Here is a 219743-nt window from a genome sequence, read left to right as displayed (position 1 = left end):
AGCTGTCAGGCGTTCTTACAGATGAGCTTAAACTAGAACCTAGTTTAGAGATCTGGGAGGAGGTAACAGCATGGCAGAAATATCAATTTAATCCTATTTTCTATTTCTAGTAGTTACTAGACCTCTCTGTGTTTGTGTGTACATATACATGTATTTTGTCCTGCTCATTCATGTGTTACAGCAATAACTTTATTTTTAAGCTGCATCTTGTAGTCAAATCTTCATTCTATACCAATTAGCTAAATTGAAAGAAGTGCAATTGTAATCTCCTTACTTGATAACTGTGTGTCTCTCAGCAAGTGTAAAGGGTATTTAGATGTGAATAGTTTCAGTAATAGCTCTTCACTAATAACATGAAGCAAATTTTATGTTCTTCTGGTTGCCATGCTACATCAGGGATTAGTGTGACTGAGCTAATCAACAATTTACTTGTATAGCATTCCCAGTGACTTCCCTCGAGTAATGCTGAAGTGATAAAATTAGATAATCTCAGGGCTACTGCTATTGTTATAGTACCGCAGTATTCAGGACTGCCTTGTTTATATTGAAGTGAAACACAAAAATGTTGCTATTTTTTTAGTAGCAAAAAAGTGATTTATTGGACTGGATGTTTCTTGGCATTCTCTCTTCCCTTAGTCTGGTAGTAGTAACTAATTTACCTCAAAATAGGAAGGCTCAGGAAAAGGTATTAACTAAAGAGCAAGGACTTTTTTTAGAGTTGCGTATGTAAACTGCTGCTTCTTATTATCCGAAAGGGAACTTGAAATTGTCTATGTGAAAAAAAATATTGTGTCCTAGAAAGCTCATTTATAGAGAACAGTACAGTTAATTTCTTGTATTATCAGTCTCAGACAATAATTACAGGTTTGTTTGCCTTAGAATAATCATATATTATAAATAATGCCTCTTCTTGCTCTAATTAGGCTGTTAAAACTAAAGAAGTTTTAAGAGAAGCTTTGTAAGTCTTTAAAGAAGTCTACTTCATGACTGTTATTACATCTAAGTGTAGCTATTACAGTGTCAAAACTAAAATACTGGAGATACTTGAATTTTTTAAGTTACAAAACTAAGAGAAAATGTAACTGTTGGCTAGTATTTACACATACTGGGGCCTCCCAACTTTCAAATAAAAAGTTGAAATGTTAGAATTCTATTCAGTGATCCCAATCTGTAAAATGTCTCTTTAAATTCAGATTCACAAGTGGAGAGCAGTAATATCATATCTCTAGGGCTTGCCGATTTGTAGAATAACTCCCAAGTGTGGCAGTCATTGTGAAGTAAGTGCACCTGCAGACTTGTTACTCAAAAATAGCTCTTACCATTATATTCTGTGTTGACCCAAATGAACTTACTGTGTCCTTCTATTGAAGTGGTAAACCTTTTTCACTGCTTTTTCAGGTAGTATAAATCTTGACATAAATAGCTTTTCTTAAACAGCTTCAGTTTGTTTAGAATAGAAGATACGCAAACTAAACTAATACACAGTATTGCTAGAACATGAATGATAATTTGCAGATTACAGCAGCTCTGGAGGGCTAGCCTACAACAGAAAGTTTGCCTGGAATAAGGCAGGTTATGAACTTAAAGCATCACACTTATTCCTCACTTAATTTTTATATTGATTTTGCATGATTCTCTGGGTTTGATCCAGTAATTTACTTGAGTGTTTACAATCTAGGGGGATGACAAAAGTTCAGGTGACCAAATGTAGTGCCTAATCTAAAGTGCTTTGTTGGGTGTCTTGTAGCTTATTTGGTATGTGAGGAGACACAGTTTTTGAAACTCCTACCTGTGCTTGATTCAAAGCTCCATTTAAATGCATCTAGAGCACTGGTCTAATGTCCTAATCCACTAATTTATGTAGTGGCACCTCCACCTGGTTTCCAAATAAGAGGACAAAACTGGAGATGATGATTCCCAGCTCTTATAGCAATACTTCTTAAATACGTACCTAGCACATACAACTCTAGTGATCAACAGGTTTTTCAAAACATCTGAGTGTTGACTCTGCCAAGTAAACTAAGTTTATTATGTATGATAGAGTTTGGTGGTTACCAAAGAAACTGCTTGTGAGTGGTATGTTGAAAGTAATTTTCTGTGTGGAGGTGGTTGTGTGAACCACTGGGTGAAGTCCCGTATACAGGCAGTGTCCTGGTTTTGGCTGGGATAGGGTTAATTTTCTTCCTGGTAGCTGGTATAGTGCTGTGTTTTGGATTTAGTATGATAATAATGTTGATAACACACTGATGTTTTAGTTGTTGCTAAGCAGTGCTTACACTAGTCAAGGACTTCTCAGCTTCCCATGCTCTGCCAGGTGCACAAGAAGCTGGGAGGGGGCACAGCCAAGATAGTTGACCCAAGCTGGCCAAAGGGCTATTCCATACCATATGACGTCAGGCTCAGTATATAAACTGGGTGAGTTGGCTGGGGGGCAGTGATCACTGCTTGGGGACTGGCTGGGCGTTGGTCTGTGGGTGGTGAGTGGTTGTATCACTTGTTTTTTTTTTTCCCCTGGGTTTTGTTCCTCTCTTGTTCTCTTGTTTTCCTTCTCATTACAATTCTGTCACCCCCCCATCCCACGGGGCGGGGGGGGAGGGTGAGTGAGCGGCTGTGTGCTGCTTAATTGCCAACCGGGGCTAAACCGCAACAGGCAGTCGCTCCCAATCCATAACTGTCTCTGTGGAGATGCTTACCCTTCAGTTCAGGTAGCTCCTCACAGGCAGTTTCTGCTAATCACCTTACAGGAACGGAGGTGAGTGGATTGGGATGGGTCCTAATTTTTGGGGTGGAGAATAAAGAGAAGGTATGGATGCAGAGTCCTGGTTCGGGAAGACTGGAGCATGAGGGGATGTGATAGAGGTGGACTTCCTCTTAATTTCTCTCTGCTTTAAGTGTGCTTGTACTGAGCTACTGCCTATGTTTCCTGCTACCCAGTAAATCAAATTTTAAAAATCACCTGAGGTTCACTAGAAGCCTGGACTTTCCCCCCCACCTCCTTTAAGTCCACTGACAAGTAAGCTACAGAGGCAACCTACATTTTTGCTTCCTGTTCTGGCCACACAAACTGGCATGCTCAGCTACAGTGGCCAGTTCCAGCAGGAGGCTGTGGAATCTGAGCCTCCCGTTTGCTGGGTGAGGGTACTGCCACGCTTACGCAGGATGCGTTGCCGCTGCTTCCTACCCTGGTAGCTCTGCTATGGTCAGTAATCGGTGAACTACTTGGGTTTTATAAAGAACCCTAAGTCCTGTCAGTGTATTAGATGCACTCAGCATGTGTGTCAGATTGACGTTGGAGAATTTAGGCAGAGGGATGGCAATTTTTTGGCTCTTAACTTGGTGAATGCAAGAGATTTGTTTCCTTGGACTAGGAAGTCTTCAGACTAGGAAGACTAGGCATCTTCAAACACCCAAAGAATTGTCTGTTCAAACAATGAAGCAAGCTATAATCTAAACCCAGATGCCTGGGTCTTGGATTGCAATTTCAGAGTTAAGTATCTCAATTCCATCTAGCTCTTGTGGTGTAAGTGTGTCTCACTCCAAATGGATTAAGTGGATTAAGCTAAATTAGAACAAGGTACTCTTAGTTCTGGAACAAGAACATTCAGAAGATTGTTAGCAAGAGGGTCAAATGTCTACAGTTAATTCATTGTGTAGATGAGTCCTGTGCTGAAGACCGATATTTATTACTCCTTAGATGATTTTGCTTCTTAGGAGAAATTTAAGTTAGAAGATGTAGCTCATGGCAGTTGCTGAAATTATCCTTAACTTGGAGATGTAGCTTGTGGCAATTGCTGAAATTATCCTTAACTTTGACTAGATCCTAGGCTCTTGGGTTTTTATGTAAGAAGTAGATAAAACAGTTCACTTCTTACAAGGTGTTTTTCCTCCTTTGCAGTAGTGAGTGAAGAAGTATCAATAGATGCTTTAATATTGATTTGTGTGTTTGTTGTGTGGGTTTTTTTAACAGATAGATGAACAGACATTTTGTCCTAAAATCAAAGCACTCATTTAGCTTTGTTTTTAGTGTGTGTGTGTGTTTTTAAATATAGATACAAATATCTTCTTTTTTTTTCCTCTGTTGGGGGAAGGACAGATTAGCCATTGGTTTAGTTTGTGCACCAATTGCCTTGTCAGTCGCTGTTGTGTTACTGTGGGTGGGGGAGTCTGTCACTGTGGCTGCTTCTTAGGCGATTGTTCTACACTTTCTTTAAACTGGGAATGGGTCTTTTTTGCCCCTTCTGCTTTATAAATCTGTCTTTAATTTCAGTTGCCCCAGAGTAGTCCTTGATTGTTGTCTTCCTCAGTTGATTTTCAGATGAAGTTTTGTTCAATATCTAGCTGTAAAAAAACAGATGTGTGCAGGTGACACAACTTAGTTGCATGTTAGCTATTAATAAAACATGATGCAGAGGTTCAGGCTTGCAGAAAAGGGAGCTATATATTATTTGGTCATTCATAGCTCTAGTGTATGGGATTTGTGTGAAAAGTAGTTCAGTGTTGTAGTTTGATTTTACAAAAATATGATGTTAGAAGAATGGGGGCTAATCAAACACTTACATTTTGTAGTGGTTTCAAAAGTAGTTTCACAAGATCTTGTGGGGTGGAACAATCTGCATTTTTTGTCTATTTGTGCAAGACTGGAGATAGGCTGCAGTAACCACCACAGTAAATTAGTAAATTTTAATAGAAACTTGGATATCTTATTTAGCAGTGGCATTGAAAATAATGGTGTCAAATCTTTGCATTTTGATTGTAGCAAGCCTATTGCTTGCTACATCATTCAAAGCTAGTAATATCTGTAAGTATGCTTAATTTGAATGTCATAAATGGGAAAATGTTACTCTTGGAATAGGATTTGTCTGTATCGGAGGAAAATGGGCACCTGTAGACAGATCATGTTCAAGAAAAGGCATTTGAGAAAAGTCTATCAGTCTCCCTCTGGAGGTGGGATTGATCATGATGCCACTGACTGTGATCAGAGCTTCGGTTTCACTCACACCTCACTTCAAGGTATATGAAGTTAATGTGGGATGACTTATCTCTGCTTACCACCACTCATGTGTTATAGAATATATGTACTTGGCCCTGATGGGTTTGTAATGGTGTTGAGTGTTCTTGTTTATTATCTTTTTAGAGGCAGACACACAGCTTCCTGCGGTGGCCAGCCTAAATTAAGAAGATGGAAATGTTAGGTAGAGACTGTAAAACAAAGTAAGAGGCTGAACAATTTTTAACACTTACTTTTAAACGTTTTTCAAAGTATGATACCGAATAGACTGGTCATGGAGCATTTTAAAGTGAAATCTTTATAGGTGTTATTTTTTGAGCTTCATACACATAGGTTCTCATGGTCCAGTGAGAGCTCTTGTAATGAGCTTGAAGTTTTCCATTGATATGTGGTATATGGGAACACTTTTTAAAAAAATTATTTCCATCATAGTCCACGACAGATCTGTAACTTACTTTTTTTTTTAAACCACTTAATATAGTTGATTTAGTTGAACGTAGTAAAAAAATACCAAATTTATTTCCTAAATGCTTTCAAATCTCCCTATCTGTATTCAGAATTAGATCAAATTATTATCTGTAGTATTATCTTTTTGTTGTTATATGGTTATTAACAAATTGATACAACTTAGAGATCCATTCTGATCGGGCATGTGTCTCAGTTCCAGAGACAAAATCTTTTTCGTATTCTGCAAGCTTTAATTTTTTGTAAAGCCTCTTTTTCCTTACACAGTAAGAACACTTTGAGTTGAAAAGCAGCATGACAGACAGACTCCCGTGATGCATTTTTTTAATATAGTTGGTATTCAGGGCTGAATCATACTCTGTCAGATGTTTGAAAACAAAAAAAACTAACAGTAATGTTTCATATGCTTATGCAGTTGTTCAGTAACAGAAATCCTGCTGGAGATTTGTGCTGCTTACTATCCAGTAGTGAGTGGGATTACTTGCTGTCATTGATGAACCCAAGGTACTTTTCATTAGATATTGGTCCTTCCTCAAGAATTGTTGCTAGCATGACGGGAATGGATACTTCATCTTAGGGGTGTGTGGGGCAAAAGAGGAGCTGCCTTTTTGGTAGAGACCACCCACCTGTGGAAAGAGAGGAGCATCTTTGTTAGCCTGGCTCGTGGTAAAGGGTTGTGAGACAATTCAAACCAAGTGGTTGTAATGGTCATAGTTTACTGTTGCAAGGTCCACTGAAGCAGCTGAAAAAAAGAAAAGCCAGTCCATGCTGTCAGTCACAAGGAATGTGATACCTGATCGCAGTCAGGTTATCTTTAAACGCAGGAGCTCAGGTACAGCTGGAAGCAGTGTAGCTGCTGCAGTACTGGATTCAGCAAGGGTTAATTTGCCCTACCAAAAAGCAGTCGACCATGTGGACACACTTAGGAAATCTTGTGCACTCAGGAGTCACTGGACTTGCTAGAAAAGTGTAACCTGTTTCTGTTCTTGAAACTCAGGTAATTCTGTCTTTTAGTGACATGCAACATTAGATATGACTCCATGAGAAGGACATTTGTTTAAAATCCTATTTCCTTTAGGGGCTTTTCTCTAAAGCCTAAAGTGTTCTTGCTTTAGATTCAAGTTGTTGAAGGTCAAAAACCTGTGGCCAAGGAGAAGCATACAGATGCCTAAGTTCCACTGAAGCCTGCAAGCCTGTGAGTGGTTTGTCTTCACTGGGTAGTACACAGAGTTCCTGGTCAGATGCTGTCTAATCCTTCAGTCGAGTTGCAAGTTTTGTGGCTCCCCTTAGTAGTTTAAATGATTTGCAACAAGTGTTGCTTGTTCAATTTGGAATGTACTTTCGGTTTTTTGTTTGTTTGTTTTCTAATGAAGTATTCCATTGAGGCCTCCTGTGGCATTCTGCCATACGTATTCATGTTGTGCATGTGAGTATGTGGGTTTTCTTTGGGAATGTCAGAAAGAAACCACCTGTACAGTAGCAGTTTAGCTGAAACGAGTTGGTTTTATGCCATGCTGTTTTTATTTTTAAAAGTGTTTTAAAATGCTGAGTATTTACATATATATTTAATCAGGATATATACACAAGTGCTTCCAATCAACAGATCACAAAGCACCTTACAGAGAATCTTAATATCTTTATCCCCCTTGATAGACAGTGGCACTCAGTAGTAATCTGCCCCAAATCGGGGACAGATCTGGGAATGGAGGCTTTGCTTTTCCAGCCTCAACTGAATGCTCTGACTTGGACTGCTTCCTGGAGATTCATGTCCTGTTTGACATAAACCAACTGGATTATGCATTCTCTACCTTTATGTTGGGGGAAGGGATAGATATAACTGACTAGATGCATGCTTTTTGCTATTATTCACTTCACATCGCATGCAGTGTCATGATGATGTTTAAAAGTATTACTAATTTCTCCATGGATACACCCCTCATGACAAAGTATCCCATCTCCAGAGCAGCTACTCTGACTTTCCAGACCTGCTCTCTCCAAGCCCCTACTCACAGGTGTTTGGGAGCTGACTGTAGGAGATGGGTCACAGGAACAGAAAGAACTTTTAATGATAGTTGCTAATTAATTACCTTTCACAAGCCTAACCTTATTCGGATAGCTTGTCTTTACAGCCCCTGCTGTTTTGTCTCACTTTCATCAAGCTTCTTATTACCTTATGCTAGTCTGTGTAAGACCACCAGGTATTTGTACCAATACCCTTTAAGGGTTTTCTAGACATCGAGACTCGGTGGTGTTTAAATACAGTGGAGGATCTGACTTGTAGTCTGTCTATAACGGCATATAGACCACATAATAGCATTCTGACCACATATAACAGCAACAGGCTGTGTGGCAACCATATTCCACCACAGCTTGTTTTGGGTTAATGGAATTGAAGTAGCATGGCAAGTCAGGAACTGTAGAGATATGGATGGATAGGGCTCTTCTATAGGGAAAAGAAGCTGGGTCTATGAATTCAGATTAAAAGCTACTTTAATCTAGGACAGGTGACACCTGACAGCAGTATTATTTTATTTCACGTATCACAATAAATATATCTACACATTAAAAAAAAAAACCATAAATATACTAAGCATTTTAATAAGTGTAGAATGTCCTTGATAGACACCTGTCAAATATTTCAGTACTGTCTGACATTAGAAAGGACAATTTAAATAGGCTGGTCATTAACAACTACATTAGGTTGTGTACCCTCTGCTTTCAACAGCCCCCACAGTCTTGCTACTATATAAACCCTCATTTGTAGCCTTATCCTCCTCTTCCTCCTGCGACAGCTTTTGTTGCCCCTGTTTCCTAGCCCCTTGCTTACCATGGTTTTAGTTATCCCAAGCTGCTGACCAGAAACATGCTGCTCTTCTGCCATGTGGTGGGTCAGAAATACTTCAGTATCTTCATATCGTCCAGACTTGTTCTGGCACACTTGGAAAAATTGTTTCCAAAGATAAACAGATTTCACTCAGTTTGATAGTGTCACATAAGTTACGGTTGGATGGGGTGAGAATATTCTATGGTAGAGAAAAAACAGACACCTGATCTGAGAGGAGTTCCATCCTATGAAAAACCCATCGTAAAAAGACTTTTAGGTGGAAGTGATGGATAGATGGATGGAATGTGACATTCCTGATATGCTGTGGAGATGAAAGAACAGAGGTTTATTATGTTTGTCAGTGAGACTGTTTATTATGTTTGTCAGTGAGACTGTCCTTGTCCCAGCAAATGCAGACTTTGTTTATAGTCTTCTGCAAATAAAGAAGGTCTATATGGGATGCTGTAATTTAATTAGTACTAAGGCTATGTGCAGAGTGACTTGAGTTTGTTCCAGAAATGATTGCACTGTTTTGAGAATAGGCTATAACTTGAAATTAAAAAGTGGAAAAAGGAATATAATGCTGGAGCTTGCAGATCCATGATCTCACTGAGGAAGCCAGTATAGGTCAGCTATGTAGCTCTTCAAAGATCTGAATACAACCTATATTGCAAAATAATAAACACATGCTAAGATACTGGAGTATGCTTACAGTAAGGCTACTTGTAAAAAGCTATGTCAAGACATCATATGTATTCAGCAGTTTTCTTTGTAATCCTGCTCTGTTTTACAAACTAATATATTCCCCAGTAAGGTGCACTAGAGATAAACATTCCAGATGCCTTCATCTGCAGAGAGGAAGGAGAGGCAATTAAAAGTCTGCATGCTGTGAAATCTCTGGGTACCAACAGTGTCTGCACAGACTTTTATAACATTTTAAGGAACAATTGGTTTTCCTGCTGTCTGGGATGACTGCATGCAAACATAGTTTTTGAAAGGGGACAGTAGCTCAGTTATTTTCATATTGGCTAAAATCCTGCTGGTTTGCATAAAGGTTTCTATTTTTATTTACTGATACCAAAGTCCTGGTGACAAACTGGGTCCTCCAGACCAAACAAATTCTGTTTTCTTTTATTAGGACACATCATTTCATCTCTGACAAAGAAAGGGCAGACTTCTGATAATGTAGTGAAAGAACCTGGGGCCGAGCAGTGTCTGGTATTGGCCTCCATCAAAGAGGAGGAAAGGCACAAAAGGACAAAATTGCTGGCCTTGATCTGAATTGAGCAGGGTTGCTTGCAAAAGTAGCAAGTGAGAGGGCTTCTTTCTTTCTCCCTTTTTTTTTTTTAATTCGGTCCCTCCTACATCATTATTGGGCTTGAGTAGGGAAATAATTTTCTTTCTCTTTAAAGATATGAATAATAATAAATGGGATAATCTGCTCCAAGAAAAGCCAATTCCACATGGGAGGCAGCAAAAGCTGCCCCATGGGAGCTCTTTTTTTCCTTCAGAAAAAAATTTTCATCACACAAATTCTAAAAGCCAGCAGCCATTGAAGGGGGAAGGAGAAACAACAAAATGCTGTCTTTGCTTGTCATTGTGGACCAATTATTCTTCCAGTAGCTGCACTCCTGTGTGCAGTTTCTTGGTTGCAAGTACTGCTCGTCCAAAACATGGATTTTTGGTCTGAGACCTGTTCAGTTTAAAATAATTTTTTTGTTTTACATGAGCTTAATAAAGCAGTGCACATATTTCATACCTATATAAGCACCAATTTGTCTATAACTGTCAGTTAAAAGTCCTTTTCACTGGCTTAGTATGCCATGTGTTATTACACCATGTATTATTACACTGATATAGCTAGAGTGAAGCTTGGTTCTCAGACATTAAGATGACCCTTTTAACTTAGATTGTGCCAATACGTATTTTATAGTTTCAAGTGTTGGTGAATTCAGCAGTGACCAAACACAACAAGGTATAACTTTGACTTCTGTGGACTTAAATCTTCCCATATTGCCATGCATTAACATTTTTGTTTTAAATAACTTCTGCATTTGGTTATTCAGTGGGAAAGCACAGACAAATGTTTTAAAGAGGTATCAAAAATCATTTGTTTTGGCTAACAGTACATTTCCTGGATAATCTCATCCAGGAGAGATTCTAAGTGTGGTACCTGTTCAGAGCCTGGACCCTCGGAGCACAGCACAGCCTCCATTTCCCAAGCCCATCATTCCCACTGCACGTGAACGAGCCAGTCGGTTTTGCAAGGACCACGGAGCAAGGTCCTTGTGGGTGCTGGTAGAGAGCAGGGGATTAAATAAGTGAAGGCAATGCGTGCTGTACAAAAACACCCCAGGCAGGCTCACACTGAGGCAGTCAGAAGGACTTGGGAGTCTCTTCTCTGTTCTACTCTGTGTGAAGTGTAAATAAAAGTAAATATATGTGTGTATGCATATGCCGCTTGAGCTGCTTGATGCTACCTCTGCTATGTTGGGATTCTGTTACACTGGCAAGTTATTATTTGATTTGTAGTTTAAATCATCTCATTAGCATGAGCAAAGCCCCTAAAACCACTGAACAAAGTAGTTGTGCAGTGTTACTGGATTTCAAAGTGTTGAATTTCCACATCTGTAACTTCTGTTTCTAGTGCTGTGTCCTGTACAGTAGCAAGGAAGGTAAAACTAATTTTAAAATTCTGGAATGAGTTTTAAGATAATACTAAGAATTTAATAAGTGCCCAAGAGGATTTTATACCACAAGGCTTACTGAAAGTTAGTGGGTCTTGTGCCCTGCTTGCTAATGCTCTGGACTTTAAGGTTCAGGATTCTTGGTGCATTTCTCAAAGGCCTGGCTCCTGAAATGAAGGCATCTTCTTTGTTTTTCTTCCTCCCCTTTGAAGTTATATTTCTGTTCCTTGTAAAGAAAAGGTTGAAAACACAAAAGTGAGTAAACATGAAAGGCTCAGAAATAAAAAGCAAATATAAATAATTCTAGATCTTTTTCATGACTTAATGACAATCTCACACTTTGTGCTTGGCCTGATGCATGTCTTTTTGAATGCTGGAAGCAGGTCATGGTCAAAGTCCTATCGAAAATGTCACCCCGTGTTATACTTCAATCAAAGAAGATGCAATTATGATGAGTTTAAGACGGGCACTCTTGTAATCCATGGTTGTAGATGCTGTAGCATACAATTTGCTTTCTTTGCATGAATATTTAAATTCCTCTCTTACTGCCTCTAGCAACTTCACCCTGCTTTTTGCAGTTGCTAAGTGTTACTCAGATGTGTGAGGGAAGCTCCTTCCAGTCCAGCCCCAGTGTGATCTGCAGGTGTTGTGGAGCAAGGTCCGGAGCTCCCAGGCCAGCAGAACCTGGAAGCCCCAAGGGATGGCAAGGGAAGGGAAGTCTGCCGGCTCCCAGGAGAGAGCGTGTACTGTGGCAGCCGTACATGGCCCCTCTTTTGCTGGAAGAAATACCAGCCTGGCACAACGTTTCCCAGAATCAGGAATGTTAGAGGAACAAGCAATGGAGAGGCAGGGGCATTTCAGGGCTGAAAGAGGGTCTAGGGGATCTCCTAACATCGCAATATATTTAGCTCATGGAAATGAATACAGGAAAGCTAAATAGGAAGATGACTGAAGAGAAGGTTTTTACAATATTTACAGAGCTTTCTTTGGAGTCTGCTGTATAAAGGGCAGGATGAAGACATTTTAGTAAAACTGACACCGAAAAAGAGAGGATAAGCTGCTGAGAACATCCAGAGAGATCAAGAGCAATTTTCCTGAGAGAACATCACAAGAACTGCCAAATCTGTCTAATTTTTAATTTTTTTTTATTAAAAATATATAAATATAGTATCTAACATCAAGAATAATTTATCACAATAGAAATAAAATAATTAAATCCTCAGCAAAATAAGGATGAATTTTTGATGCCATTCCACAATTATTCTTGACAAGCACTTTTAATTTGACCCAAACAATAGCAAGGAGGCGATCATTATATGCAATCTAGACCTGGATGATTTGTTTCAGTCATCACAGCAAGAAGACAATAAGAGGGAACAAGACAAAAATATACAGAACAATAACTAGGGCTGTGCATAATTTTGGCTCTCATTTTTACAATAAATCGCATGGTAGTTTGTGGTTTGCTTAAAGCTTCAGCTCCCAGATTCATGTAGTAAATAAGAATCTAAGATTTCATTACAGAAAAATGAGTTTCTAATTTTCATAATTGCAGGAAGACTTAAACTAATACAGAGCAAGAAAAGGACCCAAAATACATCTTTTAAGAGACAAGTTTGTACAAGTTTTAACTCAAAAGCGAAAATCTACCTTTGTACTCTAAAAAAAATATTCCAAAGGCGTAAAGCTAGGACTTGACCCTGCTATTACAGCTCAGGTTGGTATTTACAGTGCATTAGTTACTCAGACAGACATTGCGAAGCCTTGTATCCCATCCTTTTCTCTCAGCAGCATTCCTTGAGAGCCTTGGAAACAACATACCTCTGCCCTCTGTTTTACTTGCATTTTCCTTCAGCAGATGCTGACAAGCCCAGCGTCTGATTTCAGTTCTGATCTGGAATAACTCCAGGGGCGTGCACGAAGCCATCCCGCTTCTTCCCTCCTAACAGAGTGGTGGCGGGGAGGAGAGTCAGGACTATTGTTCTCCCTCCCTGTGTCCCTCCCGCAGCAGCAGCCAACATTGTTCCTCTTTATTTGCTTCCCTCTCTCTGTAAACCAGCAGGGCTTGCAGCAGAGGGACGCAGCTCTCCTTATTAGAATAATTAGGCTGACTTATGAGAGAACGAGGGAGTGAAGGAGAGCTCTCCTGCAGCGTTCACTGCTCGAGGCTCGGCACCCACCCAGCTGCTGGCAGTGCAGTGCTGGGCCTCCATGCTAGCTCATGCTCCCACCCCCAGCTACCCAGGCAGGCTGGAGGGCCCCCAACGCTTCAACCTTTGCATCTCAGTGAAAATGTACAGATATATGCAATAAACACTTTTTTCCTTCACGTGGTATTCTTCACAAGTTGTACGTTTCAAGGTAATACTGCACGTCTAATTAAAATAGTAAAGGAAAGGGAAAAATCCCATGTTGGGCCCTTCCTTAGCATTAGCTAAGTGGAAGTTTTGGCTTGTAAAACGCTCCTCGAGCAGGTTCGCTGTGTCACCGGAATAGTGAAATCTGGTATGGCTTTGTTCCTCTCCTGCACTGTGGAAGTTTTGCATTACTTTTAGGAAAGGCTTATGTATGAGGAGTTACCAGATCTCCTTCTTCCAGGGAAAATGTTACGAGTATCCTTTGTTAATCACATTTCCTTGGTATCTTCATGGCAAAATACAGCGTGTACCTATGAAGTTTTAATGCACTCTGGAAGACCCATTTAAAATGCACGTAGACATATTTAAAAACACATATAAGCTTTTAAAAACATATTGTAGAAGGAAACAAACAAAAAAAAAGATCATTAGCAATTCTGCCTGTTGTGTTTCTGCCAAGCACCAGAATCAAACACCAAACCTGCAAAAGTTGCCAGCTGCTTCCACTTCCCAGTGAGATGTTTGTGGTCACCTTTATGAAAGAAGCTGTACCCATCAGTTGTCTTTGCTAACAGGATGGCATTTATAGTGCTTGAAGGGCAGTTAAACCATTTTGTAAATCATCCCCCAAGTCTGTAAGAATATTTTTTGTTCGGGAGCAGATTGATGGTGCCAGAGTTTCAGAGCAGTTAGTCATATTCAATAAGCCCTCCACATTGCAAACTCCATGAAAAGCTTCAATGAATCTGAGTAACTCATGGTATAACCAAGCCAGAGGAGTGAAAGCAATAAAGGAATAAGGTATATATTACAAACCGACATGAAAAATCTTATTACAATTGTAATTGCCTGTAACAAAATGCCTCATACCACTCATAGGAAAAAGCAAATCAGCTTCCAACATTTTCTGCCACCTTCACGTTGTCCCAAATGCTCTCAACAACACGCTCTATGGCTGGACCATTTGCCTCTGTCTTTTGCATACACAGAAAAGCAGCGCAGGACCCAGTTTCAGCCATCCCATTCCCTCATGCAAAGCCTCAGTGTATTTTTGGCTTAGCAGATTGGCAATTCTGATTGGCACAAAGTTGATCCATGTGGAAATCCACTCCTTTGGCAAAGTTGCATTCCAGAAATTGAGCAAGAATGCTCCCCTTCATTTTGTAAGGCGGGAGAGAGGTGGTGGGGGGTAACCCCGAGACCCAGCCACTGCGCTTTGCAGCCAGGACAAAAACTTTGGTGCTTATTGTTACCTGATTACTCTGTGTTCACCAGGAAACAGAAAGCATCTAAAAACCTATCCAAACCACAGCTTTATTGTTCAGAAGTCAGTGTTTCAATACATAAATGCACAACCTGATTTTTTTCTGCCTCCAGACACAGTGATTTCACTGATGGACATGGGGCATTCCTGTAGGAAAAGCTACGGGAATTATTAGTGCTGCTGCATGCAAGGGCAAGCTGTGGGGAAGAGACACAGCTATAAAATGCAGAAATGGCTAAAAGACTATGCCGTGTGCCTCTCTCCTAAACAATCGTACTGTACATACTTCCCCTCTCTCTTCTCAAAATTGCTGCCTTGGGGAGGTAAAGAATTACCATTGCCATAAACCATAATCAAGATCAGATGTGCAAAGGGAAAGGCCTTGCTCAAATATCAAAGGGGTCTTAAACTGCCAAAACAGCACAAGAGAGAGAAATCCCGAGGGAATCAGAGATGTAATTTATGACTGACCTTCCTTTTAACTGGGAAATGCGTGCTCTTGAATGGCAATGCTCCTGTGAATGCATGTTATGTTTTGTTTTAGCTCACTGGGAATCTTTGCTACAGCGCTATTGATCTAAGCTCCCAGACAATGAGCCAGGGATGAAGAATCACATATGCATTCCAAAAACATTTTTCTGCACTGAACTCTTCTCAGCAGTGACAGTGCCCGGCTTTGTCGTCCCCTCTGCCATGACCCTGCCTTCTGGGGCTCGCCTCTTTGTGTTTGCATCATCGCTTGCCTAAATGACTCCACATTTTCTGCATTCTCATAGCCCAGTTGTCTGGATTTGGGAGAAAAATGAGATAACAAGTCTTCAAGGGGATTTTTGCTGCCACAGGAGCAGTTGATATCTGGATGAGCTCTCAGTCATTCAAAGGCCAAGCATTACAAGAAAAAACTGACATATTAAATCTTTGCAGTCAAATGTAAAACACCAGCATCACAGTGCCTCAGCCTCCCATGTGGTGCCTCCCTTTTTACGTTTCGCAGGGTAACATTTGACTGGGGATCCTCTACGCTTCAAAAAAAGTTTAGATTAAAATCTAGTTCCAAACTTATCTTTGTAATGGACCCAAACTGCACACTGAACTTTGGGGAAATTCAGATCCACATTTCCATCTGTATTTCATGGCTCGATTCCAGCCATAGTTTAAAACAAAGATGCGTAGCTGCTGTCAGCTGAAGTTGCTGTGTTCCCCTGGCTTCCCATACGATAGGCTATATTAAAACAAATATTATTTTTCATAATCTCAGAATTACGTTCTGAATTATTTTAAAATTCTAATTAAACACTTTGATGAAAAAGCTTATTTTCTAAATTCTACCTTACATTTAACATGAACTACAAGGAACGGCAGTGCTTAGCAGGTACAATGAAAAGACCAGATTGTCAGGAAAGCCCCTAGAGTTGTCCATTCTGGAGAAACCTCTCACCAAGACAGTAGCTATTCATAAAATACACTTCTTATCTGATAATCAGAAAAATATAATCTGTCATAAAAGTCACAACTCCTTCACAGTTTCCCCCTCTCAGTTTCCTCTCTGAACAGCTGTCAATATGTGCACGAAACTAACTTTAACCCCCCCCCCCAGATAGGTTTGATGGCTGATGCAAACAAACTGATCTTTTAAACTGAGCTTTTTCAGGTAGAAAAACTCTTTGGAGTTAATTGGGTGGGGGAGTGTGCAGGTTATTTTTCATCACTGTAACATGTTGGTTTGCAACACAAAATATGTCCATTTACAGTAAATACAGAGATGGCTGCAATAAATTAACTTCAGAGTTTCGGAAACACAGATGGTATTTCTTGCACTTTCCCAAAGGGCTACATTTGCTCTAGAGAAAGCAGCGATTTTAGCTATTCTGTTATTTTTAGGAGTTCGTTCATCCCCGTCATTTCTACTTCACTAAGAAGAGATAAAATGTGATTTACAGTTTATCTGCAATCAAGCAAGGAGATTAAACAATTTATTTTGTCACTTGCAATATGTTTCTGCTGCCTCCAGCATTTAATTTTGAAAGCAGTACACTTGTAAAGGAAATCATGAAGATTATGTACTCTGAAAGGCAAGCCTTAACAGTCAATACATTTTGGATGGGAAAAAAAAATCTGCATGGGTGGTGTGACACAATAACTGCCATCCCAACTACAATTTGTCCCTGGAGTCCCCTTCTGGAGTCCCTTCCTGGGGGAAGCGCGGGCTGGGCGCCTTGCCTTGCTGCCAGGAGGTGGCACGATGCTCCCGCCCTGCTCCCGCCGCCTCCTCCCGCCTCCTTCCTCCCGCCGCCCCCTGCTCCCGCCGCCGCCTCCCCCCGCGGTGCTCCCGCCGCCCCCCGCCGCCCCCCTCCCGGCGGGGCTCCCGCGGCCGGGGCGAGGCGGTGCCGCCCGCTGCTTGGGGCGCTGCCCGTGTCGGCCCTGAACTTCCTTGCAAAGATCAGGCCCTCAGCGACAGGATTTTCCCAAGGTGCGGGTCGTTCCCAGCACCTTTTTTTGGCCCTTTACCATTTCAAACAACAGGGATGGAGCCTGCCCTCAGAAAGCGCTAAAGAGAGAATGGGAAGTAGAATGGGACCAATCTTCTTTAAAGATGTAACATATATATGAATAAGCGTATGCAGCATTTCATCGTGATCTTTGTTGGAGCTTATGTTCGTGAGTGTCTTAAACATTTTTGGAACTTTCACCCCGCACTGTGTCGCAAGAGATTTAATTCAGAGTCCCGGGAGGGCAGAATTGCCGCGTCCTTTAAACGGAGCGGGTCCTGGCAGCACACGCTTCCCGCAGGGCCTGCCTCCGCCCACCCGGGTACAGGCACCGAAGCGAGAGGCGAACTCAGACGCCAGCTTGTCTTTGCTTCCCTCTAGAGTCGATGGATAGATCTGGCACCGCCGAAAGAGTGATTCGGCACCCACAGCTATCAAAAAGATCCGTGCAGTTAACCTCACGCACAGGAAAAAAAAGAAAGATTCAGACTTTGGGGGCAATAAAATACAACATTTTTTTTGTATGTCCATAATTGTGATGCTTAACTTACTCAAACTGAACACGGTAAAGTAAAAATCACTACTCTCTCATTTATCGTGTTAAAACACACACAAGGTGGCTTAGAGATGTAACTTGCCAGTGACCACCTGTTAAGAAGTGAGAGAAATATTCTTGCGGCAGAACTGTCATCGATTGACTGGCAAAACCTGCAAATGAACCCAGGGACGAATTCAGGAATTCAGAAACCTCTCAAGCTACAAATTCTCGCTGACAGTAGACCAAGTTCTGCTCCCCTGAATTACACATTTCTTTTAACAATGTCTATAATCAGCAAATGGTGGCTTTGAGGAAATAGGAGGGCAGAGTGGCAATCTGTGCAAACTGCTCCCGCCTGGCAGAGCAGCAGCGCTTCCCTCTGCCGCCCTGCAGACTCCTTTGCTGTCTGGGATCCCTCTGGCCTTTCTGATTTGACACTTTCCTTGCTGTTCCTGGGATCAGAGCAAACACATTTTAAATGCTCATCTTTTACAACTCAGTTCCTGTAGTACTGCATATGCCTTTAGGATCACTCATGGCCGTAATCCTAAAGGTGTTCAGCAGCTCAATGAAATTGGTCCCTATTTCATGGGAACTTTTAAAAGTCCGGATGGATGCCTACCTGCATGTGCAGGCACCTAAAATCCTTTCACAATCTGGTCCTTGCTTCGGCCACTTGCTGCTTCACTCCTCCAGCTGGTTGATGACAGTGAAGAAGCAGGATTCAAATCCACAGACAGCCTGACTGCAGTATCTTGTGTGTATTGCTCAAAGGACAGCCTTTTTTCACAGGTCCAGCATTTTTTTGCATTTGAGATTTTTCGACCTATTATATTTTGTCTTTTCTTGTTCTGTCCATAGATAAATTTGTTATTTCTCCCACTGAACAAACAAAAAGAACAACCTGGCTAACAGCGTCAACCTCAGCGACATGCTCTCTGGCTTCCTCAAGGAGCTGTGTGGCATCCCCTCAAGTCCTTATCGATGTCAAGTCAGGGGATGCAATGCAGTAAGCCAGGTGGATAGGATACAGAACAAGCGATCAGCAGAGCTGGTCCAACAAACCAGCAGCATCCCCCACTTCCTCCCCTGATGCGGCAGCAGCTGTGAGAGCGGCTGCAAGAACACAACCTACAGCTTCCAGTCAGCAAGAACAGGGGCTGATCATCAGGAGGTAAACACGATACTGATCAGGTTAAGAAAGATTTTACTAGTAGAGCCTACGTTGCAGGTCTGGCTACAAGCACCATTGGGGGATCCCACCAGAGGAGAGGAAATCACGGGCAGACGGCCACCGCACAGACCCAGCCAGTCTGGACTCGCATGCAAGTCCAACATGCCCAGGACATGTCAGAATTGCTGCCTCTCTCTGTCCCCTGCACAGCCTCTGGCTACTGGGCTGGTGAGTTCAGTCACACCACGTGGGTGCCCTCAAGGCTTACCGAGGGTTTGCACGTTATCCTTCTTGCAGGTTCAGGCTTTCTTCCTACAGGCGGCACAGCTCTACGGGGAAGGGGGCCTTCTGAGACACAGATTTTCTTCCCAAGGTAACTGGCAAGCAGTTCTACATCCTCGTCCTTTTGTCACAGACCTGTATCCCATGCGCATGAAGCTGCCCCTTTACAGACTTTTGCAGCTAAGCCACAAATGTCCACCTCTGCTGTATCTTTCTTGCAAAACTATGTTCTTATGCGTTGATTAGCAATGTGTGGTGTGTCAGGTAACAGAGTGAGCTGCTCAGCAGGAAGGGCCAGTGCTTGCTGCGGGGCCCACACTCAGAGCGCCCGGGTAGCTCACATACCTCCCAGCTGTAGCACGTGACTTCCACGGGACCAAATACATCCCGTGTGGCAAGACCTCATCTCTTGTGGCGTCAGATGTCACTGTGTCCCACCGCAGAATAAAACTGAAGCACTGTTGAACCTTGAGGTGGGCAGTTTCTTGTTTGATATTTACCTTCTGGTTAAGGTAAGCGGGTGTGCCACCAGAAGCAGCCATGAGAAAAGGAAAGCAGCACTTGGACAAAATGGCAACAGGAACTGAGAGAGGAAGTGGTCAGTATTTGCTCGTAACAATTGCCCAGCTTATTTTCTCTTAGTTCCCTAAGTCAGGAAAAACTATGACAGTAGCTAGGAAAGGGAAATACTTCTTTCTGTTTTTAAGCATGTGAAGCAGACTCTCTGCTGGCAAAAGCTGCTAAGCACATTTTGGTCAGCGGTGTGTAGAGCCTGCAACTGTACATTGCACCGGGAGCAAAACGTGTTGTGGTACAGGAACCTGCATAAGGGCCATGTGTTAGCTAAGTCCCATCTAGCTCCTGCTTTGTGTAAGCCCTTGTTTTCTTTACAAAAATGTAAATTCCACTGGTATTTCATTTCCTGTTTTACAAATGAGAAGTTTGGTGTTTTGAGGATGTGGCCGACCGATGAAGAACGTTTTGATGATGAGCGCGACCATTAGGGAAATGACAAAGGTGGATAGAAAGAGCGGGACGTGTCTTCCAACAGCAGGTATGGTGTCATGCCCTGCACCTCACCAGGGAAGTGGGGGGCGAGGGGCTGCACACTCACCAGACACTGGCTCCAGTGAACTGCCAGGACTGCCCATCTTTCCTGGCTGATTATAAAGGCTCTTGCAGCTCAGTGTGTAGCCATGCTGGAACAACTTTTTACGGAGCTCCAGCCCGTTCATGACAAATGTCAGCTCATGACAAGTACGAGTCTTTAATTTACTTCTTAAGCTAGTGGAAGCCAGTGGAAAAGACCTTCAGGGGATATTGGCAATTACCAAATTTCTGTTAAAAGTGTTTTACTTCTACAGCAGCATCTTTGAAGAAGCAACTATTAAAAGGAAAAGGTTTGTTTGTTTTTTTTTTTTCCTCTTTTCATGGTCAATTCTGTGCAATGATAATGCTCTTTCCACTTGCATAGTTTCCATCTTAACTTTTTCTTTTCTGTTCTTGTGGGATAAATCTATGACGGTAAGTATAGAACATATCTAGGGGGACACAGGGAATGCCAAATCAATTTCATATTTCACACTGAAGTCCTCCTTTAGCTCTTTCTTGCCAATGTTTTACAGCTATAAACCTGCCAGTCTGTACACCGTAATAATCTCATCATATACCCTTATGAATACTTTTGCCTACTGACCATAAGATAAAACCTTCCTTGCATGAAACTTGGTATACTTCACCACAGATCTAGAAATGACAAGAAACTTCATAAATTCTCATTTCAAAATTCCTTTTCCTGCTTGTCTGTAAAGATCAAGGACACAAAGGCGTAAGAGCCCAACCTCCAGCATTCAGAGGACGCAGGGAAGCTTTTGATGCCAGGAATCCTCTGCAGAGGTGGAGCTACTACCGTCACAATTACTTTCCATCCCCATAAGGTACTTTCAGGTTTGTCCTTTCAGGGACAAAAAGCCTCTCTGGGCTTCCTAGAGACTGTTCCAGGGGGAATGAATGTTTACATCTGTTTCGGAGAAGTCTCTAAGTCTGGTGGTGGGAAATGTGGAAAGAGCTGCTACCTGCACCAGTATCATCAGGTGGTCACACCAGACCCGGCATCCAGCCTTGAGCTTTGGCATGCGGTAGAGGACAACGGAGGAAAGTTGCAGAGAAAGGCCTTGCTACGGTTGAGGGCGGAACTACTCAGTTTTGCTTGTGGTGGCAGAGAGGACTCTCAGGCTCACTATCTGGAAGGCAGGACAACCTCAGTGGGAGAGGTCCAAGAAAAATCTCTACATGCCTGAAGCAAACCCTGGGAGAATTTGTGATGCCTCAGCCCAAGAAAACAATCACAAAAGCCCCGTTTATGTGCCTGAGTTTATGGGCACGTGAGAATCATTTGTATGCAAACTTCTATTACCACACTTGTCCAGAGATGTAGCCACCTTGCTGAACTGAGCAGCTCCAAGTCTTCTTCCCATCTAAGCAGCAATCATGGCCACGTTCATTTCAAAACACACCAGGGAGTACCTTCTACTGTTTGCATAACAGCCGAGAGGTTAGGGCTCTCGATCTGCAAATAAGAGACCACTTTAATTCCCTTCTCAGCTGAAAAGAATTAAATCAATGGTTCCAGTGAAAGTAAGTTAGTAGGCTACAAAATTATGTGGGAAGAGAACAAAGTCCATCTGTCTTTTTGAAGCTAGGTCAGTGCAAGTCCGAGAGTGACATGGCTAGAAGGAGAGGAAGCATAACAGAGGCAGACTCTGTAGTCCACAAGTTAGGCACTTAGTTAGGAGTGTTATCTCAAAGCAAAAGAGGTATGGGAACTAGTCCCGTAAAAATATATAAGGTATGTTTCCATGGCCTTTGGCGCCCAGAGTTCGCAAACCCCTGACCTAAGAGTTCATTTTTCACTGACCGTGTCCCCCTCCTGTTCCTTGTGGGCTCTGCAGCTGCAGTGCTGCAACATGTCAATCAGTTTCAAGAACTGTTAGTCAAAATCTTCAGCTTATTAAAAGCCGAGGTTGAGGCCAGTTGTAAAACCAGCAAATAGAGTTTCTAGGTCATGTTGGTTTTCATTTGCAACTCTCAAATCTTAAAAATAAAATGCCTGAGAACTTACCTCCAAAAAGACTGCAATTAAGGGTGAAAAATCAAAATGGCTTGTTATGGGGAAAATACTTATAACCTCCCTCATGGATCACTGTTGCATCTCCAGAATTTGGATGGCGTATTTCTTGTAAAAAACATACTTACTTTCTCAATGAGAAATTCTCTCCTAGCCTGTACCTTTGTGGCAGCAGTGTTCTTGAGCCGCTCCAGTAGTTCTCAATCATGTACTACTGATGAGTATGGAAAAGAGAAGAGGAGGGTACGACAGGCTTTCATCTTTTTTAGTCCCTGCCTGACTTCATAGAACTATGAGCCCTGTCAGACCTTATTCTTCCTGGGAGCCTTAGGGCACTTCTGAAAGACTTTACAGTCCTCTCTGAACTTCTGCAATCATCTATGCTTTATTTTCTTTTAAAATGGCAAGTGGGAAATGAGTTGTCCTCTTTTTCTAACTTCCTCCTGCCTGTTGTTTCTGAGGGAGGAGGGAGGGGCCCCTTTTCAGAGAGGTGCAAAGTGCTGGCTCCAAAATTCCCACTGCCTCTAATGGAGGAGAAGGGCTGAGATCCAGGCAACCCTTTGAACATGCAGGATGCTCTCTGTGAGACTATAGAATACAAAATTCACTCCTCATACTGCTCAGAACAGCAGGTCTGCTTTTCAAACTCAGGCTTCTGAAGTGTGAAGTATACAGGTAACGTAGTAATAACACTGCCTGCCTGTTACGTGCTCTGAAATTCTCAACTGCAGTTAGCATGTGTCTTGAAAAATTCATTCTAGCTGAGACTGGGGTGTCGGATAAGGGACATGTTGCTCTGGCGCTGTGAGTCAGAGCCTCATTTATTCTTTATCTGTAGCAGTGGGAGCACAGACAATGAAAGCTGTATCTATAACAGCTCCCTTATTGAAGTACCAGGGTTATTGTACCGCCTGTAAAGTCATAGGAAAGAAACTCTCCAGGTTTCTTTTTTTTTTAAAGTACAGACATGTTTGAACCAAGACATTCCTGCTTCTTGTAGCTGCCAGTTCCTGAGCACAAGATTCAGTGTTTTTCTTGTACTCGATATAAAATGCCTAATCAAAGCCTTCCCTGCTCTGTTATAGCTGTTTCATTATTTATTATGGTAGAAGTATGAATTACTGAACTTCAGCCTTGGCAGATAAGTGAAACGGGAATGAACTTTCAGCTCTTTGGTTTCAGAAGGTGAGTAAAGCTCTGGTGGAGTTTGCACACATGGTTGGAATAGTTCCCCTGGTTTATACTGGCACAGCTCCACCGACTGCCGCAGCACTGCCCCGATTCACACTTCCAGCAGCAGGGAGTTAGAAACTCAAGGGCCTGAGTCAGCTGTAACTTTTTCATATTGCTTGTCCAGTTTACCTTTTAAAACAGAAAATCTAAAATCATATGTGAAGAAAAAAAGGATTTTTCTCCCCTGGGTTATTAAGGGGGACTTGACCAGAGAGAGAGAGGAAGGAGCTGTAAGTGATGCACCGAGGCTGACCCTGGAAGAAGGAGAGCTTAAATAACAGTATAAATATCTGTTGGCTCTCGAACCAAGTCACACACAGCATTTCTCATATATAATTCTTTTACATACTGCCCTCGCAATAAAGAGCTCCTTTTAAACCCCATTTCCCTAGGAAATGTAGCGTGCATGTTTACACCATCAGCCTGTCACATCTCCTCCCCAGCCTTCCGCCTGCCACCCGCCATTTGTCCACTTACTGGCATGTGACAGAGCAAGTCCAAAAGTGAAACCTGGTAGCTGTAGGTGGGAGAGACGAATGCCCGGCCGGCCCAGCGGGCAGAGCAACGACAACTGTGCCTGCTGCGGAGGGGGCTGCGGCCACCGCAGCTGCACCGGGGCAGGAGCAGCGGGTGCCTCCGCTCTGCCAGAGGGACCCCCAGGCACCTGGGGATGCCGCAGGAAGGAACGATGGCACCGGGATGCAGGAAGGAACTGGGAGGGTAAGCGGGACGTGGGAGAGAAATCCGTAGGAAACTGGCCTCCGTGAGCTTCACTGCACACAGCGCTTGAGCCTGACACGAGACAGGCGCTCAACTGAAGAAAGTCCTTTAAAGAAGCAGACGTGTTCTTTCCAGAGTAGCTGCTGGTAAAATAAATTAAGCCAGTTAAATTAAGCTTCCATGTCAGCATCCAGCAGTACAGCTCAGCCTGATTTACTAGTCTGCTTAACAGCAGTAGGCAATGTAAACTAGCGTTTTATAATTTAGGATGGTTGATTTTAGTATCGTTTGACATACTGTACGCTGATCTCCACTTTTAAAAACCAGGGAACACGAAGGTGTCTGCTCGCCTTTGGAAAAGGAAATAAATATTAACTTATCTGCACAATGTGGGAGCGGATCTAGCCCTGTTGCAGGAAACTCATTAATCTCACATGGAAAATAAATAAACCAGGAGAGAAAAGGATGGGTGGGATTTTAACTTCCTCTATTTCCGTAAATCGTTATTTTATATGAACAAGTGCATGCCAAAGGTTTTTAAGAGGAAAATTGCTGCAAAGGACAAATAAGTTTGTTGAATCTTTTAAAAGCTTTTTAGTGGAGGGATAATTCAGGGTGGTGTTGGGAAAACTCACCTGTTAAATGCTGCCTGATAATTCCCACTATTAGACCACATTTTCCATTGCTGATGCCATTGTCAGACTTGAGCCACCAGGACTCACATTTTCCATGGCAGGTGTCTGCCTAAGGCTGGATACGTGTGATGCGTGTGTGCGTGTGTCAGGAATTGCCTCAGACTGAGTGTGTATAAAAATTTCAGCCAAAATGGTTTTGCTCTTCAACAAGTATAAGAAAAAATGTGCTGTTTCCCTCACATTAAAAGAAAAAAAAAGGCAACCTCTTGTTTAGACAGTCCCAAAGGCCCCATACTTTGTAGGATAAGCTTGAAATTTGGCAGGAGTGCTTAAGCCACTCTGGAAGTCCACCTCAGCCTGGCTGAGTTACAGGCCTGAGCAAGATCAGTTTGGTCTTGATAGAGCTTCACAGCTTGGTGTTTCAAAGATCCTGCCTTCAATGATTCTGCGCTAGTCTGGGGCTGACCAAGGTGTTTTCTTCAGCTAGTTTCTCCTCTGCTCCTTTGGACCCTGCTGCTGGTCTGGGGCACCCAGAAGAAATGGTCACCCAAGGCAGGGACACGCTGGAGAGGGAGAGGCAAGAGAAGAGAAGAAACAAGAGCACTGCCTGGACAGGCACCATGGGACAAGGGAGGAAGGCTGAGAGGAGAAGGCAAAAATGGTGATATAGCAGAGCTGGTGCAAGACAAGGATGGAGCAAAAGAGACCTAGGCTGGAAGAAAGGGATCAGAGGGTCTGTAGCCACTATACCCACAGTCAATGACCAACACGTGTGCCACAAGATAAGGTAGCAGCAGTATTGCTTGCTGCTGGGGAAAATGTAGGTGTTTACGGACAGCCCATTCAGAATTACACAGTTTTGAGAGGGTCAGAAAGTATAGTTCAAGCTCATTTTCAGCCAAGGAAAGGTTGGAATGTCAAGATATAGCCATATTAAAAAAATGAGAAGAACTGGGAAATTGCTGATTGGCTCCTATCTTCCATAAAAATATGACTTTGTAGCTGAAAACAGCCACTTCTGGTGTTCTTGCTCTTTCTTCACAGGTGGGAGATTTTATTGCTCAATGCCTTGAAAATTCAAATACTCACCGAGCTGCCTTTATATGGCTTTAAATGTTGGTCTTTCCCAAAGACAGACATCTGTGACCAGGGTAGCCAGCACTTCAACAGTTATCCATGTATTAGGCAATATCTTTCCAGCATTCTGGATCTGTGCTCACATAAGTTGCAAAATTAGAAACTGAGGAGAAACACAGTAAATATCGTGAGCACTAAGTGACTACCAGTTCTCTCTCTGAGCCCAGCGGTTTATTCTCTGATCACTAAAGCAGCTTAAAACTGAGTAATTTGTATGGTGCTCACCAACCCTACTCTGTCAGGACATGGCTCTTTCTTCAGATTAATCCATAATCCTTAGCAGTCTGGAGTTTCTAATAGTAACAATTTCTAACAGCACAATATTGCTATAAATATTCTTCTTTCAGGATTTATGACATCCAAACCCCGTCTTAAGGACCCCAAAAGCCACTTGTCACAATCCAGAGTTATATTAGTATAAAGGTGTAAAGCTTAGAAAAATAAGCAGGTTTAGAATATTTATGAGAAACAGAGAACTTCTAATTTAAGGTAAGAATTAAATTAGTGAGAATGCCAATCTATGGTCATAGGATGGGTGCGCCACTAATTCAGACAAATGAGTTCCTGATTAGAATACAGGCTGAAAAAGGAAATGAGAGCAAGTGTGAAAGAGACACAGACAGCCTTAGGTGAGTGCAGGAACATCTGCAATCAAATTAAAATGGCAAATAGCAAATGACCACAGGATAGCTTTTTTACAGTACATATTTAGGAGAGCAGGCATAGGGTAGTTGAATTGCTGGTTTGGATGGCAAATACATGAAATTCAAATCAGATTCCATAAACTTCTGGCAGGTAAGTTGGGAGGCAGGAATGAAATTTCAGGGCTGCAGCTTGGGGAATCTTAGGACAGGACAGGACAGAAAGGAAAGGATGGCACACGTCACATTTAATGGTCCAACTCTGCTTTCATATTGGACAGACAAATGGCCATAGTACAACACCCTCTACACCAAGGATCTGTACTGTGATTCCCCCATTTTCCATCCATGCAAAATTCTGATGGAAGCTTTTACAATGGTTTGGGTCTGACAGATGTTGCTCCACTGAAGAGACTCCCTGACATCTAATAATAGCTGAGCTCTTGTAGCCTTTTGGGGTGGGGTCACCAGTTTTGATTTCTTTCCTGTATCAGCCACCTGCTTCCACAAAATTGAACTTAGCTTTGAGTAAATTTAAACTTATCTTCGAGACCTATGTCAGCTCTGATTGAAACTTGCTAACAAATCCAAGAATTATTAGGAAGACACAGACATCTAAGCCTTGATTCTTTAGAAACTAAACAAAAAGGAAAGAAACTAGACACTAGAAAATCTTACAATATTTTGCCTGTAGTGAGAAACTGAATTGGATTAACCCAAGCACATCAAAGTCATTAGGATACCTTCAGAAGTCTCTGCAAAATCCTCCTCCTCCACTCGGCTATTTCAAAGGCTTCAACACAGCGGAGGCTCTGCAGCTGTGGAGTGCAGCCATTACACACACTCCTGCACTCTGCAATAATTTTCTGCGTGGTGATGGGAATGGAACTGCAAGAGGTAGTTTTGAAATCTGAAGTAATGCAACCAGCGAATCCTGGCTGCAACAGATCCTCTGTCTGAAAACACTATGCCTCGGCAATTTGTAGCTGTTTCTGACACCAATGGATCATTACCACTTTCTACTTTGATGAAAGCTACCTACCCAAAATACTACACCAATTGTCAGTCTAAAGTCACATGCTTGGATTTTGCAAAAATGTTTGCAAAAAGGAGTCTTCTCCTGAATATACAAGAAGAGCATGTAATATTACCTGGATGTAGTTTAAATTAAGTGATACGGTTTTGTTGTACCAAATATTTTGGCGTAAGGAAAGGGATTTAAAAAAGTTACTTACCTAGTCAGTTAGATATGACTACACTGGAATTAAGTTTTCTGTCTTTAATTTAGAAGTTTAAAAATGAACTGAAATGAACTATAAGTTTTTGATCTCTATCTTGAGGATCTCTGTGAACGATACATGATAGATGTACAGTGCTGAGACCCACAACAGAGGAACTGGAACTTTTACTCAGGGGTACATAACTCTTTGATTCAGCCATAAATGTTTCCTTATTTATTAAAAGTTGGCCGGAGGAAATCAAGAATTCTGGAGAAGAAATTATACATATTTCTGATCATGTTGATATATGTCTAAAGAAGAAACTACTATTCCCAAAACAAAAACAGGTAATTAAAAGTTATGCTTTGTGACTCCAGAATTTGAAAAAAACTCATATGGCATCTCATTAATGTCTATATGATTACTTTCATGTCTTTTCTCAGGGGTAAGATATTTATAGCCACATACAAAAACAAGAAAAGGGCCTAAGGGGAATGCAAACAAAACCCCACCACCCAGCACCTTAACTGCAGCATCTGCAAGCCAGCAATCATGGAATACTTGAAGTGCTTAAGGTTAGGAAGGCTGATAATGAGATTTCTTTTAAGTTCACACTGCTGCACATTAAAGAGACACTGCCAACCTGATTCTGAAAGGAAAAACATTACATAGCACACACAAGCTGGTTTGGTTTTTATAGAAGAGTCTTTTTCATCAGCCTTTGCTGGTGTCTAGAAAGACACAGGTTTAGTAAGCAGCATAATTGGTGCACAAGTTTTCCCCAGTGTTTTTGCATTTTATTTGTCTACTTCGTAACTCTTCAGTTCTGATGCTGTGTCTGGCAAGTGCCCCAGGGAGGACAGTGGTTCTGAGCTCCCACTCGATCAGTGCAAAAAGCCGGAGCTCCCCAAGATCATACCTTAAGCAGAATATACTAAAGGCCATCTGCATACAGTGGCACTGACTGCATGCAAAGTGCTGTCACATGTACAGCATAAACAACCTGGAACCAGATCGTTCCACCTCTCTCTCTCTGGTCTGTTCAGTGATAGAAACCACCACATCATTTGCTGCAAGATCAGATCTGGCGTTTCCTGAATTACATGTGAATTATCAAGTTGAAGAACAGTCTAGTCAACTTACTTTCAGTCTACCTTTCAGTCCTTTTTTAAAAAAACGAATAATATTTTACTGGTGCAGAAGCCTTATAGAGAGGGACTATAACCTTCCTTATAAAACAGCGTACATGTAGCCTTACGCTTATCCCCACATACCTGCTTCCAGGATTTTCTTTGCAAAAATGTCCTTTAACCCTTTCTGCTGGGCTTTCCTATTCTAAATGGAAGTAAAGTGGTAATGCCGGCGTTCCAGCTGCCTGCAGGGACTAGTCCAAATTAACTTTCCTGTTTTTCCTATCTCCTGAAATTTTTTCTCAACACTCCCTGGGATGAGAAAGAACGTGAGCTGACAAATAGATAGAGCACATAAACGTATCTGTATTCAGAAAAAAATACATTCGAACAATATTAATGTTGCACAGTCAGTCATTAAAACTTGGCAAAGCTAGTTTTGTAATTTTAACTTTTAGCATAGTTTTTACTTACAACATTGCATGTTTGTTTTTCAGTCCTGCTGTGGGTATGAATCAGTTTCTGAACCAAAAGCATCTGTTGTCTGCCAGACCCTTGTTCCCATTGTTGCTGAAACAGGAACATGAACAGTGAATGACACAGGCGACTGCATGAAGAAACAGGATTGCTTTACAATTAAGATAGCAGAACGCTGTCCCCGGAGGACTGGAGTCTGCTCTGCTTCTGCTAGAGAGTTCCTGCAGAGAGGTTCTTATTGTATTAGTCTTTAATTTCATATCCCTTATTGGGTGCTGACTCGATAACCTAAGATTTGATTTGGAGACACACTCAGATACCTGTAGCTGAGAGATGCGGGAACTGTGCTTTGAACATACAAAGTGATATATAGCACTCGGTGCTACCAGCAAAAAGGAGATCTTAAGAATCACAAACTGAAATTAGGGGATACTTTTAATCTAGCTTAATATGCAGGTTTGACAATGTAATGCTGCGATTGCTACACAAACTGGAAAAGAAACGTTAGCACTGTCTGTCTGCCTCCCCACCCGTCTGATGCTGCAGGGCTGGATTCCCAGGGTATGGCAAAAAGCTACTGAAGACAAAGGTGCCACTCCAACAGCACTGCCCAGCGCTGCCCTGAGCTGCAGCCACCCGCGCCTGGAGCCGGCTCTCCTGGCAGGACAGGCACCACCCCGGCATGCCCTGCTAAGGTCTCATGAGTGACACTTTGTGAGATTTCCTGCCAGAATGAAACATCAGCACAATCACATTTGCTAAGTACGTTAAAAAGGACTGTCAAGAGAGAAAGTATAGCTGACTTCAGCTCAAAGTAACCCCCAGTACCATCTGACATACTAGTCCACTGGTCAAGCCTTCAGTCATCCTTCCTCAAGGAGTACCAATGGCAACTGAGGTGTTACTCTGCGGTAAAAGTTTTCACAGGGCTGTGGGTCACAAACCCACCCCTGGAGCTCCAGAACAGTGATTCCCACAACGCTCTGTGCTAGCACCAGCCTTATTGAATGTACTGGGTTCATGGTATACAACACACCACATATAAGAGATTCTTATATGCTGATGGTACCTGGTTGATCTTAAATGACAGCAGACTGGCTCAACCCAAATGGTGACATGTTGCTGCAGAGAGAAATGAAGACCAGCATCAGGTACGCCAAAGGCTGTGTGGGTTAACAACCTTCTGCACACAGAAAACCTGGAGACAGCTAGAGTTTTTGTTAAACACAATCCAGAGTAAGAGGATCAGCCCAGCTTGAGCACTCACAGTCATGGCCATACGCATTGGTCAGAGGAGGAAGATCAGGAACTATTTCCAAATTAAGTGCAAGAGTCTACCCAAGAAGGCAGCGCTGAATATAATAATCATTATCTGCTACTCATTTGATGAGTGCTGTCACCTGTAATACATTCCATCCACAGCAGATTTCACCATTTTTATCTTGCCATGATTATTATTATTGGTAGATTAAAATCAATAAAAGCCATATTGTTACCTGAGGCAGCAAAACCTCTCCGCCTAATATCTGGCATCAGAATGCAGCCAATGGCCTGACCACCAAGTTGTGGCAAACGGAGAGCAAGTAAAAATCACACTAAGAGATCTACAGGATCCACCCTGGAAAAGACACACACGTAGCAGGTGACTTCATCAACTCACCATGCCAGCGGGAAAGCCACTTCCAGAAACTCCTGCTGTCAGCAAACCTTCCCACCGTGGGCTTCCATGTCCCTGCTAGAGCCAGTCGAGTGGGCATGGCACGGTCCCCTGTGCAGTCTGACGGTGCCGGGAGGAGCTGCAGCAGTCAGTCCAGCATGAGTGGTGCGAGGGTGGATCCTGTGTTCAGGCCAGGCAGCTGCTCACGTCCTGGGCTCCCTCCTGACTTCTCAGAGCAAACACTTACAGGCTTTGGACAATAAGAAGATAATTTGGCTGCTTTTTCTTTTGTTGCAACTGTTGCCTTATTTGTTTTGTTCACTGACATTCATTAAAAACAACCCCTCTTATTCCAAGTCCCAGTTGAGCCTACACTCCCCATCTCCTTGCCCAGGTAATCTGAAGTCCCTCCTGACTCTTTTGCCTGGCTCTCTCCCATATGGGACTGCTCACTCCGTCCACTTGCCAGCGCTACCCACCTCCGGTGGTTTCTCGTGCCAGTCTCGTTCCTGGGACTGCATTCTCAGTCCGCCTTCCCTCTCCAACCCAACTTCTTTACCAGTTTCTTTTTCTTGTGCCCCAGTTTCTTCAGCAATTTGTTTCCTCCATCCTATGTTCACCTCTACCATCCCTTTAGTCTACAACCCTAATATCCTTGTTCTGGATCTTCAGTCTCTGCCAGTTATCATTTCCTTTGGTGGCTTCAAAATGGTATTCCTGTCCTGTCAATCCTGAATATCTGCCTTCTCTGCAAGTCCCAGTTTTCATCCCACATGCTCCTACTTCCAGTACAGCCTGCTGGGTCTCCACAGCAAGGCCTTAGATCTGGCTCTTGCTCTGTCTGCCTCTGAATCAGATAGCTTCTTCCTTCACATTGCCTAGATGCCAGCAGAGAGGTCACTGAAAGTGCAGGAAAGTGTCCCTGCTCTCTATTCGTTGCTTGGCTCCAGCTCAGCGTGTAGCAGCTGGAAACAACCATTACTGGGAAATTCTGTCTCCATCGTGTAACCCTGGGCTGCAGCATGTTTAGTGGCTTTGTACGGAGAGTGTGTGCCCAGGATAGGAGCTGAGAGGGGCTGGAGAGCCTTATTTGAACTGTGGGAATGATGCACAAACAACAGGACTGCAACTGGGAGAGGCATAAGCTTGCTCTGGGACAGCCTTAACCCTTAAGCAGTAGCAAGTGCCTCCGTAAGCTGAGATTTAAAATACCCTAAAATTTGGCTGAATTAGAGTAGATTTTCTTTAGTGCAGTGAAAAGCATCCGACAAAGGCCTCCCTTGCTCAACTTCAAAGCAAACTTTCTCCATAAAAAGTTTGATTGATTTTTTCCTATTGAAAAACAATATACCCTTCCTACACTTAATTTCAGAAATGACTAAACACTTTGTTTGATATTTTCTCCGGGCAAGAAATGATGCAGACAATCATTATAGACTTTTCCAGTCTGAATCAGTGTAGCCTGGCACAAACAGATGAAAGCTGGGTCTTGCGTCAGAAATGTCAAACCCTGTGTAACAGGCTGTATGGGCTCTTTAAAAACTCACCAGAGCTGCTCACCCTACCTTGTGCATGTGTTGGGAATCAGCTGAAGGGCTGATTCCCAGCAAGCAGATTTAAATAGGTTTCCAGCTTAGGGAGAGAAATGGATGTTTGTCTCTTAGGGGAGCTGTTCCTTCCTCCCACCCCTCCCTTATATGTACACATACATGCACAAAAAAAAGGCAAAATGGGGATAGAGGTACTCTCCAGGCGGAAAAGACCAGTCCTCTATAGAGACAGAACAGCACTTCTGGCAGACCTGAACGGTACTAGAGTTTAAGTGAGTTGAAAATAAAAGACTGATAATGAGATTTTGCACTAGATTGGCTGGCTTGTGCTGGCAGGCAGCAAGCACAGCCAGCCTGCTTACAATGCACCCTAGATGAGCTAACCAAAAATAGAAACTGAAGAACCACAATGCATTATCCAGTCTAGAGAGGTAAAAATGTTGACTTGGAAAGACCACCGCTCACAGACAAAATGACAGAACTGAGTTGCAGCCACCTGCCTTTCTCCCAGTCATGTTAAGAAGGCACTAATCCTCCAGTCACAGAAAGAATAGAGCTCCTACTTCAGCCCTCTCCAAAGCTGACACAAGAGGAGTGTGAGGAAGGAGACAGAGTATGGCATTCACCAGCTCTGGTCAGACTTACGGTCCCTATTTCTGCTGATCCTGAGCGGCTCATAGTCCCATTGGGTCTAAATTGCCTTTTACAGGTAGGAGCTTGTGCCCGAGCACAGGGGAGGAGTTCTGGGAAGTCTGAGAAGCAACGACTGCTCCACCTGGGAAGGAAGAACAGGTTTGCCAGTGGATTTATGCAGAAGACACCCATGATCCACTTCTTTTCTGGATGTGAGCTCTGCTGCAGCCTGAGCTCAAAACATCTCTGCTTGTACTGAGGAAGAGGTAAATCTGAGACTATCACACTACTGCCTGCAAGGCATTTGCCTGTGCTTGAGTCATCCAGATCCAATGAATGAGCACAGGAGCTTGTGCTAAGGCATCTGGCACATATCAGGAAGCTCTAAAGCTTGTGCTGTTGTGCTCTTTTGGTACAGACTAAGTGCAACATAGCTGGGTGCAATCCTGATTTTAAGGGTAGGATTGACCACACCTTGCTAGGTGTAAGAGGAAGGTGCAGATCTTTCTAGTTTTTGGAGGAAAATTTATATTAATTTCTGGTGTCTTTCCTGATATCTGGAGGAGTACATGGCACTCAGTTTTTGTCAGGCAACCCTAGTAAACATTAGTTTAACAATTTGATAGAGAATGAGTATGCTTAATAACAACTGATAACATCTGGACTGATAATGAGCATCTCCTCAGTAATAGATGCTCATTTTTCAGCCTAGAAAGATCCTCTCTACTACTCAATAAATGCACAAGTGCTGGTGGTGCACCTCAGGCATTACGGCTGCTGTAATATTGTTTAATTAGGGAGGCATTCACAGGGCTGACATCTTTTGCCTGTTCTGGACTACCATCTCCCCAGTTCCGATATTCCCCAATTTGCAGCCACATACATAACAACATTTGTGAATTGGGAGGGCCCAGTTAGCTCCAAAGCAAACCTCTTTCCTCTGGAACAGACTTTGGTAGAGGCACTCACCATCAGTTACCCCATTTTCCTGTTAGCATAATATCACTGATTTATTCGAGACATTTTAAATTCAGAACATGCCACAAGTGTATGCCAGTTTGTGAGAAAATACATCTGGCTCCCTATTCTTTATTAGGTGATGTGCTTTTGTGAGACTACAGTTGTATATTTCCTGTTAATCTTGGTGTCGTGTCTGTACTTGAGCAGTTGCCTTCTTTCTAATGCATTCCCTAAAAGTTAGACTTGGTATCGTCAACTATACATGATGATAACTTAAGATAATTCCAAAGGGGGATCTGTTTTCCATTCTATAGCCACACACTGCCCAAAGGGAAAGGAGCAGTAGGCTGTGCTCATTGCTTTAGCTCCGGTTTGCACAGGTGTTCTGCACTCTGCCTCCCGGCTGCAAGAGGGGATTAGACAGGGTTTAGGGGAGCAAATGTAGGGAAATGAGATCAGGCAATCAGATAGTAAATTAAAATGAAATGATAGCTGCTTATCCAACCAAATTCTACTCTTCTTCATACTTATGTCTGCCATTCAAAAACACATGTGTGACTGGTGGGTCACACTCCCTAGCTTCTGACTTTGATTCTGAGCATCAGAGTTCTCCTTAGTCTGTGAGTGGAAGACTAAAAGGCGCGTGCAGGATCACACTCACAAAACAGCACATTCTTGGCGTGCAGCCACATCTAAATTCATTAATAATAGTAGTTTTCTGTAACTGCCAGGAAAGATAAAGAAAGCAGTGACATTTTGACTGTCTCATGATGCAAACAGTTCACTCTCCCAGGAGTTAAGCAAAATAAAGTGGAAGCCTAATTAGGGATGATACATCCTAAACTTCGCATTCATTATGTTTTTAATTCTTTCACAACTCCTCCACAAATCCTGAAGTTGTTTTATAAGAAACTTCAACATCAGCATTTAACTCATAAGTCCACCTTTGTTTAGAAGCAATGCAAACTCTCATTTTTTGTTCTTAGTTTCAACTCTATGTGTTTTTCTCCTCTCCAAGCACTGTATTGAAACATAAAACGAATATTTAGAAGTATGAAGGACATGTCTGCTTTTGGTTCAGTGCAGTTTGGTGGTAGTAGGTGGCTTAGTTAAGCAAATCCAAACTATTAAACAAGATTAAATAAGATATCAGTAGGTGTGCCAGGGATCAGGAGGTGGCAGCAAAACTCTGAGATGCTTGATTTCTGCATGTCAGTAATGGAAGTGTTTTAACTGCAAACCAGAATTAATAAATCATTAAAGTGTGAGATTCTAGTAAGAAAAACAAGGGATGGTCAGACACTGATTACCTAATGAGGAGTTGTATGAAAAACTATTGAATTGTATGGATTGGAGAACTGCCACCATCAAAATCTCAAATAGCATTCATAATTAATATAATTAACTTTTCAGAACAGGAACACTCCAAGTCAGAGAAGGCTCCAACAGAACTTCTCAAGTTGGATGGAGTAGCATCAATGGACATATTGCAAAGTTCAGCAAATTGGACTGTAGCCTGATGATTTGACAAGTTTAAATATACGTATCAGTAGCATAAAATTGCATGAAAGAGCATAAAAACTACAGAACAGCTTATCTAATACAGTTTGGAGGCAAAGTCATGAGGAAGACATCCAGGAAGGAGTTTAAAGTAAAACAGAATTTGAAATATCAATCAAACAGGTAAATTGTTGTGAGACAAATTGTTGTATTTCTGCTCAATCAACTTTATTTATTTTCTACTTTGTAAGTGAGAAGTTGGTGGTAGGAATGGCAGAAGGGATATCAATGTAGTTTGCAGTAAGCAAAACTGTAAGACTGAGCAAAAAGAACGAGATATTTGGTGAAAGGACAAAACTGAGCTTTGGTATTTATCAAAACCATATGAATATTCAAAATAGCTTATGCACAGCAAAAACAGCCATGGCAAGCTCATTGAGCATGGAGAAGAATAAAAAGGTCAGACCTGAAGATGTCTGTCTACATCATGTATGTACCTTTATGATAGCTGGATCCTGAGCAGAAATTCTCATATACCAGAAAATCGTAAAGGTGGTCTCACAGAAAAATACTGAGAACTCTATAGACAGCAAAAGTTTACAAGTTGAAGGGAAAAAAACTGACGTATTTTGAGATTTTTATAAATATAATGAAAGAAGAAAGTTAAAATTACCTTAAGTGCAGCTAGAAAAATTCATAAATTGCTAAGAAGGACTCACAGACAGATTGCTCATGAACATCAGAATATCATAAGCCCTGTTTCCTCAGGAAAACAACCTAAACCAACAAAAAATGTTTAACATTTTTTAATATTTATTCATATTAATGTATTCAAGCTCCATGTGCCCTACACAAACATGACAGATTTCTACCATATCAGTCAGAAATCTGGAGTCTCTAGTGCACTCCTTTGCTTTAACAAACTAAGATTTTACTACAGGTTGCAACTGTAATAGGAAGACCACGCAAATAATGTGTACACATGAATATGCATGTTCTTTCAATAAAATAATTTGCATAATTCATTTAGTGTACCTAGATATACTTCAGAGTTTTGCTGAACAACAAATTTCAGAAGGTTTTGCAATTACAATAGGAAAAAGTGAGAGAACAAAATAAATACGCGTTTAATAAATGAATCTGTTTTTACATATTTTCCAGTATCCTCAATTTGCAATGACTGAAACATTATATTTTCCAGTATCCTCAGTTTGCAATGACTGAAACAGATTTTTCGCTGGTTCCAGTTCCATTCAGCCAGTCCTTCCTGCTAGCCACAAGCCTGTCTGCTGGAATACTATGAAGATGAAACAGTAACACAAAAAAACCAGCAAGCATTTACAATGCATCAGAAAAAAAAGATGTCTATGACTATTTATTTCACTTGCACCAACAATGCTGGAATCTGAGACAGAAAAATGAATAATATTGATTATACTCATATCAGATTAAAATCAAGGAAATAAAAAACCTGACTGGAGGCAACTGTCACAAATATTTTGGCAGCCATTCAAATATATGTGTTTGAAAAAAAAAACCCTGTTCTCTAGGAAACTTTCTAAATAAGCAAGTCTGGTAAACTCTTCTGTAAATGTAATGTGATACAAACTATGTGCCAAAATCCGGAGAATACAGCTGGAATGCTCTGAACAGAGTGGGAGACACCTGAGATGGCTCTGTTAAGTTATACAAGAATCTCAGCTATGCACAGCAAAAGCGTCAGTGTCAGGAGGTGAAGAACACCAAAGCAGTCTCTACACACACACAACTAAACATATTTAAAGCAGGAGTTCTCAAATTGTCCCATAGGGCTGGCCACATTTTGAAGAGAAACTGGCTCAGTTTCATCTCCCATTAATGATCATATAACATCTTTGCGCCAGATACAGCAATTGCCTGCATGGAAAAATATTTTTAGGAAAGTATTTAATATGTTTTAGCTGCCTTGTAACAACAACTTAGCAACTGAAGAGGAAGGTGCCAACACCTTGTGATCTGCTAGATCTTTAAAGGCAACCAGGAAGATCCTGTGGGCCTACAATGGTCTGCAGACGTGGTACGACCTGAGATGTCTTTCTACTGCTGCATTCCCCCCGAGAGATGTAGGATGCTGCTTTTGCAGATTTCCAACCACGCCAGCAAAGGAGAAGAAAATCCCCCAGCCACGTCAGTCACGTCTAAAGTGTTTTGGGGACTAATGTGTCACAACAGCTTCTTAAGTGTCTTATTTCTTTCTGTCCTTTTCCACCAGAGAAACCCCTGGGAGGAAATTAAAGTGAGAATGGCATCTAACCTGCCTAAATTTAACTCCCTAGCTATCTTTTGCTAGTCTGGCTCTCAGACTTTCAGACTCGGACTGATTTAATGGCATTGGGATGCTTAGCTCTTAACTAAAGTCATGCTGAAGAATGTCCTCTGGAGATGGTTGTCTCCCTTGGGTTTGGAAAAAGCACTAACCTGTGGAAAGGTCTTCATTCTCTCCTTAGTTTCATCTCATTTGCTATCACACTGGAGTGCTCAGCTTACAGGAGTTGCTTTGTTTTGGGTTTGTGGAGAATACGCCCTTTTTCAAAACCAATAGAGGGCTCAACTCACTCTTGCCAAACCCTACAATAGGAAAAGAAGGGTAATACTTGGATGGATACAATGGCAATTCATCTTTCTGGCCAAAAGCCTTGTTTTGGAGTTTTGTTGCTTAGTGTCTGTCAGCACTTTCATCCTGGGCAATTTAAGTTTCTCCTACAACAGCCTGGCCTCAACTAAAAGTTTGCATATGAAGTATCAGAACTCAGAACTGTTTTTTTTTAATTAATTTTCCAAATGAGGTTAAGTCTCAAGATATGAAAAAGTACTTGGGTGGTACTCAGCATAAAAAGAAGGAAATTATTAGCTTGGCATTTGTTTAATCTTGTGAAATATTTATTTAAAAGGAACGCAAGATGAATATTTAAAATATTATCTCAAAAACCACACAAAATATGTATTCATCCAGAAATTGGGCTACATTTTGAGGTGTCTAGCACCTCTAGGCATTGTAATTACTCTACTGCTTTTGAGAATAATTTATTCCAAAACTAACCACATATGTTCAACCGGTTTCCTTTCAGGAATGCTTCAGCTGCTGATGGATAACAAAAGGAAGGATCACGTCCCAAGTCCTTGAAGGTATGGATAAGAAGGAAGTAATTGTTAATGATTTGCTGATCTAAACAAAAAATTATTGACAACATAATGAAATCATGTAATCCTGTAGTGCGCCAAAACCCCATAATTTTAAATTGAACAGGAACAAATGTCAAAGGAAGTTGAATGAGATTAGTTGCATTATACACTACACAACTATATGTGCCTAGTAATAGAAGACCTGCCCCAAGAAATGAGAGGAAATTGTAAGAAACTAAGTCTTCTGGAACTGTTTAGGTATCTCAATGAATTTTTGTCACAATTAAAAACTTCACTCAAAATGCTACTTGAAGACAACACAGGAAAGTCCCACTAAGTACTTTCTAAGGAGCCTAAGTCCCACTGAGGAGAATGAAAGCTGTCCAAAATCACTTGTAATGACATATTTTGAGATTAGCCAAGAACTAGTATCAGTACAGCCTGGTGTAGGCTAGGATTGTACTCCTGCAAGGTGGCTGTCCAGTGCACTAAATGCTGGTCTTTCTGGACATTAGGCAGCACTGCTGTTGCAAACACATGTATTTAGAACACCAGCATGTTCCTTCATTTGGAAAAGACTGGAAGAATCTTTGATGTATTTTATTATATGAAAAATAAACCCAGTAATAATAATTCATTGAATGAATAGTCTCATCCTTTCACGCACAGATAGGACTGCAGCCTGCTCTTCTGGTGAAGCCATTGCTGCCCTCAACAGCTACCGAGCCCTGTCCGTTTCTCAGCCCCTACCCAACGGCCTCACTCATCCTGCTTTTCCGCCCTGTCTCGCTCCTGAGCACACCCTCCACAAACTTCAGAAAATTATCTTCTGCGTGTGGCTTCGGAGCTCTCTAAGGCAGGAAGCCAAAACCAAATACTGATCACACTCTGAAGGCTCCTGCTGTCCCCTGGGCACTGTGGAGCAACACGGTGTCCCCTGGCCATAGGCAGCACCAGGAGGTCCCACACGAGGGAGGGCCGGGAAGGGCCCGGACCACAGGTGAGCCATGCGTGGGGCAGCACGGTGCGCCCCTGCTGCGGGACACCCGCCACGCTGCGTGGCCAGCTATTACAGCGGGAACCGGCAGGTCTCCTTCCCCTCAGCTTCCGCGACAGACTCCCCGCAGACTCCCCCAGCCCCAGTTTTTGCCACGCTGACGAAATTCCCCAGCTCCGAACTGCGAGAAGGCACAACCACGCGGACGCACGAGGGGCCCGGCAGCGCGCCGGCCCGGGTGGCGGCGGCGGCGGCGGCAGCGGCCACAGCGGCTACGGCCAGGGCCAGGGCGGCGACGGCCAGGGCGGGGCACGGGCCGCAGTCCGCTCCCGCCGAGCCCCTCACCACCTGGCGTCACGCGACCTCCGCGGGGCGGGCCGCCGCCTTCCCCCGCGGCCAATCGGCGCTCCGCTTTGCGCGGTCCTCCCTCCTCTAGCCAATGGAGCGCGAGACTTTCCTTGGCGTGTGTCTGTGGACGGGGGGAGGGGGGCCGGGGTCGCGCCCGGCGAGCGGCCGTTGGGCTCCGCGGCGCGCGGAGCCCCGCCCCCGTGGGAGGGGCCCGGCGCGCCCGTCCCGGCCCAGCGCGGCGGCGATGGGGAGCCGGGGTGCGCGGCTCCGCGGGTAGAGGAGGCTGGGGCGCGCCCGCCGCCACCCGGGAGGCCCGGCCGCAGGTAGGAGCCGCAGCCCCGCGGCGCGCAGGCGCCTCCTCGGGGCGAGGGGGGGCGGTGCCGCGCGCGGCGGTCCGCGAGCTGGCGGGGGCCCCGCGTTCCCCCGGGGTCGGGGCGGGCGCTGAGAGCCGCCGGGGCGGGGGGCTCCGAGGGGCGCGGCGGGGTGGCGCGGAGCCGGCGGGACCGCCGGGGGTCGGCTGGTGAGCGTGAGGGGATGTGGCAGGTGCCGGGCCGTGGGGGCTGGGCCCCGGGGGTGTGTGTGGGGGTCCCTACCCGCTGCGTGGGGCGCCCGTTCCAAGATGGCCCCCGCCCCCACCGGCCAGCCGCCGCCCGGGGGAGCTGCCCGGGGGAGCCCCCCGGGCATGTGCGGGGCGCCCGGGCGGCGGGAGAGTTCCCCGGGGCCGTGCCCTGCTGCCCGCGCGGGGTCTTCCCTCGGCCTGAGGCGGCTCCCGCGGCCGCTCGCAGCCGCGGCGGTACCGTGAGGGGAGGTCTCGATCCGCGCCCGCGGGGCGCAGGCCCGCAGCGGAGGTCTGCCGGCGGGCACCGCGGTGAAATCCACCCGGTGGGTGAGAGGGCGGGGGGAGAGGTGCGTTTAATCACGGCTGGTGCTTCGGCTGTGCCTGGCTTTTAAAACCTGCCGGGCTGTCGGGAGGAGTTGAGGAGAGCTCGTTTATAGCAAGTAATGAATGTGACTGAACCTTTAAGTGACATCAGACTGCGCAGCCGGGCTCAGGAGACCTATAAACTTTAATTTACAGGTTGTCAGTACCATGAGGTATTTTTATGAATTGGCTCAGAATAACTTAATTCACCTGTGAAAAACCAGCCCCTTACTGATTTTGTGAATACCTACATTTAATCTGTGTTGAGCAATAAATAGCATTATTAATTTGGTGTGTTGCATGGGAAGAACGTAAATTATGATACCCGATGTAAGAGCTCAGAAGAGCAGTAGGCGCCTTTGTGTGCTACTTCTGTGCTTTCACCTCTGAATTCCTAGCTTCGTTTTATTTAATCTGTATTTATAACAAACTGCCTTTCTGCATTTCCAGAGCTTTTTCTTTGGTTTGGTTTGATTTGATTTCTTAAACAGCTCACCACACCTTTGCCTTTCCTTCCCTCTAAATAAACTGTAGAATAACTTCAGGGGCAATAGCTTTCAGTGGTTTTTGGAGTTCTTCCTTATGAAGGCGATGGAGTAGTCTGGACAGTGGTGACCAGCATCTTTAGACCTCGTGGTGATCTTCAGTACTTGAATTCAGCATTTGTTTTTTACAGTTCGATTTTTTGGATGAGGTTCAGAGTTCTTATTTTTAAGTTTACTTAGATCAAGACCCCCATTTTAAGAGGAATTTTTTTTGTTAAACTTATCTTTTGTAGGTGTTCATTTTAAAATATAGTAATTAGAATTCTGGTATGAGGTGTTATCATCATCCTTCAGGTCCCTTTTATGGAGGGATGTTTACAGCTTGGCTGTATTTACAGAAAGATCTTAATTTACAGCTAGGTTATTCACTTACTGAAAGTATTGTTTGCACTAATTGATGTGGATGATCAAATCTCAAACTTCGCTTAGAATTAACATTAGGATTTTGCTAGATATCACTTTTTGGATTGAGTAAGTTTTTTTGTATTCAGAATGGGTGATTGCATGTAGCTTCTAAAAGCTGTCTTAAAGCAACAGTTAATTTAGGTTTGGGGGTTTAATCTCATAGAGCTAGGGAATGAATGAATGAGACTCATCAGTTTCTACTGTGCCTGTTTATTCATGAGAATGAAAAGGAGTAAAGCAGTAACCTAAGTGGTGAAAAGTTGATTTAAATTATTTTGGACTCGGAGTAGCTTTGGACTTTAATGTGAATGTGTTTATATTTACATGTGTACACTTAAAAGGAGACAGAGGAAGTCCCAGAGCTGCAGATTGCTGTCAACTGGCAGGACACATCAAGGAGGGGTTGCTGTATGCTTACTCTGTTCTTGTTCTTTTCTTCAGGCATCCACTAGCAGTCCTTATTAGAGACAGGATACTGTGTTAGATGGACCTTGAACCTGAGCTAGTATGGCATTTTTGTGTTTGTAATAAAATGTTTTTTGTGTAGTAGCATGCAATTTGGAATTTAGATTTTAAATTAGGCAGGTGTCAGAGCTGTAAGTTTTTAAGAGTGCAGTATAAAAGTATAAAAAGGTGCAGAGAAAGCAGGCTAATGAATGTACTATTACTTTGGATGCTTATTTGCATTTTTGTTAACATTTATAGGACATCCCAACTCCTGATAGGAAGCGGTCACAAGTATGTTTTCTAAGTGGCAACTTCCAGTCCTTTCCTGAGTGCCTTGTGGGAGTACTGTGCTTCTCACGAAGACGTTGTTGGAATCTGCTGCAACTCCCATCTGTTCTTATGATGTTGTAACGTTGCCTTTCGCCGAAACCCCAGCCTTAGTTCCGCTTTCCTGTGCTGAATCTCTCCTTTTTATGTGGCAAGCACCTGGGCACCTGTGAGCCTTTCATTTATCTCTAGCATATGGAAGGGAGCAGAAGGGATCTATAAAAAGTAGTTCAGTAGCATCTTCCCTCTAAACTGGTTCCTCTGCATTAAGGTTTACTGTAGAACTTGCTATGGTAATAAGTAAAAGCAGGAAAAAAATCCAGTCTTGCTGCTAGCAAAGTGACTGTTAGTTGTCTTTGAGAGTATCTTTTGGAAAGTTGTGGCAGTGAATTAAGCAAGTCATGTAGTCTAGAACTACATGAACTATGTGTAGGAGTCCTGAAAGCTTCCCACATAGTTGTGCTAATGCAGTTTAATCCCAGCCTGCGGTGTATATACTCTTCCTGATCCCATCTCCTGAAAAGTTTTCATCCTGGTTGCCGCTGTTCCTTGTTCATTAAGGAAAAGATGCAGCATATTAACTTGTCCCTTCCTAATTTTAGTGTTAGAAATATAATAATATAACAGAATTCATTTATACCTGCTTTCAGTGGATTGTGGGTGTTTACATCACAAGTGATATTGTGCTTATCTAATACAGTGCCTTGCCCTATATTACAGAAGTAGAGAGACAGGGAGCAAGCACCACTTCATACACTTCAAATAACTTTTACAGTGCAGTATCCTTAACATCCCTGGACAGTTCAGACCCCTAGCTCTGTCCCATGTCATGTTGGCTGTATGGCAGGTCTGAGAACAGCTCTGACTCCACATTTGTGTATTTTACAGAACCATTTTGAGCATTGCCATGAGGTGTTCAGCAAAGTTCTTTGACAAGTGAGTTTCCAAAGGCAGAGATAAATGATAAAAATACATTCACATGCTCTTTATTTCAGGTAGCAGTCTTGCATTTAGGGGAAAACCAGCAGAAAGCAAAAATAGTGCATGTCTGAAGATGCACAAAACTTTACTTTTGGTGTTCTTGAATATCTATGTTCATTATGCTTAGCTACCAAAGAACACAACTTGAATTTTCTGCCCACTTTGGAAGGCTAACAAATTCCATGTGTTCTGAAACAATAGCATTAGGCAGACTAGATTTCAGGACTCCAGGTTTTGTCCTGAAAATGGTTTATCAGTCTACATTATGAATCATGGGTAGAATCAATCTTATCTCCCAGTTGTTAGCTCTGGGAAAAGATGAGCTGCTAATGTAAAAGGGTTTCAGTATATTTAATCTCTTGGGATCACATCTTGTTACTGTGGCCAGCATTTTGGGTTTTGTCACTTTTCCATTCAGCTGTGAAGGCTAATGTGATCCTACTGTTGCTGTTCTTATGTTACTTACATGAAATAACAGATCAAGTTCAAATCCAGCCTAGACAGTACCACCTTAAAGTATGACATTTTTAAAATAAAATAATATTTTAATAGAAGAAAAAAATCAACTTTGGCAGTTGTTTGCTGGTTTTAAAGAAGAAAAATTCAAGCTTTCTTAGTTCTTGAACCATGTGCAGTATAGTCAGTGATGTAATAAGCCTGCAACCAAAAGCTCCCGAGATGAACTCATTGTTTACATCCTCAGTGACATCAGTATTTAAAGATAATCATTGCACCAATCCATAAACTGTAACTACAAACTATACTATAGAACTATGAAATTGGAGATGAGAACATTGTAGTTTGCAGCATGCAGAAGAGATGGTGACATGAACACAGAAAGAATAGGCCTGTCTTGATGTTTTCTACCCTGTTTTGACTGTTAGGTGCTTGCCATACATGTAACAGGGTTGCTCTGATTCTGTTCCCCACGTGCATTCTGTGGTCTGCTGCTCCATTTCTGCTCCTGCCGTTTATTGCTAATGCTAAGAGGAGTGTCGTGGTTTAACCCCAGTCGGCAACTAAGTACCACGCAGCTGCTAGCTCACACCCTCCCCTGCCCCCGCCCCGCCCTGTTGGAATGGGGGGGAGAATCTGAAGAGTGAAAGTAAGAAAACTCGTGTGTTGACATAAGAACAGTTTAATAATTGAAAGAAAATTTAATAATAATAGTCATAATAACAGCAATAATAAATTGTAATGAAAAGGAAAACAACAAGAGAGAAACAAAACCTAGGGGGAAAAAAAACGAGTGACGCAACTCCTCACCACCTGCTGACCCATGCCCAGCCCATCCCCGAGCAGCGATTGCTGCCCCCCGGCCAACTCCCCGCAGTTTATATACTGAGCCTGATGTCATAAGGTATGGAATAGCCCTTTGGCCAGTTTGGATCAACTGTCCCAGCTGTGCCTCCTCCCAGCTTCTTGTGCACCTCCTCGCTGGTGGAGCATGGGAAGCTGAAAAGTCCTTGACTTAGTATAAACACTGCTTAGGAACAGCTAAAACATCAGTGTGATAGCAACATTATTCTCATGCTAAATCGAAAACACAGCACTATACCAGCTACTAGGGAGAAAATGAACTCCATTCCAGCCGAAACCAGGACAGAGGACATCAGGTGTTTTCAGTTTGTGCGAGGAGTAGGCAGTGCATAATGCCAGGTGGAGTGTTGAAAAAGACATTTGCTGAATGTCAGTGTGCACAGCTAGTAATGGTTTTGAGGTTATTGCTGACTTTCCAAAGCAGAGTGATTAGCTATCATGAAGCAAAGAAATGAGCGTCTTTACTACAAGTATGAAGTCACAGGTGCTTAAAGGATTTTCAATACAGACCCATTAAGTGCAATGGGAGAAGGCTTACACCTAAAGTTTTCTACCAGAACTTGCATATTGTTCACGTATAAAATGTGATTATATGTCTGTGAAGTCTTACAGATATTTATGTTAGATAAAGCTTATTTGTGCTCATTTTGAAGTCATTATTTTGCTTAATTACTGCTTTAAGACCAATTTGTCTAGGACAGGCATGGAGGCAGAACAAATTTGCAACTTGAAATCCTCTCTACCCCCTGTCTTAAATAGGTCTCTTCTGACTTTTCTTATTTCTGCAGGGCTTCATAGAGAAACAGTGGTTAGGAAGTTAACTACTTTAAACTTATGCTCCTAACATTTAGAATAAAAACATAGACTAGACTAGAACCAATGTTATATTACTATTAGCCTTTCCTTTTCCTTCAGGCTCCATAGATTCTCAGTTCCACAGTCTGGAAAATGCATATCTTATGTCCCTGTTGAAGTAAAGATGGTCATCCAGGTAGGATTACCTTGTGATTACTCTTTTGCCCACCTTTTTCTGATACTGGACTAGTCTCTTGCTTGTATTCTATGGTCCTGAATAATGTGTGGGTTAGTATGAGAGACCAAGGATAATAATTTTATATCATGCTTAGTATTAATAAATAAAGCTGTGAAACACCATCGTAGCAGTATGTGGTCTAAGTATTCTTAATTATGTGTTGCTTTATTGTCTTGTAAAGACAGCCTCTGTTTTTTGAGTCAAGAATGACTAGATTTTCTTATGTTATTTCATTGTATATGATGGTATAAGTTTTGAAAAAAAGAGGAAAGTGTATTGCTAATACAGCCAACAGCTAATGATGACTGACTACAAAATACATTGCACTATAAATTGTATAACAAGTTTAAGAATAGAGTAAAACTGCTTCAGAGCTACTAATTATGTCTCAGAACTTGGAAACGTACACATCCATTAATATAAAGAGCATAGAAAATCTTAATTGCATTCATAATGTATTGTTTGGTGGACTGAGCTTCATGTTAGCAAATGAAGCTGTTCCGAAAGGAACAATGTAGTTTCAGATGTGAAATGCAGAGCTGCTGTTTCACAGACAATATGCCATGAATGCTATCTAAAGCCATGGACTTAACATTGCTAATTATAAATAAAAGAGAGTGGAATATAATTATTTCACACATTACACGTGGCCAAATCAGAAGCTTCAACTGGCAGATGGAGAGGGATTTTTTTGTGTTTTTAGAAAACACCTTGCAAGTTCAGCTGATATAAAGCCTTGCTCTTTTTATCACAGTCCAGAAGAGTCGCAAAAAGAGAACTGATCTGAAGAAACAGTCTTAAATTTCTTCTCAGAGGTTTGACAGATAGAGTAATGAAGGTTTTCAATGGCTTAACAGATACTGTGATAGAGGCTTTCAATGAATAGCTGTTCATGAGCAGTTAATTATCTCATTGTAATCTGGGTCATTTGGGAAGCTGTGAACACAGTTAACTTTTGTGTTAGGATTGCACTGTAAGTGAAATGTGCCTGTAGAAGGGGGAACGCTGAAGCTGCATCATCTTGAGACTAGCAGTGCTGGAGAAGTGGCCAAAACCAACTTCTGAATGAGCAGCTTGCTCCCTTGTTAAGGTGAATAGAAGCTAAAGTCTAACGAGGGTATGAAATCTCTACTCTGTAGGTCATATCTAAAAATCCTTGCTCCTCCCCTAATGCTCTCCCTCCCACCAGCCCAAGGCACAGTTGCTGCTGCTCCCACCAGGACAAACAGCAGCCCTTTGTTAACTGCCTTGCCTGGGGCACACCCTATCCTGGCTTTGCTGCTGCTCTCTTGCTATCTGTAGATCCTACAGACCCTGAAAGGAGCATTTTGCTGCCCAGTCTCCAAGGTTAACTGCTTCAGGAGGTCTGTATTACCTCCATTACATATATAGCTAACCTGTAACTTCAATCCCGCCAACTTAAGTTCTAGCATTTAATTTCCTATGGGGAAAGAAACATCCAGTCTGTACCACAGAGATGTTGTAGGTTTCTTATTCAAAGATTGGTTCCTTCTCCAAAGATCCAAATCTGTTACTTTAATAACATCAAAATTAGATGTTCTAGAAACTTTGTCTTGGTATTAAGAAGACACTACAAGTACTATAGCCCAGCAAGTCTTAAACTGCCCCAATTGAGCTGTAGTGTGTGGCTCCCTGCTTCAAAAGCTTGTCGTGTGTTTGATATATGATACAGACAGTGACTTGGGCCACCTTCCAGCTGCCACGACTAGTCTGAGCAAGGGTATCAAAATGGCAAACAAACCTCAGGGGATAAAACTGTGAATGGCATGCTTTGAGGTAGGTGCTGAGTGGTGCCTTTGGTCCCTCATCTGACTGCTGTGAGAGTCATGTGCCTGGGCTATGAGACCTGGAACAGGTCGGGTGAGACACCATGGGTGCTTCTCAGGGAGGACTAATCCAGCTTCAAGAAATCTTGATGGTTAAAACATAGAGCAAAAATAATGTGCAGCAGCTGAGTACTGAGGCAAGATAGAAGTCAGTCATCTGGCAAACACATTTTTGGAAGGAGTGTAGAAAAGATGGATGTTGTCCTCTGTTTAGAACCGTGGCTACACCTAGCAAATGTGGATGGTTGAATACTGTCGTAGTTTCTCTCTGTTCGTTTCTGCTGGAAGATAACTACTAGCGGATGGTGGGCATGCTAGCACCCAGACCGAAGGAGAAATTGTGACTAGAAATAATAGCAGATTTCAGGACTGCAACAGTGGAGGAAAATGTCTTCCTGGGCAATTAGATCTGGAAAGTTCTGCTGTGAGTGCCACAGGGAAGGGAAGGGTTTGCAAGGCAGTTACTGGAGGAAACGGGAGTCAAAGGAACAGTCTGACAATTGGAAAAAAGTTGAAAACTTCATTGTGCCAGCTGTAAACGGCTTTTGTTTCCTAGAAGCTATGAAAACTGTTTTCTAACACTATGTACTGTATTCAATATTAATTAACTCCTGATGTAATGATAAATATGCATTTATTACTTAAAGATAATTAAGATTCCTTCTCATTAGGGCTTTTTACTGAACTTGTTCACAGTGATAAATGAAGACTGTTAAATACCTTCATTTCAAAAGAAAAAAAGGTTGGGGTGGGAACAGAAGGGTGTTAAAAACCAATACAGAAATTTGGCTAAAAGGAAGCATCTGTAGCTGACATGGCTGTGGAGGAAGAGTTTAAGTATTTTAGGTACAGAAGGATATTATAGCAGAGTTGTAAAACTTTTTTTTTTCTAGATATCTGATTTAAAAAGTAATGTGCAGACATTAATATGACAAATATTTGAATTTTGGAAAGAAAGACCCCCACATTCCATACAGCACAGGAGTCTTAGGTGACACCTGTTAGGAAAGGTTTGCAAACTCAATAACCTTTTCTCACAGTAGGACTTGGCTGATCTGCTAATTATATTTAATAAGTCATAGAATACCAAGGGAACTTCAGAAACCTTGCAAAATGCTCCTTTTCTTTTCATATTTGGAGAAGAGATAGTAGGGGGTGACCCAAATCATTACTGGTTGGTTATCATCACCTTAACTGACTGAAAAAAGTACAGAGAAACATAATAACCAATACCTGTAATGTGAAGACAGGTAGCCTCAACCCAGTAACTGTTTACCAGTGGTTCCCTTCTGGCTCAGCAAACCGAAGGCGGTATTAGATTTTTTTTTTAATTGCTCTGAATTAAAACATTCTGTAGGAAGATAGGTTTTAGTTAAAGACACTTTTTACTGCTCTATGAATAGAGGCAGACAGCAGCTGTAACACAATGTTTAATTCCACCTTTAATGTCCACCTTTGTGTAGGTGGACAAGTGTAATCAACGATGACAGTTGAGTAAATGCCACTTCATTGATGTTGAATTTACATTTTACTCCTCAGACTTTCAGCTCTATCACACTATTTAATGAGTTCTGGCTAGTGGTTTTGGCTTTCTGTGGGTGATAGCAATTAAATTTGAAAGAAAACAGGAGGCATTCTGATTGCTTTATGGTACTGAACTCACCATTTTACATGCTGCTAGCTTACATCAGGGAATTAAATGTCCCACCTTATTAAATTGCTTATTCTGTCTTCTCTAATGCTTTCATCTAGCTTGGATATAGCATTAATATTTAAAATGTATGTATCAGTTCAATAGACACATGCATTACTTGTCAAAACACTCCAGCTTATTAAACCTGCTGTCATCAGAGGTGAAAGCCTCTGGAATGACATGTGGTGCCAGCAGGTGCATTGTACATTTTCACAAGCTGGTCAGTTGAGATCGTGGTCGTATTTCAGGAACAAAAACCACCTTCTTGATTATATGAATGGAGTATCTCCAGATTCCTGAAAAGAAAACATGGCATGCACAGTGATATGGTCTAAGACTAACAGACTATAGAAACAGGAAAGTATTAAGTAGTTGGACCTTCTGTGGCTGTTTGGTGTGTTTGTATTAACAGTTCCCAGTATGTCAGAGTAGCTACATGTGTTAATTGAGATTTCTATTTGCCCATATTATGAAGATCTAAATAATAAGTTATCCCCTGTTGTCTGAAAGCAAATCTCATCCTGTATTGTGGTTCTTACGGCTAAACATTTGTTTAGCTGCTAGTTTGCAGCTCGTAAGGTCCCTCAGCATTGGGATAAAAATATGAGTGTGTCCTTCTAGTGCCTGCACAGGATGTGGTTGGAGCTGCTGTGGTCTGTCTGCAGGATTCCAGCATGCTTCTCTTGCTCCTGGCTCCCAGTCCACACAGACAGTGTCCTCATTGCGGAGGCCAGATGTCTTCATTGCTTTCCTTGCAGTGGGCTGCTTCTCCTTCGCTGGCTGGTCAAACTCAAATGCTGATTTCCCTTCTATTTAGGTGTGCATTTGAGAGGACAGTAAGCAAAGGGCTACACTTTCCTTTTGTGCTCTCCAGTTAGTGCTGGCCTTATGACCTATGTGCTACTCCATCATACATGAATTAAAAGCATACTGTTACCCTCTTCCTCTTTCAAACAGGTCTTGGTTTTGCTTCTGTCTTAACAAATGTTAATGTCTCACTGCTGTTGCTGCCTTATATCTTCTCCTGGGTAATAGAAATTGTGTCCTCTTCCTCTGTATCTCTTTTCCTACCTTTAGAAAGAAGCAGATTTCTCTGTAGTTCTTGGAATACTTTTTAGAGACCTTACATGTAATAATGTGTTGTTCTGGATTAGTAAGTAATGATACGACCTGTTCTTCTCCAAAGCTCTTTCCTGAGTAGGATGCTGAGATGTTACCTCCCCACTTGAATGCTTGACTAGAGATGAGTTTTGATATGGGCATATGTGACAGGCACATAGAGCCTGCTTCCCCAACAGGGAAGTAAGAATACACCACAGCCTGACTGAAAGCCTCACGTCATGCCACCTCATGCCAAATGTTGTGATGGTTTTTACTATGTTATGTTTTCTTTGCTGGATATAGACTGTAATAGGAAAGGCAATCCAAAATCCAGTGGTTGCGTTGTTGCAGAGCCACTTACAAATTTAGAAACTAGAGGTTACAAACACATAGGAAACTACAAATTTCCTGTTATTTGTAATTAGATTTTTTTTTTCCTGGAGGTTGGGTGTTTTTATGCATAAACTCTTTCTCAAATGCGTATTTACTATACATAAAAATTATAGTGTATGTACTCAAGTACAAGACAGCCCTCACTGCAAGGAGACTGAATGTGTGTGTGTCTACAGCTGTTACTAAGAGAAACATTTGACCTTGAGTCTTAGATGATTGTGGCAGCAGACCTTTCTCACTAATGAGTCTTCCCTGCCTCCTTTGACAGTGAAACCTACCTTAGGCCAAGGAAAAAAGGCAAAAAGAATGACGAGGTGAAGAAAGGAAAATGTCAGGTGCTTACCTTTCTTTTGGTGGAACCAGCACGTTTCAGGGAAAAGTCTTCCTGAACTTCTGTTGGAAGGGAATAGAGTAGTAGTTCTACACCCCAGAAAAAGTAAAGCCAAAGGAAAAGCTCATCTAATTTACTGGATTCTACAGGAATCTTGTAACTAGAAGAGAGATGGTAAAAACTTTTTTTAAAAAAAAGCCCCTTTTCGAAGGAGTTAAGGGACGAGCTATTCTTGTCTCCAAGTAGGAAACTGGTTTCAGCCCTAGCGTATGAATTAATGTCACGGTACCACCGTCTAGGTCAGTGGTTCCCACTCAGTAAGTTGCATTGTCATGGGGCATAGGGTTTGTTCTGCTTTTCATTTTCTTCGTTAGACAATACTGAAGAGAGAATAGTATGGTCAGGCTGGCTTGGACTTATTGTGGAAGTTTCTGACTTGATGCTGAGACCTGTTCTCCGTGTAGCTCAACCACGCTGTGTTCTAGCAGTCAAGATCAGGCAGATTTCTTTCTCTGTTGCTGGTGTCTCATCAGAGGGTCGCTGATTTGACATTTTGTCATGGGAGACTTTGGTTTATGACTTGGCATGTGACCGTACCAGCTGCCAGAATGACCTATGTAGTTCTACAAACTTGGAACTAAATATAAATAAATAAAGAAAAAACAGAAAAACCCTTGCTAATAAAACCTGCAAGTTTGTGTGACTTTATCAGTCTGAGACTTAGCATAAACAATTACACTTGAGATCCAGAGTTTGTATACAGGAATCACCCCAGTCATTTCCAAGATAATATTTCAAAAAGCATTGTTTCAAAATAATATACTAAAAAACCCCGTGCTACTTGGGACACGGGATTCCTTTGCTGTCGTTGCAGTGGCATAGCAAAATCATTCAGGCTGCCTGGAAACTGGCCAGGGGTGAACATAGGAGAGTAATCAGAATATCTGATAGGGAATTCTGTAAATTGTCTGTGGGTGCAGCTTGGAAGAAGCAGAAGACAGAAAGTGAGTGCCTTTTGAGATAGGTGCAATTCTTAATGTCTGCATGTTTTCTGAGTGTTCTAAGTTAGTTTTGTATAGACAGCTTTTCCTTTTGTATGCTTTACAGTGCCCACAGTGTTTCTGAAGAGTTCAATTTGACTGTTTTTAATGCTTATCTTAAGGTAAAGACCTTTTGTGATACAAAATATTCTTTCTAACTTTATTCCAGTTTAAGATAAGTTTGCGCAAAAGTGAATTACACTTCAAGCAATTTGTGTGTTTACAATTTTGTAATACTTAGAAGAATGAAAACTGGTTCAAGTAGATTTCATCCTACAATTTAGCTACCTTTCGGTCAGACTGCTGAATGTCAAAAGTTAAATGTCAGAATGCGTATATATTGTATTGTTGTAGCTTTGTAATTTGATACCTAATGCTATAGCAAAATAATCAAAACAGTTAAATAAATTTTAATTGTCTTATTAGTATTCAGTATATCCCTTTCTGTATGTGATGGGGAGAAATGCAGCTAAAGTTGAGATGAGTAATCCCACTTCCTAGTGCGAGAGAGATCAGCTGGTGGATTACGAGGAGTACGTAGGCCAAGGAGCAGGAATCCATTTGTTACTTCCAGACGAAAAATGATCAAAGGCTGGAGGTGGAGCTGCAGCAAGGATTTGAAAGTGGTCATTTGAGCTTTGCATCTGTTGCTAAGGACCAACTCGCTGAGATTAGTAGGGTAGGTCAAGTAAAATATGTCCTCTTAACGTGCAGCAGGGCTAGCGGGAAGTCCTTGGTAGTATCTGCTTTCAGCATACTTTTTTTAAACTTGTCTGAATTATACAGTCATATGTCTGGAATATACTATAAATCAGATCTGCAGGCTCCCATAGTGAATAAAAGTGTATGCTATTTTGATGACAAGTTTAAAAAAGCATTGGTATTCTAGTATAGGCAGATGAACTAAAATGTTGTGGTGTGACATAAACTAACTGAAAATGGATTGTAATGCTCCTTTGCAGCTACTATGCGCTGTGCTTTGCTATGAGACTAAAGCTAAGAAAATACAGTTTCAGATTAATTTACATAAACTTTACATCTCAGACACAAGTTTTATTCTTGTTCTGCAAAACTTTTCTATGTGTTTAACCGCAGTGGTTTTGCAAGGGATAGGGAGAGGGGAAATCAACTGAAAAAAGGAAATTGCCTTTGAATTCTAAATTTAAGAGAAATTGTGTACTAATTAAGGAAAAAATATGTACTGTAGGTCTGCTGATGAGAATGTAAGAGCTGTTATACTTTCTTCAGAAGTGACCAAGAGAGGATGTATAGGAAAAGAGAATAACAAACAGCTGTAAAGCAGCCTTTGTTTTGGTATAGCAGTCTAGCTGTTGACAAAGATTGATAGCAAAACTTTTGTCTCTGACAGGCTGTGTCTGGACCATTTGTTTGAAAGCAGCCAAAGAATCTGTTCTCAAAATGTGTTTTAAGTACTTGTTTGAATAATTGGGGTTTGCCTATTACAATTTAACCAGGTATTGTATAGAAAAAAATATTTCCTATAGTTTGCTCTTTTATGCTCCCAGGTAATTTCCTTGAGTGTCCTGAGCTTGTGTTTTATGAGTAGTAGTGGATGGTTGTGTTTGGTTTGCCTTCAATGATGAGTGCACTCCTGATGAGTGCTCATACTTTCCCCTCTTCTACGATTTACTCAATTGTTGCGTTTCAGAATGAGCCTTTAGAAGGGAACAACAGGATGCATGATGTGATCAGGGACTTTGTGAGTAAGCAGATAAAGTCTATCGGCCAAAAATGTGTTGCAACTTGTCTTCAATTTCAGATACATTGCAATAATAAAACAGATATAAAGATCCCCCCTAGCCAGGCCTGTACCTGGTAGGGTAAAACAGTCTCCTGGCCTGAGAGGCTTGTGGGTAGAGATAATGTTCTTTATTAGACCAACTTATATACTTAATTACATACATCGTTAGATGTCAAGCAAGTTGAAAGGCTGGTGTGCCTGAAAGACTGTCTGCTCTTTCAAACTACAAAGCTTAATCTAGTAGACTCTTATTTCTGCGGACTGATTGTGTCTTACCAATGTCTTAGACCATCATGGTTGCTGCAGTTTTCCTGGTTAATGATATGTGGGCAAAAGTGGCGATTTGAACCTCTCAGTAGCAAAGCCAGTTTTGAATCATCCTGCCTGAGCTGAATGTAGTAATCACTGTAGCAAATAAAGAGCCTGTTGAGCGTGTTAGATGTAATATTGTTTCGGGTAAGATGATGTGCTGCATGCGTGCAGAATGTTAGGGGTGCAGATGATAGAACTGCCTAGTTGCATGGAAACCAAACAGGCTAAGCTCTTTCAGATTTGGGAACGCATGCTGCATGAGATGTGTGCTTTCTGCAGCTCTTGTTTGCAGAGGGAACAAATTTTTAGCATGAAATTATGAGAAGTGAGGTTACGGGTCTAAGACGTTTTATGGAAAGATACTCTGTGAAGTTTATTCTTGGCAAAGTTTGTCCTGCTGTGATATTAATATCTGGTTTTGCTTTTTGTGGTATAATTATTCTTGGGTATTGCCTGACAGATGGTTATATCTTAGAGTTGTATCAGAATGATGTTATTTGCTTGACAGTTATTGTTCTCTTAGGAACGCAGGACAAGAAAGGACCTCCCTATTCATCAAGTTTATTTTCATGCTCTTGTAGGCTTTATGTCATACAGTCACAGACATATGGAGTGCTGTCTTAAAAGCAGCTGGGCCTTTTTCTCTCACTACTTTAATTAGAAGCCTGTTCCAATGCAAAATTGCCCTAAACATGAGGAAGCTGCTTGTAATGTTCAGCCTAAATTTATTCATCATCAGTTGGTAATAAGCAGTTCTTGTGCCAAGATTGTCCTTTTATTTTAAATAGTTTTTTCTAATTATTTTATAATAATCTCAGTGTGTTTATACACAGCCCTTGCTTTTCTGCTCAGCTTTACTTTTGCTAGGCTAAGGCCAAGTCCTTGCAGTCTCCCTTCAGTTCTTTTGTTGAAACGTGGAGGGAAATGAAGGTATGGGTACTCAGAGACTTTTCAGCTTTCACATAGCAGGTTTTTCCAGTTCCCTGAGAAGGGTGTGTCTTATTCTTTGTACTATTGCTGATAAAAGAAGTGAATAGTAGCTTCCTTATTATTGCAGTGCACCAACAGAAACACAAAGGTAGAAAATTTTGTATTTTAAACTCTCTGAACATTGTCTTTGAGTGGTGAGGTTGTTCAAACAGTAGGGACTCGCAGTATATCCTCTAATTTAGGAATGCAGGCAATCCTATGAAAGTGGTGTTGAAAGGCAGGCAGATGTTTGATTGCTTCAAGTGCGTGGGTTCCACTTTGTGTGTTTTGCTTTTTTTCTCCTCAGGCTGTTAAATGTTCAGATCAGTATTCTGTGGCTGATCTGTGCACAGACAAATTCTTTGTGCATTTTTAATGTTAGTGCAAAAATATGTGATCAAAGATAAGTCAGACCTATCACAAAGGAATCAAAAGCTGGAATTATGTTTAAATTTTTTTCTAACTAATATTTATAGATACTTGCTACTTCTAAGGCTCTTGATAAATCAAAGTACTCTTCAAAGAGTTATATTCTTAAGATATTAATGAAAGATGTAAAAGGCGAATACATTTTGCAGAATTTAACTACAAAATTTAAAAAAAAAGAGTTTGAAAAAGCTTCACTAGGAAGACCTGACCTACTTTCTTCCCATTTAAAATCCTAAAGGCTGTTGTGTTGGAAAAAATGAAACAAACACTTAACACTGTTTAAAATGCAGTGGAAGGTTTTATATCCCAGGTTTAAAAAAGAACTTAAGCCTTCTAATGTTCAACACTGCAGCTCATAAAGATTAGGCTTCTGGCTAAGAAAGTAAGGAGGCAGGCCCCTAAGGATGATATACTGATGAGATTCTGATTTCCTGGCTAGAATTTGAAATCCATAATGTGGAGTGCTGGTGCAGTGGAGCTGGTCAGTCAGAAACCAGGGTATACCTTAGACATTCATATAACCCTTATATTAATCAGAAAATAAATTCCATACCACTTTCTGCAGTTTTCTCTTAGGAAGATACTTTTGATACCTACCTTATATGTAGTAGACTATCAGCTAATTAGCTTATTTGTCCAAGAAGTAGGAGGCCTTGATTCTAGGTAATTCTTAACCTGAGGGACCTCAAGCCCACATTTTTCTCTTCTTACAAGAGTGCCATAACCCAGTCATTTGTGCTTAGGTAAGTGACCTAACCACCAGACTGCAGATTCAGACTTCTTGCCTGCTGTTTTGCATCCATCAACTTGTGTTTCTGGCTGCATTATGGTCAATTCCATCAGGAAGGATGGGGCAGTCCTGTGCAAAGTACCCTGCAGGCTGATGAGTTAGATATTCTCTTGGACCACAGATGCAATTCTTCTCTTTCCTTTCCAGGAAAGGAAATTCTACTCCTGAAGAGTAGTAGAATCTACCTCTAAATAATCTGGTTTTATTCTAATTTAATATTCTTAGCAATTGTTTGAGTACTGTTTTCTACTTAATGTTTGACCAGAAAATATTTTAACAACCTGAGATGCTGTAATAAGGAAATGGAATAATAATGTCTGCCATTGATCTCATTGCTTCTGGGGATGAAGTTTTAGAGTTGTTTCAACGCTGAGGTTTTTTTTTTTAAAAAAAAAACTTGTATTTTTTTTCTAAGATAGACATTGTGATTTTGAATCCTAATACAGGAAAACAACAGGGAATTTATAGCTGTTTTGATTTAAAATAAATCAAATATATTTTCTGAATGTGCAGGCTATACTGGGAGACCCAACTAGGAATCTACTTACAAAGTTAAAGAATTTTTTTCTTTTTTTTCCTAAGTGGTGGCATAACATGTGCAAAAAATTCCTTCTCTCTTCAGATAAAGAAGGCAAGATTACAGAAAATGGGAGATATTAGGAGGGGATAACCTAGTTGGGAAACTTGCTGGCTGTTAAACTTACAAAGCATTCAAAAATAAACTTTCTGCATGTGTTTCCATGTTGCTTGCTCCCTCTGTGATAACCCTCAAAAGTTGTGCTTCTACCTGGGCAAAGTTGTAAAAGAATGAAATTAACCAACTTTGGCTCTTAATGAGTTACTTACCTTGAAAGTGAAAAAAAATTGTGAGAAACCTTACTCAGTGAAACAATGAAAATAGTCATATTAACTATTGCTTTTTAGCTACAGCCTGCTAAATCTTCTGGGTTTCTCAGTATGAGACAATGGTTGCCTTCACACATGAACGACTTCTTTAGATGTACAATTCCTGGGTGCTGTAAAGTTGCAATAATGAAAAATAAGTTGAATGATGGTATTATTGCACCCTTTTGAGGTTGGCTGTAAAGCGGAACGAAAATACGTGTGCACAGAGAGCCATTGTGGGATTGGTTTTTGTGCCCTGTATTGTTTGGAATATGAAGTAAGTGCAGACCATACATCTGATCTGCAAGACATCTTACCTTAAAGTGGTTTAGTTTTCATAGTTGGCACAGTTCACTGCAAGGAGCACATGTGCAGTGTCTTAGATACCTCAACACGTTAGCTTCTGCCAAATTTCACTCATGTTTCCAAATGTAATATTACGCTTATGTCCTATCCTCTCTTTGGCACTGAATTCAAACAGCACCTGTTAATGTTAAGAATAAATGAAGTTACTGTAATGTTGAGGATAAAGAGGTTTTGGTGAAAGAAAATTGGATATGAGATTTCGATTTCCTGCCTGATTAAATGTTTCAAGTTGAGGTGTTCCACTTCAGTTTTATTTAGAAGTCAGAAAGCAATATTATAATGTTAGCACATGCCTTTTTACTAAAATCTTCTTTCATGAGCTGGTATTTACTGATACTCAGTTCAAATGCTTTTAAGTAATAATCTGAAATACGCTGGAACATCACTTTTTTGCTGGGAGATAAGTGTTTTTTCCGGAAGCTTGTATTTCCTCTGCATGTTGGCTGATTCTCACTTACATTTAAATCAGCTGTAACAGAGTTGTGTAGCTTATTGGTATTCTTCTTCAGTTTGACAGCTGAAGAATAGCAGCCGTAAGTATGAACATTAGGCTAAGGCTTACGTTACATAGCCAACAATCATTTGTTCTGGTACTCTGCAGTAGAAAGGTAAAACAAAGATTTCTTGCTGCTTCAACCAGGGAGCATTACTGAGTTTGAGTTCAGTACTGCTGTTGGACAGCATTGAAACTACTAAAAGCAGTGAACATCTGTTCTGTGAATGTTACTGCTATGGGCAATGTAGGGTAATGTTATAGATGCATAATTGTTTTTCTAACACCGTAGCTGTCTTTTCAGAATATTTTTTCAAAATAATGTGTTTTCTTTAAGATTGAAGAATATCTAGGGGGAAAAAAAAATCTGTCCTGGACTCTGTAACTGAATTTCTCTGAAGAGTGGTAGATAAAGGACCATGATGATTTAAGCACTGTTCTGATTCTAATGGGAAGAAAGAAGTGTGGGGCAAAGGCATTGATAGTACGCTTATTAGGATGTAGGCAAGGAGATGACTGGGAAGAGGAATCCTCTGTATTGCTGCTCAAAATGTACAGTGTGCAGCTCCTTGTATGGGAAGGGAGGAGTAGCTGGTTGTCAAGGACCAAGAGATCCAAAGGCATCGTAAAGAAGTTGGGCAGTGTCTGCCTTGCACTGAGAAATGTGATTAACACGACAGGTTCTCCGACAGATTAATTGTGGAGGAAGTTGTCTGGGGAGAACTGAAATAATGGGTGAGAGCTGGTTGTGTTCCTTGATATGACAGTTCAATACCTACCTTCGTCTCTTCATAACCATAATGAAAATCTGAACCATAATGAAACTGTCAGAAAAGGAGTAGGAGAACAGTGATTTTAGTTGAAGAACATGGTTTTAGAAGTTCTTGTGAAAGTGCATTGCTTTCATTGGACTCAGTGGAGTAGAAGAAACCTGTCTCTCCCAAGTTTTGAGTGATGATAGAAGTACCCTTCTTGTCTTTATCGAAAACTAGGCTTACTCCAGTTTGATTTACTTGTGCCTGGTTGTCTTGTTCAAATGTCAGTCCTAACTTAGAAGCTACAGAGGCATCCTCCCCAATAAATCATTACTTGAAAGTAACACAGCAGTAGGATTTTTTTTAAAATTGAAATGTATCGTTCTAGAGAGATACTATTTTAAGACTATTTTAATGGAACAGCTTCCTCTTCCCATTTTTTCAGTTGCTCACTCCCTAGAGACAATAGCAAATAAAAGTATTGTATTAGTTGATCAGTTGGGGACAGAAAAAAGAAGGTAATGAATTCTAGTTTGATCTGAGGGAAGTAAAAAACCTTGGTTTTTATTAACCATGTTGTTGGGTTCAATGAAAAGCTAAAAAAGCATTAATAATAATTATTATTGTAATTATCGATTATTATTAATATTTTTATGCACAAAAATAAGTTTAATTTAGAAAGGCTGAATTATTTGTGCCTTATTTTCCTGGATCAACACTAGTGCTTTTACCTTTTTATATGTGTTTTGGATGCAGATTGTAAAACAATTTGTTCAAGACTGGTTTTTCTACACGGTCATCTTGCTTAAGATTAATTCTTCTGACATACAGTCACTAGCTAAAACTATGATTATATCAGTTACAAAAACATAAAGTAAATTTTTCATTGCTTGCAATGTCTGAATATATATTGTCAACTTTAAAAAAAAATTGTGTTACTGTTAAATTGCACTGGAAAGTTTTATTAATATTATTACTTTATTACTATCAGTTTTCAAGTAAATTATTGGAAACTCTTAAACTTGTAATTTTAAAAAGCACATTACTTTTTGTCTTGAATAATACAATTCATACCATAATTTCATTACCATTTCTAAAATTCCTCTTATGTCCTTTCTTGATCTTCTGTGAATGATGCCATTATTCTGTCTCTTGAGCTCATAAACAGGAAAATATTTTCCAAATTCAGCATCATGTCAAGGCTATATTTAAGTCTTAGTCATTTCAAATCCTGTAATAATAGTTATAAGATATATTCTTTCTTATGGATTTAAACATTGAAAGTATTTTGGATCGCATAATCTCTTTTGTCAATTACTGCAGCATTCTTCTCTCTTCTTGTAATACATAGCATCTAGTCATGCTTCTCTCTGCAACACAGTTCTGCTGCAAAGATTTTACAAGGCTGTTGCTTGTACCATGTCATTCTTTTTCTTTTCTTCTGCAGGATTTCTCTTTCTTACCGAGTTATATACAGGGTACCAGACCTCCCTTCAAAGTCCTTTCATTGTCTACTCCTATCCTGCCTGTCATTAACTCACCAGCAATATGTTGATATATAGGGGTCCACCTCCAATCAGCCCTTAATGACTGCCTTTAAATCTTCATGTGAATGTCTTGAAGCTTTCTGTCATGCTCCCCTGAGGGGTACGTTCCTGAGATGTAAATAAAATGAATGCATTTCTTCTGATAGTCCTTAATTTTTTTTTTTCCCCCTTTCTACATGTAACAAGACCTTGATGAAGGCAAGGCAGCTACTGTTCTTAAACCAGAAGGCAAGCTTGACTCCGGTGTAATGGTGGTCTTGTGTTCTGCAGTGGAGTGCTGAGGGAAGGTCTCTGTGTCTTTCCAAAGCATCTGTTTTGTATGGCAGTCCCAAAATCTTGTCACATAACTGGATGGTTGCTTTCTAAGCACTCAGAGCACACAGGTATTTTGGATTGCAAGTAACATTGCACTGTAACTTTTAGGATATGTACTTTAATTTTGTAGTTCCAGTTAAAACTGATAGCTTTTCAAAGGTGGGCAGCATGTAGTTTGTTAGCCTGGAATTAGATCTTAATCACAAGTAAAATTCTGAAGGAGTTGTCTTGAAACTGTTGACCAAATGCACAATCTTTTTACAATATGTCCAACCCAAATCTTTCATAGTCAAGGGATCTGAAGTCACAGGCTGCAGTGTTAGTTACAGACGCTAAGGGATTAAGAATCTGAATGTTTTCTTACATAGAACATAATTACTTTAGCAGTACAACTCCCGAGTCTAAATTAAATGGCTCTTTTCAAATAGTTAAGCTGATCAGGTATGGAGAAAAAACGTGAAGGTATGATCGTACTAGAACCTATGATTATATAAGGTCCAAGAAACAAAATGGGAACCAAACCCAGGAATTTTCTAATTTGTTTTCTAACAGTCATATAAACAATTAGCTGGTTCTTAATTATTTTTAGTGTGCATAAACTTCTACCAATGTATATAGGAATTGGTCACAAATTTAATGTAGGTAAGTGTGTAGGACAGATGAAAGAAGATGCATCTAAAGGCAGAAGTTATCACGTTTTTCTGCCTCTCTAAATGTATTTGCAAAGACAAGACGTCCCAGTTCAAAACAAAATAAAAATGCATGCAAGTGCATGTGCAGACTTCTTCTGTGTCGTGATGTCTGTATATTAATAGAATTCAGAGAAAAGAAGGCAAACTTAATTTGCTAATTCCAGTGAATAGTTGTATTCAGCTTCCTATTGAGTAATCGCAGAAGGCATTTTTCATTTTAATAAGCATTCTGAATCCTTTCTTGTTTTTCTCCGTTCTCCATTAGATATTTGCTGTCTTAAATGTGTTTCTTAGCACTTTCATCAATATTGTATTTATTTCTAGATAATTAAGAAGTGATTGTAGTGTGTAACTTGTAATGACTAGCTTAAGGAGGTGTTGCATTTGAAGGCTTTATTATGTGATGGAGAGTTGTGGTTTAATGTGTGAACTTATCAACATCTTTGCTAAAAGGGAAGAATCTTCTGTAGCAGAAACATCTTATAGAAAGTATCAAATGGTAGCTCTAGGGTTTTAAGTTAGTTAGCTATTATGTGTGTCAAAACTTAATTTGTTTCAAAATAACAATTTCCTTGTTATGCCATGAATAAAAAGTACTCTGGAAAGATAGCTTTTTGTAATAATTGATCTTGGTTGTTGCATTATAGAGTGTTCACAAGCTGCAGGTGGGGATCTCGTGTTTTCTTTGCCATATTCAACAGACGTGCCAGGGAAAACAGACTTATATACATCTATTCTTAAACATAATATCAAAATATTATTTTATTATATGTTTATTTCATAGCTGATGACTGATTGTGACAACCTATATGATGTTATTCAAAATACAGTTTTTCTGATTGTGATGACTTTCATATGCAGTTTGGAATTACTGCACTTGTCACCGTTATGCCATCTCTCATCCTGCTGTAAATCGTTTTGTTTCACTTTCAGCTGGAATAAGCATAGAAGAATGTTGTGTGTATGCATATGTATTAGGCTTTACAAACACTTTTCTTTTAACATATGTTATTATGAAAGCATATTTTTGAATTGCACTATGAAGAAAAGGCCCACTTTTGAGGTTTGGGTGACAAGAAATAGCTTGGCTTAAAAAAATTAGAGACCAGGAGGATAACTCTGCAGTAGGGTGGTGAAGCTGTGGGTTCTTTCTTTTTCCCTAATCAAGAAAGACAAAAGTGATACAGCATCTTGTAATCAGAAGTGGAGCATGTGTCCCTGTTCCATCACCCAGTGCAAGTCATATGATATGATGGGTGTTGAATTTTGTGACCCAGTTATTGTGTATGGGCAGTGGTTGGGCCCTGACTCCTACATACTTGCTGAGATGCTGGGAAGTTCCTCAGCTTCTGTACAGACAGAAAAGAAATGGAAAAATCCACAGCCTGTTTCTAAAATCCTGAGCAAAATTATTTCCCCCCAAAATTTTGTGAATGCTTGAACATTTGCTTCTTTTCTGGGAGTGATGTAACTCTAAATCTCCTGGGATATTTAGCCAGTGTAATGAAAAGAGAGGTAACAGGGAACATCAGAAATATGAAATGGCTTCCCCATTAAAAGAAAAAAAGTAAATAAACTAATTTTTGTTTGGAAAAGAGATGCTTGAAGGAAGACATGAAAGATAATTATAAATAGTGGGAGGAAATAGGAAATTATTTATTCACTACTTCTGAGAATTTGGGGTACCAAACACAATGCGAAAAAGTGCTTTACACCTGGCATAAGTTATAGAACTTATTTTCACAAGATATTGTGAAGAGTCAAAATAAAAAAATGGGCTCAACAAGGAACTTTACAAATCTACCGGTATTACTGGTAATAGTCCAGAGTCAGTCTGATTCAAACAGATGTTGTGCTGCTGGTCACTGGGGGAGGAAATAATTTTTACTTGTGTTATCTTCAGTGTGTATTAGATATTCTGTCCTGGCTTTCCTGAAGATAGGATTCTGTACTACATGGACCTTTTACTCTGGCAAAATATTGAAGGGGTTTGGGTTTTTCTTAGTTACTGTTATCTCCTATGTGAAGTTGGCTGAAGAGCGGGAAGGTGGTGTCAGACCTTTGCTAGCAGTGGAAGAATGTGGGTTAGTGGGCTTGGGTCATCAAACAGTTTTAGATTATCATGGCTTTCTTTCATGTGGAGGACACAAAGCTAACTTTCAGGCCATGTGCATGTTATTCACAGGTGGATCAGAAAGCAGCAAAACAGAGACAGAGTAGTGGTGGCATTATAAATACATTCTGGATTGATAGACGCCTAAGTTAAGTGACTGAAAATAAGTTCTAAATATCTATAATTTTATACTAAACTAGAAGTCAGGTACTTTCCCCGGTGTTTTACTTCTCTTGACCTCCTTTCCATAAAGTATCATGTCAAAGTATTATAAGAATTCCACAGTTGACATGGAATGGATGAGTCTGTTATCCTTGGGTTGCAGTTTGTCCTGGTGGGACTGAAGAGGTGGCTGTAGAGCGTGCAAGCTGGTTACAAGGTTTTGCTCAGCCTTCCTACCATACACACCCTGTGCTGGGAATCGGGACAGGCAAGTTCTCAGGGAAGACCAGTAATCGTTGTTGCATTAGTTGCGGTTCAGACTTGATGATGGCTAATGAGTGCTGCCTAAACAGACGGTGTGGGTGTCTTACACTCACTAAAATAATATTTTAAGTATTGTTATAAGAAATTTTCATTCCTACAGGCCAATTATAGCACCACTGATTTGTGACAAATGAACTTGTCCTGAATGACAGCTGAGTCTCTCTACACAACCAGATACAACTACGTAGATGAAAAGGTTTAGGAAATGTGGAGAAGTCTGGTGGGATCACTGGGTGAGGTTTACCTTTTTAAGATCTCAGCAGAACGTTTTGTGGTGCTTCTATCAACTGTTAAAGCAAAGCTTGTTATGTCATTACTTGAATTATGTGAAATACAGTAGACTGGGACAGCTGCTTCTAGGGTACTAAGCAAAATTATAGCCCCCAAAATACTGGAATATGCCTATGTGTTAAAGACAAATTGAGCCAAGGAGTATTTTAATACCTGGCATAGCAGTGAGAAGGAAGAAGGGAGAGTAGAGACTCCTTTTAAATAATTAATTTTTGGATCTATTTTATAGGGGCAATTGTTCAGCATGTAAAATGTATATTTGTTTTTGAGGGTACTTGAGTGTGTCCTACAATAAAAACATTGTGTTGACAGAAAATCTAGTTGTTCTTACTGAGTAGCCTGTCCTCAGTGCAATGTAGGAATTTTTTTTTGCAGCTAGATTCTGAACTTCCTGATTCTGCAGAAGGGTTGCCTTGGTGGGGAGACGCTCGATTCATAATAAATCGACCATCAGTACTGGACTCAGTTCTGCTTCCATTCTACGGTATCTTCAAAATGAAATAAAAATGCAGTGGAGCATATGAATGTGGTTGAAGGTAGCAGCAAAAAGGCATACAGTGATTCTGTTCATGTCAGATATTTTCTGATAACTGGAAAACCTATTTTATTTTTTCTGGGGCAAAGTGGCAAGATACTTGTCCTTTTTTCCATGATTTTAGGGAATTTAAACAGTGCTTAGGAAAAAAGCAATACATGACACAATTATTTTAGGAATTGTTTGTCAGTGGATTTGTAGACTTCTCTGTCCCATGTTTGTATAAGTAGTCTGATCCCATCTTTAGGTTATAAACTGATCTCTCTACTTATGAAACTAGAAGTAATGCCTTTTTTTCTTTCCTCACTGTTAAGTGTGAAAACATTTTCAGAAGGTGGATAATTTCACTGTTCTCAGAGAGGCTGACAAATTTTTTTTTACTTAGCATCAGCAATTGACTGGGAATCAAAATGTTTTCACATGCATCTTTAAAGCCAGGAGTGAACAAGTATCCTTCCTTCCTTTTTAGAGAATTCAGGTCTCTGCTGTCTGGTATTAAACTATGGAAATTCTAGGTTGAATGGAAACTCAGAGCAGGTCATGATTTTGTCTCTCCATTACACTCTGATAATTTAAGAAATACAAATAAAGTATTTCTTGTTTAGATCATGTGAACATGCTGAACACAATAAGCCATTTTGGTCCTTTGGTCCTACCAGAAAGTGCACGGTAGGGTATTCCAAAAGCACTTATAACCAGGGTACTTCTTAGTTTTACTTCTTTGAAGTTTCTGCTGTGAATTCCCATCCTGTGATGGGAATGGGGACTGCAATAGGATTCCTTGGGGAGGCTCCGCTTCTCTGTGTTTGTTACACAGTTCCATCTGGTGAATTAAAGAGCTTTTGAAATAATAGCATAGACTCTGAAATACAAGCAGTTTCTTAATGTTTTCCTACATGGTGTTTCCTTCAATGTGTAAATCCAGTGTTGCTCCCTCAGGTCATCATTAACTTGTTTGTGTATTTGGATTAACTTACTTGGCAGCCTCCCAGGACCTTACTGCAGATTAATAAAACAGCAAGTTTCACCTTGGTTTTTTTGTCCTTTCATAACTTTACATGTGACTTTCTGTGACTTTCTTTTTGCTGATTGTCCATGACTTGTTTCTTCTGATCTGGTCTTTTAAAGAAGACATGCAGTTTCTTGAAAGTGGGGAGAACATCGCATGCTGACAAATAAGACGGCGCATTTATGGCACGTAAACAAATCTGGATATAGATCTTCCTCTCCCTCTGGTGTTAAGCTGATTTGTGTATTATCTCCTGGAAATACAGGAAAAAAATGTGCACTTTATCCTTCAGTTTTGAAAGATTCTCCTTTCTAGTGCAAGGAGGGCTGTGGAGACCAAGGGATTTACACTAAACAAGTTTTGGAATATCTGTGTTGTTTAGCAGTGGGCCAGGGAAATTTTGTCTTTTTGTGTTTCAGGTTACACCGTATTTCACTCTTTCTGCTAAGCTAGTTTTGTGTCCGTGGCCCGCCAAGTATCAATGGGCTTAGAAGGTCTTTAAGGATACACAGCAGAGCCAGTAATGCCGGTTTTCCTGCGGTCCAAGTGTAGTGCCCTCTTGCTGCTGGTCTCCCTAGGTGGTGGCAAATGGCTGCTGCTGGTTACTGTAAGCTCCGGTGGGAAAGATTTGTGCAATGTTTCAGAAAGCTCCCTTTCATTCAGCTAATGAACCATGTAGGTGTTGATGATTTGTCATGATAAAGTAAGTATTTTTTGTATGAAGACTGCGGGAAACTGTATTTCGTTACAACCAAATTTGAAAGAATGTGACTAAAATTGCTCTCAGGTGCGCTAAAATTGGCCAGTTTTAAGATTTGCACTTGTAGCTTAATTAAGTTCTTTTTGTATAAATGTTTTGATGGTCCTACATGACACAATATGGTCTTTGACCAGGTGCCTCAATCTCAGTTATTGAAGTTGTAAGGCTTATAGCTATTGCAGAAAGTTGTGGGAAAGGGAACGTCACGTATCGTTAAGGCAGTGGATAACTGGAACAGAGAATTGCATCATGTTCTTGCCTCTGCAACTGAGTTGTTCTAGTGAGTTTAATCACACTTTAATTTAAATTACCTACAAACACTAATTAAACTTTTCAAGAGATGCTGCTAAATAGACATACCTGAGTTTGTGTTTGGACTCTGTCTTGCAAAAGTCCTCTCTGTCTGTTCAGCAAGGGTTTAAGTTAGTTGTAACTGTGCTGTTGCACATATAGGTCTTGATTAAAATGCCCTTAAATGTTAGAGCATCTCAAAAAGGGCAGTACAGATTAATCAGAACTCCTGACCTAAGCCCATCTGTGCCTTCTCTTTGAATTTGGGGATTAAGTAGAGTGATGCTCTCTTGCATGAATATTTTGAAAATGTATGAAATCTGTAAAACAACAGTATAGTGCAGAGAACTTATTTAAACCAAATTGTTTTGTAATAACCAGATTTGACAACAATTTATGTAAGAATCTGGAAATTTGTTTTCAAGTAAATTCTAATTTTATTTGCCCTTGAATATCTTGGCTTTTTCTGAAGACATTAATTCCTGTTAGTTAACATCACTTTTTTGCTAACAGGACTATACAATGTACTTCCATATGGTTTTATTTAAGCAGTTGGATAACTTAACATTAATTTTCTTATTTTTTGTACTTTTACTGCGAAGAATAATGGGAAACTGTTACATTTTTAATATAATAACATTTTTGCTCTTCATTTCTGTGCAAGTAGCCAGTAAGTCATTGCTGAATTCAAAGTATAAAGAATGTCATAAATAATTTTATATCTCAACTAAAGTTCTGGTATGCATTCCTGTGGGAGCACTTATCTAGTGTATATGCAAATAGTTTCATGAAAAAAGTGAAATACTAATCTCCATGATAATTTAAAAGAATACATCCAATTTACTATCTTTTGAGAGTAGAACAAGCCAGATCTTCCTGTCATGCTTACTTTTTAATTTGTATACAGGAAAATGAAAACAAGCATTCCCATGTTGAAGTTCCTGCTTGGTCACTTGGATTTTAGGCTAGTCATTGAATTGAACTGGTTAAGTGATTTAAATCAAGGAAATATTCTCTGCATATGTAAAAAGGCTGTTAGTAATCCAGTGTGATACTCCAGAAAACTCTGTCCATTGGAGCCTATTTTAATTTATTGTATTGTTAGGCTTTGAAATTTAGACAATTATATTCTATGAATATTTTTATAGATTTTTCCTTTTTGGGCCATGACTAGGTACTTGTAGTAACAGGTGTCTTTTGAAATGCATTTACCTTTAGATATTTTTTTAAAGTGAGCATTAACTTCTATAATGTTGCAATATCTTGTGGTATATTGAGCAGGTGCTGTGGAAATGCAGAAGGAAAAGATCATCCTGTCTTCAGAGCAGTGTTTGGGGGTTTGCAGCAAATAAGGCAAATATGTCAGACAGTAAGGACAAAGTGAATACTGAGTGAGCGTGATTTGTCCTGTACAATGAGTGAGATGGGGTATATTTTCGGGAGTGGGAAGGGAGGGAGAATGATTTCTTATGACTGTAAAATATGGGCTTGGATATTTGGGGTAACTCCAATGCTAACAGAGAACATAGGTTGTTTCAAGATGTACTTGCTAGATTTTTATAGGAGCAGCAACGTTCTACTTCCAAACTAGACTTTATGGTGAGACTATTGGATATTACAGGTGTCTTTAGCAGAGTTTGGAAGTAACCTTATAGCAAATTCACTGATCATACTTGTTTGCACTGTGTTTTCAGGGCTTCCTTTAGCTCTCAGTGAGGGCCAGGACAATTTTTTTCCCCGCCATTAGCTTCATACTCTTCTTTTGCACACATAAAGACTTTGTTTTGCAGATTGTCTTAAACCCACAGGCAGGGGTAGGTTTATTTGGGGTTGAAAGATGAGACAAAAACAATTAAATATGTGTAGCTGCTTACCACAGGCAGATCTTGTTTACCTTGATTCAGTGAAGAGGGTGAAGAATTGTCACTGGCCTTTGGTGTCCTGCTAAGCCACTTTCATGAAGTGGCTGGTTACGAATAGCAGGGTGACTGCTTTCTGGTGTTGTCAGGTACAAGAGATGGTGGTTGGGCTGGTCATTACTGGCGTTTTGCTTCAGGAATCAAGCTGACCAGCTGATGCTGGTGGGTTGTCAAACTCCTTGGGTCTCAAAAGCAAAGGGAGGAGAGTTGGTGGCTAGCTCAAACTCAACCCATCTCCTCCACCCAGTGTTGAACAGCATGTTTTGATGCTTTTAATGGTTATGAAGAACTTACTGAGTGCCTAGTTGGTGTGTTTTATTCTTTTATTCAGAGTTAAATTTACAACTAGAGGCTTTGTTATTTCTATAGGCTTTTTAAAATTTTTCCTCTTTTTTTAAGTTCCCCCTCATGCAGCAGTGGTATATATTTCAAATACCTGTGCATTTTCACATTGGTAACTATTGCACAAGCACCCATGATGCTACTAATAACTTTGATCTTTGGCTGTAGATATTACGGTTTTGGTACTAAAAGTGACGAGTTATCACAGGGTGTTTAGTGAGTTAGATATTCTGCAAACCCTGTTGTTACTGTTGCCTGTGACTGTGGGGAGGTTAGAGGCTGGGCCATGCCCAGTGTGGTTATTCTATATTATTCGAGCATATCAGTACAAAAGAGTTTTTTTGAAAAATCACCTATCAACACTGTATTTTTTGCATTGCTTGCTAAGCTAGAACTCCTAGTTCTGATTTTTTCAGTAGTTTGTAGTTCATAAGGGCCTGAAGGGGTTTTGCATGTGGCCAGAAGAGGAGGGAGAAGATTAACAACTCTTGTTCATCCTCTTTTGTGTCAACGTGTGTGATATATATTCAACACAGAAGCACACTCTGCTGATCTTCAAAATGCACTATTTGATTATTTACATATACTTACCTGTGCATTTCATGTATGATTAACCCTTGGTTTTTTTTTTGAATTTGGTTATTATCATTTATATGTTCATTTTTGTGTACATTCTCTACTTGAAATAGTGGGATGTGGCACTTAAAGTTATTACTTCAGTAAGCTGCGATTGTATCTACAAGCTGAGAAATTGAGTCTCTCTTATTCCTACTTGTTTTCACACTAGAAAATGGTGTGAAAACAGTTTTCTTTCTTCCTCTTTGCTGCCGTACTTTCTCAGCTAGGGGCAGGGCAGAGGCAATGGCATTGTAGCAGAAACTTTAATGACCAGAGGAGCTGACCTTGGAGAAGTACAGCCTTGGGCTTCAAGAATGTCTTGAGTAACAACATATTTAAAACTGAATTATTTCAAAAGAAAATGATTTTTTTTTAACCTATGCTTGACATTTAAATGAAGAGAAATTTCCCTTTGAAAAATTAATTTATATCTCTAAAGTTTTGGTCAAAACGTTAGCCAGTAAAAATCCCGCATATACCTTTTATCTGATCAGCACTAATCAAACTCATTAGTCCATTTGCCTAAGAGACTACCGGATGTGTGTTGTCATTGTATTCTCTCTGTTCAGTTGTTTTTTCCATTGAGCTGTTGGATGCAAGAACACCGAAAAACGCTTCCAGAGTCCTTATGTACTTTTGTACTTCCATTTCCTTGCCACTCCCTTGCTGATGATGGGTATATTACTTTCAGTTGAAAGGTGGTGTTTTGTTTTGTTTCAAACTGGTGGGTTACATAATGATGAAACATCTTTTGGTATCCACTTAATAACTTTTAGGGAATTAACTTCTAGGTCCTAATGTTTGTTTAAACTAGTTTATAATGTTATGAGTAACAATCACAGTATTCTTGAAAATTAAGTTACATGTCAAAACCCTCTTAGTATGCTTTAATCATACCACCATACCTGAAATGAGCTGTGACAGTGATATTTTGGCAAATAATATACCATGAAAAATAGTTATACTGTAATATTTTCCACAAATCTGAAGCCTACCGATGAGTGAGAGAAGAGTTGTTATGAAACTGTATGAAATTTAGACTACATAATTATATTGCTATACTGTAAAAGCTGACAGTGATGTGAAATTTGGGAGCAAGTATTTCTGCTGCTTTTGCCCTGCTTTTTATCTTTCTGGCTTTTCTTCCTCTCCTCTTCACCGCCCTACTTGAAGGTCATAGCAGATGCAATGGGAAAATTCTGAGCATCATTTTTCTCTATCATGAGGCCAAATTTCCAGATTTTGTAGAACAGACTATTGCATTTAGACTGACTTTGTCATTGATGAGTAGATTCTGCTGTATATCAATTCTGTTTTTAAGCACAAAGCATTAGTTCAAGAATATGAAGATTGTCAAATTAGAAGTTACATAGACCAGATGGCTAATTGGTTGCTGGAATATGATGATGCTAAGTTTTATGTTTCTGATTAAGCTGAGAGTTGTGTGGGAAATGCTAATACAGTCATCAGTAAGGAGAGGAAGAAATTTGCCTCGGGAAGAAACCCAGAGTGTTGTCACTTTCCCCTGGGAAAATGAAACCATGTATCAAGGTCCAAAGTGCTGGTCTGGGAACCTGGAAGGCTGAGAATCTTGATCAAAATAGCAGAAAGGGATGTGAAGTGGGAAACTGGAGTGTTTACCTGGAACTCAAACCACTGGAAGATGGCAATATGTGATTTCCTATATTCACCACAAATTGCATCTGACATCTTAGACATCTTTCCTCTTCAAACTGGCATATGCTTTCTAGTGAGAAGTTTTCACAGATTAACTTCTTTTAATGGGAACAAATTTCTTGGACATTTTTTACTAGACTGTTACAGATAAAAGTAAAGACTGGCTCAGTCTTGGACATTTATACTGGGTTTTATTCCATTTTCAGTAAACAGTTCTTAAAAAAAAAAAAAAAGGAACATGTAATAATCTCACATGGATGAGTTTATTTTCACTGAAAGAGAACACAAGTTATCTCCAAGATTAAGGTGTGCTAGTTCAATTGCAAACTAGGCAATTCACTATATATGTGTACTTTGAAGACAAGTGACTTAGAAATTCACTGTAGCAAGATCTTTTAAATATCCAATCCATTTTATTCCATGACTTTTCCCTTAACCTAGAAAATGTAACTGGTATAACTGGATGAATCTGGTATAAGGAATGTGTTCTGATGAAGCACGCTATGAAACCTTGTGTTTTGTCCCCTTTGACTTTTTTGTGGTCTACTTTTATTTTGGGTAAATATTGCCTTTGTAGTAAGGAACCAGGCCACAAAATCTGTGAAATACTTGTCATTTATCTTCATTAAAAAAGCAGAAAAATAAGTGCTTTATTAATACATATTCTGGATTGAAATTTTTAAAAACCACCTTCATAAAAAGATTGATTGACAAAATACACCACTTCCATATTCTGCAGCAATAAATTGCAAACATTTGTTTTAATTTGCACTTCTTCAGGTTCCTAACTTTCTTAAAATTATCAAAATCCAGTTCCTTATTTCTTGTAATTCTAGATAATATATGTGTTCAACTGAACTTAAAGAAAGATAGGAAGAACACCCCTTCACTGTTAGGAAATTCAGTGGGTTTTCATACCTGTTGTGTCATTGTTTATAGATCATGTAATTTCACTTATTAAACAGTTTGCAGACAATTATTTCAGCTTTATGTTTATGTAATGTGAAAATGATCACTTTTACGAGGAGGGGAAATAAAGCTAATTTTAAACGATTTTTTTAATCTAGATCAGTCATGTATAATTAGAACATTATATATCTTAAAGTTTCATATTAGATTCTTCCTGTATATTTGCTTTTTAAGCAACCAGATGCAGACCTGTGTGTGGCATGAGATGAAGATTGCTGCTTTCTTATTACCAAAGACAAGATGAAATCCATGTTGACTTATTCGGAAAGTGCAGGAGCTCCCTCTCCTGGCTTAGAGTGCTTTAAATTGAAAGTTCATGGTAACGTTCTCAATTAATCACATTAAAAAATATCTTATTTTGAACACTTACATGCAGAAATGTTTTTCTGGTATCTTGGCAGTCATGGTAAAATTTGGTTCGACACTCGGATGCCCATTTAGATTCTGCTCTGAGTGCAGTATCTATGTTTCTACAGCCTTGCTCTGTACCATCACAGACAGCAGATTTCCTCTCCATCAAAGTGGTATTGCTGGTATAGTCATGACAGCAATGGTTAATGTAGGTGTAAGTTGCAATTCCAATGTCTTCGTTTTAAGTCCCACCTGAGCTTTTCACATCTGTTAATAGTAATGTGAGTCCTTGATGGTGACTTGGTACAAAGCCCTATAAATCATCATACGTTTAGAAAGGAGAACTGGGGTCTCTTAAGAACTTCGAAAGGGCTTTACAGTTGATGTATATATTGTGACCCCTTTCCTCCCCTCCCTTCCCGTCCATCTAGGGAGCGGTAGGAGAGGGGAGGCTTCCTTGCTGTTTTTTTTTTTTTTTAATTCAATCAGTCTTTCATAGCCTCTTCAATGTTGCAAACCCTCAGGAAAATGTTATAGTTCTGTAGATATTTTAATTTGGTAGGGCAGCACCTGAGTCTTTCATGGAACATCATTCCCAAGGGTAGGAACCTGACTGGAAAAGGTAGCACTGGGGCCAGATCTCTTGCCTTAGCTGTTGTGGGGAAAAAAAAAAACAACAGTGAATTTCCTAATTCTGAGAATGCAGGATGATTAAAAAAAAAAAGTATTCAACTGACCTCTCTGTGTTGTGCCTTTAAATCATCTGTCAAAATAGGAGCTGCCAGATGAGCCCTAGCCACTGTTCGGTTCCTTATCTTACCATTTCAGTGGTACTAATAATGCAAGGAGCACACATCAATATGTACTTGAATAGACCAATTACTTTGCAGTGACTATAATTTTTGTACAATATATGTGGTTCCTCAAGTAGCTGCACTTAGCTGAATTCAGTTACCTGCCATCCCTTTATCTTTTGGACTTCCTAAGTATTTTAGCTTTTGAACTCAGAGGGAAGATTGAACTGCCTCTGGTTACACCTTCTCACAGGAGCGTAAGGGAGTATACAACATGCACATAAACAGTGAATGTTCCTGTTTTAAGTTCTCTGGTGCTATTAGGGAATCTTCAATACCACCATCTCAAAGAAACATTTTTACTGTAGAATATTTTTCCATTCCTTCATCAAAATTCTGTATTCACAGCACTTTAATTTACAAAGCATCAGGTTTTTTTAAATGTTTCTACGCTTCTATTTAGCTACACTTGCTGGAGCAGGTATGCTTACTGATTTGTATAGCATCACCTTTGTCATTGACTAATAAACTGCAAGATATGTAGTTGGAGAGGCCACTATGAATAACAAAAAATGTCAAAGGTTCACTATCAAACCACTTAGGTCTGATTTATACAGTTTCAGACAAAATAAGAAAAAATACTTTATTTGTAGCAAATGCCAAAATAGAATCAATGCAGTATTGTTCACCTAGTTAAAATTGCAAAATCCAGGAAATGCAAACATTAAGTTTCCAACAGCAACATTAACTTGGACAACTTGGACTCTTTGCATATCCTGTGTTTTCCTGGTATACATTAAAACATAAAGTAATGTATTAAGCTGTGAATTGAACAAGAAAAACAGAAAAAATTCTTCATGGAGGTAGCACTGCCAAGTTAACCATTTGTGTTTATTGACCTTTTATAATTTTAAATTGTTTTCTTCATAAAGATTGAATATGATTTTTTTTGGCCAAATGAAGTGAAATCTGAGAGCTTGTCTTCACTGCAGTGTGAACTTGACATACAGTTTACCCCTTGCCTTGAATCTGACTCTTCTTCATCCATCAGTATCTCAGATTTGAATTAAGTGGCTTTTAAACTTGAAAATACAGCTTGAGTCTCAGAGGCTGGCAGTCTGATTGCAGTGGGAATATAACTTAGGCTATATAGGTTGGCAAGACAAAACTTACAATTATTTCTAATTGATCTATTTTCTGCTAACTAAATTCATACATAACTAAAATGTGCAGAGTGACTGTACTCATGGAGTAAATCAAGCTTAAAGTGTTGCAGTAAAGATGAACGCTAACCGAATCTCTTTTGAATTATTATGCATAACTTTGGAAACTATATATATGATTGGTTCCAAAATTTTTAGGGAGTATTCCAGATGTTACTGAGCGTTGATTATATGTAACTCAGAACACAGGAAAGTCCTGCTCTGAGGGTGGTTCCAGCCTGGAGACAGTACAGAGCTGCAGGCAGAAAAATCTCCCCATCTGATATGTTCCTATCTGCGGCTGCTTGCATGTGTCAAACTTAAGGTTTCTTGCCTCTGTGAACTAGGCTAATCCCTGTTCTAGAAGAAAGGGAAGAGCATTAAAGGAGATATTTGGAGAGTAGTAAAGCGAGGATTTGTTGGTCAAGAATAGATTTGGAAAGTGAATCTAGGTTTGGAAAGCAATGGTGTGAAAAAGGAGAGGGTCATTAGCGCTGCAGCAGCGGTGGGACAGGAGTGGATATGGAGACAGGAGAAAGCAAAAACTGTAAGGGAAGTAAAAGCAAAGTGTCAGGAGGTGGGAGTGTTTGTAAAGAGAGGGGTGAAAGCAAGTTTTGTTAGTGGAGAATCATGAATTCATGACAAGAATAGTGAGGACATAGCAGTGTCACCCAGGGAAAGGGTAAGATGGATATAGATGTGAAGCAAGAAACTGTAAGGTGGAATTGGGACAGCAAGGTCTGAGAGGGGAGAGCTTCACCCCTAGAAAGAAGGGTATGGAGAAAATGAAGATAATGAAAATAAAACCGGAAGGAAGTGTGCCCTGGGTGACAAATCACACAGCAGGCTGGATGCAGTGGTGCTCCCAGAGCTTGCCGAGGAGGAGGAGGGGAGGGTGCAAGGCACGAGGAGAGCTTTGCAGTGGCACTTGGGAGTTAGATGGAATCAGAGAATTCAAGGATGAAGAATGGCCACAGGGACCTAACGGGGAGGAACAGAAAACTGCAGGGAGTTTCTGGTGTGCTTGATGTACCAGCAGTGCAGAGGCTCTGGAACATGTCACTGCCTGGCTATTCAGCTTCACCTTTATTCTCTTCTACAAAGTTAGCATCCCAGAGAAATTTGGCTTGCAAAGCTTGTAAACTTCTGGCAATCAAACACACATACTTCCTCTGACTAGCTTTCTGTCCATGTGTGGTACTTTGTTTTTACTGTGCACATGTACATGTAAGGAAGTTTTTTTGTTACTTGCACTCAAGATGCAACTAATAAATTACAACTTAATAAATCAAAACTTTTTCCAAAATTGAGCTAAAGGCATATACTTTTCAGATTGCTCATATTAAATTTTAAAACTTCACATTAAAGAAAGCAACCTGAAACTGATTAAAATGAAAATTATTGTAGTGAGGGTTTTTTTTAATAAAAACATATCTTAAAGTGGCGTTTATTCTGCCTTTTTTTCCTCGGAAAAAAGAATACATACTGTTTAATTATTCATTCATCTTTTCCCTTTACCCATCTTCTCCATCAAAAACATAAATCATCACACTTTGACCCAAGTAGGTTATGGAAAGTTATGCTGCACAAAGGAGAAGTGTTCAGAAGATTAGTTAATCTGAAAGAGAAAGGGTGGTCAAAACTTCTGTCTTCTGTAATAAAATGTGGAAGCATTGTAAAACATCTGTGCCTTATTTGCCTCTAGAGGTGTATAAAATTTTGAGTCTGAAAAATAACATTCTAACATTCTGGGGGATGTTTCTGACTTTGAAATAATAGTATTTGAATATTTATATATTTCTGAGGATGATTTTTGGACATGGCTATTTAACAGACCTCCGAATTGGTACATGCATGTTTTGCTGAGCCACAGGACTATGAAGTAAATTATGGTGTTGACACAAATACTTGACTAAACTATTTAAATAAATCAATTAAATATTTACGATTTTATTAAGCATGGCTTTAATCCTGGGTTTATTTCTATCAGAGATTTTCTGTCAGCTTTTGTAGATGTGGGATCAAACTGCATTATAACACTAAAATATGGAGTATATTTCTAAAATTGGAGCTGCAGAGCCCTTTGGTGCAAAGCATGTGTAATTGTTAGGTGGTGTTGAGGTTATCGGATGACTCATTGGAGCAGGTTTTGCTGACCTTTCTCATTTATAGAAAATGTTAAAAGTTGTCAATTTTTTTCAGTATTTTGGGGAAACGGTAAAGTTTATAATTTACTTTAGTTACTTTTTTCAAACAGACTGTCAAGAAACCATGCCAGAACAAAACTGTTTGTGCAGGTAATTAATGGAGAGGCTGTGGTACCTGCTGACAGGTATTTTCCAAGAAAAGGAATGGTTTGCAGCTAGGGGAAAAGTGTTAAAAGTGTGCCCAAACCAGTAACTCAAACTGAAAGAGCAACCTTTGATCTGAGACATAGTTTAGGTCACATAATGAACAGCTTTATTAAACTAGTTTATTAAACTAATATTATTCTGTCAGTTGGTACATTTTATTTGCAGAAAATTGGATCTGTCTGAGGGTATCTGACATCGACTACAGTGATGCTGTTTTAAATTAAACTGGTAGCTTTAGTGTATGTATTTAAAGGAGTGTTTTCATGCATTTAAAGGAATGTGCTCAATTTCAACACTGACATTTAAAATCTGAGTCTGGACAGAGCTCATGTAGGGATTTTTGTGTTAAAGACAGGCAAGGTGCAGGTTGCAAACAGTCTTGCCGCTGTTGCAATGTTGCTGCTTGTTGAACATATTTCACTTGTAGCATGGTTATGTTTTAAGGCAGCAAGGATCTAAAACTTTTAATGTACAATAGATTATAATTAATATATACATTAATAACTATTACCTACAATATATTTTATATTTTAATAGAGTCTATATTTTATTTGTATTTTTTGTTCTCTGTTAGGTTGACTCATTATTGAAAGAATGTACTTCACAGTTGTATTTAGAGAGGATTCAGATAAAGGTGGTATCTAGATAAACAGGTTTTGTGTTATGGTCCCCATCTGGGTGAAGGAATATCATGGGGGAAAACAGTCTGGAAGAAGAAAATTGGGATACCAATTTCAGTGTTGCTGTTGGAGTGTCTAGGTAAGTGAGATTTTTTTCAGTTGACTCAGGATTAAGCTCTTCAGGAGGAGGAACCTATTTATTGCTGAAGTTGTGAAGGAAGCAAATCTTATGCTGTGCTCTCTTTTCCCTCTCCTGGCTGTCTTCTGAGCCCTTTGAACAAATTCAGTCAAACATGACAGAAGAGAAAAGATCTCAATATATGAGTTTCTAGCATGTTTTTGGAAATGGGTAGTGAGGTAGTGATTGGAGTTGTGTGTCTTCTGTTAATGACCCAGTGACGGAAGGGTCTAGTGGGAGCTTGTCCTTGAAGAGGAAGAGAATAAAATTGTAAAGGCCCAACCATGTAGTGTAGACGCCACAGTCAGGAAGGCCACTGGAAATCAGCCTTGCTTTGTTCTGGTGTTGGTCAAACTGTTCGTTACAGCGAAACGTGAGCACTCTCGGAAATAACCAGGATCCATCTCTAATGTCTTAATGTTTTTCAGCACATGACTTCTTCAGTACTCTTTTTTTTAATAGCAGTTGTAGGTTTTATCATTTAGATCATCTTTTTGTCCATTTGTAAAAATTTTCCTGTAAGTAGAAGAAACCAGAGACATCTTTGGGGCTTCACAGTTAAATTTGAGCCATGAAAGTGCATGGCACACTACAAGATATAACGAGTTCAGTGGTATGGTTTTTCCAAACTAAATATTTATTAAAGATGTCCCCACAAATGCATGTTGAAAGTCAAGCAGTTTTATATTCTCAATGGATGCTTAAGCAGGTCTAAATTCACAGCTGCTATTCTCAAAGCCTTTTAACAAAGTGTGGTTGTTTCTAACATCCCTGTGGTGTAAGCTATACATAAACTAAACAAAATGGAGAGCACTGATAGAACATTATACAGAAAAATATTATGCAGAAGCCTTAAATTCTTCTGATGGCTGAAGTTTGATATGATGGCAAGATGAGGAGAAAGTCAGTCAAGGCAGCTGTTGTCCTTTTCGGTTTGGGACAGTCCATGTTCTCTGACATTTGGTAGTTGCCGTAGATACTCCTGTTTTTTTATTGGACTCTGTACCCAGAGTTTTTTTTCCACTCTTTTCATTTCCATTATACCTACAGCTGAGTGAGTCAGAGGCGGCTTCTTGCTTCTGCAGTGCCTCTGAAGTTCCATCACGTTTGTGTGTCATGTCCTCTATGCAGTAATTCCAGTTTAAGATTTTTTGTGGGTTCCTGTTGACAATGTGCATGTACCGCCTACAGGGGTAGCTGACCAGCTTTGGAAGCCCATCAGGAACTGCCGGCAGGTTCCAGTAGCCTGTCGGAGACCCTGTGATTGAGGAGGTGGAAACGTCCTCAGAAGAGATTAAGGATTCAATAGATCTCATTACATTACAACTTCCAAGAGAGTAGACCACCGTTTTCAATTCAGATTTTGTCTACCAAAACAGATTTACTTCTCCCAGTCTAGAAAACCTCCTTTGGCAATTTCCTGTGCTGACTAGGTTTTGGAGACTTGTATACATGTCCCTAGTCATTCAATTACTTGAGGCCTCATGATGAATACAAGACTGAATGGCTGTCAAATTTCCTGTCTCCACATGAAATCTCTATCTGGTAGTTCAAATACCATTTGCAGGCATGCTGATTTAGTTCTGGAAATCAAGGTTACAGTCTTCATAACTGTAGCATCCTTTAGAAAAACAGGTTGAGTGTTTCTTGTATCAAACAACCAGGTTTTATGTGTTGTCGTCGTCCCCCCATTTGTAACATTGCTAGGTTCATACTTTTTATGTTTTTACCTGTTTTAAATCAGTCAAAAGTCTTCAGCCTGCTTTTTAAATGTGAAGAAAATCAATTTATATTCATGAAAGTGCCAAAAATATTAAGTAACTTCTAAAATAACCTTTCAGAAATAACTGTTAGGCAGTTTATTGAGGTTTGGGCGGGAAGTCAAAGGTAGAACCAAGACTTCATGTGTGCTGTCTCCAAATGCATGATGCTTGCCATGTAGACAAATTTGAATCAGTTTTCCTACCTCACCTTTTGTAGAAAAATGAACTTGACTAAAATAAAATGTATGCATGACTAACGGAGTCACTTCCATTCAAAAGCAATAGAGGATGCTAGAAAGAAGCTACTAAAGCTAAAATTATGCGAAGGCTGTTCATCTTGGCACTCCTCGACTGCCTCCCACCCTCTTGTTTTACCTGACTGCTTCTGTCCATTGTTACTAGTCCTCCTGTATTGACAACATGGGTGATGGGGAGCAAGATTTATCCCCTCCTCCCTTGGTAAGAGGCCTGGCTTATTTGTGGGATATGCAGAAAAACAGTTCCCTCAGAGAGCTGTAATTCTAGGATTTTGCCGTTTTGGAAATTGTTCCCAGGAGGCTTCTGCCCCGCTCCTGGCTATTTATAACTGGGGGATTTGGCACCCCAATGAGTTATGTCACCTTAATGAACTTGGCGGTGAAGCTAACTACAACTGCGTCTGGCTTGGTGAATGTGCTTGTATAGCGTGCAGGAGCCATCGAAAGGCGGGGAGGCATTTCTGTTCCTCCTACAGCCATCTAGTTTTATTTTTTTTCTATCTGTCGTTCAACCGGAAAGCCCTAGAAATAGAAATGTCTTTCATTATGCAAGTAAATACAGGCAGAGAGAATTAAAATTACGTAATTTGCTATGAAGTTTGAGTTCGCTATTCAATTTCATATTTACGCGACTAAAAGCAGAAGTGGTTAAAGGGCGTTCGTGCCTCTCGAGGAGCGCCTTTCCAGGGCTTGCGAGGCCTGTGAGGCGCGGGGGGCAGGTTCGGCCCTGCTGAGGCGAGGCGAGGCGGGGCGTGGCGCGGCGGGGCGCCCCCGCGGCCGCTAGGTGTCAGGCGCAGCGCGGGAGCGGCGCGGGGCGCTCGGGGCCGGCTGGAAACTGCGCGGCGTGGCCCGGGGCTGCGCGGCTTTCCCTGTTTCCACATGGTGGGTGCCAGCAAAACCCGATACAGTGTGATATATAGAAGCAAGGTACAACTGGAATAATGAAATTTCAAAAATAAGCCCTTTTTAAAGGCTGGTTGTAACAGTCCTGCCGGGTATTGTAAATGCCTCAGGTGCACTTGATACTGCTGTTATGTTCCTGGCATTGGCTTCTCGTTTTTATGGAAAGATGGATTGAACTTCAATTTAAGAATATTCGGTAATCCCTCTCAGGACATACTGTAACAGCTGGTATTTCTGTGTTGCAGCAAATCGATTCCATACAGCAGGCAGCAATGCCTATGGCTGGGCTCCGGCAAAAACTTCCAAAGCATTTTAACTAAAGCGAGCCAAAGAAAATAACATCATCACTGCAAAAATGTAGCTTAATTTGCAAGTTAGGAAAAAAAAAAAAAATCCCCGTTCCATTCCAGCAAAATATTAAGCATTTTACTGGTAAGGATTTCATCAGGTCATTTATTTTTCATTAATATATATTTAGGATCTGGGGGGAATAACTTTATGCCGTGTATAAGTTTCTTAAATAATAAGGAGCTTGAATTTTTTTCATATTGAATGATTTACCATGAAATAAAGAAAAATAAAGAAACTGGTCAAGTTTAAGTACATGACATGTATGTAGATCAACAAGACTTTCCGCATTTTGTAGTGAACTTTTTTAAGGAACCTGAATTTCTGATTGATAATAATGCACCTACGAGTGCATTATTATCCTAATGAGAATGCCTTGCATGTTTGGGTTGGTTGTTTTGGGGTTTTGTTTTAATAGATGAAAGTACTTTAAGCTGCATATAAATCAAAGATGTTCCATCGATAGTAAATAATTTTGTTTTAACCAGTTTCTTACACGTGTGAAAAATAAAAATGCCTTCATCCTTCGTACGGCTGTAGTGGTGTGCTCACGCTGGGGACTGTAAGTGAGCTTAGAACATGACTTCTCCTTTATGGTGCTTGTATGTGTTAAAAAGAAAACAAGCAGAATTAATGCAAAGTGAATATGTTCATTCTTAATTGGTACAGTGTGTCCTTGGCTATGATGCGTGGTTTTTTTTTTTTTTTTTCCTTTTAAACTGCACCCTGGCTAGCTTTGCATATAGATGTTTTACAACTTTGTCATCGTAAGATGAGCTTTCACTCTGAAATACTTAACTTCCTTATCTCTGTTTTAAATTTTAAGCTAATGAACTGTGTGTTGATTTGATGAATGTCAAAATATTTTTTGGAAGCTGACGCTTTTTTAGTGAAAACTTACTTTTTTTCTTCACCACAAACTTTTATAACTAAAAAAACCCCCCAAACTCTAAAACAAGCTTAATAGATAGGTTTTTAAGTTTTATTTGGTCCTTTTCATCCTAGGAGAAGTTATCTAGGGCTGTAACTTCTGCTGTGTTTGCTGCCTTGAAAAAAAACAAAAAACAAAAAAACCCCCCACCAAAACAAAAACAAAAAAAACCCCCCGCAAACCAGATTCACTGGAGTTTGAAAGCTGACATGCAAAAATCTTTCTTTGGGTAAACGCTTAGGGGAGAAAAAAAAAAAGAACTTTAAAAAGTTGCCAGACTATTTAAACTATAGGCTTATGCCTAGAGATGAGTTAACAACTAGCTTATATCTAATAATTGATTTAAAACTTACTAAACAAAATCTTGTGGATGGCCCTTAATATGTTGCAATACTTTTAGCAATGTGGGGATTTTTTTTGGTGAAAAACAAAATTTTGAACAGCATACAGTGTTTACAGCACCTGTACATTACTCTTCCACAAGACTGTTGCCAAGTACAAATGTGTCCAAAATATGCACTCTCAGAGCCAAGATGACTTCAAAAGTAATTCTGATTAATATGAATGTGTTTAAAAAAAAAAAAAAAAACAAAAAACAAAAAAAACAAAAAACCAAAACAACAAAAACCAAACCAGCAACAGCAGCAGCAAAATGCTCTTCTATTTGTTTATTTTGTTATGCTAAAGCAGAACTATGCTGCTTTCTTTCTTCAAGGATCCTTTTTGTTTACTGAGATCTGGAGACAACCGTTGTTTTCTGTTAGCTTCTACTTCCCCCTCTCCCTTCCTTCTCACACATCAGCCCCTGCACTGCTATTAGTAAACGTTTGTAGCCTTAACTCTGAATTTCTTCTCACAAGTTTGTGTTCCAGTTTCATATTTTAATATACCTGAAGTTAAATACGTTCACTTATATTTGAAATTGGTTTTTACTTTTGTTACATTTGCTCTGAATTTTCCTCAAGAACTGGTTAAAAGACCGACCCAAAATTTAGTATAAGCAGGCCTGTGCAATTATTGAAAAATGTCTTTAAAAAATACTGACTTTGTAGTAATGAATTACAGAAAATTCCTTACATGGTCTGCATGATAATGGCTCCATCAACTCCCCAAATGAAACTGCTGTGTACCTTAGAGAACTGTTTGCCCCAGTCCTGCCTTTTAAAACTTCAGTTAAAATTTAGATTATATTTCCAGATTACAAATAAAAATTGTATGTCAGATCTTAAATGAACTGAAAACAATTGAAAGGAGGTTAAGTAGAAACGTTGAATAAATTACCATGGTAGTAAGCAATTTTTTTTCTAGGATAAGTAGTAGCAAAATGTGAGTGACTTAAATTATTCACTGTTTTAATAAAATAACCCTAGACTTTATTTCCAAAATACCTGACGCGCTAGAGTTAAAGAGTATAATTTATATGAGAGAAATGTGTTAAATTATTTTTACAGCAGAATGGGATTATAGGCTAGACTGAAGAAAACAAAATTTTTCACCTGGGGAAAAAAACTTAACAGTCATAAATAAATGCAAAGCACTTTGTTTTGAGAGTCTTAAATCAAAAGCTTGTTTTGTGATAATGATTGGATTTGGCTAGCTGCAGTAATTTAGAGTTTAACAATGTTCTTAATTGTAAAATTCTGTTTCTGTTCTTTCTAGGAGAAAGTGGGAGATAGCATAAATCTTTGTAGACAACTTGGCTGCAAGCAGTTAAACTGAAATTAACTTCTGCCTTCTGGCTGCAGAGTGCTAGTCTGACGTTCCTGCGTGATACTCTGCAGACTAAATCATGCCAGCGTTATCAACTGGATCTGGAAGTGACACAGGTACGCAGGCCAAGGAGGACTGCATGTTTCCTCCAGATCTTATTTGTTAAGTCTACGGTCTCTTATTTCAAGAAATCATCAAATAAGATAATTAATTATGGTCTGAACAGATGCTTACTTTAAAACTTTAAACATAACCTTTTCTCCCTGAAGTTAATTTAGATATATGAGGCACCACAGTAAAATAAATTAATTTTTAAAAGTCCCACCACCATCTTCTTCCCCTCTGTCCCCAACCCCCCAAAAAGAACAACTCCAAACAGATATTATATATGGATCTGAATAATTTGGATTCACCTCTGAGCATGGTTCCTCCAATGTGAACTTGAAAAAGGAGGAGGAAAAAAAAAAGATGATATCATACATGCCTTAATATTTGCAGCAGTCTAGACTATCCCCTCTGTGAGTTACAGTTATCAGTGGAGCTATTTCTGAACACAGAGTCTTTAGTTTTGACACTTCTTTAACAAATTAGGAGAAGAAAAATATTGTCTCAAGTTCTCTTCCTTCCCTTGCCTTCCACGTCAGAGTCCAGTTCCTATCACTGACTGCAGGCAGTGGGAGTGCAGATATGTAGCTTTCCATAGTTTTAACCTTCTTCATAGCAATATTAGGCTATATTAAAAGGTTAAATCTCATCTTGCTGTTATGCATACATTCTCTCTGTCTGACAATGTCTTTGTCCCTGTTTTAGGGACAACTAAAGTCAGTATTTTTGCTGGAGGGTGTTCGGTAAATAGGTGATCCAGCTGAGGTTACAATACAAAGATCCCTGCTTTCCACCCCCTCTGCTCACTATTCTAAGCATAGTTTTAAGCACAAGAACTAACAGCAGGATTTTGAAAATGAAGAGGGAGATTTTCAAGTCAGGAATCCAAAAAATACATATATAAGGAACTGCATTTGATTGTTATTTTAAATATACTGTACAGTGCAGTGATTTTTTTTTTTCTCCCACACCTCAGGTCCATGTAAAATTTATCTTAAATGAAAACATTAATCTTTAGAGTTGGGGGTGTGTGTGTTATTTATTTACCATGGGGAGGGAGGGTTGTGTTCGTTTTTATTTGCCTTTTTTTTGTCTCCCTATTCCTGTGTTTAAGGGACTTGACTATCATCTTGCCAAACCCTACCTCTACATACCTTTCTTTTCTTCTTCCCCCATGGAAATAAGTGTAGTTGAAGCTGTTTAGTATGCTAAAGCTGAATTTTGGAAGATTTGTCAGGGTCTACTATGGGCTGATTTTCCACTCTGGATCTTTGCTTCCTTTATCACGCAACCTTTTGTGTCCTTCCAAAACCCGCCTTAATTTTTTTTTTAATTGTTACTTGGTCAAATGCTTTCTGACATTTCAGGAGTCTCAAGAACATGTTGAGATGAACAGCAGGGGGATGTGTGCTGACTGGTGCCTGATGCTGACAATTTTGCTTGTTTTATTGTTTAAAGAATGTTAATATGTCCAAAAGTAATAGTCATGGACATACTTTCTGAATAAAGAAAGAAAAGGGCTCCAAAAAGTGGAAGAAAAATCCTAATTTTAAAATCATGTGTGTATTAAAATGTCTCTAAAAACATGTTTTACTGGGCTATTTAATGCATATGATGCTCCAAATACACCTTTAATAATTATGGTGTGTGATAAAGCTCAGCTATCTCCATTCTCCCAGGAAATCTATAGTAAAATATTATATGCACCATTAATATCTTGCTGTTAAATAATACTGCTTGTTAAATCCAATTTGTTTTCCACTGCAAGTTGTAAATTGTTTCTTTAAATAAAAATTTGCATTTGGAGGGAAAAGAGAATTATTTATTTTCTTCCACTTTCTTTATGGTATTTCCTGATGGGCATGATAGGTATTTAAGTATTTTTTGAATGATTACATCAAACTGTACTTTCTGTGCTGGATATAATACAGCTGGTTTCTAATCAGAGCCCTTTTTTTCTGCTGTTACTCTCACTCTTAGATTAAAAAAAGAGAAACACAAAAAATTTTGGATGTTCTTACCTCTGTTTTTCCTTGGTGGGTAGACCAGTTTTCTTCTCGCCCTGCCTGCATAAACTGGTGTTGTGACATCTAATGAGTTGAAACTGCTCTAGTCCATGAGAGGACTATCTGGGACACTGTGGAGTTAGCAAGTCACTTAGTGGGGACCTAACAAAACTGTACTTTTAGGGTAGGGATGCAACTTCATTTAGTCTGTCTGCTAAGGCTCTGTTTTATTAACGTGTTCAAACAAAACCCCAACCTTACTTATTTTTGTGTCTGTTATATCCTGGTGAAGTAAAAGTAAACCCGGATTTAAAAATGAGTGAAAGAATTCATTGAGGACTAGTAAATAGAAATGCATCATCTGTAATGTCAGAAAGTTGCCAAGTCATGGACTGTTGGAAACTCGGGCACTAGTATGGAAGCATTGATGGTTTTGGTTTGTTTTTGGGTTTTGGTTTTGGTTTTTTATATAGTCTAGGGATCAGACCACTGTCAAAAGCAGGATAGCGTTCATGATGGGCCACATTTGATCAGACTAAATGTTGACCTACTCCTGTTAATTTTACATTGCTTTTACTTTGTCAACAGACTTTATTAGGGATGTCACCATGTCTTTGCAGCTGCTTCCTTCATACACTTGCACATGCTTTTGTTATACCATGTTTTAACCTGTGAATTCTTCTGAACACAAACCATGCCTCTTAAATCTGTTTTCAGAGGCATTTACCAGACTTTAAACTATGATAAATCAAAAGCATGGCTACAATATTTGCCATCTTTTTTTAAAAAACATTTGTTTTAATTAATTTAGATTCATCAAGTGACTTTGAAATTAATCTTGTACCTTACCAGTCTGATCTGGCTTCTTAACTTTAAGACAGAGGAGAGAGGCTTGTGAGTGCACATGCTTCTTTCTCTTTCACTCTCCATTAGCCATATAGAAACCCTATTCTTATATAATAATAATAATAAAAAAAATTACTTGTTGTTTATAACATGTGTGTGATCCTGCTCCTCCCTTAAGGTTTATAGTCCTGTCAGTGTCAGGTCAAAGTTATCTTAACGCAACCATCTTGAATGGAAGGCTGAGCTCCTGCCTGAGGCTGCATCTGAAGCTTTAAATATTTTCTGTTGCAAAAGTCTGCTTGAACTCTGTGTGCAAGCCCATCAAATGGAGTTTGAAGACTGAGCAAGACGACTTGCACTTTTGCAGGTAAAGCAAACCTGCAAGATCTGGCGTTCACTTATCTGATCTATTTAGGAAGATTTAAATTTGCAGTCCTGGCTTCACAGTAGTTGATGGCAGCTTTGTTGCTGACTTTGGAGGAGCCAAGATGACATCATATGCTTTAAGTGTTGTTTTAGTGTGAAAAACATCGTAAAATTATTACAGATTTCTTTCCTCTCAACCCTGTATCAAGCTTGCTCAGCTGACAAGTTTAAAAATGCTTTTCTGTTTGTCCTTAAAAACTAGTGCACGAATGTGCAAAGCAGACTTTGTGTTTTTGATTCATGTATTGTCAGCGGGAAAATCACATTTATGGGCCAAGTTTGGCCACCAAGTAAAACTGTTTGAGATTTGTTTAAATATAATGAAAGTCAGAAGCAGTTCTTGAATTTGAATATTGTAAATTATAGAAAGAAAAAATGTGCAGGGCTTACATTAGTTTCTTCCTGAGTACATATGGGAGCTAATGCTGTGCCAGATAGTGGAGTTTTTTCAGTGTTACAAGCCTGTAAAACTTGTAACTGAATACATGTTAGTTTTTTTTAATTAAAAAAACCCAACACATTTGTTACTTAACCAAATTGTAAGTTCACGTCACCTTTAAAATATTGCCAGTTTTGGTGTTTTCTTCTCTGTTTTGTAACAATACAAAATAAAGATATGAAATTTGTTCTGAATGTTGGGTATTTTTCCAAACTGCCTTTTTAGTAGTGTATTCTGTGATTCTTTAAGAATTATCTTGACCTCTGAAGCTGCATGCTGTTGATGTGGATGTACTGAATACTGGTACAAATATTTTGCTAGAATATTATGTTGATATGATAGCTCCATAGTCCATATGGATTATCTCCCAGTGAAGTGAGACCACTGCAAGCAATGCGAAGTTCAAAGAGATTTTGCAGTTATCTGAACACTGAAAGATGCTATCCTTGCTTTTACTGTTTTCATATAGATGTCTTCCCTTTATTTATTACTAATGCATTTTAATCAGCTTGCCAGTTTTAACATAATCTTTTCTAAGAATACTTGATAATGAAAAGGATAAAAAGGTGGAGAGGAAAAAAAGAAGCACTAATAACATGAAGAAAAAGCTGAGTAGTTGGCTGAGCTGAGAGGGGGGACATCAGAAACATCTGTAGGGGAAGAAGGACTAAATGAAATGGCTAAAGATTTTAGCCTTTTAAAACAGTTTTCAGAATGAGGAGGGAGACAGAAATCAGGGAGTTCTATTTTTACAGACTATTTAAGAAATGTCATAACATAAAATGGTGGCCAAAGATCTGGGTTCATTGTTATGAGATGAAGAGAAAGGGAATTTAGGAGAGTGATGAAGGAAAGATTTCTGGGAGTAGCTCTTCTGTCGGAGGCTGCCAGGGCGAAGGCTTGCAGGGCGATTGAATCCTCCTCCAGACTGCCTCTGCTTCCCCGCTGACATGCTGTGGTGGAAACAGAGCAACGGGAAAGCCTTCGCTCGCCTGCTTCACACTGTTGCTTACCACTTAGGCATAGGTGTGCCGCCACAAGTGTAGTATGTAAACCCCTTTGGTTGCATCATGATTTCAAGGCTACTTAACTTTCTCACCATTTTGAAATGCACAGATATGGCTAGACTTTCATGAAAACTGATACACTAGCCAAGGCAAAATTTACACTAAATTAAAAAATAGAGCCAATATTTTACCGTGCATTCTTGAATTCTCCCCATCTCCAGCTGCCAGAGGCATTAAATGGCTTGTAGGCTAACGTTAATATGAAAGATTTGGGAAAGTATGAGATGTATGGCTAGCTTTAATTGCTATCAGATTTAATTTTAAAAAATATAACGTGCTGGTGTTGGAAAGGGTATTTATTTTGGTATCAACATATTTATGGTGACTGTTGGAAAACTAGTTCAAAGTAGAATGAAATTTCTCTAAACTGTTTTGTGTTAATATTATGCTAGACTGATTCAGCAGTGTGGAATCAGAAAATGTGTGCAATTATATTTACTGATGGTAAACTCTTTAAAACTGTTACAGTTCTTGGACACAAATTTAAATTCAGATGGTCTGGCAGCTGCAACAATTTTTACTCAATTTTTTTTTTTTGGTGAGCAATGTGTAGTTTTGTGGTAAATTTGAAAGTACGACAGCCTATATTGTTTCTAACCAGCAGCTTAAATGTATAGCTGTGTTTGGACCAAAAGCTGGAATGACACAAATGGTTGACAGTTCCTAGTGATGCCAGATGTCCTTTGCCGAGAGCAGCCTGCCATGCTGTACTGCTCAAGTTTAGCTGTGCCAGCATCTGGGTTAGCTGGCAGAGCGTACGTATTGTGTGCGTTTACTGTCAGATGAAAGGTTCTGTGGCTTCTCAGCCCAACATCACGTCAAGTTTTGGCCGATTTAATAAAACTAAAGCTGTTAATCTGAAGGAGATTTAGTACTACTAAGAGGTAGTGAGAAGCTTCCCTGTTAGCTGTTAGTTGCCTGTTGTGGAACATGGGGTTTCAAATATGATTTTGCTTTTAAAGTAACACATTGATTTAAAAAACAAACAAAACCAAACCAAAACAACCAAAAAACACCTCAATGCAGCATATTAATCCTAGGGATAAACTATGAAATAGTTTAATTAGAAAATTGAACTATTTGAAATAAACTTACTTTCCAGATAAGACAAGGATGTACTTGACTCTTTAAACTTTTGTATATTCCCATATACCTCTCTAGACTTGTGTATCAAGTGTATGTGTCTGTATGCATATGCAAGTGATTGATATAATGGCATAACCTGTTTTGAGTGTTAAATGTTAAACTCAGTCATACAGTGAATCACAACACTGAAATAATATACTGCCATGTTTTTAGGCATCAGTACTGCCTAGGATTGTAGGACTTTTTCTTCTTCTCTCTAAACACAATATGAAAGGTTGAGATACATGGTAATCAAATGGTGTTTCCAGTAGTTTTAGGCACAACTGAGTTGAAAATAGTCTTGGCTTCTGTTGTTAGAAGTCTTTATTCAGTCTCTTAATGAGATAGCGTCCTCCTTTTGCAGATGTAAAATGCCACATTTAGTATTCCTTGCCACCCCTCCCCAGTGCCAAGTCTCTTAACCTTGCAAACTGTGACTGAAGAGTTAAACATGGCAAGCGTGCCCAGTGACATCCTAGCGCTGGAATGAGTTCTTTCCTGACTGCCTGCCAGGTACTTGCTATTGCCTCCTCTAGTGTTGACTAAAATCTAGATAGAAATACTAAAGACTCACCAAGCTGATGTCTATACAAAGGACCAGTCAATTAGTCAAGGTTATTCAAGGTGTCATAGTATGCAGGCTTCATTGGAGGAGCCAACAGTTTCTGAAAAAAAATATGAACGTCAGATCTTTGTATGAGCTTTCCACAAGTTGCTTATTAATTTGTGCTTGATAGGTCACTTTCAATCAGTTTAATCTATGTGTTATTCTTGCAGATAATAGGAGAGCTTTTGAATACTCCTGAAAGTATGTTTTATGAACTTTCAAAGTATCCTTGTTGACACAGTGTCTAGTACCTACATTTTGAGGGGTTTCGATTTTGAAGCAGCTTTGATGAGCTGTACAAGCAAGAACTCTGCAGCAACAGTCTTGCCCTGTATGAATGCAAATAGGGATCAACTATTTAACTCACATCAGAACGTAATGGTATGTGGTATGCTAAATCTGAAATACACATGTTGAGACAAATCCTAAAAGACCAATAACTGTTTCAAACAACTGCGGATTCTTTAGCTCTGGGAGCCAAGTTCCAAAACTAAAGACTTTTCCATTTTGAAGGAAATAATATTTTTAAAAGTGGTGGGCTTAAATGATTGCTTGCTTTCAACATTTTCTGTCATAATGTTGTTTTAAGGTGGGTGAACAAATTATTGTAGCTTGGAGGAATAAAAATTAGGTACAACTATTAAGTTAAAGATGGTATTGCCCTTAATGAGTATGTAATCTTGTTCTTTGAGGACACTTAGGGCAAAATCCTTGTTTTCATTAGGAAAAAAAATAGAACATTGACATTTCTATTGCTGTGCCATCTGTAAAGATTTCAGCATTTTACTTTTTTTTAAATTTGAAAATAAATCAAAACATTTTTTCAAAGATGCTGATCACTTGCATGTCATGATTATCTAGTTACTCAGTATTCTGTACCTTTGAAAATTAGATTAATTTTTTTTTTAAAACAGTAAATTACAAAATTTAAAAAAGGTACATGCTGGAATGAGTTAATCACTCTGGTTCTGCAAAGAAAAATTGTTAGTCTTTAACTTTTTGCAGTGTCAGGAAGCCCATATATTCGGTGGAATTACTTAAGAGAACATAAAAAGGGACTATTTGTAGCACATAAAATTGAGCACATAGTGGTCTTTTTACAACTGGAGTCTGATAGGACGGTGCAGTATGTCTATCCTAATGTGTATGTGTACTGCATATGTTTTTATTTGAACCTGTGCATAAATACTGATCTCAAACTTCAGAACGAAATAATTTTCAATATTTGGTGTTAGTGACTGATTTTATTATGCAGCAGCAAGGATGTCAGAATGAGCGTTTCTGCTCCAATATTGTTTGCTTTTGTGTAAGGCAAGTGTTGTCTGAGCCTTTATAGAACTGTAAAGTACAGTTCAAATGTGAAAAAATGTCAGCATGTTATAAATGGCAGCAAATGGTGCTGATTATTTTACCTTTGACAAAGTGGAAAATTTAAAGGTTGGTGTGTCCCATTTTATTAATACAATAAAATTTTACAGTGTTGTTCTGGGCTTAGATATATGTTCTTTAGTGTTTATTATCCCTCAGTTACTGTAAAAATTTTTGATTCAAAGTCTGGCATCATTGTTCAGAATCCTAATTCAGGAAATTAATTAACATATGAAAGCAAATGCACATCCATTTGTCTCCATTTCTTTCCTTATGCTAACCAAAACAAAGTTGGTGTTTTCTTGTAATATGCAAGAGTGATGGAACGCAGAGACCATATTTTTTATCATTTAGGACTAGTTTATAGCTTCCACAGACTTGTCCTAATAATGAAGCTATGAAGGATATGACAAGAATGGTGATATTAAATTGCTCTAGACTAACAGTAAATTTTTCCATTCTGATGTCAAGAATGTAGAGCATCTGGAATCTGCAGTGTGAGTGGTTCAGTACGGGAACACTTTCATCAATTGCTTAGCCATTTATTCTCCTCCTAGGAACAAGCAGTCTTCTGTAGAATATAACGCTAAGAAGGAAGCAATTTTCTAGATCTGGAAAAATTCTTTATGTCCCGTTGTTTCTGATTTAAAAGCTTTCCATTGCTGCTTAGTCTGAAATCTTATTGCACGTGCAAATTTAGCGTACACATTTTTAAATTGGAATTGCCATTATTATACACTCTGTTCTTCAGATCGAATAAAACTAAATTGTATTAATTAAGCTTAGGAAAAGCTGAAGATACTCTGAAGACAGGAACTGCTTAAGTGGAACAAATTGAAATTTATCTATTACCTTTTTAAGCAGGGACAGTGCTCAGTTTTCAAACATAGCTGGATTTTCCCTTGAAATTATTTCCTTAGTCCAAGCTGGCAGAATGCTACAAGCCTTATTCAGCAGCCATTTTATCTTGCTTGCTCTTGCAACAAGTCCAAAATCTTCAGAGTAGTTTCTCTATCCATGACAAGCTGTTGTAAATTTTATAGTTTTAGGTTATGTATGTGTATTTAGATTATCTACATGTATATAGTTTATATGGATTATTTCTGTAGGCAAGGTTATCTAGTCATTGGTTTTTACTTCCTTGTGTCACTTTTCTTGGCTGAACTAAATTTCATAAAAAGTGTATTGTATGTCTGGTATTAATTTATTACTTTTAAATTTCTTCATTCTTGAATCAGGTAGTCGGATTTAATAGACTATATAAGCACCTTCAAACCACCCCCTCCCCCTTCCACTCTTACAAGGATTTTATAGTATTCCTATGTGCAATCCTTGTCTCCTTTTATTAATATTTCCATGCTGTAGACTTTTACTTAGTTCACATAAGTGTTAAATACTGTACCTAATTTATATAAAGTGAATATAAATAGCAGCATGCTAGTATCTAAAACTAGGAGCTCCCTTGTTTATGTGGAATTGACTCCTATTACTGCCACTGGATTATGTGACCTTGTTTAATCTAGAAAAGGCCCTCTTTCCTCCTGTGTTTCAACGATTTGGGAATGTCCAGGGATGACTACATTGTGATCTGGGTTTTTTTTTTTTCTGCCCAAGTTGTAGGACTGACCGAACTTCCCCTCTTATAAATGCAAAATAGTCTTGCATCTCCATGTTTAAGCTCATTGTTAATTTTTTTTAATGTATGCTCAGGTCTTCTGGGACCTTTGAATAAATGATCTGCTTTAAAAAATCTAAGTAAATGAATTCTTCTTGTGTAAGTCATGTTTACTTTACTGAATTTTGACACCTGAAGTATTTTGATACTAGAAAATCCCAGTGGGCATATGATTCCTTTTAAATATAAAAGCTGGTTAAATTTAGGCAAACTAGACTAAAAAAAAATTACAAGAACCTGAGTAGAATAGCAACAGTGTATAAAAAAGGCAATTTTTTTTTTTTGCAAGACTCCTTACACTCTTGCCAACATCAGGCATTAAAAAAACCAGGATTTTTTTTAATTTTATTTTCATGATTTTTTTTAAACACAACTTCTAGAGACTTTTTTAAAAGCTTTTTTGGTGTGTTTATTTAAATTGTGGGCATCTTTCAAAAAATGTGTTCAGACTATTTTTTTAATAGGAGGTCCATGCATGTCATATGACCCAAGGAGGTGGGACTTTAAGAGAAATATCAAATTGAGACCAAGAGCACAACCGAGGCCTGACAGCCACGTGCTTACAACGATAGCGTTCAGCTCTGAGGTGCTGAGATACATCTCATTCTGTGGCTTACACAATGAGCATGCATTTTTAATTTACAAAACAGTTCCTCTGCATATAGGGGATATACCTATGACATTTTTGAAAGTTAATTTTTGTTTTTAGAAGTGATCAAAAGTGTTCAGTATAGCATCACTTCAGTCTTTATAATTGCTACTGAAAAGATTAAAAAAAACCCCCTGGTTTCAACAGCCTGTCAGTACTAAAACCAGTGAGAAACTTGCATTTATTTCAGTGGCCTTTGGCTCTGGCTTGCAGAACCATCTGAGATGCTAGTTAGAAGCTTTGCAGGAGATTTGAGGTTGGGCTGAAGCAGTCTTTGCTGTTAAATTCAGATTACTTCTCTTGCTGCATGTCAGCATCTCCGTACACAGTGACACCTTACAGGGCTGCAGAGATTTTTCTTTATATATAGAAACGTGAATGTCCATCTGAAAATTTTGGATTCCATGGTACTGGGCACCACAGAAGGAACAAGAGAAAATGAGACTGTGTCTGTAAAGGTAAACCTTTACAGGTGTTAGCACCTGCTGCTGCTGCCGTTACCTCCTGTTTGGAAGGAGGCTATAGCTGAGTGAGATGATCTGGAATTATGCAGTTTTAACTTTGGACATATTCTAGATCTTTGTCTTCTCTTCTTCCCAACGAAATACTCTGAATCCTCCTTCTGCCTGATTTTCATTTGTCTCCTTGACTGAGTTTTTTTTTTTTTATTCCTGGCTACATAGTGATCAGTTTCAAGAGCAGTCTGAGAGCGGGAACGTGGTGTTCTCCAGCATGCTGCATGGTGTAGTCCTCAGGTTCTGCTGCTGGGGAGAAGGGCGGGTTTCTGGTTTCCTTCTGGCTGAAAGCTATAAACGCTGGACTGTAGAGCCAAAGCAGGGCAGCACTAGAAACATAGCCATGGGATTTGGTAGAACCAGTCAGCACTTGCCTAATTTTCTCCACTTCCCCAGGAGAGTTGCATAGATCGGGTGCATTGCTATCAAAGCTATCGGTGCACTAGGGACATAGACACCTGTTTCCCTAGAAGGGACAATTCAGGGCTGTATGAACAAGTGAAGCCCACAGACACTTTTGGGCTGGATATGGAAATCTTAATGTGTGTAAGCACCTGCAGGGTTAGTCAGTCCTGAAGTGCTGGCAGGCAGGATTTTTCTCTGGATTCTGTGCATAAGAACTAAGTCTCATTATAGGCAGATTCAGTCTCACCCTGTGTCACTACTGTAATAGTTAATCCATCAGGAAACATGAACTTTCATTTTCTTTTCATTGGAGTTTTAATTATCAAAGCTTTGAGGAGCAAATTACAAGGATAGAATAGTTTTGTAGTTGATTATATGTGAAATTTAAGCAGATCTGATGGATCAAGGAAAAGAAAGCTTACTCTGTTATATATCTCTTATTTGAAGGGAGTGGCTGAAGTTAGTATTTTCTTTCTTCTGAATGGCACACACGAATTGTTCCTAAGCAGTTATGCCATAGTGTAAGCCTACGCTGAACTTTCCATTCCATTTTCTAAAAACCTTCAAGTTATTCTGAAGTAAATGTATTTGCAGTAACAAAAGTGGCTATGTGCAGAAATATAAGTCTGATTGTAAAGAAATTTTTTAATTTTCTAAATGAAAATGTTTTTGAAGCACAAATTGTGTGATAAAAGTAACCATTTTTGCTAAGTGCTGAAGTTCTAATAGTCTGGAAAGTCAGAGCCAAGAGTCCCATTCAAACCTCTGCTCTCTGGATGTCAGCTCAATCACTGACTGTCTCGCTAGGCAAGGCTCAGTGTTCTTTTTCTATCCATGCAAAATTGTAGTGGTTTGAGTTGTATCCTCTTTTTGCAGTATTTCTGAAGCATAAACAAGAGCAGATTTAAATAAAAGCAAGATTCTAAGAGAAATGAATGTCAACCACCAAAAATGCTTGGACCACAAAAAGAATGTATCTGGAAGGAACTTTTTTTTCCAGAATATTTTACTGAAAGGCAGTAAAAAGACAAAAATACTAAATAATCAAATCCCAAAGGTGCTGCATGTAATTTTGAAAGGGATATATAGTGCCTGGAAAGGTTGTGAAATCATATTTACTAATAAATATTCTAAATCATAAGTTTTAGGGAGATAATAGGCATAATAACGATAGGTAACCTATAACTTACAACAATGTTCTTTACCAGTAGAATATCTTGTAAATCTGTCCTTGTGATGAACAGCAGCACTTACTCAGACTAAAAATAATAGCAGGACCGTGTATCTTGGATCCCAGGAGACTATTGGTGTTTTTGTAGACAGCAGACAGGAGAAAAAGGCATTTTGTCCTTTTTACCCCAAGTAATCCCACTGGAAAATTAAACATGTGCTATGAATTGATATCAACTCATGCCAGGTTACCTCCCTAAAGAGGGCTGCTGCAAACACTGTTGCTACATTTCTTGGACAGCAGTTTGATGGCCTGCGTGCATGATGGATATTTTATGCTGTATGCTACTGTGGAACAGTGTGCTACTGTCTGCCCCTCGGAGACTGCTGGTGAGGTGTGCCACAAATAACCGGGAACAGCAATTGCTTTAACCTTACGGAGAATCTCAAATACCTGCAAATTAAAAATGTTACTGAAATATTTCTGTGTGCGTGTGTGTCTGGGAAAACTGTGTTGATTTTGTTTTTTAAGGTTTAATCCCACAAAACAGAGTAATTCCTTTTGTCTTGCTGTGGATTCCTACTGAACACGGGATAAAAAAAAATATTAAGCAATATATTAGCAAGAAATATTTAGAGAAACCACGAACCTTTTTTTAATGGACCACCCTATCCAGTTTCTGTTCTTTTAAGGAAGTTTTTCCTATTCATGACTCATTTCACTCTTTGGCTAACATCAAGGGAAATGGAATAACGATTAAGCAAAGGAATGTATGTTTTTTTCTGGTTTTGTCCTTTTTTCAAAACTTTTATGAATTTTCTGCATAACCTTGTGTAAATATATATGGATGTAGAAGCTTGACAACTGTGACAAGGTAAAAAGTACACTGCTAATACTTGCTTCTTAGTAATTTTTTTTAAATGTTCCTTTTGGTTCTACAAGTTAATGTTATGCTGGATATCTAGACTCCCTATTCAGTTAAAATGACATGCTCCAGGCAGCCAATTACACAGAACTGTTAAGTGAAATTAATGAGATCACCCCCAGATTACACTTTGTGTTTTATTTTCGTTTTATAGGTCTGTACGAGCTGCTGGCTGCATTGCCAGCCCAGCTGCAGCCACATGTGGACAGCCAGGAAGACCTGACCTTCCTCTGGGATATGTTTGGTGAAAAAAGCCTTCATTCACTGGTGAAGGTAAACCACATTTAAGTCAGATTCTCTTTGAGAAGAGCGTGTGGAAAAATGTTTTGAGCGCCATCTAGTAAACCAGTGATCAAACTGTTGCTCAGTGAAAACAAAACAGCCTTGTTTTAACTCTGTTTCTGTCAGGGGTGGAAGTTGTTAAATAAGATTCTACCAAAAATACATAGATGATTTCATTTAAGAGTGATGTTTTGGCAGTGTAATGCTAATGCAGCAAACATATGTTGTTTGCCCTTGTTTAGAAAAAAAAGAGTACGAAATAGTAGCAGGAAATCTGAGACTTCTTTATGGTCAACATTCAAGACCTGGAGTTTAGCTTAAATAAATAAATATTCACAGCAAAAATTAGAAGGAATATATTTTCTGAGGTCAAGTATGGCAACAGTTCAGTAGCCACATTAATTTAAAATAATTTCCTTTAACAAAGTCAACTGAAATTCTAGTAAGCTGTTTCTTTTATTGGCTTGCCTCCATTTAAAATTGTGTTTTGCACATAAATACGTTGGACTAAAGTATGACCTAAAATAAGTTTGGAAGAATATTTGAGTAAAGTGTCCTGCTATGAAAATGATCAGCAACAAGAAATCAAAGCATGCCATGGGAGTATGCAGAGCTACCCCGATAATGTTAAAATTGCTTATAAGCAGAAAAATGGGACCAATCAGCTGGTTAGAAATGTCCCGCTCCTACAAAATGGTAAGTATGTCTTCAGTCTCCAGTGCAGATCTTATGCAAGCTGGAAGGAAATTCTGAGGTCTCAAATGAGTCAGTAGGTGGTAGTAACCTGTGCCGTGAATATATCCAGACTTACCCATAATTGAGCAGAATTTGTTACCCTTGTCAGTCATTGATCTAGAAGAAGCTTAAAATTGGGGTTATTTCAGTGTAGCTTTTAAGAGTCACCTTTTTCCATTTCTTTCAGCTATCTTATTCTGGAAAAAGATGTAATAATGCTGATACTTGACCAAAATTATTTTTAAATTGGCTGAGAATTTACATACAAAATAAACACAAGTACTTTCTGGTAGTTGATACACAAAAGCAACAAACAGAGGAACAGTGCTTGGGATACTTGCTTGCCTAAAGAATTTCACCAAAGTTTCTGAAATGCTGTGATCTCCAGACTCTGTACTACTTTGTTGCAGCTGTCTGTTCACGTGGCTAAGATGATCACTGAAAGGGGAACCCTGTTTTTGTTTCTAATACAGGCTGACACTGGTGTGCATCTAAGCAAAATGTTAGGTCAGTAGCTAAATCATTTTTCTTTCTGGTTTGGGAATTAAAGACAGCTGGCTTGAAAATGAGTGTCGATCTGCAAAACATTGAAATTTCAACATTTGCTCTAATTTTCTATTGAGGCGAAACCTAAACCTTGTTCCCTTGCTCCCTTTTGCCCCTTCCCCCAAAAGAAGACAAAGATAGCACAGCAGCAACTAGTTTACTCACCTTGAGTATACTCGCGCTTTGGAAAAGTTGGCTCTCCTAGTTGTGTGCCCTAGTTACCATGTTGTTTGTTATTGCAGGGTGGATTGGTCTTTCTGATTTTAACAAAAAAGAATTCATGAGAAAGCTTTCTTAAGGCAGATAGAAAGTTTTGGGGATCAGTGAATGGTCACTTTATTGTAGTTACAACAAGAAGGCATTGAAGTATTCCAACCATCTTTATTATTTATCTTGTCAGTTTTAGGTCCAAGTATTAAATGTGCATGTAACTCTGAGCCTGTGAACGGTTCTTTTAATGTCCTATTAAGTCTCACACTATCTTAAAACAGACTTAATTCTTGAAGCTGCATCTTTAGTGTTCACTAGTTGCACTTCTTTAATATGCCATACTAATTTCATTCAAAAGACAAAGTTTTTTAATTATAAGAATTGAGACTGTTAAGAGCATCTGGTTTGACACAGAGCATATCACAGGCTATTGAACCTCACCTTTTGATTTCTGTGGTGTTCAGTTATAGAAAGTAGGGTATGAAGAGCTTTCAAAAGGTTATCTAGTTCATATCCCTGCCCCAAGATGGGCTTAACTGAATCTGAAATTCTTGGTATTTGTTTGACCTTTAACACATTTTTTAGAAGGATTATTCAGTATCCTATCGAGTTTCAGAGAAGGCAGTCCCTAGCCTTTTTGGAAGAGAGCCGTAAAAGCAGAGGAAGGAACCCCATCTGCCATAGTTTTTCCCTGTTACAAGGCCTCAGAAGTGCCAAATCTTTATTTCTGGGTTCTGGTGTCTTATTTGAAAGACTGTTTTTCCTAGCAATAACTTCTTAAAGTCAACTGTACTTGCAAAGACAAATGTTTTTAATTCCTCAAGCAGAGAATGATGACTGATATTTTGTAATAATAATTTAAAAAGCACTAGCTTAGAGCCAAGGATGTTGCAAATCTGGTATGTGTTGGTTTGGAAGAAAATGAGCATGGGTATACTACTAATTAGGCACTAATATTTCTCTATTTCAGATAGACACACTGCTTAATAAAAATTTCTACGGTGATCTTCTTACCTTACTGTTTAATAATTTCAAATATTAGAAAAGAGCTTTTTTCCGAAGTTATAACACGGGTGAAATGCTCCAAATTACTTGAAGGTTTAAGTATAAAATGAACTTTCTACTTTTACTACAGCTATTCTAAGTTATATGGGTATTTAATTAATCATAACGGTTTCTGTATGGTTGTATCCTATGGAGCATGGTTTGCCATTCTGGCTCTCTTAATATTGAAAGAAAGAAAGAAAAGAAAAAAAAAAAAAGAAAAGACCCAAACCTTGTCTTGGAGTTATCTTCATTCAGTATTGTTGGACAGAAATCTCTTTGTGAACTTGGATCAGCCTGAGCTGTTCTAAGAAGTCAGAAATGGAAAAGTTATATTAGATCATCCAGTCTATTCGCCTGCAAATACTGGATTGTTCCCTGCAGTACATTCCTATTGTAGTAAGTAAAACCAGCAAAAACTGATGCAACTGTCCTTGCTGTCCTTTTTTTCAATAAAGGAATCTGTTGATTAGATTTTAGTTTGCGAAGTATAGAGAAGAGGGAACCCACAACCATTGTTGACAGTTTGGAAGAGAAAACTGGCTCTAGATAGTGAATGTTTAAAATTTGTCTCTGCTTCCCTCAATTTGTTACTTCCTTGTCTTATTACATGACTGTCTTAAGTTCTACCAAAAATCTTCAGCCATCGCATTACTTTTTATATAGGAGAGATCCCAGTAATTCTGTAGAGATTTGTAGAAAAGAAACATGAAGAGATGATCCTTCAGGGTAATGACGAGTGCTATTGTAGCTGAAACCTGAAATAGTACACATGTGCTCTGCTTGGGCTTTTTTTAGAGGAACAGAAGGGATAGATAAAGATCTGTTCTAACTACTCTTTTAGCTTATTTTTTAGAGGAGCTGCAGGAATTTCCATGTGTCTTTGCTTGCTCTTGGCGCACCGGACACATGTTTTACTGTTTGTCTGTTTAGCTCCAAGATGAAGCTTCTACTTGCACTGTTGCCTTAAACATTTCTAGTTGTGGATGTAATGCTCAAGAATTGAGTAAGCTTACCTGTTGGGCTGCTATTGAAGTATTTATTAACCGATTGCATTTTGCTGATTGGTTTTGGCCAGCTCAGAGCATGCACGGTTCTTTAGCCAGTACTGTACTTTGTGTTATGAAAAAGAAGCCACAGCAAGTGGTGTTGCTGTTCCCTTGATAGGGAAGAGTTTGTACATATACAAAGCAGTGTGTGGCACTGGAAAAGGAGAAAACTACTGCAAAAGTAAGGAATATTTGGTGAATCTAGTCTGATTTTTTAATAACTGCATAGTATTTTGGTAGCTGGCCCTGCAAGACCTTAATTTGTACTAATTTTCTATTAGTTTCACCTGGATATGACTTGGCTAGAAGTTCTGTGAAATTATTTTGTATATGCTAATGTTTGTCCATGTCGATGGCTAACAGCTTTTTCTAGGTAATCTAATCTCTAAAAATAAAATAGCTGAGTGTATCCTGGTGTAATTTCTTTGCCACGTAAATTGAATCATATGATTACATAGCCCAAATTCTACAGTCATTGTAGTGTACTGGAACTTTTCAGTGTGAAGATTCAGATTTTTCAATATGTAAATGTAGATGCTTTCAGCCTGCCGTGGTTCCTTTGTTGGTAATGAGAAAAATAAAGATAGCATTTTAAAAAATTGAGCTGACTAGGGCAAAGCAAAAGGGATTGATATGACATGTGCTTACAGTGGTAAAATCAACGATCTGCAGGTGATGTGCTAAGTCTTCAGTCTGGACTGGTACAAGCCTCGTTCTTAGGCAAGTTTATATACGCTGTTTTAGTTTTTACCCAGAACTTTACACACAAACTCCATGAAAAAAAGCTGTTAATCTGTAGGGTGAACGACTTTGCATCTACAGTACAGAATCCGAGAATCTCAATGAGGTTTCATGGCTTGTTTTGTGTTAGAGGATAGACTAACTCGTAAGTGTCCAACCTTTCACCTGGGAAGAGCTATGCAGGTTCTTTTGGCACTCGTATGGTGCAGCTTCCCCTACCCTGTGATGTGTCAGACAGTCTGCAGCCAACATCCAGGTGCGTGCCGCACAGATGATGTGCGTTCACCTCCCGCGTCGGGCATCCAAACGGTGAATGCTCCTGCCTGGGCACGTGCTCAAGCATCCCCACATTTGGATTTTCTTCCTGAAAGAATGTAGAGGAAATGGACTTCAGATTATATGAGTTGTTCCAATGAGTCATGTGTGACAACTAATTGTTCTGAGCTCATTGTTCTGAAAGTTTGATGGGGATGACCCACAGATGGAGGGAATGATATCTGTGTATGTGTCAAAGGACCAGGAGGGTGGTGGTGGCTGAGGAGGATGTATTAGATAGTGTAGGACCTGAGCATGACACAAATGATATGGAATGAAGGTTGGAGATTGTGCTGAGGTGGAGTTGGCTTTCTTCATGGCAGCCTGATGATGTTAATGTTGCCTGCTTCTGCACTTCAAGTTTGAAGCTGATATCAAAATATTTTTTGCTGAACATACAAAGTTATTTACTTTCTCATTACTTTGTTCTTCATGTGCACTTTCTCTAGAACGAATATTTATACAATGTTCATAATTTATTGTTGGAACTGGTGTTTCTGCAGGTCACAAGGACTCTCTTTTTTTCTGTTAACTGTTATGTTATATAGAAGATGGAGAGAGCAGGGTGTGTTTGTGAGGGAATTTTGATGGCTAGTATGTTTGCACCTGTTAAGAGAATGGTGAGAGGGGTTTTTGATTTCAGGGCAGACAAAACCAGCTACCTCAGAAGGAGCTCAGAGGAGCTGCATTACCCAAGAGCAGCAGGCCTGGAAAATGCACTGGAAGAGAAAGTGTGGGTCAGTAGGTGGGACTGGGTATACCATAGGTGGCACCTAACCTCAAATCAAATAGAGTGAGTGGGTTGTGGTTTCAGGGGAAAGCATTGTAGCGTTGGAGAGGTGTCCGGACCACCTCAGAATGGGTGGAATTATTGAAACTGGTAGCTCATTCACTAATAGCTCATTCACTAAAAAGTTGCTTTGATACTTGAAGTCCTTAAGGTTCTTTACTGCTGGGTTCTCAACCATATTTATTTTAAAAAAGCTGTGCCTCCCTGGCAAATGGAATAGGCTGCAGTTCTGTATATTCATGTGGAGGTCTGAAGTGCTGTTTGCTTTGGAGATGGGAAAAAAATGAAGGAAAAGGCAGTGTGAGTAAGCATTTACCACCTGGCCATCTGGAGGAGGAGGTGTGAGTGTGGTGGTTGGCAGCTGGTAACAATTCATGGCCAATGAAAAATAATTGTTCTTAATGCTCTAGAGGAGAATTGGGCAAGGTTGCTTCTTACATTATCACTTACATCTTTTGGTCAGAGAAAGTGTGCAAGAGTAAAGCGATCACTCTTGTAATGCAGACTGTCCAAACAACGCACAGATGTGGTTCGTTGGTGCCAGTTTGAAAACTTTTACTATTTCTGGCAAGGGGAGAAGGAATTTACTATAGTTGAATTCATTAACATCGAGATACTAGATAACAGGTGGTAGTTATTTGTCATTCTTTAAATCCAGATCATCATAGACCTAGGAAATCTTAATTTTTGTAAGGATGTCCTTGTTGAAAGAGGCGTGTGGTGCAGTCTTGCCTCAAGTCCTTTTGGCAAAACATGCGATGTGCAATGTTTTCAGCCCTAGAGAGCTATCTAGCAGTAAGGTGTATATAGACAGTACTAGGATACTGAATCTGCAAAGAAATAGGAAAGCTGCATGGAGAAAATGTAAGGCTTTTGTTTTTCTCATTGTCTGGAGAGGAAGCTTGATCTCCAGTTAATTCTTGAAGCTTCCTGCTTGAGTTGTATGGAGATGTTATGCTTATGTTGTATGTATACAGAATATATATGGAGGAGTGCTGGAATTTCAGTACTCTGCTCATCCAGAGTATTTGTAGGTAACGGTCTAATTCCTGAAATATAAACTTGCCACATGCTTTCCGCTTACCTAAGGATGAAAGTTATTGAAAAAATAATACTCTGTAAGAAAGCCTCTTAGTGACTGACAGTAGTTTGCATTCGTATTTGGAGTAATTACCACTGAAGCAAGAAGTCCTGGAAGATGGAAGTTTTGCTTCCATCAAAATTATTGCATTCAAAAAAAGTGTAATGCAAGGTGTTATTCTGTATGAAATGCCACATAAATTTAAAGTGTTACTTTTGAAGCCAAAGTGATTTTTTTGAGACTTGCTCAATAGCCAGCAACTGAAATCTGCAAGTAAAGAGATCGCTCCTAGCTGGAGGCAGTCACCTGCCTTTAAACTTAATTTCCATGGGAACAGTGATCAGATTAATCAAAATACGGTAATTGAAGTTTTATAGAAAATAGTACAGGATCTTTACTTTATTTAGGCTGATACTGTTTCCATGGAAGCATTAGGGAAAAGGTAGCTAGCAGCCAGGCGTTGAGCAAACACTTGCTTCTCTTGTTGAGATTATGGGGAGGTTCTGGTTGATGTGTGTGTGTTGAACCCTTTGACTTGTTTGTGCTCTTATTGTATAAAAATGCAGTACATCAGGTAATAACTGGGCAAAAATAAGCAAAATAAAAATACATTCCTGTTTGAAATCATAGCTAAACCTCCCAACTTTCCACATATTATAACATGTAACAGGTTTACTGTTTCTTTTCTTGAGTAAAGACAAAGTTGTTTTGCCATGTGTGTTTACACATACATACCTGTGCTTATCTGTGCCTTTAATAAAGTGAAAAAATGCACCACCAATTTATTGAAAAAGTGGTCAGGCAGAGCTTTGGACAGTGTAACCTTGTTTGTTTTTTTTTTTTTTTTTTTAAAAAAAGCATGTCAAGTTAGTGCCAAGTGGATGGGTTAGTGGAGTTGTGGTAAAATTTGGATCCTATGTGATGGTTCAACTAAAAGTATTTGTTATAATTGTAGCTAGTATATCGTTTACTAGGAAACAGACAGCTAGTGGACATAAATAATCATTTTGTCCTGAAGTCTATCGAATGGGTTGTCCAGTGATAAATACTTTTTTGTATTTGTTTCATCTGTTTTTATTTTGTACTTTTTGGTAGAAGTTTAGCTGGATATCTAGTGTTAACTTCTTTGTCAGAAGTTTGGTTTCTCCAGCATCTTGCAGTTTCTCCATCAGAGTTGCTAACGTGTTTAGTAATAGACGCTTGCAACTTTTCATCTAGATTTTTATAAGGAAGTCCTGTTCTTGTCATCAACTCCTCCTTTCAGCCCACTTTGTTAAAAATAATAATAATAATAATAAAACAATTCAAAGATCAGTTTCCAAAGTATCAATTAAATTCTCTTGTTGACAGTTTAGTCTCATAAAAGCTGTAGAAGTTGGGTTGATATCAGAAGTCTCTACAGGTATGGTGTACCAACAAACTTTTGAAATGAAAAATAAAGCAGATAAGCTTATTAAATCAGAGGTGTGAAGTGTTGGTCTATGACTATTACTTGAAACTTGTGGAATAAATCAGTGCTTTGGAATGTGAAAAAACTTTGGTTTAGGTTAAAATCCAGACAGAGGCATTTTTTTGGATCAGTGGTAATTGATTTAAAGTTTCTGCTGGGAAACCTCCAAAGAGTAGCAGAAATACAGCCAAAATGTACTGGGCATAAAAGAACTAAATCAATCCTTCTAAGACAAATAGTTCGTAATTTCATTGTTACTGAGGGGGCAATGTACTAGCCCGGTGACAAAACTGGTGCAGCAGTTCGACGAGAAGTTGTAGAACCCAAATCTATGCTCATACCCAGATCTTACGAAGCTTGTACAGTATTTATTTAACCAAAGTGATACATTTTTTGTCTATGACACTGAGGCCAATCAAAGGTCTCCTAAGCTGCTCAGTAATAGTAGTCTGATAAATCTAAGACATCCAAGGATAATGTAATTTTAAACTGTTTTTCTACAGTGTTCTTTTCCCTTGGACCAGAAGTTCTGTGTCAGAACATGAGGGAGTGTTTAAAACAAATTTTTTTTTTTTGTTACTGTCTTGGAGTATTTTTCTTTTAAGAACAGAAAGTCATAACTACCCAAACAAGCCTCTGCAATGCAAAAACATTGTAAGAGTTAAGAAGGATGGGATGTGATAGTTATAAAATCTTCCTGAAGCATGGAAACTGATACAATAAGATTTAATAAAAATCTTAAAAATAAGATTTAATAAAAATGCCTGCCTGTGTTTCCTACCAGCAGGTGTTGTTACTGCTTATGTTAACTTTCCTTCTCTTTTTTGGAAATCTTGGTTGTATCTATTCTCCAGCTAATCCTTGTGAAGTTAATTTGTAGTGTTCAGTGATGTTACACACATCCTCACTACCTTTCCTCCTTTGTATGAAATACAGGCTTACACACACAATTTTTACTCCTTTTCCTTTTCTGTTCCCCATTACTTTCCTTTCTTCTGTGCCACCTTAAGCACTTTTTTTAAAAAAACAACAACTTTTTTTTCAGTCATCTCTATAGCTCTTTTTCTCCTTTTTAAAGCATGGAAAGAAGAGAGCAATGTAGTATACTCCATGTGCGCTATTCCTCTAGGCTTACAGATAGCATTGTTTGTATAGCAGTGTTCTCTTAACCACAGGTTGTTTCTCTAATAGATGTTTCTGTGTATCTTTGTAGAATCCAGTGCTCACTTTGCAGGTGTGATGTCGTCAGTGGAAGTTCACTTCGAACATAAGCTACATTAAGTTGAGAGCTGCAGCATGTAAGCACTTAACATACTGGTGCTATCCACATGGTGCACAGTCACTGCAGAGTAACCAATAAGGTGCTGAAGAAATAAGATGTAAAAACATGCAAAGCATAAGGCTTACTTGTCTGTGCAAATCAAGGATGAGTAATTTACAATGAGCAATTGCTGTAACTTGACTATGCCTTCAATGCAATAGCAAAATGTAAACGTACAGATTCACTTTGACATAGCATCATAAGTATGGTGACATGGTCCGTTTCCATGCTACAGAGGGAAGGGTTTTATGCTTTGAACCACTTAGTGAACCACTCTAAGGGTACCTATGGTGCAAAAATCTTTCCTATTCCTGTACTGACAGTTCTAAAAACATTGAATTGTCTAAAGTTAGAGCTGTCTTGGATTTGCTTTCAAAAAACACTGGTGCCTCAGGGGGCCATTTAGAATCATAGAATTGTTTAGGTTGGAAGAGACCTTTAAGATCATCAAGTCCAACTATTAACCTAGCACTGCCAAGTCCACCACTAAACCATGTCCCTGAGCACCACATGTACACGTCTTTTAAGTACCTCCAGGGATGGTCACTCAACCACTTCCCTGGGCAGCGTGTTCCAATGCTTGACAACCCTTTCGGTGAAGAAATTTTTCCTAATATCCAATCTAACCCCCCCCCCGGTGCAACTTGAGGCCATTTCCTCTTGTCCTATCACTTGTTACTTGAGAGAAGAGACTGACCCCCACCTCTCTACAACCTCCTTTCAGGTAGTTGTAGAGAGCGATAAGGTCTCCCCTCAGCCTCCTTTTCTCCAGACTAAGCAACCCCAGTTCCCCCAGCCGCTCCTCATCAGACTTGTGCTCTAGACCTTCACCAGCTTCGTTGCCCTTCTCTGGACAGACTCCAGCACCTCAATGTCTTTCTTGTCGTGAGGGGCCCAAATTAACACAGTATTCGAGGTGCAGCCTCACCAGTGCTGAGTACAGGGGGACAATCACTTCCCTAGTCCTGCTGGCCACACTGTTTCTGATACAAGCCAGGATGCTATTGGCCTTCTTGGCCACCTGGGCACACTGCTGGCTCATATTCAGCTGGCTGTTGACCAACACCCCCAGGTCCTTTTCCACCAGGCAGCTTTCCAGCCACTCTTCCCCAAGCCTGTAGCGTTGCATGGGGTTGCTGCGGCCCAAGTGCAGGACCTTGTACTTAGCCTTGTTGAACCTCACACAATTGGCCTCGGCCCATCAATCCAGCCTGTCCAGATCCCTCTGCAGAGCCTTCCTGCCCTCAAGCAGGTCAATACTCCCACCCAATTTGGTGTCATCTGCAAACTTACTGAGGGTGCACTCGATCCCCTCATCCAGGTCATTGATAAAGATATTAATCAGAACTGGCCCCAACACTGAGCTCTAGGGAACACCACTTGTGACCAGCCACCAACTGGATTTAACTTAAGAGTTAATTAATAAAGAATTAATTAAGAGTTGCACATGCATACATTATGGTCATGTATCTTGCCCCCCCCCCCCCCCCCCTTTTCTTACTAAGACTCAGTTTTTCCCTCAGTGTGTCCTCCCATGTATGTCTGCAAGCTTCTTCTATTTCTCATCTACTAAATAAGGATTGGATTAATTCCTGGGCTCTTAGGGAAACTAAGACAGTAAGTGTATAAAGATGAAATATTTGTGTGCCATGTTCATGTGGCCATATAAATTCCTAGGGAAAACACTACTCTCACCTAGTTTGTATGTATTTGCAAAGTTATGCTATTTCATTACATGCAAACTAGATGAGATATTTAATCTTTTATACTCCATCAGTGCTGATGGAGTATAGAGGTGTTACGAGAGTTGCCAAGTGTAGCTGACCCCAGGATGTGAAGACTCCTGTCTCTGCTGCAGAAGCCCAGGCTGGTGCACTGAGAGATGGATGCGGCTGCTGCTGTTCCCATTTGCAAGTCCAACCAGTAGCGAGGCTGAGCACCTATGCCCCTAGCCCAGCTGGCCAGAAAGGCTACCACAGGCAGAGCAGAGCCTTTACCCATGTAAGCACCAATGGCGCTCGTATAAACAAAAAAGCAGACAGCCTGGTCCTATTTCTGCTCTCCAGCTGATCAGGGCTGAAGTTCACCGCTGAAAACACATACACCTTTGCTCTCTAGATTTCTAAGCAGAACCACGTTTACAGATTCCTCAAATACCAGCACAGGCTCTAAGTCTAACTAAATAGCCATGCCTAGGCCCTTTACCTAGCCACTGGTTAAGACCTTGAGTACTTTCAGATATGGGTCTCCTCTTACTTGCTGCCTACTCCGCCTTAAAGATTGCTGGCAAAGTACACACATGATTAAATTCATTAGGGAAGTATAAGCACAACCTGCTCTCATCAGTTTCTGGACTTGGGTCTCACACACACAGACATACACCCACCAGTATTATTGAAGCAAAGGAACAGAATAATAATCCATTTTGACTTCGGAATTCCATTTCTTATTTTAATTTCATTATCTGTACTTTTACTCACTGTACTAGATGCATCAGTATGCCCCTGTCGATGCATCCACTGGTCAGTGAGGACACATTTTTGCTTCAGAACTGTTTGTTTCAGAGAATGTTATGCTAAGTAGGCACTTTGTGCTCTCCCCTTCAATTTTAGGTTGTTTTTCCTCTGATTTCTGTCCTGCTGCCTTTCTCCTTCACCCTGTTTCATAGACCTCTGACATGAAGTCATTGCTCCCAAGAGGAGGAGATTTTGAGCCTTGGAGCCACTGACTCTTTTCTGCCCCAGTGGCTGAGGTACAGTGTGACACTTCATGAAGAGCATATTTACCTAGTGGTGGGGATGGTGTGGGGTAAACAGTCTTATTTTGTCCATTGGAAAGTAAGTCTGTATTGTTTCCCTATGTCTTCCTAACTTTTCTTGTTGACTTTTGATAGAAATCGCAGCCTGTGCAAGGTAAATGCCAGTGGTGTCAATTATTCACAAACATGACTTTGCCTCAATTATATTGACATTTAAGAGTTAAAAAAACGAAAACGTGCCAGCTATAAATGCTAGTAATTATGTATGGGATAACTTCAGTACTGCTTTACATTTAGTATGCGTATCATCTTCATAAAGTATCTTGAATTTTAATGTGCTTTACAGATTGAGTTTCATGGAAAAGAGCAGTTTTTGTTGAGATTTAGTGATTAAATAATCCAGTAATGACACTACAGACATACACAGCTTTAATCAGGATCAAACCATAAATCAGGGTGCAATTTTGAATTTCCAAGTTTCAAACATTCTAGGAAAAAAGTAACCCATGATTGTAATCATGTTAATCGGCATCTGAAATACTAAGCTGGTCATGTTGAAGTTTGATATGTTATTAAAGGCTAACTACAAATCATACCATAGTACATGCCAAGCAACAAAATATTTGTAGTTGTGTGCCCATGCTCTTTCATCTTGAAACATGTACTTTCTACCAATTTCTAACTAATTCTAACTAATAATCTGACCAAGTTTTATTATTGTCTTCTCCCAAAGGGGAAGCAATATTTTCCTTTTGTTGCTTATCAGGTAACCACTAAGTAAGACCTGTGGCTTGATCATATCTTCTGTCCTGCTTCTGCTCTGTCTCTGTGTTTTCTGAGTATGTATATTGGTCTTTTAACTTATTAGAACTAGATTATTTTCTATTTATTTTTCTACTGCTGAATGAATTTTTAACGTGTGAGACACCTTTAATTCCCTTTGTGTTATGTACATTTATTCTCCTTTTATTATTCCTATTAACACTTTCATAACCATTCTTTCATGGCTTCTTTGTGGGAATATCGTGCTGGTTTTTACTTATTTCAGCTTTTCCACTCATTTTCCAGACCTTTAAGAATGTAGGTAAGAGTGACCTCTCATACACTGAGGTTGGTCATCTGAAGATGGATACAGTTAGAGAGTACATTGGTGTATTTTAGTTGGTCTGGGGGAGCTCAACTGAGTTAAGCTGGATCAATATTTGCAATTTCTTGTTCTATCAAGTGTAAATTGACATTCTTGCATGATATAAAAGGAAATGTGTGGCCTTTTGCTAATGTTACAACTTATCTATGGCATAAAAATGTAAAAAAAAATCCCGGCTTAATGATACTTCTTCCTGATATCATTTAAATTTTTGCTGATTTCATATTCAAATGCAGTGTAAATCAGGCTAGGTCATGCTGGCTGATGTTCTGGTTGCATCCTACTCAAAAAAAGGTGCTGGGGGGCAGTTCCTGGTTGGAACTTGCAGGAAATCTCTTGGTGTCCCAGTAGTTGATACTTTTGTATTGCTGATCTGTATTTCCATAGATCCTTATTTCTTGAAGAATAAAATTGCTAAACTTCTCTCTGTATTCTTTTTTATAATAGTAGGAGTGCCAGTACAGCTCCCTTATCTTTGTTACTGTTATCTCCTCTGTCATGAGGCAATTTCTGCAGTTTTCTACCAGCTTTCCAAAATTTAAAGATATGGCATGGCTGTAATTTTGTACACCTGTACAAATACGTTTGTGTTACTCCTTCCAATATAAAAAGAAATGAATATGTTTGCTTTGATTTGAAGCTTCCTGTAAAATGGGTTTGCATGTTTGGATGATTTAGTGCAAAAGCTTGAAGTGCAGTGGTCTGAAAAGGTACAGGGAAATGGCAGTAAATCTCTCCTAAATTACTGCAGTTTTTTTCCAATATTTTGTCATCATTTTTCATACTCCTCTTTATCCTATAACACACATTCCACTTCAGTGTTGGTGTTTTTCCATCCTCTGCAGGGAAGGTTGAGAATAAGTTGTATCTGTTAACACTATTGTAATTATCTGGTTGTACTTATTTGGGACATTTTACTCCTAACACATCTCTGTGTCTTTTTAAATAAAATTCAGATGGTGTCTTCATATTTTTTTTAAAATTAAAATTCTTACTATAAATCTTGTTTGTTGGTATTAATTAATTTATTAGAATATCTTTATTTTGATTTCCATTTGGTTTAAGTTGTAGCCTGGCACCTGGCTGTACTGTGCAGGCCTCAGCATCTTCTATTCTTACGTTCTGTGACTTCTGAAGTACTCACTGCAAGTCTTCCACAGCTGGTTTTTATTGATCTTGTTTTTTTCCCCCATATCTACATATTTTCTCCACATTTTTCTGTTTTTCTGAATTTTTACCTACTTTTACCAGTATTCCCAGAAACAAAAATAAAACTGACTTTCACCTAGTGCCAAGTGTAGTAGGGAAGAACAGAAGATCATCCTTTATTAACCACCATAAAGTGCTTTTTCTTTTGCTATCTATTTTTTAGGATTTCACAACTTTATATGTTCGTATTAATTTTAGATGTGGGATTTCACCAGAGATGTCTCTGGCCCTCATTGTCCACATTCCACTTGATTTGTTGTCATCTGTTTGGGAAGTTGTGCTAGCTGTCAATCACCTTTTTTAGAAATAAGGGAAGACCTGAATGCAAAGCATGTCTTCTGAGGCGTCCTTTGCTTTCGCGACCATGGCTTCATTAAAGAGCATTTATGACACTTGTGACTTGTCCTAATACTCTTAAGCATGTACTTAATTTTAGTGATTAATTGTCTTCTGGTTTGTTTTGCTTTGTTTTTTAACATGGACTGTAAGCAGGCAGAGGGAGAAGGGAACAGTAATGTTTTTAGCTCGCTTGCCTGTTGGCAGAGGCCGGTAGAGATTTTGCCTGTTGCATTTAAGCACCCTCATGTGCTGCTACTTCTTATTTGTGAGTCTTTCTTGCATGCAATTGATGTAGGGGGGGTCTACTACTGTTAGCTTTTGCATCTGAAAATCTTCAGCATTATTTATTTGCACGAGTTAAGTCCCTACAGTTTTTAATGTAAAACTGACTAAAAATCAATTTCTACGTTTCACATTTGAGAAATGGCATAAATGAGTATGGTTAGTTCTTAGGATCTGTTTTTAGTGTAGGTGACCTCTTTTAAATTAATTACTTTGAAAATTTCAGAAGTATATAATCTGTCATTTTATTAGCATTTTGGGTTGTGATCCAGTGTTTGTGGCACTTTGATCCGGTTTTAGCAAAAGTTGTGTTTACAGCAGAATTCTGTTCTGATGATGGAGGCCTTAATTCATCGTTTGCATACTTCGGAATAGCTTCTTTTAAAGAGTGGTGGATTTTTCTTGAGGAGTGTGATGGGGGAACAGAAGAGCAAAAATCAAAAATAGTAATTAAATTGTAATTGTGTTTTGCATGTGTATGAATGCCTACAAGGTGGGTTTTTTTTTTCTTCATATCAATAAATTTTCATATGTATGTACATGCAGCTTTCAGTGTCAGTATTTTTCTTAAAATGTAATTTATAGTGGAATAACATAATATTATGAATTAAAATGAGAGAGTTTGGGGTTTGTTTGGGGTTTTTTTTACATCTGAATTTTATTAATTACTTGACCTGTATCATAACTTACACAGGATGTAGAAAAACGTGAACAGTGTACATATTTCTCCTATTACATAAATTGTACTGACCCCACTAGATGGTGCTAATTGATAAATGTATGTGTGTGTGTGTGTGTGTATGTGTGTGTATATATATATATATATATATATATATAAAAAATTTTAAGTCAAAGCATAGATATCCCTGTCTGTGATTTAAGTTTGGGTTTTGAATGGGTTAATTCCGTATCGTTGAGCCGTACAGAAATGACCTCTTCAATATTATTAGGAACTCAGGGAACCTGAATTGAATTGGATCTTGGACTAACTTGCATTGAGTAGAGACTGTAAGGATGGTGTTTACTGTACTAAGCAGGAATAAACTAAACTCTTCGTGATTTAAATTTAGCAGGCTCTGCCTGAATAGTGAAAGTGAAAAAGCACAAGTCTATGCCAAGGTTTCTCAGTCTGTATGCAGCAAATCCTAGTTTTTTGTCTATTTTCTTTAATTAATGTTTAATTGGCGTTTCTGTAAAATCTTAGTTATGCAGGGAATGGAGTTTGGTGAAAAAAAAATCCAACAACCAGAAGACCAGTTTAGCTTTCGTTCATGTTAGAAATCTGTTTACTTGGTGAGCAGGATTAAGAAAGTTCTTTCCTTTGGATTTATATTGTTAACAGAGCAGTGGAAATGACTTGCTTTTGGAGAAATGTCTGGAAATTAGGTTCTATATGATGACATAAAAGTAAAGGCTTTGATTCGAATTTGTGATGAGTGTTTAAAAACAGTAGTTTCAGGAGAAATGAAGATTACAAAGCAAATTGTTTACAAGTAAAACATACTTGTGGGTAAATGAGAACCTTTTAATGTTTATGTAAGTTTTTGTATTTTCTGAAGGAACGGACAAGGCATTTATTGAGAGAAGTATTAAAGCTAGGGACATATATGTTTTGTTTCTAGCATCTAAATGAAATCTTGAACTTAGGCTTCAGGGAAGTCTATTTGCAGTGAATTTGAGACTACCTGCTCTTACTGTGCAGTGCTTCTTTCCCTTCTTAGCAGATTTCCAAAGACAACTCTCATCTTTCAGTTCTGTCTCACTTTAAAGCTTCTTCTTCAGCTGTATTTATTTGACAAAGCAGGACTGTACAGTTGTTCGTTCAAAACATGTCCTGATAGGTTCTTTATTTAGAAAAGTGTTCATTTAATTTAATTTTTTTTAAAGTGCTGTCTCCATATTTTTAGCAAGTTACCTCTTCAGTCCTCTAATTCGGACTCTGGGAATAATTTAACGTGAATGGGTATTAGTATTGGCACAGAAAGTATGGTAAATTTATGTTCGAAGTCACTTTATGGCTCTTTCTTTGCTAATCAACATACCAGCATAAAGCAGTGGGAAATAATGGAATATTGGGTGGGGGTTTTTTTTAAATTGCTGAATTAAATAATCAAATTTAATTGCAAGTCATGAAATGTTCAGGATTGCAGTTTTCCTAGATGTCTCTCAGCAATACGATGACAGTTGTTGCTGGTATATTTTGTGCGTAGAAGGACTTCAGATTATGATAGCTTCCAAAACCCAATCAGTCAGCTGTTGACGTGATCTTTGTTCTTTACATTCTAGCTGCATCCAGTCTGTTTCTTTGCTTTTTCAGTTCATGTGTAGTAGTATAATTATTTTTATCTTTTTAGATAATTTTTTTTATTTGAAATATTCAAATCTGATATTCAAGAGCAAGAACGATTATGTTTTTCTGTAGTACAGAAAGCTGATTTTTCTAAGAAAAAATCCTCCTCTCAAATTCATTAAGATCTTTAAATTTAAAGTACCAAACCCAAAATGGAGAAACACTTTTGCTATATAAAACAGTAACATTATACTTGTGCTATTTAAAAAAGGTTTGTCATAAAGCTAAAGAAACTTTTACATTTCTGAAAATGTGACCAATAGCAAGACTTGAAGAAGTTTGTAATTTTTCATGTTTTAGATCAATTCTTTGGATTATTTGTTACACATTATAATAATTCAGATTAGGTAGGCATACATTTTGCAAGTCTTTGTTGCATTACTTACACACAGAGGTGATACCTAAAAAGGAAGTATCAACAGAGTATTTAAGTGGGAAAAAATGGAAGATTTCTTTAAAGAAAGAAAGAAAAAACAAGTTTATTGTTGGAACGTGAGATTGACATACTGTAGATATGTATATATATTTTTTTTTCTGATCAATCTAAGTTCATTAGTGTCTTGAATGAAGTAAGTTTTTCCTCAAGTTTTGTATTTAGAACCATTGTAAAAACATCAGCTGTTTCGATTGTTGCAGTAAAGATTATTTCCATCTGTATCTAATTATAACTGTGCAAGTTTACTGAGTGCTGTTTCTCAAAACTGAAGGGCTTCAGTGGGAGTTGCAATTCCTTTCTTGCTTACATGAAGTATTCTTTAAGTAAAAGTACGTTTAAAAAGTTACTTAAAGACATGTTGTTTATATGACAATTGTATCAGGAAAATATTGCCATTGATTATGGGTATCTCACTATCAGTAGTTGGAAGACCAAAAAATTCAATGTTACAATAATTTTTTTCTGATTAGAAGTCATTTTAGTAATATTGGTTTGAAAATTAAGTACATTTTGTGCCTGTAATTAGCCCCTGTCTTTGTTTTAGTGATAAGGAAACTGATGCTTAGTTCCTTTGGTAATGTGCTTTGAAATCTTTGGATAAAAAATGGTGTCATAATCCTGAGTATTGTTACCATTTTAAGCTGCACTCTTTATATATGACTTCGAAAGCTTTGTTGTATGTGTGATCAATGTGCTATGTCTGCAGTACTGCACAGAAGTATTTCCTCAGGTCACTTATAAAGCATGAACATAGAAACTTAAATTGTGCAGAGAGAGATTAAGTTTGTCTTTAATAATAGGTTTCATCTATTGTGTTGTGAATGATGAATCCTTATCATTATTTTGAGGAAAGGAAGAGGGAGAAATAAAGACCCCAAATTCTCTTTTTCATTTAACTCTGAATGCTTCATTCAAAAAGTGGTGTTTATTGAAGTAAGAATACTAGGGGTGGGTGGGCAAAGATTGCCACTGAGTGGGAGTATATAGACAGAAGGGTGAAGAGCCGTAAATTGGAAAGAGCAGTTTGTGACCTGGAATCCTGAGTTCAGTATTGCTCTTCTGGAATTTTTCCTCAAACTTTTACCAAACTTAAGATGGTTTTATATAGGTCAGTGTGTGCTTCTGGAGAAAAGAATTGCTATACTTTTATTTTAGTAAATTCAGACTGGTACAATTCAGACTGGTACTTGATGGGTTTACTGCTCAGATTTTCTTTTACTTGAAAATGCATTTGTGAAGGGTAGTGCATTAAAATTGTAGGGATCTTTCAGCATGCATGAACTCCAGTTTGAAGACTGCTTGTTTCAAAGGAGAAGAAGTTTGATGTTGTTCTTTTCTTTCTGTTCAAGGACTTCATGTCCTTAGCTCACATGAGAGTGGCTTCATTCAAATTTGGAGTTGTTCTGATGCTCCTTCCTTTGGAAATGGGGTTAAAAGTACAGAAAAACAATGCTGAAAATACTGTATACAGTAGCCATGTAGGCTGTTTGGCTCTAAAGGGGCAGAGAAATTTATTTTGGAGCAAGTGCAACTTGTTTGGCTTTGGTCTGAACTTCCTCTGTCTACCTAGGGACCCTCTTCCTATAAGCAAAGTCATCAAAACCTTTTCTTATTACTGACAAAAAAAAGTGCATTTGAATGAAGTCTGTGAAATCTCATATAATAGCAGCTTTATTTTATTGTATAAGAAACAATGAATTCAAAGTGAAAAGTGTTTCTTAGAGAAAAATAAACATTTTAAGAAACTCTGCAAGGAATAACTGGGTTTGTAGCCAGTATTTAATCTGTTTTGCTTAACATTGCAAAAATAAAATAGCTAATACATTAGTCTTATTACCATATGCTTTCATATTCATTCAGACCAAAATTTTCTTATTCTTGAGTCCTTTCTCTTTTTTTGTGATATAGACTAAACAAAATAAACCTCTGAGGTATTAAAATATAATTTAAAAAAAAAGCTTTTAAAAATTAAGGAAGAAAAAGGGCAGCATCTCACAAGGTAAACTATAAAGGAGTTAAAATCACAAATAAGCATGTTAGGGTACTCTGCAAATGGGAATGAATAAAGAAAAGAACATTTCATGTAATCGCTATTTTAATCTTTAAACTTCTAGTAGTTTTAGGATCCTACTTGAATAATAATAACCAACTGTATGAAAACTAGCTGGCTTGCTGTGGATTATCGGTAGTTAAGGAAAAGATGTATTGATTGTAGGCAGATTGCACTAAGGCCACTGATTAAGTAGACTGTAGAAATTCCAGAAGAGAGCACTTAGAATGATGAGAGGGCTGCAAAACATGATCCATGGAGGCAGGTTGAAAGAGTTTGGGTTTAACTTAAAAATGACTGGAGAAGTACCTAAGTTTTCGTGTTGAAGAGGCCATCACAAAGACCAAGCGAATAATTTGTTCTCCAGGATCAGATGAGAAGTCAGGAAATCAATTTACAGCAAAATGCAAGTCCAATGCAAGGCTGCTGCTCCTACAGCTGTAGCATCTCAAAAAGGGCTGGAAGCCAGGTTAGAAGGTGCTCCCTTGCAGGCGCTAGACCAAACTGTTGGGTCTATTGAGCAATGCTTTGATTCTGCCTGTTGCAGGGACACCTGGCTCCTGCTGCGTTGAGGTGCCCTGCCCCTTCTGTGCATGGTACTTGCTCTGCTTGCACCCCTGAGAAACTGCCGCAAAGAACTGTTGGCAGAATACAGTTTCATGAGCAAGCCTTCCCTGGAGCATTTTGTATCATTAGAAATCTATAGAACTTATCTCACGTTACTCGGCTATGGGCAGAAGGGGTTGGATGGATTGTTGCTGTTGTGTATATGGCCTCTGTAATTTTCTGAAATTGTTCTGTTCAGTTTCTATAGAGAGGTTGTGTTCGTCAAATTTCCACATTAAAAAAAAGCTTCAGGATATATCTGTTCCTTTCTTCCTGATGAAAGTGTCTGGTCTTCATCAGCTACCCCAACAAGTTCCACAGCACCCGAATGAATTTAAATATGTAGCACACTGTTTTCAAGGTACTTACCTGGTCTTGTTTTTAACCACATGTTAAGCAAGGAAATGTTACTTTTCCATTTTACAAATAGAGAATGGATGGACTGTCATTCAGGAGGGTGGTGGTGAAGCAGGAAATTGGTTGCTCACCACATTGTAATAGGCTCATACCCTAGAACCTTTGCTTTAAAATTACTACCTCTGCACTAAATGTTACTGCTGAACTCCTGTGCCACTAATCCCACACTTAACTGCACTCACACCTTTCCTTTCCTATCTGTTCTTGTCTCTTCTCAAAATGGATAATAAAGGCAACCTCACCAGTCCTCCCTGTCAGGTGTTTTTTTCTGCAGGTGAACAACTGCTTGCTTACAATGTGCTCTCCAGATTAGGAAAACTGATTCTCTAGTGATATAGCTGTTGCTCTAAAATGTTCCCAATTAATTTAATTTTTTGAATTTAATTTTAATGGCTCTCATCTCTTTGCTTTTGAGCTAAGGAGAAGGTATGGTATATGAGCATGATGGATGCATTTAGTAGTTTTCTTCCATATGCTTTGGTGACACTAGAATGAAAAGAGGAAATTCTGAAGTTAGAAATATTATAAGACGTAGATCAAACACATAGATATGCAGGCATACCGCACTGTTCATGAAGGATGTGTTTGTGGAAAGTGTCAATAGGTGGATACCTAACAGATAATGAAGTACTTTTTCCAGTAAAAAAGAAATGTGATGGGGAGGTGCATGTAGAAATACATACAATTTAAGTACACAGGGACAGTGTATGTGGCACAGAGAAACAAGAGCAGGATCACCAGAATCATCAATTGCTCACATGTCTGTCTTGGTATTCTCAATACAGGAAGAGTGGAAGAGATGCATTTTCATTTTGCAATAAAAATCAAGAGATGGGTCCTTACAGGCCTGAGACTTCGATTAGATCTCTTTAAGACAAAATCAAATCTGGCAGTGCCCTTGTGACCTTGTCAGACTAGTCTCAGAACTGCTTTATCTGTGAGAATGCCTGAAGTAAACCCCTGAGTGCAGGTGTTCTTCCTGTCTCTTCCCGAAGCATTGCCTTTTCTCTGTCGTGATCATCTTCCTCAGATGCGCCCTGCTCATCAAGGTCGACCAAGGGTGAAGGACAGACAAATGAAGTAATCAGGCACAGTCTTAAATGATTGAGGAGGAAACTCTGAGACCACAGATTAAAAAAAAAAATCCATGGAGAATAGGATTTCACAGTACAACTTACTGTAATGTGCTCAGGCATTTTTTCTATCTTGCAATTTCTGGCTAGACCATAAAAACTAGTTATTTGGCTGGAATGACTAATAACTCGCATGATCTGAATTTTTAGCAAGGCTCTTTTTTGTCCTTAACAGAATCAATATATCATTTGATTTTGCCTGTTGAGAAAAGCTGTCTTCTTTCCCCACGAGGTTGCTTTCTTTCATTTCTAGCATGCTGTGCTTCTTTTATTGGCTTCAACAGTCTAATTCATAACAATCACATGATCTCTGCCATCACTGTTAACTGGGGACTTCTGCCGTAACAATTCTGTCACACATATAAGCACTCTATAACCAAGTTCTTGCTGAATCAAAGTTCAAGCAGCAAGTGCTTGTTGAGACTAAGTTGAAGCTGTGGCCTCTCCAGGCAGTGCTGCTGATTTGCATTGATAGCACCTGATTTAAAATAATGCTGCTCCAATAACTTTGTAAATCTGTAGATAAGACACCGTTGTATAATTTTTGCAAAACATAACCTGACAAGAAAAATGCCCTTAAATATGATCTAATATAACTCTATTACCACATTTTGTAACTTAGAAAATGACTGTAATTGTACATACAGTTCTGAAAATTTATTTCTGAAATTGCAGTGCAATTAGAAATTTCTGGAGGAGTTCTGTTTTGAATATAGGTCATTCTGAATGTTGGGCAAAGGACACGTTTTAAGTGTCATCCAGCACAATTCTGGACTCTTAGCAACCTTATCTTTAAGGGCTGAACAGAAGCTAGCGTAGATTTAGGTTGAACATAAGGAAGAAATTTTTTACAATGGGGTGGTGAGACACTGGAACAGGTTGCTGAGAGAAGTTGTGGATGCCCCATCATTGGAAGTGTTCAATGTCAGGTTGGATGGGGCTTTGAGCAACCTGATCTAGTGAAAGATGGCCCTGCCCGTGGCTGGGGGGCTGGACTAGGTGATCTTTAAATGTCCCTTCCAACCCAAACCATGCTGTGATTCTATGCTTGGAGCCTGGTTTGCATTCTTTTAACACAACTGCAAACATTTTTATAATCTCAGAGCACTTTGGTCTTGATATGCATGATTATTTGTTGGCTCTTTTCAAATATTGGACTTCAAGTATGCACATGACCTGGGACAAAGAGAGAGTGTTGGCGGTTTCTTTTGTTTCATGTGTTCTGCTGTAGCACAAAAATGAACTCAGCAGAAATCACATCTGTTTTTTGCAACTTTAGGACCTTGATAACAGGCTTCTTTCGTGTGATACCTGGAACGTTCCCTGCAGTGTTGATATGAGTGGGTTTAATCTTCAGCGGACATAATGTTTTAAACTGACAGAAATTAACAAAATCCCATCAAATTCACTCTTGGGCCTCATTTCATTTCTATGAATGAGTTGCTTACTTAAAGGAGTGCTAAATGAAGTAGTTAGCAAGTTTTATCAGGGCTAGAAACACCTCCTTTTTCAAACTGTATTAGCGTCTCCAGTTATAACCCTCCTACTCGCCCTGCAAAATAAAACACCCTTTAGCAGCAGATGGGATAAGGCTCAAGCTAAGGAGTCTGCATTTTTGGGTTTCCATCAAATAATTTAGATACCTTGTTTGTTATTCCCTTGTTCTAGCTGTTTGCGGGTGGTGGAAACAAGTGATGCAAAAGCACTCACTCACCATCAGCCGACCGATGGCCATCCAGTCCCCAACATGGCATCGTACGGTATGCAATATCCCTTTGGTCAGTTGGGGTCAGCTGTCCCAGCTGTGTCCCCTCCCAGACTCTTGGCCACCCCTAGCCTACTCACTGGGGGTGCAGAGCAAGAACAGAGAAGGCCTTGATGCTGTGCAAGCACTGCTCAGCAATAGCTAAAGCACTGGTGTGTTATCAACACTGTTTTGGTCACAAGTCTACAACACAGTGCCATACAGGCTGCTATGAAGACAGTGAACTCCGTCCCAGCCAAGCCCAGTACAAAAGTTTATACCAGACAGCGTGCAGGCTTTCTGATTGTTTTAAAGTGATTTCATGCTATAGTAATAAAGAAGCTTGTGATTCTTTTGTTATAGTACAAGTTTTTAGTTCTTTTGTTAAGGTTGTCTAACATTGTTGTTCTGAATAACTTCTGACTACTGACTCTTAACTTTTTAGGCAGAAATATTTCCATGCCGTTATCCTGCTTTTGAATTCTTGTGAACTTAATGCTTCTGCTCTTTGGAACAAGAGCTTGAAAGAGAGAATTGCTCATTTGTTATGATGAAACTTTTTGCTGTGGAAAATTGGGCCAGAATCGAGGTATCTGAATATCTGTTTTTATGTCTTCAGAGGCTTGCTTTGATACTTGTAACATTCTCTCAAAAGCCTTTCTGCACTGTGCAATCACTTAATTTATATTTGAGGCAATTTAATATGACCATGGGGAATGAAATTCTCTTTGCAAACTTTTGAGTAGTTAGCTATGATTTATTCATTTTTATTTTGTTTGTCTTTTCTAAAATACATAATGCTATATTCTTAGCAATATTCTGTGCCTCTAACTGCAATTCAATTGGCCTGAATAGAATGTGATTTAAAGGCTGTACGTGTTCTAAGAAAGTCAGTTTTCAAGATGTTGCATTGAGTATTTGAAATGAGTTGACATTTGCTTTGCTGCTCAGTTTTCCTACACCTAATGTGTTCATCATGCCATATTACTGCCAAGTTGTTTGTATATTTAAGTTCATTAGTGTGCCAAAGCTGCAGTGATAAGTGCTATAGAAAGGTTTGGGAACAAATGAGTAGTTTACATTTAGTCCATATTTCTGTGCTTACAGAATATGGACTGTTAATAGGCTTACAGACACCCACTAAATGATGAAAATAAAGCAAAAAATTGCCTGATTATTCTTTCCTTTCATCTGATACAGTAGGGTTCTGGGAGAAGAAAAGGAGGGAATTAAACAATCTTTTAATTAAAATTCTACATCAAGCAAAATATGCATAGTCTTTCAGCATAGATGATGGTATGCAATTATAGTTTGTGAATGTTTTTATGGTTATTTTAATTTGTTTCATTGTAGCCCATTGTTTCTTTTCTCCTTCTAAGTACTTTGTTTTACTTTGACTCAAAGTTGTTGGTTTGAAGTGAACTCGCTGTCTAAATCCCAGAGTTAAGGTAGTACCATTAGCGATCAAATGAAGACCCGAATTCTCATCTTGGAACTCATTGTGTAAATGTTGGGACTATTCATAAATGTGTCCTTTGCAGTCATGAGTATCCTGGAATGATTTCTCTTGCTCCAGATATTACAGATGCAGGACACAAATTGCAGATGAAGCCAAAACTAGCACTTACTGCCTCACCAGTTTCTCTTTTGCTTTCTCTTTCCATTCTCTTCATCTGTTGTGGCTTCTTAATGTAAACATGGTCCTCTTTGTAGGAGCATCTCCCTACAAAGATGTTTGTGGTGCCACTAGTGGAATTAAAGACTTTTTTGCAAACGGTTCATGAACCTGAAACTTTGGTGGACAGTTAACAGGCTCTCCATATAAGAGGGTCTGTTATTATGCATCCGTGCAAGTGACTAAGCCAATAAGAGTGACAGAAGCTGCATGGCTTTTGTCAGTGCTTTGATTTCAGCTGCTCTTGTTGATACATTATGAAGAATATAATGAAGAGAGCAGTTAGGGGAGATGTTTTGCCTACTGTTATGGACTTTTCTACAATATACTCAGTGCCTGTCTTCTAGACACGTCTTGGTGCTTCGTATGTGTGTTTATATTGGCATTCTAGTTCAGATCAGGAGTGCATTTTTTAAAGCAATTTCCCATCTTCTCAACTTGTGCTGCTTTGGTTTGCATCAGCAAGCATCAGCAGTCCAGTACATGAGATGGCTTCCTTTCTGCTGAAGCTAAACAAGGAGATTAGCTGCTAATGGGTATTCAGCAGATGAGACTAGACTAGGCTAGTCCAGAGTAAAACCCCAGAAATGTATATGGTGTGGTGATTAGGTCCTCAGTGCCAATTGTTCTGTTGCATTAAACAAAGATTGTGTTGCATGTTTTCATGCATGCATGTAGTTAGCCAAATTTTGCAGGTATCTTATCTCCGTACTGAGAGATATCTCATACAGTAAAATCATACCCACACCAAGTAGGTCCCTTCCAACTGAAAAAGTCTATTCTATTCTATTCTGTCATCTTATGATGAAAATAGTCCATTTTGGAGCTCTGTCTTAAATTTTCCAGAAATGTTATAGGTGGAGAACTTTCTAAAAGATTGCTAATAAATCTTGGACTGTAATAACGATACAAGCTACCCTTTCTGAAGCCAGGTATGTAGTTTGTAGCTGTGTGGTATTGTTCTGTAGAGCCTTTCAGAAAAGTCCTGCTTACACAACTGTACCAGAGTCCACTAAATTCTAACAAAATTATTCTCATATTAAGCGGATTCCTTCCCAGAATGAGCTGGGGTATTGGAAACTGATGATATTATTCTGTGTACATGGTTACCCCCTTCCCCTGTGTTGTTTTCAGTCATATGATATCAGAACTGTAGCTGGAAATTAAGAAATCTAAAAGGAGAAATTAAACTTATTTTGTAGGATTCTTTGCTTAAGATATTTGTTTTTTCTGACTCAGAAAGCCCTCTGTGGGTTTTGAAATAGTCCAGGCTGAGGACACTGCAGAAAATGTATTTCTGCTGTACTTTGCTATAGAAAACGTAATTCAATCTCTTTGGGAAAATCCAGAAACAATTTCCTGGCCTACAAATGTGCCAAAAATTGTATAAATTTGCAAATTATTATTTTTCCCTCTTGGGACATATCTTCACAGTAGACTGTCAGTTTTCACAGAACCTCCTAAGTCTACCCAAAGTACCCTACAGTGAAAAGGATAGGTAGTCATAAAAAAAAATAAAAATCAAAAAACCAAAACCCCAGCAACTTAGTCATCTGTTCAGCAGTACAGCTTTATATGTTTTATTTACAATACGTAACTCTTGCTTTAACAGGCTCGGTCTCATCTGTGAAGAGATTTTCAGGGTTCAAACTTTACACTTAAATGTCAGAAGAACTTAAACCAGATGTACTGTATTTTCTATTTTTTAAGCGTGGTACAGTCCTATACTCTCCATATGTTCCATACGTTTCTACTAGAGAGAAGGCAATAGTATTAAAGTTACTGGACATCGGGTATAGCCACAGAACACAAGATAAATTTGCCTTTTGTATTAAATAGAAATCTTTAAAGTGAAGCTCAGATAAATGGTTGCAAATATGAAATGGTTTATCTTGAATAGGTAAATGCTCTCTCTTATACTATTTTGAATCCACTCTCATGCTTCTCTCAAAGTGTTTCAGGATAGTTTTAATTTCTGTTACAGTTTAATTTCATTGAGTGAGATTTGTAAAGGAGCGAAGTACTTGCACCACCTTCTCCTGTTTTGCTTTTCAATTCTATGTTTGCCTAGCTTACACTGTCTTCATTTTCATCAATGTGGTCACTTAATCTAGATGTTTAAATTTCAAATTCTACTCGTGTAAGAATTGAATTTTGGAAATATAATGCTAGTTGTGCATATATTAGCATGATTTACAAATTTCAGATTTGGGAAAACAATTAGCTGAAAGGCAGCATGAAGTTGCCAAAACGTTTGGCTGTGTGCATGGTAGTTTTTTCTAAAGGCGGTAGTCATAAATGCAGTCATTCATCACTCTGAAGTCTGGGAAATTCAGAGGCCATCAGGTGAGTTTGCAAGTGTGCTCTGTCATCCTTGAAAGGCAACAGAGATGACCTAGTCCCCAGTGACTAAGGAAAGGCAAGTGCTGTACCCATCTTCAAAAAAGGCCGAAAATACAATGTGGGGAACTAGAGGCCAGTCAGCCTTACTGTGATCTGTGGGAAAAATTATGGACAAAAACATCTTGGAATTCATTTTTAGACACATGGAGAGAAGAAGTTGCTTGAAAATGCATTTTTGCCTCACTGAAATTTTTGCTTTGTCAGTTGAATTGCACCAAATCTTCTGTCTTACTGCATTCAGGAAGCTATTGAATAGTTGCTGCATACATTGTGAATATATTAGTTACCCAGAAGTTAGAGGTAGGTGGTGTCCGTAGGAGAGCGGTAGGAAGTAGCATTTTTTATGATACACATGATAATTTTACACTGGTATGAAAGGTAATCCTTGTATTTTGTGTTGATTGCAGCTTTGTGCACAGTCCTTTTTAAAATTTTCTTAGGCAACTCCTTTAAATTACAAAGAGATGGAAGGCAGATATTACTGTATAAAGATCTGATTTAAAAAACCTAGATTCATTTCACAAACAAGGCAAAATACTACCTATTAAATCAGATACTTTTTTTTGGGGAAAAAAAAAAAACAAACCCGAAACAACCACCACCAAACCAACCAACACCATCTGTATTGCATCTCGAATGGAAGTGTGCTGAGGTTGCAGTGTCTGTTGCTGTAGAACATGTAATCCTTATTCCTGGAGTCACTCATAGTGCCAGTACAGTAAATTAATAAAACTTCCAACCTGATGTAGCAAAACCTAATATCTAGAATTGTCTAGTAATAATAGTTGAATTTTCCTGCTTACTTGATTAGCTCCTGTTGTTTGCTCCAGGTTTGATTTGTCAGTTACTCTCTACAACTCCTCCATCATCAAATAAAACCTTAATGACTTTCCTTAAATGTTTAGCTGAATTCCGATATCCACTGTTAGGAAAATAAAAATTTGTTTTCAGCCATTCGCTGGTTATAGGCAGAGCCAATAACTTGTTAAAGTTACGCAGTACCTCCTCTTGAAACCCTTTTTTTTTTTTGCATGAATTTACAATTTTATAACTTTTTTTTTAAAGATGAGCTGCACAAGAATGTCTCAGCTTTTTTTTTTTTTTGTTTGGTTTTGGGTTGTTTTTTCCTTTTTTTTTTTTTTTTTTAAATTTCACTGGTAAAGAGACCTGCAGGTTGTCCAAGGTAGAAACAGCTTCATCATCATCAGCACTTCTATTTTCTTTGAGAAAGTAGAAGGTAGCATAGGCGACTGCTTTTAACCTCAGAGTTGACGGAAGCTCAGCCTGGATAAAATCAAGATGTTGGCCGAAGCAATCAAAAAAATGATGGATTTGAGACTTTTTGATTTATTATACCATTTAGTTATTCAAGTTCACAGTCTAAGTAAATCGCAAATTTCTGCTAAACTCCAGGAGCTGCAGCTCCTTGTTTTGTTTAGTTTCTGTGCTTTGTGAGCTAGAAATATGAAGTTTTCCAGTTACGTATACTTTTGGTGACATCCCATATGGATTATTCTTACTTTGCTGAGTAAACAATGTCTACATAAGCTATATAAAATTCAGACTCATGTTCTGGAGACAATAGTGCTTTGCATTTAGTTTCCAGATGAGGTACAAATACTTGCTGTTCTGAACAAATCATTTTACAGCTTAGCAGTTGAGCAACTGTGTTGTCTTCACACTTCACTTTGACGTTTCAGAACTTCAGTATCCTTTAACAAACCACGTACAGAAATAATCTTATTAAGATTACGGAAATTATGAAGGAATCGACCAAGACTTGGATCTTGCTATGCCACGTTACATTAACAGAGTGTTGTGTGGCCTTTACTTCAACTAACCTATAGTCTAAATGAGTAAAAACAGATGTGGACTTAGAAGGTGTTATGAAGCACAGCAGAAGACCAGAAAAATGGCAAGCACAAGTGTCAATGACATGGCGTTATCTTGTTATGGGTGTGGGTATTAGGAGTTCAGACTAAATTCAAAAGAAAGGGCTGGGGAGAAGGCTGAGGGAGTCCTGGGCAGTGAGGGGAGTGAGTGCTGCCGGGAGTAAAAGTAAGCGGATAAAGACAAAAGTGGAGGAGGAGGGAGGGCTGGAGGAAACACTTGGTGCGTAACACATACGATCCAGCCAGCTCCAAACATTTTCAGTGTGCAAAGACCGCTGGTTTGGTCGCTCTTTACAGCTGTCCTTGCTGCCTGGCGTCTGCTCTGTTCCTCCCCCCGCAGTGCGCTGGGGAGGAGTAAGGTATCATTGGGGTTCCCGTACCCCAAGGATGTGAGGGGCTCCCCAGCCAAGTCCTGAGCCCTGTGGCCTCTGCCAGACCTCGTATTCCCCTCCTTGCCAAGCACGGAAGTCCCAGATTTAGCTCCTTCTGCAACTCCTCCAACCATCTGGAGTCCATGCCTCCTTCAGAGCAGCAGGACTAAAGTAGAAATCTAAGAACGGGGTGTGTTTGCATCAGTTCAAACTACTGTTGTCTTCTTTTTTTAAATTTTGATTACTATTTGTATATCTGTGTATCTTCAGGAAAATAATGTAAATAAAATTGAATGTTTAATATTTTATGCCATTCTGAAATAACTTTTAAAAAACTTGTTAGAAGCTTTAAAATATTTTGTCTCTTTTAAGCTTTCACACTGGAAAAATCTAAATTTTGAAATGCATGACTTGTGGAGGAGGGAAGAGGCTGGGTATTTAAATGATGGTGCATCCTTTCCCCTTTTGAAAGAACCAAGCACACTGCATTTTTAATGTTGATAACTCCCCATTAAAAACTTTAAATGCTTCTAAATTACTTTAACTTGCTGAAGGACTGCCTTTTTCTTTCAGATGTGTTAGAATTCACATTAGCACTACTTTGCCCTTGTTTCTGAATTATTTTAATGATGGCAGCCGCTCCACCAAGCTGTCTGTCAAGATGTGGGTGGCAGGCTATTATTTCACTTCATAAATCATAATTTACAGGGTTTTTTATATCCATCTTGGGGATAAACACTTTATGCTTTGTGTTTTCAGCAGCAATATAAAATGTAATTGATACTTAAAGCAATATGTTAGAAATATGGACACAGAAAGCGAGGAAAGAAAAATCACAAATGTTTAGTTTTTCTGTGGGTTGGTCTACATACTGAGCATTTTTTCCATCTGATTTCATATTCTTAGCACTTCAACAGAGGATGATGATGAATTACATTTACATGATTGCTGCCTGTAGGTTACTATAAGGATGTTTCTTTAGTTACAGACACTCAACAGATCAGTTAGCTCAACAGGGTCATTTTGTACCGTTTCTCATGCTGCTAAATATACTTATCGTTTTGTGCTATTGTCTTCCAGATTCATGAAAAACTGCATTATTATGAAAAACAGAACCCGGTGCCCATACTCCACGGTGCAGCAGCCTTGGCAGATGATGTAAGTGTCCCCTGCTGAGATCACTGGTACCAAGTCTCCCAAAAAACTGTCTGCAAGCAGAACTCCTCTTAGTGCAAACATATAAATATAATCCTCTGAGCTGAAATCATAAGAAGCTGCAAATGTTTCCAAAGGTGCTGTCATCACCGGGCTTGTTGCTGATATTACTTTGATTTTTATTCACTTGCCTGTTATAAAAACATTGCATCTAGATAGCTTCTTGTTCTGCTTTAGTAACTACGTAATAGAAATTACAGGTTGGAACTCTACTGGGAGGGGAAAAGCTGACAACTATTAGTGTTTTGAGAAAGTCACAGACAAGAGGAATGCTTTGGAAAAATAAAGACAAATGAGATAGCAGCTCTGCTGACAGAACATGAAAAATGACAGATAATACTACAGAAATGAAGCATATGAAATGCCTGGGAAGGAGGCTTGCTAAAAAAAAAAACAACAACAAAAAAAAAAACCAAAAAACCCCACCTATTTAAGAAAAAATACAGTAGTGATTTATTGATATTGGAGCTTTCCAAATTACCTACATAACCAAAAAATAAATTGTAAAAGTGGTCAGCATTGATGGAGTAGTTAATTTCCTGTTACTATAATTTTTATTTTAAAGAAAAAAATCCAATCTGCCACTTCTTGCTATTTGGTTAATTCTAGGATTCAAATGAATTGTGCACACACCTGTATAAACTATGACTGAACCTGAGGTAGGCCAGGATAGAGAAATGTTTAATAAACTGTGGTTTAGGTGAAATCCAGAAATCTTTGTTGCAATTGATGATCTCAGGTGTTTTTTGGAAAAGGCAGTATGTATTAGGATCCATTTCAAATAGAGCATGTTTGAAACTTCACATACTTTATAGATGTTTTAAAATCTTAACTATCTTTTTATATAATTAATAGCTCTTGATTTTTAAATTTTACAAATGGTTAGATTTTGTGAATTGAGAATGGTAACATTTTAACAAAAAATTAAATTAAACATTTTTGAAGTCTGTTGAAAAAAGGATATAATGTAATTCAATCATGTTTCAGTAGGAGGAGAGCTATATCCTGTAACATACCAAATATAATAATGCATTAGCTTTGACATCAGGCATATATTAGTAATATTTTTTTAACCTTCAAGTAGCTTTGAATAATGTTGATAGTAATTTTGAAAATTAGAAAGCTGGTTGAAATTCTCTTCATTAAGTTCTTGGTGACATATTAATAATCCTTGTTAACATTTGTGTTATGGATCTCTGGGCTAAAATTCTTAATAAGAATAATTTCTTATTTTTGGATGCAAAACTTAGTTCTTGATATTTTCAGAAATGCTGAGCAATCTCATTCTTTGTTCAGCCTCATTTAAAACGTATACTTTTGGAAATCCCCAAATTAAAGTACTCTGCACTCCTCAGTTGAGAGACGTCAGGGTTTTTAACCCTATGAATGTATTATTACGTATATATGTTAGTATTTTTAAAATGTACTATGTCGGGACATGAGTGTCTCTAGACATCTGCCTGCTTTTTAAGCACAGCTTCTTTTTAAAGATCCTCTTGCTGGTTCTTCATTTTTGCTTATGTGTAGCTGAACAGCTGCTTTTATGGGCACCGTCCCTAGAATGAGGATGCCCTTTGGCAGCAGAAGTCAGGCTAGCGCACTGCAGGATTTTCTGTGTTTCAGTAGTTATCAGAAAACTTTGAGGAAGTTAATTTACATGCAGTGGGTTTTGTAACTCCAAAACCCATGGAGTTCCAGGATTAAAGTGCTATTCAATTTTTGGTACATTTGTCTGACTAGTTGTCAGCTTCAGGGATTTAAGAGCATGTTGGTGATATAAAACACACTTTTACTTCAATAGGCTTTAAATTAATGTTTTGTTTTTCTAGTGATAGCAACTGTTCTATAGTTGAACAAAGAAGGAGATATTCTTATTAGCAAGTGAACATTTCCTGTTAGATTTAAAACCCAAACTTGAGGTGCTGCTAACGTAACTAAAACTGTTTAAGGAGTGGGGGTTTATTCTTGTGGTGTTTTTTAAAGCAATTTTAGAGGTAACAATTGTGGTGAGGCTTCTTTTCTAAACAATTTCATATTCCTAGCTGCCATACCTGCTCTCTCCTCACCCCCAGTGACTTTTAGGCTGAATTTCCCATCAGAGATTCTGTTTGCCTCTTACTTTGGAGCAGCTGTGTCTGACGCAGGACTCCTGATTTCACGCAAATGTTCTAAACATTGCTGGTGGTATAGGTATATACAGCAAATAGGGCCTCTAGGTTATTAGAAAGACTGTTCTGGCAAAAGAAGTTTCAGAACTTTCTCCAGAAGCTTTAAACCTCCAGGCCCGGTGCTGCTCATCTCGCCAGCCTCACTCCACATCTGCCCCTCTCCCTGGCTTTGTTTTCCCCTCTCTATAGTGGCAGCTTTTCACAAAGAGCTTGGTGAAATGTTATGGTTCCCTCAACAGAGAATCATAGAAGAGGTTCTCTGACAGCTTTTCCTGCAGTCTTTGGCATAGGAAGTGATCGGCACGGTATCACTGTGCCCAGAGTATTCCATGTAGTTTGTACGGCTGCTGTCACAAATCTCAGCTGTCACAAATCTCAGCACTTCAGCAACAACTACAAATAAAAATCCAGTCCAAAACTGCTAGAAGCACAACAAGCAGCTCTGGTGATATCTGTTTGTTAATCTGGAGACATGGCTTTGTCTTCCTCCTTCTCTGTCAGTCTTTGTCTTCCTCCTCCTCTTCTATCACGGGGTGTTACATATGCCTTAAAGACTTTTATGGAAATATTTGGAAAAACCTTGTAAATTACATGAGTGAAAACAATTTTTAAATTATTTTATCTCTGAACAAATATTTTCTATTTCTATATATTATATTTAATATTTCTATTTCTATTATGAGACTTAAAAGTCTGTTAAAGCAATAACAAAATAGTCTTTCTGTTTCTCACTGTTCTAAACCTTATGTGCCTGCATTTATATTTGCACCACCAAAGCAAACGCCAATTCTGCTGAAGTTAATAGATGCTTGTGCACAATTCAACTGAGAGAGAAATGCTGAATCAGTCATTCTTACTGAGTGATTGCTAGTCTTCATCAATGAAACACGAATGAATAGATTTTATTCTCTAGTGATGAGTAGTACAAGCTAAAAGAATAAAAAGAGAACCAATGGGAACCTGTGTCATATACCTGCTGTCATTCCTATCACAGATTATTTTCAGTTTTGCAGAGCTTTTCCGTAGAACGTGCAGAGTAGATTGCAGTCACATTACCTCAATACTTGGCTTTATGTGCCTAAAATATTTCATTCTGACCTTTCCTACAGAGATCGTTTTCTAATCTTTTGGTATTAAGACACAAATATTGTTAAGATTAGCATTGATGTATTTGATGGACGTTTTTATGAATTATAGTTAAAAGGCTGTGGGACTGTAGGTGATGAATTTTTGTTGCAGTCCTGTTAACCCTGTATTACTTTGAAGGTTAAAAAAAAAGTATTCAAACCATGTCTGATGTCTATAATTGCTTCTAGAATTGTCTATTATATATAATTATGCAAAATATACTTCTGTCCATTTATCTTGAAAATTTATACAAAATGAAAATACAAATTTAAAATTAGGCTAGACTAATAAAATTACTTGCTGCAAATAACCAGTCTTTCTTTGAGACATTTTTATGATACTGATTTAATGCAAAGAAAATAAGTGATTATCTGCAATCACGTTTTGGATTATGAGCCATGTAGCTTCAGAATTTTGAACTAAAGTTCGGTGTTGTGAAATATGTTTTAGCGTTTCCTTCTTCTGCAAAAATAGTTTGAGTCTGAAATCCTGCAGTAAAATATGCCTCTTGAGTCCAAATTAGTTGAGAATGTCATGATAAGAAAACTCAAGACATGAGCCAAATAGCCATGGGATTAAACGTTAGACTGCTGCTCTATTGTTCACCAAACCACAATTTTCTAGTATAACCAAGCATAGATTACTGATCTTGTTGTTAGGACATAGTTTGTGCATTTTAGGGGCTTAAATTGCTGATGACCTGTTATAAACTATATTATGATTAACCTGCTGCACATTTAACAAGCTCCTTCCAGTGTATGTGTAAACATAATAAAAGGTTCAGATTGCTTGCACTGTAGGGGCACTTTGCTTTCTTATCCCAGTCCTAAACAGCACAGCTACTGTGGGTTTTTGGAAGCAGTGTGGATTTCACCACCTCATTCAAAACTGTTTTTTATAGACAGTGTCAAAGTTTGATCCAGTCATTTTTACAAGCAGTCCTTTGTCTGCACGCAAAGGACCATTCACTTAAATGAAGTGCTGGGATTTGCCCCCATCGCTATAAATCAGAATGTGATCTGGCTGCACCGTTGCCAGAAATGATTACTTGTGTTAAACAGAGCCAAAAGGCCTGGCTTAAATCTGGTCCACTGAGGGCCAGAAAAAGAAGCGCGGTGATTGATGGTGTTTTTCTTCATGCTGGCTTCTGTTTGAACACGCTGGAAAGTAATAACCTTGAACAAGATAGATTCTGGGTCGTCACTGATGCACTGGGTAAAACAACGCTTTGCTAATGGTCTTTGTGTCGATTCCATCTCCCACCCAGCTGGCTGAGGAGCTGCAGAGCAAGCCACTGAGCAGCGAGATCAGAGAACTGTTGAAACTCCTCTCAAAACCCAATCTCAAGGTGAGGATGTGTTGCACCTGCAAAGTGCTTTCTGCAGGAGTGTCTGCATCTGCTTCTTCAGGCTGTGTGGGGGTTTGTCTGCTTTAACGAGTATGTGTGCTTTTAAGAAGGGACACAATGTTAATAGGAAATACCTGTTACGAAAAAACACATTTAATGTTGCCCGTACATTATTATGCTGTTACTGATATTTAGAAAAGGACAGTGGAAAGCCATTGTTTATTTATAGTGGATATTCCAAAAAGTAGATGCTTGATTTTTTTGTCTTTTGCTAACTTTTATTGCATGTGCTTCATACATTTATTCAAAATGTGCTTTTAATAAAAGGTTTTCAGTCATACCATTGATTTAATTGCACTGTGCATAAGTAACACAACCTGGTACTTGGAACAAAATTCCTGGTGGGTATTATTTTAAAAAAAATCTAATGTTGAAAACTCCTCGGGTTCTCTGTGGTGCTTTTGGGGAACTTGATACCTTTTATCTGCCAGTAGACTATAGAGCCATTGAATTGCTCAGGTTGGAAGGAGGTTGTCTAGTCCAACGTGCTGCTCAAAGCAGGGTCAGCACTGAGTTCAGAGCAGGTTGCTCAGGGCTTTCTCCCATCAGGTCTTGAAAATGCCTGGGAACAGACATTCCACAAACGCTCTGTGCAGCCCCTTCCAATTCCTAATTATCCTCCTAGTAAAAACTGTTTCCTTATATCCAGTCAGAACCTCCCCTATGTATCATTGTTAATGCACACTATCACATTTTTTTTCATCTCTCAAGAGAAGGAAGACCTTAGTGCTCTAGATGCATATTGCAATGCTAATTAAATGCAGCAGTTGATAAGTTTAGAGGAAAACTGTAGAGTGGAAAGGAGCCCTTTTTAAGACAGTTGCTTCTTTATATTCCCTGTAAAACACTGATCTCAAAACCTGAGGCATTATGATATCTTCAAAGTGATACAAAATTTTAAAGATCAATTATGCCTGCTTTTTAAAGATTTTTGCACAGTTGGTTATTCCATAGTTTCCGAAGTGACAAGGTGCTTTTCTCTGAAGGGGTAAGCAATGCCAATGGCTTATTACAAGAGGAACTGTTGGTGCATCAAATTGCAGAGATCCTAAGCTTCACTGTAGGTATTTCCTTCGTGACTGTCCACATGTATTTCATACTCCTGAAGTGGACTGAGTCTGAAGACAGCTCGTTTGCCACAACTGCATCTCTCCCTCTCCCTTTTTTGCTTTCTCTTTCTCTCTGCACCCCTTGCTGTCTGTTCCTTGGAATCTGTTAAATGCAATGTGATAATTTTAGTGGGATTTCAGGAACAGTGCTTTACCCTCAGTGTGGTTAATATGATCAAACAAATGCGGTAACTCAGCAAATACCTTTCTTGGCTGCAGGAGGAGATGGCCAGCTGCAGAGTACCAAGCCCTTTGCATGGCCAGACTGCCTAATCCTGCACAAGACACACACGTTTCCCTGCCCTGCATAGCTTGCAGGTGTTTGTGTGAGTTAGGGGAAAGACCTGACAGTATGTCTGGTATTTTTGCCTATCCATTATCTTCTCCATCCACCTGCTCATGGCAAACATGCCTGGGAGAGATGGTAAATGTCACCGCTCCCTCCTCCATCCTGTTGACCAGACAACGTGGGACTCAGTATTTCCAGTTCCTCCCCAGAGATGCCCTCGAGTCTGTTCAGCTGTATCTGAGCTTATGCCATACATTGCATAAGATTTTCTAGCCCTTCACTATTAGGTTGATGGGTGGAGGGGGTTTCTTTGTTTCTTTCCTTCTAGATTCCTGGGGCAAAATGATGTCTAGAACAACTCTTTCCCACACATCTGAAATTACTAGGGATAATTGATATGTCTTTTCCAATGATGTTGCATAGGGTTTATCTAAAAACTTGTATATGGCTTAATTTGGGATTGACTTAAGCTGGCTCTATGTTATTTTGCAGGGGAAACTTTCCTCTCCTGACCTGGCTTATAACTGCAGTGTTAGCTGGAGCCAGCAGGAGAGCTTCCACTTTCCTACAGCTCTGCTCTAACGTTCATGGTAGGATGAAGGATGGTTGGGATTAGTTTACTGCACTACATCACTGCTTCCACAAGTTTGGTGGCGTAAAGGGACAGGTCTAGGAAGATGATTGTAACTTGACAGGTTTGGTTAACATGCCAAAAAAGGCTGGGAGAGGTTTCCAGCAATTGTCTGATTAGATTAATATTTCTATATTTTTATTCTGTGTTACAAAATTGTTTTGTTGAATATATTTCTGAGTGTTTGCATCTGATGAGTAGAGCTTTGACAAGTTTGTGGTGTTCATGGTTTTCATCCGTAGAGAAATGTTTTAAACAAGAAAATTATTTCTCTGAGGCAGTTATATTTATGAGACCTGAGATTTTCAAAATGTCCTAGAAGTTATTCCAAGGTTTTGTCAGATGCATTTTCTTTTGGGAAAAAATTAATTGGGCATTGCTGGTCTTTTTAAAACTGGATGCAATATCCAGTTACACTGAGTGGTTTTTTTTTCTGCTCTAACATGTGGCATCCTTTACCACAATTAAATGAACTAATAATGGCTGTGGTTTATCTCATCTGATTAAAAAAGAACTCTGGAAGTAGAAGAGAGTACTTAGCTCTGGGAAATCAAGTGGATTTGTTTGTCTATGTATAAGATACTGCATTTGCATTCTAGATTTAAAATATAATTGCAGAGTTGCATGGACTCAGGTCAGCAGCACCTATTGTTTTTAATTTCCAATGAGTAAAGACTTACAATTTACATTCTGTAATCTTGCTATACCTTATTAGAGGTATCAACAAGTAGAACAGTATTTCCCTACCTTAGAACCCAAATCCAGTTGAATGTGGTATTTGATTTTTAAGCAGCCCAGAAATTAAGTCTTCGAAATGTATCTTCTCTCTCATTCAGCAAGCATAAGTACAGCAATGGATATCTTCAGCTCTTTTCCATCATAACCACAAGGATGCAATCAAATGCTTGCAATCAGTTGAGGAAGATAACTGTTAATAAATGTTTACACTTCCAGCATATACGTATGTAAGTTTAAAAGGTCTGCTGAGTTGGTTCTTAAAAAACAGCTTAAGAGAGTTTAGCATGTCAAAGTTAGAATGATGATAAATAACCAGAGCTAGATGTTCTGAAATTTATATTGCTGTGCTTCTGTTTCTTAAAGCTGTGAGGTATGTGGGGATTGCTGGGATTTTCTTTGGTTGCTTTTTTTCAGTTGCAATAAAATATATACCTTAAAGATACAAAATTCAAAGATAGATAAATTCAGGGTCAGGCTGGGCCAGGCTGCAGGCAGTGCTGCACGGCTCTAGTCTAAATGGTGTTTGGACATAAGCGGGGACATGCTTGGGTGATTTGAAATGCTGGCAGATCAGGCTTGGATCTGCCTGCCGTAGCTCTCTGTAAACATATTTTAGATTTCTGAAAGTGAAATTTCAGTTGTCCACTGCTGTCTGTGTTTCCTGGGTATTCTAGCAGCAGCACTCGCCAACCATTTCTGCATTGCAGTGGGACAGGCTGTGGAAAGCCCGTGTGTTGGCAGCATCTCCAGGTCTTCCCCTCTCCTGCTCAGGTCTCAAAGGGCAGGCGAGACCTTGATGCACCTGTACAAAACTTGCTGAGCACAAACCCTGCCTGCTGGCCTTTATTCTGATGGATGTTTAGACTCTTTTGTAATCCTTTCCATTTGTTCAACATAGGAGCTGGTGCTTTAAAGTAATTGCATATTAATCTGTGTAGGGCTACCAGCGTTTCCATTATAAGCATTAGGTAGTGTGGTATGTCTGTTATAACCTCACATGAGCAAGGAACGGAGGGAGGATTGTGTTGCTGTATGGAGGGTTTTATTCTGTATAATTCAAGCTAATGGGCTGCATTTGAAGGTGGTAATTCCTGCCCTGTGTGGAGTGTATACTGCACCCACTCCTGGGTGATTTTTTTAACCCTATTTCAAGCTTCCTTTGCTTATTTTATGAAGAGAGCATTTAAAAGATGGTTTGTGTTTTCAAGATTTGGAGTTTACATTCCAATTTTATTGAAGGATAGGACATTTACATGGAAGTTATATGATTTTATGTATGTTTGAGTGAGACACAATGAGGAATTTCCATACTGTTTTCCATGTGTAAAAGAAAGGAACAAATGTCCCTTAGCTTCCTTGTCTAATGACAACATTAAAGTTAATGTGTTCTGTAAATACACAACATATGAAGCTTGACATAACACTAAACATCTCTCTTACAGGAGGCTTTTATTTTTTCTTGATATTTTTTTATAACATGAAAACTAGAATATATATAGTGAGGATATACATGAGAAAAGGAAGTTTCTGCTTTAAGGGAAGACCCTTCTATGTGTGCTTTTGTAAAAAATATGAATAATAGGATAAAGAAGTAAATATTCTCAGCTTTAATGTTTTGTAATTTGGAGAAATTTAAGGAACTTATGTGACAACGGGAGTTGTGTATGTCGGGAGTATGTGAAGACGGGAGTTGTACAGAATTTTGAAAATAATGACAAAAATTTTAATAATTATGATGTATCAGGTAGGCACCACTGCAAAAAAAAGGGAGGTGTCTTTATAGAGTAATTTGGCTTTTTTATGAATCTGAAAGTATTGCTATTGTCTGAGAGCACTCCACTTTTTTTTCTTTTTTATTAGCTGCATTATCTGGAGACAAAATACTTTATTTTTCATTGTTATGCAATTGTATAAATTGGAATCTATAATTGCAAGACTAGGATTCAAGATGTTAACACAAAGTGTATCTAAAAGGGAATTTTAATGGACTTGTCACAATCAAGTTAGCAACATGGTCTTATCTGGCAGTAGGGACACAAATGAGAATGGAGGTGGACACTAGCGTTACTGTCAGTCACGGGGCAGAACCCCAGTGACAGACACTGTAAGAAAGGAGATGTAGTAGTTATGACAGATGATCAAACTAAGAATGAAAGACTTCAAAGCTTTCAAATTCTCTTCCACTTTTAAGTAAAAAGCTTTCTTGAGTAGTAGCTCTCAGTTCCTTTTCTAACAAGCTGGAAAAAGCTGTGTTCTTTTTGGGACAGTGCCATAGCACAAGAGCATAATTGTTATTTATTTTTAAAATTGTTTGAAATCTGAAAAGCTAAAACAATTAACTATAGGAATTAACAGTTTAGGCACTTACTTTGTTGGTGTGGCTGTAAACAAAAAAGGCTTTAAAAAGAATGGGCTATCTTTTAGTCCATTGAACAATGTAGTCCCAATTATACTAATTTTGAGACAGGCTTGGGATATATTATTCGGATCTCACTTGCTCTTAACTTTGTGTTTATAACAGCAGTTACATTCCTGATCATTACATATTGAAATGAGCAATTTACCATTTGAAGTTAATCCCTATTAGGGTAAATTTAGTGTTTTAAATTCATATAAAGTATGTCCTTTGTGGTCGTCAGTGTAATGGGCAGAACAACCATTATTTTAAAAGCTTATGCCACTCTGAAGGATGTTTATACCTCTTATGACCCAGAGGAAATTAAGCTTTTTTAACCTCCTAAGAATGCCAGTGGTGGTTCTGCCTCTTTCAGCGGAGTTTATCTTCTGTTTATGTGCGCTGAAAGGTTTGCCAGCTGCTGGTCTGAAACATAAACCAGGTACCTAAACGAGGGCACAAGGCAGGACTGTGAATGACTTCAGTGCATCATGGTACACCAGAATGTCAAGTATTTGGATCACTTTGGGTGCTGTACCTGTAGCCGTAGAGGGAACAAGTGGTGGACAACCTTGAAGTATTTTTCTTGGCTTCTCTTTCATTACTGTAGAATAAATAGAATTCTGGAAGTAATTTTAAGATAACTTGCAGAGTGAAAGGAAAACCGCTCTCGTATGACTGGGAATGTTTTCAGATTAACTTATCCATGGACAACTTCAACGTGCTGTTCAGAGAAAATACAGATTCTTCAATTTGTTTTCAGGTTTTTTTAAATTGCTTTCAAATGGCAAAGATGCATACACCAGAAAATTGTAAATAGGATTTACGCTTGCTGTTTTATTTGCAATTCATTTGAGGTGTACTTGACTTTCAGTTTCACACAGCATAAGCAATTTGCATTTGTAAACATTTTCATCTAGTAAGTACCTCCTTGGCTTTCCTTCAGAATAGAACCATGAGTTAAACAAAACTAAAACTGCAGATAATGAAACCAGAGCACTTTGTTCTTCATATACATGTTTCCTATATTTGTTTAGGTTTCTTTAAAAAAATAAATAGTGCTGCTTTTAGCTTGAAGCATACCTTTTCCATTGTCCTATCCTGTTACGGTTTTCTTGTATTTAATGGGAAGTTTGTAAATTCTAGCCTTTATTTGATAAACAACTGCTGATACCATCATCCATGCCATCTAGTAGATTTGCACAGTGGCCTAATAGACTGTTGTGATCAAAGTGGTACTTTTTATATTAAAAAACCAAACATTTTAAGCCTTTATCAGTAGAGCCTTATAAAGCTGCCTTACAGTCAATGGCAAAAATTGACAATATAATTTACTGTGCATGAAACAGCAGGCATTTTTCTACAAGAACTTTAACATACAAAGCACTGAGAGAAGATACTGGGCTATAACAATATAAAACAAAATCTGGTTTTGCTTTGAAAAGTTCATGAAGCACTTCTTGTAACATGTAATTAAAAAAATCTTAATCTAAACTTTGTCCTCTTTCCAACATTTCCTTTGTAATTAGACTTGCTGAGGATTTTCCATCAGGGCCTTTTCATTGAAATCTGCGGTTTCTGCAAAGTCAGCATTTTCCACTGGAAATTGTACGAATTTGTCTACAACTGTTCAGGTTTTGCATCTGGAAAACCCAATACAAATTTCAGGTCAGTTAACATCTGAGCTACATCCGGGCTGGTACTGTATCTCAAGCTCTTGGAGGACCTTATGGCCCTGTCCCTTTAGAGACCTGTCTTCCCAAATGCACCCATGTTTTCTGTTTTTGCTCATGTCCTGGGAGACTGTTCTCCTCCTCTTTATGAAATATTCATGCTCACACATGGTAACACAGACTACAGTATCTGTTCAGGAAGTGTAATTTCCCGTGATTTATAACTACTGATGAGTACATCAGTAGTCTTTGAGGTTTGCTGGTAGGACCAGTTACAGGAGTTTTGCTCTTGTATTAAGATATTTTGCAGTACAAACTAGTTTAACTTCATTAATATGGTGAGATGGAGTACATTGTACTTCATAAGTCAACTGAAAAGTTCCCTACCTAATCCTCATTTGTAAAATCAAGTGCCATTAATTTGTAAATCTGCAAGAGCGTGCTTGATTTTGGATGGTATGCTGTGAAGTATCATCAGTGAGAGAGAAATATTTATTTTAATACATGTAAATTTATTTTAATATATGCAAATTAGCAGAACAAGAAGCAAGGACCACAGCACTGGTGGTTTGATAACGTTGGTTAATGGATAACCCATAGATGTTCTGAGCATACCAGCCATGAAGCTGGTGGAGAGGGCACAGCGCTGGGGCGACTTTCGTTGGCAAGCAAATGAGATCCTTCTGCCCAGTGTTTCCTGCCTTTAAACTATTTGCCTTTAAATTATTTGCCACTTTGGGAAGCCCTCCATCAAGCATTTTGGCAACCTTGTTAGAGGAAAAATAGGTTTTAATCGTAACTCTTTTCAGCTTCAGACCTTGACTTCCTATTTCCATTTCCACTTGTACCCATAATTCAAAGGAGTTTTTTATAGAAAACTTTTTTGGGGTGGGAAGCACTGGGAGAATATGTTGCTGTCTTTATTTTTGGAATGTCCATGTCACTGGAATGGAGTAAGTAAAACAAAAATGTTATAGCAAAATAATCCTTTTAAAAACAGCAAGAAAAGCCTTGATTTTTCACATCTGACAGGCAGAGAAAATCAGAAAGCAGTTGTGGCAGACTCTTAATGTGGTAGGAGCTGACAGAGCATACATATAACAATATACAACGTATCATAAGCATAGATATAAAATTATATAAAGGAGATGAAAGAGTACTGCATGGATATATTTAAGTAACAATCATCATGTTACCCTGGAAATGCTCTCAGGTCCGTCTCATGTGATAACTCAGCTGATGTCCAACGGACAGCTTGTCTGTCAATCTTCTTAGACGTATGGATATGAGAATGCTCGCTAGCAGCCAACATATAATAAACAAAGTGATAGATATAATAAACAAAAACAAAGCCAGGCAGGTTGGCAGCAGAAAATAAAAGATTTGAAAAGTAAATCAAATAAATTCTTCGGTTATATATACAGACTTTCCCACATGAAGGAACCAACTCTAACCCGGGTAAGAATGTTGAATTGCGTACATGTAACTATAGCATTCACATAAGCACATAAAAGTTGGCAACATTACTAAAGCTGGTAATTTAGGAGGAGGAAAAAATCACTATGGATAAAATCACATCCCATTCAAGTAGCAATTCTATTCAGCTACTAAAAATAGAGAAACTGCACAATACGAAGCAAATAGTCCCTTTTTTAGTTGTAATCTTTTTATGCTGCTTTTTCCTTCAGTGGTGCTTTTCCCTTGCATTCGCCAAACCATATTCTATTTGACTCTCTATTCACTTATTCAACAGTCTCCTCTTTTCTAGTTCATTGATGAATCTTCAGTAGTGGTCCAGTATGATCTCATAATAATTTTTTTCCCCTTTCTGCTTATTCCTGGGTTTCTAGTCAGTGGCAAGACTCTATTCCCATGTTTATGTAACCTGTAAATCTATAAGTATCTTTATCACAAATATTTTGGAAAATTGTAAACTTTTTTCATATACCTGCTATTTTGCTGGCCTTTTAAAAAGAATATTACTATTTAAGAGGGAAGATTTATTCTGTTGCACCACATCTATTTTAATATTTTATAATTCTTCAGTTACAACTTTATTAAGTACTTATAGATAATTTACTTATATATAATGGTGAAGATAATACTGCAGCTTTTCAGTTCTCCAGAATGATACCTGAATTTAGTGCAGTTGATATATAGAAATACTACTTCTGGTGTTCAATGTGGGAGAAGCAGGCAAAAGTAATTACCTTAAAATCTAAACTTGTTCAATATTTTTAGTTAGGTGTCCATGTAGTATGAGTACTCTGTAGCTGAATTTAAGACCTCCTTGTCATAAACAAATATCACAGAATCACAGAATCGTATAGGTTGGAAAAGACCTTTAAGATCATCGAGTCCAACCATAAACCTAACACTACCAAGACCACCACTATACCATGTCCCTAAGCACCTCATCCAAACGTCTTTTAAATACTTCCAGGGATGGTGACTCAACCACTTCCCTGGGCAGCCTGTTCCAATGCTTGATAGCCCTTTCAGTGAAGTAAAATTTCCTAATACCCAGTCTAAACCTCCCCTGATACAACTTGAGGCCATTTCCTCTCATCCTATCACTTGTTACCTGGGAGAAGAGACCGACCCCCACCTCTCTACAACCTCCTTTCAGGTAGTTGTAGAGAGCGATAAGGTCTCCCCTCAGCCTCCTTTTCTCCAGGCTAAACAACCCCAGTTCCCCCAGCCGCTCCTCATCAGACTTGTTCTCCAGACCCTTCACCAGCTTCGTTGCCCTTCTCTGGACACGCTCCAGCACCTCAATGTCTCTCTTGTAGTGAGGGGCCCAAAACTGAACACAGTGTTCGAGGTGCAGCCTCACCAGTGCCGAGTACAGGGGCACGATCACTTCCCTAGTCCTGCTGGCCACGCTATTTTTGATACAAGCCAGGATGCCACTGGCTTTCTTGGCCACCTGGGCACACTGCTGGCTCATATTCAGGCGGCTGTCAGCCAGCACCCCCAGGTCCTTTTCTGCCTGGCAGCTTTCCAGCCACTCTTCCCTGAGCCTGTAGCGTTGCATGGGGTTGTTGTGGCCCAAGGGCAGGACCTTGCACTTGGCCTTGTTGAACCCCATACAATTGACCTCAGCCCATCGATCCAGCCTGTCCGGATCCCTCTGCAGAGCCTTCCTACCCTCAAGCAGATCAACACTCCTGCACAACTTGGTGTCATCTGCAGACTTACTGAGGGTGCACTCGATCCCCTCATCCAGATCATTGATAAAGATATTAAACAGAACTGGCCCCAGAACTGATCCGTGGGAAACACCGCTTGTGACTGGCCGCCAACTGGAGTAAACTCCATTCACCACCACTCTTTGGGCCCGGCCATCCAGCCAGTTCTTTACCCAGTGAAGAGTACACCCATCCAAGCCATGAGCAGCCAGTTTCTCCAGGAGAATGCTGTGGGAAACCATGTCGAAGGCTTTACTGAAGTCTAGATAGACAACATCCACAGCCTTTCCCTCATCCACTAGGCTGGTCACCTTGACCTAGTAGAAGGAGATCAGGTTGGTCAAGCAGGACCTGCCTTTCCTGAACCCATGCTGGCTGGGCTTGATTCCTTGGTTATTGTCTACATGCCATGTGATAGCACTCAGGATGATCTGCTCCATCAGCTTCCCAGGTACCGAGGTCAGGCTGACAGGCCTGTAGTTCCCCGGGTTCTCCTTCTGGCCCTTCTTGAAGATGGGTGTCACATTAGCTAATCTCCAGTCAGCTGGGACCTCCCCAGTTAGCCAGGACTGCTGGTAAATGATGGAAAGGGGCTTGGTGAGCACATCTGCCAGTTCCTTCAGTACTCTTGGGTGGATCTCATCAGGCCCCATAGACTTGTGAGTGTCTAAGTGGTGCAGCAGGTCACTAACCATTTCCCCCTGGATTATGGGGGCTCCATTCTGGTCCCTGTCCCTATCTTCCAACTCTAGGGGCTGGGTACCCAGAGAACAATTGGCCCTGCTATTAAAGACTGAGGCAAAGAAGGCATTAAGTACCTCAGCCTTTTCCTCATCCTTGGTCACTGTGTTCCCTCCCCCGTCTACTAGGGGCTGGAGATTCTCCGTAGTTCTCCTTTTGCTGCTAATGTATTTGAAGAAGTATTTTTTGTTGTCTTTTACAGCAGCAGCCAGATTGAGCTCTAGCTCAGCTTTGGCCCTTCTAATTTTCTCCCTGCACAGCCTCACTACACCTTTGTAGTCCTCCTGAGTTGCCTGCCCCTTCTTCCAGAGGTCATAGACTCTCCTCTTTTTCCTGAGTTTGAGCCAGAGCTCTCTAGTCAGCCAGGCCGGTCTTCTTCCCCGCCAGCTTGTCTTTCGGCACCTGGGACAGCCCGCTCTTGTGCCTTTAGGACTTCCTCCTTAAAGAATGCCCAGCCTTCCTGGACTCCTTTGCCCATTAGGGCTGCCTCCCAGGGGACTCTGTCGACCAGTCTCCTAAACAGGCCAAGGTCTGCCCTCCGGAAGTCTAAGGTGGTAGTTTTGCTGACCCCCTCGCCGCTTCTCCATGTATCAAAAACTCTATCATTTCGTGGTGACTCTGCCCAAGACGGCCTCCAACCATCACATGGCTCACAAGTCCTTCTCTGTTCATGAACAAGAAGTCCAGCGGGGCACCTTCCCTAGTTGGCTCACTCACCAGCTGTGTCAGGAATTTATCTGCCACACGCTCCAGGAACCTCCTAGACTGTTTCCTCTCTGCTGTATTGTATTTCCAGCAGACATCCGGCAGGTTGAAGTCCCCCACAAGAACAAGGGCTAGCGGTCGTGAGGCTTCTCCCAGCTGCTTATAGAATAGTTCGTTAGTCTCCTCATCCTGGTTGGGTGGTCTGTAACAGACTCCCACCACAATATCTGCCTTGTTGGCCTTCCCCCTGATTCTTACCCATAGACACTCCACCCTATCGTCACCATCATCGAGCTCTAAACTGTCCAGACACTCCCTAACGTATAGGGCTACCCCACCACCTCTCCTGCCTCGCCTATCCCTCCTGAAGAGTTTATAGCCATCCATTGCCGCACTCCAGTTGTGCGAGTCATCCCACCACATTTCCGTGATGGCAACCATATCATAGTTTTCCTGATGTACAATGGCTTCCAACTCCTCCTGCTTGTTGCCCATGCTGCGTGCGTTGGGGTAGAGGCACTTCAGCTGGGCTGTCGTCCGTGTCTCCTTCATAGAAGAACACCCCTTGTGTGCTTTGAGGCATTTAACTGGCATTTCCCTCTTGGCTCCTATTGCCTCCCGTAGCTCAACTCTGTTCAACTTCAGTTGTGCATATATGTTATTATTTTCTGGAGGAATTAAGTATATCCAGATTCTTTTAACCTCATGGATCAGTAGATGTTTTTCTTTTCTTTTTAAGACTTTAGACATGATGCTGTTGTCAAATAAAGGCTGGGTCATTTCTAAAAGGCACTTTTTCAGAAAGGACAATTGCAACCTCAGCTTCTACTTCAGTTTATATTTTCACTTGATTTCTTTGGGCAGGAGGGGATGTCTTCAGGTGGTTTTCAACCAAGAAAAGATGCATGCTACCGCTGTAGACACTTAATATTGTCAGGATGCTGCCACTTCTTCAAAGAAGGAATTGGTCAAGGGTTGCCAAGATATTGGAAGAGTGCTCCTGTCTCAGCATTTTCCACTCTGAAAACCATCTATTTGTGCTCTTGGAAGTTACTTAAATAGGGTTTAAAGCTTCAAGAACACTTCAGCTACATGAATCACGTTGAGAATGTAACAGAGACTTTGTTCAGATTCTTCACTATTGATTTAAAATCAGAGCTTATTCTGCCATTATCCAAAACTGAGGAAAAACATAGGGCTGTCATCTGGAAGAATATTAACACCTTTACCAGACGACATGGATGAGCTACGTGTTTCTGTGAACACTGGGAATAGTTTGACTTTGGAAGTGTCTCCAGGGGCTGCGAACAATGAGCCAGAGGAAGCGGGAGTCTGAAGATGCAGAAAATTCACGTTTCTGTTGGCTGCTGCCGTCTGGCTACCAGCTGCAGGTAAACCCATCAGTTCAGATTGGTGAATCTGAAATCAAGAGACTGCATTTTCAGGCAAGGAAATTACCCTTTTGTGAAAGGAAGTTCATTTAGTCATGAATAAAGTCCACCATAGTAAAGAGGAAAAAGTAATATATACTGAATGTTGATCCAACTGAGATGTTGCTATGCTAAGAACATTAATACATGGTGGGTATTAAGAACACAAAACCACACATGTATGGTATGTGTTTTCAATATTTTGAATCACTACTGTGACCCAACTGCATCAAAGTCAAATTGGAAGAGAAAGGGATTTAATTGCCAGCTGGACAAGCTTGAACTAGAGGGCAACTCTGGTTTAAGTACAGGTGGGATAGTTGCAAGCATGGAATGTTTTTTCTCTTTTATACATACCTAAGTGCTGTCTTCTCACACAATATACAATTTCTAGGGAATTTATAGAGAATATATAGGAAAACTGTAATATTTGAAGGATGGAAAGAAGTAAATGAACCCTGATTTTTTTTCCATGAATTAGTGCACCCATTGGTTTCCTGATTACAAACTGAAAATCATGCTTAATTTAAAGGACCTTATTTCATTTTTCTTACCATCACTGTCAAAGGTTTTTTGCTTATGTCAAAACAGTAGTGTAAATTATTTTCAGTAGCAAAAGTAAAACGTGTTCATTTCTTTGCAAGTTAACTGATTTCTTTAACATTTTGTACTGTACATATTTAACTTGGGAATTTTGTTCAGAACAGAAAATCTCCGATTTCTGTAGGAAAGTGATTAGATTATTACACCTTCAGAAGGAATAATATTACTTTTCTGCCTGATAAGTGGCTACTGTAGCTTTTGTACTCACTCTCTGGTTCTACTACAAAAAAAAAAAAAAAAAAAAAAAAAAAATCAGTTCACTGTTATCCCAGCCATCCTCTGGCCGCTTCAGCAGCACTACCGAGTTTCTCCTGCCTGTAGTTTTATTGCTTGCTTCTGCTTCTAGATGATGCTGCATGCTTTAGCCAAGCTGGAGAATTCAGCTAATGTGGTTGTTCATATCTGTTAGTTGAGATGCCTGTTCTCACCGGCCCTCTTGTTATCTTGTTAACCCTTACCTTGCCTCAGGATTAGGGTTGCACATACTCCCTTAGCAGGCAGTGTTGGTGGTTAAGAGACTGCCATGTGCTGCCCTTTTCTGATGGCTGTTTTACCACCCATTTGCTGGAGGGTGGAATTAATGGGATGGAATTCATCAGTACATCAATGTAAAATCTGGCTTATGTACTCAAGATAGTAGGTTTAAAGACAAATTCTGTAGAAGAAGAAAGGTTGTTCTCTCTCCCCCGCCCTTATCTAAATTCTTATCTCCGTTTTCCCCTGTTAATTTTGTGCTGCTTACCAGTTGTTCTTAAATGTATAGCTTGATTCTGAATTCCTTATATTTTTATTCCTTTCTTCTCCAAAGTGTTCTCAAGTCAAATTGCTTTTCTCTGCCTAGAGCCTGTATGCCATCACCGTTATGCTACAGCTTTCTGCTGGTTTTATTCTGCTTTCTAAGTTCTTGCACATGTTTGGCTGTTATGTCTCTTATGCTTCTCCTTCCATTTTGATGCTCTGATGGTCTTCCCTTCAGTGGGTTCAGTCTCCTCCCTTTCAGCTTTCCTTCTTTGATATCTGTCGCTGAATGACTTCATTCACTTGATTTTTAACTTTATGCAAGTTACTCATAAATCAATCTTTCCAGTCTTGAATAATTTTCTCCACCAACATTTTTAGCTTGTCTTTTTGTATTTCTTCTGTAACCCTATCACAAAGGAAAACGCAATATGGCTAGAGCTCTCTGGAGGACAAGCTCTGCCAGGCGAGCTCAGGGGCATGTTGCTGTGGTTGCTGATTAAATTACTTTTCTCCTCCTATGTAACTTCTCTGAGCCAGCCTCAGTGGAAGTTTCTGCCACCATAGCAAAGCAAAGAGGTGGGAAAATGTCTCTGTCTCACCTGATGGAGTTCAACTTGAACTGCCAGAGAAGGTGGACCGTGCTAATGATCTAAGCTGTGGAGTGGGCCAGCAAAGTCATGGGCCATTTTGTTCCATTTTGCTGACTCCGCTGCCAGGGCAGTAATCTGCTCCATGGGCAAGGTAACCAGCAGCTGGGTTGGCAGTGTCGCAGTCTGCTGCAGCTGTTGGCTTTCATAAAGGTTGGTCTGAGTTCCTACAAATTTTGTGTTGATAATCTTGACTATTAATTATTTAATTTTCTAATCTTGTTTTTTTTTTCCAAGTACCATATAGAAAAAGGCTGCTTTTGTTTCTTTGTCCATTCTGTCTTGCTTCTTTATTTAACTTACTGTTTTCTAAAATGTTTTTCTAGACTAGTAAATGCAAAATATTTCTGAAAAGTAAAGCTTAAATTGAGATTTTTTAATTTTTTTTTTAATAATGAGAATTTAAAAACCTAAGGACCTGTGTTCACAAGTCAGGGGCTCCTTGGAGTATTTTTACTCTTACAGATCTCAAAATATAAACAGAAGCAAAAAATAATACAAAATTTGTCATTGTTTTAGAGGAGCAAAAATGTAGTCAGTGTAGTTAAATGATACACATTTTTCAAAATATAGAACTGTTTTCATTAATAACATTCTCAATTTAAATAAACATTTGAAGTTTCAGAACAGTTTAAGAAAAGAACTTCAAGTGTTTCCAATGTCAGGTTTTCTTTGTGTAAGTTGATAGTGTAAAATTTCAATTTATAAACTGTGAAATGATCAGTGATAGCTTTAATATGAAAAATACAGCACTAGTTATTAGACATTTCAGAGGTCTGATGAAAGTATTCATTTCCAGCTAGATCATGTCTAAGAATTTAGCTGAACATCAATATTTATATTTAGGTAGTGCAGGAGTTTCAATCATACCTTCTTTCAAGTTCTAAATATGGACTGTGTTTACATTAGTGAATCATAAGCATAGAACTTACAGCTGAAATAAAATCTTTTTCTCCAGAGGTGCTTAAATGTACATGACCCTAATCTTGAGTCATACGTGCGTAGTTCCAAAGAGTTGTGTATTTGAAAACAAAACATAAAAAAAAATTAAAATGTCATTTGCAATTCTTGCAATTTCTTGTGATAGGCAAAAATTAGTATCATGGAGTATAAAACTGCAATGAATAAATCGATCGCTTCTTACGTACAGAAAGAGAACATTACTACCTTTATATTGCCTTGTGCGTTTAGTGCACAATTATTCTGTGCAAATGTTGTACATTTGCATATGATCCAAGTTTTATTTCTTGGCATTTGTAATTTGTTTGTTTTTAAAGAAGTCCCAACCTTTTCTATAAAAGTCTAGTCTGATAGATAGTTTTTTGGACTAAGCATACATTATATTGAATGCACAGTACAAAGAAGCTGCTGAAGAAATGTCTCCTTACTCTGTGAATATGGTCATTTTTTTGTGTGTTCAGAACATACGGAAGTTCTCTCGAGGATAGGCTCTGATCACCTCTAGTTGAATACATTAAGTGAAATCAAAATAGCTTTGTAAGTTTTGCTTGCAGATTAATTATTGCCCAATGTCTATGCTGCTGACTATTTCAAGAGCAACTACAGCGGACAGAGAGTAGTACATTAGAAGAAGCAGTGATGGAAGACAAGCAGGAAAGAAATCTTAGTATGTTCAGTGTACAGCATGAACAACTTTGTGATGACAGAAGCTCTTCTGGAAACTTGACTGAGAAAAGACACATCATTTCTGGCATTCATACTCTTACCTAAAATATGCATCTTTGCACTGACATGAAATAATACCAGAGTTTGGGTAAAAGATCTTATATTGCAAACTGTAGTACGTTGTGGTTTAATATGTTTTTTGGGAGGAGGAGGGAAGGGGTTGATAAGTTCCAGTTGTTGTGAGTGAAGAAAAGCATCATAAATACCAGACATTGATTGGCATTGGTTTATAATATTTGGGCTGTATCGTTCTTTCACGCACGGTGTCCAGGAGCCTGATCTGGCAGTCAGAGCAGAGAAGTATTAACACTGGTGGCATAATTCAGTGTAGTACTGGACAGAATCTGTTTTGCACGTTTTATTGTCAAGGGCAAGTTCTTTTGAACATATTTTAAGTTGCCACCTTTTACTCTGGAAGTGGTGCTTTAGATTATTTTCATCTGTTTTCTCTGTCTGCCTGATTGTTTTTAAACTGCAATATAGAACCTCATTAAATTGAACCAGTCCATGAATGTGCCCTGGCTTTATGTGGAAAAACGTAATTGCAGAAGACTAGTTTTAGAAGTCTTAACTGTAAGTAGCCTGAAGTAAAAGCAAACACTACTTTTGTTTTAGTATATCTTTGATATTTCACATACATCTTTAGAGGACTGCACGTGATTGCATGGCTTTTACATATGTAATGCTTCATAATACACATTTCCAGGAGGAACCATAATTGCTAGCCTGAGGTTTTTAGCTCTGACCTAAAGTAAAACTAATCTTTGGTGGGAGGGAGCCGGTAATTTCTGATGGTAAATAGTACAAATTCATAACTGTGTCTTGGAAAGAAAATCAGAAATAATTAGTTAGTGTGTTGAAATGTTTTTATCAATTTGTACAATATGCATAGAAATTAGTAAGGCAATAGCAAATTCTCATGAAGCAGGCATGATCTTCCTCTATGTTTATTTTGTTGAAGACCTAACTTCAAATTTGAACTTCAGAATTTCAAGATTGCCATGCACTTTTTGCCTTCTGCTTTTGACATGATAGCTTGCAGCATTGCCTGGAAATTGTTTTTTGTTGTTAGTGTCCTCTGTTCAGGAAAAAAATCCTAGACTAGCGTAGCGGAAGTGTTATGCTTTTTAAAAATATTTGCATTATCCTTGGGAACATACAGTTTCTGGTCACTTGTGTACTCAGTCTAATATTATCTGTCTTTTATTAAGTAGCAGGTAAACTGGCATCAGAGAAATGTAGCCATTTTGTGTTCTTTATTAAGGAGTTTCTTCTTAATCATTATTGTAATTGTTATAATAGATTCATTATTATAGTCATTGATATACCTTCTGATATCATCCATGTCAGCAACATTGATGTGTTCTGCTTATCCTAAACATCTCAACATTTTCCAAAATGCTTTATTTTTATTTTTGAGAAGGTTATCAATTTGCAAATTACTTCTGCTATTCAGACTAGAACTTTTGCAATATTGACTCTCTGGGAAAAAATATAAGGTCAAAATGTAAAATATTCAAGTATTTAGGAGCAACTACTTGAAAACAGGAGCAACTGAAAGCAGTAGATAGAATTATATGTATGACTCTTGCTGTTATTCCTGTTATAATGCATAGTTTTCACTACAAAACTAAAAGCATTGCTTAACAGTTTTTCACCAGTTTAAAAGGTATTACAAATAATGAAGACTTTTCAAAATAGAAAAGAACATTGAGAGTTCTGTATCTAGAATAAGCTGTGAATTTTAGATGATAGCTGAGATTTTTTAGAGCCTTAGGTGAATGAGCTTTCTAACTTCCTTTTACTTTCAAGATTTTTTAATTTTTGCAAGTTCCTAAATTATTTTATTTTTAAGATTGAACCTCTTGTCAGGCTTTGTGAGACTTTTCTTTGAAAAATCTATTGTTCAAGCTATGCATGAACTGCAGAAGCAACAGAGAAAGAAAGGAGGCAGGTCATGCAACAGGTGGTTGATAAGCACCTGCCTGAACCAAATCATTTCAGCAATATGTTCCTCAATCTCAATCATGAATTCCACAACAAATTAAAAATGCCTAAGATAATTTGGAGCTCATATCGTCACCAAAATCAGGAATAAACCTCTTAAGACCAATGTAGCATTAAGAAGCAGGCATTCTCTTTATTGCAGCGGTGGATGCACGGGGGATCCTTCTGCCTAATGTGCATACCAGTTTACACAGATCTAGGTTCATTTATACAGTATATCTTTTCATATGCGTAGGTTTTTGCACTACTAGGTGGGACTATGTTAATTAGTATCTTACATAATGATCATTTAGCATAACGCATGCTCAGTTTTTCACATGGTGGTCCTCTGGTGGTCGCTGGTGGTTGTAGACCCCAAAACCATGCTTTTCAGGTCTTGAATCCAGGGTCATTCTTCCTTTTAAGGCTTAATTTTCTCCATAGTTAAATACCACATGCTAGAAGATCCAGTTTCACCAGGATATTCTTGGGTTTCTTTGTTCCTTCTTGGTTGACCCTTTGAACTTTATCCTTTACGTGTTCCTCACTTATTTTCCAACAATATGAAAGGGAGCTGGTATGAAACACATCCAGTAACCAGGTAAGCTTCTAGAGCCACTGTGAAAGGAATGATTGGGCAACAGCTTAATGTCATGCATCTCATGCTTGAACAGAAGTACTGGAAGATGGTTATTTTGCTTATTTGTTTCATAGGACTGCGTACTGTATTGACAAAACTTTTTATCTAGGAGAAGTAGAATGATGTTCTTACTTCAGGAGACTTGGGTTTTCTCCTGTTCGTAATTCTTGTAATTTCAAGCTAATGTGCAAAGCACTCAATATTTTCATGTGTATGAAGACACTGTTCTGTATCCACAATTTACTAGATGCATACATTGTGTATATGAAAACATATAATTTAGGGAGTTCTTTCATCAGTTTGACATGTTAAAATTGTATACAAGAATTATATTCAATCTACATCCATCATGCTAGTAGAGTTAGGTTATAAATAATATCCACTGCTTTGTCTTTCATAAACTTCTCAGATGCCAAATAATATACTGACTATTAATGTTTCCAGGCTTTGCTCTCTGTACATGATACTGTTGCTCAGAAGAACTACGATCCTGTCTTGCCCCCCATGCCTGATGATATTGATGAGGAAGAAGATTCAGTTAAAATAATCAGGCTCGTCAAAAACAGGGAACCATTGGTAAGTAACCCTGTCTTTTGTTTTAGTTTTTTATGTTTGTGCACAGGGTGGGGAGTGTTCAGACTGTGAATATGAATGGGTGACATTAACTTGAAATGTGGATAGACGGACTTTACACATGTTTATTCATAACATTCAATAATACACTTGTGACTTCCATTCGCAGTCATTTTAGTAAAGCACATGAAATGAATAATAAGAATTTGTTCATTCATGGTGTTTGAGCATTATATATATGGACCAGTCTGAGCATTTAGATCAATAATATATTCATCTTTTATCTTGAATTCAAATCATGAAGTTGTTTTAAAATGAGAGGGGGAGAATGAATCCCCAAAGTAATCTTGACCTTTGTTGTGAACTGTGCCTGTTAGCATTCATGTAAAAAAATGTGACCTTTCAATACACTGAAAAGAAAGCATAAAAACATATTTTAAAATACTTGAATTGAAATCTGGGCAAATTTAAGATGTCTGTTGTTGTACTTTGGATTATGAATACTAGAAAGTTAATATCTTCATGGGGATATCTGGAAAAATGAAAGGACTAAACCTAGGTTGTATTACAAGAATATTGAAGTGCTTTACTGATTTGGTTATTTTTATTTGCTGTAGAGTGGGAGTCATCTTGTATAAAATTTAAATATGTTCTTTTTCTCCTGCAAACCAGTGAGAGCTTTGTTTTATGTTGTACTGGATATTTGTTTTAATGGATAACAATCCTGAAGAAATGTCTGCAAAGTTACTTTGAGAAAGCTGTGATTCTGTACTTGACATGACAGAGGGAGAGCGATGCCTCTGTTAGACATAGAGGGGTAGCTTGTCCCACAGTAGAGATCTTACTATCACTCTTATTCTTGATGGATTTCTGGCATCAATAAACAAGAAATAAGTTTTGGTATTGACTGCCTGTAGGTGCCCATGGGCGTAATTAAAAGTTTGACCATATGGAAAGTTTTTACTTTGTTTTAACATATTAAAGTGTTTTTTTCCCAAAATACGTAAATCACAGCTTTAAGCTTTCCTTTTTTTTATCAAAGAAACTCTTTGAGGAAGAAAACAAATTTGCTTTAGGATTTAGTATCAGAAAGAGTATTAATTCTGAAAGGTGTGAAGAAATTTGAACATGAGATGAGTTCTAATTGAGCAGCTTATTTTTAGTGTTAATGGAAACACCCTTGTTTCGCTTGAATTTATGTAAGAAAAATCTCAAAAACTTAATTTACATTATTTCATGTTTCAAACATGACTTGCTACTAAGACTTTTGTGAGTTAAATACTGTAAGTTAATAGTATCTCAAAGTGAACTGGATAAATAGCAACTTTGAAAACAAAACAGAGATTTTCTAAAAACTTATGAGATCTATACACTGTATATTGGCTTTTGAGATTTTAAGCCCTCTTAAAGGGACAAATAGATTTGCCTAAGCCAAAGGTTATCCTTGGGCTGTTCCTCAGATTCCACTCTTGCCCATTCACTCCAGTGGAGTACTAAACTCTTCCAGGTACCTGTGTGTCTGTTGTGGTTTAACCTCAATAGGCAGCTCAGCCGCTCGCTCACTTTCCCCAGTGGGATGTGGGAGAGAATCAGGATAAAAGTGAGAAAACTCGTAGGTTGAGATAAAGACAGTTTAATAGATAAAGCAAAAGCCGCAGGGAAGCAAAGCAAAATGAGGAGTTCATTCACTACTTCCCATCAGCAGGCAGGTGTTCAGCCATCTGCAGGAAAGCAAGGCCCCATCATGCTTCATCATGGTGACCTGGGAGGACAACACACCATCAGTCCAAATGTCCCCCCTCTTCTTCTTCTTCTTCCCCCAGCTTTATATGCTGAGCATGATGGCATATGGTATGGGATATCCCTTTGGTCAGTTGGGGTCAGCTGTCCCAGCCGTGTCCCTTCCCAGCTTCTTGTGCACCCCTAGCCTACTCGCTGGCAAGGCAGTGTGAGAAGCAGAAAAGACCTTGACTCTGTTTAAGCACTGCTCAGCAATAACAAAAACATCCCTATATTATCAACACTGTTTTCATCACAAATCCAAAACATAGCACCATACAAGCTACTATGAAGAAAATTAACTCTATCCCAGCCAAAACCAGTACAATCTCTTAAAAGGTACATCCAGCTTAGTACAACTGTTGTGCTAAGGAGGTAACAAATAAGTTTTTTTATTAGAACTTCTTTTACTAGACAGAACACAGCCATGGAAAATATAAAAAAATAGTGAGAGAACGCAGTCTTCAGTTTGCCAAGACTGTTTAGTGTAATTACCAAGGCAAAAATAGCCTTACAATGGAATCTGTGATAGACCTGTTACTAGGAAGAGGCAAAGGGTGGGAGCTAATTGCCGCCTACAACTACTTGAGAGTGGGGAGCTCACAAGGCCAGTAGAGTCAAACTCCACTCAGCAGTGAAAGATGCTAAAACATAGGGCAATGGCCACAACTTGCAGCCCTGGGAGGTTTAGACTAAGAATTAAGAAAATTATTTCATTCAGTGGGAAGTACAGCACTGGAGCAGACTAGCCAGAGATGTGGAATCTCCAGCCTATTCCATAAGGCAATGGCTGACCTGATCTGACATTGACAGTAGTCCTGCTCTGAGCAGGAGATTGACATAAATGACTTCCAAAAGCTGCCCTTCAACCAACATTTCAAAGATTGTAGGTTATCTGTAGGGGAAAGGACTATTTGTGGTCTCTCCAAATCCCCAGCCTTTCTTTATGTTTTATTTTTGTTGGAGAAGAGCTTATGGTGAGTTCTGTTTTGCATGTTACTTGTCCTCCAGGAAGACTTCAAAGAATAGTGTATAGTGTCCTCCTCCTCTTCCATGACCCACCATCAATCCATTTTAACATTATTAATGTTAATGTCAAACATTCTTTGTGGCAGATTGATAGTCAATTATTCTTATGACACTGCCACTGCAATACTTAACGAACCTGTTGTTTGTGTCTTTGCCTTCCCCAGATTATTTTTTTTTTTCTTAGGTAGGGGTGAGAAGACACATGGATAGTAATTCAGATAAGGTCTGACCAGAATATGGTATGGCAGAATAAACACAGGTTTATGCTAGGTATAGTAGATCTACTGCATCTCTGCTTCCTGAAGTTGTTTTAGTAAAGAAAGGATATGCCATGAATTGTTTACTAAACTATTTAAAATTTCATTTTCTATTTATTTCCATGTCTTTTTAATGGCTTTTCCTTCAGAGCTTGTTCTAAAGTCTTAGATATTCTTAACTGAGAACACATCAAAGAGTCGTCTCTACTTAGTTTATCTATTCACTATTGTCCAGTCACAAAGTCTGACTTCCACTTGCATAGTGATATCAGGATTCTTGCTACTGAACTTGAGATTGGAGGTACCATACAATATTTTTTCTGGGATGGAGATTGTCTGGTTTCTTGACTTGAAGGTACTGAGCTCTCTGAACTTTTCTTTCACCTCAGATACATTCTCATTCTCTATTTGTATGCAGACAGTAGAGACGGTTTTTCTGCAAAATAGTAAGCTTTACATCAGCTGCACACCCTGGAAGTTCTTGAATTGGATATCTCCTTTGGATGACTTTCAACAGTACTGTCTGTGAAGAAAATTAGGCACTCTCAACTTCTTTGGAATATACGGTTGGAGTCAATGGTCTTATCGTTGGACTCAATGATCTTAAAGGTCTTTGCCATCCTAAATGATTCTATGATTCTATTCTATATCTAGTGACCATTTTTATCTAAAACTGCACTGCATTTCTTCTTGTGCTTGTTCGTGCTTTTCTCTGAGTTAAGCACCTCACCAGTGTTCTGAGCCAGTGTTAATCACATATTAGTGGAGCCTGAGTTCCCAGGAGTAATCATCTCAAAAGAGAGGGAAACACATGGTTTGTGGGAGGGCCTTCTGTTTGCCAGATTTCATCAGTTCAGAAGTCAGTGCTGAACTTTCCTCCAGTTTTTTGGAAGAGATGATTTAAGCTTTTTGTTAATCCTTCCACAGGTGTTTGTTTTTTTTTTTTTTCCCTAAATGCTCTATTAGCAAATGCCATTCTAGCAGTGTCTCACTCAAGTGAGGTGAAATTGTGTTAGGAGATTTTATCTGAACAAAGTAATTTAGAACATCTATGAACCTTACATAAAGAGAAGTAGAAATATCTCTTTTTCAGAGATAATCCAAAATTCACCTGGCTATAATTAGGATTTTATCAGATAGCTTTGAGGGTTTTTACTTATGCCTGCCTCTCCAGGACTTTTTCAGCCACTGCCATGTTCCTGATATCTGAGATGTGCAACCATGCACAGTTCCTAACCTCTTGCTACTTCCAGCTCCCAAATGATATTCCAGGTTTGTTACAGCTGTCATGCAGTTATCCTGAATAGGATGCTTCTCCACATTAAGATGGTTGCTTCTTCGTCACACAGATTCATTTCACATAAATTTAGCCATTTGAAAACTAATCTCTATGCTGTGTCTATAGTCAAGAGAAAAATAGGCAACTCCAGAGAATGAACCATGCCATCTATTTAAGATGCCTGCCTTAATGAAACCATGATTCATTCTGTGGAGCTGCCTATTTCTTTTCATTAACTGTAGGAGGAGCCTCGACACCTGGCTTGAACTATATACCTGATTTCCATAGCTGAACTTAGGTGAAATGGATTGTGGTGATTTAAAAGAGTTGTTTACATGTTCTGCCCCTGCAGATTCTACAGCTCTTGCTTGCCTCTCAGTCAGAGTCCCGGTAGCTTGTTTTTTACTAGTGAATGAACCTAACTATTTTATAGGTGGGATTAATTTGGGTGTAGGGACAGCTTTAGTCTGCATAGTCTCCATGTATGTGGGCATCAACTTTTAAATAACTCTTCACTATAAGATAGGTAACTGGTATTTGTATTTGCATTTTCAATAGAGAATGAATTAAAACAAGGCTTATTGAAGTACTTATTTGCATTCAACTTCTACATGTGCTTTTGTTTAACAGAAAGGTATGCAAAAATATTACTGATGTTTCAGACTCTCTTATTAGTAATTTATTTCACAGGCTAGTCTTTCTTTTTTAAAAAATAAAGGCTTATAATGTTTATATTCTGGAACCAGCAGATAAATGGATGAACTAATAAAGCTGACATCTGTGAAACCCTGAGTGATGCTCACCAATCAGTGTTACTACATTAAAACTGAAAAAAAAAACCCCAACCCAAAAAACAGTGAAAGAGCCTTGCTGAAGGAGCTTGTATTATTTTTAGTGCTTTTGCATGGTATACCTTTAAACATTTTCTCAGTCTGATCACCATATGGCTCCCAAACTCCTTATTTTTCCCTTTAAAAGTATTTTAAACTGAGCTATGCTATTACATCTGTATATGTCTCATTTAGGGTAACTTACACTTTTGGCTAGCAACACTGAAAATATTTTCCAGCTCTCAAGGTCCAGTCTAACCTTCTTCCATTTTTAAAGCTCTAAATGAGGAGCTGCACTGCACATGTAACTGAAAGTACTGGAGCTGAACATCTCATAAGGAGAAATTCTTGCCAGATTATATATACCTCATAGTTTAAGCAGGGCTGGCAGCAGTACAAGAGAAGCTGCTTTTTCAGAAAAGTCAACTCTTTGGGTTTTCAAAAAGAAATCCACTTGTGTTTGATGATTTCTTTTTAAGTATTCTAAATTGGGAGGGAAGGGGAATTTAAGGAACCCCCTCTTTTCTTTGTGTACTATAGGTGCAGCAAAAACACAAACTCAAATGGTGCTTGTCATGGGTCTGCCCATTCACTTTGAGTTTGCCATAAAGGAGTAACTGACAGTGAGCTAACTTGGGTTAAATAATTTCCCTGTAAATTCAAACTTGATTTTCTGCTGATAATTCCAGGTAATTCCAAATTACCTGTTATCTTTATGGGGGCATCTTTCAAATCGGCTAATCTGCACTAGGAATTCATTTTGTGCCAGCACATTGGTTGTGATAATCGTATAAAGCATGAAGTGACCATTCCCCTTGGACAAGAGCCTTATTGTTACTTCCAGATGCTGGCTGGGTCAATGCTGTGGTCTTCGATCGCACACAAGTTTTTTCTAGGGTCTGTCTAAAAACAAGGTGACGTACCCATTCTCAGACATCAGCGTTGGGGCCTGGGGTCGCTGGGTGATCGCAGTGGAAAGCTGTCAGTCATTGCTTGCCTTTTGCAGTCAGTGGCATTTAATAATGTTGACTTCTAGGTAAAAGGCATAAAGCCTTTCCGTTCAAGGCCGTTTTCCCTGATTAATTAGGAGAGCGTCTGTTTTATGTGGACAATATAGAGGAAATGTCCTGTATTTCTATTTGGCTCTAACATCCTAATGCTGCTTTTTTAATTTTTTCTGAATATATCCATCAAAAAGATGCTTTGTACTTTTAAACAGATGTAACTTTCCAGGTATTAATAATAAACTTCAAATTAATAGCTGTTGCTGCAAGGTCAGAACTCAATATTGAGATATAGGCTAGCGGGGTTAATGCTTTGTTTAATATTCCTAATGGTCTGCATTTTTTTTTGTGCAGAAGTCTAATCATGACTTTTTAAAGTGAGATTAGCTGCAGCTAAATCTTTATCTTTCTGAAACTCTTAGAGTCTTTTGAAACTGTAATACAAACAAGTGCTTACCAGTATAATTACACGATAAACAACACGTAAGAATAAGGCTGGCAAATTGCAGAATTACTTTGCTTAGGGATAGAATGTAATACTAATAAATTTAAGATGTAAAATAAAATGCACAAACACAGCACATCACTTTTGCTGTGGAGTGCTTGCTACTGTTAAAGTTTCAGCCAAAGACAATATTGTGTGGTGACTGTTTTAATTTTTCTTTATTCGCAATAAATACCACTTTCATATAGTAAATTATAAATTCATCTCCCATTTTTGTCTTGTGCTGTATTTCCATCTTAGAGGCAGAGGGAAAGGGAAACAAGTTTATTTACAGTCAGTAAAATTGTTAACTGTAGTAAAGTGTCATGCCCATTATTGTACATATTTCAGCTTCACATCCATGAAACACTTAAAAATTGAAGTAGAGATAAACATGATGTTCATGTTTAATCTAAACAAATATAAAAAGCTAGTGGTAAAAGCTATTTAATTATTCAAGGAACTTTATAAAGTACTTCTGTACCTTACTTCAAGCACAACACTTCTCTGATGGAAGGAAATTCTAACCACTGTCTTGCAGTCAAAGGTGAAGTAATACTGTTCATTCACTAATCAAAAATATGGAAATTTTCACAAAATTGACTTACCTGCCAGAGTCCTAAACATCTCTGTTGGTTAACAAAGTTAGAGCTATCGCAAGTATCTAACTACATTGACACAGCAAAGTAATCGTGAGCAGATAAAAAGCTGTTGGCGAGGAGATGCTTTTTTTGTGTTGTTTTTAAAAAATACTGGATCAAATAAGCTTTTTGGAGGTGATTAGACAGTACAACTTATCTAGCTAAAATCCCCCTGTTTTTCTGTGGATTCTGCCTTCCAGAGCAGGGCCAGCATTTCCCCCCTCACTCCTTCCCATCTGCCTGAAAGGACGGGCACCGTAGCTTAGGCAGCAGCTCCGTGCCTCCACTTCCCTTCTCACTTGTCACTGCTGCTGCCTGCTGCTTCCCCAGCACCTTGTGACTCTTCTCAGCGCACCCTCACAGTTCTAGTTACAAAGGCATTTTTCTCATCTAGACGGCTGTTCGCTGGAAATTTAACTACATGATGTCATTTTACCTAAATGCCTTGCACTGTGTTTGTGTAATGTATGAAAACAGTCATGACTAACTCAGGAAATGTTCCCCTCCTCTGCAGCTCTGTCCCATGGGTATTCCAGGTGAGCCCTGACATGCAGGGGCCTTTCTCAAATTTGTGTTTGTTTATTGATAACACTGTAAAGCAAAACTATGATTAGTGGGTACACAGGCAGTTCTGAACATAAAGTGCAACTATTATGAACACGGATAAACTTTTCGTACCCATAGTATGTAATGTGGCCTTTTTTAATGCAGGAAAAACAATTTGTCAATTCTTAGTAATAGTTTAGTACAGTTTTAGCAACAGACTCAAGTAAGGTATGCTGCAGTTAACATTAAGTCGAAAAGTAAACTTCATGTATCATTTGTCCAAACTGCACAAGTCAGTTCTGAATGGAAAAGAAGTCACATTTTAATAGGATGGTAATGGAGTACCATATTTTGTATATTCTTTTCATGAGCAAGTGTCATTTCTGGCTTATTCACACATTGATCCGATGTCAACTTTTTTGCATTTTTACATAGTAAATGTTTTTTTTAGTATAGTGAATTAAAATTATGGTAAGATTAACCAAATAACTTTTTTTTTTTTTTTTTTTTGGTAAGGGGGCTACTATTAAAAGGGATGAACATACTGGTGCAATTGTGGTGGCCAGGATAATGCGTGGAGGAGCTGCAGATAGAAGTGGTAAGGTGTTGCTGTCTTCCACTAGCCATTCAAGTTCTGTAACTCAGAAGAAGATGAGATAAAATGGGAGCATTTTGTACACACGAAATACATCACTATGACAAACAAAAGTATTTGGAGTTTGGACAGCTTTCCAAAGTGATATTTCAATACTAGTGAAGGTATTCATGCTGATTTTTTTCCCCAATTCACTTGCAACCAGGTATCTTTGAGTTAGCAGATACAGGGTTTTTTAATGATTTGTCATTGTTTCCAGTTGAAGACATCCACTTAGAAATGATAGGATATGCCAAGATCCTCCTGATGGAGGAACTCAGGATGGCTGAGTACATCCATTTGGAGTTTCAGCTGGCAATTCTCAAAATACCAGCACATCCTTGACTGCCATTGTTTAGTTTGGGATGCTCAAAGTCTGAAAGAACTCAAGCAAGAGGTCCTGAGTTATACTCTAAAGGGCTTCTTTTCATTGAAGAGAATCTAGGGCAGCTGTGTTTCACACTTACATGGGGTAATGGAGTAAATCTAGATATATATTGTTACATTAGGAAGCATTTGTGCCACAAATTAGCACTCACAGCCTAAGTGATCTTTGCAGTACTTGCAGCTGTGTAGCAATAAGAAAGTAGTATAAGTAGAAAAAGAATTGGCACAGACATTTTTCAAACATCTGCATAAAAGTCTGGAAAAGTCATAGAGAAATGGTACTAATTTTCAGGAGGAAGGAAGGAAGGTGAGTAAACCAACCATCTCAAACTTATCTGTGAGTGCAGTAGCTGTTGTTGTGTTCACCATATATTCCTGCTTTTAAATTAGAGCTTAAAGTGGATTAACAAGGGAGAAAAAAGCTGAACGTTAATGGCGTTTTTTGTATAATACATAGCTACCATTTAACAACTCCTCTTTGCCTTCTGTAGGTCTTATTCACGTTGGTGATGAACTGAGGGAAGTCAATGGGATTCCTGTAGATGATAAAAAACCTGAAGAAATAATACACATTTTGGTAAATACCAAATATTTTTAAATTAATTTAGGGGAGTTAAGAAAAAGTAATTAGACTTACGATTTCTGATGTGTTAGGAAAAAGTATATTCTACAATAATGCCTTTTCTTCCAGTGTCATCATTTGCAAATGTCTATTTCCTTTCTCTTAAAGAATTATTTTCCACACATGATAGATATATGCAATTACAGATTGCTTGTAAAGAGTTAATGACGGTAATATGGCTATAAATATGTTGCAGAACATTGCAGACCTCAGTGTATAATCTACAATTTTTAAGGCACACCATGATCTGTTGAATTCATACTATTTTAAATGTATTGATTAATTTTCATTAACATTAACTCCATGTGAAAATGAATTCATACTACATGTACTTGATAGAATAAACTAACTGGTATACTAAGATTATATTTTATATTGATTTGCAATATACAGCCCTATATATGATTATGTTCGCACTCCTCCGAACTACACAATCTCTAAAGCCAGCCTAATTACTCACTTATGTGAGCACTATTGCAAATTAAGTAATTTAGACTTTTTCAGAAGTATTTAGTATTTTTACAGCAAAGAAACCCATAAGGGTCATGACAGCTCTTTATATGCATGGTGTAGTCATTTCTATATACATAAATACCTTGCTGTCCTGCTGAATTGAGTGGCTGTCTCACAGTTTTGGTTCAATAACCAAGATGATTCATTTCAAGTGTTAGCCCACTGATATTCATACTTGCTTTCTGGTTTTGTGTTCCCTACAGAAACATATTTTCCTGCAAAAATTAATATTTAAAAATCTCTAGAAACACAATAGCACTAGAAAAGGTGTGAACAATTTCCCCATTTACCTCCTCGAGGTACAATATAAACATCAAAAGCTAGTTAGAGCTTGTTTCAAAAGTAACAGAATTATTGATTCCAGTCCTATGGCTGGTGAAATAAGAACTTGGCTGCTGCTTGTCAAACAGTGAGCTCTTGGATTGCAGACATGCCGGCAGAAGTATGTCTCGCTTGGTAGTGGACAGGCCTGTTTCCATTTTGCTTAAATTGTTGGCTGTCTGTTGCACTCGCTAGTTTTATGAAACTTGTCAGCTGCATGCAATAGTAGCAGAGGCTCCAGCTGATTAGCACTTCCTTCAATAGCAAAATGTCACTGAGGCAGTGGGAATATATTGTGGTTAATAAGTAAAATGCAGCCAGACATGCTTTAAGTGGGATACAGGGAAAGATGAATGGATGAGGTGGTTGATGATGGCTAACTTGTTCTAAGATTTATAGCGGAGGGCTTTTTTTCCGCGTTTAGTACACGTAGTCTATTCAAAAATGTTTTTCTTTTCTAGTTTCTTAAAGTTGCCAAAAGAATAAATTCCCCCCAGTAGTTTTATACAATAAATATGGCACAAGCCTGTTTGAATTTTTCTATCATTTTTTTTTTTTAAAATGAAATGTTGGATTTTTCCAAGGATGTCCAAACTGTGCCAGGAGTCCAGCAATTGCTTCTAATATGCATACATTTTAGCTGTAGCATTTGCTCCTGCTTTCAGTGTAGAAGTGGGACCTCTGAAACATGCAGGTCCTAGTTTTTAACAGTCCATCTCTGCCCACCAGTGAAGCAAATAAAACCGAGCGTTTCAAGTGGGTATTTTAGTCTTTGCAGTGCAAAGTTTGGCATGGTGAAGCTGTCAAACTCCATGGATCACGCTTAGGAGAGGATAGATTCATTATATTTGAATATTTTTAAGTTAATTTGAATTTCTTTTCCTTTTAAAATTTGTTTGAAATGTACAGCTTAATTCTCAGTGCATTTTCTTTTCAAATGTTCACCAGGCTCAGTCTCAAGGAGCAATTACCTTTAAAATTATACCTAGTGTGAAGGAAGAAATGCCAGTGAAGGAAGGCAAGGTAGGCAAGACTATTTCAGAAGCTATTGCAGTAACTGTAATCCTGAGGATATATATTGTTTGCTTGGATGACAGAACCAAGAATGTGATTTATGCCTCCAGACTCAGTTTTTCTAACGTGACAATGTATAGCACACTGTACACTTCAGTACGCACGTGCTGGATTTACAAGTGGGTGTAACATGGTTCTTAAGCCCTAACTCTACAGGCATGAAGTTGACATAGGTAATCTTCAGTCTTCTGTGAGGACCTGGCTTGCTTCCAAGTACTCCTTTTCTTCCATCGTACACTGGGTAGAAGACACTTGATAGCACCTTGGTTCAAAAGTATCTTCTCTTTGGTTTCCTATATAGGCACACTGTTCACCTGCAAAGTCCTATTTGCCTTGGATCATAGAGCCTTTACTACATTGGGATTGCAGTTGCAGAAGCAATGAATTTAACATTCCCATATGAACTTCTAATGTTAGGCGTCCGTAAGGATGTTTTACAGCAGTAAATGTTTATTGCTTTACATTATTTAGTTCAATGGTTTTGAACAGTAAAAGCAAAAAAGGGAGATAGCTTTGGATTACATTTAATATTTTGATTCTAAAGATAAAACACGGTTTGTTTCAGATGTTTATCAGAGCCCTATTTGACTATGATCCTAATGACGATAAAGCAATTCCTTGTAAAGAAGCTGGACTTGCCTTCAGAAAAGGAGATATCCTTCAGATCATGAGCCAGGATGATGCAACCTGGTGGCAGGCCAAACACGAAGGTGATGCCAATCCCAGAGCAGGCTTGATCCCTTCGAAGCATTTCCAGGAGAGGTGAGCTACTGAGAAGCATAGTTTCATTATTTTTTGTAGTAAGAGAAGACACTTATTTGCCGAGTTAAGTTAGCATAGTTGTCATATGTAATGCTCATAGATTACATGGGTATGATAAAACTGCATTTGCAGCAAGACAACTGACCTTGGAAACCTGTTGCTGAAATACTTTGGATTTCCTTATTTGTCTGGCTAGAATTAATAATGACAAAAACTGATAGGATAACACTGATCCAGATTGAAAGAAAAAACATATGGAAAATAGCACATCAGTATCTGTATTCACACTGATGTACTATGCAGGAATAAGGACTGCAGCAGGTTTTGGAGAGCTTACAAAAACTTGAGGCTGAGGATTTAATTTTTTAGATTGTGAATAGATTGCATTGTTTTAAGTTATTTTCTTATAAAATCTTCTGGATATTTTGCAATAGTCTCAAGATGTTAAGTGTTTATTAATCCCAAACTTGCAGTGAAAACTGAGGAGTTTGTGTCTTTCCCCTGCCACCTCCCATTTTATAGGAGATTTGCACTAAGAAGACCAGAAGTGCAGATTCAGCCACTGAAAATTTCCAACAGAAAATCATGTAAGTTTGTTAACCTGGAATAGAAATCATACTCCTGATCTCTAACGTTATAAAATAGCAGTTTGTTTCAGCCCTGTGACTACAGGATGCATTTCTCCTGGGTACAATAGCTTCTTGATCACATTGTATCAGTAAGAAAATAAATATAAGAGCTGAAATTAAAAGCTTTAAAAGCAGCTAACAATTTTTCCCAACCCTCTGACTTTGTTTTTGAAGCACCAAGCCAAATTAATGTTTTGATATATAATATTTCAAAGGTTGAAGAGTGTTCTTTTCCTGTTGAAATAGTATGGAATTGGCTCAACATTTTATATAATTTGGACTGCATCAATACAGTGAAATTTATATTGAGAGTGAGATAAAAGGTCGGACAGTCTCTCCTTCTCTTCCCCATATAGTTGGTGATTTTTTGTGTCCTATGAAGCAGCACAAATTTTTAAAAGTCAGGACATTCAGTTCTTTGACAGGCTTTCACAGAAGCACTTCTTACTGTTTTTTAAACAAATTCATTCTTAATAGTCTCTGCTTTTAAATACAGTAGTTGCACAATATAAGAAAAATAAGCTCTAAGAAAGTGCATACATCGAAACAAATATTTTCTTTCCACTGGAATTTACATCAACATCTGTTTTAAGTATTATTGCATATTTTACTTGACCTGTTATTTCTTTCAGTTGTACAGACTCATAACAAAGTGAGTACAACGTAAGAAACTATCATGCTTCAGTAGGATCTAAATCTTAAATACAAACATGTTTGTGAGTTCAACTAGAGATATTCAGAAAGTGGTCTAAAATTTCCAACCATCTTTCATTCTCTAACATTAAAACAAAAAGTATGGATACTATGGCAAACAGTGGATGCTGGCACACTAAGTGCAAAACTAAATGCTTTTAACTTTAAAACTTCTCAGCAAGGTTTCTGTTGCAATTTTCCTAACTCCTTGCTATGGCTTTTGTGTTCTGAAGTTTGACAATTCCTGTTAGCTTTCTAATAATCTGCATTTTCTATCTTTCATTCCATTTCACTATTTGATTGTGTGCCCTAATGCTATTGTTAACTCCAAAGCCCTTGATTAGCTTTGTACTTACAATAACAGACTGTATGATTGCACTATAGCTTTTCTAATTTACATAGACCTTAGGAACAAAGAGGAGCTCCTCTAGCTTGTAGTAAATCTGTTGTTTTTCTAGGTTCTAGGTCAGTTGCTCTGCCCCAGTTTTGGAAAAGGGACTGATCCCAGGGTATAGCTATTTCTCTCTGTCCACTGTTATTGAATCTGGATAATACCCTCAACAAGAGCCTTCAATTAATGTGGCACTGGTGCTTTTGAAGAGGTAAATCAGCTGCTGCAGCAAAACCGCATGATTCCTTTTGTAATGGACTGCATCTTTTTAGTGACCTTCAAGTGAAAGGTTTTACAAGATGCATGTCACCCTTCCAAATAGGCAGCCTGAACTTGATGGGGAATTGCCAAAATTACAACCCAAAGAAGATCCTCAGTACTGTGTCTACTATTCTTGTCTCTGCTGTCTCCACTGACTTTGCCTTAACTAGCTTAAACAAGGGAGGAGAGTTCCTTTCTCCCTCCCCTTTCCTTTAAAACATGACAGAGCCTTAGGGTCAAGCAGTATGCCTATTATCGTTCTCTTTTAGACTTTATTTAAACAAAGCAAGGTCCAGCTAAATATCATCTAGAAGGTAGTGGTGCCTCTTGAAGGAAGAAAGACTGCAGAGTAATGTAGGTTTGTCATTTTTTCTCTTCCCCATTTCTTAGGACAATTGCTGCTACATCTGCCAGATTTCCAGGGGAAGAGGGGAAGTGCTGTTCTGAGTAGAGGTCCATCCCTTTATTCATAAAGACTGAACATGTTTTTAGTGCTGGGAGGGAATTCAGATCTTTCATAGAGGAGGCATTTTAAGGACTAGAATTCAGCTATAGAAAAAATGTTGTGGCTAGGATGTTGCTCGAGTTGCTTATAGGAAAACTTTCCACTTGTCTGGCTTTTCAAGAAGATTCCACGTAAGCTGGGAAACTCCGTGCCCTTGTGATCTTTCTAAAGTTAGGCAGCTTTTTCATGTTACCAAGCACAGCAGTGAAGCTGTGAGATGTGGAGGCCATGTATTTATTTGTGCAGAGCAATCACCTTGCCCAAAGTGGGTGATGCTGGAAAATCATGCACTGCTCAGCTGAACGAACACCATACTGCCAGTATTGGAAACACGTAAGGAAGGTGACACAGAGAACAGAAAATTGTAAAGGACTGCTGGGTCTGATTTTTTTAATTTTTTTTAGCCCTTTTCTGTATTGTGGGGTATGGCCCACTGATTATTGTCCTCTAAAGTTTTATTTAACAAGTTCCCGTGTAAGGAGGTGGGAAATTGGTAATGCTTGATTTCGTCTGATTCTTTTTTAATCCTGTATTACAGGCCTTCAGCTTGATATAGGGTTCTCCAATGTTTGGAAGGGTAATTGTGTGGGGAAACTGATGTTCTGTAAATCTTCCTGAACTAGCTGTATATTGAGAGGTTGCTTGCTATTGCAGTTGATCCCGTCCAGTCGTATGACCTGAATTTCCTTAGCAGTTTGGAGGGAAAGGGCAATTTGCCAGCTAATACTCTTCCAGCTTCCCAAAGACAAAAACCTGTTGACTTCAACAGAGTTGCTAATAAAAGTCCCGTTTCTGACAGGACTGGGAGTTGCACTAGGAAGCTTTCTTGAGTCATGGTAAGTAGCACTGGATGTCAGCCTGCTCTGTTCAGTCAACTCATTCCACAGAACCCATGTTTTGTAACAAGGAAGAAACCTGGGTACATGCCTTTGTTTTAATAGGGAGAATCAAGGAGAAATATTCTATTTTCTTGCATACCAAGAAAATGTGAGTCAGCTCTGGTTTCTTAGGTGGGCTTCCAGGGTAGTAGTGTCCTTCTGCTTGAAAATTAATCTAAAAATTAGTCAAAATCATATAACATATGAGAAGTATGCTACAACTTTTTTTCCTCTCTTCTCAAGCCAGTTCTGGAACTGGGAAGGACTGTTGTATTTGTCTAGAAAAAGAGCTCTCTAAAACATAGTTAATAACTGTATTCACAGTAACATTAACATCCACTAGGATTTGCTTGATAATTAAGTATGTTTCAAAACCTGTGAGGAACTAGATTGAATTACTTTTGGGAAGCCTTCTTTCTATTTCCAATTTTGATTTTTTTTATACTTTTCAGCATAGCAATGCATGTTGTGTAAAGTTGTTCATCTGTACACATATTTGTGCGTCATAAATTTGGAAGCAATAGAAGTGGGCTTTTTTGGTGATGCTGACCATGCTTGTACGTATACACATGTCAAGGAAAGGGAGTAGAGGATATTTTCCAAGGAACTTTTTCAGAAAGAATTATTTGCACTGAAAACAACAGAAACCCAACCTAATTCTAAACTATTAAAAGGATCAGTTTATAATGAAAATGCCAATTCTGAGTTCCACTTTAATAGCCAAGTCAACTTGTTTCATTGTGTCTATATGTAAAGTGAAAATAAGTAAAAGTAAATACTTTAGCTTTGTAGAAGATACATACATGCAGCTCTCCCAGAATTTAGCTATTTTCTTGAAAGAGATAAGAGAATCTTTCTCACATTGCACCAGTCAAAGTGAAAAACATTTAACACGTGTACACTGGAGGAGGGGACAAAGCAATGTACATTCCATATTGAAAAAGGTAAGTGAAATCACACTTCTTCATTTGAAAATGGAGAGGGTGCATAGTTTGATGGTATCTGGGCATCAGGTGTCAGGAAATTGATAACATAGATAGACCCTACGCTGACAAGAGATGATTTTGCATTGAGAGGAAGACCCAGAAAAAGTAGTAATAAAGAAATAAAGGGAAAAACAGGGAAGTGAAAGTTCGTATTGAGGATGAAGTAAAGGAGAAAGTACTACAACAAGAGCAATGGAAGAGCGGATGGACAAAAACTGCCCATAAACCCCGTTAGGCAAAACCCCCCAGAGGATGGGCTTTGAAATTATTAAATTAGTGCAATTAACAGTATTTTGCAAGAGCATTACTATAGTCAGTATTTGCACTATAGTTTTGTTTCTTGATTCCATGTAAATCAAACACTAACATACTTGTTTTGTTAAAGATTTTGAAATGGTGAATGCAAAAATTACTAATATAAACTCTGACCTGTTTTGTTGTTTTTATTATTGGTAGAAAATATCAGTAAGTTCAACATTAATATTTTATGAGTTTTAGAAGCATGAGATAAGTGGCAGTCAGATGTGCTGACCTGCTGACAAGATTGATCATGTTACTTCCCAGGCTCTGAGTTAGTGCAGAAATGATGGAAGGATACCAAACCTCTCAAGTGTTTTCAGCATTTTTCTCAATACTTAACAGCAATGACTTTTCAGCAAAAAGCAGTATTGCTTGTGCATTAATACTATGGGAAAATTATACTGGGGGAAAAATGGTAAGAAAAAGCAGCATAGAAAAGAAAACAGGAAAATGGAATGAAAGTAAAGGAATAGAGATGCATGAGATCCTGTGAGCAGGACTAACCCTCCGCGTGCTGGGATGGTGAACATGCAGCGTACCTGATGCGGGGTGTGAGGGAGGTCTGTGGGATGCGGAGGGAGGTACAGTACACGTGCCTGGCTCCATGCAATCAGCCTTGGTGTGTCTGAGCTTGTGAGCCATGGCTGATGCCAGCTCTGCAGAAACCTGCTTACCTGCTATTCGTCACAGCATTCCTGGCTTTAGGAGGTCATCTTAGCTTTAGCACAACTTTGTAGCCAGAGTTTGCTCTGTGAGTTCTCCTGTCACTGCATCCCAGCTAATTAGGACGGACATGAGACTCAGTACGGGGAAGAATTCATTTGTTTAATAGTTCCCTGTCTGTTCACTTGAATACAAGGACTACTCATGCTATAACTGTAATAGACACTGCCAACGAACATGGTCATTCTTCCATTTGTAGCTTACTTTAATTTGTAGATAAAACAGTGTTCACCTGGTTTTTTTGAGAAAAAAAAAAGTAAATTTCTTTAAATAACAACCAAATAACTTACTGTTCTACAGTTATTATAAACTACAATAATCGGCCAAGACATTATATTCCTTCGGCATAATTTTGCTTTCACAGCGGTTACTGTGTTTATTCTTAACGCTATATATGTGTTGTCTCTGGTATGAAAATTACTGGTAACTTTATATTTTATACTAGTGTAGCCTGTAACTTCTGTTAACTTGTGGAGCGTGTGTGTATGTGTATGTGTATATCTATACCCTGTGTGTATAGTTATATATAAATATGTGTATGTACATAGCATATGACAGAACTGTTCAGAGATGTCTTTTCCTTGAAAATACATTTGTTCTGTACATTTACTGCTAAATGTAAATACTTACTGTGGCAAAGCCATCATCATATAGTTTTTCTAGGGCTTAAAACCCATTATACTTTAAATTTTGATTTACCATATGTGATTGGCATTGTATGAGCAAGAGGAAATATTTAACTGCAGCCAAACGGTGTTCATTCAAACAAGATGGAACCCAGTTTATCCACAGATGAGTGTCTTGTGAATTGAAGATTGTGTTCTGCCAACAAAAGAATTTAAACAGGCTAAAAGAATGAGTGCTTTGTACCACTTGTATTTGAAGACCAAACATTTAGGATAAATGTATAGTAGGACTCTTTTGCTTGTTATAATTGCTGCACAATCTTAACTCTGCCTTTCTTCTCAGTATTTTTCTGTGTTCATATTTGAAACTTCATTGCCCACCTGCAGGTAGTTAGGAGTAAAAACAAAAAATAAACCAGACCTATAGAGTTAAATTAGCTCATTAGCATCTTTGTTCAGAAGTCTCCTGTCCTTACAAATATTAACTTCCTGCTACCACAGAGAAATTGAGGAAACCTGAAGCTGGATGACATTTGAGTCAAGGTCACATGAGACAAAAGTGGAAACGGATCTCAAACTCTTGCGCTGTCCTTCACCGCAAGACTGTCCTTCTTCATTTTCCAAATTATCTTGGTAGAGATACTGTTATCTGATGATGTTAAGAGAGGATTAAATTAGATCACCTTAAATTTTCTAGAGCATGAACGTATATGTATCACTCAATCTACAAAACCCCATAGGGTAAAAAAATCTGCAAAACAGTATAAATGTCAATTGCTATGTGGGGCTGTTCATCACTAAAAAATCAGGAGTGTTTAATATATTCACTGTAATGCAGATCGTTGTACATCACAATTTCTTGCTTAGTGAAGTGAAATAGAATTTAAGGGATAATGTAACTTGCTTGTGATAGGAAACTAGAACAGAGCTGTTGGCTCTAATTTTAGACTGAGAAACATTTAGATAAGATTCTTTGATGGAAATATTGTTGAAATAAAGTCAGCAAAAGTTAAAAATTTTAATCTGGTGCTGGACTGTTGCCAAGAGTTGAGGAAGTTCCTGGAGTGGCACTGCTTTTGAGCTTCATAAGTAACATAATTTAGGTGAGGCCCCCAAAATCAAATCTAAATATATTTCAGTTAAAATACATACAAAAATACAGTGTATGTGATACTGTTTTGCGTTGTTATAGTTTAGCATATTGGCTACACTGAAATATCTCTAAAATGAATAAAACCACCTACTTCCTAAGCTTCCATTGCGCTTGTGTTTCCTATTTCTTTTTCCCATTTATGTCTTGGTACTGCTTTGTTGTTGTTTCATGAGGCTGTTCCATGACTATTTTCTTTGTAACTTTGTCTCCCTTCTTATCACACTACGTTTACTTAATTGTATTTCTTCTTTTCTCAGTGTTTTATTTGCTCCATGTTACCTTATGGGTTTTTTTTTCATTTTATCACTTCTTTTATTTTCCTGCTTCCCATCACATTTCCTGCTCTTTACTCTCTGTCCTCTTTTAGTCTCTTATTTGTTCCTTTCAGATAAATACTTCTATTTCCTTTTTCACCCTGCTTTAATGTAGTAAAACTATATTGGCCTGAGAAGATCTACCCCAATTTTCCATGTCTCTGAACTTTGAAACTTCAGGCACGTATCTGCACCTATCTGCTGCATGCGTACAACTGCTTCAGACACACAGAGCTGTATTAGTTAGCGGTGAATCACAATACAAAGTTTCCTGGCAAATAACCTCCGGCTTTACTAGGGACAGGCAATAGTCCTGGTAAAATTTCTGGTAAAGTTCAAATTGGGACCTACATGTTGATGACTGTTCATAGCTGCATGAAGCTATGAAGACCCACTGATTTCCCACATCTTTTCATTATACACTGTTATGTTCAACCTAAGGAGTAGCCCGAAGAAAGCCAAGAGCAGTATTAAGAAGGAAGGTTTTTAGCAAAACACAAAAAATTCAAAACTCCTTCACTTTATCTCAGCATTAAACCTCAGCTTGTAGACATTTTGGCTTGTGCTCTCTGGCATCTGCTGGCTCACCTGGGAATCCTAATGTCTTTGATTTATAACATGGATGAATAAGACTGTTCCCTTTCCTAGCAGGGGCAGCCCAGAAGCGGGCTTCCCTTCAGCTGTTCTCAGCCCTGCTGCTGTAGCTCCACCATCTCCCATACTTGTAGGTCTCCTCCAAAGGTCTGCAGTGGTCAGGGTTGAGTGTATACCTGTGTGTACATACAGACCTCTTCTTCTCCTCATCCAGTCTTTCATGCTCATAGATGAGGACTTGTCTGTTTCCAATGATAAAATACCAGACAGAATACTTTAAAATGCACAGTCACTAGTTAAGTCAAATAACTTTGCTGAATTTGGGAGATTTTTTAGAGGTATTGATGTGAACTGGTTTGGAGCATTAGTGACTTTTTTTCAGGAGGTACTTTCACAACCTATTGAAAGTCATGGAAATGGAAATATAGAAAAAATTGTCATACATATCAAGAAGTGTAAGAGGTCTCTCAGCACAGAGAAGGAGAAAAAAATAGTACCTGGAAGCCAGCCTGCCGTCCTAGGTCCAGCTTCAGGGCGTTTGTCACTTCAAGAATTGGGAGCTTTTAAGGTCAGGAGACGAAAAAGGATCCAATGCTTTCACTCTCAACTCACAAAACTGTCGGCACTCTTTTAAGGCACCAGATGTGGTCAGCCAAGCAGTGCTCACCTTAGAGGACTTTCCAGCCTACTAAAACCGTATGGTCACCTCGAGTGTAGAAATAAACTTTAAATAGGATTCAGAGAAGTCTTCCAAATTAATGTTTTAAAACATTAAAACATTAAACATTAAAACATTAAAACATTAAAACATTAAAAGTCCTTAGGAAAAAAGGTCTGAAGAAATGATTCTGCAAAACAGTATTCTTCCCCTGGCACAAAAGACTCTTGTATCCATTTCATGACATGAAATAGGAAAAGCTCTTATATGTAATCATATAGGCAGGAGAGTTTTGACCTTGCCTTTGTTTGGGTTCATCAGTTACACGTGAAAGATTTTAAAACATCTCTTGAAAAATTTCTTCACATTCTGGGGGAAGTCATGCTTCATGGAAACACTTTGAAATATTTATATTTTAGGCCTATTTATCCAGACTCCAAAGGAAATTTGAATGAGATGTAGATTTTAAAATCTCTATATAAATCTAGACCTTAGTTTATAATATCTTTGTGAACAAAAATTCATTATATGTATGTTGCTTTTCTGTGCAAGCCCAAAGATGATTGTAAAAATGTGTGTTTTCCACTATCAAGGAGGAAAAAATTATTGACTGAGTATAGGTAAGCAGAAAGTCTTAACTAGATCTATTATATTAGGATAGCGTCAGAGAAAAAAATGACAGAGTATATAAATTCTTTCAGCATTTTTTCAGCTACAACTGTAGACGTTAAAAAAAAAAAATACAAAAAACCTCTCCAAAACCCAGCTCCAAGGGCAGTAGCAGCTGTTACTGTAAGTGCAGAAAAATACTGAGATCATGTTCATGGTAGTGATTCTTAGAAATTCTAGGTTAAGACTGATTAAATGGAATTAAAAAACTTCGCATTTAATATCAAAGAGATCTTCCATGACAACTGGGTAGGGTTATTGCTACCAAATGAATAGTGAAAATGAGGAATAATCTCATACAGGAAATTTAAAGTGCACATAATATCTCAATGTCTTTTTAGGTCTTTTTCTAACTGAGTGTAGTTAAACACGTAAGGTAAACTCAGTGCCGATATGTTGGTATATGCCTCAATATAATAGGTACTATCAAGAGGATTTTAGAGTAGCTTACATAGCTAAATTTTTTTCCTATTTATGAAGTATTAAACAATAATACTTTGTTTTTCTGGCTGTTCTAAGATGAGGAAGCGGTTGAGTGTGGTAGGTGCATTTTTCTTCTTCGATTTAACTTTTCTTTCTTAAGTTATGTTTTCACTCCATTTAATGATTTCCTTTCCTATTTTTCCTTTGTGCTTCTCAGAGGAAATTGAAGGTACATGTACAAAAGTTTCCCTGCATAGCCCAATAATTTTATTTAGAGAACATGTGTTTAGAATTAAATTGAATATAGTCCAACGTTTCTAAGAGATGTTATACATATAATGCTTTTATATTGCCACCAAATATATCGAATCATTTTTTTTAAAGTAGATAAAAGTACCAAAATATTCCTAGTTGCTTCATGTAAAGATCAGTAATTTGGACTATTGTTTTAAAGTGCTTTCTCTCTCTCTCTCTTGAACTTTTGGAAGATATGTATAGAAAAGTAGTGTCATAAAATAATATTAGCAAAAACTTGGGTGGGCTGCGTTGGAAGGAGATTGTTCCAACTTAATTACATGGCCATGAGAGGTCTTGCATTTCTAATTAATACTGATGAAGTATTTCTCTGAGATAGTAGAAAGTTCATCCATGTAGTATCATCTTTACTGTTTTCCCTCTGAGTGTAGCCGGTTACTGTTATGCTTGCAGCATATGTTAAAGTAATAGCAGCTGATCTCTTGGGGTTTCTTTGTTGTTTTTTTTTTTTTTTACTTAAGAGGCCTTTGTTTATAAAGGCATTAGAAATTGTAGCTCATATTTTTGATCAAAGGGCCTCTGGCATGTAAAAATATACATTATAGCTATTTTATATCAAATGAAAGGATGTGTTTTTGATCAAAAACCTTTCTGTCTAATCCAGTGAGCCAAAACTTAAAGCTAAAGTCTGATAATGTATAATTTACAAAAAAAGCTTGATTTACATCAAATACATTTTGCTTTCTTTTAAGTGGCATCATATTTTCTATTAACTGATAAAGTGTGAATAATATAGTGTTAGAATTCTTTTTAGAATGTTTGCTGTCATCACAATTTTTGCTTGAAAAGGTAAAAAGATCAGTGTGCATGCTGCAAAATTCCAGAATATCTCCAGCTAAAATATAAAACAATAAATGTTGTTTTATGTTTTTAAGAAAATGGCTTACTGAAGGCTTTTTAATGCTATGCTTTGTACAGTTGTCATTTTTTAAGTAATTTCTTCTGTATTTTTTGCTGGGCTTCTAACTATTCTGCTTTATTTCTTGGCTCTTATTCTGTATGCTTTTACCCTTCGTCCAGAAGATGCTGAATGTGCTGGTCACAACAGTGGATCCTATCTAGGTGAGCAATTGGTTACAAAAGACAATTTCTTCCTTTCTTTCAGCTTCTTTTCCCTGGAACTACTGTGTCCACTTTGCTTTTGGGGGTAATCTGCGTATAAATGTCCTTACTCTGCATGAGAAAAGCATGAATATTAAGGTTTTAAAAATGGCTCATTGGATTTGACATAAAGGGTTTATATAGTGTATGCCTTTATCTGGTTAAACATAAGCTACTAAAATACTGGTTTGATTTTTTTAAGCCAAAATAAAAATATATATATAAATTTGGGGAAAATATTGACTTATAAAGTACGTTAAGCGAGTAATGTGTTTAATGAAACAAAAAGGTTACTGTATCATGAAAAGTTTGAGTAAGTCTTTAAAGACACACTTTCAAGGTTTTATCTAAGTTTTGCTTACACTTTCTTTCTTTGTACATGTCTATCTAACAATTTTGGGAGGATTCAGTGAAAGTGCAGAACAAATTTGCAGGCACCGGTTCTTTTTCCACATTACAAAATAAAATAAGTCATAATAACTCAATAGCTTAAATTTAGCTTTAAAGCTAGTCTGAGCTCAATGTATCATTGCAGGGAGGGGGGAAGAGGAGGGGAAGGAGTCCTTTGGCTTCAGCTTCAAGATTCCAAATTTCAAACAAAAGTAACATTTAAAAAAGGTGAATGTTCCATGATATGTTTCAACTTTTTAATTTGTGCCATTTTAAAAGCTATGTAAAAATATTTTAGTTGAAACTGTCCAGAATTCCTGCCAGCTGAAGGCTGGCTGGAGCGGATTTTGTGGCAACCAGCCCTTTTCCCAAGGCTTTCATCCTCCTACTACAAGAGGAATGGGAAGAAACTTGTCAAAGTGCTTTAGTACATCCAAGCCACTGGGCTCACTGAAACACCCTAGACCAGTACCGTAAATTAGAGATGGTTTTCATATTGCACTATATTGTTTTTAAATGTAGTATATAAACTACATCAGGAACACACAAACTATATAATTGAAAGAACTTTGACCTCTTTCCAAAACCTTAGTGTGGTATAATTTCATCATGTATTTGTGGAACTAATGGTCATCTGATCATGCTGAAAATAAACTTCTTACCTTTATTAGTTAATCAACTAAATCAATGTTGAATTGTAATTGTATTGAGAGATTGAAGTATGCTTGGAAAATTATACTTTGGATGTGATTCCAGATGAACTGCATTTTCCTTATCAAATCTTCTCTTTGAAACAGAAAACACCTTCCCCCCCCTATCTTTTCTTTCTGTCTGCAAATACGGATTGCATGAATTCTCAAGATCAAACTATTATGGTTTTGCAGTCAGATCTTAGTGGGCTGATGCTTTATTTGAGAATGAAGGTGGCAATACAGAAACCACCTTTTCTTGGTGCTGTAGCCCTTTCACTGAAACATTTTGGTCTACAGTTACCTAAAAGGCTCCATCATCTGGGAAGGAGATGTCTTGTGGAAGAAGCTACTGTTGTCCCAGACGCAAAGAACAAAAAAATCAAGATAGAATGTAGCTTACTTAGGCAAAACTTTACAAAAATTATTGGAGAACTACTGTACAGTGCAGGCAATGGTTTATCTCTTGAGAGCTTCCATGCGGTGGAGTGCAGCCATCGGTCCAGAGATGGTACCTTCAGCCTTCTCATGCTGGGTCTGTGCTGTTGGAAGTGAAGTGCCAAGAGAGGAGAGCCAGAAGACAGAACAACAGGGAGAAAAAAAGACTTGTCTAAGGTTAGGACCAATTTTGGGGTAAGGACACAAGTATATTCACTGGTTGTGAATAGCTAGCTATTTGGTCTAGAAATTAGAGGTTCCTTGGAGCTCTTCTTTAAGAATCGTTCATTAAAAATTATCCTCTCTTAAGATCAAGCAGGTAGGCTTTTGAAAGCTGATGTTACCGTTCTTTTGCACATGGTAACAGGACACAGTGATTTATAATTCAGACTGTCTCATGCACTCCAGTGTCTCCTTGTTTCACAAAACATTAGGAGCCCAGTCCTATTCAGACACATTTAGGGTTGCTTTTCTCCTAAATTATTTTTCAGTTGTATTTTCTCAAGGAACAAACTGCTGTGGAATAACTTTCTGGGCTAGACAAATGCCACTGCCTAACTGTAATAATTTGAACAAAACTTGCTGACCAGCTGCAGGGAGGATGCAAAACTTCTACCTATGTGCTGTGCAAGATATAAAACTCGAATGGTCTATAAGGTAAAGGAGTCCTAGGCAAAGACATTTTATAAACCCTCTGTTACGTACATGGGAGCCAATACTGTATCTAACTGCTGCAGTCCACCTTCCTGCTTAGGAGGGGCCTCTTTCTTTTCCACTGGTCTGAGTATATATTCCTTCAATCCCAAGGGTAGTGAAGGCCTTCAAAGATACTCTTTTTTTTCCTGCCTGTTGTTTTTTTGGAGAGTGGGAAAACAAATATGTCTGATTTTTGAAAACAGCTTATTCTGAATGTCCACCTGTGTTTTGCAGTACATTTTTTTTGAGTGAATCCTTAGCATCTCAATTTTTCTGAATGTGCGTGTTCTTGAAAGACGATAGACATTTATGACACTCTCTGATTACTAAGTAACTCAGAATTTCTAGGGAAGGCTCTTCATTATTATAACACAAAGTCTTGATTAAACATACCACACTGAAAACAAAACCTAAAACATTGTCACTGAAGGGCTTGGGTCACACCAACAAGTTCAGGGTGTTTTAGTGACGCGCAGTTGAATGCCTGTCTTTATGTTGTAACCTGTTACAAGAGCAAGGGAGTCTGAATTAGCTTAACTGTTGATGAAGGAGTTGACCTGTATTACCTTGCATTTACAGCAGGTTGAATTCACACATATGAGCAGTTAGTATGAGGTAAGTTGAAGTACTGTAAATCGTTTGTGTGTCTAAATTCTAGAAACAGTTTTCAAAGTATGGATACACCGGTTACTTCCTAAAACCAAAATGACTAAGTCATGTTTCTTGCTGCTTTTGATAGTATGTAATCACATCAAGTGAAGTACAACAATTCTAATATCAATTCATGAATTTTCAATTGATTTTATGGCTCGTTATGGGTTTAGGGCTCTGTATTTGTTGGCATTTCAATCTGTGAACCCGGATATTCTGTGAACATCTGACCCTCTCTGAAATGATGTGTACTTTAGACACACATGAGGTGGTCATGAAGCCCAACAGAAGAGGCAGGTTTCAGAAAGCAGAATGTCTGTACCATCTGGGGTCAGATCTTTTACGTCCAAGGTTATGCTGCTATTAATTTGAACACTCCCCTCTGAAGTGACTCAGATAAATTTCATGATTTTTTACCAAATTCTAATATTTAAGTCGCAGTATAGTATTGTCCTCAGTAATTTCCTGAGGAATTGCTGGAGAGATTGTTAGGAGTTTGCCTTTGCCAAGCTTAAATTCTAGTTACATTACTTGAACCTTTATGAACATACAGTAAATATAGATGGATATCATCTGTTTACTATTCTCAATTTTGTCTTAAAAATCCAGACATAATCTAAATTTTTATTAACCCTGTCTAAATGTGCAAGCTGGGAATCAGTCCAGAAGCAAGCAGAGTAAGAAGTCTGCTCTGTGTTTGTGCAGTTCCTGTGTAACAATAGAAATACTTGGTATACGAGCCAGTATAAAAAATGTCAACTGGGGGGGGGGAGGGGGCGGGAATCCAGAAATATCAAATAAAAATATTGTATTCATACAAATCTAGATAACGACCATAGGACCAAACTTACTTTTGTCAGTAATATGAATACAAAAAGTACTTGTAAATGCATTTACAATTAAACAGCATTTGTTCACTCTAAATTATGTAAGATTAGACTAAATTCAGTAAAGAATATACATAACTTAAACACATACTTAAACACTTGTTTTAGTGAATGAAAATTAACAAAAGCATGTCTAAGTGCTTTATAGCTTTCTGGAGCCTTACTGGTGAATATATGAAGTATAGGTGAATTTAAATGAGAATATTTCCTGTTAGTGTAGTTTCTCTGAATGAGAAATTAACTTTCTACTTTCATGAATATATTTGGATTTAAATTCACCCAACATAATCACAATCCTGTGTTCACTTCTTTAGAATTATATTACTAAATCTAAATAAGCATAGCTTTTTCCATCAGCGTCCTTTTACAATATTTTAGGGGAGACAGGTTCATGCATTGCCTGTTTTCAGTTTGGATTTCTGTGTGATGTCCAAGTGGATTTCTCTATGTAAATGTAAAGATGTTGTTCTGAGATGACCAAATGTATATTGCTAGTGGTAAAAGAATAACCACACTTTTAGGTAAAAGAAAAACCACACTTTTTTTTTTTTAGGGTTTTCTTCATTCTTTTTCTTAGAGATGTAAGTAGGTTCTCTTGAATGGTTGTTGGGCCTTAATTAAGTTTATTAGTAGCAGCTTATGATTTTTGTTTCATGTTGAGAAGTGTTACAAGGTTTGGAGACATTTCTAGTTTGACAACATTTGTTCTTCGTATTTTCTTCCCAGCGGCTGTTCTTATTTCACCAAGCTGTTACATTCCAGCAGTAGTTTATGGGTTTGCATGTTCAATAGGCTTCTGGTCATGTAGCTGAAACCAGTGAGCTGGTGCAAGCTTATGAATGTTCAGAATTTTATGTTGCTTTAGTGACAGAATTTTCCCCTTTTATTTTATAGTCTGCATACTTGGCAACTAAGGTTAATCTCTGCTGATACCCATATTCCACAGACAGTATAGCCTGCAGCTTCTTTCATATTCATTGAGGTTTATATTATCAAATATTCTGGGCAAACAATTCTTTTTCCCTTTGTTCTTTATAGGAATTCACTTTTAAGCTTAATAATTTTATAGAAACTTTATTTTTTCTATTGCATATCAGTATTGGTTTTGGTTTTCCATAGCTATTTTCACTATATTTTTAATAATGCTCTATTGTTAATTTAAATATCTGAAGTTTTTTTCATCTTTCCTAAACTGTAAAATATGAAAACATTAGCAGAATATTTTTTGCTTGTTCATAAATTTTTTTATTCCTTGCAAGTATGATGTTGTAGTAGTTCAGCTTAATCTTTTTGCACAGTCATAGCTGCCCAACATATAATGCAATTAGAAATGCAGAGTTCAATAGAAAATATTTATTAACTGTTCTTTATAAAATAGCTTCTTAAGGTCATAGTAAAGTTAAGCCACATATGTGAGGATATATAATGGCAGATGTGAGAGACAGAGAATCATGTTTCCAGGAATGCAGTAGCAGTATCGTAAAAACGTTGGATATATTTGAAACAGTCTTATCTTTTCTCTCTGTACAGTACGTTTTTCTTGGTTTTGAAAGCTGCTTAAAGCAACCTTTCTTGGGTTTCTCCATAGGCCTATTCAGATGTGCTTTGACAAACAGTTAAAACAACTTTCAGATTGACAATAGTCTTAAAGTGGCAAAGCAATCAGTGTATCACAGGTTTTTAATATTCAGTAATTTTACGGAGCGTCTTCACCAGCACACTGCAGAGAAATCAGTCATACTGGAAATCTGCTTCGTTATCTCTGGCTCACGTGTTTGTTTGTTCTTTTTAATTAATATAATAGCTTTTCTGTAATGTCTAAGTCCTAGTTGAACTTGTTGTTGAACCTTCAGGTTCAGGACAACATTTACTATTTTCATTTTACTCAGTGAGTTTCAGTCACAGAAATATCAAATGTTTTAATCAAGGAAGCCCATGTTAGCAGTGGAACTGTATCACCTGAGTCTTTGTGATGCTTTATATGCAGCCTGTAAAAGTGACAAGGGATGAATCAGCCTGAAGACAGCACTGAAAGATTTTCTCCTTTTTGATACCAAAAAAACCCCCAAACCCCCCAAACTGTTTTTTTTTCCTCTTTTAAAAGAAGAAGGAATGAAAATTCTTAAATAACCCACCACCTGGTAGTTTGGTAATGAAATCTGAATAAAGTGGATGGAGGAAAGGGGAACAAGTTACGAATGGACTTACTAAAACCTAACAGCAGAGGTTGGATTGATATGAAGATTTTGCAGAAAGGATATTTTTCCTGAAGATTCCGCAGTTCAACATGTAAGCCGAGGTTAAGAAGCTGTTGGTAATGGTGCTCTGAGACAGCTACACAGAGGCACAGAGCTCTTGGTATTTGAAAGGTCAACACCAAACTGGAATGGAGACAATTGGTTTAGCTTCATTTGATCTCTACCCTTACTTTTTACCTTTTCCAGATACGTGGATTCTGGGTTTTGTGACAAAGTTCTTTATTCTGTAAACTGTTTAGTAGTGAATGGTGAAGAATTATTCTTTCTTTTTCTTTTTTTCTTTTTTTTTCCCATAAAATGGTTATACAGAAAAAATTGAGAACAATCTTCAGCTTGCTTTTAGGGCAACTGATTTTTTTTTTTAATCTGGAGCCTTTTAGATGAGGGCTCAGGAAACTTGTAACTGAATTCATGTGTCTGTATTGCTAATGTTACTTTTAAGCTTTCTTCACCTAACTGTACAGGCAGTTATATATAGTTATGTAGCAAGAAAACATCCTTGTGTCATGACGGACTTCAGCCTAGGGCAGACCAGATCCCCCGGGTCCTCTCTTGGGTGTGTACGCTCACAGCTATCAGCACTCCAACAGGGCTTTCCTGACTGCAGTCACTTCAGTGTTAGTGTTCTTTTTTAACTAATAAAATAACATAACTCAGTTTACTTCATTATGTTTTCGTATCTCATATTTGGGTCCCTTTTCTATCTCAGCCCATGTCCTTCTCAGTCTAGACAATACTGTAGCTCTTAAAAATGTCATCATCCTTTTCTGTGTATGCTAGCTCTTCTCCTTTTTCATTGATTTCCATTTTACTTATTCATATTTTGAATATGAATGGGTCGACATCACTGTATTCTCAAAGAAATTTTTCTTCCTTTTTGTGTGTATGCATGTGTTGTAGAGTCCCATAGGTATAGGGGCTCACATCAATAAAATAACTTGCTTAACATCCTCTGTGATCCAGGTTCTGCAAAGATTTATGCTAAGTGGAACTGTGTGTGTGCAAAATGCTAAGCCTGTAACTAAGCCTTGTAGGATTTCACTTCAGATCTGGTTCTAAATATTTGCAGAACTGAGTCTTGAATTTGCCAGATACCTTTGAAGAAAAAATTGTAATATGATTACTTCTCAAACACCTAACCATAAGTACTTTTACAAGTTTATGAAAACATATTGCTGAAAAATCTGGGGTCACCAAAAGTTTACATGTGTTTACTGTCCTATGAAATGTTCTGGGGAAAAAAAAAAAGTTTTGGGATTTTTCCAGTATTTAAAGTGTAGTTTGTATTTTACTTTATTACCCCCAAATAATGAAATCAGCTTTGCAGTCCTTCTTTGCAGTTCTTCCTGTAGTTCCTTCTAGAACAAAAGTGGTGCCATGGAGATACCAATAAAATGTAATGTAATGCAAAGTAAAGGATTTATTTGAAAAATGGTAAGGTAATCATTAACAGAGGAGTAAATTAGTTTTTAGCATATAGTGTAGAACGTTTTTTTATGCTGTTCTGCTTGAAAATGCCTATGATTATCTGCTTTTGAGAGTACTTAAAAGCTATATGAAATTTCCAGTCTTCTAGATAGGCACTGTAGATGTCGCACTGTTGAAGCAACTGTAAATGCAAATTTAATAGGAATATTAACTTTTAATTTCATGCTAACATATGCATTATATGGGTACTGTATTGTCTAAGATGTTTCATAGTGTTTCGGAATTTAACTAACAGTGTTTGGTTTTACTTTAAACATCTTTGGGAAAGGTTTTGTGCACTTTTTTAATGCTATCAGCATGGAGCTAAGCACAAAAATATTGTTCAAGAAGTTAATTCTCATTAACCCTTTCAACCACCAGATGTGTTTCTGCCATGTCATATTTGATGTCTGTGTGCCATGGTGATTTAACAGAAGTGTATTAAGTGTGGTATGAGAATCCACATGGCATGAATGTTTTATTTGTACATATATGCTAATGTGTAAGATACTCAAATGATCTACGTTAGCAACTTATTGTAATTATATATGTTACAGCTTTTTGTTGCAACTGTTATGATTTTATTGGTAATCTTAATTTTGCAGTTTAAATAGGCACCTGATATAGTTTTAAACGGTGGGAAAATACCATTCTGATGACCTTGCTTATTAAACTTATAATATTTTTTTTTAATTCCGTGCACCAATCCCTGAATGTTTGGAAGAAACTGTTTTCAAATATTTTGAGAATACTTATTTTCTTACTTTGAAAAAAATCCTGTTCTTATTGCAGCTGGTTTTAGAAGAAGCTTTCGTCTTAGCAGAAAAGATAAAAAAACAAATAAATCTATGTATGAGTGCAAGAAGAGTGATCAGTATGATACAGCAGATATCCCAACATATGAAGAAGTTGCAAAATACAAACGACAACCTAATGACAAATACAGGCTTGTAGTTTTGGTTGGTAAGTTGTTTTCTTTATTTTTGACATGGTAAAACAGAGGACTGCTGATTAGCGCGATGCTTACCACAAAATCATTTAGATGGGAAGGGATCTCAGGAGGTCACCTGGTCCAGCCTCCCACCTAGCAGGATTAACACTGAATTCAGAGCAGGTTGGTGATGACAACTTTGGGAACCTGTCTTCCCACCATGTCTTCTCTTGTCTTCCCACCACACACCTCGGTAAAGACGTGGCCTCCATCTTAGTGGGTATCAGAAGGGTGCTGGTGGGTCCCCCTGAAGACATCTCTTCTCCAAACTAGACAAGCCCAGTTCCCTCAGCCTCTCCTCACAGGTCGTGTGCTTCAGCTCCTCGCCATCTTGGAGGCCCTCTGCTGGCTTTGCTCAGTTTATCAACATCTTTCTTGTAGTGCAGGGCCCATCATGGACAGGGTATTCCTCACAGGTTCTAACGAGTGCTGAGTAAAGGGGAAGAATCATTTGCCTCTATTTACAGGCTAGTCTCTTGCTGATACATCCCAGTCTTCTGTTAGCCTTCATTGCTGCCAGCGTGCACTGTGGACTCATGCTTAGCTCACTGCCCACCTGGACCCCCAGGTCCTTTTCGTCCAGGCTGCCCCCCAGCCAGTCATTCCCCAGCCTGTACTGCTGTGGGGCTTAGTCTATCCCAGATGCAGGACTTTGTATGTGTCCTCATCAAATTTCACAAAGTTCTGCCAGCCCATACCTGTAGCATATCAAGGTCCCTCTGAATGGAAGCCCTGCCCTTTAGCAAGTCACTTGCATCACCCATTTTGGCATCTGCAAACTTGATGAGGGCCCATTCTGTGTCCTCCTCCAGGTTATTGATACAGATATGAAACAGAGTATGCCCAGGGTAGATGCCCAAGGAACTCCGCTTGTAATGAGTCACCCAGTAAAGTACAGCCCAGTTTCCTTTGAACATGATCATCTGTCCAGTTCTTCACCTATCTAGTAGCCCACCCATCTAGACAGGATGTCCCCGCTTGCATATAGGGATGTTCTAGGAGATCGTGTTTAAAGCCTTGCTAAAACAAAAGGAGGTGACATTAAAATATAGCTACCATGGTTACTAGTCTGCACCTGGAAGTCAAGCTGTACTCAAAAGAATTAGGTCAGAGTTCTGCTCTTAGAGATCAATCAAGATATCTGTTTGGAAAAAAGGAGAAAAAAAGAACAGAATAAATACCTGTGGTCAGCCAAGATAGAATATATAAGTGGAAAGAAACAAAACTATCTACTGTGTTAGAATAAGTAAACAGACAAGTAGAGAAAAAAGTGGATGAGGGGAGGACTTCTGTAGGTCAAGAACGTATGTAAGCATAGCTGCAGAAGACTCAAGATGTCATCCTTAGTCATCTTTCTGTTCTTCTATAATCTGTCACTGTCATGAGTTCCCAACAGCATTTGTTAGCTAACCAAAATGCATTGCTTCAGTCTCCTAGAAAAAGAGGAAGTAGATGATCTTAAATTTTTCAAAGGTAACCATTGGAGTACCAATGAGTAATGTCTCATTGCTTATTGTTTCTTTTGCAGTAGCATGTAGGTTGATGCTTCATTAGTAAAGTTTCCTCCATTCTGAAAGCAGCAGAGCAGAGAAATATGACTCTCTATCAGGGACTGTTATGAACTGTTGAGTAGCTGTGTTTTTATATCGCTCATATCCAAGGGAACATTAAATTTAGTTTTTAATAAACAGTTTTGTCACTCTCCAGCACTAAAATTCAGCCACCTACTAGTGTGATCACTGTGAGATTGTGGGCTATATACAACAAGTAATAACATGGTTGAGTTGATTTTACACTTACATCAACAGAGTGCAGTGCAAAAGTGTGATAAGTAGACTTTTTATAACAAATTGCATATGTCTGATCTAAGGAATACCTAGAGACTTCATTTGATTTTTGTTGTAATAAATCAAATGAAGAAAGTGTGCTTTTTCAGTAACAAAAGCAGTTCAGAAATTTATTGCAGACTTCAGTAATTCTAATGTTTTTCTCTGGATATTAAGAGCAGCTTAAGTCTGGCCAATACCATAAAAATGTCTTGGGCAAAATGTGGAAAAACTAGCAGAGCTAAGCAACGCAGGTATAGTAGAAGCGAACCCATTTAAAAAGCTTTTTGTGTGCCAGTAGCAGCATTCAATGTAATCCGTCAAATATAATTTGGATATTAGTACCATGAAACAAAGGGACAGATAATTAATTTATAGCTGTAATTGGTGGGGGCATTAAATATCTGTTGTGTTTTGCTAGGCCTAAATGTATAATTTACTGTTGGAAGGGTTTTTTAGGTTTTGTTTTGCCCTTTTTTAGGGGGAGGGAGTTTGACAACTTTGAAGTAGAAATTTCTTTTGGCTTCATTTTAAATTGGTTGTCTAATTTACAGAATGCAAATTGCACACACAGTAATTTTTAGCGCCCTGTAGTGTGATATATACTAGCCTCAGGTTCAGCTAGATGTAATAGTTTGTCAAGATTTTACCTTGTCGGCAAATGTAGGTTCATGAATAAAGTTCTGCATATCCTTGGGGCTAAATAACAGATCATCTGAAGCAGTAATGATACAGATGCTTCTGCTGTGCTTTTAGTTGTTATGAATGTGATGAGTCTGCTAAAACCAAAATTATCCAATATCGTGTCACCGGTCGTCTTCTGGTAACTTACTGTTCCCAGGCTGCCCACAAATCCTTGAAGTCTTCCTTCAGAAATATTGCCTGCATCCTAAGCATGATACCTTGCAGCCCTATCAGGCAAAGGCAGAATATTTTAATATGAAATGTATTATTTAGACACTAGAATTTTCATTTACATTAATGAGAAAAAAGCCTTGCTCACAAAGGCTTCTGCTTCAGTAACCGTGAGGGCCAAACAAGCACAAATTTTATTTCCTAAGAGTCAGAATGGATGTGTTGCATACTATAACTTTACACGGCATAGTATCAGCTAAATCAGAGCTTTCTGCAGGGGCGGTGCTAGGATAAAGCAAGGACAGCAGAAACAAACCGTGAGCGTGTCCCCCAGAATGCATGCAGTTACGTGCATGCTGTGGTATCGCTAGAGGCATGCAAAGCCTTTCGGGTGTTGTGGTCACCCATGGTGATGCATCTGTTTTAAGTGGGCAGTGGTGGAAGCAAGGGCCAGAGGTGTGTAACCACAAAGGAGCAGTTATTGTTGTGAGATACAATCAGAAAAGGCTCTCTGTCTCTGAATTAGGCTGCCAGTACTTCCCACAATGGTGTTGTCCTGGTCACCACTGCGAAGAAAAGGAATCTGGCACTGGAAAAGTTCTCTATTGTTATATTGCTGACATTTTAAAAAAATCCATCACCTCTGGTTTTATCATGAAGGAGCTATGTGGAGGCCAGGTCTGTCTCAGAGCAGGGGAGGATGACATGGAAGTGGCTCCTAGCTTTCTACATCTCCTGACTTACCTTTAACATGTGTTCAGTAGTGGCTTGCAGAGACTTAATAGATCTACAGCAGAGTGCAGGAAAATGGCCTACCATGGCCATACTATTTCAAGTAAACCATCTGGACAATGACAAAAGAGACCTAGATTTGCTATCTTCGTTAACCTTCCTGGTCAAAGGCATGGATAGGTCAGCAGCATGGCTCAGGAATGAATACATAGGATGCAACATATTGGCTAGCCTTGCCATCAGAACAGCAGTATAAAATCACTGTTTCTGCTTCAGTGAACAGCAAATCTAGAAGTACACTCCCACTGCTAGTTGTAATTTACTGTAACACAAAAAAATGTGGTTCTGCTTTCCTACTGCATATCTCGCTGAGCTACTGTTGGACATGCCTGTGCAGTCGTTGCATTATAGTGATCAGTTGTACTAGAGAAGGAACAACCGAGCCACAGAACCTCTGTCAAGACATGTTTTCTACAGGGTCTTTATGATCCCAGCAGGCATGTTGTCACCTAACTCCCAAAATCTTTTCTGAAAGACCACTTTCTTTTTTTTTTTTTCTTTCAAATAGACTTTTAGGAGGTCAGTATGTAGCTATGGGTGAAGAATGGCTGGTGGGGTTAACCCTTCTGAGACCTGAAATTAACATCAAACAGTTTTTTCAGCTTTCTTCAGACATACCTGAATGGTACAAAATTTAATGACTGGTGGCTTAATTCTGCAAGTGTCCCTCAATAAAGTGAGGTAGGCACTCAGCCCATTTGTGGAGGATTCAACCATTACTTAGCTTACGTGACTCAACATGCAACAGCAAGCAACATAAATGTTCCTTTAAAAAAATAAACAAAATATCTCTAAATCTGTCACCGTAACTCTAAATATTGCTGCCTGGGGTGATTTATAGTAAACCAAAACTATGCTACAGTCATGGATTCCACATGCCTGGCATTTTACTGTAAGAATCTGGATTGTCCTTTTCAGTCCTGATGCTTTATTCTCTTTTTGAGTTCACGTCATGTTCAGATTCATAATTATTAGAAACCGGCATCTTTCTCTGTTGCATCCAAATGAAAAGAATATTCAGAATAGAAATGTACATTACACTCAGGAGATACAGTGTAAAAATCAGCGTAATGGATGGCATTGCTAATTAGGAATCAGCCTTCAGCATCCATATGCTACAGTTATGAGAACTCTGCGAAGACAGCACTGACTGAAAAAGAAGAATCTACACCTTCCAGTAGTTAAATTTAAAGGTGATTTTTAAATGGTAATCTGGAAGGGGAGACAGAATAATAGTGAGGTTGTGGTCTGGAAACAGATTTGATCTAAGTTTCCAAAGCATCTGTTGCAGGAAGTGAAGCCTGGATTCTTTATATATAAATAGAGCTAAAAGCAGCGTGTAGACAGAGGAAATAATATTTGTGTAGATTTGATAGGGTAAATCTTTTGCTTGAAAGGAATACAATGATTTTTTTTTTTACTTGAATTCCACTTGTTTCATTCTACGTTGCTAGGATATATTGAGAATTTTAATTACTTTTCCTATAAAAATCTGTATTTGCCTTAAATAGCTATACTATTAAAAAAGGAAAAATGTTTTTTAAAAAATAAGAACAAAAGTAATGCCATTATCTACATGACACATTGCTTTCCTCTGCAGACATGCACCAGTAGAGGCTGCTGTACACCATATTAAATAAACATTTATACATACTAATAGATTAATTTACAGGCAGGTCAGAGATGGAACTTGAAATGTAGTTGTGTGTTTAACTTATGTAAACATATAAAAATTTTAAATGCAGAAACCCTAGGATTTTACAGAGAGACCATAGTCTGGGGATAGTAGCAAAGTCGCAAGCATTTGCTTTTCATCATTATGTGTTTCTAACTTCAGCCAGGGCGGATAGTCATTGTTACAAACAGGCACCTGAAGGTGCTGAAGCATCAATCTTTGCTTTTTGATATCAGACTCTCACTAGTAATTAATCAACATATCACTACTGCATTAAAATGTTTATTAGGTTTTGTATTTCTGATGTCTAAAATGTCTCTGTTAAAAAGCACTCCATGCATAAATGTATCACTTTTACTAGAAGAACAGGAATTTTCCTTAAAACCACATGTATTATCCTTGTATTACTGGGGATATGGTTCCAATGACTCACTCTCCTCTGCGTTCTGCTGTTGACCTGGCTCTGCAGAAATGAAGCCACTGCACCATCAGAAGCGCGAGAGCGCACAGAGCTGAGCTCCCGCCACGCACACGACACCATGGCCCCACCAGCAAAGGGGCCAGGCAGGCTGGAGCCCTGTGCGAACGGCTCCTGGGGGCAGGCAGCAATTGCCCATGGAGCCTTTGAGGCCTCACAGGACAGAGTGCTCTCACTGAGACCTAAAGCTGGCAAATGGCTGAGAGTTAGGGACAGCCTGAAAAACAAGAGGAACATCTGCTCAGTAGCTTCTAGGACAAGAGTACTCAGATGGAGGTGGAAGAGACGGGTCAAAAGAATTCCGTGCAGTCTTTGTTTCTTCCTGCCATCCTCTTTCCAAGAGTGGTCTCTCTTTGGCAGCCGTGTGAAGAAGGAAACATTTGCTTTGGAGCAGTTCAGACAGCAGGCAGGAGACGAGCATAGTTTAAAAGAAAATCAACAACAAAGCAAGCAAGCCAAACATCCCAAATGGGTTGTGACCTGGGGAGTGCTGCCCTTCCTTCCTCTCCCCATGCGATGCCACCGTGGCCCAGTCAAATGGTGGATGGCGGCAGCTACAGCCAGGCAGAGGCCGGGCGGTATTCCTGCCTGCAGCCGGGGCTGGAAGGAGCAGTGCTCCCAGGGCGCAGGGAGAAGGTGGGAGCAACGCTCCTCAGGGGAGTCTGGAGCGGACGAGGGATGCAGCAGCTGGAGGGAGTGAGGAAAAGGCCACAATGACACATGGAGTGCAGAGGCTTTGGGGGGACTTTGTGCATGCCAGCTGCAGCCCTCTAGTCTGTGAGTTGGGGATATTCTGGCAAAACGAATAGCCGAACCTCTTTTTGTGCTGGAAAGCTGCAGGTTAGGGTGCAGGGATCTGTAGGAGGGCTGACGATGGAGATGGGTGCGTATTGTGGGTAGTTGCTGTAGGAAAGAAAGTTAGCTTCGCTGTCAACTTTTTCACTGATTTTTCCTCAGTAGTAAAGTCAGAGCAGAGTAACTGCCAACTACATCCCCTGAAATTTGTCAGCGCTGTATATTCTAGGAGAGGCTAGAACCATGGGTGTTTCCAAATTACTCTGATTAAAAGACAATGTATATTATAGCTATATGCTACATAGTCTTACCTCGGAGAGTACTTATACCTGAAGACTAGAGAGAACTGGCTGTTGGGAAACAGCATGATTTTTTTCTTTCAGGTCCTGTGGGTGTTGGGCTGAATGAACTTAAACGGAAATTGCTGATCAGTGACACCCAGCATTACGGGGTAACAGTGCCACGTAAGTAAAAATACACTTCTATTCTCCTAATGCTATACTTGCGTTATTATCCTTTATTATTGCATTACCTTAAGGCACTTTCAAATTGGGTCTCTAAATGCATGCTTGGCATCCAAATTACTTTTCTAATTTTTAAAAGTGCTGCTGCAGTTGTATTTTAAATAGCATTGATTAAACTGATAGGATGTTTTGGCTCAGAGGCATTGCAGTAGACTTTTAGTACAAGTTTAACATGATTGATGTCAGCGAGGTTTAGTAAATGAAACTCAGCTGAAGAACACCCTGGATTTGGCTGTAAAGCAGTGAAACATACTCTGTTACCAATGCTTGCTTGCAGCAAAATGGCCTTTATATATTAGGCTGAAAAATTAAGACTGATGGTAAGCAGTTTAATCCTGTGAATAAATTACTTAGATCCCTTTGATTACCTTTAGAAAAGTTGATTTGGGGATTTTTTTCCTCTTTCCCCCTATGTGACCAAATAGTGTAATTTGTATAACATGGAATAACATTGTTCTATATTAACTTCTGCGATACTTTATTGGGTTTTCTTTAATGTGGAGGACTCGACAGTTTTAGTTAGACTTTCATTCCTTGGTTTGTTTTCTTCTTGTACCCGCGCCTCCTATTGGGATCATTAAAAAAACATGGGTCCAACATTCTGAATGTGGGAGATAATGTCACAAGGTTTTTGCAAGTACAGGTATTCTATAAAGTATATATATGAATTAATCTGCTAGGTAGAAAAATGAACACATTTGGTTTTGGTAAGTCATTTCATTTGCACATATTTACTTCAGCTGGGTATTGAAAACAACAACAAAAAAAGCCAGATGTTCCCAAATATTTAACACATTGAAGCATATGCAATCATTTGCCCAAAAATATTTCTCTAAAAATTGCCAGTATTCATCAAGCTGCCTTCTCTCTTTTCTCTTCCAAATTTGTGGTTATAATTTAAAACAAACACGTAAAGAAATCCCTCTCCCTGAAATTCAGTAAGTCAGGACTTGGAGGGAGAACTGGGGTTCTTGTCTTGGAAATGTTTCTCTTCGTGTCAACCTAAGAAGGGTGTGATATCAAATGGCATTCAGGACTGTTTCTGCAAGCAGGTTGTGTATGTTCTTATGTGACAGAGAATGCACGATGCTGTAACATACAACTTGTATTAAATAGGGCTTTCAAATGGGTTCATTATTCAGAAGTGGCAACCCCACAAATAAGTTTCATTTATAAGCAAAACCTTTATACATAGTACTTGAAAGTAAGAAGTGCAAATGCTACAAGGCTACTGAAAGAAAAAGGAATTCAGTTTTGATCACCAGAAAAAGAAAAGCACTAAAACGTAAAATTCACACCCCATTTTTTTATGATCATGCTTCACATACCATAGCTACAAGTGTTGTTAATGAACGTAATCTTTTATAAATCAGGTTGGTGAGCTTTGTTTCCCTTTATGGTCTTGTATGCTAATAAGTTTAACAAGTGGCAAGGCTGCGGTAATTGTTATGGACTGCTGCTCCTTTTATTATTCAGCTGTCCTCATTTTATTGGATTTTTCCACTAGTTAATAAAAATGATAATCTGATACTTGTCCAGTAAGTGTTTTCCTGCTTTTCCTGCATGCTTTTAAACTCAAGCCTGTCATGTGCTTGAGTGCCGCCTACCACATCCAGAGCAGCCTTATGCCCGTCGGAAGTGAGGGAACCACTACACTTAGTATTGCACAAGGGTTGTGTGCTTTTCAATGTTTCCTGAACTGTTTGGCATTATATTGCTTTGTGCATCTTTTCTTTTTTTTTTTTTCATTTAATGAAACTGCAGACACTACCCGACCAAGGAGAAGCCAAGAAAGTGACGGTGTCGAATACATTTTCATTTCCAAGCACTTGTTTGAGACAGACGTACAGAATAACAAGTACGTTGAAGAGATTTTAACTAGAACCACAGTTAAAACAATGGCTTTATTATAAAATGGGGCTGGTTGTAATTTTAGATAATAAGTCAAAGTGGATATAAGTTGCAGTAATTTGAAGATGTGTTAAAATTACATTTTGATATATAAGCAGTTCAAAGCAGCTGGCAAAAACACAGAGCAAAAAAAGCAGTATGTGCAAACACAAATGTTTCTAAGCTTCCAAATAGTTTCAGTACTTCAGCTCATCAAGAAGACACTGAAATTGTAGGTGTTCGGGATGGGGGAGCACTCCTTTAATAGGGCATTGTCTGTCATAGCAATAAAGCATTGCAGCTCTAGGACAGGGGGCCCTCGAAGTGCTGCAAACGTGCCTGAGTCAATGTTTGCGTAGTTCTGCTCTCTTTCAGGCCAGGCACTTCCTCTGCTTTTGAATATAGAGATCTACAGTGAAGCCCCTGCCTGTAAACCTGCCAGAAATTAAACTAAAATGAAGACAATGGTAGCATCGTGCTCTCCGGCAGCCTGTAAAATATCGTAGCTTGAAATTCTGCCCCAGTGTTTCAGAGGGCAAAAGTGTATTAGACACAAAGCTATGGGTTTTATTGAAACTTCAAACTGTGCTTTGCTTTTTTGGCAAATAACGCTTGTACTTTTATAGCACATAAGCAGCCGCCTTGGTTCCATTAGCACCATCGTCGCTCCTCCTCCTCTTCTGAGACAGAGAATTTGGATATTCTGTAGTGTGCAATGAAATTTCAGTAGTTTCTATTGTGTAGCTTATCCACTGTTTTATTGCATTGCATTAGTTCAGAAAAAGAGGTGATGGAAAACATTAGTGGGCTGTTGGACTACAGTACTTTTTTCTCTTTAACTGTAATACAAGCAGGTGTTACTGATTTGAAAGTGGTAAAGTAGAAGATTTCTTAAAATTGACATGCTGAAGTACTTGACAGCATTTCCTGTATAAAACGTGGTAAAAAATCTCATGTAAAGTAAAATATTTTTGCTCCTGAATTAGATCTTATAAACCAAACTGATAAACTTTTTTCTGGAGAAAACGGAAATTATTTCAGTTGTTTTCACCTTCTGCCACAGGTTTATCGAGTATGGCGAGTATAAGAACAACTACTACGGTACAAGTTTAGATTCTGTTCGATCCGTTCTAGCTAAAAACAAAGTTTGTTTGTTGGATGTGCAGCCTCATGTAAGTAAGCGTGTCTTTTTGGACTCTTGTAGTTCCCCACATTGCATGTTGGGACTCCAGGGAAAAAAATTGTTTCTAAAAAGGTATATTTTATTCCACACTGAATGACTGTTGAGTGGGCTTGCTGGGTACCTTTATCACAGCAAGACTCTCTGAAAGGAGGAGAGGAAGGAAGCTTCAATACATATTGGCAAGTATTCAGCTCAGCAATTAACTGAATTGAAAGCCTGCAGCATAATACCAAAGATTTAATTACAAAATGCTCCTATGTTTTCATTCATCTTTCTGCTGGTTTGGGTTAGAGGTTCTCTCTGAAACATCAGTTTCAGAATGGCTTTGAGCTACCACCCAGTCCAGCAGCTCTCTCTCACACGTTTAGCCGGACCGTTTGTGCAAAGGGTTTCCATGCAGGCTGGACACGAGTCAAGGAACGCACTAAATGTGATGTTGGCTGGATAATGGTTAAGAACATTCCTCTCTAAACCATTTGTTCTTGCATTGACCTTGTCTTTCAACCGGCTGAACAGCTCCGCTGGGAATTTTTATGCTACTAATAACCACAGTGCTTCCAGGAGCTGGACTATAGTTTGTTTAAATCCAGCCAAAGTATTTCTTCTCCAAGGGTGGCCAGCCTGTGACTTCTGAGCCCCGGCAGCTCGTGAACAGTTCCCGGGGCAGTTTCGGATGTGGGGCTGTGCCATAGGAGCGGGGCAGGGGAGCTGCGCTGGCAGAGGAGCGTCCGGGGAAGCCAGACCCCGTGCCAGGGCAGGAGCGGAGCTGGGCAGGGGCTCCTGCGGCTGATATCACCAGGCTGTTCTGCGAGACCGTTCCATGTCCAGCACGGCCCTGTTTTCCAGTGAAGCACTAAATTCTCCCGGGGACCCAGGCTTGTGAACTGTTCGGGGATCCCACTCTCCAACACAGCATTTTCCTGTGGGCCCTGGCAGTGTGAAGAAGACAGAGAACTGCTGGCCATCCCATCCCTGCTTCACCCTGTGCGTAATCTGAACCATAGACCTATGTCTTAACTCCATACTTAGCATCACTCGACTCGCTCAGGAAGAGTGAACAGTTATGTAGTGAACACACAGTATTGAAGAGAACAAGTCATTGAGCTGTTGTGACCGAGTGTCACAGACACCTTTTCCTGCTACTTTGCATGGGTACAGAAAGTATTATTCCTGCTAAAATGTGTTGAACTTTTCCTCCCCTCCATCCTCCCGCTGCCAGTGGCACTGCAGTGCACAGCCCAGCCTTTGCTGGACTGATGGGGATTACCAGCAGCCCCTTGTGCAAATGGAGAATTTTCTTACCGTTCGCATGAAAATTCTCCTTACATGAATCAATGCCGGTCACAAGGGCGGGATGGCAGTAAATGAAAAATAGCCTTCTAGAAGTGCTTTATGGGTTTATTTTGGTTAGTGGAGAGTTTCTTTTATTACGGTAAATGCCATTGTGTGAAATAAACTAATTAATTAAAACCTTTCCTCTTCCCAGACAGTGAAACACTTACGGACATATGAATTTAAACCATTTGTTATATTTATAAAGCCTCCATCACTTGACCGTTTGAGAGAGACCAGAAAAAATGCCAAGATTATTTCAAGTAAAGATGATAAGGGAACTGCAAAACCCTTTACAGTAAGTATATTTACATGTGGTAAAACATGAGAACTTGTTAAGAGTTTTGTTGTAGTGGTTTACCTTGAAAATAAAGGTGATCACTGGATCTCATCAACAGTACTTGTCAGGGCTTACACATAGTATCTTGTTGTTTCCCAACCTCTCTCACGTCGCAAATTTACTGTGGTGTTTTCATTGTTTGATATGCTCATGGGTATTTACATTTCTGTGGTCCTCTGACTTTATGTCATTGAAGAACCCCCACAATGCAAGTATATTTTTATGAGAAATAATGCTGTGGATTTCCTTTAAAAAATTTGCATCTGCGGTTAGATGTTTCTATTCAAGTATAAGAATATCCCTGTTTTACCTAGTATATATTATTGGGTCTAAATTTAGAGGAAAGCTCAAATATAAAGCATCAATTAAAAAAGTAAATGCTACTTCAATAAAAAGCCCATTTGTGGATAAGAGAACATTTTTTTTAAAATGTTATAGGGAAATGAACACTGTAAGAAAGGAGAAAAATCTAAGCAAGTAACAAATGCTGCTTTTTGTCAATAATCAGGAAAAAATATTAGTCAGATTACCCAACAGTAACTTATTTACTTCCCTGAAATATAATGAAATCATATTTTAATTGAAGCTAAAGCAAAGCTGATCATCGTTAGACTTTTTATCTACATTTACTCTGTGTGTCATTTTCCCTCATTCAGATGTTATTCACGATTTTTAAGATTTTGTTTCAAACTGAGTCACGGATATAGTCACAGACTGTATCTGTGTAGAATATGCATTTGAAATAGTTTGGAAATAATGCACTATAAGAATATGTTCTGTGGTATATAAAACATAAGAGGAGTTCATTCTTAAGAGCAACCTTCAGGACATTGCTTAGTTAGGATGGGTTTAATCTCTCAGAGTTATGTAAACAGTTAAGTTCCTAAGATTTGTTCCTTCTCCAAACATGAAGAGAAATCCACTGAGCCAGGTTGAACCAGCCATAGGCAGACAGCTCCTACCAAGCTCTTAAAAGAATAAAGGCTGCACTGTAATCTATCACATGCTAATAGCAAGCTGAGACTTAAGTAATGAAACTTCAAATGTATCATCAAAGTAAACAGAAACTTTCCACTGGTACTGCTAACAGAAAAGTCTCTGTAATTACCGTGCAGTGACTAATTGTGTCACTGCAAGGGGAGAGATGAAAGAATTGCCTGTTGAGCAAAGTCTACTCATGAGAATGCTCTCTGAGATCACTTGTAATTTCTATAGATTGTTTTTATTAAAAGTACAGTTTCCACCTCCTGATGAGATGAGAAATAAGCAAGTAGTTTTGCATTTACCACAGAATGAGTGTATGTGATGTTGCTATGGGCTGACTATGCCTTGCACCGATCTTACTAGGAAGAAGATTTTCAAGAAATGATTAAATCTGCCCACGTGATGGAGAGCCAGTACGGCCACCTTTTCGATAAGGTGATAGTCAACGATGACCTCGCTACAGCTTACAGTGAGCTTAAAACAACTTTTGACAGGTTGGAGACTGAGACCTTCTGGGTTCCCGTCAGCTGGCTACATTCATAGTAACGTTTTAAATAGACAAAACATCTGCTGTTGTCTCAGCATCCAAATATGGGGCATGGTTAGGCATTACTCGATGGCCGTTTTCTTGGTAGGAGGGCTTTCTAACGCTACCTGAGCAGCAGGTGCACTCTTCATGCACTTGGAACTGGTCTTGTTTTCCTATGTCTTCAATTCTCCTGCCCACAATTTTGGGGCAGAACAGTCAGATTAAACCGAAGTCTTACTATGCTCCATAAAGTGAGCTAATACTAGTGTAACAAAACTGCCAAACACCTCTTTATCATCATCTGTGTATTTCCAAGGTAAGCTTTTTTAATGGAGAGTTTGCAGAAGATACTAACTAATACTGGAGATCAGCACTTTGATGGTTTTAAGCATAACTGCTCTTATAAAGAGCACATCAGCACTTGGAAGGTATTGACCCTGAAGTGCTTGAGAGAACTGAAACAGGCAAAAGTGACCAACATTTTTATGAGGAAGACATCATAGTTTTAATTACCTATCAAGATAAGTGTTTTTACTTTTCTAGATGTGAACCTTGTCTTATATGTACAGAGTGATTTTAGTATTCCTTTGCACTTACATACTCATGGAAAGAAAGATGTATTCAGTGGCTTAATTGTGACATACTCTGCTGTGAGCATGCATGAATTGAAAATATTTTCACGCATGCTTTGTGGCACAACAAAGAAAACTCATGGGAATATTTATTTAAATAAGGAAAAATGTGAGTTACTATGTATATAACTTCAAACTTTGGGATTAATCTTCTGTAAAATCAGTGGCAAAGTGATATGAATAGCAACAAAGTAGAGAGTAACTTTTTTTTTTTCCCCCTTTAAACTGATTTCAAACATTTTTGGCATCCTTTAGAGCAATTTTCCCATCAGAAATTTTCAAACAATTAGTGAGGAAACCTTGGAGATCTGGGAAGCAGTTGCAAGAGATTACTTCTTTTTATTGTTTAATATGTAGTGATACTTTTTAGTAGTGTAACAGATATTTTGTCTCCACTCAAAAATAAATTAATGCTGTAGACTTCACTGTAAGAGATATCCTTGTCACTGGTCAGACGCAGTTGGAAACCTCATTTTAAAATCTGATGTGGCAGTGTAAGCAAATGTATATTAGATGATGTATTTTTAATATAGATAATTTGGTATTTTTCTTTATTTAATACTGATATGCAGGAAATGACTACAGCTGTAAAGACCAAGTAACACCTGTGTGTTGTGTTGTGAATATGTCTTGTAAGTACAGAATGTGTATAGGAACTTGCTGACTTCAGATCATCACATCTGTGGCATTCAAACAGGAAACCGTTCTCTCATGTTAATCTGTAAAGAGAATATAGCTGTCTTGTTTAAAGAAAAAAGAATTTAGTGAAACTTTATATATTTATGAAAGGGTTGAAAAGGGATGTTAAGTTTTTAAATTTCTTGTCAATGTGATCATTTACTAAAGAGATTACTAAGTCTGTAATTTGAAACACTGTCTCTGTAAATGGAGCTCAACATTCCATGTAAATATTTTATTTCAGTTCATATGCTGATAAAGCCATCAGATTTTGCAGTTTTATTCTAAATGCGTATTTAATGTGTGGGTCATTGCATTTAGCTTAGAGTCGTATAAAATAAATGAAATGCAAGCAACAACAGCAAAATCCCTGGGAGTCTGGAAATGTTTATGCAAGAGTTACAGATGTACTGAATCCCAGTACGGATACACGCTCTGCCTGAATAGCTATAATGTAACTTTTGTCAAATTTCACCATTTTCCTGGTGGACTTAAACTTTTTTGTAACATAAATAGAAATTTGTTGATTAAATTAATTGCATGGAGATTATGTGAGTTGAGAAAACATTTTCTATTTTTTTTATTACTGAAAATCAAACTATTTTTCAGGGGATCTGGAATTCAGCGGGCCTGCGAGACACCGAGTGCCCTCGCCGTCTCATGCAACCAACCCAAGCTGAGAGGGCACTCGGCATCCCTCAGGACCTGGCCGTTTCCAACAAGAGGGGCTTTAGTCCTTACTGAAACACCCTCAACACTGCTTCTAACCTGGGCTGTCGCAGAACGTTAGTGTACAGTAACGCTCACGTAAGGGACCTGCTTTTCTCTTTAAGAAATAGATGCTAGAATAATCTACAAACTCCCTGTTAGAAACAGTTCTGGCTGTCTGCAGGCTGTTTTCCTTGTCCTTTTGAAATTAATTTAATTCCCATTCCTGGGTCGGTGTGGTCTAGGAGGACCTTCTACAACAGGTTTGCTGTGCTGGGCAGCAGTAAGCAGCACGGTGCTTTGCTGCGTTTACAGAGACGCTGACCCTCTGATCCGCAGCACAGCCCTGGCAGGAGTTTCCTAGACGGATGGCTGCCTGCCCCATCTCCAAGCCAGGAGCTAATTCCTGAATTGTAACACCTGCAAAAGAAAGGGAATCACAAAAACATAAATCCAACCAACAGAGTAAAATGTGCACAGAGTCTTTCAGGAGTGAGAAATAGTTTTAATCAAATTGCTAGATTGCTCTTGAAAATCAACATTGTTGCAGTGTTAGCTTAAAAAAAAAACAAAAAACAAATCGAAGCCACTGGCCTCCATGAGGCAGGCAGAGATGATAGTAGGTCAAGGCAGAGAAAATGTCTTAGCCCAACAGTTTCAACAGGACTTTCAACAGGAGCCTGCTTATTGTGATGGACGCGGAGCCCATGTGCTGAATTGTTCTGGGATACCAAGGGGGAGGAGGGGGGAGATATTGTTCCTTTGACTCCTAAGAATTTGGGAATGAAGACGACTAAACATGTTTCCAATATTCCACATATTCAAGTTGTGCTGTGTGGGTTTTTAGAGAACTGTATGTTTTGACAGTCAAGTCCAGATGTTTTTATTGTGTTTTAGCTGTTTGCCATAGTCAAACAAATTGTAGTATTTTTTAATATTGTACCAAGCTCTATACTTGAATTTGCCATCAGGTCCTTGGTTGATGTCTTACCTGAAATCTGATCTTACCTTCTTATGCAAAACAATAAATTATTGATATATCACTGAAGGTGGTTTTTTCTTTATTGTAAATTGCACCATAACATATAGGCTTAATGACTTTAAAAGGTGAAATGCCTAAGTAGTAAGTTATTTCATAGGTCTCTCTATTAACTGTAATGCTCCAATCATCTTTAAAATGGAAAAATAAAGCAACCTAGAACAAGGACTAAAATTCTTAATTTTTCATTTTTGTTGCCGAATTCTCCTTCAAAATAGATGTTTACCCTTTCCTGCAGCCCACCCCAAAATAAATCATTTTCTTTCTGAGAGGGAAAGCTTAAGTCAGTGAGTCAAACTGAGACATCAGCTCGCCTGGGCTTGCCGAGTGCCTGGAGTGTTATCTGAGTTACTGACTCGGAGTGTTGCATCGGTCACATATGCTTCTAGGCCACTCACAAGTCCCATGGGAGGTTGTGTTCATTTGTAGGACTCCAAGAAGGTCATGCTTAAACTAAGTTACTTTTTGCATTGTGTTATGTCCTTTCCAGAAAAAAAGCCTAACACGTACTAGGATTAGAGAGAAGACTTGTAAGCCCCTTCTGGTTTGTTTCAGTGCAGTATTCTGCATTTCCCACATGTACTTAGGTTCAGGTTTCTACTGTGCATGGAGAATTTTTTCCTCGGTAAAGCTCGTATTTAGTTTTTGTGAGATTGTTTCAAAGGATGAACAGTTTCTTCAGAGATTTACAGTTAAAGTTATAATCCGAGTCTATTTTTGCTACTGCAGTATCTACAGTCATTTCCCCACAGGATTAAGAGTTTTCTGTGTATCAGTGCTTAAAATAATTTGTACTTGCAATTTGCCCAAGATCCTTTTGCTCTCAAAGTCATTAAGTATTTATCATATATTACCATGATTAATGTATGATACCAAGCATTCAACAGAAAAATGTCTGAACACAAAATTAAAGGAATACAGTGGGTGTATTTGTTGTTTAAGAATTCTGGTGCTAGATAATGGTTAAAGGTTTCAGCAGAAACATACACAAAAACATTTGGAAACAGTTAAAGTCTGGTCTTAAATTTTGTCTTATGGTAAATGACAGTACAAATGAGAGAATTTGGAGTTCTAGACAGCTGGAGACTTTTTCCCTCTTGGTATCTGTGTCTGAAATACAAGTTGGATATTTGGAAGACTGTATGGAATGACTTTACATCTCTATAATAAAATACTATGGTATTTTGTGTAGCTGACATCCAACATTTTAACAAAGAGGGTAAATCCTTGTGATTACTGAGACTTTGTTTTGCTTCTGTTTACGTTGTACACATTTGTCTCTTTAAATAAAATTTTAAAGACTTAGTGGCACAAAGCTGCCAGCTACATATTTCAATACATGAATGGAGAAAAACATCTTCAGGATTTCCAAAAGGGCTCAAATGGCACAAACAGTATTTGAAAACTTCTTGATAAGAAATAAATAGAGAAAATTAGGTCACAATTTCTTTTGTAATTATGTCTATTTCTTTTCAGGAGTCGTATTCATAGTCACGACTTGAATATGCTAAAAAACCAGAAGGCATGCTATAATTTTCCTCCAGTGAAATTTAGATTTGTGGTTTAACAAAGATGTTACAAGCTTGCTGTAGGATTATACACAGGCTCATGGAAACTTAGTTTTAAGGGATTCAGTACATGCTTTAAAGGCAGAGGGTCTGTAGCTATGGCAGAGAGGGACCGAGAATGTTACAAATGCGAGTACTACTCTGGAAATGCATCTTTGTTTTTGTAAGTCTCTGAACAAGGAGGTTAGCAAGTTGGCTGCGAATGTTCTGTGGTTTCTGTTCCCTCCTTGGTAAATATAAATAAGAGCCAGTAAATCTTTATTGGTAAGCAAAGCCAGAATTGTTGGAATTGTGGAGAGTTGAAATGCAGTGCCCAGAAGGAGTAGTCCGGATCCTGGTGATGTTGGCAAACCTGTTGCTTTACTTTCTTCTGATTTTGTTAACTTTTACAGCAAGAGTACAGAGATCACAGCTTTAACACAAACTTACCAAACTGTTTAATCATTGGCAATTTCATTCTTTTTTTCCTCTTGGCCGTTTAATCATTGGCAATTTCATTCTTTTCTTCCTCTTGGCCCTTGTACAGCTTTAGTTTAGTAATCTCAGTCATACAAGGAGGGCGAAAGGGATAATTGACTCATCTCAAAAAACAGCAAGACACCAGAACTCTGACACAAGGACATTTTTTACTTCCCCCTCAACGGACGCTCGAGGCAGTGTGTTTCTGAAACGAGGGGTGGAGAGCCAGCGTTTGATCCAGATGGAGAAGCACACGAACAGTGTTTTGTCCCATGAAGACAGAACAGCTCTGAGAGCTCCCTGTGGCCCATTTCATACATGAGAGCAGCACGTGGTAAAAAAGGCCAGGAGCAAGTTTAATTTTTATGCAGCCAGTGTTGGCTTCCAGGCTTCTTGTTTAAGAAAATGGCAGTTGGGGGCGGTTCTGCTTGTTTTGTGTGTGACCTCTGGACATTTAATGGTGCGTCCCCCCTTTCCTAGATATGCATTACGGGCTTATTGTTAAGAAATGATAGTTCCCTGGAATGGGGCTAGGCTTCAAGTGGTGGGAGTAGTCCCCGTCTTCCATGATCAAGGCACACATTTATGACGCGGCAGTTGCACAGATGGAAGCATGGGTTGAGACCACTCCAGCATGCACATAGGCCTGCTCACATTTTACTCTCTGAGAGCTTTACATACCGTGTGTGGGTTATGCTTCCCCACTAAACCTACTTGGATGTAGCTTCTGGAGCCCTACTCCCAAATACTGACTGGCCTGCGTTAGGCACCATATGAACATGGAACAAAAACGTAGTCCCAGCTTCAAAGCAGCTCAGTAAAAAGGTCAGAGAGATGGCAGAGCGGTGCAGACCAGCAAGAAGGTGCAGAGAGATCCGGTGAGCACAAGTCTTCTCGCCAGCTGGCACCAGAGGCTGTGCTGGCACAATGGGGCAGTCGCATCTGGGATTCAGCATCTCTCAGGAGGATCAGGTGGTTCGGGGCTTCCTGGCAGGGCTTCAGCCCATGCTGGGTGGTGCCCAGGCACAGCTGGGGGTAGCAAAAGGCTGGTCCCAGCAGCCATGAGGCCAGCTTGTCTGGGGAGAGAATTCAGCTGTGTGTACAGGAGCTGTGCTGTGCCTCTTTCCTTCAGAGCCAGAGCAACAGGTCTTGGCCCGTTTTACTGACCGGTGCAGATGGAGGCAGTATGTTTGAAGTCCCATTTGCGGTCCTGGCTACTATTGATCATAAGGCACAAAAGGGATCTTTTTGTTTGGTTGGGGTTTTTTGTTGTTGTTGAAGACTGGCCTGAAAGCTTTGTTATTATTGGTGCTATCTGGATAGTATGAAAGAGCAGCCTCAGTTATTGGCCCTGCTGGGGTATTATTCCAGATGTTTTTCTTTACACAGCTGTTAAGCAGGAAGTAGAACCAAAACCAAAGATTGATTTGAACCATTGTTTTGTCAAAAACCAGAACTGAACCTGAATTATTGTCTTCTTTTGACTTCAGTGAATTCAGATCATCATTGGCCACAGCTGGATCCAACCCCAGCTCAAACCAAACTGAAAAAAGCACAGACTCGGACCACGCTTTTGAATAGGTGAGATTTTGAAAGCCAAGAGTCTGCATCTTGCAATGAGTGCAGCTGATGTGACCTATATGCCAACAGCAACTTTATTTTATTGTGCATGTGTGCATATGTGTATATGTTTATGTATTTATCAAGTGCTGTAGTGTATACCAATTTATTTTAATGAAAAAAGCAGGCTTACAAAACCACTGTTTATTGCTTAATTGGAAGATTAATGACAGATTAAAGAAAGAAGTCTACTGATATAATACCAAAGTTTTAGCAAATAGACACATAGATTTTCTCAGGCAGGACTCACACACATCTCAGGAAGCTTAGAATTTTGCATTCAAATATACTGGTTTGCCCATATTTTGTGAAAGTCAAAAGAGCTTGATTGAATGCAGACTACAAACTTGTTCACTACAAACCTAGTTAAACATGAAATCTTGCTGGGATTAGCTTAATTGTTCCCTAAATGAAAAGGCTGCTTTGTACATAGACTATAATTTTATGCTTGCCAGATAAAGAAATGTGAACCTGTCAGGAGACACGGGAATTTGTCTGTGTAGGAGTATCACTGGGCCAACTGTCTTGCCTTTTATGCGATACTGTGGTGTAAAACACCACTCCACTGGTTTCGTTTTACAGAAAATAGTCTCTGTGGTGGTATCCTGTGGGAACTGAAGTATCAAGTTCTATTTTCCCTTCAAAAGTCCAACTACATATGTACCCCACTTCTGAAACTACGCTGGCCATGACTGTCAGCCAGCCGCAGGGGCTGGGGGATGCTGCGGCATGGCAGGGGAGCTACGGAGTAGCTATTCCAAGCAAAGCAGGAGGTGCCACGCTTTGCCGTGGTAGGGACTGCCATAGGTAACACCACAGTGTTTGAAATGAGAAATGCTATTTGTGATAAGATTATGCAGAAGCTTAGTAAAAGAGGAAAACACTTTATTATGCCATTTTTAATCTTCAGAAGTTTATGTGACACTTCTGATTATCAGACACTATTACTCTGACTGCAGACTCTTCTATTTTTCTTTTGGCTTCCCTACTGCCTGCTTGAAAGCAAGAGTTGCTGTAATTAAAGCCTTTATTCTTTATATAAATGTAACCGTAAAAGATGTGGAGTTCCTATCTTCCAAAGCTACCAGACCAAGCAAGTAAAGACAAAATTTCTGCAACTGCTCTCAAGTGACCTATTCTGTTTAATCTCGTTTCCTTTCTTCCTAACCAGTCTTCTCAAAAAGCCTCTCCGTGTCAGGGGCCAATAGTTTAACAAGGACAATGTGGAGCAGAAAGGAGAGGCTGGCCAGAACCGCTGGAAGGGAGAAGCTGGGGCACTGCCTGGCTCTCAGCCACCGGGAAGTCTGCAAGCTTGGTGCAAAACTGAGCAACCTAGGGGTGAAAACAGCATGGGAAGATGATTTAAGCAGCAAGGTGTCGTTTACTCCCTCTTAACTATGAGAAGGAGCAGTATCCACCCCTGTGCCCTTCACTTATGAGCATTTAGCAGGGAGCAGTTAAGTTACCCTCCGTGCCAGGTAAAGCACTCCCAATGTGCAGTTCTTAACTCCATCGTGGCAGACTCTGCACATGGTTTCCCTTCACAGTGTCACGGTCTGAATGTAGCTCTTGACTTTGTGGTCTCCAGAAGTCGTCTTCTGAAAAGTGCTATTAAAACCTGCCTACTCTTAGAGTCTGTTCAAGTCCAACAAGTCCTGAGACTTGGCTGGTTGAAGTGTCTGTGTATCACTGAGAAGGTGGGTGCATTCTTAATCCTGAGCCTCCTTCACGTTCACCTACTCTGTATCAGAGGGATGGTGGTGGCTGGTATTAACTCTGCTACTGCTGGCAAAATGTGATGCGTTTATACACTTGGTGTTTGTTATCGTCCTTGCGACCGCATTTAGGTACCTCCAGTGAGACACTCATGCTCAGATTTGCTGCAGGAACTCCTGGGTCGCTCCCAGCTACAGCAACTTGTCTGTCACAAAATCTAAGTGGAAAACACAAGAGGCCGGATTCTCTCTAATTCTGAGAGAGCGTTGCAGGAGGCAGTGCTACTACTCTGCTCCCTGCACAGCTCCACTTATAGCAGCGGTTGCTTGGCTTGGGCTCGCTATCGTCACGTAAAATCCTTATGGATCCTCACGGTTCCAGTGTTCAGGATTGATGATTCTTCCTTCTCTTTGAGCATCTTGTGAATAACTTAGAATTTTTTCATGCTAATGCAACTCCCTCTCTTCCTGGTAAATTGCCTCATTTTGTGCTATTGGAAAGTGCTTAGTCTGGATTGCTTTACTATTAGTACCTAACGGCTGCTGCTGCTTTCTGTATTATGTGTATGGTGCAAGTATGAAATATCAGCAGATAGCTGACACCGCTTCAACCCCTAAATGAGTGATAGTAGGAACTCTTCCTACAGCTAGCCTCAAATGACTTTCGTCGGTACCACTTAAAAACACGGGATTGTTCGTGCAGTTAAACAGTGTGGCACAGATTGAGATGGCAGTGGATAAAAATGTGGTGCTAGTGAAGTTAGCAGAAAAGTTTCACTTTTATTTTAACAATATCAGAGTTTTACCTCTTCTCTTTCTGTGCCTGGGAAATTAGGAATGCCTTTGCTCTGAAGACCTTGTAATGTAATGCCAGGTCTTGCTGACTTTTACTGTCAAGCTTTAGTGCCTCGTTCCATGTGTGGTCCCTTTGACTTCAATAACACTCCTCACAACGGGGTTGGCAGCTCTTACCCTGGAACCAAGTTGATGACTTTTCTGGGCTCAGGGTCTGGCTTTGAGATAAGATGCAATCAGCAAAGATGATAAATATTTTGGTGAGTAATCAAACATGTAAGGTTGATTACTCTGGTTATTATCTTTGGATAAATATCTGAGATTAGTATCTGGGAGTGAACTTCAATGCAAATGTGTCTAAGTCCTGTCAAGCACGTGATAGTAAATATGTGTCGCTGATAAACCTATTGACTCTTTGTCTAAATTATTTAATGCAAATTGTAGGATTGTGTTACACCGGCATGCCCTTTGCTGCTTAGGCATTCATCCAGGGTTTAATTTCTTTTACACCTACAATGTGTTCCAAATAAATCTTCTCACACACTTTTAAGTAATTTCCCAAGTGCTCTCAAAATGGAGGCAGCAATTCATCTCTGTCACTTTAGGCAATTATTACTGAAATCTCTAAAACAGTGTTTCAGAATAATTAACCTTAATTAACCTTAAGCCTTAAAAGATTTTGTAGTGTTGATCAGCACGCCTGTAAGCTGCCAGTCACACATTTGTAAACTCAGCTGTCAAGCAGTTAGTAAACCCATATAAAGCCTGCTTGTCTGCTTTACTGATTTCGGCTCAAGCAAAGGCATGGCACTATATATTTCAACTTGTAAACTGCGTATCTTGTTTTTTCGTTATTATATTTCTGTGTAATACTTTCCAAACTCTATTTTATTGTATTCCACAGTTAAAAAGCCACCTGGATATTCCTTTTCTATTCTTTTTTTTTGAAACTATCTCTAAGCCTTTTTGCATGTTTTTGTAATGTGTAAGACAGACTCAGACAACAGAGGTTTCAGAAGACTTGTGCAGCTGGTAGCTTTTTGATGATTTCACTTCACAATTCTTTTGGAATAAATGTGGGTACTAATGAGAACAATGAGTAAAATGTCAGTTGTACTAAATGTAAGTGATCTGTTTTAGAAAAATATTAACACTTTTGTCAGTTCAATTACACCTGTGCATCATTCTACTACAGGAGAGTAAAAAAAATAAGAGTCTAACAGATGTATGGTAAGTACACAAATGGGGTGAACCAAGGAAATATCATAAATCCTTTATACTACAACATTTTGTGAATGTTTTAAAGACTAGCAGATGAGAATATGTCCAGGTGTTCTTTGAACCCTGCGAGATGATTAAAGTGAACAGTAAAAAGCTGAAGTGACAGTACTGAAATACATGCAGATACATGCATGGGATTGGGCTTTACACAAAAGGAGCAGCTAGTTCATGGGAATGGCAAGACTGCCATGCATGGGAAATAGGGGAGATGAATATTTACAACTTTCTCCAAGTAGGAAAACTGGTTATGGGGAATCTCTGTAAATATCTTCTTACACAGGAAGTAAAATTTTATTTATTTATCTAAAGTAAAACATTCACTGCTCTGCTGAAAGAAAAATGAGAGACATGATGGATTGAAAGAGTATAGCCAGTTATGAGCCGCATCGAGAGTCTTCATGAAACAGTGACATACTGAGTGCTGGAAAAGGATAATCAGTTTTATGCATTTTTAAATTAATACGAAATGCGACTCTCCCACTTTTGCTGTACAGGCTGGGTTTTAGAATGTCAAGAAAGTATTTGACATTTACAAGAGACTGCAGGCACTAATACAAATCATTTTTATCCATTTATCCATTTTAACCACCACGCTGAGTGAATTGTTGGCTCTGTGCAATTAGGCTCTGTGCTTCTTGACAATATAACCACAGATTATAATGAATTCTATTAATAATGCAAGGTGGAAGCTCTGTTCTCCAAGTCTGTTATTTTACTTCTAGAAAAACATCTAATTTCTTACAAACCTGATATAAATAGGCCAGCTGACAAGTATCCCAAAAGAACAGAATATGCTCAGAGTAGTGAGATTTGAACTGACGTATTTTTGGCAAAAAAAAAGTTATACAGGCTGTATTTGTCTGCAAGTTTAAAAATAGGAGCCTTTGTCATATATGGCAGGAGAGGCCAGGTTGAGTCATGATTGATGTCACTTGAAAGAACACTTTAAGCTTAGAAAATGACATCAGAATCATCAGAATTTAGTGAGGTTTAGAGCAGTCCCTGAAGCCAGGGTGCTGGGGATTCTGGAAGATACTTTGTGGATGATACACAGCATGCTGCCAGACATCATCTGAGTGGAAGCCAGGAGCAACGGTACTTTCAGATTACATTTATAAATGATGGGTATAATTTCTTTTAATAACATTCATTTTTAGTTAAATGCATGTTTCGGACTGTTTCCAGTTTTTTCGATTTGGTGCAACCCCCCGTGTCGGGCTGGACGAGCAGTCTGGCACTGCCTGACCTCTCCCCTTGCTCACTTACATGACAAGTTTCCAAGAGCAGTCAGGAGTGCTTTCCTTATTACCACGAGTCTGCAAATGCAGCAGGGTCTCTTTCCACTTACTCTTCTCCAGTTTTAGTGCTCAATTCCTGCTGACTTTACTACTGAGCGTTTATAAGTCAGACTGTAACAGTACATATCTATGTTAGAAGTATTTCTTTTAGCTGCCAGGCTAAAACTAAACTTTGTCTGTCTGCTACTGCTAGTGTTAAAATGGAAGTAACAAAACAGAAAAGGTGCTTGGATTTCGCTTTATTAAAGATAACCAATAAATCATGCGGAGCTAGCTGTGGTCTAGGTCATGGAGAGGCTGTGCAGAGCTTTTGCTGTGCAAAGTAGCAAAGCTCTTCGGAATAGTTTCTTACATTTCTCCTTTATTTCCCACATATAGCAATTCTTTGCTCTTTAAAGTGAGTTTAGTGTGAAAATTAATTATTTACTGTAAGTGCACAATGCTACTTTTAATTCAGTTAGATCTGTTTTGCTTTTAAATAGCTTTTAAGCATAAAGAGAAAGTAAACTGCAAATCACATTTCTAAGTAGATTTGTACTTACTGCAGTTAGCAGCAGCATCTTTTGTTCTGAAAAATGATAGATATTAGTGAAAAAGGGAGTTGTATGGCTGCTCAGCTACGTGCCTTTGACAATACTTTATCCATAATCAGTTTTCATACTAAAATGAGTTCATTCCAGGAAAAGAGAAAGTTCATCACGCAAGCAACTCCGTGAGTAAAGCATGCTTGTTAGCTAATAGCTGCTGTTATCTGCCATTTAGATTTGCACATTGTGCTCGTTCCTGTTCTGTTTGAAGAGCCACGTGGTGGATGAATTATTCTTGATATTCCTGATTTTTACTTCAAGCCAATAAACACCTGTGTGCGACTGGCCTGCCGGAGCCGTTCCATGAAACATCTGGGCATGCTCCAGCCCTGGGGCTACTGGTGTTCAAAACGGTCTTCCCTGATCGTGCCGCTCATTGCTGCTGCAATCTGGGGCCTGATTAAGCGCAGGAATCGGATCAGGAATCCTATCATTCCCATGCACCCAACTCTCTTGGTGGTAGAAGAGGCAGACAAAGGGACAAGGACTCCGGTGGATTATGTGAGTGGTGAGGGAAAGGGAACTGCGTGTGATTCCTTTGAGAGCAGAGAGAGTTTTCTGTGGGTCTTCTGTGTTACGTAGTGCATAGCAAAGACCTGCGCCGGAGGATGAATCACTGTGTAGTAAAAGCAAGTGTGCTCTGTGGAATCTGTACTTTCTTTGTTGCCGCCGTTGGAAGTACATAGTGAATGAAGCAGACAACCGTAGAGAAGAGAACATGTTTTCATGATTAAGGCATGAGCGCAGCCCTGGGGAACTGAATCGTATCCCTGCCTTTGCCACAGATTTCCTGTGTGATACTAGTCACTTTGCACATGCGGTTGTTAATTGTGTTTTTCTTGGTGCTTGGTACAGCGGAGTGTAATTTGTAGAAGTGCTGAGCACTTGCAACTGCAAGCTGTAGGCAGCGGGAGCTGGGCTGTGACTGTAAGCGCTGCTGTGCAATGAATACTGCGAAATCAGGCACCGTGCATCTCAATGAGGCAGTCAAGAAAAGCGGAGGCAGGGATTACAAAGATTAATCTTCATGAGTTCAATTTATATGGCTGGAGAACAGCTTGAAGGGGCTTGTCCTTCTTAAACTTGTCCTTCCTTGTACCTAAAATAAGAACAGCAAATTTCAAGCTAAATACAAATGCAATATTTGTGAACAATTGCTGAGTTTAAGATACTACTGCTAATCTGAGAATTAGTAAAGTTACTGTTTAGCACTTGTCAGTCCTTCGTCTGTCTTGCTTTTTTTATCTCTTTAAATGGAGATATTATTGTACCACTGAGCAAACAGTCACTGAAGAACCCACTAATAAAGCAATATTGTGAGTACATGTATGTTTTTACTGACTATAGGCAAAGCAATCCTTAGGGATTCAATAGCCTCTGTGTATTTTCCTATAGTCTTAACATTGTACAGCAAAAAGATAACACTTTAAAAATACTACACTGTTCTGTTGGTAAGAGTTGAAAAAGACACATAAGAAACTTTATGGGAAGATACTTCTTGAAGTGAAGAGTTACTCTTCTGCTTAGTCAAAATAAAACATGACGGTTTATGTAATGTGGTGTATCTCATACATCACAAATTATATGAAAAAATGTATAGCATATAAATACACAGCTATCCTTATATCAAGATGGACAAAGCAAAAAATAAGTAGCTTTCATATGAGAAATGGAACAATGAGAACAGGAAAGCACGTAACGTCACGCATTTCTCTAGTATAAATAGCTTTGTCAGCTTAAATATACTTTGTCACTCCTTGATGCTGTAATCCAATCCCGGGGAGAATTATGATTTCTTTTTAAAAGTGCCATTTATTTAGCATGCTTACTATATTTTATTAGAAAACTCTTCTATTCCCTCATTAGTTAATCACAGCTTTATAAAACATTACATTTGGAAGTGTCCGTTTTATGTAAGTAGAAGAGGTATGCTCAGTTCCACCAGAGGTGTCGGTTACATAGGTGACTAGAAAATTACAGGAATTCTTTTACTTCAGTAAATCGCAAACACATACTAAAATGGAAAACCAATTATTTTCTAAATTTTGTTTATTTGAGATGTAGCCTGTATTTTTGTTGGAACACAGAGACGTACACTCAAGATGCACACAAGGCACCGAAAGTGGAATTCGGGCAGCCCAAATCCACAAAAGCGATTCAGAAAACCTCTGCTTTACTGACTGTAAAATCTGAATTCGCTTGGCTCCGTTGTTTTGGTCCTGTCAGTCTCCTAAGTGCCAAAGCTTCAGTTCCTGTGAGTACACCGAGCTCTGAACTTCTAGCTGCCGCTTCTTTTCACCCCATTAAAAGACAAGTCTGCACTCGGTTCCCTGAGGGGTTCACTTCAATCCTGGTGCCCTGAGCACACCTACCACTTACAGACACCACTGGCTGCTCCCAGGAAGGATCCTGCTCGTGTACTGGGCTCACGGCTGCTTGGCGATTGCCCGTGAACTTGTGGGCTTGTCTAGTAAAGTGGTGAGTTACGGAGGAGCCGGGTTCCTGCGTGCTTCAGAGTCACTGCCTGACTGTTTCAAGCTACAGCCTGTTTGACAGAAGGGAATCCCGTTGGACAAGGGACCGTGGCTCCATGAGGAGAGTGTCTCCGAGCCCTGCACCCGCACGGCACCCCCAGGCTCCCGAGAGGAGCGGAGGGGTTCAGAAACACCCCTGCGCTCATCATTCCTGTTTGGCAGGCTGAAGAGCCGAGCACAGCACGTCTGTATGAGTGCTCACATAATCAGAAAGCAGTAAAATTATTTGAGATCCATTTGAATATGGTCTGTTCTCGGTCTCAAGTGCAGCATATATAATTATCACCAAAAGTGAAGATGAAAAAAATCACCAGATCACCCTTTACAGCTATCAGTATGGCAGACAACACTGAGTATTTTTTGTTACTGTATTCTACTTCTATATAGAATAAAATTAAATTGAATTTAATTGTAAAGTCTCAGTACAGTGAGACTGCAAACAATATTCCCCCCTGAAGATTCTACTCAATCCTTCACCATGTGGAGTATTTAATTCCAGTTTTGCTTACTTTAAACTGAATGGAATTTTTGTACCAAATTAGGACAGCTAAGTCCTTCCACGCAGAAAACTACTGAGCTCACTGGATATTTTTCTGTCGTGGTGCCAAACCATACAGCAATCATGCTGAGGATATGGATGGAAGAAAGGTTGCTCTGTACAGTAATTCCATATAGGAATCACTATTGATTACAGAGAGGATACTTTATGGGTAGTGGTAAATTATGAGGTTTCTCTTGTAAGTGAGAACATTGATTTACATGAGTAATGCAAAGGCTCACACGTAAGCTGAACTCAAACTTTAACTGTCAGCCGTAACACATCTATTTATACCACAGATCTGTGCTTAGCCACTTATATTTAATTATAATCAGTTGCAGTGCCTCCATTTTCTGTGTTTACTCAGAGAATCACATTTCTGAGGTCAAATGCAATGACAGTTATACTGTAGTTATTTGAAGACATGCTAAGTTGTACATTCTGCATGTATCTGAGGACAGAATTTCTGGAGAAGAAAGGATGGGTACGATTCGTCAGTCCTTCCTTACATGAACAAAATTTCACACACATCAATTTTAGTCAGGGCATGTCTGTGCTGCACAACACAGTGCTGTAGAGAGATAGCCAAAGCAGCTCAAAAGGAGACAGCTTGGGTAACTGGAAGCAGTTTAACCACATTGCTTAATGCTGCACACGGTCTAATTTACCCTGTTTTTTAGCAAAGTAAATTAGCTTTGGCAAAGCGTTGCACAAATAGGCTAGCCTGCTTCCAGTCCATGAGCCAGCTTTGGCACCAGTTTCTACATCATACGTATTGTGCAGTATAGCATATCTAGTAGGAGATGCAAAGGACTGCTTGCATAAAAATTTGCAGATTCGGATCCTCAAATTTTATTCTGCACATACTCATTTTAATGGCACAAAACTTTTATTAACTCTTAAATGTCACTGCTTCAAAATTAGTGGTGTTACTGAACCAACATATCAAAACAATAAAATACCATTATAAATTAATCACTAAAGCATACCATTTGGGGCTTACCATGCTTAAATATGCTTATATTTACTTGACAGCAGTAGCAAACTGCTAATTGGTAGTAGATTTCTTCAGGATCTTAAGCCTAATTGCTTCTGACCCCTGGCATACAAAGACCATCCTTATTTCCAGTGTAAAAGGCTTTACCAAAATCAGAATAAATCACAAACCTTTTACATTGAAATATTAGTAGAAGAACGTCATTAATATAACTAAGCTCTGTTTTAAAATGTCACAGGTACTAGATTTTTTGAAAGAGTCTGGTAAAATCAAGTTTAACTGTCTGCTGTCTGACAGTATTGTTGATGGACCAAATTCTTCTTCCTATGAATCGATGACAGAACTCTATTGATGATAATGGGAACAGATACTAAAGTCTAAAGTCTTGCCGTGTATGATTTTCCAGTAGGGACAGAATCCCCTTCCATCTCTGAGAAATTATTTCAAACTACCCAGTAAGACAGTCTTTTGGCATCATAATCAGCAACCTTTTCAATATCAAAACAATAGATGCTAACTTGATCTTCCAGGAAAAATTACGTTCAAACTATTCAGTATTATTCTTCCCAAATCTAAACAGAGCACATGTGCGTGCATTTCGAAAAAGTGGCCTGCTTCATCCCCCAAATTTTATGTTCAGAGTTGAAGGCTTGCTGGAAATCAACAGCTCCTGTAATAAACTGAAATATTCATTTATGCATAAATTGGATGCAAAAAGAATAAAGGGTTTTTTAAAATAGATAGTTTTAATCTCCATCTCTGCTTGAGCTAAAAAATAAATGAAGGTATAACAGCTAGATGCATCTCTTTCTACAATAAAATAACTAACTACCAAAATGTGGGAGAGCTTCAGGTCCTCCAGAACAACCTTAATGATTCTAAATTTCAACTAAAATGCATGATTTTATACAGTTATTACCAGAAGAAGAAATGGAAAAAATCAGAGGAAAAATGTACCCATATGGAGGATTCTAATATCCATGGCACAGATCTTGAGAATAATACCAGAAAATTGGCTGAATTAACTGTATCAGAATGTACACTATGCAAGAAGACATGTATATGTAACACGCAGTTCTGCTTCTCTCAATAAAAATAATTTTGATAAAAAGGCAACTTTCCTCCCAGTTTGAAGTTCTGCTGTGAATGGATTTGGAATGGAGCTATAATCCCTATTCTCATCCACACAGGACTTATTTTTCATCCAAGCTGAGTGAAGATTGCAGTATCATCAAATATATTCTATGGACTTGAAGGAGAGTTGCTTTTTTATTTTGTTTTAATAGCTCACACAGTACAATCACTATGAAACAGAAATTTAGGTAAGTAAATTATTTTTCTACCAGGCACTGGATTAATGCTCAACCTTGCAACATTCAACTGTTGCTCCATATTAATTTTACAGCCAGTTGCTGCTCAAACCCTGTAGCGATTTGGCTTTATTCTGATCTCCACTCCTCTCACAATTTCACATTTTCCCATATAATATTACCGTACCACCATAAATGATAGAAGCAGTCTCTTCAAAACCAGTGATTGCTCCAAGGTGCTTGAATTTCTGCCTTAAAATGACCTACAAAGAAGAGAAAACGCCCTGATGTCAATCTTGGCTTGCTTTCTGATTATATAACGGGGGAAAAACGATTTGGATTTTTTTTATTTTTATGTTACTTTTCATAAAAACTATGCAGGGTATTACCCAGAATTACTATTGGTGATTGCCTAAGTAGTGAAATGGGCTAGCACAGTAATAACTGGAAGCTGAACACCTGAAAAGAAAAGGATTTTAAATTCTCTTTAACCATGTAGTGTCTTTTGCATGTTTGTATTAGCATCTAGTGTGAGAATCCAGTCTTCATGAAACAGCCAAACTCTCTTTCCTGATTAATATCACCAAGTTACAGTCCAAAATACTTTCCACCAATACCTCTCATTTTTCCTCTAGGAAAAGAAACACATAAATGGAGACTACTTATGACATTCTATTTCTAATTTTAAAACAATCTCCCTTTCACACTCCCACCCCAAAACAAACAGCCCAATCCTTTCTCCCTTTTTCCCCTTGAAAAAGGAGGCAATTTTTAGAAACCACTAGGAAAGCAAAAGGTATTTGGGCATGTCAGTAGCATTCACTTGCAAAGGCTTTCTGTTTGAAAGGTAAAAAAACTGTCTTCAATCACAGTACAAGACACACTGCAGTATTACTTTTAATATCACGTTATTTCAAATGTCTAGCACCACAGGCTAAACATATAACTAATAAGTGTAGCTGGCAATTTTTTCTTCCTACATTTTAAAATAATTCTCCATTTTTTGTTTTACTAGCCAGAAAGTCAAAACCTTTTCTAAATTGCAAAGGTGAAAAGTGGTTCTGGATACCCCTGACTTAGAGTAAGGTGCTCTAATTTGCAGAGTTACCACTTTGTCCATTCCACTTGGCACACACTATTTTGGATAAATATTATGTTGGTTTTGTTTTGTTTTGTTTCAATTGAATCTCTCCTACTTTGGAGAAAAATATCACTGTTGAAGTTCCATTGATTTTTGTAACATAAATTAGAATGTCTGACTTACCTTGAAGCCTTAGAAAGCTTCTGTATCTTTCTGATGGCTGTACAGAAACTGTATTAACTTTGTAGTTATGATCCACTCATAAAACTAATTCAACGACCAATGAGCAAGTTTTAAAAGACATTATATAGCTTCTATGAATACTGAATTGCTATACTATTAAGGTCAGAATAATAAACTAGTTCTACAAAAAGCATTTGATATAAACATCAAAATGCACAGATATTCTTTCTCTGTGGAAAAATATAAGCAAAATATAAATGTTTTATGCAGGGAAGAATCAGTCAGAAACATAAAGAGAATCAGCCATAAATCCTTTCTGTGTGTAAGGGGTTGTACCAGTACATGAAGAAATTAAGGTGGCTAATGGAGTCAAGACTTTGGTGACTCCTCCTGTAAAAGTCAGCATTTTAAAACAATTCAAAATGTATTCATATACTTAAATAACTCTACCCCAGAATCTATTTCTCTGAAGCTTTCTCTTTCAGTGTTATTATGTACACATATTTTAATAGCATAAATTTCAAGACAAAATATTACATGAAGAGGGAATTGAGGTTGAAGATGCAGAAAGATAATGTAGGAATTAAGAAGAAAAATCCTTGAATTTAATTATCCCCCACTAAAGTATTACAAACCCAGGAAAAATGGCCTAAGTTTCACTGAAAAGATAGCCCACGATGTTAAGGCCCCTGATAACCTGACCTATATCTTGTTCTGATGCTACAAAGAAAACATATTGATGTATTTACTATGTCTTTAAAAATCACAGTCTTCTAACCTGGTACTCCAAATATTATTATGACATAGTCACAGTCATCTGGTTACTGCACCATACAGATTGTTTCTTCCAAATTATACTCAGAAATATTTAAAAGACCTGGGCAGCAGTAAACAGCAATGAACAAAAGGGAATAAACAACCATCTACAAATAGAGGGAAGCACAGTCTAGTAACACAGTTCATATTCTGAAATATTATATTCTTTACTGATAAAAACTTATTAAATCATATTCAATCCTGGACTGTAAATCAAGATTCCCATCTGGAAGCCATTTCTAAAAAAGAACAGCAGAATCTCTGTTATTGTCATTGTTCAGAAAATAACTATCCAGATATTGTTCATTTATAACTTACTAACCAAAATACTGTCCTGCTTTATTTTCCTTGAAGATTTTTGAAGTAACTGTCACTTTGCCAGACACCCATGCACAACATTGCATACCTCTTTGTCCCTTGTATTGAGTCCCATTTGAAAAATGGTCTTTTCTATTTTTTCATTTCCAGGGCCAAGACAGTGTATTGCACAATGTCCAATCTTTAAAAAAGCCTCACTTCAGATCATCTGGCATTTTTGAAACACATAGTTACTCAGAAGACAAGAGGTAAGTAGGAGATCACAACACAGAAATCAGAACCCAGTGAAAAATGAATAGTCATTTGCTTTCTAAGGATTAGGTTTTGAACATTGTTTGCCATTAAATTGTGCTTAAAGAAAAGACATCAACAGATTCATCATGTCCTCTCCCTCTTTTTACATTCTCACGTAGGTCACCTCTTGAGCTGAAACCCTGCCTTTCCACAAAACACTACTCCCTAATTAAAAAAAAACCACAATGGATTACAAGACTTTAAGATGCATAAAAATGTTCGTTAACAACTCTAGGCACCTAAATATTACATTTGTACTGAGACAAAATTAAATAAATGCAGGACAACTGGATTTTTTATTTCTCTAGCTCAGCCCTTTTCACCAAAACAGTAGGACTTTTGTTTGTTTTGTGAATGCCAAAATATGTAAATTTTGCAACAAAAGCGAGCTAATGAACAATAAAAGGAAATTGACAAATATTATTTTGTTTTCTCCTGATTTTCAACTTGTCTGACAAACTGCCCATGAAGGTGACCAGCTAAACTGCTATTTAACAGAAGGA

At 38.8% G+C, this 219743-nt stretch overlaps 1 protein-coding gene across 10 annotated transcripts; it reads left to right on the top strand.

The window, feature by feature from the left end:
* Positions 1–40423: 40423 nt before the first annotated feature.
* On the top strand, positions 40424–201858 carry MPP7 (MAGUK p55 scaffold protein 7). 10 transcript variants are annotated; one of them, XM_072854519.1, is made up of 19 exons: positions 40424–40538; positions 84286–84452; positions 97820–97938; positions 129122–129199; positions 133820–133900; positions 153610–153741; positions 162104–162185; positions 163100–163185; positions 165013–165087; positions 165704–165900; positions 166423–166487; positions 177042–177080; positions 185388–185558; positions 192391–192471; positions 194296–194389; positions 195485–195593; positions 197091–197234; positions 198624–198754; positions 200709–201858. In XM_072854519.1, the coding sequence occupies exons 2-19, from the start codon at positions 84416–84418 to the stop codon at positions 200887–200889; spliced, it is 1902 nt and encodes a 633-aa protein (XP_072710620.1). In that variant the 5' UTR covers positions 40424–40538; positions 84286–84415; the 3' UTR covers positions 200890–201858. The 10 variants fall into 10 exon arrangements, 9 of the variants coding, with proteins under 9 accessions (XP_072710620.1, XP_072710622.1, XP_072710625.1 ...); XM_072854520.1 differs by lacking the exon at positions 40424–40538 and adding an exon at positions 81678–81779; XR_012041229.1 differs by lacking the exons at positions 198624–198754; positions 200709–201858 and adding an exon at positions 196216–196588 and having other exon boundaries at positions 197091–197204.
* The last annotated feature ends 17885 nt before the right edge of the window (positions 201859–219743 follow it).

The sequence above is a fragment of the Ciconia boyciana genome, chromosome 2 (assembly GCF_034638445.1).
Source record: "Ciconia boyciana chromosome 2, ASM3463844v1, whole genome shotgun sequence".
NCBI classification, from domain to species: Eukaryota; Metazoa; Chordata; class Aves; order Ciconiiformes; family Ciconiidae; genus Ciconia; species Ciconia boyciana.
Note: the sequence above shows the minus strand (reverse complement) of the source record. Positions and strands in the feature narration are given on the sequence as shown.

Coding starts and splice junctions, on each gene's coding strand:
- MPP7 (XM_072854519.1), top strand. CDS start 84,416: ATGCCAGCGTTATCAACTGGATCTGGAAGTGACACAG. Junction 133,901..153,609: donor TCTCAAAACCCAATCTCAAG/GTGAGGATGTGT, acceptor TAATGTTTCCAG/GCTTTGCTCTCTGTACATGA. Junction 194,390..195,484: donor ACAGACGTACAGAATAACAA/GTACGTTGAAGA, acceptor CTTCTGCCACAG/GTTTATCGAGTATGGCGAGT.